The sequence below is a fragment of the Carassius carassius genome, chromosome 42 (assembly GCF_963082965.1).
Source record: "Carassius carassius chromosome 42, fCarCar2.1, whole genome shotgun sequence".
In the NCBI taxonomy this organism is placed as follows: domain Eukaryota; kingdom Metazoa; phylum Chordata; class Actinopteri; order Cypriniformes; family Cyprinidae; genus Carassius; species Carassius carassius.
Window position 1 is genome coordinate 63,818 of NC_081796.1, and position 288,358 is coordinate 352,175.

At 40.6% G+C, this 288,358-nt stretch overlaps 3 protein-coding genes across 3 annotated transcripts; 2 read left to right on the top strand and 1 right to left on the bottom strand.

Annotated features, from left to right (window-relative positions):
* Positions 1-28,945: 28,945 nt before the first annotated feature.
* Positions 28,946-185,312, bottom strand: LOC132123956 (cadherin-7-like). Its single transcript, XM_059534647.1, has 12 exons — positions 185,140-185,312; positions 166,248-166,693; positions 154,021-154,315; positions 119,272-119,391; positions 112,176-112,343; positions 104,172-104,359; positions 91,814-92,067; positions 74,664-74,800; positions 72,095-72,216; positions 46,150-46,267; positions 44,073-44,324; positions 28,946-29,525 (listed from the first exon to the last, which is right to left on the bottom strand). Exons 2-12 carry the CDS (start codon positions 166,479-166,481, stop codon positions 28,969-28,971), a joined length of 2,445 nt encoding a protein of 814 aa, XP_059390630.1. The 5' UTR covers positions 166,482-166,693; positions 185,140-185,312; the 3' UTR covers positions 28,946-28,968.
* Positions 185,313-247,477: 62,165 nt separating this feature from the next.
* On the top strand, positions 247,478-262,944 carry LOC132123773 (protein disulfide-isomerase TMX3-like). Its single transcript, XM_059534401.1, has 16 exons — positions 247,478-247,638; positions 247,726-247,783; positions 248,564-248,603; positions 249,831-249,954; positions 250,750-250,795; positions 252,268-252,348; positions 254,970-255,069; positions 257,479-257,556; positions 257,635-257,701; positions 258,061-258,159; positions 258,318-258,375; positions 258,457-258,510; positions 258,930-258,986; positions 259,075-259,204; positions 259,615-259,683; positions 262,446-262,944. The coding sequence occupies exons 1-16, from the start codon at positions 247,566-247,568 to the stop codon at positions 262,713-262,715; spliced, it is 1,404 nt and encodes a 467-aa protein (XP_059390384.1). The 5' UTR covers positions 247,478-247,565; the 3' UTR covers positions 262,716-262,944.
* A 6,311-nt stretch (positions 262,945-269,255) lies between these two features.
* On the top strand, positions 269,256-276,575 carry LOC132124130 (dermatan-sulfate epimerase-like protein). Its single transcript, XM_059534968.1, has 2 exons — positions 269,256-269,787; positions 272,436-276,575. The coding sequence occupies exon 2, from the start codon at positions 272,606-272,608 to the stop codon at positions 276,245-276,247; it is 3,642 nt and encodes a 1,213-aa protein (XP_059390951.1). The 5' UTR covers positions 269,256-269,787; positions 272,436-272,605; the 3' UTR covers positions 276,248-276,575.
* Positions 276,576-288,358: the final 11,783 nt, after the last annotated feature.

Consider the following 288,358-nt stretch of genomic DNA (forward strand, 5'->3'; position numbering starts at 1 on the left):
CTTTTGGATTACCCTTCAAATAAACATCATACCTGCAATTGGTTCCCTCTCCTGTGTTTGCTGTAACACCGAACGTGACAGAAGGACTCCGTCTTTCTAGGAACCAGCGGTATGTCGTTTTTCCGTTCCCCAGCCAAGATGGCAGAGCGGCGAGCCAAGTATCTTAGGTTGACCGCCCTCCGCCAAGAGGGAAATGAAGTGGGTGCCCTGGCTCAGGTGTTCTGGTCCCTGGCCGAGGGCATGGGCTACAACGATGTGGCCCTCAAAGACTATTTCAATGGCGGGCTGGATGATCCAGTGTCTCAGGAGGAGATGGCGCAGTTAGAGACACTGGAATTCTGGGAATTCGTGCGCTACCTGCAGCAACGGCTTCGTTGGGATGCCCCAGCCACTCCTGTCTCTTCCGGCGGGGTGGTCGTCAGCCCAGCACCACTGCCCAGGATGGCAACCAGCCAAGCGCCACAACCCAAGATGGCCGCCAGTCCAGCACCACTGCCCAGGATGGCACCAGCCAAGCGCCACAGCACAAGATGGCCGTTAACCCAGCACCAATGCCCAAATTGGCCACCGGTTCAGCGCCACAGCCCAGGATGGCCGTCAGCCTAGCGCCACAGCACAAGATGGCCGTCAGTCCAGCTCCACAGCACAAGATGGCCGCTAACCCAGCGCCAATGCCCAAATTGGCCACCGGTCCAGCGCTACAGTACAAGATGGCCGCCAGTCCAGCGCCACAACCCAAGATGGCCGCCAGCCCAGCACCACAGTACAAGATGGCCGCCTGTCCAGAGTCATGGCTCAAGATGGCTGCTTGCCCAGCGCCGCTGCACAGGATGAGAGTCACAGCTGACCCTCTGGAGTCGAGGTTCCAGTTGACCCTCCAGAGTCGAGTCAGGTGCCAGTGAACTCTCCAGAGTCGAGTCAGGTGCCAGTGAACTCTCCAGAGTCGAGTCAGGTGCCAGTGAACTCTCCAGAGTCGAGTCAGGTTCCAGTTGACCCTCCAGAGTCGAGTCAGGTTCCAGTTGACCCTCCAGAGTCGAGTCAGGTTCCAGTTGACCCTCCAGAGTCGAGTCAGGTTCCAGTTGACCCTCCAGAGTCGAGTCAGGTTCCCGTTGACCCTTCAGAGTCGAGTCAGGTTCCCGTTGACCCTCCAGAGTCGAGTCAGGTTCCCGTTGACCCTCCAGAGTCGAGTCAGGTTCCCGTTGACCCTCCAGAGTCGAGTCAGGTTCCCGTTGACCCTCCAGAGTCGAGTCAGGTTCCAGTGAACCCTCCAGAGTCGAGTCAGGTTCCAGTGAACCCTCCAGAGTCAGGGCTAGTCACCGCTGATCCTCCAGAGTCAGGGCTAGTCACCATGGACTTTCCAGAGACTAGGCTGGTCACCGTTGACCTTTCAGAGTCAAGTCAAGTCACCGGTGATCTTCAAGGACTGAGTCAAGTCACCGGTGATCTTCAAGGACTGAGTCAAGTCACCAGTGATCTTCATGAACAAAGGCAAGTCACCGGTGATCTTCATGAACAAAGGCAAGTCACCTCTGAACTTCATGAACAAGGGCAAGTCACCTCTGATCTTCATGAACAAAGGCAAGTCACCATTGATCTTCATGAGCAAAGGCAAGTCACCATTGATCTTCATGAGCAAAGGCAAGTCACCATTGATCTTCATGAGCAAAGGCAAGTCACCATTGATCTTCATGAGCAAAGGCAAGTCACCATTGATCTTCATGAGCAAAGGCAAGTCACCATTGATCTTCATGAGCAAAGGCAAGTCACCATTGATCTTCATGAGCAAAGGCAAGTCACCATTGATCTTCATGAGCAAATGCAAGTCACCATTGATCTTCATGAGCAAATGCAAGTCACCATTGATCTTCATGAGCAAATACAAGTCACCAATGATCTTCATGAGCAGTGTCAGGCCAGCACCAATCTTCTGGAGTCCAGTAAGGACACCAGGGGAATACCAGAGTTTGGTCGTCCCGTTTGATCCAGCCGCACGGAGGTCTGCTCCACCTTGGGGGGCTCTGGTCCTGACCGCATGGCTGTGGTGGTCTTCTGCTCCGCCCTGGGGGCCTTCCACCCCGACGATACGGTTGTGGGGGTCTTCCGCTCCGCCCTGGGGGGCTTCCGCCCTGACCACACGGGGGGGGGGGCCTTCTGCTCCGCCCTGGGGGGCTTCATTCCTGACCTCACGGTTGTGGTGGTCTTCTGCTCCGCCCTGGGGGGCTTCCGCCCTGACCACACGGTTGTGGTGGTCTTCTGCTCCGCCCTGGGGGGCTTCCGCCCTGACCACACGGTTGTGGTGGTCTTCCGCTCCACCCTGGGGGGCTTCCGCCCTGACCACACGGGGGGGGGTGGCCTTCTGCTCCGCCCTGGGGGGCTTCATTCCTGACCACACGGTTGTGGTGGTCTTCTGCTCCGCCCTGGGGGGCTTCCGCCCTGACCACACGGTTGTAATGGTCTTCTGCTCCGCCCTGGGGGGCTTCCGCCCTGACCCCACGGTTGTGGTGGTCTTCTGCTCCGCCCTGGGGGGCTTCCGCCCTGACCACACGGCTGTGGTGGTCTTCTGCTCCACCCTGGAGGTGCCACATGATGTCCTTCATGGACTTCTGTTTTGTTTTTCTTTGTTTCTGTTATGTTTCTGTCTGTTCCCTTCAGTGAGTCTGGCCCTCCGTCCCTCCCCCTGAGCCTCCACCTGTCCGCCTCCCTCCTGGTCTGTGTCGTGTCTTGTCGTGGAGCGTCTGGGAGCCGCTCCGTAGAGGGGGGGTATTGTCACAGTGTCTGGGTTGTGTTCTCTGGGTTTCCACTAGGTGTCCTCCTTTCTCACGGTGCCTTTCTCCTTATCACTTCCTGTTCCCTTATTTGGTCACCTTCCTCCTGTTTAGTAATTGATTGTTCCCCACCTGTCTCCTGTTCCCTCATTATCCTTCTGTGTATTTATACCCGGTCTGTCTGAGTCTGTGTTACGGAGTCCTGGTTTAATGTTTAGAGTTATTCATGTCCGTTGCTTCTTGCCTTGCCTTGCCTCGCCTCGCCTTACCTTGTCTTCGTGTCTTGTTTATTTTATGTTTGGATATTCTGGTTTTGACCCTGCCTGGACTGTTTACCCCTTTTGGATTACCCTTCAAATAAACATCATACCTGCAATTGGTTCCCTCTCCTGTGTTTGCTGTAACACCGAACGTGACACTCTTTAAATAAAATGACAAAAAAGGGAAAAGTGTCTAAATAAACAGGTATTTGGTATGCTCATCTTTGCTGGAGGAGGGAGGAAGGAAGTTTCAAGTGAGGTTCAGCCTAGGATAGGGGCATCATCCGAGCAACGGCATGTACTCTCCTCTTCAGACCTGCCACATAGATTACTATAGGTTTTGGCTTAATATATTGTAGTATAATTTCTGTAAAATAAATAAATAAAAATAATGCCCATTTAAAACCCATTAATTTCATTGCAGTAATAGCATTATTATGTATTAAGCAATTCTTATTGAAGTATAATAAATTCTATGCTGAATCAACTTTTTGTAATGTGTATTCAATGCTTTTCACATTTAACACAATAATGACTTTAAACGATCTCTTGTGAGGTAATTTCTCATCCAAACTTATGTGTGATTTATTATTTAATTAATTGGCAAATAATGTAATTAGATTACAAATTTAAATTTCTTGACATTCCTAATAATGCACTATAATCTTTGGGGACAATGGTGGAGCTGAAGGGGAAGGTGGAGCCCTGTGGAGCTGAAGGGGTGGAGGGCTGAGGCACAAGTGGCTTGGGTTCCAAGTTTGTGCTAGGCTCAGTCAGTTGGTCTGTGACGGGTGCTGTTATTGACTGGCTGAGCTCTAGGGTTTTGTGGAGCTTCCCTTGTGAGAAAACACTCTCCGGGCAGGTGAGAATGTAGTACTTCCATGTGAGGTTCCCCATCTCTGGGAGTTCCACATCCTGATTATAACAGGCTTCAATCCAATAGTCTTTAAAATTTCATTATTCAAGTGTGAAAAACTTGCCAAATCGATAAACTAAGTAGAATATTACCATAGGGGATGGTTCTTTTTACCAAGATCTAAAAAAATAAAATAAAATAAAATAAAAAACCTTCCGTTAGATCCATCAAGGTCAGTTCTTCTGTAATGTGTTGCTTCTAGGCTGCACAAATGACAAAGATGCAAGGAGAATTCCAAGAATATAAAGTCTGTATTAAACTAAACAAAACACACAGGAGATCAAACAAAGTAAACAAAGGTACTAACAAAAAAATATATATATTTTTTTTTTCTAATGTAGAAAATGCATCTTGATTAAACAATCTTTCGATATTTTAAATGAAACAAGAATACAAAAATACGAAGAAAATTTGTTGCAGTGCAGGTACATACATTCATAGTGTATATTTTCATCATATTTTTTTTTTACAGAATTTTGTAGATGAGGAGGCTGCATATTAATTCATAGGGAGTTACATTCATTTATTTTTTATTTTTATTCCCCTTATCCACATGCATAGTTATTTGAGCAGTACCATTTTTAAATGGTAGTTTTCTATATAATATTGGGGATGAGGAGCACATTAATAAGGTCGCTGTATGCAGAGCGGTAAGGAAAGTATGCCTCCATCTTTCTTAGAATTTTTGTGTTGTTTCCTTAGCATAAACCTATCAAAGAGGAGTTTCACAGGACTGCAGGCCAGTGGTGTTGAAATTGGTTTAAGTTAGGCTAATCTGAAAAATGACATTCATTTGATACCATTATATGCATACATCATTACAATTCACAATTACATGAGTTTTAAAACAAAACATGATAGAAAATGCTTCCAAGAAGTGACTGTAAATGAAGAAATAAAAGTCAGATCGGATTACAGGTTCAGTTAGGTGGAGTTGGGGTTGGAGGAGGGAGTTAATTGCAAGAAGCAATGCGTTGGAAGAGACGCTGAAGGATGGGAATTTAAATAGACCGCTTGTGATGGGTGTCAAGACTGTATTGGTACATGTCAGGAACAGCTGACTGTTGGCTGATGCAAGCTTTGACTGACGTGGCCTTCCTGAACTAACGCAATGCTGAATATATATGCCAAACGTTAATTTCATTACTCTAATTAAGAAATGTAACAGTTTGGATTAGAGAATATTTTATTATGTGAAATTAGCTTTATGTGGAAAAAAAGCTGCTGCACATTGAAATAGACACTTAATGATATTTATTTAATATATCAAATGTTTGTAAAGTCATGTAGCCTACACCCATGTACCTTTTCTGCCTTTAAAGTTTTACCTGATTGAATTAAGGTTTTATATTTAGTTTTTAGCTGCTGGCCCACACATAATTTTCATGGTATGCCACAGGCAAAATAAATAAACCAAAAAAAAAAAAAAAATATATATATATATATATTTTTTTTTTTTTTTTTTTTTTTTTTTTGGGTTTATTTATTTTGCCTGTGGCATACCATGAAAATTATTTGACAGGCAATTAGGAAACAGGGAAAATCAAACCAAAACACAACAAAAACAAACATAAGTTTACTAGTTACTAAGTTACTAAGTTTGCATTTCACTAGTTCAAACCTACATCTAATTAGATTGAGCAAATAGTATGCATATTTGCCATGCTGTCTGAGGGGAGGACTCTGAGCACAGAATTTAGCCCGAACCGAAAGACCTTCCCCATATCCCAAGCTGGGATAAGAACAGTTAGGAGTGAGGAGTTGGAGTGAAGGAGGGATACCTTTGTGGGACAAAGGTAAGTTGGCTGTATATATATTTATTATTATGCTAATGTAATTAATTATCCTTACATGCTCCTCTCGATCTTTGTTAATAGACTATCATTAATTGAATCATTTGGTCCGTGTAACATTAGCAACATTACTTGCTAATGTTACACAGTACCTTCAAGGCAATATTACCATTGTATGTACACTGTTACGCCCCCACCCCATCCACTTTTCTTTTAGTATAGGTATGAAGGAACAAATAACAGAAAATAAAAGTGGAGTGGTCTGTGGAAAGAAGTGAGGTTCAGTACCAAACTCCAGTGCCTTCACAATAACCAAAACAATAAATGAAAAGAAACAGTTATGTGGGAGAATTCCAGGGTTTTGACAGGGGCAAGGCCAAATTCAGGGCCGAAGTTCTTTGCCTAGTAAGGAGAAAAAGTTAAAAACCTATTTAAACTATAAAAAGAAAACAAACAAAATTACATTAAATATACACTAACCTGCTAACTGGCAATGATTCACATGAGACATATGTTTTTACCTGGTCAATATATTATACTGATTTTATTTATATATTTGAATTTTAATAGGTTTACATGATGCCATTTTATTCCTCTTGTCTATTTTAAAGTGTGTATGTTCTTGTGAGTTTCTGGTTCCTGTCTGCCATGCTGCTGAGTGGTTTGCGATTGTAGGTCTGTGTTCTTACTATCACTCTCTTTTGTTTAAACTGCTGAAATATAACTTAATTCTCATCATATTTCTAATATTATCTATCAAGCTAATTTGACATTGTTTGCTTTTTAATCTAAACCGCTAGTGCAGCATCTCAAAATTTCGTCAGCCTGTTAGCTTGTCATTTGCGTCTACCATTTCATTCAACTCTACTGAACCAATTAACGTCCACAGATACAATTTATACAAGTTACACAAAAACTTTTACCATAGACAAAACAGCCTTGTTAATTAAAACATTTCAATTCAAATGTTCACACACAAAAAAAACTTCCCAATTAATAACACTCCCATAAATCAAAAGCACAGAAGTAAAAAAAAATAAAATAAATTAACCCTAAACAATTTACCATAAGGTTTCAATAATTCCCCCCCCCAAAAAAAATTCACAACAAATGATAAAATTTTCAGGTTTTCATGTTTTCACGTCCCTGTTTGTTACAAACACACCAGCTTCCACCTCCACACAATCTCAGTGCACACCCTCACCTGAATATTAGATCACCTCCACCTGCTCCTCATCACCCACTCATCAGCGCTGCACTACAAAAGCCACACGCACGCACTCAGTCATTGTCCGGTCACGGTCGCGACAAGATCATTCCTGTATGCTTACTATAAGGATTAACTCCTCTTCTACTCTCTACAGAAGATTCTCTCCTACGAATCCAGTTCCCCGAAGTGTGCGTGTGTGTGGTTCCCCGTCCCTTCAAGAAGTCACAGCCTAACCTGCACGGATCCAAACTCCTTCTCAATCCTCACTTCCTGCTCCTCTGCTTGTGTCTTATAAAATAAACATCTTCATCTGTTACCTCCTCAGCTTCCCGAGTGATCCATAACAGATGACCGGACCAAGACCGACAAGCACAAGCATGAGCCTCACAGACCCATTCCAAGATCTGGTAGATGCACTCTGTCGAACACTCATGGCAGTCTCAGCATCTCCTCCCCCAGCGAGCACTTCCGCCGACCCTGTCATCACTTCCTCACCTGCCGTGCACGCCAGTCCCATGGTCAGGCTGGCGCCCTACTCTGGTTTGGCGGAGGAATGCAGGGGATTTCTCCTTCAGTGTTCACTGGTCCTGGAGATGCAACCGCACATGTATCCAATGGACCGCTCTAAGGTAGCCTTTATCATTTCCCAATTGCAAGGCAAAGCACTACTGTGGGCAGATTCACTCTGGACTCAAAATAACCCAGTTTTCCAGTCTTATTCTAGCTTCATCAACCATTTCCGTGAAGTTTTAGGCAGACCTGCTAGGGACTCTTCAATGTCAATGTCAATGTCAATGTCACCTTTATTTATATAGCGCTTTAAACAAAATACATTGCGTCAAAGCAACTGAACAACATTCATTAGGAAAACAGTGTCAATAATGCAAAAGTGATAGTTAAAGGCAGTTCATCATTGGATTCAGTTATGTCATCTCTGTTCAGTTAAATAGTGTCTGTGCATTTATTTGCAATCAAGTCAACGATATCGCTGTAGATGAAGTGTCCCCAACTAAGCAAGCCAGAGGCGACAGCGGCAAGGAACCGAAACTTCATCGGTGACAGAATGGAGAAAAAAACCTTGGGAGAAACCAGGCTCAGTTGGGGGGCCAGTTCTCCTCTGACCAGACGAATCCAGTATTTCAATTCCTGGCTGCAGCAAAGTCAGATTGTGCAGAAGAATCATCTGTTTCCTGTGGTCTTGTCCTGGTGCTCCTCTGAGACAAGGTCTTTACAGGGGATCTGTATCTGGGGCTCTAGTTGTCCTGGTCTCCGCTGTCTTTCAGGGATGTAGAGGTCCTTTCTAGGTGCTGATCCACCATCTGGTCTGGATACGTACTGGATCCGGGTGACTGCATTGACCCTCTGATCTGGACACAGACTGGATCTGGTGGCCACGGTGACCTCGGAACAAGAGAGAAACAGACAAATATTAGCGTAGATGCCATTCTTCTAATGATGTAGCAAGTACATAGGTTGTTATGGGAAGTGTTTCCGGTTCCGGTTTACCTAATTAATGCAGCCTAAAAATCCTTTAACGGATTTGGATAATAAAAGCATATTAGTATGTTATGTGTATGCCAGGTCAATCTTCGATTGGTGAGAAGCTGTATAATTTAAAACAAGGGAAAATGTCTGTCAATGAATATGCCTTGCAGTTTAGGACTCTGGCGGCCTCCAGTGGATGGAACGAACAGGCCTTGCTGACGACCTATCGTCAGCAAGGACACCCTGGAACATCTCCATGGTGCCACTGTGTTCACCAAGTTGGACCTCCGCAGCGCATATAACCTTATCCGGATACGTGAGAGGGATGAGTGGAAGACCGCCTTCATCACCCCTACTGGCCACTATGAGTACTGTGTTATGCCATATGGACTTGTTAACTCCCCCTCCATATTCCAGGACTTCATTCATGAGGTTCTCCGGGATTTCCTCCACAAGTCCGTCCTAGTGTACATTGATGACATATTGATCTACTCCCGGAGCTTGGCAGAACATCAGTGCCACGTTGCGGAGGTCCTGCAACGCCTGAGGGACTACCAGCTCTATCTCAAAGCCGAGAAATGTTCCTTCCATCAGCCCTCAGTGCAGTTCCTTGGATACATCATCGACCGCAGTGGCATCCGGATGGACGAGGGGAAGGTGAGCGCAGTCAGGGACTGGCCAATTCCTACCACAATCAAGGAGCTGCAACAATTCCTGGGCTTTGCAAATTTCTATAGACGATTCATACACAATTTCAGTTCTATCACTAGCCCTCTTACCAACCTTCTCCGCCAAAAGCCCAAATCTCTCTCCTGGACTCAAACAGCCACAGAAGCCTTCCAAGCCCTCAAACAAGCCTTTACGACCGCCCCACACCTAGCACACCCAGACCCCAATCAACCTTTCATGGTGGAAGTGGACGCCTCAACCACCGGAGTGGGAGCGGTCCTTTCCCAGCAGCAGGGGAATCCCAGTCGCCTCCATCCATGTACCTTCTTCTCCCGGAAACTCAACCCGGCGGAGGTAAACTACGACATCGGGAATCGGGAATTGCCAGCCATTAAATTTGCCCTGGAGGAATGGAGGCATTGGCTAGAGAGAGCCAAACACCCATTTCAAGTACTAACTGACCACAAGAACCTTGAATATCTTCGAGCAGCTAAGAGACTCAACCCCAGACAGGCCCGCTGGGCGTTATTCTTCACCAGCTTCCAGTTTACCATATCTTACCGCCCAGGGTTAAAGAACGTTAAGGCCGATGCTCTGTCTAGATGTTATGCTCCCGGAGAGAAAACAGAAGATCCTGAACCCATCCTCCCGGACGAGATCATCGTCGTGCCAATCACTTGGTCAGCCGAGACTCTTCCTCCAGCCGAACCTCCTAATAATACCCCGCCGGGTTGCCCACCGGATCACCTTTACATTCCCAGGACACGGCGCACCCCACTCATCTACTCTACACATACATCAATGGTCAATGATACCCTCTTGTTGCTACAGGAACGCTTCTGGTGGCCCAACATGGCCTCGGATGTCAGAAGGTACGTGGGTGGATGTACCAGCTGCGCCATGTCCAAGAGCCCTCGCCACCTACCATCAGGCAAACTCCTTCCTCTGCCCGTCCCTAACCGCCCGTGGTCAGACCTAGGGGTGGATTTTATAACGGACCTTCCACCCTCTGACAATAATACCTGTATATTGGTTATAGTGGATAGGTTTTCTAAATCCTGTTGTCTTTGTCACCTTTATTTATATAGCGCTTTAAACAAAATACATTGCGTCAAAGCAACTGAACAACATTCATTAGGAAAACAGTGTCAATAATGCAAAAATGATAGTTAAAGGCAGTTCATCATTGGATTCAGTTATGTCATCTCTGTTCAGTTAAATAGTGTCTGTGCATTTATTTGCAATCAAGTCAACGATATCGCTGTAGATGAAGTGTCCCCAACTAAGCAAGCCAGAGGCGACAGCGGCAAGGAACCGAAACTCCATCGGTGACAGAATGGAGTTAAAAACCTTGGGAGAAACCAGGCTCAGTTGGGGGGCCAGTTCTCCTCTGACCAGACGAAACCAGTAGTTCAATTCCAGGCTGCAGCAAAGTCAGATTGTGCAGAAGAATCATCTGTTTCCTGTGGTCTTGTCCTGGTGCTCCTCTGAGACAAGGTCTTTACAGGGGATCTGTATCTGGGGCTCTAGTTGTCCTGGTCTCCGCTGTCTTTCAGGGATGTAGAGGTCCTTTCTAGGTGCTGATCCACCATCTGGTCTGGATACGTACTGGATCCGGGTGACTGCAGTGACCCTCTGATCTGGACACAGACTGGATCTGGTGGCCACGGTGACCTCGGAACAAGAGAGAAACAGACAAATATTAGCGTAGATGCCATTCTTCTAATGATGTAGCAAGTACATAGGTTGTTATGGGAAGTGTTTCCGGTTCCGGTTTACCTAATTAATGCAGCCTAAAAATCCTTTAACGGATTTGGATAATAAAAGCATATTAGTATGTTATGTGTATGCCAGGTTAAAGAGATGGGTCTTAAATCTAGATTTAAACTGCAAGAGTGTGTCTGCCTCCCGAACAATGTTAGGTAGGTTATTCCAGAGTTTGGGCGCCAAATAGGAAAAGGATCTGCCGCCTGCAGTTGATTTTGATATTCTAGGTATTATCAAATTGCCTGAGTTTTGAGAACGTAGCGGACGTAGAGGATTATAATGTAAAAGGAGCTCATTCAAATACTGAGGTGCTAAACCATTCAGGGCTTTATAAGTAATAAGCAATATTTTAAAATCTATGCGATGCTTGATAGGGAGCCAGTGCAGTGTTGACAGGACCGGGCTAATATGGTCATACTTCCTGGTTCTAGTAAGAACTCTTGCTGCTGCATTTTGGACTAGCTGTAGTTTGTTTACTAAGCGTGCAGAACAACCACCCAATAAAGCATTACAATAATCTAACCTTGAGGTCATAAATGCATGGATTAACATTTCTGCATTTGACATTGAGAGCATAGGCCGTAATTTAGATATATTTTTGAGATGGAAAAATGCAGTTTTACAAATGCTAGAAACGTGGCTTTCTAAGGAAAGATTGCGATCAAATAGCACACCTAGGTTCCTAACTGATGACGAAGAATTGACAGAGCAACCATCAAGTCTTAGACAGTGTTCTAGGTTATTACAAGCAGAGTTTTTAGGTCCTATTATTAACACCTCTGTTTTTTCAGAATTTAGCAGTAAGAAATTACTCGTCATCCAGTTTTTTATATCGACTATGCAATCCATTAGTTTTTCAAATTGGTGTGTTTCACCGGGCTGCGAAGAAATATAGAGCTGAGTATCATCAGCATAACAGTGAAAGCTAACACCATGTTTCCTGATGATATCTCCCAAGGGTAACATATAAAGCGTGAAGAGTAGCGGCCCTAGTACTGAGCCTTGAGGTACTCCATACTGCACTTGTGATCGATAGGATACATCTTCATTCACTGCTACGAACTGATGGCGGTCACATAAGTACGATTTAAACCATGCTAATGCACTTCCACTGATGCCAACAAAGTATTCAAGTCTATGCAAAAGAATGTTGTGGTCAATTGTGTCAAACGCAGCACTAAGATCCAATAAAACTAATAGAGAGATACACCCACGATCAGATGATAAGAGCAGATCATTTGTAACTCTAAGAAGAGCAGTCTCAGTACTATGATACGGTCTAAATCCTGACTGGAAATCCTCACATATACCATTTTTCTCTAAGAAGGAATATAATTGTGTGGATACCACCTTTTCTAGTATCTTGGACAGAAAAGGGAGATTCGAGATTGGTCTATAATTAACTAGTTCTTTGGGGTCAAGTTGTGGTTTTTTGATGAGAGGCTTAATAACAGCCAGTTTGAAGGTTTTGGGGACATGTCCTAATGACAATGAGGAATTAATAATAGTCAGAAGAGGATCTATGACTTCTGGAAGCACCTCTTTCAGGAGCTTAGATGGTATAGGGTCTAACATACATGTTGTTGGTTTAGATGATTTAACAAGTTTATATAATTCTTCCTCTCCTATGGTAGAGAATGAGTGGAACTGTTCCTCAGGGGGTCTATAGTGCACTGTCTGATGTGATACTGTAGCTGACGGCTGAATGGTTGCAATTTTATCTCTAATAGTATCGATATTAGAAGTAAAGTAGTTCATAAAGTCATTACTGCTGTGGTGTTGGGAAATGTCAACACTTGTTGAGGCTTTATTTTTCGTTAATTTAGCCACTGTATTGAATAAATACCTGGGGTTATGGTTGTTTTCTTCTAAAAGAGAAGAAAAGTAATCGGATCTAGTAGTTTTTAATGCTTTTCTGTAGGATATGTTACTTTCCCGCCAAGCAATACGAAATACCTCTAGTTTTGTTTTCCTCCAGCTGCGCTCCATTTTTCGGGCTGCTCTCTTTAGGGTGTGAGTATGCTCATTATACCATGGTGTCAAACTGTTTTCCTTAACCTTCCTTAAGCGTAAAGGAGCAACTTTATTTAAAGTGCTAGAAAAGAGAGAGTCCATAGTTTCTGTTACATCATCAAGTTGTTCTGAGGTTTTGGATATGCTAAGGAATTTGGATACATCAGGAAGATAACTTAAAAAGCAGTCTTTTGTGTTAGAAGTGATGGTTCTTCCATACTTGTAACAAGAAGTAGAATTTACAATTTTGGCTATATGAATTTTGCAAAGAACTAAATAATGATCTGAGATATCATCACTTGGCTGAATAATTTCAACACCATCAACATCAATTCCATGTGACAGTATTAAATCTAGAGTATGATTTCGACAATGAGTAGGTCCTGAAACGTGTTGTCTAACACCAATAGAGTTCAGAATGTCTATAAATGCTGATCCCAATGCATCGTTTTCATTATCAACATGGATATTAAAATCACCAACTATTAAAACTTTATCTGCAGCCAGAACTAACTCGGATGTAAAATCACCAAACTCTTTAATAAAGTCTGTATGGTGCCCTGGTGGCCTGTATACAGTAGCCAGTACAAACATAACAGGGGATTTATCATTAACATTTGTTTCTTTGGATAATGTTACATGAAGTACCATTACTTCAAACGAGTTATACTTGTAGCCTGCCCTCTGAGAAATCCTGAAAACATTGTTATAAATTGAAGCAACACCTCCACCTTTGCCTTTTAGACGTGGCTCATGTTTATAACAGTAATCTTGGGGGGTGGACTCATTTAAAATAATGTAATCATCAGGTTTTAGCCAGGTTTCTGTCAAACAGAGTACATCTATATTATGATCAGTGATCATATTATTTACAAAAAGTGTTTTCGTAGAAAGGGATCTGATATTCAATAAGCCAAGCTTTATCATTTGTTTATCCATATTGCTTCTGTTTTTTATTTGTTGAACCTCAATTAAATTGTTAATCTTAACTTGGTTTGGACGTTTTTTGTATTTTCTAGTTCAGGGAACAGACACAGTCTCTATAGTGTGATATCTAGGTGAAAGAGTCTCTATGTGCTGAGAATTAACTGACCTCTGTGACGGGAGGCAGCTAGCAGACGGTCGGTTTAGCCAGTCTGTCTGCTTCCTGACCTGGGCCCCAGTTAGTCAAGTATAAACACTAAGACTATTTGCCATATTTCTAGAGAGAAGAGTGGCGCCACCCCAGGAGGGATGAAGACCATCTCTTTTAAACAGGTCAGGTCTGCCCCAAAAGCTCGTCCAATTGTCTATGAAACCTATGTTATTCTGTGGGCACCACTTAGACATCCAGCCATTGAGTGATGACAATCTGCTATGCATCTCATCACCACGGTAAGCAGGGAGGGGACCAGAGCATATTACAGTGTCTGACATCGTGCTTGCAAGTTCACACACCTCTTTAATGTTATTTTTAGTGATCTCCGACTGGCGAAGTCGAACATCATTAGCGCCGGCATGAATAACAATCTTACTGTATTTACGTTTAGCATTAGCCAGCACTTTTAAATTTGCCAAGATGTCAGGCGCTCTGGCTCCCGGTAAACATTTGACTATGGTGGCTGGTGTCTCTATATTCACGTTCCGTACAATAGAATCACCAATAACTAGAGCACTTTCATCAGGTTTCTCAGTGGGTGCATCACTGAGTGGGGAGAACCTGTTTAATGTTTTGATCGGAACAGAAGAGCGGTGTTTTGACCCACGACTACGCTGCCTCACCATCACCCAGTTGCCCTGCTGCTGGGGCTCTGTTTCCGGAACCGAACAATGTACAGGAATCCCTGAGCTAGACGCATCCAAAGCCGTATCTAGAGCCCTAACATTTTTACTGTCCTCAATTAAAGTTTGGATGCGTGTCTCTAATTCTGAAATCTTCTCTGTCAGCCTAACTATTTCCCTACATTTATCACATGTGAATCCCTCATCAGCGACAGAGATAGATAAACTGTACATGTGGCAAGAGGTGCAAGAAACAATGATAGGAGAAGCCATTACTCACCGTGCTTGATGAAAATTCTTACTGCGGTTGTTTGATGAACTTGTGAAAAACTGGAGCGAGGGAGAGGAGAAAAGAAAACAGCGATAGGTTCGAATGAAAACGCATGAAATGAAAACGCTTTCATTCAAACACTTTTCGAATGAAAGTCTTCTTCCTCTAAGGGGCCTACCTATAGCCATGGAAACAGCTGAATTGATGTTCAACCATGTCTTCAGGTACTTCGGCATCCCAGAAGATATTGTGTCAGATCAAGGCCCCCAGTTCATCTCCCGGGTGTGGAGAGCATTCCATTCCCTCCTAGGTGTGGCCATCAGCCTGTCCTCTGGCTATCACCCCCAGTCAAACGGGCAGACGGAGAGGAAGGTCCAGGAGATCGGACGCTTCCTCCGTACCTTCTGCCACGGCCACCAGAACTCCTGGAACCAATTCCTGGGGTGGGCCGAGTACGCACAAAACTCCCTCCGTCAACCCACTACCGGACTCACCCCCTTCCAGAGCGAGAGGGTCTGGGACGCAGCTCATCACCAACTTCAGCGGGCACTTCGCAGAAGCAGGACAGCCGACCTTCGCCTGTCCGAGGCTCCCCACTACCAGCCCGGTCAGAAGGTCTGGCTGTCCACCCGGGACATCCGCCTGCGTCTACCCTGCCGCAAGCTCAGTCCCAGATTCATTGGCCCATTCACCATCACCCAGCAGATAAATCCGGTCACTTATAAACTCCAGCTTCCTCCTGAGTACCGGATTCACCCCACATTCCATGTGTCACTCCTTAAACCTCACCATCCTTCTGTTTCTCCCTCCACAGAACCTGGCGAGACGGAAGCCCCCCTCCTCTCCTCCTAGATGACGGTGCAGCTTATACAGTCAAGGACATCCTGGACTCCCGGCGGCGTGGTGGGCAGCTGGAATATCTAGTGGACTGGGAAGGATACGCTCCAGAGGAACGTTCCTGGATCCCGCCTTACTGGATACCTTCCATTCCATTCATCCCAATCGACCAGCTCCCAGGGGAAGAGGACGCCCACCACGTCGTCGAGCGGGCCCTGGGGAGGGGGGTACTGTTACAAACACGCCTGGTTCCACCTCCACACAATCTCAGCGCACACCCTCACCTGAATATTAGATCGCCTCCACCTGCTCCTCATCACCCACTCATCAGCACTGCACTATAAAAGCCACACACACGCACTCAGTCATTGTCCCATCACATTCGCGACATGATCATTCCTGTATGCTTACTATAAGGACTAACTCCTCTTCTACTCTCTCCAGAAGATTCTCTCCTACGAATCCAATTCCCCGAAGTGTGCATGTGTGTGGTTCCCCATCCCTTCAAGAAGTCACATCCTTACCTGCACGGATCCAAACTCCTTCTCACTCCTCACTCCCCACTCCTCACTTCCTGCTCCTCTGCTTGTGTCTTATAAAATAAACATCTTCATCTGTTACCTCCTCAGCTTCCTGAGTGATCCGTAACACTGTTCGCACCCTAGCTTAAATTTTTTAAGAAAATGTTCGGGCGCAAAACAGGATAGCAAAAATTAAGAAACCACCTGTTACAATAATATTAATAATAATAAACAGTCCAAGGAACATTTCATAAGATAAATTTATTCCATAAGTCCATGAAAGAAAAAAAAAGGAAAGAAAAAATCATAATGACAAAAGATCATATAAAAAAAAAAAAGTTCACAGCTTTTCACTTCACACATGAACTTGGCGATTGCCGTGTAGAAAACCGCGTCATTCTATTTTTTCCACAGTGGCAGATTCATGTCCACGTTCATTCATATAATCACCATAAAGAGAGAGAAAAATAACATGAAATAAAACTGGTTCAGATTTAAGAAACAATAACAATAATCAAACAACAGTCTTAAAGAGCAAAAATAACATTTGCATAATCATGAAAATAAAATAAAAACATACAGAATGCGCGGACGGGAATTTAAGGTTAGTGGGTATGTGTGAAGTAATGTATGAAATGGGGTGGCGTACAAGTAGGCTACTGACCAGGTTTGGAAATGTGAAGGAAGCTGAGGTTGTACGTCATCGTCAGACACTAGGACAGGAGGATAAACGGGCAGCTTTTCGTTGGACATTTCACCCATATAGATGGTCTGGAAGCATCAAGCTTAAGTTTAGTCAAACTCCATGCTGCTCAAACATCTTTTTCAGGGAACAATACTCAAAGCGGCTGTTCTTTTTCTGTTCACTGGAATCCATTAACTCTGAAACATGCAACTGTAAACCTTCCATGCAAACTTTGATGACGCGCCTCTCTCAGGTACGTCACATCTCCTTTATATCCTCAATCCTTCCGCTGTTAATTGAAAACTCCGCCTAAATCATTTCAAGTGAAAACGAAAGTAAACTAAAAGGTACGGTGGCCGAAGTTTTCCACTGCCACAAAATATATAAATAAATAAAAAGAGACTTACTCATGTTTATGATCTCTGCTGAATAAAGCGCTTAATTATTTTTTTCCTGAGTAAATCCAAATCTCAAATCCTGAGGTAATCCTCATCACATCTTCTTGGGGTGAATTATTTCTTATTCCTCTCAGATCGAAGCAAACAGTAAAATGAAAAAAAAAAACTTGAAGAACAGTCTCTCTGCTTTGTTTTCTGTATGGGCGTTTACAAGCCGCAAGCTTCAAGTGAAACTTTATAATCTCAATAGTGCGTTCAGCGCGTGAACATGGTCGCGGCGCATTAGATATAATGAAGGGAGACGTGAAAGACTGGATAATTGCATTGTTTTCATACGGATTACGTTATCACAGAATATATGTTTTTGGTAGTTTTAGTTTAAAAGTAGACATGTTTCTAAATGAAGATCACCACAGTCCAAGGCTGCAGACAACACACTTTGTACGTTATCTTTATTTTATAAATGCTCAAAGTTTTGTTGTTATTATGTCTGTATACAAATAAAAGTAGACCCTTTACAGATTCAATTTATATATTGCTCTTTTCTGTATGATCAAAACTGAAAGTGTAATTTAAAATGCCTCATCACGTGTATATGCGGGGATCAACAGAGGGCTTACTGAGGACATTAAGAATGCAAGGGCCTTAGATATGGCTTCTGATGTGACTAGTTTAGCAAGTCCCGCATATTGTTTGATTCTGGTTGCAGAGCCCTTGCAGCAGGGGGATTTGGGTGACTGTGAGGCGGTATAGTCACGGGTCAAAAAACTGCTCTTCCATTCTGATTAAAACATTAAACAGGTTCTCTCCTCTCAGTGATGCACCCACTGAGAAACCTGTTATTGGCGATTCGGTTGTAGGGAACGTGGAAATTGAGACACCAGCCACCACAGTCCAATGTTCACTGGGAGCCAGAGCACCTGACATCTTGGTAAATTTAAATGATAAACGTTAATTCGGTAAGATTGTTATTCCTGTCGTCCATTATGATGTCTGTATTACCCAGTCAAAGATCACTAAAAATAACATTAAAGAGGTGTGTGAACTTGCAAGTATGATGTCAGACACTGTAATATGCTTTCCCTCCCTGCTTACTGTGGTGACAAGATACTGTACATAGCAGACTGTCGAAGCTCAATGGCTGGATGTCTTAAGTGGTGCCTGCAGAATAACATAGGTTTCATAGACAATTGGACACATTTTTGAATGAACCGATTCAGTGATGTCAAATGAAAAACATGGGGAAAAAACTGGTCACAAACTGGTGATCACTGACTGGACGAACTATATTTATGTACTTACTTTCCAGTAGTGATGGTTAAATGAAGCTTTGCAAAGCACAGAGGCTTTCCCCTCAACTGGATCATAAAATGGTTCATTACGAATGGTTCATCTTGTAGTCAAAGGATGAAAAACTTGCCTTTGTATCCTAGATGTCATTTGTGTACTGTTTCATATAATAAATAAATTTGTACTACAAAAACCATTAAAAAAATTGAATTGTAATTAAAATATGATTAAATGAATCTGTGAATAAATATATAAAAGAGTAATCATGGCAAGCTTATTATGAAATGGTCAGTTGTAGTGTATTACTAGGGTATTAATACAAACTATGTAACGTTTCAAATTGTGGTCGCGTACTGCAGAGCTTCTGCTAGGCGAGCAAAAAAAATCATTTAAATCTAAACAAATTTTAGATAATGGCCGATTGTTTCTCTAGAACTGTGTAGAGCCATTTAAAGCTGCATTGAAACTGCAATTTGGACCTTCAACTCATTGATCTCTGTTGAAGTCCACTATATGGAGAGAAATCCTGGAATGATTTCTTCAAAAACCTTAATTTATTTTTGAATGAATAAAGAAAGACATGAACATCTTGGATGACATGGCGATGAGTAAATTATTAGAAAATTTTAATTCTGGGCTGATCTACTTCTTAACGCTTGATTAATTCTTAATCTAATTCGTTAATGCTTTTATTCAAGGGAAAGAGCACATCATATGAATAGAAATGTCAGAACTGTGGAGGAATGAACCTGGACTCACTGTCCCATCATAACTCTCTCTGCAGATAATGTCCCACAGCTTTCACTACAGTTTTCCGCTCAACTACAAAGCCTCACTAAGACGAGACAAGAAATACTCCTAATCATTCATATTCTCTCCTAGAATAAGACATTTGTATTTTCCTTGGATTTCATTAGCTGGACGAACAGTCTTATATTCACCAAGAAACAAAGATTTGACATTCCCACTCAGACGTGATCTTGCTTAAAGAAAATTCCCAAAGTTTACTTTTTTCAACTATTATTCAAAAGAATACCACATATTCAAGAGGCTTTTAAAAACAGTTGTCCTTTTTATTGTTCACTATATAGGTTTAAAAAAACATCCTTCAAACATTTTTCTTTTCTTATATCTTCAAAATCTAAAATTAAAAGAGTTGACAAGTTTGCTGTTCCAGCAGTTAAACAGGGAAATCAGTTTTCTTGGATATCAGAATTCTCCGGGATCCTGCGTCACATCTGCTTTGACTGTGGTATTTATCACCAGTGAAAAACACATACATATACAAACTTTTCAACAAATTTTCAACAAAATGATAAAACCCTCAGCATTACACATACCCATGCAAGCTTTCACTTTCACTATTATACAGATGAGTTTCAGTGTAGGTACATGAAGTCATGTACATCTTTTTAAAAAGTGACTGCTGAACTGTTTAATATCATAAAGGATAAATTAACCTTTTTTATTATTATGACATACAGTAGCATATTGTAACTATCATGACATTTTAGTTGGTTTTCTTTCCTCATGTTTCCCTTGACCTAGCTTTTTCTTGTGTCTGAATAGTTCATTCTGTTCAACTGTGTCTAGTTTATAGTCTTATTTTGCATGTGTATTTAAGATTCAGTCTGTTCAGTTAGTGTTGGTCCAATCTCTTTTATGTTTTCACATTTGCTAAGCCTTCCTCTTGCGGATATACCTTCTGTGTGGAATTTTAAAGATAATTTTAGTTTCATCATCTCTGTGAATGTTTTGAGTGCATCGGAAAATGACAGAAGATCTGACCAAACAGGAAGTTAACTGGCATGTTTCCCCTTGTTTGTTTTCTTGTTTTTGAAAGTCTTTTATTTTTTGTTTATGGATAGCCCTGAATTCCTGCTCCCCCTGCTGAAGCGGGGGAACTTGCCCTCGAGGACCATTATTTCTAGACTTTGCCAAGAGTACCAGCTACCCGGACAACACACCCTGCTTTTTCTACATAGCGAGACTCAACACTGCCTGCAGAGAGCGAGGGAATTTTGCTGTCTTTGTGGAGTAGGTGCTGGTGAGAAACAGATCCCATTTCACCATCTGCCACGCTGATGAGGAATTAATCAGCCCCACTCTAGACCCAGAGCCCACCTTAACCGTCACCCTGCTGCATGGAGCAACAGCCAGAGCCCACCACAGATGGATAGCCAAAGCCAGCTGTGACAAACGACAGAGCTGAGGATCACCCCGGAGCCAGAGCCTCATGGAATGTCTGACTAGGTGCGTGAGCTGGCAACAATACCCACCACGGAGGAAAGCCCTACTCTGCCACTGAGGGTGGCACAATGGGCAATGGGCCTATTGAAAGTGAAAGTCATGACATTTGCCAAGTATGGTAACCCATACTCGGAATTGGTGCTCTGCATTTAACCCATCCAAGTGCACACACACAGCAGTGAGAAGTGAACACACCGTGAACACACACCCGGAGCAATGGGCAGCTATATCTAGTGTCCGGGGAGCAGCTGGGGGTTCAGTGCCTTGCTTAAGGGCACTTCAGCCATGGGTATTGAGGGTGGAAGAGAGCGCTGTTCATTAACCCCCCACCTACATTTCCTGACAGCACTGAGACTCGAACCTACGACCTTCAGGTTACAAGTCCAACTCTCTAACCATTAGGCCACACCTGCCCCATCTATATATTATATATATATTCTGGAATACCAACTCTCCTGTCATCTGAGCTCTCTGTCTGTCCTGCCATGGAGGCCATTTATCAACTGATCATCGGCTCTAAACGGTCTGTCCCATCACGACCATGGAGGTCATGATTGAACTGTTTGTCTGCCCTGATCTGTGTGAACTGTCTATCTGCCCTGAACAGTCTGCCTGTCCTGTCTCAAATATGGAGGTTGTTTCCCTATTAAGTCAAGTCACCTTAATTTATATAGTGCTTTTAACAATACAGATTGTTTCAAAGCACTTTACAATATTAAACAGGAAAATAGTGTGTCAATAATGCAAAATGACAATAGTAAACACTAAATTTTCAGCTAAAGGCAAGTTCATCGTTGAATGTCATCATCCAGCTCAGTTCAGTTTAAATAGTAGCGGTGCAATCAAGTGGACGATATCGCTGGATATTAAGTGTCCCCAACTAAGCAAGCCAGAGGCAACAGCGGCAAGAAACCAAAACTCCATCTGTGAAAGATGGAGTAACCTATCCTACAGAAAAGCGTTAAAAACTATTCGATCTGATTGCTTTCCACCTCTTTTAGAAGAAAACAAACATAACCCCAGGTATTTATTCAATCCAATGGCCAAAATAATGAAAAATAAAGCACCAAAAAGTGTTGACAAGCCTCTCATCAAAAAAACCACAACTTGACCCCAAAAACTAGCTAATTACAGACCAATCTCAAATCTCCCTTTTCTGTACAAAATACTAGAAAAGGTAGTATCCTTACAATTATATTCCTTCTTGGAGAAAAATGGTATTTGTGAGGATTTCCAGTCATGATTCAGATTGTATCATAGTACTGACACTGCTCTAATTAGAGTTACAAATGACCTGGTCTTATCATCTGATTGTGGTTGTATCTCTCTATTATTTATATTGAATCTTAGCGCTGCGTTCAACACTATCGACCACAACATTCTTTTTAATAGACTAGGACACTTTGTTGGCATTAATGGAAGTGCATTAGAATGGTTCAAATCTTGTTTATATGATCTCAATGTCACATGCAGAAATGTTAATCCATGCTTTTATGACCTCAAGGTTAGATTATTGTAATGCTTTATTGGGTGAGTGTTCTGCACGCAGCAAGAGTTCTTACTAGAACTGGGAAGTATGACCATATTAGCCTGGTTCTGTCAACACTGCACTGGCTACCTATTAAACATTGTATAGATTTTAAAATCTTGCTTATTACTTATAAAGCCCTGATTGGTTTAGCACCTCAGTATTTGAACGAGCTCTTGTTACATTATAGTCCTCCACGTCCGCTGCATTCTCAAAACTCTGGCAATTTGATAATACACAAAATATCAAAATCAACTTTGGGCAGCAGATCCTTTTCTTATTTAGCGCCAGATTTCTGGAATAACCTACCTAATATTGTTCGGGAGGCAGACACACTGTCAGATTACAAAAAGACCCATCTCTTTAACCTAGCTTACACATAACACACTAACACATTTCTAATATTCAGATCCATTAAAGAATGTTTAGACTGCATTAATGAGGTCAGTCGGAACTGGAAACACTTCCCATAACACCCAGTGTACTTGCTACGTTGTTAGAAGAATGGCATCTACACTAATATTATTCTGCTTCTCTCTTATTCCGAGGTCACTGTAGTCACCAAAACCATTCTGTATCCAGATCAGATGGTCACTGCAGTCAACCGGATCCAGTATGTATCTAGCCCAGATGGTGAATCAGCACCTAGAGAGGACCTCTACAGTCAGTGGAGACCAGGCTCTATTTGAGCCTCACTAACTGCCTCTGGCATTGAGTGTAGCTAGGTCTCCTTTCGCTTAGGGAGTCATTATACTTAGACCTCCACTCTTAGAGTTCCATAATCTGGTGCGTGAGTTAGTCTATGACGATTGGAGCTTGAGTCTGCCTGTAAAGCCTAGCATTTCGCTAACTCTAACCCTAACCCTGCCAAGTAAACTGAAATGCCTCTAGTTTTTTTTTTTTCTCCAGCTGCACTCCATTTTCCAGTCTGCTTTCTTTAGGGTGTGAGTGTGCTCAATATACCACGGTGTCAGACTGTTTTCCTTAATCTTCTTTAAGCATAAAGGGGGAACCATATCTAAAATGCTAGAAAAGAGAGAGAGCATAGATTATGTTACATCATAAAGTTTTTCTGAGCTATTGAATGTGCTGAGAAATGTAGATAAATTTGGGATGATTAATTACAAAGCAGTATTTTGTGGTAGAAGTGATGGTTCTACCATTTTAGTTATATGAAGTTTGCACAAGACTAGATAATGATCTGAGATATCGCTTCGCTACATAATTTCAACACCATCAACATCAATTCCATGTGACAGTATTAAATCTAGAGTATGATTTTGACAATGAGTACATGTTGTCTAACCCCAATAGAGTTCAAAATGTCTATGAATGCTGATCCCAATGCATCTTTTACATTATCCACATGGATATTTAAATCACCAACAATTAAAATTTTATCTGCAGCCAGCACAAAATCTGCAAATTCTTTAATAAATTCTGTATTGTGCCCTGGTGGCCTGTACAGTAGCTATAACGAACATCACAGGAGGGTTATCATTGATAATTGTTTCTAATGTTATATGAAGCACTATTACTTCAAACAAGGTATACCTGAATCCCACCCTGTGAGAAATACTGAAAATATTGTTATAAATTCTAGCAACACCTTCCCCTTTACCATTTGGACATGGCTCATGTTTATAAAAGTAATCTAGAGGGGTAGGATCATTTAAAATAATTAAATCATCTTGTTTTAGCCAGGTTTCTGTCACACAGAGCCTTATGCTACATCTAGGTTATGACCAGTGAACACATTATTTACAAAAAGTGCTTTCATAGAAAGGGACCTGATATTCAATAAGCCAAGTGTTATTAATTATTTATCCATAGTACATCTGTTTTTTCTTTGTTTAACATCAATTAAATTGGTACTCAAATTATTATTTTCTAGTTCGGGAAATATACACAGTCTCTGTAGAGTACCAATTAAATTGGTACTCAAATTATTATTTTGTAGTTCGGGGAATATACACAGTCTCCGTAGTGTAATACCATAGCTGACCCACCATCGCCTAAGGACTTCCTTCCTTCTGATGCACCTTGCTATCCATCCCACCGGCTCCTTTGGGCTCCTCCCTCCCTCCAGCTCCAGGTCCTCTGTCACTCCGGAACCACAGCCTTCCGAATTCCCGCCTATGCCTCAGTCACCTGAGCCAACTGCTCCATGGCCCTCTGGATCCTTCTCATCGACCTGGATCTACAGCTCTCCGTCTCCGACCAAGGGCTCCTCTCCCACCTGCTCCGTCACTGTTAGTCGGCCCCCTGAAGTCATCAACCATTCCTTCATTATGGCCCCTCCCTTCATTGGCTCCACCGTGGGCCATCATGTTGACTGCAGTCTGGGTCCCACCTGGATCCTCCTGATCCAAGTCCCTCCTGTCTCCATACTGGTTCCTCCCTCCGTCTGATCCACTTTGGCTTCTCCCTCCATCTGATCCACCCTGGCTCCCCCTGCCTCCATCCTGGCTTCTCCCTTGATCTGATCCGCTATGGTTCCCCCTGATTCTGCCGGGGCTTCCCCCACTGTCATCGCCACCCTGGTCATCTACCTGACTTCCTGCCTACCCTTCGCCATCCCAACTGCATCCCTTTTACCTTCTCCTAAGTCCCCTCCATCCCTCCTTTTTTTATGGCTTGAAGTCGTGCCTGACTGGAGTGGGGAGTACTGTCACTTTAATGGAGTTTTAGTTTGTTTTCTTTCCTCATGTTTCCCTTGACCTAGTTTACCCTTATGTCTGATTAATTCATTCTGTTAACCTGTGTCTAGTTTATTATTTAATTTGCCCGTGTATTTAAGTTCCTGTTTGTTCAGTTAGTGTTGGTCAGATCTTGTCTATGTTTTGATGTGCGCTAAGCCTTCCTCTTGTGGATTTACCTTCTGTGTGGAATATTAAAGATAATTTAACCTTCGTCTTTGTGAGTGTATTGAGTGCACCAAAGCATGACACATATATTCCTAAAACATGTTTAAACATTATAAGTAATAATAATAAAAATGTCTACACACAAGGTCCATTGCTGTAATCAGTTTTTGAACTAGACTGAAACTGCGCGTCACAATAAAGTGAATGTTAAAATCTATAAATAAACACTGACAAGCAGATTTTTACAAAAAAAAAAACCTTCAATAGATATTTCTCAAAGTCTCAAAAACAAATTTAAGTAAACAAACTAGATCTAGAAATATTTGACCTTTGAACATGCAGAATTATAAGAAATAGGTGTGCTGAAAACTACAGCTAGTCTTGTTCACTTTATTATAAATATATCCTAAATGTATCAATTGGCTTAAGTACAGTGCACCAGGTTTCCTCAACGGCATCCCTGGAGGTCCACACACTGCAGAGTTTAGCTTAAACCTCTCATCAAACTCAACTATAAATAATTTTCTTTAAGTCCTTAACCATAATTAACTTGCTTGTTAATTCATGAGGTATTGAATTCTGTTTACTGGTCCAAGCCTCCACTCAGTTTCAGATGTGAATATAATCTTAATAGCCATTTATGATCACTTGTAATCAGTGTTGGGGAGTAACTAGTTACATGTAACGGCGTTACGTAATTTAATTACAAAATTATTGTAACTGTAATTAGTTACAGTTACTAAGAAAAAATGAGTAATTAAATTACAGTTACTTATGAAATTGTTTACGATTACAAAGGGGATTACATTTGAATATTTACACACATCCACATACAGATTTAACTGATTTCTTTCCCAAATTGCACTGACTATTCTGAGACATACGCCCTAATAATTTCCGGGATGCGGAAATACAGTCTGGTTCGTAGAATCCAGTCATAAAAACGGAATGCCTAACGCGGACGGAATATGCCACATTTTGGATGACTAAATCAAAAGTAGGTCAGTACACTTGAATCAAAACATGACATCGACTAGTGTCTGTGAATATAAAGCCCCAAAAATGCAATATATGACTTGCACATTCTGCGTGTCTGTGGAAATCAGGCGCGGACTGGACACCGGGAGAACCGGGACAATTCCCGGTGGCCTGGCAGCCGATTTTGCCCCACTATTTAATATCATTATTGTATAATTGCCTGTCGAATGTACTAAAGCGATCATTTGCGAATCCGCCATTTGATAATTAAATCTCTAATAAGTCATGAATTGTTAGTCGTGACTCGCGCGCTCTCCGCGCCTCCGCCAAACGGTTTGGATCAGACTCAGAGTAATCAATGCGAGAGAGAGAGTGGACTGTGGAAGCGCACCGCTGGAGCAGAGAAGCAGAACTACTGTTCAGGGTTTCAGGTCAGTTTCATCTGTAAAGATGCTTTTTTGTCGTTGTTTTTTTATTTATTTAGTCAAGCAGCAGCACGTTGCTCATCAGTCATCACTCAAAATACTATATAAAGGACATCATTATTATCTGTTGTAATGTTACAGTAGTAATTTAGCTGAAAAAAAAATCAGATTTTTTTTAATAGGTTTAGGGGGAGCTACGACAGACAACAACACAACCCTTACGAAAATTAACATTTTAATATTTAACTATAAATCCAAAGAAAATGGTTACTATTGTTTAAACTGTGATAACAAAAAATGTAAAATTATTTTACAAATGTATTTATTTAAAAATAAATACAAATCCATTTGCAAAAAAAAAAAAAAACAAGGTTATTTTACTTTTATATAGGCTAATAAAAGAATGGTAATTTTTTGTAAGGGAAAAACATGACTCGTGTACAGTATTAGGATTTTTCTATGAAGATATTGTAGTATTGTAGAGTATTGTATTGTAAAGTGCAGTTTTGTTCAATCTTGAGTATTAAAGTCACGAGAGAGATGGATAACAGGGCAAAATAAAGAGACTGAAGAGAAAAATGGAAGTGAAGATGCAGTTCAGGACAGAACTTATAATTATTTTGCATGTCCCCAAATTAAAGATTTAAACCTTTTTTATGTCAGGTCCATACAAAAAATAGTTTTGTCCATGAATTTGTTTGTATGAGTTTGAATTTTCCAGTCTGAATTTTTTTCCCAGTCCGCCCCTCCTGTAAATTAATGGCAAAGACATGGTTTCATTTACTACATATAGGGCTACTGAAGCTCGCAGTGTTTTCAACCTCTGCCATCTCAATATAGGAGTACACGAGCACATAAACATAATTTCTAGAACTGCTCTGTGTCACTTCATGTGCATTTTACTTATTTTGAGAAAACTATCATCATATACAGAGACAGCAGTTTCAAAAAAACACCAATGTTTCAGGAGTTTATTACACAGAATACGACACATGCTTATTAGATAACTGTATTTAAGTTGATGTATATACTTTTATTTATTATTCTTTAATTTTCACAAATTTAGAAAAGTAATCAAAAAGTAATCAAAAGTAATTAGTTACATTACTTTAATAAAGTAATGGAAAAAGTTACACTACTATTACATTTTAAACAGGGTAACTTGTAATCTGTAACCTATTACATTTCCAAAGTAACCTTCCCAACACTGCTTGTAATGGTGTGTTACAGTGGCCACGTTTGCAGCGTCCTGGATAGGCATATGGCCAAATCTGAATACCGTATTTGAAAAGATACGGATAATGGCTTCAAAACAACAAAAAATGCATTCTAAAATATTCAGCAGAGATAACTCCTCATTTTTTCTGGATATAAGGTGAGCCAGGGAAAGCATGATATTTACATAAACCTCTGAAATCACTATGCAATAATGAGTGTATCAAGTGAATGAGTGCAAGTTCTATGAATGAAATAATGAATGCAAATCAAATAACTGTGTTGCTGTCTCTGTGTGTGTCTCAGAAATTAAAGCTTTGTTCAGAGTGATATCAACTAATATGAATACGCATTTTTACTATTTACTCTCTATTTAAATTTTTTAAAATCTTGAACAATATAATACACAATGTGACTCTGTCTCATTCTCTCCCAAAGCCAGCAAGGAGATGTGAGACTGTAGATGATTGTCATGATATACAAACAATGTATACAAATTCTGAAAATAAATAAATAAGTTTTCCTTGCATTTAAAACTTAAATAAACATTGGACTTATAATAAACAGGTTATACCAGACATATTTAAGAGAAAATAAAATAAAAATATGCAGGGAACATAATTATATTTAAAACTAGCTCATGTGATTTGACATTTTTTGGTTTAAGCCCAGATCACTTACATTTTTTTTCTTTTTTTGCAATACAAATGCATTTACAAATCATTTTGAGAATGACACATTTCTGAAAAGATGGATCACTGTCTGTCCAACTGATATTTTGGTATGCATATAAAGGTTAGTATTATTCTTTTCAGTAGCACTATATTAACACTGTTTGTTGTTTGGTTTTTGATCTGATCTGACCTAAATAGACTTGTTCAGTTGATTTTGATTAAGGTTGGAGCTAAATTCTGCAGGGCAGTTGCAAGATCTGAGGAAAAATCTCTTTTCACCATGATTTTGTTTCATTGGGGATACTATGATAATCTGATGAAGCTAACCAACAAAATTCAGACCTTACACCTTGCCTTAACATATTTAGAACAACAACAATTGTTGTGTTCTCAAATGTTTATAGGCCAAAGTTCTCCGTGATAGGAAAGGCTAGGAGAAATATTGCTTCCTTCAAAATTGCCATACAGGTCTGCCAGTTTTTTGAAGTGTGGCCCCCAGTTGCTGAGGTAGTCATAACTCTGCTCTGATTCTGAACTTGGCAATTCCAGGGTGCTTAGAGACTCTGCTATGGAGCCGTTTCCCTCAAATGCGTAAGTCTGCAGTGAATCATACGGAGGTGCTGAGGGATCCACATCAGTCACTTTTAGCCTGTCCCAGATAAACTCTTGAAAGAAAATGTTGTCAGGAAGTGTTTTATAAGATGTCCTGGAGATAGCAGAAGCTGAGTATGGGTAGACTGAGGCTGTTTCTTGACTGATATCCTGGATCTTTGAATCACGTATGATATTGAGATTACGCAGGGTGACCATATCAAAAGCTTCTGTATCTTCTTCACCTCCTCCTTCATCATCATAACGAACAATATTTTCCCTCACATCACGCTCATCCTCGAGGAAAAGAGGTGCTTTTCGTCTGCGTAGCATTGCCATGATCAACAGCATCAGAACTAGAAAAGAAACAGACATGCTGCATGTTGGACATGAAGGTTCAATGGTTGTACCAATACAAGGGAACCACAACTATGCGATAAAACATTTAGAATTTTTTTCCACATCCAGTTAATAGACTAAAGATACCCAGTAAAAAAAAAAAAAAAAAATATATATATATATATATATATATATATATATATATATATAACAATAATAATAAATAACAAATTCGAGTTAATCGATAAAATCGATTTATCACCCAGCCCTATTTGCTTTCATATAATTTAATTTAAAAAAAAATGCAGCTCCATTTAAATCCAGGTGTGTAAAATATGTGCAAGATTTGCACTGCATGTGTGATGGTAGATGTGCAGCATTTATTCTTATTTGTTTTATCTTAATTACAAATCTTGTTTGGTTTTATTTTGGATAATTGCATGTAAAAAAATAATTTATGTTGTAATGCATAGTCAAAATGTGAATTAATATTCATATTCAAGTGTGCAAAAATGATTAATGCGCATTAATGACAGGGCGCATTAATATTCAACATACAACAATCTGTGAATGTTGCATTTCTCTCGTCGGAGAGAGCCAGCACTGTGAATTTCATCTTGCAGCCGACAAGAAAAAATTTGTTTATTAATAATTAAAATGTCTCATTTTTCATGTGATTTGTGGCAAACGTAATGCATGTGCTTGAGCGCGGAATATATTAAGACTTGATTATGTAAATTTAATATAAACCTCTTATTAGTTGAATATAACAAATGAACTAGACTAGAACTAGAAAAATCTTACGTGGGGGCAGACCATTTTTTAGTCTATAACCAAAACAACAGTCCTATATAAACCAGTTTAGCAAGTGAAAGCCTCATAAGACACTATCCATATGAAAGAGCAAGAGATTCACACTTTTATCTCAACCTCACAAGTCATACATAACTACCCCCAAAAAACCCAACCCCCTCCAGCTGAACAGAATTCGGTCTGTGTTTTGGCTCTGAGGAATGATGTGTTACTGGGCTGAAACATGCCTGCACTCAGCAGCACTACTCTTTGTATTCATTATTTTCTCGCAGCCCATATTATTATTTTCACAAGACCATAATGATAATAACAAATTATCAATTAATAATTAATCACTTTACGAAAAACATTGTTATTTGTGATCGTGGATGTTTGATGAAGGCTTTAAGACCAAGCGTATTCCTCTGCTCCCGCCTAACAGTGCACGGGACTCCTCTCACTGACACAGCTTCACTGTCTGCGGTTTGACTTTACTAAATCAGATCGAGGCGAATACAACTTATTGATCATGAGCCCAATATTTAGCAAGGCAGGAAAACATTCATTCTAACGGAAGGAAGACGTATTTCATTGAGCAAATGCTGTTAAATAGAGAGAAACAGAGAGAGAGACAGAGAGAGAGAGAGAGAAACTAGTCTAGGGCTATTCTTAAACTTGGAGCTCATTACATTGAAGTACAAATGCAAACACCAGAAACGTTATGCATTTTATGAATAATGAAATGTTATGAAAAGTATGCATTTTATTTATTCACATACTGTATGGTTGAAATTATATTTTAGATCACAACTTTAAGTTCTATTTTTAAAAAAAAATGCTTTATTGGCTAACGTTTCATAAACCTTCAGTTGTTATAATCTAAAATCCAATGCCATTTGTAATTTCACAGTATTTTCACCACCTAAATCACTAACCTTTAAAGTAACAATTTTATAATGGTCAAATTTACTCCAATGGTATTTTTTTAATGACATTTTATTATTTATTTAGAATCAGAATCAGAATCAGAATTAGCTTTATTGCCAGGTATGTTTACACATACGAGGAATTTGTTTTCGTGACAGAAGCTCCGCAGTACAACAGAATGACAGCGACAGAACATAAAACACATAATAAAAGAATATAAAAATACAAAAAAATACAAATAAGTAAGTAGATAAGGAATGAAGGAAAAAAAATATAAAAAATATTTATTTATTTATTTTGGAATAATTGTAGCCTACATAAATAGGTGAAGCAAAACAAATATTTGGATCGTCCCTTATTTTTTCCCTTATTTTCTTAAAGAATAAACACTTATTTTCTACAAGAATAAACATGATAACATATTACCAATTCATATAGAAATAATTTAAGCAGTTAAAACCTATTTTTAAACTTGAATTTAAATACTATTAAACTTTAAATTCTCAAGGTGTTTATAAATTAAAAAGGATAAAATGTCACAGTGCATGTTAAATAGCCTAAATGAACTTGTTAATAATATAATTAGAACTAACAATATAATTAGATTTTTTTACATGAACAATTCCTCTATAAAATGGGACAGCAACCTTTATATCAAACATTTTTAAATCGTCCACAACTGAGCATCGCGTACATTATAATAATGTTATAATGTACCAACAGGATATATTTAGTTCCCTTCACTTTTCAACAAATCATTTAGATTTAACAAATATATCAGAACAAAACAATAATTAAAAATATATAATTCTAATGGATAAAAATAATTGCAGTATATAATAATATAGGCTTAGCTATAAACAAACAAAAAAAAATAATAATTTAAAGCTAAGCATAAGGTAAGGTTGGGCTCTTTCACTCCGGAGAAATCCAAACATTTCCATATTCGTGATGTTGCCCATTTGAAGCTTAACTATTATTCATGAGGTAAAATAGGCTTTGTAGTTCATGGGTGTTTCAGTATCGATGGAAAAAAATCATAATTAACAATATGTGGAGTAAGTTGACCGCTGCTAACGCTGAATGTCTGGTAAACGATTGCTGTTTCCAGTGAATATGTGCGCAAGGCACCAGCGCGATCAAACAACTGAAACAGAAAATACTCAATTTTTGGTCACACATAAGGCATAATTCAAAAATGCAAAGTGTTAGTAGTTAGAAAAAATCAAGAATAATAACAGAGTTAATAATAATTATGGCTAAATGCTGCACCATTCTCATTTCGCTCTGCATATGGAACCTGAAGATTTTTTTTAAAAAACAATAATAAACCGAAATGAAAATGAAATGAAAACATTGAGCTTTTTATCCGTATACATACATATATATATATATATATATATATACAGTACAGACCAAAAGTTTGGACACACCTTCTCATTCAATGAGTTTTCTTTATTTTCATGACTATGAAAATTGTAGATTCACACTGAAGGCATCAAAACTATGAATTAACACATGTGGAATTATATATGGAATTATATACATAACAAAAAAGTGTGAAACAACTGAAATATGTCATATTCTAGGTCAGGGGTTGGCAACCTACGGCACGCGTGCCAACAGTGGCATGCAGAGGGATAATCGCTGGCACGCAAGCAATAAGGAAAACTGTATAATGACGTACAGTTTGATGTAATAACTTTTCATAGTCACACAGCCTGTTAGGAGCTACAAATACTATTAAAGTGTGAGAATTAACTTGCATGGATGCACGTGCAAACACTGCACATACTAGGTGCTTCAGATCAAAGCCTCGGTCTAACAGCACTCGTCAATGTCAAAATGACTGAGATGGCCAATCAGATCAAAGTAGGCGGGGTTTACTGTTCACAGAAGCAGAGCGCGAAGCGTCAGTTTAACGTTAAAGAGAGTGAGGTAAGATGAAGCTGCAAATCAATTAACATTAGTCAACTTTTAATAATACATTTTACCATAGAAATGTTAAATGACCTAAAGCTATATCCAGTGATGAAAAATTTTCTGAAATATGGCCATTTTGAGAGAAAGAAAGTGGGGGGGGGGGGTAAATTGTCTCTCTCTGCAGACAATGAAGCGATTTTGCCCCTTTGTTGTTGAGAAATATAATGTAGCGATTCAGTATCGATTAATAAAAGTAGCGTGACAACACTCAGAATGCTACTTTTTGCACAGCACGATCTCAGATCTCTGTGTGCGAGTGGTGTGTGTTGTGTTTGTGTGTGTCTGTGTGTGCACGTTCATCAATTAAAGCAGTGCATTAACGTTGATTAAACGTTAAAAAAACGTTTTTTTTATCGTATAATAAAAAATTGTGTATGTACCGTTTAAATACAGAATTATATCGGTATGTGTGTGGGGGGGGGGGGGGGGGCTTGGGGCTGTGTTGGCACAGTGGTTAACCATAAAAATAAAAAATGGCACGTCATGCCGAAAAGGTTGCTGATCCCTGTTCTAGGTTCTTCAAAGTAGCCACCTTTTGCTTTGATTACTGCTTTGCACACTCAAAGTCTTGAAGGAGTTCCCCGAGAGATGCTTAGCACTTGTTGGCCCTTTTGCCTTCTGTCTGTGGTCCAGCTTACCCCTAAACCATCTCGATTGGGTTCAGGTCCGGTGACTGTGTAGGCCAGGTCATCTGGCGCAGCACCCCATATATATATATATATATATACACACACACACACACACACACACACACATACATAGGCCTTATATTCATTTACTGTTTAATAACAATAGCATGCATATGATCCTTTGTGTAAAGGTCTTCTTTAAATTTTTGATGAGTAGACTGTAGCCTAAGACTATCTGATGTTTTGAAATGAACTCATTGTAAATGTTTTCATGTTTTTTAAAGATGTTACAATGTTATATCATAATGTTATTGTTGTTTTACTTCCTCCTTTTATCTCATTTTACAATTACATTCATTTCGCAATCCGTCCCTTTGCGCCACCTGGCGGTAGTTTCGCGAATGATTTTAACACGTGACTGAATTAAAGTTACCGCCGCAGCACCGCTTGTATATTTAGTTCACCCCAAAATGGGCCAGTAGCAGCCTTTTTGCATATTGTCACTAAACTTCTGCTGCTGCTGACTTCACAGAGTAAGAATCATTATGAAATTAAAATTAGCCACAGAAGAGATGCAGATTTTGCATTAATTCACATTTGTTAAAATAAACTTCAGCAATTAACATTTTTTTCAGAACCTCTAGTACACTTACATGCTATTTTGTTTAGTTGTCTTTTCGTAGGAGAATAGTGACTATCAATCCCACCCCCATGCTCATATATGTAAATAATAAATTATTATTATTATTAGTCTTTTTTTAACCTTTCTGCAGCTGTTAGCGGGATGAGATTAATATTTATTTTATTATTTTATTTTTATTCATTTGCTTTAATTGGGACTACATTATGTATAAATAAATTATACACTATTAAATAGGGTCTAACATTACTTATAATCTATTACTCATGTCTAATAATGTCTAAAAATATAATAATTAGGTCTATTTAGCTCTAACAGACTATCCAAATTTTTATAAGTCAATAGTGTTATGCCTTTAGAAGCACAAATGTGTCTGTCCCTTTAAAGGTATGGTTGACCCAAAAATGAAAATTCTGTCATAATCTACCCAGGTTGTTCTAAACCTGGAAGTTCTTTCTTAAGTTGAACACAAAAGAAGATACTTTGGAAAATGTGGGTAACAGCTGTGTGTCCTCAGTAACTTCCATCGTAGAGAAAAAAATGCTATCAGAGTCATTGGGGACCAGAAACTGTCTGGTTTCCCACGTTCTTCAAATTATTTTGTTTTTTTGTTCAGCAGAAGAAAGAAATTATCACAGGTTTGGAACATCTTGTCGGAGTGTGAACGATGACAAAATTTTAATTTGTGGGTGAACTATCCCTTTAAGTCAGACAGTCCACCTTGAGCAAATGCTTTTCCGCAAACTGCACGTTCATAATTAGCTACTGGACAGACACATTGATAACTTTCCCGTTCTGGAGAGCCTTGTGTTCAAAGATTGGACGTGAGCTCTAGCTGTTTAAAACCACGTTGGTTTAGCGCATGCTGTGCTCACGTGAAAGGCTTTAATAGTGCGTTCTGGAGACTCCATCTTCACCATGGAAACTTTTTTTTTTTTTTCATTGAAATGTACAGATTCAAATTAATAATCAATAACTAACTATTATTTTACCACTCTGCGCACGTTACCTGACATGCTCTCACGCATGCAGAAGCAGCATCTCTGACTGGGTCGGGGAGAGAGCGAGAGAGGGCACAGGCGCAATCATCAAACATATTTTTAAGGAAGCTGGTGTCATGACATTTTATCCTACCCATCAGATTTTCCTACCCGGGTTTACTGCGCATGCATGTTTAACTGCACATCAATATCGCAACCTTTTTCACATGCTAAACAACATTCAGTGTATCTGCATTACTGTAAGGGTAGGTTTAGGGTTGGGGTAGGTGTAGACTTGAATAAAAACACAAAAAAATATATATTTATTGTTGGTTTCCTGTATCTGTATCCCTTCTAGCAACAACCCTGAATATAAACCATAATTACTGTACATATATGCATTACTGTAATGGTAGGTTTAGGGTTGTGGTAGGTGTAGACGTTAATAAACCATGACTTTACAGTAGCATTTTTTTTGTTTTGGAATTGTACTACCCACTGTTTTAGTGAGAGGTATCAAAATCTGACAGAGTAGGACAAATCCACAGAACACTGGCACCACGGTGCTGACCACATCACTGTCCTTACTGGGTGTTTTTAGAGAATAATCTTTTTATTTTATTTTATTTTATTTTATTTACATGTGATTAGATTAGCTATTCATGTGGTGGACTGTCATGATTTTGCCTAATGCAGAACACTAATGAATGATGCGCATCAGATTTAGAAGTGGGTATACGGCGTATACCTACGTATACCATCCACTACACCACTGGCTGGATGTCTAAAAGGCTTCCACAGGATAACATAGATTTCATTGCTTTTTATGCACTGAAGTGCACCACTTGTGTCTGTTGTAGACATCAAAACAATAAAAAACAAAACCTTCAGAAATGCTGGAGAACAAGGAAATCACTATCCATAAATTAACTACAGACACAGGAAACCAACATAGCTATCACAAGAATGGATATGAACAAAATAAATTATATAAATAATGACAAACTAGGAACTAAACGAGAGAAGGTTGAACACAATGGTTTGTTATGGAAACCAAGGTGACAAACATGGGCATAATCAGTAATCAGGACAACAAAATCAGTGCAGAACTGATCACCAGTGATCACCACAAGATGCATGCCAGTTAGAAATGTGCCCAAGGGCAGTCCGCCTTGCTCTGATGCCACGCTGAATGGAAAAAATCTCTCGCGACAGAGCGTTAGCTGTGCAGTCGAGCACAGTTGCTCTCCCCCAGATGTGCTGATCAAAACCACAACTAAGACTCGCTAATCACAGCTTAATGCTAATTGGTTCAAATAACCAAGATGTTGCACTCTCCTCTACAATGTTTTATTTTTTTATCTGATATTATGTGTTTAAGCGTCTAAATTATGCATGAATATTTCCAAACACTATGACTATCACTAGTGCGATTTCTGTGTGAGATATGTGATTGTCATATTTCTGAAAAATTCTAAAAAAGTACATATTTGCATTAAAGTCTTTCGAATGGAATAAAAGTAATTTGAGTGTATTTTCAACATATTTGTTTTCATATAAAACTGAATTATATCATGTTTATCAGCAACACAGCGCATGAGTGTGAATAATGCAATATCCGCCTTTGATGTCGTTGGTATCTGTTCTCCTTCAAGAGCTCAGAACTGTCTGTCTTGACTGCGCTTATTTCACTTCCCTCACTGCAGCCACCTACTCTCGACTAAATTTCAGGCAAGGCTAGCCGCATCGCAAAAAGCATAGGAACTTAACTGAGAGAAGACTAGGACATTAGAAATGTGAATAGAAATAATAAACCAATGTCCAACACAAAGAACTTGAACATTACAGCCATATGCAATGATGCATTACATATGCACAGAAAAAAATGACTCTGGACTAACTGAAGAGTACACTAAATGAAAGTGTGAACTATAAATGTTATAAATATGCAGGAGCAGCACCCAGTTATTTACTAGTCTTATGCAGCAAAAGCTTTGACCTGCAACATGAAGTGTGGTCTACAGTTTGTTCTGACCAAGAACCACCCACTTATCCGGAAGAGACTTTTTGATTGACACACAAAAAATTTGAACAGCGCTATGGCTTTTTTTTTTTTTTTTTTTTATATATATATTTTTTTTTTCAGTGGAAACAAAATTCCTTCTAATTGTATTTTAGAGACAATGAGAAATTATTAAAAGCCTCTTGTGGAGATTCCTCCTCAAGCCCCATCGCCATCTCATTCGTTCTGCACATCCCTTCTTATACATTAAAACAATATGTGAATTAAATGAAAATAATTCAATCAATTTCAGTGACAATAATGCTATATCCTAACCAGGATGTCACATATGAGATCAATTATGAAGACTGTGGTCTAACCATAATTCCATGCAGCATTTCATCTTCATCAGTCATGATTTATTACCTTGTTCAAGTTAAAATTGTGCAAAACTCTCCCTTGCCATTGATCTCGCATTGATCTTGTCTTCATTTGCATCCATGACCATTTACTAAGGAATTGCTTTAATTAAATTGTGCAAATGATCCATCATGTTCAATCAATAAAAAATGGGTAAATGTTCAGGCCTCACGTCTCTCCTTCTGACATGTGCACCTAATTAAAATGAAATGAGGCTCAGGACCGTCTTCCCACATCTTATTAGTGAAACTAGTACTGAAACTAAGAAAACGTCTCAGGTTACGAATGTAACCATGGTTTCCTGAGAGGGAATGAGACACTGCGTCCTCTGAGGGGTCACTATGGGGAACACCTCGTCGTGACCCGTGTCTGAAGCATACTTCGAAAAATACCAACGTGTTGGCCGGCGACAGCCTCTGACGTCACTTCCATCGCGACTATAAATAAGCACCTGTAGGACCCGTCACTTATCTTCTTCGTGAAGCTTGCGTCCGAAGCATGGCAGGGAGCTAGAGGACGCATTGTCTCGTTCCCTCTCAGGGAACCATGGTTACATTCGTAACCTGAGACGTTCCCTGTCAAGGGAACTTCGAACTGCATCCTCTGAGGGGACGCTATGGGGAACAGTATACCCACGCCGCCATGCTGAGGGGAGTGCAGACCAGAATCATGGCAAACACTAAGTACCAACTCTACCATTTCATCGGGAGTCACCCCTGGGATGGTTCGACGGCTGGCTATGACATTATCCCTTATGGCCAAAGGCCTAAGCTACATACCCAACTTACCTGTAGGGCCCTGGCTGAGCTGAAGGCTTGGAATCACAAAAGATTCCTTTATAGGGATACGGCTAAGAACCTAGCACTTTCTTCTACCAAGTCTTGCCTGTAACACAGGGGCTACTGCTAGCTTTCGCAAAAACTTGCCGAAAGAGCTGTCCCATCAGTACTCTAGTAGCGGCGCCCTGTTCTAGATAGGTATCAGAGGATACCTGGGTGGAGTGGTGCCCAAGATGAACGGGGCTTTAAGCGACTCAAGAAAGGGCACGTAGCAGCTGCGCGAAGCCCTTACCATATAGGATTTTAGAAAGAACGCAGAGTACTAGCGTGCGAACTTACCACAGTGTGGATTTCAGAAAGTGTGCAAAGACTTCACGTGCACACTTACCATAACATGGATTTACAAATACTGTTCTAAGGAGGGGCTCTCGTGGCACTCTGATAGAGCAGCTCGTAGATGGAATGGCCCGGTAGCAGAACAATTGGAGGAAGGAATGTACAGACGAAGCCTCGGCCACATCTGTACCATGGCGTCCAGCCCCAATGGAGCTGGCTGAGACAGAGGAAGCCAGAGGGGATAGTGCGATGCTCTCTCGAGCTGCAAAACCGATCCACCCAAATCTGGCCAACCTCTCCTAACTCTGCTTCAACACCTTGGTCGAAGGCGCCATTCCCCGAGCCTCAGTCCCTGCCTCAGCAGCATGTCTGCTCTCACAGTGCGTCTCAAAACAGTATGTAGTACTGGAGCGCTCTGATGAAAGAAAACCGAGCATTCAGTCTCCTATGAGAGGAGGACTCCGAGCTCCGAGCAGCATGCTCATAGGCGACCCTTCTTCTTTAGAAAAAAGGTGGGCGCTGCTAAACTACCACAAGAATTGCCCACACCGCCCGCCATGTTGAGGGAAGCGATGCTCGAGGTGTATAACAAATACACACTGGTTGAATGAAGCCCAAGGAACCCAGGGCTAATCATCTTAAAAAAGGTAACGAAGTGGAGCGCAAAACCCCTACCGTACAGGATTTCAGAAAGTGCGCAGAGTCTTGCGTGCACACTTACCACTTACATGGATTTCAGACAGTGCACACTAACCACCATGTGGTTTTGATAAAGTACACAGGCTTAGCGTGTGTACTGAAAGGTTACCTGAAAACCACAGTATGTGGGAGCTCACCTTCAGAGAGGCCTGTGAAGCCTACTACCTGATAACCACAATATGTGGGAGTTCACCTACAGAGAGGCCTAGAGAGGCCTACTACCTGTTACCAGATAACCACCTTAAGTAGAAACTGAAAGTTATTGGAACTCAACTCCAGGGAGGCCTGGTGAGGCCTACTACCTGACAACCACAAACCATGGGAGCTCGCTTTTTAGTGGAAACGCACAGTATGTGGTAGCTAAACCTCCAGGGATGCCTGGTGAGGCCTACTACCTGACAACCACAGTATGTGGGAGCTCGCCTTCAGAGAGGCCCCACAGTACGTCCACACAGCCCCTCATGTTGAGGGAAGTGATGCTTGAGGTGTATAACAAATACACACTGGTTGAATGAAGCCCATGGTTCCCAGGGCTAATCATCTTAAGAAAGGGAATGAAGCGGAGCATGTAACCCCTACCATACAGGATTTCTGAAAGTGCGCAAAATCTTGCGTTCACACTTACCACTTACGTGGATTTCAGAAAGTGCACAGAGTCTTGCGTGCACACTTACCACTGTGGATTTCAGACAGTGCTCAAAGTGTTCACGTGCACACTGACCACCATGTGGTTTTGAGAAAGTACACAGGCTTAACGTGTGTACAGAAAGGTTCCTAAGCATCGCAGAGGCACTGGATCGCACGGGAGAGGCGAGCTCCAACCCTCAAGTGAGGGGAGCTTCACCTGAGGCAGTACATACAGAAGAATTCCGTAACTACCACCTACCGCGGATGGGCCAAGCGGCCAGGCGGCCCCTCAGGGTGACCTGGCCGGACATCCATGAAATTCCCTGCAGTGCTGTGCCAGTTCTGACGATCAGCCAGGCTCCTCGGGAGGGGGTGTGGGATGGACAACCGCAGAGCGCTTGCCTCCCAAACGCAGGTCCCACTCCGCGGTGGGTGTCGCGCCCTGGTGGGGTGGAACCCATGTAGCGGGGCCGCCTGCCGAAAGCCTGTGATCTTGGCCACCTAATACCAGAGCACTGTAAAGGAAACTCACAGAGTTTGTTAGTAGACATATAACCACCAGCAACATAACACCCATAAGCAGATAAAGAAAGAGTTACGTACTCACCCACCCTCCTGTACTGGAGTCCCGCTTACGGGGCGCCCCCTTCTGGTCCGGACCATCAGTAAGGTGGTTACTATGAACATAGAACCAACCAAAACATCATAGGTTCAGGATAGGAGACTGTTATGTGAGATACTTTCCACCTAACCTAGATCAGGTGGAGAGCTGGTGGCTACAGGGGAATTAGGCAGGGGAGGATAAAAACAGAAGTTAAAACAGAGGTTAAAAACATCCAGAGCTACTAGGTATCGCTCCGATCTGGACGAGGACGCTGCCTCGTCTGAATCACATCCCTCAGACCCTGCTTACCTCTCCGTGACCCGCGATTCCTCTTGCCCCTGCCCTTAGGCGGGGGAGGAGCGCGAGCCGCGACACTAGTCTTCTGCGCCCGTCTCCGATCCTCAGATCGAGATGGGCCAGGACCCCTTTGTTGTTCGGGCTCGGACCTGGACCTTTGAGGAATGAAGGATTTAAAGGCAGCTGAGCGTGCCCTTGCCTCCCTGAACTTTTCGACCACCATCTCGACGGAGGTACCGAAAAGCTCAGAAGGCGAGACCGGAGCATCGAGAAGAAACCCCCTTTCTTCCCTCCCAATGTCTGCCAGGTTCACCCACAGACATCTCTCCGTTACCACCATGGCCGCCATAGACCTACCCATGGCGGAGGCGGCCTGCTTGGTAGCCCGGAGAGAGAGGTCTGTGGTGCGGCGCAGCTCGGCTACCTGGTCAGCTGAAAGGCCCTCGCCTGTATCCAGGTCCTTCAGCAGGTCAGCCTGGTAAGCCTGAAGCACTGCCATCGTGTACAACGAAGCCACAGCCTGACCTGCTGCCGTGTATGATTTGCCATTTAAGCGGGATGTATCCTGGAGGGGCTTAGATGGCAAAGAGGGAGATTTAAGAGAGGACGTTTCCCCCACAGAGAGATAGCTAGCCAGCGTCTCTTCTACAGGGGGCATCCTCTCATAGCCGTTTTCGTGCATGCCTTCGATATCAGCATAACTCGTATGCTGAAACCGATGGATACGAGAGGAAAACGGCCTCTTCCATTCCTTTTTGACTTCTGCATGTAAGTCAGGCAAGAATGGAAGGCTCATCTGGGCTGGAGGGCTATGGTCAGACAAATTACGCTCATCGAGGCGATCTCGCGGCGTTACTTTTCTGGCACACTTCCATGGCAAGTCTAATTTTGCCGTGGCGTGATCCATAACCTCTAACAGCTCCCCATACGCAGGGCAGGAGAATTGGATTCCTGGGTAAAACCCAGCAGAGCACTAACTTCAGTGTCAGAATGGGTTAATGACAACGCATCTTCCTCCTGAATTTTACTCTCGTTTGCCGCCAGAGAGTGTGAAAGGAAAAGTCCCTCTCTACACTCCTCAGCGACATCCACCTGTGATCCCCATGAGCTCATTCTCCTCCGTGCCTCGGCAACGGCGGGTCCTGAGCCGCGGGATCCAGATGGCTGTCCCTCTTTCCTCGAAAGAGAGACAAACGAGAGCGGAGCTTTTCACAAAAAAACGCTCGCAGTGCACGCAGATTGCCCCTTCGAGGACATCGCGCGCGTGCTCTTCGCCCAAACAAGAGACGCAAAGAGTGTGTGTGTCATCAGGTGTCAAATAACGCTGACACGGATGCACACACTGTTTAAACGCCTTGCTAGTGGATGCCATGATAACAATAATAGATCGCTCTTACCGTTTTGGTCGTTTCTCAGATGCACGCTTAAAAACAAAACAGTCAATGAAGACGAAGGAGATAAGTGATGGGTCCTACGGGCGCGTAATTAAAGCCGCGCTGGTAGTGACGTCAGAGGCTGTCGCCGGCCAACACGTTGGTGTTTTTCAAAGTATGCTTCAGACACGGGTCATGACGAGGTGTTCCCCATAGTGTCTCAGAGGACGCAGTTCGAAGTTCCCTTGACAGGGAACTAACTCTAACAATCAATACTTTTGTCAGGCTAAAAATTAAATAGAAATGCCCATGGAACATGGCTATTGAAACACTGAGTCAATCCAGGATGAGGAATACAGAGTTAAATGGATTGTATCTGCAACAAATTATTTTGGTGCTGACTAACATTTTTACCAGGCAAACTGGAATAAAATCTGGTCTTTGGTGTTTGTTTTTAACTGTGCACAGTATATGAAATGTAATAAAAACTAAATAATCAAGTCACCAATCAGTTTGACTCAATGAGCCCGTCATCCCCACAACACTAATTCTCACTCTGGTACAATGGGACATAATGACGGAGACTACCAAAGCTCAATCCGATGATCCCACGCCACCTGACTGCCCACAGAATCTAACGTATGTCCCTGTGAGTCTTTGGCAACGAGTCATACAGAGAATACACAAGTCCCCTAGCTCTGGCCATCCTGGTATCACTGCCACAGTTCATCTAGTGTTAAACTGGTTCTGGTGGCCATCCCTGCATAAGGACATTACCACTTTCATCCACTGCTGTGTTACCTGCAACAAAACCAAACCTCCTCATCGATGCCCAGCTAGTTTACTTGAGCCATTTCCCATAACTCAACGTCCCTGGTCCCATATTGCCATAGACTTTGTAACTGATCTTCCCCACTCCAGAATTCACACCACCATACTTACAGTCATTGACTGCTTCTCCAAGGCATGCCGCCTCATTCTCCTCACAAAACTTCCCACTGCCTTTGAAACCGCAGGGGTATTACTGGAGCAGGTATTCAGGTTTTAGGGACTGCCAGATGTTATAGCCTCATATGATAATACTATACTGTACATTTTTCATGACTTTTATTCTAAAATAAAAAGTAAAAAAATTGTAATAAGCAAAGATTTAGTAATATGTGTTTGCAAACTTTGGACTTTTAGCATTTATTAAGTCGTCTAAAATGATAAGATTGATTTCTGTCCAGCCTAGCTCCAAGACACATGTGAGAACTTGTTTGTATACAGAAGGAAAGCAGTGCAATCATACTGCAAGAGGAAACAACAGTGCTGAGATTTGTGTAACTGCACACAAACATCAGATGAAGGTGTGAATGAATTGTGAACATTAAATCAACAGCAGTAATTAGATGCACAATTTTTTGGAGAACTGTTTTCACTTTTCTTGTCAAAATCAGTTTTACAGTGTTTGATGTCGTGCCATCGTAGTCTTACCCAGAAGAAAGATGATGCAGCCCATTACAGCAAGCAGAGTTTCAGTGCTGAGACCCTCAGGAAGAGAGAAAGCAATGGTGCCACATGCCTGAGGAATGCCGTCCACATCACAGTCACACACTCTCACGGAAAGAGTGTTAGTGCTGCTCAAGGCGGGACTGCCACTGTCCACAATCAACACTGGTAACAGGTACAGCGACTGGTCTTGCCGGCGGAAATCAGCGTGCTTCGTCAACACTGATGCAGTGTTATCTGAGGGGAGAGGGAGGGCCAAGCATCATTTGACATATTAAATAAATATAATTCAGTGTCTATTTCAGTGGGCAGCAGCTTTTTCCACATAGGCTTAGTTTAATAGTCTATTCACACAATTAAATGTTCTCTAATCCAAATAGTTGCATTTCTTAATAAGAGAAATGAAATTAACATTTCACTTCTACTCAGCCAACAACTAGAATGCTCACAAAAATAATAAAGAACAGATGAAGAGGAGATGGTCACAATACCAAGTATTGGAAGAATATTAAAATCCTACAAAAAAAAAGGAAAGAATAACTGTTCCTTTTGTATTTGTAAAATATAAAGATGACCAAATAAATTTAACAGCTGTGGTACGGCATATATCTTGAAGTACCCTTCCATCTGGCATCCTTCCTTTCCATACAATAATCAGCTTGATGGGCATTTTGATGGGTTTGTGCTAAAAAAAACTACACAAATATTATAAGAAAGAGCGTGAGAGTGAGACCTACTTTCCTCACCTCTCTGCATACAGCGGCTTTACTAATGTGCTCTGCATCCCCGATGTTATATTAAAAACTAAAATTTACAAATTTTACCACTTAAATATTCATGTGGACATGGTAAAATAAATAAATAAAACTAAATAATCCTCTCCCAAAGTAAATGTAACTCCCTATGAATTAGCAAGGCCTTCTCATCTACAGTATTCTGTATAAAAGCACATGCTGTTTTTTCACTTTCAGAGTTTCTGCATGATGAAAATGTGTGCAATTAATGAATGTACCTGAACTGCAAAAATTGCTTTTCTTACTTCGTATTTTTGTCATGTTTCCAGTCAATATACAGTACAGACCAAAAGTTTGGACACACCTTCTCATTCAAAGAGTTTTCTTTATTTTCATGACTATGAAAATTGTAGATTCACACTGAAGGCATCAAAACTATGAATTAACACATGTGGAATTATATATGGAATTATATACATAACAAAAAAGTGTGAAACAACTGAAAATATGTCATATTCTAGGTTCTTCAAAGTATCCACCTTTTGCTTTGATTACTGCTTTGCACACTCTTGGCATTCTCTTGATGAGCTTCAAGAGGTAGTCACCTGAAATGGTCTTCCAACAGTCTTGAAGGAGTTCCCCGAGAGATGTTTAGCACTTGTTGGCCCTTTTGCCTTCTGTCTGCGGTCCAGCTCACCCCTAAACCACCTCGATTGGGTTCAGGTCTGGTAAAAGTGGAGGCCAGGTCATCAGGCGCAGCACCCCATCACTCTCCTTCTTGGTCAAATAGCCCTTGATGCCTTCAGTGTGACTCTACAATTTTCATAGTCATGAAAATAAAGAAAACTCTTTGAATGAGAAGGTGTGCCCAAACTTTTGGTCTGTACTGTATCTAAAGATATTTAAATCAAGATGCATTTTCTACATAAGGAAAATGACATAAGGTATTTGGCCGTTTGAGTGTATTTTCTTATTTTGCAAATTATGTGCCATTTGTATTAATATTATCTTGTCTTGTTTTATTTAAAATGCACTTCAGTTATATTCAAAAATACACTAAGAAATGCATTTTTTGCAGCATGAATGAATGAATGAATGAATGAATGAATGAATGAATGAATGAATGCTTTAAAAAGGGGGAGCAGACTCTGGTTTTAATGAAGAATACCTGCTCCTGAACATGTTAGGTTCACAGTGTAAGCTACACTGAATCTGAGTACAAGTTACCTCTCTTTCAGAAATGAGTTTCCCATCATTGCAGGTTTAACATACTCAATGTTTTGACTTAACCTTCTTTCTGAAAAGGGCCTCTGGTTTGCAGAGATTACCTTTATTATCTCTGAGGGTGAAGTTGTTATTATTGGAAGCAGAGATAGCGAGAGAGAAATAGAAACGATGGCCGCTGAGAGGCTCGTCTTTATCCACAGCACTGATCGTTTGAATGACCTGTCACCAGCCACAAAAAAACAAAAATAGCTTGTCAAAACATACAGCTGTGTCACACTGTACTCTCTACAAACTCACAGAGACAAAGATAATAATAATAAATAATATATATATATTTTATATATGTGTGTTTTATGTTGAATGTGCCTGTATCTGCATGATTACCATCTATTTGAGTGCAAATCAGCTCACTATTACTGTGTAATCATGGCTATCAATGTGAACGCCATATATATAAATAGTGTGTGATTTATAGACGTTATGGCGCATTTATATGGTTACCAACTCTATAAATGGCCATCAGCACATCAAGTATTTTCATTGTAATTCATTGCAAATGCTGTATTTGTAGCAATCTCAGTATGTTCTGTAATTGGCATACAATCTTTTTTCATTTTTCTTATTTTTCTTGCTCAAATTATTCTTATTGTATCTTTCTAATGCTCAAATAAATCACTTATATGATGTCTAAGTTTCTGTGTATTGTTTTATAATTGAAAAAAAATATGCAGTGGTATGTTTAATGTCATGTCATGTCATGTCACCTTTATTTATATAGCGCTTTAAACAAAATACATTGCGTCAAAGCAACTGAACAACATTCATTAGGAAAACAGTGTCAATAATGCAAAAATGATAGTTAAAGGCAGTTCATCATTGGATTCAGTTATGTCATCTCTGTTCAGTTTAAATAGTGTCTGTGCATTTATTTGCAATCAAGTCAACGATATCGCTGTAGATGAAGTGTCCCCAACTAAGCAAGCCAGAGGCGACAGCGGCAAGGAACCGAAACTCCATCGGTGACAGAATGGAGAAAAAAACCTTGGGAGAAACCAGGCTCAGTTGGGGGGCCAGTTCTCCTCTGACCAGACGAAACCAGTAGTTCAATTCCAGGCTGCAGCAAAGTCAGATTGTGCAGAAGAATCATCTGTTTCCTGTGGTCTTGTCCTGGTGCTCCTCTGAGACAAGGTCTTTACAGGGGATCTGTATCTGGGGCTCTAGTTGTCCTGGTCTCCGCTGTCTTTCAGGGATGTAGAGGTCCTTTCTAGGTGCTGATCCACCATCTGGTCTGGATACGTACTGGATCCGGGTGACTGCAGTGACCCTCTGATCTGGACACAGACTGGATCTGGTGGCCACGGTGACCTCGGAACAAGAGAGAAACAGACAAATATTAGCGTAGATGCCATTCTTCTAATGATGTAGCAAGTACATAGGTTGTTATGGGAAGTGTTTCCGGTTCCGGTTTACCTAATTAATGCAGCCTAAAAATCCTTTAACGGATTTGGATAATAAAAGCATATTAGTATGTTATGTGTATGCCAGGTTAAAGAGATGGGTCTTTAATCTAGATTTAAACTGCAAGAGTGTGTCTGCCTCCCGAACAATGTTAGGTAGGTTATTCCAGAGTTTGGGTGCCAAATAGGAAAAGGATCTGCCGCCTGCAGTTGATTTTGATGTAATGACTAAAATAGTTTGTAGAATCCATATTTCTTTATATTTTTGGGGGGGGACTAGACATAGTCTTAGAAAAATGGTTGCAGGAATCACATTTTTCATGGTATCTCCTTCAGATTTGAAATAGAATCTCATGAGACATGACTTTCAACCAGGGGCGATTCTAGGGTCAGAGCTTTAGGGGTGCTGAGCACCCAAGGAGCCCCAATGCCTCCATCCCACCCTCTTTTCACACGAAAACAAAAAATATGTCTATTGAAAAATAACTTTATAATTTTAACATTGATTCAACTAACTCTAAAATCCAGATTTTTTTTTTCTTTTTTTTTGAGACCTTTTCAAAACAACAGCTTAATTATGAGAGTTCACACAGACAGCCCCCTGTAACAAACACAAAACCTTCTTCACTCAGCTGGTTTTCCTGACCGTTAACTCCATGTGCCTCCTTTTGTATCAACAGTCATCAGATTGGTTACATTAGATTCAACTTTATTGTCATTGAACAAAGTAACAGGTACTTGGACAACAAAATGTAATTCATCTTCTGTAAATTATTTACAAATGGCCATCTCTAACATATCTGGATGCACGCCTGTCTGAACTTTCATAAACCAATATGTCATCAATAAATAATAATAAAACAAGCTTCATATCAAGAGTCATTTTAGATGTCTTTATTATTATTATTATTGGGCTTAGAAACTTTTTTAAATGACAAATTCCTTTCACAAGAGAAGCTTGTGAGTTTGAAATAAATAAATAAAAAATAAAAGCAGGGGACCATTGCCTAGATAAGTAATTTGATACAACAGCAGCGGGTTAGCATTATCTGTTACTTTAACTTAACACTTTTCAGCAGAAGAAAAAAAATGTCATTATGGACTGTCCCTAGTCTCTCACCTGAATCTGTCTTTTTTCTTTTAAAGAATTGTCATATGTCCATTGCTCACTGCCACACACACACACAGAGAGCGAGAGAGAGAGTAATGCTAGGAGTTCAGGAGTTAAGCCTGGTTCAGGTTAAATCCTGAGTGTGATGAATGAATAAATACAGCAAAAGAAAAACATGAAACTTTCTTTTATTGTCTAGTTTGATAGTCAGCCACAACTGAAAAATAACAGATATAAATCTAGAAATTAATAAAAATTCTTTTAAAAAGCCACAGTGAGTGTTTTCAATCCGTGTATCATTCGTTCTTTCGTTTTTCTAATTGAAACCAAAAATGGAAAAATAAAAAAACGACTTGTTTTTTTTTTATCTGTTTCCAAAACCAAAATGAAAAAACAGATAAAGCTTCGTTTTCCGATTTTCACATTTATGCTAATATCAAGAATTAAAAAAACGCATATCAAGCGTGTGTGTTTAACGTTGGTGTTTTCGTCTGATGCTAGTTAGTGACGGTCATTCTTGAACGATTCGATCATTTTAAACGAATCTTTAATGTGACTCGGGAAGAACGAGTCGTCTCTGGGAGTGATTCGTTCAGTCGCGCATGCGCAAAGTTCACCTGTTTCAGTCAATGCAGTGGGTGCCGGTGTTAGAGAATTGATTAGTTCATCTCTTGAGTCTTTCGGGTTTTCGAGTCGCTCCTCACGTGACAGACCCATAAGCTTTGACCATAGACTGGAGTTACCCTGGCAACAAATCTCTGTGTATATTATTATTATTATTTGTCTTTATGATTTTAAGTGTATTGCCTTAATGTTTTAATGTTTGTATTGTTTAATAATTATAATAATAATAATAATAATAATAAAGACTGTATAAAAGGCTTTATCCTATCATTCGTTCTTTTGTCACGTGACGTGACAGCATTGGATAGATGAATTTACATGCTTCCTTACAAACAGGTGCCTAATCATTATTATTATCATCATCATTATTATAATTATTATTTACTCTTACAGTTACTGCATTTCTGAGCTTTTTACTTCTTACAGTTTATAAATGTACAAATTTCTGTCATAATGGTTGTTTCCTATACACTGAATGTTGTAACAAAGGTAATAAAGAGTACTTATTAATAAACACATATGATTACGGTGGGTTTAATTTCCTTGATTTCTCTTCTTTGAACAACACTTTCAAAATTAATTGGATTAGACAGTGTTTGTGTAATCCAAACTCAATATGGATTTTTATCCCCAATGACTACTTTTCCAAATTAGGTGGTCTCCCTTTCCTATTGATCTGTATTTATATAATATTGCTAGAATCCCTTACAATTTAACCAAATTTCATAATCAGGCATTACTTGCATGGTCATTCATTTTTAAGCACCTCTCAACCGTACTTCATTTGGAAATTTGTTTTGGTTGTTTCCTAGTTCTTTAACTTGGAAGGTCTTATTTTAAGTCACAAAAAATTCTTATGTAAATGTAATTTTCCAGTAACTCCCAAAGAATTCTCCATCATCATGGACACTATTCCTAAAGGAGTTGTTACGCTTTCAAGGGACTCATTAGATCATCCAGCACTTTATCTTTATCTTTACACCCATTTGAAATCCCAGTAGGAAAACTATGCTTTTTGTTACATGAAAGTGAAAAAGTGATGTGACATTCAGCCAATATGGTGACCAATACTCAGAATTTGTGCTCTGCATTTAACCCATCCAAAGTGCACACACACAGCAGTGAACACACACACACTGTGAACACACACCCGGAGCAGTGTTCATCATTTATGCTGCGCCACCCGGCGAGCAGTTGGGGTTCAGTGCCTTGCTCAAGGGCACCTCAGTTGTGGTATAGCCAGACCCAGACTCAAACCCACAACCCTAGGGTTAGGAGTCAAACTCTCTAACAACTAGGCCACGACTTTGTCCAGTATCCTTCATCACGTAACTATAAGATTAGATCGCTTTTTCAAAAGGAGCGTGTAACGACTCCATATGTGGTGTCTTATTGGAGGAATGTGGTTGATCATATTGATGAGAAAAAAGTATGGACTCTGTCTTTGGAATATATAATAACTAACAAGGTTAGAGAAATCTCATTAAAATTGTTACACAGATTTTACCCAGCTAAAGTGTTTTTGAAAAGGTTTAAATCAGACATAGATACAAGCTGTTGTTTTTGTGGAGACCCTAATGAAACTGATATACATATCGTTTGGGATTGTCCTCACACACAGCTATTTTGGAATGAATTCTCTAATGTTATCTATCGCAGTGTGCTACAGGGTTTCTCTCTGCTTTTTAAGGATGTACTGTTTGGCTTCTTTAATATTCAAAAAGACAAAATTAATGTATATTTCATTATTAACAAATTATGACTTCTTGCAAAATGTCATATTCACCGCAGTAAATTCACTCATCAAAATCCATTATATATATATATATATATTTATTTTTTAAAGAGGTTCAACAGTATATCCAAACTATTTAATCTTCCAAATATCTTAAGGCTGTCAAAAATGTTTAATCTTTTCAATGCTATTATATTTTATATATTTTGTTAAAGTTTTCGATTAATATTATTTATTTTTATGTTTACATACGTCTGTAAATGGTGCTTTGCATATTATGCCACTTCTTTGTATGCAATATTGACATTACCTATCTGTACTTTTATCTTTGGTACATTGGCATTAATCAAATAAAAAAAGAACTAATCAATTCTCTTTCCGGCTCCCACTGCATTGACTGAAAAAGGTGAACTAGAACCATATGCGACTGAACGAATCACTCCCAGAGACGACTCGTTCTTCCCGAGTCACATTAAAGATTCGTTTAAAATGACCGAATCGTTCAAGAACGACCGTCACTAACTAGCATCAGACGAAAACGCCAAAGTGAAACACACACGCTTGTTATCCGTTTTTTTTTATTTTTGATATTAGCACAAATTCGAAAATCGGAAAAAACGAATCTTTATCCGTTTTTTCATTTTCGTTTTGGAAACAGATTTTTAAAAAACAAGTCGTTTTTTTATTTTTCCATTTTTGGTTTCAATTAGAAAAACGAAAGAACGAATGATACACGGATTGTTTTCAGTGATACGTCGTTTGTTTTCACTCAAAACGCCAGGGCTTCATGTTTCCATGACGACTGACGAGAAAAGACGCACGTGACGTCATGTTTACATGACTCCCGAGTATTAAATTAACAATAAACTTTAACAACAGAGACACTGGTAAGCACTACACAGGTACGCAGTTTATTTGTCGCGCTTCTGTTTTTGTTTCACGCTCTAGCAGTTAATAAACAGAACTGCATGCGTCTTGCGGAAGAACATTGTAACCGCCGTTACTTCTCTCCGTTTATGACTATGGACGAGTCACCCAGGTCCTGTGCTACTCCACAGCGGCGGCGACCCGCCGGACTAAAATAGTCCGAAAATAAACACTTATTATAGATGTACCACCATGGTGATTCAGGATACTGACTCCAGTATTCACCGATATGGTTTCGGAACTTAGGTGCATCACAACCGATCACAACACTACATCACGGGTTCTCACTCTGCGTGTGTTTCGCGCAGGTACAGAAGAGAAGAGGATGACCCCATTTGCTATGCGGGGATGTTTTCATTTTCCTCCTTAACACATACATTTTAAACCACAAACTATGGAGTATGTTTTGGACATTATTTAACCGTGTAAAAGACGAACAAAAATTTTAGAATAACAACATACTCTACATTAACATTACTCCAAGTTTTAGGGGTGCTGAGCTCCTTTTTAGGGGTGCTTCAGCACCCCTAAAAAGGGGCTAGCCTCGCCCATGCTTTCAACCCATTATTTCAATGCACTTCAGTGTCTATAACTTTTAATATTTTTTTGAGTATTATCAACTCTGGTCGAAAAAAGTACAGCCCAAAGGGTCTTTTTTTCCAACAAGACACCAACATTATGTATGTAACACACTGAAGTAAGGAACTGTTAAAATTTTAAGTTAGGTAGGGCACTTTCAGCTGTGAGTCCCATAATGGGGGGTGCTGGCTAACAGGCTAGCTAGCTAATAAAAGGCCTAAAGCACTATTTAGCATGGTAAACAAACTATCAGCCAACATGAATCTAATGATTTGTGTTGTACTGGCACCATTTCAGGGAAAGTCGGATGCTTTATGTGGGACCTTTGGTGAGGAACCGATTATTTCTAATTGTGAGCAAACTTAGTCTACTTTTACTTGACAATCCACCTCTAATTACCAATTTAATACAGCAAATTAGTTGCTCTTCAAGCCAGCTAGACCCTGCACTTACTTTCCTCCTGAAACACTGTATCTCTGTCATTTCTGTCCCTATCTCACACCTCATCAACATGTCAACATCTTGTTTATACTTTTCAGTCTGGTTTTCATTTACAGCAGAGCAGTGAAACTGCTCTTGTAAAGGTTGTCAATGATCTTTACTGTTTGGTGGCTCTGGCAGTTTTACATTTTTTCTTTTTCTTGACCTCAGCTCAGCTTTCGTTTCTGTTTGTTCTAAGGTATTACTCTCTCGCCTCACAGAGTTTGGCATCTCAGGCTCTGCACTATCCCATTTCTCTTAATATCGCTCAGATAGTCAATACTACATCTCACTGCTCAATTCCAAATCTCCCACTGTCTTGCTTAAACAGGGTGTTCCCCAGGGTTCAGTTCTCAGGTCGTTATTATTCATCATCTACATTCAGCCTCTTGGCAAAATAATTTTTTGCCATGGTTTCAACTACAGCTGTTACGCTGATTATATCCAAATATGAACTGCTTGTGAGACAGATTCTATTCATTTGTTGGCCTCTTTATCTTCATGTGTCAGATAGATAAAAGCCTGGCTACACTCTAATCTTCTTAGCTTGAACTTCAGTGACAACAGAAATCTTAATAACTGGTCCACCATCTCTAATAAAAAAAAATAAAACTAATGTCTTTAGCTTTGACCTTGACGCTACTTCTATTTTTTCATCGTCTACTGTAAGAAACTTAGGTATCGCTCTAGTTCCTTTACTGACTTTGGATGCCTACATTTGCATAATCAGACATTTTTTTTTGAAGAATTGTGGAATTTTGACCTTTCCTCAGTAGAAAAAATGTGAAATCATTAGTGCATGTGTTTATTACCTCTTGCCTTGACTATTGTAATGCTCTTCTGGTTTACCATCTCTTTCTGTCATGGAATCCAAACTTTAAAATATATTTTTTATAGTATAGTAGTGTACCTGTTGCGTTCATGGACTTTCTGTTTCCTTATTTTGGTCATGTCCTGTTTCTTGTTTAGTTAATTGATTAATCCCCACCTGTTCTCCATTCCCCAGATTACTTCCCTCGTGCTTAAATACTCTGTCTTTTTAGTTCCTCCTTGTCCGTGATTAATGTATTGTAACGTATTTTAATGCATCATATTGGATGTGCCCTTATTCTCCCGTGAACATTAAAAGAACCCCTTTTGTATATCGTCTTCCTCATGCGCCTTCATTACACAACAGTAGCCATAACAGAATCACGGACTAAAACAGTTTATTTAGCAGAGTTTTTCTGTCTTTTTGTTTTGTTTTCCTCCCTCTCCCAGAATGGCAATCCCAGCAGTCTAACTCCTGTGCCTGGAGCAACTGGACCGTTGGCTGGAGGACCATACCAGGGACTTTCTTGATCTGGCATGCCTTACCCACTTCCCCGACCGCTCGCTCGCTCAGTAACTTTTATTACACCAGCCTGAGCGAGCGGTGTAAGGCACACCTGCTAGAGAACGGTCCCAGAGAAGATTTTGCCACTTTCGTGGAGTGGGTGCTGGAGAAAAATGGATCGTCGTTCACCATCTGAAGAGGATATCTCTAGCCCCACTCCCGAACCAGAGACCAGCCAGCTGCCATTCCCGCTGCACGGAGCGAAAGCCAGAGCCCACCGCAGCCGCAGAGCCCAAGCCTGTCATTGTCCGGGAGCATGAACTCGAGAGCGCGACTGACCAGGTGTGTGAGCCGGCAACACAGTGCATTGTGGGATTACTGGTGGAGATTGAGGGTGTGGATGAAAGCCCTGCCCACACTCCTGCGACTGAGGGTGAGCTGCATCTGGTTTCTGTGAATTATATGGAGGAATTAATGGACCTTGTAGACTGGTTTGTGGAGGTAAATACTGAATTTCCCGTTTTACCGTTGGTTCCATCCAGCTCTGAAACTCCTGTTTCTCCGCTGGTTCCACCCAGCACTGAATCCCCTGTGTCTCCGCTGGGTCCATCCAGCTCTGAATCTCCTGTTTCTCTGCTGGTTCCGCCCAGCCCTGAATCTTCTTTTTCCCCGCTGGTTCCGTCCAGCCCTGATCCTCCTGTGTTCCCTCCCAGCCTCCCTCTACGGCCTCCTCCTAAACCAGTCAGTTCCTCTGCTCCATTTCCGCTGGTTCTGCCCAGCCCTGAATCTCTTGTTTCTCTGTTGGTTCCGCCCAGCCCTGAATCTCCTTTTTCTCCGCTGGTTCCGCCCAGCCCTGACTCTCCTGTTTTTCTGCTGGTTCCGCCAAGCCCTGAATCTCCTGTTTCTCTTCTGGTTCCGCCAAGCCCTGAATCTCCTGTATTCCCTCCCAGCCTCCCTCTGCCACCTCCTCCTAGAGCAGTCTGTTCCTCTGCTCCACTTCCGCTGGTTCAATCCAGCCCCGTATCTCCTGTTTCTCTGCTGGCTATGTTTCCTCCCAGCCTCCCTCTCTCATCTCCTCCTAGACCACCCAGTTCCTCGACCTCATCTCCGCTGGTGCCAGTCAGTCCCGCAGCTCACCCTCCGTCAGCGCCATCTGGGAGCCATGGTTCGCCATGGGACTTCCAGTCTCCAGCTCCGCCTTGGCGTGAGGTTTCCCTGTCTCCGCCTCCAGCCTCTGAGCCCTGGACTCCACCTCGGTCCTTCAACCCAGCGTCTCCGCCTTGGCACCCTGCTCCCTCGTCTTCATCGTGGCCCGTCATCCCACCTGCTCCACCAGGCCCCCTCGTCCCTCCGACTCCACCTTGGTCAGTTGTCGACCATCCGCCACATCGGGACTCCACTCCTATGGCTTTGCCTCGTCATTCCATCCCTCCGGCTCTGTCAGGCTCCTCCTTCCCTCTGGCTCCACCTCCATCCTCAGTCGCTCTGAATCCGCAGCGGGTTTCCGGAGCCTCGCCTCCGCCTCGGTCGGTGGTGCCTTCAGCGCTGCCTTGGACCTCTGGACCCTCTGCGTCACCCTGGCTCTGTGGCTGCTCTGCTCCATCTTGGGCTCCTTCTTATCTTCTCAAGTTTCCTCTTTATGTTGTGACTTTGAGCCGGGTTGTAACATAAATTGGGGCCTCGTCTGTGATCAAATTCTGGTTTGGAGTTGGGGTTTTGTTACTTGTCGTTCAAGTTTTTTTGAGAGTGGAGTGTGGAAAGGGTTCATAGTGATTGGATTATTGGAGGACTCCATTGAGGTAGAGTGGTCGAGCTGGGTTGCTAGTCAATCCTTCTAACGGAGCACTCTTTGTTTTGTTAGTTTGTTATTTTTGAAGGTATCCCGGGTGGAGATTTAATCTCTGTTGGGGTTACACTATTCAGGGCCTGGTTTTTACCATGTGACATGAAGTTCAGGGTTTAAAGTGGCCCCGAGCCTGGTAACTCTTTGAAGACTAGAGGTTAGTTTTTTTGTGTATAGTGTTTCCGGAGTTGTTCTCTAATATATTCATGCCAATTGGTGTGGTATTTACAACCAATGACTAATTTTGGGAATTTGTAAAACATTTTTGTTTGAGAGAGCATTTTTTTTTTCATTCCCACTTTCTTCAAATTGGTAAGTTTACACCAGTAATTAAAGTTGGTAGGCATGTGAATATATTAGGTAACGCAATCTTGTGGTAACTATGTTGTTGAATGTTGGCAGCAGTTCAGGTATGATTGTGTGACTTATGAATTAGTCTCTTTTTGTAAAAGTACTATATGGTGAACATGTTACCTATAAAGAGGGTTTTTGTAAACCTTTTGAATTAGCTCTCCATGGAGGAGATTATGACGTGGTAACTGGTGTAGATTAAATTACCTTTGAGTAGCTTTGTGGAAATGGAGTTGTGTGTAAATTAGATCCTTTTTTGTGTATTATATTTGAAGGATATTGTGGAGATAAGTGTGAACTCCTAAAGTGGCTACTGGTTTGAATGATTAAGAGTTTTGGCCATGGCATCCAATGTGGAAGAATTTCTGAATGAACTTTCGGAGGAAGCACTTGATAAGTTCACTAAAGAGCAGCTTTGCTGATTGCTGATTATAATGTAGAGCTCGCTAGCAGTGATAAAAAAAAACTTAAGGGCCCGGTTTCATAGACGGGGCTTAGCCTAAACCAGGATTAGGCCATAGTTCAATTAGGACATTTAAGTAATTTTTATAAACATTTGTTCGAAAAAAGTATTACTGGTGTGCATCTTAAGACAAAATAAAAGCACTGACATGTTTTAAGATCAGTCGGTGCAAGTTTATTTTCGATAAAACAGCTCAGATTTACATTTTAGTCTAGGACTAGGCTTAAGCCTTGTCTGTGAAACCGGGGAAAGAGTCTATCATAAAGAGTTTAAAGGGCACTTTAGAGGAAAAGGGAGTTTTAGTTGCAACTGAAAAATTACAGGATCCAGGTATTGTTGACAGTGAAGTAAAGCTAAAAAAGATGGTGTTACGAGAAAAACAGTTAGACCTGGAGGCAGTGAAGTGTCGTCTAGAACATGATAGGATAGCTTTGAAAGAAAAGGAGTTGGAAAGAGAACTAGAGCTGAGGAAACTTGAGGGACAGGAAAGAGAGTGTGAGCGTGCTTTTGTCCTTAAAAAAATGGAGCTTGATTTGGCAGGCAGGACACCTGAGGGACAGCCGCCCGTTTCACCTTTTGTGGTACCCTCTGAATCTTCTCAAAGGGTAGAGCAAGGTTTTGCTATTGGTAAACATATTAAAATGGTTCCTCCTTTCTCTGAAAAAGAGGTAGAGAAGTATTTCTCCCACTTTGAGAGAGTCAATCATTGAAGTGGCCAAAAGACGTTTGGACGTTGCTTTTACAGTGTGTGCTTAAAGGTCAGGCTCAAGAGGTTTATTCGTCACTTAGTTTAGAACAGAGTGCTGTGTATGATACAGTTAAAGGGTTAGTTCACCCAAATAGCAAAATTATGTCATTAATAACTTACCCTCATGTTGTTCCAAACCCGTGAGACCTCTGTTTATCGTTGGAACACAGTTTAAGATATTTTAGATTTAGTCCGAGAGCTCTCAGTCCATCCATTGAAGCTGTGTGAACGGTATACTGTCCATGTCCAGAAAGGCAAGAAATACATCATCAAAGTAGTCTATGTGACATCAGAGGGTCAGTTAGAATTTGTTGAAGCATCGAAAATACATTTTGGTCCAAAAATAGCAAAAACTACGACTTTATTCAGCATTGTCTTCTTTTCCGGGTCTGTGAGAGAAAGTTCAAAACAAAGCAGTTTGTGATTTCCGGTTCGCGAGCGAATCATTCGATGTAACCGGATCTTCTTGAACCAGTTCACCAAATCGAACTGAATTGTTTTAAACGGTTCACGTCTCCAATATGCATCAATCCACAAATGACTTAAGCTGTGAACATTTTTAATGTGGCTGACACTCCCTCTAAGTTCAAACAAACCAATATCCGGGAGTAATTCATGTACTCAAACAGTACACAGTTACTGCTGTGAAGAGAGAACTGAAGATGAACACCGAGCCGAGCCAGATAACGAACAACAGACTGACTCGTTCTCGAGTCAAGAACCATTTCTGTCAGATGCGTCCGTTTCGAGAACCGAGGAGCTGATGATACTGTGCATGTGTGATTCAGCGTGAAGCAGACTGACACACAGAGCGTCTGAACTGAACTGATTCTTTTGGTGATTGATTCTGAACTGATTCTGTGCTAGTGTTATGAGCGCGGGTAAACCGAAGGCTTGAATCAAGGGCAACCATTTTCCTGTACAAAAAAGTGATGAATGTTTTGAGTTTCAATCTTTGAAGTCGAGAAACTTGGGAGATTGTGATTATGTAACAGATTTTGCTTCTTTTTCTTACAACAGGAGTACTAGTACAGGAACTCAGGTGCTGGCAAGAGGAGTTGAAATGGGTTGTGCTGTTGTTCCCATACATAGCATTGAGATAAAATCACCATTAGTGTCTGGCCGGGTAGTGGTAGGTGTGCAGCCCTATTTGTCAATTGAAGGGGTTTCTTTCATTTTAGGCAATGATTTGGCTGGTGTCAGATTCACACCTAATCCTCAAGTTATTGAGGTGCCTGTGTCAAGCGGGAGCTCTGATCTGTCTCATTCTTTTCCTGATGTTTTCCCAGTATGTGCTGTGACCCGTGCCAGGTCTAAACAGACTTGTAAATCCACAGATGTAAGAGGTGCAGATTTTAATTTTGATCTGACTGATACCTTTTTGAGGGAGTCTGATGGGAAGGAGGTAGATAAAGATGTGACTGTTGAGTTTCCAATAGTGATGGGTAAGGAAGAACTAGAAACATCCAAGGAGATTCCTCCTAAAGAGTCTTCAATTACCAAAGATCAACTCATTTTAGAGCAGAGTAAAGATTCTTTGACTTCTCTGTTTGAGGAAGTAAATACTGAACAAGCGGTAAATGAGCTGTCGTCTGGTTATTTTCATAAGGATGAGGTCCCAATGCAAAAATGGCACCCACAATCATTATCTAGAGGCCATTCCTTTAAGGAAGATAACAGCTCCTGTGGTAGTGCTGGCCTTGCTGAGGTTTTTTTTTTTTTTTTTTGGGGCTTCCTAAGACCGTTCAGTCCGATCAAGGATCCAATTTTATGTCTGAGATTTTTAAGCATGTGCTGGATCTGTTAGGAATTTTGCATTGCCATTCTAGTGCTTACCACCCAGAGTCCCAAGGTTTCACCAAACCTTGAAAGAAATTTTAAAAACATACTGTCTTGAGTTTCAGCAGGGCTGGGATGAAAGAGTACATCTCATGCTTTTTGCAGCCAGAGAAGCTGTTCAGAATTCACTGGGGTTTAGTCCTGCTCAATTGGTCTTCAGACATAATGTCCATGGTCCACTGAAATTGTTGAAGGACAAGTGGCTGGCTAAAGCTACAGATTCTACCAACTTGCTGGACTATGTTAGCCACTTCCAATATATGCTTAGTAAAGCCTGTGAAATTGCTCGTTCTAATCTCACTTCATCACAGAAAAAGATGAAGGCCTGGTATGAAAAGCGGGCTAAAAAGCATTCTTTTTCAGTAGATCAAGTTTTGGCTTTGCTTCCTGTCCATGGTTCTTCATTGCAGGCACGTTTTTCAGGGCCTTACATAGTTGAACGCAAGGTTGGTAATCTTGACTATGTCATTTCTACTCAAGGCAGACGAAAGAAAAGTAATCTCTGTCATATTAATATGCTGAAAGAGTATTTTTGCTAGAGAGGGGAATTCCAATTTAACCAAGAAGGTGGTGTTACCTTGTGCTTCAGTCACTTCAGAAGAACTCAGTGAAGTGGTGGTTCCTGCACCTCGATTGAATAATTCTGAAATTCTTTTTTAATCTTGAGGCTCACCTTTCTTATTTGCCTCAAGTTGAAAGGTCTGTTCTTGAAGAGCTGATTAGTTCCTATGTTCCATTGTTTCCAGATGTGCCTAACCAAACTAAGCTTGTTGTGCATGATATTGATGTTTCAGGAGCTGCTCCCATGAAGCAACATCCCTACTGGGTTGGACCTGAAAGCGTGCACTGCTGAGTAAGGAAGTTGCATAAATGGTTGAACATGGAATTGCTGTACCAAGCCAAAGTGCCTCGAGTTCTCCTTGTATTTTGGTGCCGAAGTCTAATAGGTCTATGAGGTTCTGTACAGATTTTCGTAAGGTTAATGCTCTAACCAAAGTAGATTCTTAGCCTTTGCCTCGATTGGATGACTGCATTGACCGTGTGGGGTCTGCCAGGTATGTAACCAAGTCAGACCTTCTAAAAGGTTACTGGCAGGTTCTCCTTTCTGACAGTGCCAAAGACATTTCAGCGTTTGTGACTCCAGATTAATCAGTTTTGTTTAATAATTTGAGATTTATTTAACATTTTGTGGGTGGAGGTGTTACAGCCCTGCCCCTTTTTTATCTATTTTTTTTTGTCATGAGATTGCAAGGACAGAAGCTCCTCATTGATGGGCAGGACTTCAGTGCTGATCATGGGCTGCGCCTGTGGCACTCCTATTTAAGAGGCTCATGGAATTGAGCTCTCTCTCATTTTTGTTTCTTTGACTTTGTTTGAAGAATGGGTTGATGTTTTGATGTTCCCATTTGTTTCCACAACTCCACAAAACCCATTTCCAACCATTATTTGGTTTGTTGTTTCTTTATTGTTCTTTAACATTTTGACCCTAGACATTATTTGATTAACTTGAAATAAATTTATATTTTCTTTTTTAAAACTTATCTTCTCAAGTGTCCTCTTTATGTTGTGACTTTGAGCTGGGTCGTAACAGTAGTATATGTATTTTACTTGAGTTTTTATATTTCAGCCAATGTTTACTTTTACTCCACTATATTTCCTAATTAAAATGTATACTTTTACTCCAATACATTTCCTGTAAGTATATTCGTTACTTACTACAAAATAGTCAAAAGAACACAGACTGCAGGAAAGCAGGTTTGATGACTCCGTGATCTGGCGTTTGCAAGTTAGACTCTTAAAAACACCTTTGCTCATGTGCAAACAAGTGCGCGTCGCACACTACTGCGGATGATTTAACTTTTCCACTCAAGTCGAGCCAGGGGTGTGCGATATACAGCATCATCTGCAATGATATGGTAAGTATTGTTGTAATGATGTGCAATCTGATGTTATCAAGTAGTCTATATCACCGAATCATACACAGAGTGCACGCACATTGATTTATTAGTCTATTAAAACTCAATATTCCAGACATTCTAAACTGTAGACGGCAAAAATGCTTATGTTTGCTTTTTATATTTATATAATTTAATATAGGCCTAGTTAACTTAATCTATATCACAAAAAGAGTATAGTTTTTCTGCAGATGCATAATCACATTTAATAATCATTTTATACAAGTTCAGTAAACAATAAGTGACTTACATTTTAGACATAATATTGGTTGATTTTGCTCAATTTTGCTAACGAAAATAGTTCCAAACAAAGATCACAGCACTTTTTTGCATATCTGAGCAATGGACCGTGTTAACTTATTGAGTGAATCAGCTTTTTGAAAGAATTGGTTGAGTAAATGATTCAGTGTTTCACTCATTAACACAGTCAAATGTTTTGTTTCTGAACGAATCAGCCGTTTGAATGAATCGGTTGAATCTTAATGACTCACTCATTAACATTCATTTGCTGTCACCTACTGGTAGTTTTAATTTCACAATTCGAATTTTTTTTCTCCATGTTTTAAATTATTTCAAATATCAGTATTCAACGTTTTATGTTAAAAACAAATCATTAAGCGTATTTATGCAACTGAATCTGCAATTTAAGTGCATCCATGTCCACTCTGAGATACATACTGTCATGATCCGGTCACTGCACATCCGTTTATTCACCACACAGACTTTCACACGACACAGTACACCCTGGATTTAATTTCCCATAAACCCCTACCTAGGAACTCATTATTGAACCACACCTGTTTCCTTTCAGTGACACTATAAAGGTTGCACTCATCCACACTCACATTGCGAAATCTTGTTTAGTTCTGTCTGGCATTTCCGAGTGTTTTCCTGGTGTTTGTTCCTTCCGTTTTTGACTTTGTATTATTATAGACTTAGTATTATTATTTAGTGCTAAAATGGAATGACTTCTGTGAGGTAAAAGTAGGTAGAGGTCATCTGACAGTCTGTTTACACAGACTGAACCATCCATGTAAACCATCCATTTTTCAAACAGCTTGACCTATGTGGGGTTGAACTGATTCCTAGAAGACTGGTCAGTTTGAAGTTTTTAGGTTTTGTGGCATAATTTATCATTCAAACTTGAAGTGGTTATTTGGCAGGATATTTTAGGCTGATCTTAGAAGAATAATCTTTTTAGCAGATCTAAATCTTTATGTCTGAGACAATAATCAATATTGTGTAAATAATTAAGGACATTGTTCTCTCACAAAGAGGATGCATGATTCATCCAATTTCGCACTGATCTAGATAATGCTGTACAAATTATAGGACATGAGTCATTGCAGGACTACACTTTTTGATGTCAGGAAATACTCAGTCTGCCAAAAAAAAATAAATACATAGATAAATGGGACTGCCGTGCTCTCAGTTGTTGAAGCACTAAGACTGGCAAGAGCGGATTCCAAATCTTCAATTCTTATCTTTCTGGATCTGTCAGCTGCTTTTGACACTGTTAACCAACATACCCTCCTGTCAACTCTATTGACAAAGGGCATCTCAGGAACCACACTCCAATGGTTTGAGTCTTACCTAATAGATAGGTCCTTCAAAATATCTTGGAGAGGGGAGGTGTCCAAATCACAACATCTAACTACTCGGGTGCCTCAGGGCTCTGTTCTTGGACCACATCTCTTTTATGTCTACATGGCATCATTAGGTTCTGTCATAAAGAAACATGGCTTTTCTTATCACTGCTATGCTGATAACACCCAAATCTACCTCTCATTCCATCCTGACGATAGGCGCATGCATCTCAGCATTTCTAACAGACATTTCTTGCTGGATGAACGACCATCACCTTTAACTCAACCTTGCCAAGACAGAACTGCTTGTGGTTCCAACAAACCCATCTCATCACAATTTTACCATCAAGTTAGACACATCACCCATAACTCCTTCAATAGCATCAGAAATCTTGGAGTTTCAGCTGACTTTCTCGGGGAACATTGCTAAATCTACCCAGTCCTACCAGGAAGATCAGGCCCTTTCTTTTGAAACATGCTTCACAACTCCTTGTTCAATCTCTTGTTCTTTCCAGGCTGGACTATTGCAATGCTCTCTTGGCAGGTCTTCCATCCAGTTCTATCAAACCTTTACAATTCATCCAGAATGCGGCAGCAAGGTTAATTTTTAATGAACCAAAAAGAAAGCATGTCACACCTCTGTTTATCAGTATGCACTGGCTACCAATAGCTGCTCCCATAAAATTCAAGGCATTAATGTTTGCCTACAAAACCATCATTGGCTCTGCACCCCTTTACCTAAATTCATTACTTCAGACTTATGTGCCCTCTAGGAGCTTGCGTTCTGCAAGTGAATGTCGCTTGATTGTGGCATCCCAAAGAAGCACAAAATTACTTTCATAGACTTATTAAATTAAATGTTCCCTCCTGGTGGAATGACCTGCCCAACTCAATCCGAGCAGCTGAGTCCTTAGCCATCTTCAAGAATCAGCTAAAAACACTTTCTTACTAAAAACATCTCTTCCCTTTTTATTTGACCCTCTAAATCTAGAACTCTATATTCTAATTATATTCTTTTAGACTTGCACTCTATTCCTTTTCTGCTTCTTTTCTTAAAAAAAACTAACACTAGTTTCTAATCGTTGTGTATGCTATGGGTTAGGGTTGAATGTAATTGTAAAATGGTGTTTTGTTAATAAAGAGGAAGTAAAACAACAATAACATTATAATATAACATTGTAACATCCTTAAAAACCATTAGAACATTTACAGTGGGTTAATTTCAAAACATGGGATAGTCTTAGGCTACAGTCTATGCATTAAAAATTTAAAGAAAGACCTTTACACAAAGGCTCTTATGTTTGTTATTGTTATTAACCACTTGAGCTGTTATTTTGATTTTTTGAGAATTAGGCATATGCAATATTGGACCCACCGGTGGGTCCCCAGAGTTGATGTGGTTAAACAGTCATTACATAATAGCCTTATATATATATAGTGGGGAAGATAAGTATTTAGTCAGCCACCAATTTTGTAAGTTCTCCCATTTAAAAAGATGAGAGAGGCCTGTAATTTTCATCATAGGTACACTTCAACTATGAGAGAAAAAATGTAAAAAAAAATCCAGAAAATAACATTGTAGGATTTTTAATGAATTTATTCGCTATCTTTTGTTCGTTATCTGGCTCGGCTCGGTGTTCATCTTCAGTTCTCTCTTCACAGCAGTTCAGTCAGTGTACTGTTTGAGTAAATGAATTACTCTGGGATATTGGTTTGTTTGAACTCAGAGGGAGTGTCAGCCACATTAAAAAAGTTAACAGCTTAAGTCATTTGTGGATTAATGCTTATTGGAGACGCGAACCATTTCAAACGATTCAGTTCGATTTGGTTAACTGGTTCAAGAAGATCCGGTTACATCGAATGTTTCGTTCGCAAACCGGAAACCAAACTGTGTTCCGAAGATGAACTGGTCTTACGGGTTTGTAACGACATGAGGGTGAGTCATTAATGACATAATTTTCATTATGATGAACTAACCCTTTAACAATATCTAATATCATATGGTTCAATGTGGTGCAAAGTGATGACTTATAAACTAAAACAAGAGCAATTGTGCATACATGAGAAGAATGCATGCATATATTCACAATTTTACTTTAACTTTATGATTGTGATGCATTGTGAAACCTGGATTTGACTAGAATATTTGGGAAATAACAAATTGTTCCAAAATATTGTTACTAAAAGAAACAATCTGAAACAGTCACATACAGTGGGTACAGAAGATATTCAGACCACCTTAAATTTTTTACTCTTGTCATATTGCAGCCATTTGCAAAAATCATTCAGTTCAAAAATCTAAAAGTTCAATTTTTTCCTCATTATTGTACACACATCACCCCATATTGGCAGAAAAACACAGAATTGTTGACATTTCTGCACATTTATTAAAAAAGAAAAACTGAAATATCACATGGTCCTAAATATTCGGACCCTTTGCTGTGACACTCATATATTTAACTCAGGTGCTGTCCATTTCTTCTGATCATCCTTAAGATGGTTCTACACCTTCATTTGAGTCCAGCTGTGTTTGATTATACTGATTGAACTTGATTAGGAAAGCCACACACCTGTCTATATAAGACTTACAGCTCACAGTGCATGAGAGAGCAAATGAGAGTCATGAGGTCAAAAGAACTCTCTGAAGAGCTCAGAGACTGAATTGTGGCAAGGCACAGATCTGGCCAAGGTTACAAAAACATTTCTGCTGCACTTAAGGTTCCAAAGAGCACAGTGGCCTCCATAATCCTTAAATGGAAGATGTTTGGGACGAAAAGAACCCTTCCTACATCTGGCCTATCTGAGCTATCGGGGGAAAAGAGCCTTGGTGAGAGAGGTAATGAAGAACCCAAAGATCACTGTGGCTGAGCTCCAGAGATACAGTCGGGAGATGGGAAAAAATTGTAGAAAGTCAACTATCACTGCAGCCCTCCACCAGCCTGGGCTTTATGGCAGAGTAGCCCAATGGAAGCCTCTCCTCAGTGCAAGACACATGAAATCCCCCATGGAGTTTGCTAAAAAAAAACACCTGAAGGATTGTCTGGTCTGATGAGACCAAGATAGAACTTTTTGGCCTTAATTCTAAGTGGTATGTGTGGAGAAAACCAGGCACTGCTCATCACCTGTCCAATACAGTCCCAACATTAAAGCATGGACGAAGGAGTGGCTTCACAACAATGAAGATGGCTGTCCACCAACGTTTACCATCCAACCTGACAGAACTGGAGTGTGACGCTAACAATGGAGGACAGGAGGCAGATGCAAGTAAAGGTAGTTTATTGACAGGAGTTGTGATGGATGAATGCTGGTGAGTGACGCAGGAACCACGATGGCAGCACAGACAGGTGGGTAGGTGATTTGAGTGCGTTGGTAGCGATGACGGTGGTGGTAGATTGGTGATCCGTTGTGATAATCCGTGAGTGACTGTGATAATCCAAAGGAGACCGAAACAGGAAACAGGGCAAGGACAGGAACACAGGAGCACGAACAGACATCAACACATGGACCTCAAACAACGATCTGACAAACAGGAGACGAAAGACAGGGCGTTAAATAGGCGGTTGGAATGAGATGCACCTGCCGCTGATCAGGCGATCAGTGGCAACACCCACATGAACCAATCAACATGACTACAGCTGGAGACGGTGCATTCACGAACCGTGACAGTACCCCTCCTCCTAAGGACGCCTCCTGGCGTCCCCAGAATCTCTTACCTGTCGATTGTAATCATCGATAAGGGAGTGATCCAGGATGTCCCTAGTAGGTACCCAACTTCTCTCCTCCGGACCGTAACCCTCCCAGTCCACCAAGAACTGAAATCCGCGTCCCCTCCTTCTGGTGGTCTCCCCATCTACGAGACGCGGCGGGGGAGGGACCGGGGTAGGCGGATTAATGGGAGAATGAAATACGGGCTTGATTTTGGACACATGAAAGGCGGGATGAATTCTCCTGTACGTAGGAGGGAGTTTAAGGCGGACTGCCACCGGACTAATGATTTTGGTGACAGTAAACGGGCCAATAAATTTGGGAGCCAATTTATTAGATACGGACCGGAGAGGAATATTCTTGGTTGAAAGCCACACCTTTTGACCCACGACGTATACAGGAGGCCTAGACCGGTGGCGATCGGCCTTGGCCTTTAGTGCGCGCCCCCACTTGGAGTAGAGTCTCACGGGCTCTGGTCCAAGTGCGGTGGCACCTCTGGACGAAGGCGTGAGCGGAGGGGACTGCAACTTCGGATTCCATACTGGGAAAAATAGGTGGCTGGTAACCTACACTACACTCAAAAGGAGATAGGCCCGTAGCTGATACTGGTAAGTTATTGTGGGCGTACTCCACCATAGACAATTGTTGGCTCCAGGAGGAAGGATTCTTGGAGACCAAACATCGCAACACCCTTTCCAAATCTTGGTTGGCTCTCTCGGTTTGACCATTGCTCTGGGGGTGAAACCCTGAGGACAGACTTACAGTCGCTCCCAGTAGTCTACAGAATTCTTGCCAAAATTTAGCCACAAATTGGGGTCCCCTGTCAGAAACCACGTCTATCGGGAGGCCATGTAAACGAAAGACGTGGTCTACGACGGTCAACGCTGTCCCCTTGGCTGAGGGTAATTTGGGCAAGGGAATAAAGTGGGCCGCCTTCGAGAACCGGTCCACCACGGTTAAAACTACCGTGTTGCCCTGGGAGGTCGGGAGGGCGGTAATAAAATCTAGAGCGATGTGGGACCAGGGTCTCGAAGGAACCGGCAGCGGTTGGAGTAACCCATCAGGGGGCCGATTGGAAGTCTTACCAGTGGCACAAACCGAGCAAGCCAAAACAAAACTGTGAATGTCGCGAGCCATAAGTGGCCACCAGAATCGTTGCTTGACTAAAAATCTAGTACGGTTAACCCCTGGATGGCAAGCTACATTCGAGCAATGTCCCCACTGGATAACGTTGGACGTTAATCCCTCCGGCAGAAATAAATGGTTCGGTGGGCACCTGGGCGGAGGCGTTACCCCTTTAAGGCCGTTCTGACCTTCGATTCGATCTCCCATGTGAGAGTGGAGACCACTAATGTCTCAGGAAAAATACACTCGGGAGTGGACGGTGCGTTCGGAATGGTCAAAAATACGCGACAAAGAATCGGGTTTGATATTTTTGGAACCCGGGCGGTACGAGATAGTAAAGTCAAAATGTCCGAAAAAAAGTGCCCACCGAGCCTGCCTGGAGTTCAACCTCTTGGCGGTGCTAATGTACTCTAAATTCTTGTGGTCAGTCCATACTATAAAAGGAACCCCCGATCCCTCTAACCAGTGTCGCCATTCCTCCAATGCCATCTTAACTGCCAACAATTCTCGGTTACCAATATCGTAATTTCGTTCTGCCGGAGATAAACGATATGAAAAATACGCGCAAGGGTGGACCTTGTCGTCTAAGGGAGAACGTTGAGATAACACCGCTCCTACCCCCACCTCTGATGCGTCGACCTCCACCACGAACGGACGTGTAGGGTCAGGGGTAATCAGAATAGGGGCTGAAATGAAACGGCTCTTCAGTTTGGAGACCAAACATCGCAACACCCTTTCCAAATCTTGGTTGGCTCTCTCGGTTTGACCTTGGCGGAGGTCGGTTTGAGTCTTGGCGGAGGTCAAGGCGGTCAGAGGTGCGGCTAGTTGGCTGAAGTTGCGAATAAAACGCCGGTAGAAGTTAGCCAACCCCAGAAACCTCTGTAGGGCCTTACGGGAATCTGGGCTTGGCCATTCTACCACAGCCTTAACCTTCTCGGGATCCATGTGTATTCCCTCAGTCGACACGATATACCCCAAAAATGGAATTGACTGTGCATGAAATTCGCATTTCTCCGCCTTGACAAAAAGCCCATTCTCTAGCAACCTCTGAAGCACTCGTTGGACGTGCTGCACATGTTCCTGGAGAGAAGAAGAAAAAATCAATATGTCGTCCAGGTAGACATAAATGAAGTGATCGATCATATCTCGCAGCACGTCATTGACGAGTGCCTGGAAGACCGCTGGGGAGTTGGAGAGCCCAAAGGGCATAACCAAGTATTCAAAGTGCCCTCTGGGGGTGTTAAAAGCGGTCTTCCATTCATCCCCCTTCCTGATCCGAACCAAATGATACGGATTGCGTAAGTCCAGTTTTGTGAAAATTGACGCTCCCTGCAACCTCTCGAAGGCCGAAGACATCAACGGCAAAGGATAAGTATTCTTTACCGTGATGTTGTTCAGTCCCCGGTAATCAATACAAGGTCGCAGAGATCCGTTGAATTTAGAAGCTAGAGAATCAGAGATATATTTCTCCATAGCCTCCCTCTCTGGAATAGAAAGTGAATAGAGTTTGCCCTTAGGCGGAGACTTACCTGATAGTAAATCTATGGCACAGTCGTAAGGACGATGCGCAGGAAGAGAAGCAGCCTGAGACTTACTGAACACTTCCTTCAGATGGAGGTACTCAGCGGGCACGTTAGACAAATCCACCGCCTCCTCCTGCAACACAGACACAGACACAGACGGACAGGCAGACACTAGACAAGACTCATGACACCTTTTACACCAAGACAAAACGGAGTTAGAGAGCCAGTCAATGCTAGGGTTGTGGAGGAGGAGCCAAGGGTGTCCGAGGACAATGGGTGCCAGGAGAGAGTCAAGGATGTGAAAAGAGATGGTCTCGGAGTGATTGCCAGAGGTGATGAGTGTAATGTCTTCAGTGATGTATGATATGGTGGGAAGTTGCTGACCAGTGAGGGCGTGAACCGTGATGTGGTGCGGAAGAGGTCTGAGGGGAATGTGGAGCTTGTGGGCTAATGTGCTGTCCATGAAGTTACCTTCTGCCCCGGAATCCAGTAGTGCCTGACAGTGATGTGTCTGTGCTGACCACCGCAGCCATACCGGGAGGAGCATAGAAGATGAGGGTGATGATGATGATGATGATGAGGTCTTCTCGGCGGAGATCCCACCCGATAGTAGCCTCATACGTACTACCGGGCCTGGCCTTTCACCGGACAGGCGTGGGCTTGATGTCCGACTCCCCCGCAGTAAAGGCAAAGGCCCAGGGACCTCCGCCTCTCCTTCTCCTCCCGGGAAAGCCGAGCTCGCCCTACCTGCATGGGCTCGTGATCGTAGACGGGGCTGGCCACGTCCCCGCCGCTGAACCGCACGTCTGCCGGTCCCCTGGATGGGGTGTTGAGTAGCCCCCTCCTCTCCATCCGTGCCAGACGTGCATCGACCCGAAGGGCCAGCTCAATAAGTCCATTGAACGACGGGGAAGGTCCAGGGCGTAGATCTCCCTCTGGACGCGGTCAGCCAGCCCATGCAGGAACATGTCCCACTGCGCCTCCTCGTTCCAATGGCACTCCGCCGCCAGGGTCCGGAACTCGATGGAATAGTCCGAGACGGATCTCTCGTGCTGGCGTAACTCCGCCAGCCTCCTGGCCGCCTCCCGTCCTGCGGTGGCCCGATCAAAGAACCGTCTCATCTCGGCGGAGAGCGCCTGGAACGAGGCACAGCATGGGTCCTGGTTCTCCCACACCGCTGTTCTCCACAATGCCGCCCTCCCAGAGAGCAGGGTCAGAACGAAGGCCACATTGGCCCTCTCACTGGCGAAAGTTCTAGGCTGGAGGGCAAAATTCATATCACAACGGTTAAGGAAAGCTATACAATAGTCGGGCTCACACGAGTACGCTTCCGGAATCGGGAGGCGTGGTTCCGGCTGGGAGGGGGCCTCCGATGGTGCTGGTGGAACAGGCGGTGTGAGTGGCGCAGTGGGAGCTCGTAATAGCTGGAACTGTTGGGTGAGCTCGGACACCTGCGTCACTAAAGCCTGAACCGCGCGACCAGTGTCGTTAAGAGTCCGAACCTGGGAGTCCATCCTCCGAACACTGGCGCTGAGGAAAACTTAGAGGGAGGAAGGTTGATTACTCGCTGCCTCCATGTTGGTCAGATCGTTCTGTGACGCTAACAATGGAGGACAGGAGGCAGATGCAAGTAAAGGTAGTTTAATGACAGGAGTTGTGATGGATGAATGCTGGTGAGTGACGCAGGAACCACGATGGCAGCACAGACAGGTGGGTAGGTGATTTGAGTGCGTTGGTAGCGATGACGGTGGTGGTAGATCGGTGATCCGTGGTGATAATCCATGAGTGACTGTGATAATCCAAAGGAGACCGAAACAGGAAACAGGGCAAGGACAGGAACACAGGAGCACGAACAGACATCAACACATGGACCTCAAACAACGATCTGACAAACAGGAGACGAAAGACAGGGCGTTAAATAGGCGGTTGGAATGAGATGCACCTGCCGCTGATCAGGCGATCAGTGGCAACACCCACATGAACCAATCAACATGACATAACATGACTACAGCTGAAGACGGTGCATTCACGAACCGTGACATGGAGAGGATCTGCAAGGAGGATTGGCAGAGGATCCCCAAATCCAGGTGTGAAAAACTTGAAAAACTTGTTGCTTCTCTCCCAAAAAGATGGCTGTATAAGATCAAAAGGCTGCTTCCACTAAATACTGAGCAAAGGGTCTGAATACTTAGGACCATGTGATTTTTCAGTTATTTTTTTTTTTTAAGAAATGTGCAAAACTGTCAACAATTCTGTGTTTTTCTGTCAATATGGGGTGCTGTGTGTATATTAATGAGGAAAAAAATTAACAATTGATTTTAGCAAATGGCTGCAATATAAAAAAAGAGTGAAAGATTTAAGGGGGTCTGAATACTTTCCGTACCCACTGTATATACAAAATAATGTCATTAAAGATAATAATAATAATAATAATAATGCACTGGGAAACGTGAAAGTCAGCAGCATGATTTTTTTATTTTATAATGTGCACTAGTTTTTCAACCTTGCACACTCCATGTCTACAAAGCACGCATGTATAATGTGTCCTTAGTAACACTAGGTATTACTGTAATCAATGCAATCAATTATTAAAATTTCATTCAACATTTATTTTTATTCTCGCAACAATGCACCGTTGTATTTTGACACCCCTAATAAACACACAATTGGCTACACATACCTGTCCAGGTGCTGCATTTTCACATAAGTGGGTCTCATATTCAATAGCAAACACTGGAGCATTGTCGTTAATATCCATGACTCGGATTAGAGCGATTCCTCTGCCAACTTGAGATGGGTCCCCTGACGCACAAAAAAAGACAGTTGGCATGAGACATTCAATTCAATTCAATTCAAGTTTATTTATATAGCGCTTTTTACAATATAAATCATTACAAATATTCATTAGTAGCTTATAAGTGGTGACTGTCAGTTTGTGCGCGTATGACAGGATTTTTCAGAAAATTTATAAAAGACAGTCAGCCAGACGATGAACATTATTGACAGCAATTATTATATGATGCAGTCACACTTTTAGCAATATTTGTTAGTTCTGTTTGTTGATTCAGGGTTAGCATCATCTGGCGTCCTCTGAGGGGTCAGCATCATCTCTTCTCAGGTGTTCTGGACATAAGATTAACAGAGATTCAGCACCTAGAACGTGACTATTTATTTGTGGCTTAGGGTGAGTCAATATTTAAAGGTAATGTGACTTGTAGACAAGTATGGTGTTCCATACTTGGAACTTCTGCTCTGAATTTAACCCATACAAGTGCATGCACACAGCAGTAAGCAGTTATCCCTCTCACACAAACACAGTTGGCAGCCACTTCTGCCAACCAGGGAACAGTTGGGGGTTCTTGCTCAAGGGTTTTACCACCGTAGTGGTAAGAAGTGTGGAAGAGAGCGCTGGTCATCCTTGATCTTTTGAGATTAAACATCTCTATGTATATAATAATAATAATAATAATAATAATAAACACCTGGAATTTTCAGAAATCAAATCCTCTGCCCTTTGACCCAAACATGAACAAAACCATAAAAAAATGTGATTTAGTTTACACCTAGATGTTAATAAAGGCACTGACTATCAAACATGTACTATCATGTTGTTGAGGAGTCTTATTCAGGTGTAAATCCATATGACTCCTGTCAAAGTTAGGGTTAGCTCTTTATTCAATATTGATTAGTTTGACTTCATTTGAGAGTGAATAAAATATTAAATGGTTGCTCTGTTCATCATGCAAAGTAATTATGCTGCCTCAGGAGACTCAAGGTCAAAGTATACTTCTGTTTTTACGTGTACCTGAGGTTCTGTGTACAGTGAGATTGATGCCACCTTTTGGTCATCAGAACTATATACTGTACTTATCTGCTTAGAAAATCGCCACGTTTAATTTTGTGTCACCATACTTGTGTAACTACTCATGTAACAGTCTTTAAATAGAGAAAACATGGAAGTGTTTGGTGGCTCCTAAATTCATTCCTGTTTGGACCCTAAGGAATGAATGGTACCATGATAAACACTAGCATAGTGACACCACGCACTACAGCGACTTAGAATATGCACTGAGATGGGAGAGGTTTGTATCAACTAGTCTAAGATGAGGGAAGAACATAGTGGAAATATAACTAACTTGGTTTTGCACTAATCAGTTGTTCAATGAGATGGCAACACTGGCCCGGGTACCGGTTTCACAGATGAAAATTAAACTAAAGATAAAAAGCCACTGGAATGCAAGCCTGCAACCTTTAGTCAAAGAGGTGTAACAGCTATTGTTAATGTTTGAATGTATGCCAATTGAGGAGAGGCTTCACTATGCTAAATACAGTTTTTTGAGGAAACAGCTAATCATTTATTGAATCGACAGCCTCTCAACTAATCTTTAACATGATTTACACTAAAAAACAGTTTTTAGATGTAACTATTTTTAAGTTTACACCGAGAAAAAAAAAAAGGTGGGATTCAGTTTAGAGCGTTTCTGATTAATTCCTATGGTACCTGTAAATGGTCAATGAGTGTCAAAAACTAATGTCCGTGGTTATCAAAACACTCGTGATCCAAGTTGACTGTTACACTGTCTTCAATAGTAAGTAAAACAGACCTTTTCATCTCCCAATAGTAAAGACAAAATCTCTAAAGTAACAAGAATATAAATGGGAGACTTAAACAACTGGCTGCAAATTTAATTTAAAAGAGTACAAAGACATTTTTATCATTCATAACGTCTGGAGAAAAGTAGAGCAGATACTGGACAAAGATGAATCTTTCCAGAGTACATGTGTTGACAGCCTGCGTTCATGTACATCTCAAACAGAGTATACTCTGAAAGGCTGCACGTTCGACTGTGCGCATATGCTAGTGTTCACATACAAAAACAAAGTATACTTTGGGCTTTGAATATATCAATCTAATTGCATAAAATTCTATTACACTGACTTGTATTGTCATGTTCTTTTTGGAGCTTTAAAGTATTAGTTTCAATATTGTGTGTGTGTGTGTGTGTGTGTGTGTATATAATAAACTCTCTCTCTCTCTCTCTCTCTCTCCTCTCACTTTCTCTCTCTCTCATGTGGAGTACATGACAGAAGAGAACAAAAGAGCATCACCCCTTCAAAACAATTTTAAGCATTTCATTCAATAATTATTACAGCCCCCCCCCCCCCATTTAGCTTTTTGCATTTAATAATCTCATAAGAATGATTTTTCACATTTCAGAAAGCCTGTGCATGGCTTGTATTATACTCACAGTTCTCGGTGGCCAATATGGTGATATTGTGGACTGAATTGAATTCTCTGTCGAGGGCTTTGGCTGTGCTGATGACACCAGTCAGTGCATCCACATTGAAGAAGCGTTCCATATCTGTGTTTCGGTCTATGGAGTACCTGGACACACCAGTGAGGAGTCCTTCAGTAATAACAGGGAAAATTAACCTGACTTTATTAATTTATTTTCTTATCATTAATGACTCTAGCCTTAAAAATAATAATAATTTCAGTTGATTAGCTGTAACACGAAGTAAAAAAAGTCTAAAGTTTCACTGTAAAAAGGTTCACAAATGACTGAGCCAAAGTGGATCAGTATGCACCTCAGTTTTCAAGTAACTGTTTGGTACAGCAGAGAAATACCAAACGCCGATACCACACAGCATGTGATAAGTGCCATATTCAGACAAAGAAACATCGGTAACAAACAGTGAATAGTGTTTGATTATGAATGGGTCATTTTGAGTAGAAAATAAACTCCATGTCTCACAAAACAGTATGTTATTAAAACAAACAACAAATAACAACTAAACTTAACATCTAACAACAAAAACAACCATAAAACAGTGTACATTTTTAATTATTCATGACCCATTGCATGATGGGAAATATGGGATTATAACTTTGATATTTACTTAAAGAAACGGTTCCAAGTAAAATATACTTATGAGTTTTAACTTTAATTTCTACCTAGGCAGTTCCATTTGAATTTACTTATGTATTTAAGTAAAATAAATAAAAATGAAACCTCAAGTAGCTTATTGAATTATTATGACTTAAGAATGTGATATTTTGAATTAAAAAGACAAAATAGTATTTGTTTGTAAAATTTACTTAACTGATGCTATCTTTATTTACAAGTTCCAAACATAACTTTTTACAATGTGCAATGAATCTAATGTTAAACATTCAGTATTAACGTAACTGACGTGCGCAAGCAGATAAGGCACGCTGAGCAGATTGAGCGTGCAGCGGCGGAGATGCACGAGCTTGTCGAGTGAATATACAGTTCATCACTGGAAAGTTTGTTCAGTCGGATATGTCAAAAATAAGTAAGTAAAACTTACTTAATGATAGGGAGGAAGAGAGCGAGAGAGAGAGCACGTGCGCACTTCTGTTGTGTGATCTTTGATGTTCACTCACTTAGCACAAGCAAAAAAAAAAGAAAGAGAGAGACAATTTATAGGGACATTCATATTTTTTACCTTAGGCATAGATGACTTTCTGGCAAAAGTAAATCGAGCAGCCTGTGTGTACTATGCTAGGCAGTACGTTAACACTGTCCTTCTAGTTCTGCAACAGTTACATACACATGCATGCGTTGTGCATGTTTTGCTTGCTTGAGTGTTTCTGCATTATATAAGTGGCTTTGGAAAATAAATCGCAGCACATTTCGGATAAAAAAAAAAAAAAGACTTCTATTTGTGAAAAAAATTACAAGAGTGGTTCCCTGCATTATTACAGCAACGTGCGTCATTACAATATTAAGTCGCTGCTATGCGCTAAATGTTGAAGGTGTCTGAATAAATTTTGGTTTGACTGTATCTATTTAATAAATTAAGTTAACCAACGAAAATTATACATACTCTTTTGGTTTCTGTACCCAATATTTAAAAAAAAAAATATCGGTAACAGTACTCAGTATCAGCAAGTTACCAAAAATAAAAGTATCAGTATCGGGCTAGTAATGGAAAGAATGGTATCAGTGCATCCCTATTTACAGGATATAAGTGAAGTGACTGTCAAGTTCATAGAATTCTATGTTTGTAAACTAAAATGTGCAGTGGGAGTATTTTGAGAATGAATGGGGGGAAATAATGTGAACCTCTATAACTGTAACATAAGCCCCTGGAAGATCAGCTGTGAAGTGATGTGACTCTGAACGATCCGTTGTGACATGATGAGACTCAGGAAGTTCAGCTGAGATGTGACGAGACTCTGGAAGTCCAGCTGAGACGTAACAAGACTCTGGAAGATCAACTGTGCCCTGACTAGATCGACTGTGACTTGACTGGCTCGTGAATATCAGTGGTGACTTGAATTGACTCAGGAAGATCAGCAATGACTTGATTCAACTCAGGATTGGCAGCTGTGACATGACGGGACTCTTAAAAGTCAGCTTAGAAGTGATGAGACTCTGGAATGTCAGCTGAGAAGTCACGAGACTCTGGAATGTCAGAGAAGATGTGACGACTCAGGAAGACCAACTGTGACTTGACTTGACTTGACTCATGAAGATGAACAGTGACTTGACTCATGAACATCAGCTGTGGTGGACATTTTGCAATCATGCTCCGCTGTTACTGCCATTTTGTGCTTGTACTCTAGTGCAGATGCCATTACATGAGTGAGTGCGGTGTCGCGTTCTTCCTGCACAACACCCACAGTGAATGAAGAACCAACACACCACAAAGCATAGTCCAAAAACTGACAGAGTGATGAACGTGGACCCTCGCGTCTAACCCTTAGATTGTAGAGGTTGATTAAGGCCATCGCAAAAAAACTCTATCAAGTACAGTCCGGTAGGTCTGAAAAGTGTGCTATGGCTAAAAATTTGTGAACATAGTTCTCCAGAGATTGCGAGCCTCGTCTAAGGTATAACAAAATTCTTGCCGTGTCCATACCTGGCCAATGTTTCTCAGAAAAGTCGCTGGATCCTCATGTGGCCAAGTATTCTATGGCGGGGCTGACAAAATGTGAGACATGCGGATCCATGTGCAAGCTTTTATTGGACAGAGACGTGGTCATAACAGGCCTGGGTCAAACAATGTCTACAATGAACGAACAATATCCAGAGGGCTAAGCAAGAGTGAAAAGATGTGACATACAGCCAAGTATGGTGACCCATACTCAGAATTCACACACCCAGAGCAGTGGGCAGCCATTTATGCTGTAGCGCTTGGGGAGCAGTTAGGGGTTCGGTGCCTTGCTCAAGGGAACATATTCCGTAGTATTGACGGCCCGATACTCAAATGCACAACCCTAGGGTTAGGAGTCAAACTCTCTAACCACTAGGCCACGACTTCTCCAAAGAGGGAAATCCAGAATCCAGAGCAAAGGGTCAAAAAATGAGTAACAGGGCAAAGCAAGAAAAAGACAAAACTATGAAACCATGGTTCCCTGAGTAGGGAACGAGACACGGCGTCCTCTAGGGGACACTATGGGGAACACCTCGTCATGACCCTTGTCTGAAGCATACATTGAAAAAACACCAACGAGTTGGCCGGCGACAACCTCTGACGTCACTACCGGCGCGACTATAAACAGGCATCGGGAGAACATGTCCTTCTCTTCTTCATCTTCACTGACTGTTCTGTTTGAAGCATGCATCTGAAATAACTGGTAAGAGTGATTTTATCTCGACTACTAGCAAGCGTTTAGGTAATCTCTAGGTGCTGATCCACCATCTGGTCTGGGTATGGACAAAACCCTACGAAAACATGGTCTCTGTCATAACCAAGTGACAAAGCATAATGAGGGACCCAGGAATGGACTCGAGCAGAGGGCTCGTGAGGAATAGGTAAGTGAGGCCACAACACAACACTGTCCCGCAGGTAGCAATTCTACCTGCAGTTGTCGATGTTGGACAGTGTTATTCCTGCTTCCTAATATGCTTTTAATATCCAAATCCGATAAAGGATTTTTAGGCTGCATTAATTAGGTAAACCGGAACCGGGAACACTTCCCATAACACCCAATGTACTTGCTACATCATTAGAAGAATGGCATCTATGCTAATATTAGTCCGTTTCTCTCTTATTCCGAGGTCACCATAGCCACCAGATCCAGTCTGTATCCAGATCAGAGGGTCACTGCAGTCACCCGGATCCAGGACGTATCCAGACCAGATGGTGGATCGGCACCTATAAAGGACCGCTACATCCCTGAAAGACAGCGGAGACCAGGACAACTAGAGCCCCAGATACATATCCCCTGTAAAGACCATGTCTCAGATGACCACCAGGACAAGACCACAGGAAACAGATGATCCTTCTGCACAATCTGACTTTCCGGCAGCCTGGAATTGAACTGCTGGTTTCGTCTGGTCAGAGGAGAACTGGCCCCCCAACTGAGCCTGGTTTCTCCCTAGGTTTTTTTCTCCATTCTGTCAATGATGGAGTTTCGGTTCCTTACCGCTGTCACCTCTGGCTTGCGTAGTTTGTTGTCACTTCATCTACAGCGATATCGTTGACTTGATTGCAAATAAATGCACAGACACTATTTAAACTGAACAGAGATGACATCACTTAATTCAGTGATGAACTGCCTTTAACTGTCATTTTGCATTATTGCATTTTCTTTCTCCTCTCTCTCGCTACTCTCTCTCTCTCTCTCCAGTTTCACAAGTTCATCAAACAACTGTGGAATCTTTCTTTAAGCACGGTGAGTAATGGCTTCTCCTGCTATTTTTATTTGCACCTCTTGCCACATGTACAGTTTATCTATCTCTGTCGGTGATGAGGGATTCACATGTGATAAATGCAGGGAAATAGTTAGACTGACAGAGAAGACTTCAGAATTAGAGACACGCATCCAAACTAATTGAGGACAGTAAGAATGTGTGGGCTCTAGATACAACTTTGGATGTTTCTAGCTCAGGGAGTCCTGTACATTGCTCAGTTCCAGCAACAGAGCCCCCGCAGTAAGGCAACTGGGTTACAGTGAGGTTCTCCCCACTCAGTGATGCACCCACTGAGAAACCTGATGAAAGTGCCCTAGTTATTGGTGATTCTATTGTACAGAATGTGAATGTTTGGGGCAGACCTGACTTGTTGAAAAGAGATGGTCTTCATCCCTCCTGGGGTGGTGACGCTCTTCTCTCCAGAAATATGGCACATAGTCTTAGAGTTTGTACTTTACTAGCTGGGGCCCAGGTCAGGAAGCAGACAGACTGGCTAAACCAACCATCTGCTACCCACCTCATGTCACAGAAGTCAGTTAATTATCAGCCATAGAGACTCTTTCACCTAGATATCACACTATAGAGACTATAGAGCAATGCGACACAAGGCGCAGCTCAAGTGTGTTTGCTTGTTTCCACCCGGCGCCGTTTGCATTTTCCCATCTAGCACCATGTCGTTTAATTAGCAAATGCATTTGGGCTCATTTTTGCACCTATGGGTGTGCTGGTCTAAAAAAGAGGTGTGTTCAGACGCATTGCTGGCTCACTGCTATTTTAAGGAACTGAAAATAGACTGCACCATAGACCAACTCAAACCTGGTCTAAAGTCTGAAAAAAAATTTATTTGTTATTTAGAGAGCGTGTTAGTATAGGCGGGTCCACAATGCGCGTACACGCTACTTATTAAACGCAGGGATGCACAGCAGCACACAAATATGCTGCCAAATATGAAAAAAATTAAGGATTGCAATGCATAGAATTTTTTGTAGGCTGTTTAGTAATCGCATGTATCAGAATTAGACCATATATTTGCTTGCACATGAGCAGCTCCGTTTCTTCTCGAAAACGAGTTCTGTCTTTGCGCTTTCCAAATTCTGCCGTGTAGTGCATTTGGACACGCCCTGAGTGCACCTGCACCGTGCGCTTTACACTTTGCATTTAGATCGTTAAAATGTTCCCCAAATTAGAAAATACAAAAAAGTCCAAACCAATTTAAGAGTAACAATTTAATGAGGTTCAACAAATAGAAAACATATGCAATAAAGATAAACAAATGATAAAACTTGGCTTATTATAATATCAGGTTCCTTTCTATGAAAGCACTTTTTGTAAATAATATGATCACTGATCATAATCTAAATGTGCTCTGTTTGACAGAATCCTGGCTAAAACCAGATGATTACATTATTTTTAATGAGTCTACCCCCCAAGATTACTGTTATAATCATGAGCCACATCCAGAAGGTAAAGGGGGAGGTGTTGCTTCAATTTATAACAATGTTCTCAGGATTTCTCAAAGGGCAGGCTTCAAGTATAACTCGTTTGAAGTACTGGTGCTTCATATAACATTATCCAGAGAAACAAAAGTTAATGAAAAATCCCCTGTGCTGTTTGTACTGGCTACTGTACACAGGCCACCAGGGCACCATACAGGGACTTTATAAAAGAGTTTGCTCAATTTACTTCTGAGCTAAAAGTTAAAGAGTGCAGATAAAGTTTTGATAATTGATTTTAATATCCGTATCGAAAATCAAAAAGATGCACTGGGATCAACATTTATAGACATTCTGAACTCTATTGGGGTTAGACAACATGTCTCAGGACCTACTCATTGTTGAAATCATACTCTAGATTTAATACTGTCACATGGAATTGATGTTGATGGTGTTGAAATTATGCAGCCAAGTAATGATATCTCAGATCATTATATAGTTTTGTGCAAACTTCATATAGCTAAAACTGTAAATTATACTTCTTGTTACAAGTAATGTAGAACCATAACTTCTACCACGAAATACTTCTTTGTAAGTAATCTTACTGATGTATCCGAATTCCTTAGCATATAACCTCAAAACCAAAATTTCAGAACAACTTGCTGATGTAACAGAAACTATGGACTCTCTCTTTTCTAGCATTTTAAATTTTGTTTAAAATCCTTTCCGCTTAAGGAAGGTTAAGGAAAACAGTCTGACACCATGGTATAATGAGCACACTTGCACCCTAAAGACAGCAGCCCAGAGCGCTAAAATTTATTAGTCTATTAAAACTAAACATTCAAGGCATTCTAAATTATAGATGACAAAAACACTTCTGTATGCTTTTTATATTTATGTAATTTAATATACAGGTGCATCTCAATAAATTAGAATGTTGTGGAAAAGTTAATGTGACGAGTGGGGCGGGGCCGAGGGATGTGGGAACACGAGTGAGGCCGGTGGAGTGATTGGGAAATCCGCTACACCTGCGACCCACCACCGGTCTTGAGTCCCACAGAGGAGATGGAAGGATATAAAACTGGAGCGACGACAGTGAAGGACGAGAGAGGACCAGGCCTGGGCTTTTAGTTGTGTTTTGCTTTTATTTTGTGCGCATCAGTCGTCCGTGAGGGGCTGGTGCGCTGTTTTGTGTTTATTTTGTATTATTAAAATGTTGTTTGATTGTCCGCCGGTTCCCGCCTCCTTCTTCCGGATGAATACGAAGGTTTAATTCATTACAGTTAATTTCAGTAAATCAACTAAAAATGTATTAAATAATTTCAATGCACACAGACCGAAGTAGTTTAAGTCTTTGGCTCTTTCATTTGTGATGATTTTGGCTCACATTTAACAAAAACCCACAAATTCATCTAAAAAAATTATAATACTTCATAACAACACCAATAAAAAAAATAAAATAAAAACATTTTTAATTAACTGTTGGCCTTCAGGAAAGTATGTTAATTTGCTGTACATTTACTTAATACTTGGTAGGGGCTCCTTTTGCTTTAATAACTGCCTCAGTTCTGTGTGGCATGGAGGTGATCAGTTCGTGGCACTGCTGGTATGGAAGCCCAGGTTTCTTTGACAGTGGCCTTCAGCTCATCTACATTTTTTGGTTTCTTTTTTCTCATTTTCCTCTTGACAATACCCCATAGATTCTCTGCAGGTTCTGGTGAATTTGCTGGCCAGTCAAGCACAACAATACCATGGTCATTTAATCAACTTTTGGTGCTTTTGGCAGTATGGGCAGGTGCCAAATCTTGCTGGAAAATAAAATCGGCATCTTCAAAAAGCTGGATAGCAGAAGGAAGCATGAAGCCGAACAAAATTACTTGGTGAACTGGTGCAGTGACTATGGTTTTCAAAAAACACAATTGACCAACACCTGCAGTGTCATGAACGCACACACAAACAGAGAGATCAAATTGGAGTGATAGGAGAATCCAAATAATCGTAATCCAGTCAGGCATAAAGGTCAACATCCAGAAAGGCAGTCCAAAACAAGAAACATGACAAACACTAGAGAACACAAAAAAGCAGGGTGACACAAACCAAGGACTCCATGAAAATGATAGAAACAGACAGGTTATATATGGACAGGTGAAAACGATGAAAGTGAGAACAGTTCAGTGCAATTAACAGCGATGAATCTAGACAAAGGCTTGTGGGAAATGTAGTACCTGCAGTGGGGTGACTATAAGGGGAAGTGAGACCACTAGTGGACACCCAGGGATACACAGACCAGACACTGTGACATTACACCCCCCCCCCCCCCTCTAAGAAGCAGCTACCAGATGCTCCTCAGAACACAAAAATAAACCAAAGAAAAAAGAGACTAGGAGGGAGGTGGACTGGTGGAGGATCAGGGGGAGGGACGGAGGGCCAGGTCCATAGAGGGGAACAGGAACAGGAAGTGAAAAAAAAACAAACAAAAAAAACAAAGAGACCAAGGCGGATCAGAAAGTTCAGGGGCCCAGGGCTGTGCCGACAGAGTAGGAATCCAGGGTGGAGCAGGTGGAACTGGAGCCCACTGGGGCGGCACAGGCGGAACTGAAGGCCACCAGGGTGGAGCAGAGGACCATAACAGCCATGCGGCAGAGACAGAAGCCCAACAGGGCAGCACAGAGGACCACCACAGCCATGCAGATGAGACAGAAGCCCACCAGGGCAGCGAAGAGGACCACCACAGCCGTGTGGATGAGACAGAAGCCCACCTCGGCGGCGCAGAGGACCACCACCAGCGTGGCGCTGGGCTGGCAGCCATCTTAGCCAGTGGTGCTGGGCTGGCAGCCACCTTGTGCAGTGGCACTGGGCTGGCGGACATCCTTTTTGGAGACACCAGCATAGAGTTGGCCATCGTGTCTGGTGAGACGGGTGTGTTCGGTGTATCCCATTGACCACGATGTTGTAGGTAACTGGTGAACTCCCAAAAGTTCAGGATCTCCAGCCCCTTCATCTCCCACCGAGGCACAGGGTCATCAAGGCAGGCGTTAAACAGGATTCGAAATCCCACACACCGCTGGATCTGGGCATGATGGAGTCCTTCTGTCACGAATGCACACACAAACAGGGAGATCCAATTGCAGTGTTTTATTAGGAGAATCCAAATAATTGTAATCCAGTCAGGCAGAAAAGGTCAACATCCAGAAAGGCAGTCCAAAACAAGAAACATGACAAACACTAGAGAACACAAAAAAGCAGGGTGATATAAACCAAGGACTCCATGAAAATGATAGAAACAGACAGGGTATATATAGACAGGTGAAAACAATGAAAGTGGGAACAGCTGAGTGCAATTAACGGGTGTGCAATTAACAGTGATGAATCCAGACAAAGGTTTGTGGGAAATGTAGTACCTGCAGTGGGGTGACTATAAGGGTGAAGTGAGACCACCAGTGGACAACCAGGGATACACAGACCAGGCACTGTGACAAACAGATTACATTGCACCCCAAATAATCCCACACTGTGGAAACTTAACACTGGACTTGAAGCAACTTGGGCTATGAGCTTCTCCACCCTTCCTCCAGGCTCTAGGACCTTGGTTTCCAAATGAAATACAAAACTTGCTCTCATCTGAAAAGAGGACTTTGGACCACTATGCAACAGTCCAGTCCTTCTTCTCCTTAGACCAGGTAAGGCGCCTCTGATGTTTTCTGTGGTCCAGGAGTGGCTTAACAAGAGGAATACTACAACTGTAGCCAAATTCCTTGACACGTCTTTATGCCTTGATCCCAGCCTCAGTCCATTCCTTGGGAAGTTCACTCAAATTCTTGAATCAATTTTGCTTGACAATCCTTTTAAGGCTGCCGTTCTCTAGTTTGGTTGTACATTTTTTCCTTCCACTCAACTTTCTGTTAAAGGGATAGTTCATCCAAATAGTAAAATTATGTCATTAATAACTCACCCTCATGTTGTTCCAAACCTGTAAGACCTCCGTTTATCTTTGGAACATAGTTTAAGATATTTTAGATTTAGTCCGAGAGTTCTCAGTCCCTCCATTGAAGTTGTGTGAACGGTATACTGTCCATGTCCAGAAAGGTAAGAAAAACATCATCAAAGTATTCCAGGTGACATCAGAGGGTAAATTAGAATTTTTTGAAGCATCGGAAATACATTTTGGTCCAAAAACAGCAAAAACTACGACTTTATTCAGCATTGTCTTCTCTTCCGTGTCTGTTGTGAGAGAGAGTTCAAAACAAAGCAGTTTGTGATATCCAGTTCGCGAACGAATCATTGGATGTAACCGGATCTTTTTGAACCAGTTCACCAAATCGAACTGAATCATTTTAAACGGTTTGCGTCTCCAATACGCATTAATCCACAAATGACTTAAGCTGTTAACTTTTTTAATGTGGCTGAAACTCCCTCTGAGTTCAAATAAACCAATATCCCTGAGTAATTCATGTACTCAAACAGTACACTGACTGAACTGCTGTGAAGAGAGAACTGAAAATGAACACCAAGCCGAGCCAGATAACAAACAATAGACTGACTCGTTCACGAGTCAAGAACCATTTAAAACGATTCAGTTCGCTTTGGTGAACAGCCAAAATCATTACAATTAAAAGAACCAAAGACTTAAGCTACTTTAGTCTGTGTGCATTGAATTTATTTAATAGACAAGTTTCATATTTTGAGTTGAATTACTGAAATAAATGAACTTTTCCACAACATTCTAATTCATTGAGATGCACCTGTATATCACACAAAGAGTACCGTTATTATTTAGATATTAGCATGAACACATTTAATAATAATTTTATACAAGTTCAGTAAAACAATGTCACTTACATTTTAGGCATAATATTGCTTGTTTTTGCTCAATTTTGCCAACGAAAATAGATCCAAACAAAGATCACAGCACTGTTTTGCATTTCTGAGCAATGGAAGGTGTTTACTTGTTGTATGAATCAGCTTTTTAAACGAATTGGTTGAATAAATTATTCAGTTATTCACTCATTAACATGGTCAAATGCTTTGATTCTGAATGAATAATTTGTTTCAATTAATCTTTTAAAGCTCAATGACTCACTCATCAACAGTCACTTGCTGCCACCTACTCACACATGACTCCAGTAACAGTAAAAGGTCAGCTCTTCATTGGTTCATGACATGCCTCAGGTGTTAACAGTATTAATTCAGATATTAGTACATGATTTGTTCATGTAATCTTATTATTAAGTGCTACTGCAATGGTTTATCTACACATAGAATTTTAAAGAAGAATTTGATCAAAGATATTTGAAAGAGCAGGTCATTTGGGTATTTGAAAAATATTTCTTTTGCAGTTTATAATGTAGCTATCCTTAAATTAAAACAATCTACAAAGTTTTTAATCCAAAAAAGTGCATGATAAATAAAGATATTATCCCGTCATTGCTAGGAAAGTTTATTGGTTTAAATTGTGTGTGTCTTACCCTGGTTAATACGTGCTGACAGTGGCGCTTGGTTTTGCGTTTGCCTATCGCGGGACTGCCTGGTTTCGATCTGCTAAATAGTGAGGCGTGGCCAAAGCCAGTGAAAGTACTTAATTAGCTGTTTAGAAAGCACTTGTCAGAAGAAACAGTCGAGCTACAGAGAAGGACAGCAGCTTGTGAGTGTTTTGCCTTGTTTTCTCATCAGACTAGTGTGGGATCGTCATTGCTAGGAAAGTTTTTTGGTTTAAATTGTGTGTGTCTTACCCTGGTTAATACGTGCTGACAGTGGCGCTTGGTTTTGCGTTTGCCTATTGCGGGACTGCCTGGTTTCGATCTGCTAAATAGTGAGGCGTGGCCAGCTGACTTCAATCACAGGTAATCAGGCTAATACAAAAGCGCTAAGTTTCACCGCGGCAGCCCTCGTGTGAGCCCTCCTCGTGTGAAGACGGACGAGTGTAAAGACGATCGACTCTACCTGCACGACTCCACCGAGCAAGGACACCGACAGGGCACTTGAGTATTGCTTTTTTCCTCTTTCTTTACTTTTTGTATACCTTGTTCTCAAATATCTTACACCTGTAGTCACTATGTGCTTTCAGATCTCTACTATCACTACTAACACTCGGAGAGCACGCTACGGACGTCGCAGGAAGGCCTGTCTGACAAACCTACGGCCTGTCCCTCTGACCTCTACTACTACGCTCTCTATTCCAGTTGGTCTCTGGAACTGCCAGTCTGCAGTTAACAAAGCAGACTTCATTTCTTCTCTTGCTACTCATTCCGGTCTCAACCTCATGGCACTGACAGAGACTTGGATCAAACCTGAAGATACTGCCACCCCTGCAGCCCTCTCCACTAATTTCACTTGTTCCCACACTCCTCGTACCACTGGGAGGGGTGGAGGAACAGGTCTCCTTATATCAAAAGAATGGAAATTTGATCTTCAGCCATCACCTACAGGTACTGGTTCATTTGAATCACATGCCATTACTGTAACCCACCCTGTTAAAATCCAGTTTGTGGTCATTTATCGTCCCCCAGGTCAATTGGGAAACTTCTTGGAGGAGTTGGATGTGCTGCTATCAAACTTTCCTGAAGATGGTACTCCTCTGGTACTGCTTGGTGACTTCAACATCCACCTAGATAAACCCCAGGCTGCTGACTTCAAAACTCTGCTCGCCTCATTTGATCTCAAGCTAGTGTCTACTACAGTGACTCACAAATCAGGCAACCAACTGGACCTCATCTACACGCGCTGTTGCTCTGTGGACAACTCTTCAGTTGCTCCACTGCACACCTCAGACCACTTCCTCATTACTGCTAACCTAGCACTTACTCCTGAAGTGCCTCACACTCCAACGCAGGTCACCTTTCGACGGAACCTACGCTCACTCTCTCCATCTCGCCTATCTTCTGTGGTTTCATCCTCACTTCCTGCACTCTCTCAGTTCTCTGCTCTGGACACGAACAGCGCTACGGACACTCTTTGCTCCACTTTAACATCTTGCTTGGACAACTTTTGCCCACTGTTGTCTAGACCAGCACGCACTGCCCCATCTGCCCCCTGGCTGTCTGAGGTTCTCCGTGAACATCGCTCTAAACTCAGGGCTGCAGAGAGGAAATGGCAGAAATCAAGAAACTCTACAGACCTCAGTGTGTATCAGTCTCTCCTCTCTTCCTTCTCTGCAAATGTCTTCACGGCTAAAACATCCTACTACCACAACAAAATTAACAGCTGTTGTGACGCTCGGACACTCTTCAAGACTTTCTCTTCTCTTCTTAATCCGCCGCCACCACCTCCTCCATCGACTCTTACAGCGGACGACTTTGCAGTTTTCTTCACAAATAAGACGAGATCCATCAGCGGCCAATTCTCCACACCGCAGACTGAGGACAACTTCACAATGACCGATGCACACTCTTTCTCCTCCTTCTCCCCACTCTCAGAGATGGACGTCTCCGAACTTCTCCTGTCCAATCATCCTACTACTTGTCCACTTGATCCGATCCCCACTCACCTCCTTCAAGCGATCTCTTCTTCAGTCATACCTTTGCTTACTCACGTTATCAACTCCTCTCTTCACTCTGGAACATTTCCCTCAGCATTCAAGCAGGCTCGGGTAAGCCCACTGCTCAAGAAACCATCACTAAATCCAGTGCTTCTTGAAAACTACAGACCGGTATCCCTTCTTCCATTCATTGCAAAGACACTTGAGCGAGCTGTGTTCAACCAGTTTTCTATATTCCTTGTACAGAACAACCTCCTGGACAGCAACCAATCTGGCTTCAAAAGTGGCCACTCAACTGAGACTGCTCTGCTCTCGGTTACTGAAGCCCTGCGACTAGCAAGAGCAGCTTCAAAATCCTCGGTACTCATCTTACTGGACCTTTCTGCTGCTTTTGACACTGTTAATCACCAGATTCTCCTGTCCACCCTCAGAAAGATGGGCATCTCTGGAACAGCACTCCTGTGGGTTAAGTCCTACCTCTCTGACAGATCCTTCAGTGTGTCTTGGAGGGGTGATGTTTCAAAGTCACACCACCTTGCTACTGGGGTTCCTCAAGGCTCAGTACTTGGACCACTTCTCTTCTCCATCTACATGACATCATTAGGATCTGTCATTCAGAAGCATGGCTTTTCTTATCACTGCTACGCTGATGACACCCAACTCTACCTCTCATTCCAACCAGATGACCCGACGGTAGCTGCTCGCATTTCAGCCTGTCTGAGTGACATCTCTAGCTGGATGAATGACCATCACCTTCAGCTTAACCTTACGAAGACAGAACTCCTGGTGATTCCAGCTAACCCATTGCTTCATCACAACTTCTCTATACAGCTGGGCTCATCAACCATTACTCCTTCGAGGACAGCTAGAAACCTAGGAGTTGTGATGGATCATCAGTTAAGCTTCACAGACCACATTGCTACAACTACCCGGTCCTGCAGGTTTGCCTTATACAACATTAGGAAGATTAGACCCTTCCTGTCAGAGCAAGCAACCCAACTTCTTGTCCAAGCTCTTGTTCTCTCTAGACTGGACTATTGTAATGCTCTCCTGGCGGGCCTTCCTGCATGTACTGTCAAGCCTCTGCAATTGATCCAGAATGCAGCAGCGAGGGTTGTCTTCAATGAGCCAAAGAAAGCTCACGTTACTCCGCTCCTCATCAGGTTACACTGGCTACCAGTAGCTGCTCGCATCAAATTCAAGGTACTGATGCTAGCCTACAAGACGACCACTGGCACGGCACCAACTTACCTAAACTCATTGGTTAAATCTTATGTGCCCTCCAGAAGTTTGCGCTCTGCAAGTGATCGACGCCTTGTGGTACCATCCCAAAGAAGTTCAAAATCACTCTCAAGGACCTTTTCCTGGACTGTCCCCAGCTGGTGGAATGACCTCCCAATCTCAATTGTACAGCTGAGTCTTTACTCATTTTCAAGAAACAGCTAAAGACTCATCTTTTTCGCCTGCACTTAACCAACTAAAACTAGCACTTTTCCTTTTCTTGTCTTTTAATTAAAAAAAATAAATAAATAAAAAATAAATAAATAAAAATAAAAAAAACCTACCTATGCGTTCTATACTAGACTAACTGAGACTTGTCATGGCACTTGTATACTGTTGTTGTTCTCTTGTTGACCTGACTGCTTCTGTTGTTCTCATTTGTAAGTCGCTTTGGATAAAAGCGTCTGCTAAATGATTAAATGTAATGTAAATGTAAATACGTCACTGGGTAACACATTTGCATAATCCCCGCCTGCCCATGAAATACAAACAGAGTCTGACCTGCCCACAAACGCTTCCACTATTGGTGTGTTTATATCATGTTGAGATAACGCTGTGTTCAAGGATACCACAGAAATACAATTTCAAACCTTTTGTTTTGTGCATGTCATAGAGTGCTTCTCTAATCTTGGCTTTTATCTTCTTTGGCTTCTAATCTTCTTAATTTGGACTAACAAGCCCTCAGAACCACAAACTGTAAGTAGTACGATTGATACGTTATGTGTATATTTTCAATTGAGTGCTTTGTTTGCTTAAGTGTTTTTGTATTATGTCATTATAATAAGAATGGATTGGCACTATATTATTGTTTTATGTAAAGATGTTTTGTCAGTGGTAGCACTGGCTAACTGGCTCATGGACTCCTCGCTGTGCAAATCACAACAGGCTTGGCCAGCTGACCAATCATAGGAGACTAGTATTATGGAAGGGAGGGGTTTCCTCCGAACTTGCAAGGAACTAATCATTTTGGAATCATTGGCAAATGACTGTAAAATTAAATGTATTTTCTGAGAAAATACAATGTTTTCTGACCTTAGATGCACTTAAACCTGTTGTAGGGACATGATCCTTGGCCTGCACTCATTAAGGCTTCATTCAGTTCACCAGTGTTTTGTTACCTTGTTTGCTCTGTCTTATTTAAGTGATGTCTTCTCATGCATTCTTTGGTAAGTCTTGCTAGCATGGACCCTGTGTTTTGCTTCTATGCCTAGTTGTTTGAATCTTCTATGGATTTGATTATCTTTATATATGCAAGTTTAGACCTTTGCCTGCCTTTGATTACTCTTTGGATTACCTTTATAAAAGACTGTCCAGCATTTGTTGTGCATTTGTCATGCAACAAATGCAAAATACCAAGCATTTGTCATGGTCAAGTCCCAATGCTTTGACCAAAAACAATTATTCTAGAGCAGGGATCAACAACCTTTTCGGCATGACGTGCCATTTTTTATTTTTATGGTTAACCACTGTGCCAACACAGCCCCCCCCCCCCCCCCCCCCCACACACACACACACACCGATATAATTCTGTATTTAAACGGTACATACACAATTTTTTATTATACGATAAAAAAAAAACGTTTTTTTAACGTTTAATCAACGTTAATGCACTGCTTTAATTGATGAACGTGCACACACAGACACACACACACACACACAACACACACCACTCGCACACAGAGATCTGAGATCGTGCTGTGCAAAAAGTAGCATTCAGAGTGTTGTCACGCTACTTTTATTAATCGATACTGAATCGCTACATTATATTTCTCAACAACAAAGGGGCAAAATCGCTTCATTGTCTGCAGAGAGAGACAATTTACCCCCCCCCCCCACTTTCTTTCTCTCAAAATGGCCATATTTCAGAACATTTTTCATCACTGGATATAGCTTTAGGTCATTTAACATTTCTATGGTAAAACGTATTATTAAAAGTTGACTAATGTTAATTGATTTGCAGCTTCATCTTACCTCACTCTCTTTAACGTTAAACTGACGCTTCGCGCTCTGCTTCTGTGAACAGTAAACCCCGCCTACTTTGATCTGATTGGCCATCTCAGTCATTTTGACATTGACGAGTGCTGTTAGACCGAGGCTTTGATCTGAAGCACCTAGTATGTGCAGTGTTTGCACGTGCATCCATGCAAGTTAATTCTCACACTTTAATAGTATTTGTAGCTCCTAACAGGCTGTGTGACTATGAGAAGTTATTACATCAAACTGTACGTCATTATACAGTTTTCCTTATCCCTCTGCGTGCCACTGTTGGCACGCGTGCCGTAGGTTGCCAACCCCTGTTCTAGAGCATCCTCACTTCAGTCCTCTAAACTGTTAAACCAGAGTTTGGGGTCTACGCAGACCTCAATGTTGTTTTTATGTGGATTAAGAACAGAATGAAGTCAGTTGATTGTGTTTTAGCATCCAATCAGAATTTGAACTGTAATGTATTTGATTAAGAGGAGAGTAAGATAAAAAGCTATATGAGTCACAAACACACAGTCTAATAGGATATTACATTAAACACAAATCAGTTAAGCATATACCTGATTGCACTGCTGGATGAGTCTGGATCAGAGGCTGAAACCGTACCAACGACTGTGCCGACCCTCGCTGCCTCAGAAACCATCATCTTTCTGATCAGGGGGGAAAAGACTGGCGGCTCATTCACATCCTCTACAATAACATTTACAGCTGCTGTATCACTGAAGGGGCCAAAGGTCAGAAACTGAGGGTCAATATTCCGATTAGTAGCTTCAATCTTCAGAGAAAAACTGCTTTTGGTTTCATAGTCCAAAGGCTGCAGGAGAGAGAGAGAGAGAGAGAGAGATTATATTTGAGGCAGAATGGAAGAACACAGGCTAAAAGAAGAAAAATAACTAACAGCAGTCTTAATCCGTGCATCTATTCACAAAAAAAACAAAAAACTAATCCCAATCCCAATCAAATCCAAAACCCAATCAACATAGGCTACACAATTTAAATGAATTAAATGGGTGTTAAAAAAGATGATAACCGCACATATAAATAAATATATATATATTATTTAATATAAAAATATATTTGTCAAACTAAAATATCACAGTATGTAGAATTCTTAAGCTGTTAAAGGATATATAATCCTTTGGTCCAATAGCACAAAACAGTCCAGAAGAGGTCTGGTGCGTCCACCTGTGAATATACAATCCAATCTGATATAATCTCAAAACTGAAACCAATGGAAGTAAAAATGTCACCAGGAGTTTGTGTGTCAATCCAGGCGTAATTTTCCATGCACATATCGGAATTTATAAAAAATAAACTTACCATAAATATATACACACATTATGGACATTGTAGACCATGCATACGCACTCTTTTTCCTGGCTTGAGAAATGTAATGAAGTAAGCAACGGTTTTAAAATCGGTTTTCATTTCGATATACACTTTGTAATGAGTAGAAATATGGTGTGGCCCCTTTAAGAGCTGCGCGCTCCCGGTTGAACTGTTGATCTGCATTGTATGGATGATTTGAGCACTGCATGTATGCGAGTTCTTTCTTTTTTTCTGTTGGTAATTTAAAATTATTTTCTTTATTAAGTATTGGTTACTTTACTCTATTAAGTAAAGTTCCATGGGGAATAAAGCGCCAGTTGTGAAATGTCAATCACCTAATACTAACTGAGCTGTCCTTATTTATGCACAAATCTATACATAAATCAATATTCTGTTCCAGATTGTTTCACATTATTTATTGCTAAGTCTTGCTAAATTTATTTTTATTTTTTGTTTTCATGTCAGTGTTTGTATACATGTATGTTTGTATGTATCAGGAAGCACCTTAAAAAAAACACAACAAATTCCTTGTGTGTTTGCGCACACCTGGTGAATAAAGCCAATTCTAATTCTGATTCTGATTCTCTAAGTGAGAGCCACACAAAAAAGAAACATTATTATGACAAGAAGTGACACATGGTTTCATATGCTGTGGGGGACTTAGTCAGGGTTAAGACTCATCCAAGATCTGATGCAGATACAAACATTACAGCCAAACTGGCCCCAGTGTATGATGACCCATTTTGCGTCTCTAAGAAACTGTCAAGTGTTAACTATAAACTTTCGAATGTAGACACTAGAGAAGATGCTGGCGTGTATCATGTAGTAAATCTGCAGCCTTTTCATTCATGGGATACAGTCATGTCTACAGCAAGTTCCTATGGTGATGTTGAAATGTCGCTACCTTTGGTTGTGTACTTTGATTCCCAAACATACAGAGAGGAATCTGTTAATGCTGACCAAAGGGTTAATACAGACTATTCAATTGAACCTTTGAATCAACACTCTGATGCAAGTTCTCCAGAACATTGCACTGAACACTCACTTGACCTTGTTCCTGACAGTATTGATGTTTCTGGCTCTAATGACTTGACATTGTTACGGCCGAACCCCGCAAATCAGGCTCAGGGACGTTATGCACTGAGACAGAGAAATTTCCCCAGAATTACTTATGATTGGACAGTGAATACGTTGACCAACCCCTACTATACATGAAGGTTTGACTTGCAGTGATGACAGATTGAATTTCAGTATTACTTAAATGTGTTAATTGTTAATGTTCATGCATATTCATGGTTCTGATCTAGGAAAAATTTAGTGTTTTACTTCTGTGTTCTGGTCATACTCTTCTCCTTTGTTACTAACTGATGTATGCTGTGCTAACTGTTAATCTGCACTGTATGATCTGCACTGTTGATCTGCACTGTATGATCTGCACGACCTGAATGAGTTTTATTGTAGATTTGAAACCCCCAACACCCATTCTGACCATCTCCCTACACATCCGTTAACACCTCCTGCAATCCCCCTCTCCATACCTCCTGCTCTTCAAATCTGTGAAGATGATGTGTGCCAGGTCTTCAAGAAGAGCAAAAGAAGAAAAGCAACAGGCCCAGATGGTGTTACACCAGCCTGTCTGAAAATCTGTGCTGACCAGCTGGCCCCCATCTTTTCACAGATCTTCAACAGATCCCTGGAGTTGTGTGAAGTGCCTTCCTGCTTCAAACGCTCCACCATAATCCCAATTCCAAAGAAACCCAAGACAACAGGACTTGACGACTACAGACCTGTGGCTCTAACGTCTGTCGTCATGAAGTCAACACCATCATCCCAACAGCCCTTCAGACCAAACTGACCCAGCTCTCTGTTCCTAGCTCTATCTGTCAGTGGATCACCAGCTTTCTGACAGATAGGCAACAGTAAGTAAGACTGGGGAAATTCATGTCAAACACCTGCTCCACCAACACTGGTGCCCCTCAGGGATGTGTTCTTTCCCCTCTGCTCTTGTCCCTGTACACCAACGACTGCACCTCTAAAGACCCCTCTGTCAAGCTCCTGAAGTTTGCAGACGACACTACAGTCATCGGCCTCTTCCAGGACGGTGATGAGTCTGCTTACAGACAAGAGGTTGAGCAGCTGGCTGTCTGGTGCAGTCTTAACAACCTGGAGCTGAACACGGTCAAAACAGTGGAGATGACCGTGGACTTTAGGAAAAAACCCCCTGCACTTTCCCCACTCACCATCATGAACAGCACTGTGACTGCAGTGGAGTCATTCAGATTCCTGGGAACCACCATCTCTCAGGACCTGAAGTGGGACAATCACATTGACTCCATTGTGAAAAAGGCCCAACAAAGGTTGTAATTCATTCGCCAGCTGAGGAAGTTAAACCTGCCACAGGAGCTACTGAAACAGTTCTACTCAGCCATCATTGAGTCTGTACTGTGTACTTCAATAACTGTCTGGTTTGGTTCAGCAACAAAATCAGACATCAGAAGACTACAGAGAACTGTTCGGACTGCTGAAAGGATTATTGGTGCTCCCCTGCCCACCCTTCAAGAACTCTATCCATCTGGCCCTCGCCTCAGAGCCGCAAATACCAGAACGGTAAGGCACAAGAACAGTTTCTTCCCTCAGGCAATCTACCTCATGACAAGTTAAATGTTCCCCACTTATGCTTATGCTTATGCAATAAAAATGTGCAATATCCTTATATTTATTTGTTACCCCTTCATCCTAGTACATCCCTGCATCTTACTCAATCCTATTCCATTATCATTTATAGCACAATTGTTTATACACTTATTTATTTGCCCATTTTTTTATTTTTATTTTTTGTCTGTGTGTTGTTGTCTCTGTGTACTGGAAGCTCCTGTGACTAAAACAAATTCCTTGTATGCGCAAGCATACTTGGCAATAAAGCTCTTTCTGATTCTGATTCTGATGAATGATTTGAGCACCGCATGTATGCGAGTTGTTTCTATTTCTCTGTTGTTCCTTTAAAGTTATTTTCTTTATTAAGTAATGGTTTGGATGGCACAGCGTTCATGACAGACAGTTACCGGAGTTCCATGAGGAATAAAGCGCCAGATGTCAATCGCCTTCGTGAAGTCAGTCTGATATCAGCAAGCGAACTGAGCTATCCCTATTTGTTCTGTACACACAGCGTTGCAACCTTTACATTAAATATTCCACTCTCATTAATGGAGATAAGCATTGAAAATGCATAGTCATTATCCAGAAGTTAAACATTAAAAATTATAAGAATGTAGACATTTTTAGTGGAATGCACTTTTCCTGTGGCATGTTGTTGACATGTAATGACAGCGAGGAGTTCTATAGGTGCACGCTCATTCATCTTTAAACTAAACTGCAGGTTTCATGCTATGTGAAAATATTTTAGTGAGAACAGTGATCAATGATCCGCACTTCGATATTATGGCAGACACTGCTGGATTCAGTGGTCGAATGGTCAATTGTCCGGTTTGAATAGGTCCAATGATAATTGCTTACTGTACAACCGCAGCTGCTTGGTGTTGATTTTGCGGTGTTGAGGTATTGATGTCGCGTGAATTCATCTCCACAACATTATGAAAAAATACCACTAGATTTGAAGGATACAACTTGAAGAAAATGATCATTTGAATGTTTTCTTTATAAAAATAGCCTACTTTGTCAGTGACACGCCGAATTCTATTTAAACTGCAATAAATATAGGCTAAAACTAGCTAAAAGAGGTTCATCTTATCAGCAAAACTGCATTAATTAAATTTGATTTGAATTGTTAAAAACAATTTAAATAGTATTTGGCCAATGGAAAAGAATGAGACCAACTCTATTATAAAATATTTTAACTATTTTAAACGGTTTTTATGTTTTTTTTTTTCTTTTTTTTTTTTTCTTTATGCTAAAAACATAACAAGCATACTGAATGATTTTTCAGGCAGCTGACAGGTACCGGCAGGCCAAGCGGACTACAGCCCGGGTGGTTGTGGAGGCAAAAACTCGGGCCTGGGAGGAGTTCGGTGAGGCCATGGAGAAGGACTATCGGTCAGCCTCGAAGAGATTCTGGCAAACCGTCCGGCGCCTCAGGAGAGGGAAGCAGTGCCCTACCAACGCTGTTTACAGTAAAGGTGGGGAGCTGTTGACCTCAACTGGGGATGTCGTTGGACGGTGGAAGGAATACTTCGAGGATCTCCTCAATCCCGCTGTCACGTCTTCCATTGAGGAAGCAGAGGGTGAGGGCTCAGATGTGGACTCGTCCATCACCCAAGCTGAAGTCACCGAGGTAGTCAAGAAACTCCTCGGTGGCAAGGCACCAGGGGTGGATGAGATCCGCCCTGAGTACCTCAAGTCTCTGGATGTTGTGGGGCTGTCTTGGCTGACACGCCTCTGCAGCATCGCGTGGCAGTCGGGGACGGTGCCTCTGGGATGGCAGACTGGGGTGGTGGTCCCTCTTTTTAAGAAGGGGGACCGGAGGGTGTGTTCCAACTACAGGGGGATCACACTTCTCAGCCTCCCTGGGAAAGTCTATGCCAGGGTACTGGAGAGGAGAATCCGGCCGATAGTAGAACCTCGGATTCAGGAGGAACAGTGTGGTTTTCGTCCAGGCCGTGGAACACTGGACCAGCTCTATACCCTCTACAGGGTGCTGTAGGGTTCATGGGAGTTTGCCCAACCAGTCCACATGGAGGGCTATCCGGTTCCTGTACGACTGGAGCAGGAGCTTGGTTCGTATTGCCAGCAGTAAGTCAGACTTGTTCCCGGTGCGTGTTGGACTCCGGCAGGGCTGCCCTTTGTCGCCGGTTCTGTTCATGATTTTTATGGACAGAATTTCTAGGCGCAGCCAGGGGCCGGAGGGGGTCAGGTTTGGTGACAACACGATTTCGTCTCTGCTCTTTGCGGATGATGTTGTCGTGTTGGCCTCATCAAGCCAGGACCAGTGCATTCAGCATGCACTGGGACGGTTTGCAGCCGAGTGTGAAGCGGCTGGGATGAGAATCAGCACCTCCAAATCCGAGGCCATGGTCCTCAGTCGGAAAAGGGTGGCTTGCCCACTTCAGGTTGGTGGAGAGTTCCTGCCTCAAGTGGAGGAGTTTAAGTATCTTGGGGTCTTGTTCACGAGTGAGGGAAGGATGGAACGGGAGATTGACAGACGGATCGGTGCAGCTTCTGCAGTAATGCGGTCGATGTACCGGTCTGTCGTGGTGAAGAAAGAGCTGAGCCGCAAGGCGAAGCTCTCGATTTACCGGTCAATCTACGTTCCTACTCTCACCTATGGTCATGAGCTTTGGGTCATGACCGAAAGGACAAGATCCCGGATACAGGCAGCCGAAATGAGCTTTCTCCGCAGGGTGGCTGGGCAATCCCTTAGAGATAGGGTGAGAAGCTCAGTCACCCGGGAGGAGCTCAGAGTAGAGCCGCTGCTCCTCCACATCGAGAGGGGTCAGCTGAGGTGGCTCGGGCATCTGTTCCGGATGACTCCTGGACGCCTTCCCGGGAAGGTGTTCCGGGCGCGTCCCACTGGGAGGAGACCCCGGGGAAGACCTAGGACACGCTGGAGAGACTATGTCTCCCGGCTGGCCTGGGAACGCCTCGGTGTCCCCCCAGAAGAGCTGGAGGAAGTGTCTAGGGAGAGGGAAGTCTGGGGTTCTCTGCTTAGACTGCTGCCCCCGCGACCTGGCCCCGGATAAGTGGAAGAAGATGGATGGATGGATGGATGGATGAATGATTTTTGGCAATAAAAATTGTGTATGGCACAAATGGCATTTATAGTCCGTAGCTCCCATTTCCTTAATGTCTTGTATCTTTAACGGTGTTAAATATGGTGTCACATGGATGGGAATATGCATAGAAATCATATGCAGATGAGTAGGGATATGCCAGTATCAAATTGTCCTGTTGCGATTAATTGCTAATGCTTTAATCAAGGTATACAGTATTATTTAGTTTTAAAAAAGTGTTTATAATACAGTATAACAGGCTAAATAACTTTTTTCTTATAACAAAAATAACTGAACATTTAAATACAATAAAGTAATACAGAATAATATAAAGTTAAAAGTTTACACAGATTAAAGTGCAAAATAACTATAAAGACCAATCTGTATCACTTTACAATGAGACCTCATTAGTTAACCATTAACATTTGCTACAGAAGTTATTAATCTTTGTTAAAAAAAAATACAAGTCTAAGTTCATGTTTGCTCATTAAATAACAGCTGCAACTTTCGATAACAACGTGTTATATATTGGAATACCTAAGATCAGAATCAGAAAGAACTTTATTGACAAGTTTGCTTGCGCATACAATGAATTTGTTTTAGTGAAATAAGGTTCCAGTACACAGAGACAACAACACACAGACAAAAAATTAAATAAAATTAAAAAAATAAGTGTATAAACAATTGTGCTATAAATGATAATGGAATAGGATTGAGTAAGATGCAGGGATGTACTAGGATGGAGGGGTAACAAATAAATATAAGGATATTGCAAGTTTTTATTGCATAAGTCCTTCAGATAAGCCAGAACCAGTTTTTCAAATGACTTCATGATGACAGACGTTAGAGCCACAGGTCTGTAGTCGTCAAGTCCTGTTGTCTTGGGTTTCTTTGGAATTGGGATTATGGTGGAGCGTTTGAAGCAGGAAGGCACTTCACACAACTCCAGAGATCTGTTGAAGATCTGTGAAAAGATGGGGGCCAGCTGGTCAGCACAGATTTTCAGACAGGCTGGTGTAACGCCATTTGGCCCTGGTGCTTTTCTTCTTTTTGTCTTCTTGAAGACCAGACGCACATTATCTTCACAGATTTGAAGAGCAGGAGGGGTGGAGAAGGGGATTGCAGGAGGTGTTAATGGTTGTGTAGGGAGATGGTCAGAATGGGTGTTGGGGGTTTCAAATCTACAATAAAACACATTCAGGTCGTTAGCTAGTCTTTGATTAGCCTCAGTGCAGGGGGGTGATGTCTTGTAGTTAGTGATAGCTCTCAGTCCTCTCCACACTGAAGTTGAATTGTTGGAAGTAAACTGGTCTTCCAACTTTTTAGCGTAGGTCTTTTTAGCCGCTCTAATCTCTTTGTTCACTGTGCTCCTGGCCTGATTGTACAAGACTCTGTCCCCATTTCTGTAGGCATCGTCTTTGGCCTGACGAAGATGTCTGAGTTTTGCTGTTAACCATGGCTTATCATTTTTGAATGTTAAATAAGTCCTGGTGGGAATGTATATATCCTCACAAAAACTAATAAAGAATGTCATAGTCTCTGTGAGTTCGTCCAGATCATTAGTAGCAGCTTCAAAAACACTCCAATCAGTGAGGTCAAAACAAGATTGTAAATTCTGCTCTGTTTCACTAGTCCATCTCTTCACAGTCCTTACTACAGGTTTAGCAGATTTAAATTTCAGCTTGTAGGTCGGTATAAAGATGAACCAGACAGCGATCAGACAGCCCCAAAGCTGCTTGTGGAACAGAGTTATATGCATCCTTTATTGTGGTGTAATAGTGTAATCACTCTGGTGAGACATGTAACATGCTGTCTGTATTTTGGCAGTTGACGGGAGAGATTGGCTTTATTAAAGTCCCCAAGAATGATTAAAACAGAGTCCGGGTGTTGTTGTTCTGTCTATGTGATCTGATCAGCGAGTTTCTGTAAAGCAGAGCTCATGTGCGCTTGCGGAGGAATGTAAACACTCACCAGAATGAACGAGTGAAACTCCCGCTGCAAATAAAACGGCTTGTAGATCTGAACAGCACATCTTCTTTAACACAGTTACATCTGTACACCACCGTTCATTGATGTAAAAGCATGTCCCGCTCAACCTGTCCTCCAACCAATACGCCCGTATAGGTCGTTTGTCCAAATCCCTGAAATACGACCCATCGGAGCGTATACTACAATTGCGGCCCTATCGTTTTCATATTAATGTTTTGTACTCTTTTATTTGCACTCTGATTTGCGTTTCGTGTAGCTCAGTTGGTAGATCATTGCGCTATACATTGAAAGGTAATCATGCTATCATGGGTTCGATCCCAGGGAATGGATGTGCACGAAAATGTATATGCTCAATAAATCATAATTTAGCATGATTTCTGCGAGGGTTAGGTTTAGGGGTGGTGTTAGGTGTGGTCCTTCGAACGAATAAGCCACCTAGTAAAATATGTAGGAAATACTGTGAGATCGGTGTAAAAAGCCCACACATTGCATTTAAATAAACGTGCGTTTTGATTGGTAATGACGTTATACGTCATTTCATGACGACAGACGCAACGCGATACTGTCATTATTTTTACGCCCGCTAGATGTCGCTTTTTTGTTGGAGGACAGGCTCGTCCCGCTGCCACGTGATTTGCCTGTTGAAAGTGCATCGCGATTCACTCTAAACAGCTGAAAGTCCAGCAGAAGGAGCGCGCTGTCCGGTATGGCATCATTCAGCCAGTTTTTCCATGAAACACAAAGCAGCAGAGTGTGAGAAATCCTTATTTATCCGAGAGAGCAGGATTTGTCCGTTTTGTTGGGTAGAGAGCTGAGATTTGCCAGATGGATGCTAGGCAACGGCATTTGAAATCCGCGCTTCCTGAGTCTGACAAGCGCTGCCGCTCGATTTCCCCATCTGTGCGTCCTGTAGTGTTTGGTCAGGGCCGCTGTTCCTCCGACAATAACGTTCAGTAAAACATCTGAATAATTAAAATCTGGTAAAAGCTCTTGTGGTTGGTTCTACAGAATGTTAAGCAGTTCATCCCTGGTGAAACTGAACGTGTTTGTTAAACAACAAACAGGAAAAAAAAAAAAAAAAAAAAAAAACTGTACAAACACTGGAGAGCCAAGCACTGAAGCAGACGTGTGCGGCGCCACTGAGAGAACATCAGATTAATAAATGTTAAGACGAATTTATCATTTGCAGTTAATGCTAACTAATGAATTAACTAATGAAGTCCTAATGTAAAGTGTGAATGAACAATAAAGAATCAAAACGCTTACAAACAAAATCTAGGGTATGTTGTAGTCCAGATAAAAAATAAAAAAAAAGTTTGAAAATAAATAGCCTATTTAGTCTAAATATTTAATTATTTGGCGCTGTGATAAACACCGTAGCGAATCCACAAAATCTGAATGGCTATTTAAAATTATTTAAATATGTTTTTAAAAGTAGCAACAGCTTTATATATGGGGTTTCCAGTGTAAGGGCTGCATTTTCTGCAGTTTAACGCCATCTGCTGTCTGAGAGTGAATGTGCTTTCATTCAGCGCGTCTCTCACGTGTTTCCCATGTGCTTCTTATGTGTACTTGTTTACATCAGAGCGCACACACAACTTTCAAGCAGCATACAGCGGTGTTGTGCATTTTGACCAATTGATGGGAAATTATTCTTAAAATGCTTTCCAAATTCTGAATAATTCATTATAAATTATCATTTATGTTATTTAGAAGTGCCCAAGATAACAATATCGTGCATACTCATTACCGTGATGAGATGAGGTTATGCATAGTAAAATTAGGTTTTGTAAGCTCCTTATATGGTGATTTCACTTCCTGCTTCCTGTCATGTGATCTCTTGAATGACAGATGAGTTGCATCTGAATATGAATAAAAAACAGTGTGTGTACAGTACTTGGATGTTGGAGTAATGGCCATGGGTGTAGTGCAGCCGAGCCTCAGATGACCCGAATCTACCTGTCCTGTTCCCCTATTTCTCCTCCCTATTATTTTCTGTCTCATCTACACTGTTTTATCTAATAAAGGCGTTAAAGGCCAAAAACAACAGCACAGGAAATAGCATTGAATGGTAGTGAAGTGATGCAACTGACACAACAGATCATGTAACAATTATAACATAAGTGCAGTGCATCCAGATTACATTCATATTCTTAATATACTGTACTTTAAGGCATGATGTAAGTACTTGTTCAAAATAAGTACCTAATCAGAGAGTATGCAATTTCAGATGCAGCCGTAGACTCATGTCTTATTATCAGATCAAACATACACATACTTGAAAGATGTTATGATGAACCAGGAAACATCTAAAACCTGTTAGAACTCAAATACACATAAAAAAGAGAGTTTAAATACATATCCAATATGTGGCAGGACTTCTCCTTTTTGGGCCTGATACTGGGGTCTTTTTTGTCGAGCTCAGGGGCTGATTGAGATGCAACTGTAAGCTGTGTCCCATTTCAAAGGCTGCATCCTCCGAAGGCTGTGAAGTTCGGGCAGAGCATTGTTAATGGGATGGTCTAGCCTTCGGAGAGCTGTTCTTGTTCTGTTGACAAGGGGCATTAACATTTGTACTGGACTGTTTTAACAGTTATGTACACATTTTCATCAGACGCACTCACCTGGCCTGAAGTTAACTTCTGGTCTGTGTTTGTTTATCGATCTGGCTAGTGGCTAGTAATATGGTGCCAACTCCAAATGCAGTTAAAGTTAAGGTTTTTCACTTTTGTCACTGATTTATTTGTGACAACCCACCACAATATCAAAACGGACCATCGCAAATACATTATTCAAATACTTAGAAAACAATAATCACATTTAAGAGTGTAATCCAACAATTTATCTCAAATAAATCCTGCAATCACTGGCAGGCAATGAATTCTAGGGCATGTGAGGCCGCAAAGCATCTGTTGTATTTTTAATTTCACAAGAAACAAAGGGCTCATTTGATGGAGCCTTTGAATTGGGACAACTTTAGTCACGCCACAGTGATGTAATCGGCCTTCAAATGTGCCTGTCGAAGGATGCAGCCTTTTTAATTGGGACACACCCCTAGTCTTCCTGAACACCTTGATTGGTTTTAGGTGTGTTTGATCAGGATTGGAGCTAAACTCTAAACAGAAGGATAGTTATTGGTAGTTAGTTGTAGTACCACAATATCAGATGACTAAATTTACTATATTAACTCTTTCCAGCCAGCTTTTTGAAAAAAAATAAAAATTGCCAGACACCACCAGCCTTTTTGATGATTTTCCAAAAATCTCATGCATCCAGAATATTTTGTTTTATGAATATCTGAACATGCAATACATCAAAATAAAGAACAGAGCCTCTACTAATAAACTTGTTTATTACTTAGTTATTACTATATATAACTGTTTTATTTTAGCTTCAAACTTTTTTTTAAATCAACACTTGAATGTAGGTAAGTTTATAAAAAATAAAAATAAAAACTTTTGAGCAAAAAGCATAGAAAAATCACGTTTTTATACTACATCTGGATCATATTCAATAGGATGATCAAAGCAAATATGGAGTAAATCTCTTCCATAAACACCCCCAAAGCTTCACAGTCCTTTGCCACTTCCTGGATCGACATTTCACTTGGTAACATTAGGCAGTTTTCATTTATATGCTGTGTATCGTTGATAATCACATTGCTTTTCTTATGAATCTTCCTCATGAGTTTTTGAGCGGAACATTCTAGACTCATTCAAGATATGTGTAATAGTGGCTCCGAACGTATAACAGCAGGAACACGAAAGCCTGGAAAATTTTGTGTTTGGCAAGGAAAGAGTTAACAATGAATAACAAACTAATTCACTATATACTCTAAATGGCTTCTTGTTCATTATGAAGTGCGCTATGGTCTCACCCTCTGTAGAAAGATGACTCCCTCTTGTGTGTCTTCATCTGTGGTGATATTGAACACACCGGGTGCATCTCCATCTATTATATGGTAGTCCATCTCTGCATTGGAGTCGATATCAGCATCCACAGCTTTCAGTTTGGCCACCACTGATGGTACAGGCAGAGATTCCAGCACTGAGTACTGATATGATTCTAGAGACACAGAGACACTTCATTTTAGATTGACATTAACACACTAAAATCTAACTCGCCAAACTAAACCTGTCAATATCCATGTTATAAATCAAAGGAAATAATTACAAAAAGTTACTTTGCTTAATGAAAATGTAGCAAATGACCTCATTTTCTTACATTTTAGGACCATTCAATTTTTGGATTTGACATTTTCCCAAGACAATTGAGAACTTTTTTTTTTCAGTAATAAGAATTGAGGAACAAAGTCATAATGTCTTCTTTTCTATTTACTTATTTATTTTTATTATTATTCATACTACAATTTCGAATTTCTGTTTGATTTTAGGGTGAAATGTTGGTCTGTTTTTGTGGGACTGACCCAAAACAAAAAGTAGGCTGAAACACAACTTATATATAACAAATTATATATAAATATGGTATGGAAAAAGTAAAATAAAAATGCTTATAAAATAAAATGTGCCAGACAGTAGTACTTAATATTACTGTCCGGCACATTTTACTACCTACTTAATACTGTAGACTTAATAAATATTAAGATGAGCAGGAATGTACAAGGGAGGAATGTGCAAACAGGTTGTACAGGGTATTTACGTAGCAGCAATAGAGGTAAAAAAGTAAATAAATAAAAATTACGGACATTGCTGTGTGTAAGTGACAATATCCGTATATTAAGTATCTTACTGATAATTAAGGGAAGTCATGTAGATGTAAAGAGGCTAGGTTTGAGTTTAGGAGTCTGATGGCCTCTCTCTGTTTTTTCCATCAGGCTATGGAAGCGCTTACCACACTGATAAAAATTATTTTATGATGAATTAAATAATACATAAAAAAATGTAATTTCTACATTAAATAATTAAGTTCAGGCAAGAATTTAAATAATAAAGTAAATTCTATATAACTAATCAATTTAAGCTTTTAGAAATTAAAGTTTGAAATTATAAGCGTATTTTACTTGGAATTGTTTGTTATGTTTAAAAGGATTCTTTAAATAAAGAAAGATCATTCCTGTTTGCTTACTATAAGGACTAACTCCTCTTCTACTCTCTCCAGCGATTCTTTCCGAAGACCCAGTTCCCCAAGTGTGCGTGTGTGTGGCTCACCGTCCCTCCAAGAAGTCTTTACCCTACCTTCACGGATCCATCCTCATTGTCACTCATCCCTACCTGCTCCTCTGCTTGTGTCTGTGTACAATAAACATCTTCATTCTGTTACTCCTCAGTTTCCCGAGTGATCTGTAACAGATGACCAGATCAGCACCGCCAGGCACAAGCATGAGCCTCACGGACCCCTTTCAAGATCTGGTTGATGCACTCCGACGAACACTCATGGCAACACCAGCACCTCCTACACCAGCGAGCACTTCCGCCGACCCTGTCATCACTTCCTCACCTGCCGTTCACGCCAGTCCCATGGCCAGGCCGGCGCCCTACTCTGGTTGGGCGGAGGAATGCAGCGGAGTCCTCCTTCAATGTTCGCTGGTCCTGGAGATGCAACCGCACTTGTACCCCACTGACCGTTCAAAGGTAGCCTTTATTATTTCCCAGCTGCAAGGTAAAGCACTATTGTGGGCAGATTCTCTCTGGACTCAAAATAACCCAGTTATCCAGTCTTATTCTAGCTTCATCGACCATTTCCGTGAAGTTTTCGGCAGACCAGCTTGGGACTCTTGGGACTTTGGTGAGAAGCTGTATAATCTAAAACAAGGAAAAATGTCTGTCAATGAATATGCCCTTCAGTTTAGGACTCTGGCGGCCTCCAGTGGATGGAACGAACAGGCTTTACTGACGACCTACCGTCAAGGATTGGAACCCCGAGTGCGCTTGCATCTCGCTGCATACGAGGATACCATCGGACTCGAGCAATTCATCCAGCTATCCATCCGCTTCGCCACTCATATGCAGTCGTGCTTAGAAGAGCACCAGGGCCAGTCGCTTTCCTCCACACAACTCTGCCGACCAGAAAACGTCAGCCCCCCAGAACCAGCCAGCGAGCCTATGATCCTCGACTCCTACCGCCTCACTATGGCGGAGCGTCAGAGACGACTGGCCCAGAATCTGTGCCTCTACTGTGCAGCCCCGGGGCATGCTTTAGCAGTGTGCCCCGTCCGTCCTCCTCGTCCTATGGTGAGTGCCATTCTCCCTTCAAGATACCAAATGAAACCACTCACCACTATTGTGACACTTACTGCTGCTGACATGTCTCTTCCAGTTTCCGCCCTCCTCGATTCTGGGTCAGCCGGCAACTTCATCTGCGGCGCCCTCTGCCGTCAGCTCAAACTCCCTACCACGGCCACGCCGTCAGCCTACCAGGTCCACACAATCACCGGCAGGCCGCTAAGCAGGAAGTGCGTGCGCCATAGGGTGGGCCCCATATCCCTCCAAACTGGACTACTCCATCACAAGGAGATCTATCTGCTGGTTCTGGAGGAATCCACCGCTGACGTTATTCTAGGGCACCCGTGGCTGGAGCAGCACAACCCTGTGATTTCCTGGAAGATGGGCGAGATCCTGAAGTGGGGCAAAGCCTGTTTCCAATCATGCATCTCTGGTTGTCCAGTTCAGTCACACCATCCCCTGAACCTCTCCCAGTCTACTCCACGTCTATTGAGAGCCCAGTTGAAAATCAGTCCATCACCATTCCTCAATGCTACGCCCCCTTCAACGACATCTTCTGCCCTAAATGGGCCTCCAAGCTGCCTCCACACCGGCCGTGGGACTGTGCCATCGATCTGCTGCCGGGTGAACCAGTGCCAAAGGGAAGGATATATCCCCTATCCATTCCCGAGGAGAAGGCCATGGAGGAATACATCAAGGAGGCGCTGGCCCAAGGGTATTGTAACGATATCAACCTTCATATTCATCCGGAAGAAGGAGGCGGGAACCGGCGGACAATCAAAAACATTTTAATAACAAAATAAACACAAAACAGCGCACCAGCCCCTCACGGACGACTGGTGCGCATAAAATAAAAACCAAAACACAACTAAAAGCCCAGGCCTGGTCCTCTCTCGTCCTTCACTGTCGTCGCTCCAGTTTTATATCCTTCCATCTCCTCCATGGGCCTCGAGACCGGTGGGACGAACAGGTGTAGTTCATCTCCAATCACTCCCCCGGCCTCGCTCCCATGTCCCTCGGCCCCGCCCCACTCGTCACATACCCCCTACTCCCGAGACTGCGCTCTACTCCCCCCCCCCCTCCCTCCGGGGGGGCCGCTCCCGGGGACCTGCGGGAACCTGGGGGTAGGACAGGCGAGGCGAGAGAAAAGGAGATGGAAGGAGGAGCGACAGAGACGAGAGAGGGGAGAGAGGAAAAAAAAAAAAAAAAAAAATTCCGGTTCCCAGACGCACCGCTGCTCGGCCCTCCACCAGCTGGGTGATCTCCTCCGCGGTGCCTGGCGGTGGCACTGGACGGCCCTCGGCGGACGGCACGACACTCCTCCGCCGCCCGGTGGACGGCGACGGCTCCTCCGGTTTTGGGCAGCCGGCAGGAGTCCCCCGTTCCCTGCTCCTCCCCGTTCCGGCGGAGGCAGCAGGCTCCGGCCACCTGGCGAACGGCGCCGACTCCTCCGCTCCCTCACGGACGGCAGCTGTCTCTCCACATCGTGGGCGGCCGGTAGCGAGCTCGCCCGTCCCCGGCAACTCGCTCCAGTCCACCGCCTCGAGCGTCCATGGCGGCACACTCCTCGCCAGCTCGATGGCACCGCGGATTCACCACAGCGGCGAGGGATCTTCAGCAGCGCGTCCCTCCTTCTCCCGGGCTTCGGCACCACTGTAACGATATCACCTTCATATTCATCCGGAAGAAGGAGGCGGGAACCGGCGGACAATCAAAAACATTTTAATAACAAAATAAACACAAAAACAGCGCACCAGCCCCTCACGGACGACTGGTGCGCATAAAATAAAAACCAAAACACAACTAAAAGCCCAGGCCTGGTCCTCTCTCGTCCTTCACTGTCGTCGCTCCAGTTTTATATCCTTCCATCTCCTCCATGGGCCTCGAGACCGGTGGGACGAACAGGTGTAGTTCATCTCCAATCACTCCCCCGGCCTCGCTCCCATGTCCCTCGGCCCCGCCCCACTCGTCACAGGTATATTCGTTCATCTACCTCCCCTGCTGCTTCGAGTTTTTTCTTCGTAGAGAAAAAGGATGGAGGCTTGAGGCCATGTATTGATTACTGAGCACTCAATAACATCACTGTAAAATTCCGGTACCCACTTCCCCTCGTCCCAGCTGCCCTGGAACATCTCCGTGGTGCCACTGTGTTCACCAAGTTGGACCTCCGCAGCGCATACAACCTCATCCGGATATGTGAGGGGGATGACATAATAAATGCGCAAAAATTAAAGAGCTCTGGAATGTTTAGTTGTGCCTCTGTGAAGTTCTGAAGGCATTGCCCCTGGCAACCGATAGCGTGTCCTACCATCATGGCCGACCGTCTCAGACCCCTCCCATATCAACCCAAATCGGCACGTGACTCCTCACTCTCAATTCCCTCCTGGTGGAATGACTTGCCCAACTCAATTCGAGCAGCTGAGTACTTAGCCATTTTCAAGAATCGGCTTAACACATCTCTTCCGTCTTTATTTGACCCTCTAACTTTAGCACTCACTATTCTAATTATATTCTTAAAAAAAAAAACACTACCTTTCTATTATTTTTCTATTCTATCTGTTTCTTTTTATTAATTATATTATTTAAAAGCCCTTGCTACCCTTGTACTGTGTTAAGCTAACTGAGACTTGCTATAGCACTTATATATCATTACTCTCTTGTTGTTTTTGATTGCTTCCAATGTCCTCATTTGTAAGTCACAATGTAATGTAATGTATAATGTACTCTGACACACCCGATTCAATTCATCAGCTCATTATAGAGACTTTAAGAGATGAAATGGGCCAGAAAAAGAAAAGAGCTCTTAAAGGGGTCATATGATGCGATTTCAAGTTTTCCTTTATCTTCGGAGTGTTACAAGCCGTTCATGAATAGATAAGATTCCTAAAGTTGTCATGTTATGTCATGTCTACGTCATTGTGTGTGAAGATATGAGTAACACTGCCCAACTGTTCACGCATCAAAAGAATGCGTAATTTTTATTCTCACTATAGTACTGTTGTCAGAATCAGAATCAGAAAGAGCTTTATTGCCAAGTATGCTTGCGCATACAAGGAATTTGTTTCAGTGACATAAGCTTCTAGTGCACAGAAACAACAACACAGAGACAGAAAAAATGCAAATAAATAATTTATATAAAGAGTTGTGCTATAGATGATAATGGAATATAATTGAGTAAGATGCAGGGATGTACTAGGATGGAGGGGTAGAAAATAAATATAAGGATATTGCACATTTTATTCCGTAAGTGGGGAACATTTAACTGTTCATGAGGTAGATGGCCTGGGGTAAGAAACTGTTCTTGTGCCTGACTATTCTGGTATTTGCTGCTCTGAGACGCCGGCCAGATGGCAAAAGTTCAAAGATGAGGTAACTTGGATGTGAGGGATCCAGAGTGATTTTGTGAGCCCTTTTCCTCACTCTGGATATATACAGATCTCGAAAGGAAGGCAGAGGAGCATCAATAATCCTTTCAGCAGTCCGAACCGTTCTCTGTAGTCTTCTGATGTCTGACTTTCTAGCTGAACCAAACCAGATACTGAAGTACACAGGACAGACTCAATGACGAATGAGTAGAACTGTTTCAGTAGCTCCTGTGGCAGGTTAAACTTCCTCAGTTGGTGAAGGAGGTACAAACTTTGTTGGACCTTTTTAACAATGGAGTCAATGTGATTGTCCCACTTCGGGTCCAGAGAGATGGTGGTTCCCAAGAATTTGAATGACTCCACTGCAGTCACAGTGCTGTTCATAATGGTGAGTGGGGGAGTGAAGGGGGGTTTCTCCTGAAGTCCAAGATCATCTCCACTGTTTTGAGCGTGTTCAGCTTCAAGATGTTAGGACTGCACCAGACAGCCAGCTGCTCAACCTCTTGTCTGTAAGCAGTCTCGTCACCATCCTGGATGAGACCGATGACTGTAGTGTCGTCCACAAACTTCATGAGCTTGCCAGAGGGGTCTTTACAGGTGCAGTCATTGTTGCCACTGCCGCTTAGTTGAGATGCTGTGTGTTTTACTGTGAAAGCAAAACTACTTTGTTTGGCCTTCCACAAGAGGACACAACAAGAAATCAGTGGTTAAGTTGTATTTACAACACTTTACCAGAGCAGTAAGACCCAAATATTTGACACCTGTTTTCTCAACTCCCCTCAACTTGCGCGTGTCAATGTTTACGAATAGATTAAATGAAACGGGACAAATTTAATCTTGACAAACTATAGATCATTATAAAGACCTAAGCCTCAAGCATTGACAACAGATCACTGTTTTTCAATAGAAATCTTATAAAGAATGTATTTCCTAAATTTGTGTAAGCAGTACACTTCAAAACATGAAGAATGAAAACACAGTACATACCAGATTCGTCGTAATAACGAGTCATAAACACATCCACAGCTGTAAATCCCGGTTTAGTTAGAAAGATAAGGGTCCACTGAACAAAATCTCATGGAGCACATTTAGTCCAACGAAGCAATAACATTGTAATATGGTTCATAATTCCTTTCTTTACATTTCAGTTCTTCAGCGACAGAACTGTTTGTGTCCGTTATGGAATAACTCATGCTCAGAAAATGTTTCTTGGTAGTAAAAAAACAGCATGGTTTTGTAGCGTACAGGGTCTCAAACAGAATGAGACGATCCACCAAAAAAAAAATTAAAGAAAGGCAGAAGATTATTCATTTGAATTCTGGCGCTCTCTCATGACGGCTCGTGAGGCGCGCTCTGACGCCACTGTCTTCTGATGAAAGCGGAACTTAGCGATAATCTTTTTTTTATTTGTTTTATTTTTCCCAAAAAATTTCTATATGTGTGAGTGTGTTTTATGTTGAATGTGCCTGTATCTGCTTGATTACCATCTGTTTGAGTGCAAATCAGCTCACTATTACTGTGTAATCATGGCTATCGATGTGAACGCCATCTATATGAATAGAGTGCGATTTATTGACTTTATGGCGAATTTGTAATTAATTGTAAATGCTGCATTTTTAGCAATCTCAGGATGTTCTGTAATTGGCATACAAAGTTTAAAAAAATATGTTTTTATTGTATCTTTCTAGTGCTCAAATAAATCACTTATATGATGGCTAAGTTTCTGTCTAGTGTTTTATAATTGAAAAACTATGCAGTGGTATGTTTAATTACTAAAACAGTTTGTAGAACCCTTCAATACAGTTGGTAAATATTTTTTTGTATTGGGGGGGGGGGGTAACACACTGAAGTAAGAAACTGTTACAATGTTAAGTTAGGTAGGGCACTTTCAGCTGTGAGTCCCATAATGGGGGGTGCTGGCTAACAGGTTAAAGAATTTGCCACTGACGATTCAAACGCAAGTTTTGAGCAGTGTATAGTATCGTTTGCTTTTAGTTTCTCCAATCACAAATGCAGGCATGGTTTTATGTTTACGTGGCACAATAAGTCACTTATTCGTCCATTATAACAGGAGAGCTTATCCAACTTCACATAACTTACTCTCAGGACGAACACAAAATACTTTCTCCAAAGCTCTACAGAACTTTAAAAAAGCCTTCTGCACTGAAACACCACATGCAAAAATGTAGCAAATATGTTCCTCTTTTGTTTTTTTAAGAAATTTACACCAATTCACTCAGCACAATCAGCACATGTACTTCAGTAGCACTTACTGAGAGCTGATGAGAGGTCAACATGTTAGGCAAATGCATGAAAGACACTTTGTGCTCTTACTGCGAGAGAAGCATGGAGGGTTATCGTTGACATCAGTGAGCGTGACTGTCACAGAGGTGGTACCTGACAGGCCACCCATCTGACCCACCATGTCCTTGGCCTGAATGATCAGCACATACTGGTTACGCGTCTCTCTGTCCATGTTGGGCAGGGCTGTCCGTATGATGCCTGAGGGAAACACAGAGCCTTTAATCTGCAGGTCAATACTGATGTGCAAAGTAATGCGATATAAAAATATATTTAAATCTAAAAACACCGAAAAATCACCCACAACAGGAATTTATTTTTGTTTATTGTTTTCAAATAATTGTGCTTCTACATAATCCAATAATGGGTTCATATTTGGTTGAGTTGATATGGGTTGATCGAACAATTATGCAAATAATTTTAGTAAATTTAAAAGTACTCTTAAAAACTACTCGAAATAGCTGGTTTATGTTTGTTGTTAAGTATTACAGTTTTTTATGTTTTTTTCTTTTTTTAAGCATTACATTTTACAACTGCTAGAACACATTTGTCAATACTTGGGTCACTTTATCACAACTCTTCACTCAGTGAAGCACAACAGCAGTCTCTAAATTGCTAAACTGGACCATTTATCATAGCTAAACAGAATTCATTATTCTTATGTAATGAAATTTTACAAAAGCAAACACTAAATAAAGCTACTTGATATTGTTATTTAGGTCATTTTTGTGCAGCAAGCTATACATTCTAATAGTTATAAATTCTAATAATCATATGAATTAATGTATTAAGTTCCCTTTCCGTTGGTCACTCTCAACTTCACATCAGTGACTGACTAATTTTGATATCGCTTCGATAGAGCAATCTACTTCAATTGTAAACTAAACAAGCCAATGCACATTGGCATGCAATTATTGCATCCAACCGCTGCTGATCACAGCGTGAGTATAAAAAGGCAGCAGGTGCAATGCATAGCAGCTTTTTGCTTTGGAGCCAAGCATTAGCATCGTTCTGCTCAACTGTGACTGCTGTGAACTACGAGTTCAGCATGCTCTTGGAAGCTTCGTGTGTTGGCAAGGCATCGCTTCAGCGGTAATCGTTCCCGAGCCGAGTGGGTTGAGCACTTTAGGCTGCACTACCCCCTGTCGTGTTGCAAGTGGCCAGTTCCTCTGTGCATGTCAGCACTAAAAGAGCATTTCCTAAAGAGAACATTTCTCTAAAAGTGCTTCACGGGGGTGGGTGCAGGTGATGGTCACAATTGCTGCCTCACGTGTCTGGGCATCAAGCATACTGAGGTGGCCTTCGTGGATGAGTAATGTTCCCACTGCAGGAAGATGACCATCTCGGAGCTGCGAACCAGGCTCCGCTACCTTCAGGGGAGCAGACTGCCGTTGCTGCTGCCATGAACTGGGGCTCGTTCTAGTGGCCGACAGACAATAACTACTTCCAGTAGTAGTGTGGGTGGTTTGAGGATTACTGTGGTGACAAACCCCACAGGGAACCAACCATTTGGGGACCATCACTCCTCTTACACCTCAGATCCAGTGAAGTGACCCATGGAATGCGCTGGGTCCTCTTCAAAGAGCGTACCAGTGGTATCCATTGGGCCTCCTCCTACCAGATGTCAGAGGGAGAGCTGTCCGATGAAGATTCAGCCACGCTGAATCGGATCCGGAGATGACCGCTATGCTTTCCCAGGCCACAGAGAGTGGAAATTTCATGTGCCACATCTGCAACAGCCTCCAGCAAGTGGCAACGTAGAGCTGGGTGTAGCCAGCCCGTCTCACTGGCTTCTGTGGACCATCAGCCTCGGCTATGCAATTCAGTTCACCAGCGGTCCCCCCAGGTTCTGTGCTATCTGCTTCACTACTGCCCTTCTGGCTGTCCCTGTCTCCATGTGTCTTCACGAAAGTCACGGAGGCAGAAAGTCAATTCAGGCGAACAGACAGTGCCCTGTAGTGCTAAAATCACTACAGCAGGGCCCATTCGACCCTTTACTTCAGTTTCTTCCATTGAAAACTATGCTCCTGCTTGCACTGGTCTCCATGAAGAGGGTAAGGGACCTGCATGCATTTTCATTCGACAATTCATGCCTAGAGTTTGGGCCGGCTGACTCCCAGGTATCCTGAGGCTCCAGCTTGGCTACGTGCCCAAGGTTCCCACTACACCCTTCAAAGACCAAGTGGTGAACCTGCAAGCACTGCCCCTGGAGACGGCAGACCCAGCCCTGCATTTGCACTGTCCTGTCCAAGCATTGAGATGCTACGTAGACTGGACTCAAAGCTTCAGGACCTCAGACCAGCTCTTTGTCTTTTACCATCTCTAAGCTGAGGATGTCCCACTGGATTGTGGATGCAATAACCCTGGCTTATCAGGCATAGAGTGTGCTCTGCCCATTCAGGTTGCAAGCTCACTCAACTAGAAGTGTTGCATCCTCCTGTGCGCTGGCTTTTGGTGCCTCACTGTAAGATATTTGTAGAGTTCCGTGCTGGGCGACCCCTAACACGTTCACTAGGTTCTATAGCCTTCGTGTAGAGCCAGTATCCTCCAGTGTTCTCACCTCAAACAGGTAGTGGCACTGAGATTCCCTGGTTAGTGTTGGCTTGCTAAAACTGCTCCAGAGTGTCCATACTATAGACCCTATTGAGATCATCCATTCCATCCATCCATCCATTCCATCAATTAGTTGATCACCGATGTGACATTGAGAGTGACCGACTGAAAGGGAATGTCTCGGTTTTGTATGGTAACCCTCGTTCCCTGAAGGAGGGAACGGAGACATCATGTCCTGTCGCCACGGTTGCTGTACCACCACTGAGCCCCCGGGTCACCGGCTCATCTCCTCAGTGAAAACCTGGTATGCATTGCTCCTGCTACCTTATACTCACGCTGTGATCAGCAGCAGCTGGATGCAATAATTGCATGCAAATGTGCATTGGCTAGAAGTAGATTGGTCTATCAAAGCGATATTCCAATTACTATTACTATATTACTATCAGTAACCAATCGGTTACTGATGTGACGTCTCTGTTCCCTCTTTCAGGGAACGAGAGTTACCATACGTAACTGAGATGTTTGACAGCACTAGTACAATTTATATAGAATACAAAGTATCATATTCATACTCAGTTAAAAAAATTGAATCAATGCATACACAAGTGTCAACTCTCAGAGTGATTTCAGGCTGTCATTAGTTTTCCTTTCCCAGACTGTTGAAGCTGTGTTTGACACAAATGGCTTGCTCTAGTGACACACATGCTCCTCATTCTAAAGGTGCTACACCAGTTATGTCTGTATCCACTAAAGTCTTGTCAACAGTTTCCTCTTCATGGGAGTGAATTATCACAATTGCAGACACTTTGTTTGATAAAATTACACCTAAATAACACTTTCTCTGGCCTTAAATTACACAGTTTTAGAACTTGTTCTTAGTTTTAGAACAAGTTCTTAGAACTTGTTCCACTGTACTGTCAGTCCCACAATCCCCTGTGTAAGCTTGTCTCTCAGCTTGTTCATCTCTGCTCACTCCAAGCTAGTGAACACTGAGGGTAAATCAGAGTTAGAGTCTCTAAAACAATCATCACGAATAAAAAAACAAAAACACATTGACAGGAATGTTGCAACATAATCCATCAGATTCATGATTACAATTAACTTCTGAATATTCTATCATTTTTTAGCGATAAAATAAACAACTTTTTTTCTCTTATTTGTACTGGAAAATGTATTTCACTAAGCATATTTAGTACTTGTCTGGTGGTGGGGCATGATGTTGATTTTGTAAGAGGTCTGAAATTTGTAACCCTGTCAGCATGTTCAGCTACATTCATATCACCTGCAAATGTGCAATTTAATCATGAAATAAATCACAATGTGTTTTCAGTGTGCTTTTAAAGTGGTCAAGAGTGATCTGATTGAGAACCAATCACCAAAAACACGTTAATGACATATGTAAAGTGGGATTTCTTAAATTAAATTCTTGAACATAAACAGAAAAGGTAGCTGGCAGCACACTGAGTCCAATGAAGACTTTTTTTAAATTACTTATTGCAAAAAAATGTGCAAAGTGCATGTGACATTTCTAGACTTCTTCAGTCTTCAATGGATTCCTTGTGCAGCCAGCTAACTCTTATGTTTATCTTCAAGTATTTCCTCGGCTCTACACACCTGAAAGAAAATGAACTTTTTTTAGAGCACAACATTTTTTATTATTATTATTATTATTTATTTAAATTGAATTCACAATCCTAATAAGAAAAAAAATACAAATAAAAAAATAATATTGACTACTCATATGCAGCATTTGTCATTTACAATCATGGTTCTGGAATATTATAAAACTCCTCAGATGTGGAACCTCAGCTGAATCTAAAAAGAAAAGTCCATGAAAGATGAATAATGCATCAGATAAGAAAGCAAATTACATGTTCATGTGTTGGTTAACACCACAGACATGCTCATAGAATAATGAGACAGAAAAGAGTATGTAACAAGCAGACCTACAGCCTCCTGTCTTAGTTTCACACATAGAGTGCTTTCCAGGTGGCAGCTGGAGCACAGTAGGATGCTGGGTAATGAGATTGCTGCAGGTACAGTATTAACAACACATTCATAAACACACACACACACACACACACACACACACAAACTAAAGCACCCTCAAAGCAAGTCAACATTCAGAAGAAATATTTTAATATGTCCTGTGTTTAATATTTCTGCTATAGGGGCTATAGTGATTTAGTGTTCGCTCGGCAAGCATCACTTGTTCATATTTAGGGTTTAAAAGAGATGCTGAATATATTCAACTGACTGCAGTGCCCATTAAGCTAGAGTTCTATTTATTGATTTTAGCTCTGCTTTTAATGCAATGAAGATACACATTTCCTTGCAGACACTAATTGGTTTAATAGTTAATGATAGCCTCATAATGTATCAGAGTTTCTTTCCAGTCTTCCACAAAGACTATGGCCCCAGTTTACTAAAGGCATGCCTACATAAAAACATGGCCATTGATACTCCCGTGCACATAAAACAATGTTTCGTAATCAATTTAGTTTAATAGTGCAAGGGCATTTTTTGCCCCAAGTCCCCGTTAATTTCCACTGATCTCATACACGTTATCTCTGCAGTCCAACTGATGGAAATACAGGATTACATGTCTGTTAAACTTGAGTTATGGACCTGTAAAAAAGAGCAGTGATGTAACACAATAAGGGAAGAAATCCATCCATGAAATTGTGGATGAAATAAAGAAAAAAGAGAAAAATGATAAGAAAAAAAACACTCTAGCATGCAGACCACCACAGCAAGCACATTGCAGCACCCTCGCAATATAATTTTTCTTTATTCGCTCTTTCTTAACAGATGGAGCACTGTGTATATAGTGTGAATCTACAATTTTCATAGTCATGAAAATAAAGAAAACTCTTTGAATGAGAAGGTGTGTCCATACTTTTGGTCTGTAATGTATATATATATATATATATATATATATATATATATATATATATATATATATATATATAAAACAGAATCAATGAGCTGGAAAAAGGATCACCCCCTTTCTAAAAATGATTTGTAAACTAAATCAGGTGTAGCTTCTCAATGGCACAGAAAGCCATTTGACTTTCAACTGTGATCAGCTGTGCTTATTTTGATCAGCTCAGCATAAAAAAAGCTTTCCTATAGTATTCCAGTCCTTGCTAGAGCAACTGAAGCAAACAATCAACTATGGGTGGTAAGACATTGTTAAAAGATCTCTGGGATGAAGTTGTGGACAGACACATGTGGGAGATGGAGACTTTTCAAAGGCTTTATCAATGCCTTAGAACCACAGTGAAGTCTATTATTAAGAAGTGGGAGGTACAACACAGACCCTCCTTGGATCAGGACATCGCTCCAAACTGATGAAAGAGCTGGAGAAAATTTATCAGAGAGGCGACCAAGAGCTACAGCAACTCTCAAGGAGCTGCAGGTGTTTATGACAAAGAGTGATCACAGTGTGCATGTTACAACAATATTACAATTGTTTGGGAGGGTAAAAGAAGAAAAAAAGTCACTCCTCAAGAAAGGCCACATGCAGTCAGACTGAGCTTTGCCAAAACACACTTTGAATTTTTGGAGGCAGTTGAGTTATTATTTGGCCTCAACACCAAATGATATGTCTGGTGGAGACCCAATCCAGTCAGCATCTGGATAATAGCATTCCTCCAGTAAAGAATGGAGCTGGTGATGTCCTGTTATGGAGTGTTTCTCTGCAGCAGGGACTGGAGCACTGGTCAGGATAGAGGGAGAAATGGACAGGGCAAAATACTGACAAATTCTTGAGGAACATCTGCTGCCCTCTGCCAGAAAGCTGTCAATGGGAAGAAGGTTTAGCTTCCAACATGAGAATGACCCAAAGCAAACAGCAAAACCAAGCACACAGTGTTTGAAGGAGAAAAGGGTGAATTTCCTTGCAAATCCTTGTCAGAGCCCAGACTGAAACCCCACTGAAAATCTGTGGAAGGACTTGAAGACTGCAGTCCACAAACGTTCACCATCAGATTGCACTGAACTTTAGCAGTTAGGCAAAGAAGAGCATGCAAAAATGGCAAAGCCTAGATGTTCAAAGTTAGTAGAGACACATTCCAACAGACAAAAGGCTGTAAATAAAGCAAAAGGCGATTCAACAAAATAATGACACAGGGGAGTGATCCTTTTTCCAACTCTGTGATTGTTTTATTAAATTTTTTTCTAACATGTTGGTGTTTTATCTTTCACTTGGATGTTTTAAGTTGCACTGAGTATATACAGCTGGATAAAAAAGTAAAAAATAAAGTGTCCCTTTTCATTTCAGGCTGCAAAGCAAACAATTATAAAAATAAAAAAGGGATTATTTTAAAGGGGGCTGATTCTTTTCCATGCCCACTGTAATATAGCACACATCGCACAAGTCATATGGGTTACTTGTAAGATCCATTTTTCTGAGCATATGTCCCCATTCACTTTCACTGAATGAAATCGAAAACACAGTCCGTAAGTCCAAAATTGAAAAAAAAAAAAAGTTTAAACGTTAACTACCCAAATACAAAATACATTTTCAATTAGGTGAATAAATTTAAATGAATACATTTAAATATAAGGTTACCTGTCTTGGGTTCCACAGAGAAGTAAGGCTGTCCATGTATGATGCTGTAGACAACTCTGGCGCTATTGCCATAGGTGGGGTCATCTGCATCTGTCGCTGTCACCTGAACCACCATGGTGCCTGTGCATCCAGAAAATAAGCAAAACAAAAAGCTAGTGAATTTTAACTCCAATAGGACCCATTCATTTCAGGTCTTGGATTCTCTACTAACAAGCTGAATCAAGTGTGTTTAATTAAGAAGAGTTTACAAATGTTTAGTGTAGATGTTCGCTCATTATCTGACTTTCACAATTATGTAATTAGCAATTGTCAAAAGCATAACCATAGCCATAATATCTGGAGTTGGAGTTGCATTTTGAGTTTAATTAGGTGATGTTGTTTTTAAATTCATCTGACTGTGGCACCAAATAAAAATGTGAAAACACTTTGGACAACTTAGTTGTATTTATATAGTGGTATATAAAGAAAGAAAGAAAGAATGTGCACATTTAAATAGAAAAAAAGTCCTTTAGACTGGGCTTGAAATTACATTTCCCAACCAGAACACAACACACTAAATTGTGCTCAGCAGGTGAGCCATGCTGGCTACTGCCGCTTGCTATTGCTAACTCTCTCTACCCCATGGCTTTACTTAAGGAACCATAAAACACTCTAACATCCCTAGTGTTAAGGAAGAAAACTGCCAATAAAATTAGGGGTGCTTCTTCGATCGGCCGATCGTTAATGCGCATCTCGTCAGTAAAGCTGGTTCTCTAATCAGCGGTAAATTCCATCAGGTGAGTGATTTTACATAAAGCAGCTGTTACCACACAGAGCCGTTATTAACTGAGAAGATGCGCAAATAAATGCTGAAAATGGATTTGCGCAGCTTCTTTCTGTGTAGTAACAGCTGCTCTATGTAAAATCACGCACCTGATGGAATTTACCGCTGATTAGAGAACCGGCTTTACTGACAAAATGCGCATTAACGATCGGCCGATCGTGATCGGAGCACCTCTAAGGCGATTTTCATCCGATTTTGAGCCGAATTCTAACTTGTGCGACTCTTTTTCGGGTCGGGCCGATTTTCAGCATTTTCGTGCGTCGTTTGTCGTGCAGTGTTCGTGCAGTGTACAAGGGGAAACGAGAGGCGATTAACCTCTCCCGACCGGCAATCGGTTGGTCGGATGGATTTCTGACATGTCAGAAATTTTGGTTGCCTCTCATGAGGTATCGCACTATTGAAGCAGGGCTACGAACCGATTTTCCGTGTTTCCCTCACTGCGCGTGCGCGAAACCATAAACAAAACCATGGTGACACGGCGTGTAGTGTGGACTGAAGTGATGGAGGGAAAACTTATAATAAAAATAAAAGAGGGAAGAAATCGCCTGCTTACCTCCAGTTCACGTTGCAAAATGGATAAACCATATTGGCCACGTCTTCCGAGCCACCTGCACATCTAGATACGCCTTTTTTTTCTTCCTTTTTTTGGACGTTTCAGCACACAGAATTGCGCATATCACCAAAGCAGTGCGTATATCCCGGGAAAGCATGTTTATTCAGAAACAGCCACAAAGATCGGGGTTCTGAGGGATCCTACATGTTCATTAGGTTGATTCCCCACGTATAGTATGAGCAGTCAAATCGCAACTCAACGATCGGACCATACAGTGAGCGCATAAAAATCATGAGCTTTGGCTTTACATCGCATGCGATCTACTCGTACAGTATGAGTTGTTACCTTGCCGAAATCGCACAGAAATCGCACAGTGTATGCCCGCCTTAAATAAAATTCTTATTAATAGGCTCATGACTGGCTACACTGGGCCATCATTAGATTAATGTGGGCAGTCCCATAGTATGGGCTTCTCACAGAGAGACTGCGGTGATCTCACTCTCTAATCTCACTCTCTAGGCCACTAATGTGGGCTGCTACTACACAGTTGTTTGATCAATGGTGGTGATTGTGGCCGTGGAGAGACATCTGTGGCTGAACCTTGTTGAAATTGTGGAAAAATAAAGGAAAACAGCTTTCTCCTCAATGTTTTGGTTTCTCCATCTGGGCTTCTTAGTACTTTTGAGATAGTGGTCGGGAAGTTTTAGGGAGGCAAATGCGACAGCAATGAAGTTGAAGCTGCCTCCCCCACTGGGGTACCCTAAGTGGAAAGCTCCCTGTCTACTTTATTATGAGCCCATTGCGGACAATGAAATGGAGTACTGCCTGACAAAAGATTATTATTGTGGACAAATAGGGCGTTTCCCATCTCATATATACTGTGAAACACATGCATTAAGTTTGTTCCAGTAGCCAACCGGTGGAGCGAGAGGAATTATGGAAGAAAATAAATTAATACGTGGGAGAACATTCATTTTAATCACTGATATACAAGCTTAAAGAGAAGCAGGAAGACAAGACCATTTTTCAAAATCTGTAGATACTTTGGCTAGAATATACTTTGGTTAGGGAAGTCGTGGCCTAATGGTTAGAGAGTCGGACTCCCAATCGAAAGGTTGTGAGTTCGAGTCCTGGGCCGGCAGGAATTGTGGGTGGGGGGAGTGCATGTACAGTTCTCTCTCCACCTTCAATACCACGACTTAGGTTCCCTTGAGCAAGGCATCGAACCCCCAACTGCGCCGCAGCATAAATGGCTGCCCACTGCTCCGGGTGTGTGCTCACAGTGTGTGTGTGTGTGTGTTCACTGCTCTGTGTGTGTGCATTTCAGATGGGTTAAATGCAGAGCACAAATTCTGAGTATGGGTCACCATACTTGGCTGAATGTCACTTACTCACTTACATTATAGTTTTTTGAGAGAATTTCCTGCATGGAAGGAAAAACATGTCTCCAAGTACTTAAAGTTTTGAACAAATGGAATAGATACAGAAATGGGATCAATTTTAGAATTGAGGGGAAGTAGACATGACTAACTCCAATTAATTTTAAACCCAGAGAGAGATCCAAAATTATCAAATAAATTCAACACACGAGGAATAGAATTTGACAGATTTTCCAAAAACAATAAGATATCATCCGCAAAGAGAAATATAAAGATGAGTTTTCCATATAATGATTGGAAAATTAAGGGCAAGATCTAAGGGTTCCAAGGATAGGATAAAAACAGAGGAGAAAGTGGGCAACCCTGATGAATACATCAATGTATGAAGAATGGGTTAGAGCAAACAGAACCTGTGAGAACAGAGGCGGCTGGATTGGAGTACAGAACTTCTAGCATATTTATGAAACTCGATCCTAGACCCAGATGCTGTAGAACTGTGTGGCATCCCCTCTTCTTTTTATAACAGTCTGCAAACGTCTGGGGAATGAGGAGACAAGTTGCTCAAGTTTAGGAATAGGAATGTTGTCCCATTCTTGTCTAATACAGGCTTCTAGTTGCTCGACTGTCTTAGGTCTTCTTTGTCACATCTTCCTTTTTATGTTGCACCAAATTTTTTCTATGGGTGAAAGATCTGGACTGCAGGCTGGGCATTTCAGTACCATGATCCTTCTTCTACGCAGCCATGATGTTGTAATTGATGCAGTATGTGGTCTGACATTGTCATGTTGGAAAATGCAAGGTCTTCCCTGAAAGAGATGAGGTCTGGATGGGAGCATTTGTTGTTCTAGAACATGGACATAGCATTCAGCATTGATGGTGCCTTTCCAGATGTGTAAGCTGCCCATTCCACACACACTCATGCAACCCCATACCATCAGAGATGCAGGCTTCTGAACTGAGCGCTGATAACAACTTGGCTTGTCCTTGTCCTCTTTAGTCCAGATGACATGGTGTCCCAGTTTTCCAAAAATAACTTCAAATTTTGATTTGTCTGACCACAGAACAGTTTTCCACTTTGCCACAGTCCATTTTAAATGAGCCTCGGCCCAGAGAAAATGCCTGCGCTTCTGTATCATGTTTGGATATGGCTTCTTTTTTGACCTATAGAATTTTAGCTGGCAACAACGAATGGCTGTCAGGATCCTGCCCTGACAGTCTTGTTTGTACTGTCTTTGTTCAATGTGTCTTTGTTTATTTTGTGCCTGAGCACATGGTTGTGTCTCTTGTGTCTGCCACGTGCTCATCTTGTCCCACCTCCTTGTTTCCCCGGGTCACGCCCCCTTGTTTAGTCCTCATTAGTCAGAGTGTTGTCACCTGTTCCTCATGTCGCTGTATGCTTCTTATTGTGCTCTCTTTCCTCTTGTTGCTGCTGGTTGGTTTTGTCTGTATGTTTGCCTAACGTGTGTTTTGCAGTTTCGAGGTTTTCTAGTTAAATCTAGTTTTTGCTTTTTGGACTTTCCTGTTGAGTCCAGCTACTTGTTTCTAGTGATGGCAAAATCGAGGCCTCGTGAACCAATGAAACAGTTGAACCAAATGTGCCATATTGTTTCGAGGCTTCGAATCAATCCGACACCCGTCTCAACGGTGACACCTAGTGGTCACTTGCAGGTGTTGATCTGAAACAACCTTGACGAGCCATTAAAAAAAGTGTTGTTTTTTTTATTATTATAATGTTCTAATATGTGAAGCTTGTAACCTATAGGCTCCTCACTGTGCATAATGTTATTTTGGTCATGAAAAATGAATATTAATAAAAGAAATCAAGCCACAATGTCTCACTTTTTTAGAGATTTTTATTCAAAAATATTAATTTATCTGCTGTGGAAGGACTTAGCCTACTTCTTTTTTTACAGATAATTTCTCCAGCCTTTGAAAAAATCCTCTCACAAGGGACACTTGTTGCTGGCATACAAAGATATTTTTTTGCAAGGACATACAAATGAGGAAAGATTACTGCTCTCTCTTTCCAGTAAGTTAGTGGATCATGAGTTCTGGGCAAATACGCATCGTTGATGTATTTTTTCACTTCCACTGTGGCATCAGCTGTAGCATTGTGTATCATCTTGGTTTGATGGATGCGAGTATCAAAAAGTTCCCATAAACTGTCCTGTGTTTCTACTGGTGTTGATGTTGATGGTGATGGTGATGATGATGATGATGGGTGTGATGTTGACATTTCTGGGTCTGAATAAAAATGAAAACAGCAATTAGTAACAAATCCTAAACTGACGGCATATATGAAGGATATATTATATTACATGATTCAGATTACATAACATAACACAGACTGAAACTGCTCACCAGGATTTGTGTTTGAACGCATCAGTGAAGCACACTCCAGTGTGATATGCTTTTCAGCTTCCTGGGCTTTGGCAGCATTTACAAATGCCACATTTTTGAACCTTGGGTCCAGCAGTGTAGCCAGTACCAAGGCTCTAAAACTCTCATAACCTCCACATCTGGAGTGCAGACCTTCTTGCAGATGTGAGCCTATGAGCCAAAACAGGAGAAACACATATTTATAATAATGACAATAATATGACAGTTATGGCCAATCACATGGGTAGTATGGTCATTGTGGCCTACCTAATTGAACAGTTGATTCCTACGTTGCATTTCCTTTTTTCTGTGCAAGCTTGTGCTGCAACATCCTGTACAGTGGTATAAGCTTTGAAGCAGACACTCTCTTTTCCTCTGACATCTCTGTTGTTGTGAGTTTGAATGGTTGCAGTATTGACAATGATTGTTCAATAATGTCATAATCAATACTTGTCAGGGGAGCAGTATCATTGTTTAAGTTGGAAAGTGCAGCAGCCACTGGTTCACGTTGGTAATACAAGCGCTGTAGCATGTCAAATGTGCTGTTCCATCTCGTGTCAACCTCCTGTATCAGTTTCAGAGTTGGTCTTCCCATCAAGCTCTGCATCTCCACAAGCTTGTCCTTTGCTTTGCAGCTGGATCTGATCAACCCCACTATCTTTCTGGCCTTCTGGCGTATTTCATTGATGACTGGGGTTTGATCTAGTGCCTTTTTCACAATCAAATTTAAAGTATGAGCAAAACATGGGACATGGCGAAGGTGGAGTAGCTGGGCACTTAGGATCATGTTAGATGCATTGTCAGTCACCATGCACTGAACTTTGGAGGTTATTCCCCACTCAGCCATTAGCAAGGCTTTAGCCTCCATGAGATGCTGGGCTGTGTGGGTTTGGTAAAACCTCCTTACACCCAGTACAACAGTTGCCATTTTTGCCTCTGGTGTTATGTAATGGCAAGTCACACCAAGATATCCATCCATATTAATGGACGACCACATGTCAGCTGTAAGGCTAACAAATTCGGCCTTTTGTAGGTCCTCCATTGTCTTCTCCTTGGCTTTGTTGTACTTTTCGCTGACCATTATTTTAAGCACCTTCCGGGATGGGAGGACATAGCTTGGATCAAGCTTGTTCACAAATGCCCTGAATCCCTCATCGTCCACGATGGTGAAGGGCTGCAGATCCTTCACCACCATGTTTATAAGAGCCTCATCCAATTCCCTCTGTCTGACTTTTAAAAGAGAAGACAAAACATACTTTCAGACAAATACATTGGAAAAATACAGCTTCAATTAGTGCACATCTATTAAAAGTATAGCCTACTGGTTCATTATTTGGAAACCTTCCAGTGTTTATAATCAGTGCTTTATATAACTTATAAACTTTATAAACAGTGTCCCAAAAGGTTGTAATTATATTTCAATTATAATTATATCCCAAACAATGCATACCTTGCTTAGATGGCCCAGCAGTGTCAGTAGCAGGCCTAGGTACAGGGGGAATGCCATCCTCTGCACCCTGCAAAATGGCAGGATGAGTGCTCCTCAAATGGCGCATCATGGATGATGTATTGTTGCAGTAGGCTAGCTGCCGATCACAATACACACATCTCACTTTATTTGGGGTTTCTAAATGGAAATGCTCCCACACCACAGATGTACGGCATCTCTTCTGGGGAGCTTCCATTTTATCTATCTATCCAAATCTATCTATCTATATATGAATCGATCTATGTATATAGATATGTATCTATAATCTATGTATCTATATATGTATCTATCTATAATATATGTATTTATATATGTATCTGTAATCTATCTATATATGTATCTATCTATTAATCTAGCTGTCTATATATATTTATATCTATGTATCTATTAATGTGTCACTATATGTATACTCTGTCTGTCTCTAGCCTCTCAGTCAATGTGTTGTGTAAATTTAAATGTAAGTCTAAATTGCCTATAACTAATCAAATCGCACTATGTCACTATATCACCAAAAATCCGCTTTCTCAAAGTCAAACTCCTCTCACAAAAACCCACGAGGTCAAAATGCGTTTATTTCACTTTTATACAGATGTGCGATTGTGTGGTCTGTTCCCGACCGTTCCAATCAAACGCTGATTCGGCGGACCACACCTGATGAAACAATTAGTGAAACACTTCGAGGCTTCGTTTGGTCATAGTCACGTGACATGGGTGTTTCGAATCACGCTTCGGATCAGTGTTTCGACACATCTGCGCTTCGGGATCTCGCAAAGCTTCGGAACGACTGTTTCGCTTCAGCCATCCTTACTTGTTTCTTCAAGAGTTATTTTTTCCCTAGGTCTTCTCTTTTAGTTCCTTTGTAGTTTAAGTTTATTTTCACCTATTATCCAAGAGTTATCCTTCTAGTCTTTTGCTAGATTCAAGTCTCTAGTCAAGATTAGTTTTTCCCTTAGCATTTACCTGTATGGGCCTAACCTTTTCATTTATTTGTTTTTCCCTAGTTTTTTTTCTTGGGCTTTTATTTAGCTTTTTTCCCCTGTTTTTTGGGAAGGAGTTTATTGCTCCCAGTATTGTGTTGTCTAGTGTGCTAGTTGTTTTGTCCTCTCTTGTGGTGTCTTTGTCTGTTGTGTTCTCCCCCTCCAGCCCTGCCTGGCCGTCTGTGGTTCCCTGACCGCTGGTTCCTTTACCCTTGCAGCTGTATTGGTTCTGGGCAAGTGATCTTCAAGCTGCAGTTCATGTTCCTGTGATTCAAACAACTCCGCTTCTCCATAATCAATCAAATAAGTTCATGTTAATTTCTTCACCGGCGTTTTTGATTATTTCAGATATTGTTTTGAGCAACACTTGTGTCAATCACATTACATAGGTGCTCTCAAACATAAAGCCTTTGACATTGTTGGCGCCTGTACTGTGTTTGAGCTCCGTCACTATATTCTTTTTATCAATTATTTTTCTTAAATCAATTTTATACACCATTGTTTCCGTTTATATAACGTGTGAATATATCCTCTATTGTATTCTACAACAAAATCAGAGCACCTCGTTATCTCCTGGGTCCGCTATTAGCGTATAGCCCATTAGCATCAGCAAGCGTGGTTGTTGCTAAACGCACTTACATTGCTAATACTCTATTCACACACATTATCATTGCTGTACTCCCTGTTACTTGCTTTAATGGCGGATGAATGTCTACCTTTGATTGCAGGTGAGGACGCGTTCGAGCTGCATTCGGTGCATCCACAGCGGAGGACGCGTGCCAGGCCCAGGGCGATGACTTCTCCCCCTCCGGTCTTCGAGATCTCCACCCGGAACTGCTTCGGTCCCCTCCGTGAGGCGGGACGCGACGCTGTGATCATCGGAGACTCCATCGTCCGACACGTCTGTGCTACGTTAGCCGAAGATAAAGTGCACAGTCATTGTTTCCCTGGTGCTCGTGTTCTCGATGTTTCTGCGCAGATACTCATGGTCCTGAAGGGCGACAAGAGCCCCAGAGCGGTCGTGCTTCACGCCGGGGTTAACGACACCACGCTGTGGCAGACGGAGACGCTGAAGAGGAACTTCAGGAGCCTGATCGAGATGGTTTGCAGCACCACGCCCGCGGAGACTATCATCGTGTCAGGACCACTGCCCACTTATCGACGAGGACACACAAGGTTCAGTAGACTTTTTGTTTTAAATGAATGATTGTTGTCATGGTGTAAAGAACAGAAACTATGTTAATAACTGGAATCTTTTCTGGGAGCGTCCTAGGCTGTTTCACGTTGATGGCTTGCACCCCAGCAGAGTCGACGCGGAGCTGCTCTCTGACAACATCTCCAGGACACTTCGCTCCATGTGACTAGGAAGACAATTCTCAAATAACTATGACTATTGTTCCACCCACTTAAATGATAAAAGTACTTGCGCTGTACAATCTATTAAGACTGTGTCTGTTCCCCGAATAGTGAGGTCGCAATATACATTTAATGTAGGATCTAGAAAAAATCTTATCGTGATTAAACCAGAAACATGTAAAGTAAATGAACAAAAACAATTTTTAAGTTTGGGCTCATAAATATTATATCACTCACACCCAAAGCAGTTATTGTAAATGAAATGATCACAGATAATAGTTTTGATGTACTCTGCTTGACTGAAACCTGGCTAAAACAAAAATTATTATTTTGGTCTAAATGAGTCCACTCCACCAAACTACTGTTATAAGCATGAGCCCCATCAGACTGGTTGTGGAGGAGGTGTTGCAACAATATATAGTGATTCTCAATGTGACCCAGAAAACCGGATACAGGTTTAACTCGTTTGAAATACTTCTACTAATGTATCTCTTGCTCTGGCGACTGTGTATAGACCACCAGAGCCATATACAGAATTCCTAAAATAATTTGCAGATTTCCTCTCCGACCTTCTGGTTACAGTTGATAAGGCATTAATCATGGGAGATTTTAATGTTCACGTTGATAATACAAATGATGCATTAGGACTTGCGTTTACTGATCGTTTTAATCATACACTAGATTTAATTATATCACATGGAATCAATCTTACTGCTATAGATATCGTACCTCAAAGTGATGTTACAGACCATTTCCTTGTATAGTGCATGCTGCGTATCACTGATATTAACTAGGTCTCAGCGTTACCGTCTGGGCAGAACTATTGTTCCAGCCACCAAAGAAAGATTTGCAAATAACCTGCCTGATTTATCTCAACTGCTAGGTGTACCAGAACTGCACTCCTGTGGGTTAAGTCCTACCTCTCTGACAGATCCTTCAGTGTGTCTTGGAGGGGTGATGTTTCAAAGTCACACCACCTTGCTACTGGGGTTCCTCAAGGCTCAGTACTTGGACCACTTCTCTTCTCCATCTACATGACATCATTAGGATCTGTCATTCAGAAGCATGGCTTTTATCACTGCTACGCTGATGACACCCAACTCTACTTCTCATTCCAGCCAGATGAAGTCGTGGCCTAATGGTTAGAGAGTCGGACTCCCAATCGAAAGGTTGTGGGTTCGAGTCCCGGGCCGGCAGGAATTGTGGGTGGTGGGAGTGCATGTACAGTTCTCTCTCCACCTTCAATACCACGACTGAGGTGCCCTTGAGCAAGGCATCGAACCCCCAACTGCTCCCCGGGCGCCGCAGCATAAATGGCTGCCCACTGCTCCGGGTGTGTGCTCACAGTGTGTGTGTGTGTGTTCACTGCTCTGTGTGTGTGCATTTCGGATGGGTTAAATGCAGAGCACAAATTCAGAGTATGGGTCACCATACTTGGCTGAATGTCACTTCACTATGACCCAACGGTAGCTGCTCTCATTTCAGCCTGTCTGAGTGACATTTCTAGCTGGATGAATGACCATCACCTTCAGCTTAACCTTACGAAGACCGAACTCCTGGTGATTCCAGCTAACCCATTGCTTCATCACAACTTCTCTATACAGCTGGGCTCATCAACCATTACTCCTTCGAGGACAGCCAGAAACCTAGGAGTTGTGATTGATCATCAGTTAAGCTTCACAGACCACATTGCTACAACGACCCGGTCCTGCAGGTTTGCCTTATACAACATTAGGAAGATTAGACCCGTCCTGTCAGAGCAAGCAACCCAACTTCTTGTCCAAGCTCTTGTTCTCTCCAGACTGGACTATTGTAATGCTCTCCTGGCGGGCCTTCCTGCATGTACTGTCAAGCATCTGCAGTTGATCCAGAATGCAGCAGCGAGGGTTGTCTTCAATGAGCCGAAAAAAGCTCCCGTTACTCCTCTCCTCATCAGGTTACACTGGCTACCAGTAGCCGCTCGCATCAAATTCAAGGTACTGATGCTTGCCTACAAGACGACCACTGGCACGGCACCAACTTACCTAAACTCACTGGTTAAATCTTATGTGCCCTCCAGAAGTTTGCGCTCTGCAAGTGAAGGACTCCTTGTGGTGCCATCCCAAAGAAGTTCAAAATCACTCTCACGGACCTTTTCCTGGACTGTGCCCAGCTGGTGGAATGACCTCCCAATCTCAATTCGTACAGCTGAGTCTTTACTCATTTTCAAGAAACATCTAAAGACTCCTCTTTTTCGCCTGCACTTAACCAACTAACACTAGCACTTTTCCTTTTCTTGTCTTTTCATTTATATAAAAAAAAAAACCTGGCTATGTGTTCTATACTAGACTAATTGAGACTTGTCATGGCACATGTACACTGTAGTTGTTCTCTTGTTGACCTGACTGCTTCTATTGTTCTCATTTGTAAGTCGCTTTGGATAAAAAGTGTCTGCTAAATGATTAAATGTAAATGTTAAATGTGTACCCAAAAATACACATGAACTAGATTAAATGACTGACAACATAGGCACTATTTTCTCTAATACATTAGAAGCTGTTGCCTCCTTCAAATTGAAAAAGGTTAGAGAAAAACGTACTGTGCCATGGTATAACCGTAATACTCACTCTCTCAAGAAAGTAACTCGTAGTCTTGAACGCAAATGGAGAAAAACTAACTTGGCAGTTTTTAGAATTGCATGGAAAACAGTATGTCAAGCTATAGACAGGCTCTAAAAACTGCTAGGGCAGAGCATATACACAAACCCATAGAAAATAACCAAAACAATCCAAGGTTTTTATTTAGCACCGTGGCTAAATTGAAAAATTACCAGACGCCACCTGATTCAAATATTCCACCAACGTCTAATAGTAATGACTTTATGAATTTCCTCATTGATAAAATAGATAACATTAGAAATAAAATGGCGAATGTAGATTCTACAGCGTCTAACACTTCAGTTTCATCCATCGCACCCAAAGATAAACTGCAGTGCTTTACAAATATAGGACAGTAAGAGCTAAATAAACTTATCACTGTATCTAAACCAACAACATGTTTATTAGATCCTGAATTTATTCGATGCTCAATATTATCTCGTTGTTATCTTTAGGTCACGTCCCAAAACCATTTAAGCTAGCAGTTATTAAGCCTCTGTAGCAAAGAAGTGTACAGTTCTCTATAGACTCCACCGAGCAAGGACACGGACAAGGCACCCGAGTATTGCTTTTGTCCCCTTTCTTTATTTTTTGTATAGCTTGTTCTGAACTACTTATTTCAGTCACTAGTAGTCACTATGTGCTTTCAGATCTCTACTATCACTACTAACACTTGGAGAGCATGCAATGTACAGTATATAGAAGGAAGGCCTATCCGACAAATCTACGGCCTGTCCCTCTGACCTCTACTACTACGCTCTCTATTCCAGTTGGTCTCTGGAACTGCCAGTCTGCTGTAAACAAAGCAGACTTCATCTCTTCTATTGCTACTCATTCCGGTCTCAACCTTATGGCACTTACTGAGACTTGGATCAAAACCTGAATACACTGCCACTTCCACAGCCCTCTCCACTAATTTCACTTGTTCCCACACTCCTCATCTGTCTGGGAGGGGTGGAGGTACTGGTCTCCTTATATCAAAAGAATGGAAACTTGATCTTCAACCATCACCTACAGGTAACGGTTCATTTGAATCACATGCCATTACTGTAACCCACCCTTCTTAAAATCCACTTTGTGGTCATTTATTGTCCCCCAGGTCAATTGGAAAACTTCTTGGAGGAGTTGGATGTGCTGCTATCAAACTCTCCTGAATATGGTACTCCTCTAGTACTGCTTGGTGACTTCAACATCCACCTAGATAAACCCCAGGCTGATTACTTCAACACTCTGCTTGCCTCATTTGATCTCAAGCAAGTGTCTACTACAGCCACAGACTCACAAATCAGGCAACCAACTGGACCTCATCTACACATGCTGTTGCTCCGTGGACAACTCTGCAGTTGCTGCACTATATACCTCTTCAATAAACAAGCTACAGGTAGTCCAAAATGCAGCAGCTAGAGTCCTAACGAGGTCATGAAAATATGATCATATTATCCCAATTTTATTGTCTCTGCACTGGCCACTTAAGTTCCGTATCGGTTACAAATTATCATTACTTACCTATAAGGCCCTAAATGGTTTAGCTCCTGCATACCCTTATATCATGTTACAATCCATCACACTCCCTAAGGTCACAAATGCTGGACTTTTGGTAGTTCCAAGGATAGCAAAGTATACTAAAGGAGGTAGAGATTTTTTACATTTTGCTCCCAAACTCTGGAATAGCCTTCCTAATAATGTTTGGGGTTCAGACACACTCTTTCTGTTTTAATCTAGATTAAAAACGCATCTCTTTTGCCAAGCATTCGAATACTGCATCTCTTAAATTGTGACTGCAGTTGCATCGGATCAAATTCACATTCTTATTCTTTAGCTTGGGTTAAACTGAACACCTGAGAAGCGATTATGCTAATCCCCTCAGAGGACCCCAGATGATGTTAACCCTGAATCCGCAAACAGAACTAACAAATACTGCTACAAGTGTGACTGCATCATATAATAATTGCTGTTAATAATGTTCATCATCTGGCTGAGTACGTCTTTTATAAATTTTTCTGAAAAATCCTGTCATATGTGCACAAATTGACAGTCACCACTTATAAGCTACTACTAAATATTGTAGAAACGTAATTTGCTGTAAATTTGCTTTGTAATGATTTGTATCGTAAAAAGCGCTATACAAATAAACTTGAATTTAATTGAATATTTTATTTGTTTGCGGATTATATCTTATTGTTTTTGGAGAAGCCGTCACATTCTATTCCTTGTGTGTTTCATTTATTTGACCATTTTGGATCTCTCTCTGGGTTTAAAATTAATTGGAGTAAGTCATTTCCCTTTATGTATCTATTCCATTAGTTTAAAAGTTTAAGTACTTGGGGACAGATGTTTTCTATTCCCTGCAGAAAAAAAAACTATAAAAGTATTCTAGCTAAAATATCCACAGATTTGGAAAATTGATCTCGACTTCCTACATCTCTTCAGGCTTATATATTGGTGATTAAAATGAATGTTCTGCCACGTATTAATACTACTTCCATGATTCCTCTCACTCCACCAGTTGGCTACTGGAACAAACTTGATGCATGTGTTTCATGGTATATATGGTATGGGGAAACGCCCTTGTATTAAACTGACTACCTTGCAATGAAGTAGATACATGGAGGACTTTCTTTCCCTAACTTAAGACTGTGTGATCAATCCTTTTCCCTCCACCCTATATCAGTTTGGTTTCATCCTGATGCTTCTGTGTCTTAAAAAGCAATTGAGGAATCAATTGTTTAACCATATAAATTGAAGCAAGTGCCTTGCTCAAAGGCACCTCATTCGTGGTATTGCCAGCCCAAGACTTGAACCCACAACATTAGAGTTAGGAGTCAAACTCTCTAACCACTAGGCCACGACTTCCCCGTTTGTGCATCCGATCAGCCATAAGGGCAAATGCGCAAACTAATCCTTCCCTCTGAAGTATCTCCTTCCTCTGCTTCAGTTATCTACCTCTTTCTTCTTGAGCATTCATACAAACCTTTATCTATTACAACTGTTTGGGCCAAGGATCTTGATGAGGAGGTGCATGTTTTATTTTTGGATCAGATATGGTGAATGTTTAAATTGTCTTCTAAAAGCCTTAACCACCATTGGAGGGAAGTAAACCCTATACAGCAATTTCCAATTTGCTGTATAGGGTTTACTTCACTCCAATGAAAATGTTTTATATGAATTTGTCATCTTCTCCTAAGTGCAATCTCTGTTCACAAGGATCTTTAGGCCCCCTCTCTCACCTTTTTGGACCTTCTTATTTGTTGGATATTGAGATGTTTGACTGAAAGCCACTTTTTCATGAATTACTTTTGGGACCTTACCTTGTCCATGAAACAAAGATGTTTACTGTTAGCTGCTCTCACAGCAGCAAAAAAAAGTTGCTAGTCAACCATTGGAATCCTCCTTACACAATGGACAGACAAACTTGGATTCTGTATTTGTTGGACATTTATCTTGATGGACCTTTCTTGTATACATGGATCTAATGTAAAAACTGTACATTTATGGATTTCAGCTTTTAATGTTGTGCCATCTTTACTCAAGTCTTTGTAAAAATATGTTATTGTTATTTATGTATTAATATTACTTTTAAAATTTTCAATAAACAGTTGTTAACAAAAATAACCATCACTAGGGCGTCTTTCTTCATGGACCAATCTGGTGCCTCCCTGCTGGTTTTAAAATCCTTCCAGCGTGCTCTGGAAGGGAGAGACATTGTGTGTGCTTTGGGTTTGTTGTTTTTGTCTGAGTTGTGTTTGAGCTATGTGCTCTTGGTGATTGTTTTCTCTTTGTGTAAACTAACATTGCTACTACCATGTCACTATTTAAACAAGTTTATGGTTTACGGCATACATTCTAGCTGTAGTGTGTCAGTGTTAAATACACTAGTGTAGCAGGATGTTGAGAGGAGAAAACTACCTCTTCATATACAAGACTACGCCACCCTGTTAAACAGGGAACTATTAGTATTAATGAATTTAACCACTTACAAAGAGGCACGCAGGAGCGTGGTTTTCGAAAGGAGGGCCAGAGACGTGGATACAAAAAATACAAAAGCTTTATTTCAGGAATTAAACAGCAGTCTAAAAAAACCCAGCAGTCTAAAAAAACCTTAACACTTAAAGATTGTGGGTCCAGATTAACATACCACATTCACAACAAAGAAGCAAAAGAGAGGCCGAGGCTTAACAATGGCAGGTACACTATTTTAATGAGCACAAGGCTCCTATATCACTCTTACCACCCGGTGCACAGGTCTCAACACACGCACACAACACACGCACACCAATAAGGCCAAGCATGAACACACAGCACTCCGTGACAGAACCTCCACCACCGCACGTGAGGGCCTACTAGCGGTCTGCCCTTAAGGCTCGGCTCCTGTAACGAAGGACAAAATTACCAAAAATGGGCTCAACATAAAACAAGGACACTTAATTACAAAACAAATGATAAACATGTAAATTAATAAACCAGAAAATCATAAAACAAACTGTGATGTTCATGATTTGGCACCAGAGCTGGATGTCTGTTCACCTCACTGTCTTTCTAACAGCACCCTTAAAAAGGCAAAACAAAAATAAAGCAAAAACACTGCAACACAACTAAACAAGCCAAATACAAAACTACAGAATGCAGTTAAACAAACCAACCAAACACACAAAAATAGGAAAAATGAATACCAAAAGCAAAAAAAAAAAAAAAAACACGCATTCAAATTATAGGACTAGTGAAGAAAAAAAAAACAGCGGTCACAGGAACTAAATGCTGGAGAGCAGGTGTCACACAAAACACATTAGTTGAGCGCGCACGTGTTGGCGGCACCAAACAGCGTTGCTCCGCAAGCCTCGCTGAACGGCCGGTTTCGGGAACAGTCTATTCTTCCTAAAATAAAATTTAAAAAACCATATACTTACGATCTAAGCAATGAGCACTGCACAATAGTAGTAGTCCCACATACCTTCATTTCATACTAGTCACACATCCAAATCACGCACACACCGAAGGATACCACCACGTCACAAAGCACGGGACTGCGAGAAGGGCATGTAAGGGAATAGCAGCCACCAACAGCCAACCGCAGCGAACTATCCTCAACTCGTCAAAGATGAAAAGAACCAGAAGGGGCGGTCCCCGGCAATGATGCACAACACAGATGGTAAATCACAAGCAAATGGTTACTAACATCCCCTTTTATATGATCCCGCACAATTCATAATTGGAACCTCGATGACCCAAGACCATTAGGTTAATTAGGGACGCAACCATACGTCCCACCACAATCTACCCCCCACGCTCAGATCGTAGCCCCGACGATCCCAAAACCAGATCACAACTACTTAATCCCATGGCCTTAAAATGCCTGTTATACCTTGTATTTGCTGAAGAGAAACTCCGCCCATCTCTCCCACCGAACGGGGAAGGTGATGTCGATTTGGGTGCAGCCCCGAAGTTATGCGTCTCGTTCTGCGCAAAACAACCTCATTAGCCCTAGGCAAGCCTTCAGGCCAGGGTCCTGGAGTACTAGCTGTACCTCCTTCTAGACACAGTTGTCCTGGCCCAATCACATCTCAGTCCCATCTCAGGTGCCAGCCCCCTCGGCTCTGGCTCAACAGCGAATTGGTCCCGTTCCTTGACCACAGCCAGCAGATCCACCTCATCCTCATCCAATGAGGACGGGTCCACAACTGGGTCATGCAAAGGACTACCACAGTCCACAACCACAGTGTCCTTACAGACGCGACTCTTTACCAGTGAACGGTGCACATTCCTGGTCTTGGTGAGGTCATCTACAGGTGCAATTGTGTACACTACCCCACCCTCCTTAGGTGCCCTCATCACTTGATAAACCACTGGGCTCCACAGGTCCTGGATTTTATGACGGCCCCTTACCCCATACTCCCGGAGGTACACCAGCTGACCCTCCACCAGCGGTTCATCTCGGACATACTGATCGTGATAGGCCTTGCGCCTGTCAGCCATCACCTGCAACCGTTCACGTGCCCCTGCAAAGGCTACCTGTAGCCTGGTTTGATGCTCCAAGACCCAGTCATGCACACTACCCTCTCTTGGCTGTGGGTCTCTCCCCAACAAGAAATCCACGGGCAGTCGCGGCTCCTGACCGAACATCAGAAAGTGTGGTGATTCCCCAGTGGCCTGATGAGGAGTACTATTGTAGCTGAACACTACCTGGGGAAGACAAGTTACCCAATCTCGTTTCCTAGACACTGGCAGTGTGCGCAACAGATTGTGTAAGGTGCAATTAAAATGTTCACAGTGGCCATTGCCAGCCGGGTGATATGGGGTCGTACGAGACTTCTCCACACCATAGAGCTCACATAATTGACGGATTAACAAGGACTCAAAGTTCCAACCCTGGTCAGAATGGAGACGGCCCGGAACCCCGAACCTATAAAACCATTCTGTCACCAGAGCTTGGGCCACTGTCTTGGCTCGCTGATCCGTTGTTGGAAAAGACAGGGTATATTTACTAAAAACGTCTGTCATTACCAAGACGCTTTCAATGCAAGAATGTGTGGGCTCCAAAACAGTGAAGTCCACAGCGAGGATGTCATTTGGCCTAGATGACAATAACCGCCCCATAAATCCCATAAATCCGCTGTTGGACAGTGTTTTCTCTACTTCCTGTTGGCCTTCTGTAGCAAATCGTGGCTCCGTGTAGCTGTTTTTATTTTATTTTTTCTCTAGAATCTTTATCTTACTATCACTCTCTGTTTTTTAAAGTGGTAAAATATAACTTAATTCACACCATATTTCTGATATTATCGATCAATCTTATCAGATTAACTTTGATCGTTCACTTTTATTTTATATCCGTGAGTGCAGTACACCTGCAAAGCGTTAGCACTCGTTAGCTTGTCATTAGCGTTTTCATTCAAACCTATCACTGTTTTTCTTTTCTCCTCTCCTCTCTCTCTCTCCAGTTTTTCACAAGTTCATCAAACAACCGCAGTAAGAATATTTCATCAAGCACGGTGAGTAATGGCTTCTCCTGTTATTGTTACTTGCACCTCTTGCCACATGTACAGTTTATCCATCTCTGTCGCTGATGAGGGATTCACATGTGATAAATGCAGGGAAATAGTTAGGCTGACAGAGAAGATTTCTGAATTAGCGACACGCATCCAAACTTTAATTGAGGACAGTAAGAATGTTAGGGCTCTAGATACGGCTTTGGATGCGTCTAGCTCAGGGATTCCTGAACATTGTTCGGTTCCGGAAACAGAGCCCCTGCAGCAGGGCAACTGGGTGACGGTGAGGCAGCGTAGTCGTGGGTCAAAACACCGCTCTTCTGTTCCGATCAAAACATTAAACAGGTTCTCCCCATTCAGTGATGCACCCACTGAGAAACCTGATGAAAGTGCTCTAGTTATTGGTGATTCTATTGTACGGAACGTGAATATAGAGACACCAGCCACCATAGTCAAATGTTTATCGGGAGCTAGAGCGCCTGACATCTTGGCAAACTTAAAAGTGCTGGCTAATGCTAAATGTAAATACAGTAAGATTGTTATTTATGCCGGCGCTAATGATGTTCGACTTCGCCAGTCGGAGATCACTAAAAATAACATTAAAGAGGTGTGTGAACTTGCAAGCACGATGTCAGACACTGTAATATGCTCTGGTCCCCTCCCAGCTTACCGTGGTGACGAGATGCATAGCAGATTGTCATCACTCAATGGCTGGATGTCTAAGTGGTGCCCACAGAATAACATAGGTTTCATAGACAATTGGACGAGCTTTTGGGGCAGACCTGACCTGTTTAAAAGAGATGGTCTTCATCCCTCCTGGGGTGGCGCCACTCTTCTCTCTAGAAATATGGCAAATAGTCTTAGTGTTTATACTTGACTAACTGGGGCCCAGGTCAGGAAGCAGACAGACTGGCTAAACCGACCGTCTGCTAGCTGCCTCCTGTCACAGAGGTCAGTTAATTCTCAGCACATAGAGACTTTTTCACCTAGATATCACACTATAGAGACTGTGTCTGTTCCCCGAATTAGAAAATACAAAAAACGTCCAAACCAAGTTAAGATTAACAATTTAATTGAGGTTTAACAAATAAAAAACAGAAGCAATATGGATAAACAAATGATAAAGCTTGGCTTATTGAATATCAGATCCCTTTCTACGAAAACACTTTTTATAAATAATATGATCACTGATCATAATATAGATGTACTCTGTTTGACAGAAACCTGGCTAAAACCTGATGATTACATTCTTTTAAATGAGTCCACCCCCCAAGATCACTGTTATAAACATGAGCCGCGTCTAAAAGGCAAAGGTGGAGGTGTTGCTTCAATTTATAACAACGTTTTCAGGATTTCTCAAAGGGCAGGCTTCAAGTATAACTCGTTTGAAGTAATGGTGCTTCATATAACATTATCCAGAGAAACAAATGTTAATGATAAATCCCCTGTTATGTTTGTACTGGCTACTGTATACAGGCCACCAGGGCACCATACAGACTTTTTTAAAGAGTTTGGTGATTTTACATCCGAGTTAGTTCTGTTGGTGATTTTAATATCCATGTTGATAATGAAAAAGATGCATTGGGATCAGCATTTATAGACATTCTGAACTCTATTGGTGTTAGACAACACGTTTCAGGACCTACTCATTGTCGAAATCATACTCTAGATTTAATACTGTCACATGGAATTGATGTTAATGGTGTTGAAATTATTCAGCCAAGTGATGATATCTCAGATCATTATTTAGTTCTTTGCAAACTTCATATAGCCAAAATTGTAAATTCTACTTCTTGTTACAAGTATGGAAGAACCATCACTTCTAACACAAAAGACTGCTTTTTAAGTTATCTTCCTGATGTAACCAAATTCCTTAGCATATCCAAAACCTCAGAACAACTTGATGATGTAACAGAAACTATGGACTCTCTCTTTTCTAGCACTTTAAATAAAGTTGCTCCTTTACGCTTAAGGAAGGTTAAGGAAAACAGTTTGACACCATGGTATAATGAGCATACTCGCACCCTAAAGAGAGCAGCCCGAAAAATGGAGCGCAGCTGGAGGAAAACAAAACTAGAGGTATTTTGTATTGCTTGGCGGGAAAGTAACATATCCTACAGAAAAGCATTAAAAACTGCTAGATCCGAAGAAAACAAACATAACCCCAGGTATTTATTCAATACAGTGGCTAAATTAACGAAAAATAAAGCCTCAACAAGTGTTGACATTTCCCAACACCACCGCAGTAATGACTTTATGAACTACTTTACTTCTAAAATCGATACTATTAGAGATAAAATTGCAACCATTCAGCCGTCAGCTACAGTATCACATCAGACAGTGCACTATGCACTATAGACCCCCTGAGGAACAGTTCCACTCATTCTCTACCATAGGAGAGGAAGAATTGTATAAACTTGTTAAATCATCTAAACCAACAACATGTATGTTAGACCCTATACCATCTAAGCTCCTAAAAGAGGTGCTTCCAGAAGTCATAGATCCTCTGACTATTATTAATTCCTCATTGTCATTAGGATATGTCCCCAAAACCTTCAAACTGGCTGTTATTAAGCCTCTCATCAAAAAACCACAACTTGACCCCAAAGAACTAGTTAATTATAGACCAATCTCGAATCTCCCTTTTCTGTCCAAGATACTAGAAAAGGTGGTATCCTCAAAATTATATTCCTTCTTAGAGAAAAATGGTATACGTGAGGATTTCCAGTCAGGATTTAGACCGTATCATAGTACTGAGACTGCTCTCCTTAGAGTTACAAATGATCTGCTCTTATCATCTGATCTTGGGTGTATCTCTGTATTAGTTTTATTGGATCTTAGTGCTGCGTTTGACACGGTTGACCACGGCATTCTTTTGCATAGACTTGAACACTTTGTTGGCATTAGTGGAAGTGCATTGGCATGGTTTAGATCGTTCTTGTATGGCCACCATCAGTTCGTGGCAGTGAGTGAAGATGTATCCTGTCGATCACGGGTGCAGTGTGGAGTGCCTCAAGGCTCGGTGCTGGGGCCGCTGCTCTTCACGCTTTGTGTGTTGCCCTTGGGAGATGTCGTCAGGAGGCATGGTGTTAGCTTTCACTGTTGTGCTGATGATACTCAGCTCTATATTTCTTCACAGCCCGGTGAAACACACCAATTTGAAAAACTAATGGATTGCATAGTCGATATAAAAAACTGGATGACGAGTCATTTCTTACTGCTAAATTCTGAAAAAACAGGTGTTAATTATACGACATAAAAACTCTGCTTATAATAACCTAGAACACTGTCTAAGACTTGATGGTTGCTCTGCAAATTCTTCGTCATCAGTTAGGAACCTAGGTGTGCTATTTGATCGCAATCTTTTCTTAGAAAGCCACGATTCTAGCATTTTTAAAACTGCATTTTTCCATCTCAAAAATATATCTAAATTACGGCCTATGCTCTCAATGTCAAATGCAGAAATGTTAATCCATGCATTTATGACCTCAAGGTTAGATTATTGTAATGCTTTATTGGGTGGTTGTTCTGCACGCTTAGTAAACAAACTGCAGCTAGTCCAAAATAGAGCGGCGGGGGTTCTTACTAGAACCAGGAAGTGTGACCATATTGGCCCGGTCCTGTCGGCACTGCACTGGCTCCCTATCAAACATCGTATAGATTTTAAAATATTGCTTATTACTTATAAAGCCCTGAATGGTTTAGCACATCAGTATTTGAATGAGCTCTTTTTACATTATAATCCTCTACGTCCGCTACGTTCTCAAAACTCAGGCAATTTGATAATACCTAGAATATCAAAATCAACTGCGGGCGGCAGATCCTTTTCCTATTTGGCGCCTAATCTCTGGAATAACCTACCTAACATTGTTCGGGAGGCAGACACGCTCTTGCAGTTTAAATCTAGATTAAAGACCCATCTCTTTAACCTGGCATACACATAACATACTAATATGCTTTTAATGTCCAAATCCGTTAAAGGATTTTTAGGCTGCATTAATTAGGTAAACCGGAACTGGAAACACTTCCCATAACACCCTATGTACTTGCTACATCATTAGAAGAATGGCATCTACTCTAATATTTGTCTGTTTCTCTCTTGTTCCGAGGTCACCGTGGCCACCAGATCCAGTCTGTGTCCAGATCGGAGGGTCAGTGCAGTCACCCGGATCCAGTGCGTGTCCAGACCAGATGGTGGATCAGCACCTAGAGAGGACCTCTACATCCCTGAAAGACAGCGGAGACCAGGACAACTAAAGCCCCAGATACAGATCCCCTGTAAAGACCTTGTCTCAGAGGAGCACCAGGACAGGACCACAGGAGACAGATAATTCTTCTGCACGGTCTGACTTTGCTGCAGCCTTGAATTGAACTACTGGTTTCGTCTGGTCAGAGGAGAACTGGCCCCCCAACTGAGCCTGGTTTCTCCCAAGGTTTTTTTCTCCATTCTGTCACCGATGGAGTTTCGGTTCCTTGCCGCTGTCGCCTCTGGCTTGCTTAGTTGGGGACACTTCATCTACAGCGATATCGTTGACTTGATTGCAAATAAATGCACAGACACTATTTAACTGAACAGAGATGACATAACTGAATCCAATGATGAACTGCCTTTAACTATCATTTTTGCATTATTGACACTGTTTTCCTAATGAATGTTGTTCAGTTGCTTTGACGCAATGTATTTTGTTTAAAGCGCTATATAAATAAAGGTGACTTTGACTTTGCAATAGAAGTGGAGAACACCACAATATCATCCAGATATAAAGACAATGACTGGCACTGCTGGTCCCCAAATATCCTCTCCATAAGTCGCTGGAAGGTAGAGGGGGCATTGCACAACCCGAATGGCATTCGGTTCCATTCGAACAATCCAAATGGTGTGCAAAAAGTGGTCTTAGGCTTATCCCCCTCTGTGACAGGGACCTGGTTGTACCCATTAGCATGATCCATAGTAGAGAACCAACAGGCACCAGTCAACGCATCCAGCGACTCCTCAATACGGGGCAAGGGAAATGCATCTCGTCTAGTCTTGGCGTTTAACTGGTGGTAGTCCACACACAAGCGTAGACTACCGTCCTTCTTTTTAACCAACACAATTGGGGAAGCATACGGACTACAACTCTCCCTGATTACCTGAGACTCCAATAGCTGATTAATGTGGGCCATTATAACCTCGTACTCAGAGGGAGGCACACGGCGATGTCGCTGCCGAACCGGAACATCGTCTAACACTGGAATATCGTGAGAGATGAGACTGGTATAACCCAAATCACCATCATGTCCAGAAAACACCGTCTGATACTTGTTAAGCAAGGTCCTCACCTTGCCCTGCTCTGACTCTGGCAATGCGGTCAAGTTTAACGCTGCAATCTGCTCTGAAACAGTGGAACTAGCTACTTGAGTGCCTTGAGAATAGGCACTAACTGTAATGGGTCAAACTTCAGTAATACCTGTTGGTAAACTAATAACATGCACTCTCACAAGGGTACCCAGTACTCGACCAGTGTTATTTTTGGCAGGCATTTTTGATTTAGTCTTAGTCTTAGTTTTGAGACGAAAATGATTAATAGTTTTAGTTACATTTTAGTCATTCGATTCTTTCATAGTTTTAGTCTAGTTTTAGTCGCCGAAAAGTCATTGCATTTTTGTCAACTTTTAGTCATTAATTTTAGTCAATAGTTTTAGCCAAACTATTTTATATGTAGTTTTCAAATTAAAATAATCATTAATTCTTCTCTCTTTAAACCAAGTCAATTAAGCTTACGAGAAATTTGAATCAAGGACTGAATTTGGAAAATATTTGGGTGAACTATCCCTTTAAAGAAGCACAATTTGTTAATTTGTTGGTTAACATTAATGACAGATAGGTATTTCATTTGGAATGCGGTCCCTTTAAGACGGAAGGCATGCATGAAATACTGACACATTAAATTTTCACCCACCTGTTCACCTTCACTTAATCCATAGCTGTATTTACGTGAGATACTAAACACACGATAAACATTTGGACTACTGTGTGTGTATTTGAGCGCTGAGAACTGATCGCACGCTGTAGATGAGAACTGAGGAAGTGGAGCACGTGCGCGAGAGAGATCACTTCTGTCAGCGTGATTCCGCCTATCCCGCCTTCACTAACTTTAAGTTAATCGACAACTAATTGTGACTCCCGGGAAAAACAAGACATCTAGTTACCTTACCCCTACTACCTTGGGTGCTGAGGCCATTGTTTCAAATCGCGTTTTATAAGTTTAACCATCCACTACAGCTGCCATACTGAGAATAGATATGCGAACGGCCATTATCCGGTCACAATCCAATGACAGGGACACACATTTTGAAAGACAAATGCATTTTGAATGTCAGGTAGTCCTCAAATAACATTATAGTCCAGTCTCGTCTAGTTAACGAAAACGCGGCATAAATTTCGTCATAATTTCGTCATCGGATATTATTTTTAGCTCGTCAATGTCTCATCTTAGTCACATAAAAAATGTTCGTTAACGAATATTTTTCGTCGTCGACTTCGTTAACGAAATTAACACTGTACTCGATGGGGAAAAAGTAGGACATCAGAAGTGCCCATGTTGACCACCAGCACATAAACTGAGGCTCCAATCACTCGCACCAAGGCAGGGGAGGCTAACAACCCCTCAGGTAACCCCACCTCAGAGGGCTCAAACAGCACTGTAGTACCTGCCAGCTGTTCTGCACAAGTTGCCGCAACAAACTTAATGGTACCGCCTGTGACGCGACATGCCTGAGGACCACGCACCCTTACTCTAGTCATACCCTCAACAGCAGATTGCTCACTACCTTGATGGCAGTGTCGCAAGGCTTGGAAAACTGAAAGTGGCGCATTAGAAACCGGAGGAGAATTTAAAAAAGCAGGGCCATGATGTCCAAAAAGCTCCTGGTAGCATCGCCTGAGTACATTCATCCCCAACACACCAGGGACCCGAGAGCACAAGCCACCAGGAGGATCTCAGACCACCAGCACCCCACATTGTGTCACTATCCTACCACAGAGTTTGACGTCCAACTCCATATAATCAATATATGGGATGGAGAGCCCATTGGCAGCCCTCAGCTGCAACCATGAGCATAACCTCAATTGCTCTTGACCCCACGGCTCAAAATGCTGAACAAAACAACTTTCCGTAATGGTTGATACCATTGAACCCGTATCAATTAAGCAGGGGACAGACACACGACCAATTAAAACATCCAGATGTGGACAGGGGGACATTAAATTTGGAATAGAAATGAATTTATTACCGTCGGAGCCAATCTTTTCCCCAACCAAGCTGTGACTCTTCAGCCCAGCAGGAATTAGTTTTCCGATACATTGTTAAATTGCGGCTTTCTACCTTCACCAACTGCCTGATCAGCACGAAGACTCAAAGGCGACCGGGTCATGAGACGTTCCCCCTCACATTCCCGTGCAAAGTGGCCTGGTTTTTGACACCGCCTACAGATGACGGGCCCACTACGGAAAGACTGAGTGCGATAATGGGGGCTCTGCAACCGGGCAAGATTCTGGTTGAGCTGATTTAACTGCTCGTGTTGTAACTTTAACATTTCTCTCAGCTCCCTCATTTCAGAACTTTTAGGCGAGCTACCACCTCCCTGTACTTCGTACTGAAACCCATGTGCCAAAGGGACGGAAAGACTTCGACCCCTTGCCCCACCTGGCATTCCCTCCCGCTCCCATCGGATTGCTTCGCTCCGCACCTCTAAGAGTGTGGAATAGGGCTGGCGGCGAACTAATTGTTTCAGTTCACGACGAAGGGAAACGTCACAAACATATTCTACAAATTGATCCCTCAATAAAGTCTCTGCATTTGACATAGCAGTAGGGGACTTCTGCTTAACTTTTTCTAAGAGACCCATCAGGGGCAGGGAAAATTCCAACAAAGTTTCCCCATCCCGCTGCCTCCTAGAGAAAAAGGCTTCCTGCAGGGCAACATAAGACTGGGAGCAACCATACAGCTCTTGCAAAATAAAAAACATTTTCTCTGGGTCTCCGTGCTCAGCAACAGGGCGGTGCTGAATCTCCTCACGTGCCTCTCCTCCCAAATGATCAAATAAAAAAAAATGCCTGATCAGCCACTGACAGATGACGAGTTCTTATACAGGCTTTCGCCTCCTCTATCCAATCGTTTATGCCAACACCTGGCCTACCATCAAATATTGGACATTTTCGATCCCTTGGGATAAACACAAGTCGCACAGTTGATGTGGCACTACCACTCACTGATTGATCAGTAGAGGGTACTGAAAATTCTCTAGAGGGGCCAGCTATACTCCTGACGCAATTTCTCATTTTCCGCCCTTAACTGAGCAACAAGATCCCTCAATTCCCGCATTTCCTCCTCCATTTTTTACAGCTGATGGAATACTCCAATTCCACTGAATTGACACCGCTGCTTTGTCTCCAACACTAGACTTGAAAAAAAAAAAAAAGGTCAACACCCCAAAATAAAAAACACTAGTCCACCCACACACACACACAAAAAAAAATCTATTTACCCAAATAACAATAAGCATCCACGTCTCAGCCCAACGAAGAAAGTAAACCCTGCCGACTACGCCAGAATGTAGCAGGACGTTGAGAGGAGAAAACTACCTCTTCATATACAAGACTATGCCACCATGTTAAACAGGGAACTATTAGTACTAATGAATTTAACCACTTACAAAGGGGCACGCAGGAGCGTGGTTTTCGAAAAGAGGGCCAGAGACGTGGATACAAAAAAATACAAAAACTTTATTATTTCAGTAATTAAACAGCAGTCTAAAAAAAACAGACACTTAAAGATTGTGGGACCAGATTAACATACCACATTCACAACAAAGAAGCAAAAGAGAGGCCGAGGCTTAACAATGGCAGACACACTATTTTAATGAGCACATGGCTCCTATATCACTCTTACCACCCAGTGCACAGGTCTCAACACACGCACACCAATAAGGCCAAGCATGAACACACAGCATTCCATGACAGAACCTCCACCACCGCACGTGAGGGACTACTAGCGGTCTGCCCTTAAGCCCGGCTCCTGTAACGAAGGACAAAATTACCAAAAATGGGCTCAACATAAAACAAGGACACTTAATTACAAAACAAATGATAAACATGTAAATTAAAAAAACAGAAAATCATAAAACAAACTGTGATGTTCACCTCACTGTCCTTCTAACAGCACCCTTAAAAGGCAAAATAAAAATAAAGCAAAAACACTGCAACACAACAAAACAAGCCAAATACAAAACCACAGAATGCAGTTAAACAAACCAACCAAATACACAAAAATAGGGAAAATGAATACCAAAAGCAAAAAAAAAACACGCATACAAAATATAGGACTAGTGTAGAAAAACAAAAAAAAAACAACAGGAAAAAAATGCTGGAGAGCAGGTGTCACACAAAACACATTAGTTGAGCGCACGTGTTGGTGAGAAAGTTTGTCACAAGGGAAATCCGGATACACAAAGCAGCGGCACCGAACAGCGTTGCTCCGCAAGCCTCGCCGAACAGCCAGTATCGGGGAACAGTCTATTCTTCCTAAAATAAAATTTAAAAAAACATATACTTACGGTCTAAGCAATGAGCACTGCACAATAGTAGTAGTCCCACATACCTTCATTTCATACTAGTCGCACATCCAAATCACGCACACACCGAAGGATACCACCAAGTCAAAAAGCACGGGACTGCGAGAAGGGCATGTAAGGGAATGGCACCCACCAACAGCCCACCGCAGCGAACTATCCTCAACGAGTCAAAGATGAAAAGAACCAGAAGGGGTGGTCCCCGGGCAATGATGCACAACACAGACAGTAAATCACACACAAATGGTTACTAACATCCCCTTTTATATGATCCCGCACGATTCATAATTGGAACCTCGATGACCCAAGAGCATTAGGTTAATTAGGGACGCAACCATACGTCCCACCACACTAAGTCAGCTGTTTTCAATCCCAGTCCTCGCTCCCCCAAGCTCTCCACATTTTAGGGAAATCTGATGAAGTTACCTCACTTCGGAACATTCATTCACGGATTTGTGCTGCGCAATGTCTGCACACATGGACAACTGTGAAATTAAATACCTCGGTGAATAAATTAAAAACAATTTAAATTCATGTCTCGCAAACTTCAATGCAGTTCGAATGGAACATATATGTTCACTTCGAACTGGATTCATGGTTCAATATCCTGTGATCCACTTCACAAGGCACTTATGTTCGAATAGAACAAACGTCTGAAGCCATAAGAGAAATATACTAAATGTTCAGAGCAAGGGGGTGCGAGGACTGGAATTGAGAACCAATACACTAGGTGATGAGTGTGTGCCAGCCTCTGTATTTCTTTGGTTTTCTTATTTAGTGTAGCTTAATTAGGGAGTTGAATATGCAGAAGATTTCGGTTCCTTTTCTATATTTTCTTTTGGTGTTAGTTAGCTTAGTGCGGGGTCCTCCTTCTTCAGCTAGGTTGGGGAGTTTGGTTTAATTTCTTTTTTTTGGCACCGCTCTAGTTCCTTTTCCCCTAATTCAAATTGTATCTTTTTCTTTATTCTTTTTTCTTTTTTTTGTGCATTGTAAATAGCTCACATATGCTGCTCTGTGGCTCTGGTTTCAGGTTAATAAAATGAATTAATGCTATTCTAAAGGTTTCCTTGGTTCATTCTGCTTATCCTTTTACCCAGTAGTAGAAAACAAATTTAAGTGTTGCGCTCTATTCCCTAGATTCTTTAAAGGATTGTAACACAGGGTTATGTTTGTAACAGAGACGTTCACTTGCTTAGATTGTATGTTACAAAATTAATTAACCATGAGAAGAAAAACACAACATGTAAAGCTTTAACCATGTAGAAATGCGAAAGGATGTGTCTAGACAGAAACTTGTGGATAATGGTGTTTTAGGCTATTCTGTTTCCATTTTGCACAACAAACAAAAACCACTTGAAGCAGAATATGCTAAAACTGGAAGTGTTTGGTGAACATGAGCTCATGCAGTCTGCTTCAATAGGCCGTTTTTGAGAGCCAAGCTGTCACAAAATTAGAGTAACATTCAGTCTGTTTGGCTGTTTTCACCCTCATGGGTCAAAGTAAATGACATTCACATGGGGGAAACCATATGAAAATGGGTTAGAGAATAGATGAAGTACCATTCCATATTGATTTGGGCTTAATGTAACATATTACACTGTCTGAACTGGGAGCTTAAATTCATAAATCTGCTGCAAAGAAGACTATTGATGCTTTTAAACTGATTACTACATAAAGCAAATCATAAAACAAACTTTTAAAATACTGTATAATTATATATATAATATATATATATATATATATATATATATATATATATATATATATATATATATATATGTATATATATATATATATATATATGTATATATATATGTATATATATATATATATATATAATGTGTGTGTGTGTGTGTGTGTGTGTGTGTGTGTGTGTACAGTGTGTAACAATCTTGTATTTAACCATCAGCAATGACATGTTTGCAACAATATGAAGTGTTATTTGATTCTATCTAGTGTGCCATACATTCACCTCGAATGGCTTTGTGTTGGTATAGTCAAAGCCTCTGCAGCTGTATGTCTAATAACTTTCTCTCTTTGTCATCTCTCATTTGTCCATCTTCATTCCAGTGAATGATCACATTCATAGGTTTCTATTCATTTTCTGTGTAAGAGAAATGCCTCTCTGGGGTTTGTAATCAATTCTGTGCTCCAGGCAGCTGAGTGTCATCTGACAGTAATGAAAATAAATAATACCTTTTAATACTAATTTCAGGAGATGACACTTTTTCATATTCCTCATCCAGACAAGAGCAAAACATTAGCCGCCATGGTAACTAAATCTTGTTTGCTTAGGATCACTAGTTTGGTCTCTGTTAGCTGTATACTAGAAGCGATACAAAGGTATTGGTGTGTGTGATATATTGTTTCTTGTGAATATGCTTCTTCAAATTTGGCCTCTGTGCTGCCTGTGCAGAGTAAAAACAGTCTACAGAAATTATACGTTTTAATGCAAATAAAGAATTAATTACTGATAAGGACTAAATCAATAATGTGATGAGTAACAGTAAAAAAAAAAAAAAGCATTCCCCAAAATGGGGGGAAAAATGCATACAGAATGTCATAGATACATGTGGGAGTTAGGTTAACACTAGGGGTAAAAAAAAAAAACAAGAAAAAAAAAAGAAGTGAAGACATTCTTGCCTTTCCATAATGCAGAGCATATTCAGTGTTTCACTCATTTTCTGGGGTGATTGCATTGGCCTATTGTTACACTGATGCCCTGATCTCTAGATATGCATGGCTTACTTCTCTGAAACAACAGACATGAAAATATGTACAGATTACAAAATCAACACTAGAAGTGTCAGATAGCTTGAGCTGAACCGCATTGCAAAGTTCTTTCATAAATCTTTAATCATGATGCCATCACTTAATATCTAGATGGATCTTTGATTCCTTCCAAACTCTGAACTTAGATGAGCTTGTCCAGGTGACTGAAATGTAGCATCATCTGCAGGCAGGGAGGCACTAAAATATATGCTATGCCACACCACCCAGCAGTGTTCAGGGCGCAGGTTTCACTCTCCCTCTAGCTGCTGTCACAGCACAGCACTCTGCTCAATATTCCTCTTAAGTAGACCATTTATCAGTGTGATAGGGATATGAATGTATTAAACACATCTACAAAAGAGCTGCCAGCATATCTATCTCTGTTTCTATGTCCGTTTATAAAACCTCAACACAAACACTGTTGAGAGTTGTTCATCAGGTTTTTCGGAGATAGTGATTTTATGAAGCCTCCATCCCCTCAGATCAAATGTCACACAGAGGTTCTGTCATCCCATTATGCTTCAGTGCAGGATGATAGTGCATGTGCCCTCAGTATATGTCTGTCATGTGACTGATCCAGACAGACTGAGCTGCTGTTCGCTGTCGTAGCTAGCTTCTGACACCTTCTCCGGCACACTGTCACTCCAATGTACACAGGAAGTTTAATCCATGAATCCCATTCTGACAGGGTCCTCAGGGCAGGATTGTAAAGCTTCAGATTCCTCTAGGTGATTTGAGACATCAGCTATCTGAACCTTTGGCTATGTGGGAGCCTTTGCCTCCATGTTTCTTTTTAGTGACATTGTTCCCTGTTGCCATGTTCTTGTGTTCATGAGAGCTCAAGGTCATTTTCACTGGCAGTCTGCTGTTTGACAGAATGATAACAAATATTACCCTGACATTCAGTGGCTTCCAATGCATCTTGGGAGTGAACGCATATAATTCTGTGCTTTAATATACAGAGTAAACAGTCAAAAGCTTCAATCCTCTTTTTAATTCATACAATCCTGTAATGATCTCATTTTGTGAGTTTGTGGTTGTTTTCCACTCATCAGCATGTCTGAATGGTTGCCAAATTGGGAAGATTAAGTAAACCACTATATATATATGAAACTCCAGGGAATTGTACGCTCTTGAAATCTGGCAACTGTAGCCATGACCTTGTGCATGCTTGTTACCAATGAAAGATGATAGAAATGCGAAATTCTTAAATGATAGTATCCATAGGCAGAGGTGTCAAGTAACGAAGTACAAATACTTCGTTACATTACTTAAGTATAAATTTTGGGTATCTATACTTTACTTGAGTAATTATTTTTCAGGCGACTTTTTACTTCCACTCCTTACACTTTCACGCAAGTATCTGTACTTTCTACTCCTTACATTTTAAAAATAGGTTCGTTACTGCTATTTCATTCCGGCTTGTTTTCATTTGTCATCATAAAAAAAAAAAAAAAAAAAACTCTCCAGATAAAACGCACCATCCGGATGGAGTGAATTTGATTGTGGTTGGATGAGAAGTATAAAGATATACCATTCCGACACCCTATTGGTTTGTACGCGATCCATCGCACCTGCACATGACACAAATCACATCACACCCCAGCCAGGACATAGAGAGTTTTGGGTTCGTTTATCAAAAAATATATTTCTTAAAAAGGAAGGGTTGGGTATGGAACCGGTATCCGATCGGCTCAGAGTCAGTCCCCTTAAATTTCATATGAAACCGGCGTCAGACCGATCTCCTCCCGTCTTTCAGCGCACTCTTCAATCCGCAGACCGCGAGCGGAGCAGCGCAGGCACACTCAAACACAAACAGAGGACACAAGGTATGTGTTTATCGATAGATTGTTAGAATATCTGTATCTGTGCAGTTCTTTGTCATAAATACAGTTTACAAAAGGTCATGAGGGAGCCGGTTTCCCATCTACTGTAAAGTTTTCGCTCATCACACCACGTTTCCTCCAGCGAAAATCTAGCCCTTAACCACATCAACTCTGGGGACCCACCGGTGGGTCCAATATTGCATATGCCTAATTTTAAAAAAATCAAAATAACAGCTGAAGTGGTTAACACAAGCACATATGAATGAACACATACTTTAATTACACTTATTTAAATATACTTAATTTAATCATACGTACTTTATACATATACTACTGTGCAAAAGTCTTAGGCACGTTAGTATTTTCACTTAAAAGAATGGTGTTCGGCCAGTAATTTATATATTTTGCTGTAGTGTGTCAGTATAAAATATCGTTTTACATTTCCAAACATTCATTTTGCCGTCGTCAGACTGCTTGTGCATTCAAAATCGCACTAGATTATTATTAAAATTAATGGCAAACTAATTCCTACTGACACACTACAGCAAAAGATATAAATAACTGGCTTAAAACCCTTTTTGGGGTGAAAATACTAGTGTGCCTAAGACTTATGCACTGTACTGTACTTTACAAATGACATTGTTGCTACTTTATAAAGAATGAGCATACAGTAATTCACAGAACTGATTAAAGACAGTAACAGACAGCACTCATCTTAACTAAATATCATTGAGATTGACAGAGATACAGTAGAAACATTATGTGTAGTTTTGTATTAAATAATGACCCAGATCGTGAAATACATTAATTAGCCTTAGATTAAGGGAAGCACAACTTGGGAAAGAGAGCATGTAAGGTGAAAGCTATGGATTTATTTTAAATATTTGTAATGTTCTTTAATGTTATCCATAGTTTTTTTTGTGGTTCTTTTTTTTTTAAGTATCAGTTCAGGCACCGTTTAGGCACCGGTACCATTATAAAAGTATCGAAAAGGCACTGGACCCTACTTAAAAGTTATTATTTCTCACTGGCTCATTTACCAAATGGGTGCTTTCTCTTCATCCTCCACAAATTAAGCTACTGTAGGTAGTTCGGTAGGTTCGGTTTTAATAAATTATCGTTTGCGATTGATGACGCGAATGACAATGTTGTGATAAGTAGGCTATACCAACTTTGTAACTCGTTCCCTCCCGAACACTGGACATAGCAGATGTATGTAGCGAAAACAGGAAGCTATCAATCAAGAAGGTATCAGGATTATGAGTTATTTTTCATTTTTAGTTTTTGATTAATCACTTGGATTAATCATTCATTTTGACAGCACTATAATGTTTATTGTATATAGACAACCATACAAGGGTAATTGTTACTAAGCCTGCCCTGGGTACACCTATTTTCTTGTTTATTGCCCTCGCAGATTCCTGCAGCTAAGCTTGGATGTACATTTACATTCCATTAAAGGTTATTGATGACATGCCTCTAAAGTTTGTCTTTTTGCACCAGTACAATACTTATAGGCAACTAGTCATCATATCTCTTGTCCTTTAATGTATTTGCATTGTACAACATTGTACAACATGAACATTTTAATATAACATTATAGTCATTATGGCCTATGGCCTTTAGAAAAATGTTTTTTTGAGGAGGTGGGGTAGTGCACAATAGGCCACTGTGGCGCGGCCTAAGCTTTTGTTCTTAATGGCATTTTTTTTCCTTACATTACTTTTACTTTTATACTTTAAGTAGTTTTTTAAACCAGTACTTTTACACTTTTACTTGAGTAAAAAGCTTGAGTTAATACTTCAACTTCTACAAAAGTCTTTTTAATATGACTTTAAGAACAACATTAAGAACAAACTTTTGAAAGGTAATCCTTAACAATTTTTCAGATGTATTTTAGAAGTGGCTTTCGGAGAAAGTAACCGCAAGCTTTTGAAAATGAGCAAAGATGAATTAGACGAACATACCAAGAGGAGACATTTCAGGCACCTCTGCAGTGTATGGCCCGTCCAGAAACTTGGGCTCATTGTCATTGACGTCCTGGACCTTCACAATAAATTCAGACTCGTCCTCCACCGGAGCACTGGTTTTGCTGTCGACCGCTTGAGCACGTAGAGTATAATAACCCTGTTCCTCTCGGTCCAGGCGTTTGGTGGCATGGATGTCCCCGGTTTTCTCATCGATAGTGAAGATAGAAGATGCCCCATCTCCAGTCAACACGTACTTGACATTTCCATCACTCTTATCCACATCTGAATGCAGCTGTGAAAGATATACAGCACATAAAGAATTGCAAACAACCAAAACTCACACTTCAGCTGTTGTATGCTCTGAAATTGTACAGTACAGCAAATTAAAGTAAAGTACTATAGAACACATTTCAGCATTTAAAACATACTTATTAGTCCAAAACAGCTTACAAACTATGCTGCAAAAGGATTATCTTTCTACATGTTTGTCTTTATGACATAATACAGATAAATGCATCAGGACTGCATGAACAGTGTTCCACAGTGATATATAGGTGCATCTCAATAAATTAGAATGACGTGGAAAAGTTCATTAAATTCAGTAATTCAACTCAAATTGTGAAACTCATGTATTAAATAAATGCAATGCACACAGACTAAAGTCTTTGGTTCTTTTTGAGGACAGTAAAAATGTTAGGGCTCTAGATACGGCTTTGGATGCGTCTAGCTCAGGGATTCCTGTACATTGTTCGGTTCCGGAAACAGAGCCCCAGCAGCAGGGCAACTGGGTGACGGTGAGGCAGCGTAGTCGTGGGTCAAAACACCACTCTTCTGTTCCGATCAAAACATTAAACAGGTTCTCCCCACTCAGTGATGCACCCACTGAGAAACCTGATGAAAGTGCTCTAGTTATTGGTGATTCTATTGTACGGAACGTGAATATAGAGACACCAGCCACCATAGTCAAATGTTTACCGGGAGCCAGAGCGCCTGACATCTTGGCAAATTTAAAAGTGCTGGCTAATGCTAAACGTAAATACAGTAAGATTGTTATTCATGCCGGCGCTAATGATGTTCGACTTCGCCAGTCGGAGATCACTAAAAATAACATTAAAGAGGTGTGTGAACTTGCAAGCACGATGTCAGACACTGTAATATGCTCTGGTCCCCTCCCTGCTTACCGTGGTGATGAGATGCATAGCAGATTGTCATCACTCAATGGCTGGATGTCTAAGTGGTGCCCACAGAATAACATAGGTTTCATAGACAATTGGACGAGCTTTTGGGGCAGACCTGACCTGTTTAAAAGAGATGGTCTTCATCCCTCCTGGGGTGGCGCCACTCTTCCCCTAGAAATATGGCAAATAGTCTTAGTGTTTATACTTGACTAACTGGGGCCCAGGTCAGGAAGCAGACAGACTGGCTAAACCGACCGTCTGCTAGCTGCCTCCCGTCACAGAGGTCAGTTAATTCTCAGCTCATAGAGACTTTTTCACCTAGATATCACACTATAGAGACTGTGTCTGTTCCCCGAACTAGAAAAAACAAAAAACGTCCAAACCAAGTTAAGATTAACAATTTAATTGAGGTTCAACAAATAAAAAACAGAAGCAATATGGATAAACAAATGATAAAGCTTGGCTTATTGAATATCAGATCCCTTTCTACGAAAACACTTTTTGTAAATAATATGATCACTGATCATAATATAGATGTACTCTGTTTGACAGAAACCTGGCTAAAACCTGATGATTACATTATTTTAAATGAGTCCACCCCCCAAGATTACTGTTATAAACATGAGCCACGTCTAAAAGGCAAAGGTGGAGGTGTTGCTTCAATTTATAACAACGTTTTCAGGATTTCTCAGAGGGCAGGCTACAAGTATAACTCGTTTAAAGTAATGGTACTTCATATAACATTATCCAAAGAAACAAATGTTAATGATAAATCCCCTGTTATGTTTGTTCTGGCTACTGTATACAGGCCACCAGGGCACCATACAGACTTTATTAAAGAGTTTGGTGATTTTACATCTGAGTTAGTTCTGGCTGCAGATAAAGTTTTAATAGTTGGTGATTTTAATATCCATGTTGATAATGAAAACGATGCATTGGGATCAGCATTTATAGACATTCTGAACTCTATTGGTGTTAGACAACACGTTTCAGGACCTACTCATTGAATTGATGTTGATGGTGTTGAAATTATTCAGCCAAGTGATGATATCTCAGATCATTATTTAGTTCTTTGCAAAATTCATATAGCCAAAATTGTAAATTCTACTTCTTGTTACAAGTATGGAAGAACCATCACTTCTAACACAAAAGACTGCTTTTTAAGTTATTTTCCTGATGTATCCAAATTCCTTAGCATATCCAAAACCTCAGAACAACTTGATGATGTAACAGAAACTATGGACTCTCTCTTTTCTAGCACTTTAAATAAAGTTGCTCCTTTACGCTTAAGGAAGGTTAAGGAAAACAGTTTGACACCATGGTATAATGAGCATACTCGCACCCCAAAGAGAGCAGCCCGAAAAATGGAGCGCAGCTGGAGGAAAACAAAACTAGAGGTATTTCGTATTGCTTGGCGGGAAAGTAACATATCCTACAGAAAAGCATTAAAAACTGCTAGATCCGATTACTTTTCTTCTCTTTTAGAAGAAAACAAACATAACCCCAGGTATTTATTCAATACAGTGGCTAAATTAACGAAAAATAAAGCCTCAACAAGTGTTGACATTTCCCAACACCACAGCAGTAATGAGTTTATGAACTACTTTACTTCTAAAATCGATACTATTAGAGATAAAATTGCAACCATTCAGCCGTCAGCTACAGTATCACATCAGACAGTGCACTATAGACCCCCTGAGGAACAGTTCCACTCATTCTCTACCATAGGAGAGGAAGAATTGTATAAACTTGTTAAATCATCTAAACCAACAACATGTATGTTAGACCCTATACCATCTAAGCTCCTGAAAGAGGTGCTTCCAGAAGTCATAGATCCTCTTCTGACTATTATTAATTCCTCATTGTCATTAGGACATGTCCCCAAAACCTTCAAACTGGCTGTTATTAAGCCTCTCATCAAAAAACCACAACTTGACCCCAAAGAACTAGTTAATTATAGACCAATCTCGAATCTCCCTTTTCTGTCCAAGATACTAGAAAAGGTGGTATCCACACAATTATATTCTTTCTTAGAGAAAAATGGTATATGTGAGGATTTCCAGTCAGGATTTAGACCGTATCATAGTACTGAGACTGCTCTTCTTAGAGTTACAAATGATCTGCTCTTATCATCTGATCGTGGGTGTATCTCTCTATTAGTTTTATTGGATCTTAGTGCTGCGTTTGACACAATTGACCACAACATTCTTTTGCATAGACTTGAATACTTTGTTGGCATCAGTGGAAGTGCATTAGCATGGTTTAAATCGTACTTATATGACCGCCATCAGTTCGTAGCAGTGAATGAAGATGTATCCTATCGATCACAAGTGCAGTATGGAGTACCTCAAGGCTCAGTACTAGGGCCGCTACTCTTCACGCTTTATATGTTACCCTTGGGAGATATCATCAGGAAACATGGTGTTAGCTTTCACTGTTATGCTGATGATACTCAGCTCTATATTTCTTCGCAGCCCGGTGAAACACACCAATTTGAAAAACTAATGGATTGCATAGTCGATATAAAAAACTGGATGACGAGTAATTTCTTACTGCTAAATTCTGAAAAAACAGAGGTGTTAATTATAGGACCTAAAAACTCTGCTTGTAATAATCTAGAACACTGTCTAAGACTTGATGGTTGCTCTGTCAATTCTTCGTCATCAGTTAGGAACCTAGGTGTGCTACTTGATCGCAATCTTTCCTTAGAAAGCCACGTTTCTAGCATTTGTAAAACTGCATTTTTCCATCTCAAAAATATATCTAAATTACGGCCTATGCTCTCAATGTCAAATGCAGAAATGTTAATCCATGCATTTATGACCTCAAGGTTAGATTATTGTAATGCTTTATTGGGTGGTTGTTCTGCACGCTTAGTAAACAAACTACAGCTAGTCCAAAATGCAGCAGCAAGAGTTCTTACTAGAACCAGGAAGTATAGTATATAAGTATAGTAATAGGTATGACCATATTAGCCCGGTCCTGTCAACGCTGCACTGGCTCCCTATCAAGCATTGCATAGATTTTAAAATATTGCTTATTACTTATAAAGCCCTGAATGGTTTAGCACCTCAGTATTTGAATGAGCTCCTTTTACATTATAATCCTCTACGTCCGCTACGTTCTCAAAACTCAGGCAATTTGATAATACCTAGAATATCAAAATCAACTGCAGGCGGCAGATCCTTTTCCTATTTGGCGCCCAAACTCTGGAATAACCTACCTAACATTGTTCGGGAGGCAGACACACTCTTGCAGTTTAAATCTAGATTAAAGACCCATCTCTTTAACCTGGCATACACATAACATACTAATATGCTTTTATTATCCAAATCCGTTAAAGGATTTTTAGGCTGCATTAATTTGGTAAACCGGAACCGGAAACACTTACCATAACAACCTATGTACTTGCTACATCATTAGAAGAATGGCATCTATGCTAATATTTGTCTGTTTCTCTCTTGTTCCGAGGTCACCGTGGCTACCAGATCCAGTCTGTGTCCAGATCAGAGGTTCACTGCAGTCACCCGGATCCAGTACGTATCCAGACCAGATGCTGGATCAGCACCTAGAAAGGACCTCTACATCCCTGAAACACAGCGGAGACCAGGACAACTAGAGCCCCAGATACAGATCCCCTGTAAAGACCTTGTCTCATAGGAGCACCAGGACAAGACCACAGGAAACAGATGATTCTTCTGCACAATCTGACTTTGCTGCAGCCTGGAATTTAACTACTGGTTTCGTCTGGTCAGAGGAGAACTGGCCCCCCAACTGAGCCTGGTTTCTCCCAAGGTTTTTTTCTCCATTCTGTCACCGATGGAGTTTCGGTTCCTTGCCGCTGTCGCCTCTGGCTTGCTTAGTTGGGGACACTTCATCTACAGCGATATCGTTGACTTGATTGCAAATAAATGCACAGACACTATTTAACTGAACAGAGATGACATAACTGAATCCAATGATGAACTGCCTTTAACTATCATTTTTGCATTATTGACACTGTTTTCCTAAAGAATGTTGTTCAGTTGCTTTGACGCAATGTATTTTGTTTAAAGCGCTATATAAATAAAGGTGACATTGACATTGACATTGACATTTAATTGTGATGATTTTTGGCTCAGATTTAACAAAAGCCCACCAATTCTCAACAAGTTAGAATATGGTGACATGCCAAAAATCTAAATAACACAAAACACCTGCAAATGTTTTCTGAGCCTTCAAAATGGTCTCTCAGTTTGGTTCACTGGGCTACACAATGATGGGGAAGACTGCTGATTTGACAGTTGCCCAGAAGAAAATCATTGACACCCTTCCCAAGGAGGGTAAGCCACAAACATTACCGTATTTTCCGCACTATAAGGCGCACTAAAAAGCCTTTAATTTTCTAAAAAAAGGACAGTGCGCCTTATAATCCGGAGTGCCTTATATATGGCAAAATGTTGACATTCCCTTTAGCACAGCTCCATCTAGTGGATGCATAACGCAAGCCCAGTCAAACGTTTGACTGCAGTATCTTCTATTCTACGCGCCTTATAATCCGGTGCGCCCTATATATGAAAACAGTTCTAAAATAGGTCATTCATTGAAGGTGCGCCTTATATTCGGGTGTGCCTTATAGTGCAGAAAATACGGTATTTGCCAAAGAAGCTGCCTGTTCACAGAGTGCTGTATCCAAGCATGTTAACAGAGAGTTGAGTGGAAGGAAAAAGTTTGGAAGAAAAACATGCACAACCAACCGAGAGAACATTCCTTGTGAACATCTCTTTCTTATGAGGATTGTCAAGCAAAATCAATTCAAGAATTTGGGTGAACTTCACAAGGAATGGACTGAGGCTGGGGTCAAGGCATACAGACGTGTCAAGGAATTTGGCTTCAGTTATCATATTCCTCTTGTTAAGCCACTCCTGAACCACAGACAACGTCAGAGGTGTCTTACCTGGGCTAACGAGAAGAAGAACTGGACTGTTGCCCAGTGGTCCAAAGTCCTCTTTTCAGATGAGAGCAAGTTTGTATTTCATTTGGAAACCAAGGTCCTAGAGTTTGGAGGAAGGGTGGAGAAGCTCATAGCCCAAGTTGGTTGAAGTCCAGTGTAAAGTTTCCACAGTCTGTGATTATTTGAGGTGCAATGTCATCTGCTAGTGTTGGTCCATTGTGTTTTTTTAAAAACCAAAGTCACTGCCCCCATTTACCAAGAAATTTTGTAGCACTTTATGCTTCCTACTGCTGACCAGCTTTCTGAAGATGCTGGTTTCATTTTCCAGCAGGATTTGGCACCTGCCCATACTGAAAATGCAGATGAACTGAAGGCCGCTGTCAGAGAAACCTGGGCTTCCAGATCAACTCAGCAGTGCCACAAACTGACCACCTCCATGCCACGCCACATTAAAGCAGTAATTAAAGGTAACAAAAGTAGCCCCTACCAAGTATTGAGTACATGTACAGTAAATTAATATACTTTCCAGAAGGCCAACAATTCACTAAAAATGTTTAGTTGAATTACTGAAATAGATTAACTTTTCCACAACATTCTAATTTATTGAGATGCACCTGTATATCTCAACTAGACCTGATTAAACTTCTATATTATCTAAGCTAACAGAGTGTATTTAAAATATAAAGACAGATGTACTGTTACCTCATCTACAGTCAAAAACCTGGGTGTTATATTAGACAGCAACTTGTCTTTTAAAAACCATATTTCCCATGTTGCAAAAACAGCATTCTTCCATCTTAGAAACATTGCCAAGCTACGAAACGTGTTAACTGTGTCTGATGCAGAAAAGATAATAAACAATAAACAACATGTATGCATATGTAACATTTACAAGTGATGAATAGTTTACACTACATTAGAGGATGCAGAAAGTGTTATAAATGATTTGTATACATAAACAAATAATGTGTAACATGTAAAAAAGAACTACAAATGATATGTAACACATTTACAAGCGATGAATAGTTTACACATTTCATGTGTTGTTGTTTTTTTTTTTTCGCAAGAGAACTTGCGAAGACTTGATTTACTACGTATCTTTAACGGTTTGGTCTGCTTTGCATATAAGAATAGGCCTATGTCATGCAATAATGGTTTTGTAATATATTCTATTCAATAACTTTGTTAACTGTTTTTATTTATAACATCTGCTGCTTTGCGTCTGTAAAAATGAATCGAGACATCAGCCTTAAACTTTGTTATGTGTCAGAACATTAATGGCACATTTGAACAGCATTAGTAAACAGTAAATATAAATCAATGACAAATCACATGCATGTTTTTTTTCAGACCAGAGACATCTAGTAATAATTAATTTTATTATGATATGAAACATCACATTTTTCTTTCAATAATGTCTTTTAAAATTTAGCAAAAATTTTGTGATACTAAACATTTTATTATTTCCCTTTCGAAAGGGAACTCCACACTGCATCCTCTAGAGGGCAATATGGCAACGCTGTCAGCGTGACCGTGTCTGAAGCATGAAATAAATAACGACAATGAACTTGACATTGGCAGGCGGAAACCTATGATGTAAGCAAATGAGTGACTCCGGATATAAAAGGGCACTTGTAGAACACACCCTTTTTTTGTCTGAGGAGACCTTGTGTAAGAAGCACATATGTGTTTGACTCACGAGAGGGAAGGATGCGCTTACTGTTGCATCCACGGAACTACTAGAGCAGAGGTCTGTACTCAAGCTTTTTTGCCAGCGTCTGCATGATCGTGTTCTCCTCTCGGGTGGAGTTGAACAAGTTTAATGTGATACATTCGTGGCGATTTCTGTTCTTGCCTGATTCTTGAGGGAATTAAGTGTTTGAACAGGGTGTGTACGGCTCTCGGATGTGAGATGTGAGATGTGATTGCATTGAGAATGCCTGATTCTCTTTGAGAATTTAGCTCCTTTCACCCGCGTTTCGGGTCTCATGGCTGCCGAGGCAGTTAATCAGGCCGATCACGGGGATTGTAGGTGGGGCATGGAAGGAATCTGTAGAGGAATGCTTTTTCTTCCAGAATTCCTTTTTGTCCAATTTTTACAGAATAGGAACTGTGTATAATGTGGTTATATACATTATTGGTGAAGGAGGCTCCTAACTTGGTTAAAAAAAATTAAAAAATATATATATATTTTTTGAGTTGTTAGGCTCTTGTTTGATCCTCCTCATCCTCTCAACTGTTCTTGAACCTGGTAGCTCCTCTCCCTTGAGGGTTACTGTGCTGAGATCACAGTTCCTAGTGTTCTCTCAACAGAGCTCTGTGGCTGCTAGGTTGTTAGGCCCTTGTGTACCTCCTTGAGGAGTCGCTCTTCAGGCGAGTTTGAGGACTCCCCTCATCTGAGGGCCTTTGTGTTATACTAATATTTATCCATTATTTGCCGCCAATTCTATCTCCCCAGGGAGTTTTCATCGATCATCGTTACTGCTGTTTACATCCCACCACACGCAGACACCGGTTTGGCTTTGCCTGAGCTTCACGATGCGCTAAATGGCAACACACCAAACATCCTGACGCTGCTAGTATCATCGCTGGGGACTTTAACAAAGCCAACCTCAGGGAGGTTATGCCTAATTTTTATCAAGATGTATCCTGTCCAACCAGAGGACCAAATACACTGGATCATTGGTACACTCAGTTTAAGAATGCCTACAAAGCTCGCTCACTACCGGTTTTCAGCAAATCGGACCATGCCGCCATTTTCCTCACACCGGAATATAAACAAAGGCTTGTTCAAGATCCCCCGGTGCAGAGGGTGGTGACGCGATGGTCCGCCCAATCAGAAGCCATGCTACTGTCGGGTCTCGGGGCTAATTACCTGTCTTTTTGGTGTGGGTGTGTGTGTGTGTTGGGATGGTTTGACCGCTCACCACGTCTGCCTGTTTGTGTTTTCCCCGCCTCCCTTATTCCCCGTTGTTAACCGTAATTGCTCGCCACCTGTTCTCTATGTCCTTCTAATTTTTTCCCCTTTATTATTCCCTGTGTTTCTCTGTCTATTGTCTGACTGTTGTTATTCGTTCCAATAGCTCCGATCATCTAGCAGCTCTTTGTACTCACCCTGTCGTGTCTTGTCCTCAGGCTCCAGTGTCTTTGGCTTATATCTCTGCTCTAGTTCTTACAAGCCCAGAGCTCCTAGTAGCTTCAGCTGTTCGTCCTGTCACTGCGAGTGAAGCCTGTGAAACGTGACTCATCTGCTGTTCATCCTGTCACTGCGAGTGAAACCTGTGAAACGTGACTCATCTGCTGTTCATCCTGTCACTGCGAGTGAAACCTGTGAAACGTGACTCATCTGCTGTTCATCCTGTCACTGCGAGTGAAACCTGTGAAACGTGACTCATCTGCTGTTCATCCTGTCACTGCGAGTGAAACCTGTGGAACGTGACTCTTTCTTCTCTGTCTCCGCTTTGTGAATAAAGCCTTGAGTTTACCCGCACCTGAATCCAGCCTGCTTTCTCCTGACAGCTACAGGTGGCTCTTGATGATGTAGACTGGGACATGTTTTGGGCAAGTTCATCTGACATCAGCGAGTTCACGGATGTAGCATTAAGCTTTGTAAACAAGCTAGCCGAACAAGCTACGGATACAATAACTATAAGGACCTTCTCAAATCAGAAACTGTGGGTGGGCAGAACAATCCATGCAGCAGTAAACAAATGCACTGCTGCTTACAACGCCGGTCTTCTGTCAGGAAACATGAGCGAGAACAAAGCATTGTGCTATGCTCTCTGACGCGCAGTAAGAGCCGCCAAACACAGATAAAGTTAAATGACTCCCGACGCATGTGGCAAGGACTACGGACCATCTGTGACTTTGGAAATAAATCCTCTGCAGAGGTGAGAGCAGATCTGTCGCTGGCTGACGAGCTAAACACTTTCTACGGCCGATTTGAAAGCAATCTAAGCAGCGAGAGTCTGCTGATCAGCGCGTCAGGAAGCAGCAGTCAGAGCAGCGATCATCATGTGATCACCGTGTCGGAGGACAAGGTTCGGAGGGCACTAAAGTGAGTGAATGTAAGGAAAGCAGCCGGACCTGATGGGATTTCTGGCCGTGTTCTGAGGACCTGTGCTGATCAGCTCGCTGGTTTGTTTACATCCATTTTTAATGAGTCTCTTGCTACATCGGTGGTTCCCACCTCATTCAAAAAATATGTCATAATTCCTGTGCCTAAGAACAATAAGCCCTCTTTTTTGAATGACTATCATCCAGTTGCCCTCACATCAATAGTCATGAATAGTCATGCGGCGCCCGGGGAGCAATTGGGGGTTCGATGCCTTGCTCAAGGGCACCTAAGTCATGGTATTGAAGGTGGAGAGAGCACTGTACATGCAGTCCCCCCACCTACAATTCCTGCCGGCCCAAGACTCGAACTCACAACCTCCCAAGTAGACCAGTACACCTCCAACTCCATCACCCTGAATGTAAGAGCCCCACAGGACTGTGTCTTGAGTCCCCTGCTCTACTCTCTCTACACACGACTGCGTGTCTTCCCACAGCTCCACATATATAATCAAATTTGCTGATGATACTGTGGTTCTGGACCTCATTCACAACAATAATGAGACCGCATACTTGGATGAGGTAGAGAAATTAACATCATGGTACCAGGACAACTGTCTCTCTCTGAATGTGAGCAAAACTAAAGAACTGATTGTGGACATCAGGAAGAGACAGCAGCAGACCTATAATCTTATGTACAGCGGGACCCCTGTGGAGAGGGTGAGCTGCTTCAAGTACCTTGGTGTAAACATCTCAGAGGACCTGACTTGGACTACACACATTCAAACACAGGTTAATAAATGAATTCCCCAGCAATTTACTAATAAAATAATTGAATAGAATCATCAGTATTGTTCTTGTGTCAGAGACTCCACCCATATTTAAATTAGATACCTGGGAAACAGAGAGTGTGGATTTATGAGTGTGGGCAGTTCACGCAAGTGTGCAGGTCATACAATCTGTTAAATAAATGCAACCTGTTGAACAATTATGTGGTTTCCTTCAATGGTGTCGCAATCGTATGTTATACACATAACCAAGTTCGCCCTGTTTTGGAAGTAATAATGTCCAAGTTCAAGCCACCAGAGGACTTTGATTTTGCGCAGCCTGCTACTTGGCCTGCATAGATCCAGCTGTTCTCCCCATTCTACATCGTGATAAAGCTGTGTGCGCTTGTATGGGTTAAATGCAGAGCACAATTTTAGAGTATGGGAACTCACACGTCATTTCACATTAAAAATGTGCAGTGTTGTGACTTCAGTAACAGGGTTGGTCACCATTACCATAGAGAATCTCGTCGAACTTCCTCATAACAGGTTGTTCCCCGTTGATGATGATTCTTCATTTTAAAACAATGGGAACCCATTTTATATTTAGGAAAAAACTTTAGCATTTGATTGTTATCTGTTAAAAAATTGAAAGAACTGTTTTCCACCTTCTTTTCCAAGAAAGTGTTTTCTGAGCCACTGGTTGACGTGAGGATAACGATTGGTTCTGACCGAACCGCTGTCAATGAACAATGACACTCAGTATCAATGAAAGGGCAGAGGAGCAGAATTAACAGACTTTCCTCAAGAGATGCCATTTTTACAGCTAAAGGTCAAAAAGCTCCAGAAATAAATCCCTGCAGCACAAATAAAAGGGCAACAAGTTTGTACTATTTTAAGATTTATGCCAGTTCCCTGTGGAGGCTTCTCTCTACTAGCACTGCATTACTCTGATGGACTCTTAAAGCTTTACATTCTAACATGCTGATTTTTTTTTTCAAAAATGTGTTTAATTGTGGATCACTGAAGGGTCTTTGCACTATTTGATGTTTCTTCAGCACTCATTTCCATGGGTATTACAGTGTAATGTGTACACTTAGTAGTGGCACATTAAACTGCAAATGGTGCATAAGTTCATGACCAGAAAGATTCAAACACTTACCTGTATGTGATGGATAGGACTTGACTGCATTTATTCATGATTCTAAACACTAAACTTTGGGGATGATCATGAAAAAAAAATTCACAAAAACAGCAACACTTTTATGTAAGAAATGAGAGTAGGAATCTTACCTTGCCAACATACAGAGGATCAGTCCCTGTGTATTCCTCAAGCACAAAGAACTGATTCCAAACCCAGTTTCGTTTCTGTCTTTGCAGGGTATCCCATGAATATTTGGGGTCACTGTGGGGTCGGTCAGGGGTCCTGTCAGCAGATTTCAGTCCCCAGCAGCTCATGTTCTCTCGCAGGAAATGAGCAGTGAGAAACCAGACAGTGCTGCATATGAGAAAACTCATCTGGGCCATGTAACGAATTACCACGGCGGATTTGAGAAACAAAACAAAACCCCAAATGTTCTGAAATATCACAGAAATGCAGAGAAAGAAATGTCAAACCCTTGTAGTTTGTGGTTTTTCCAAAGTTTCTGATGCTCAGAAATCCTTGAGCTGTGATTATAATGAGGCCATTCAGAAAGACGATTTCCTCATGGTTCTTCTTCATGAGGAGTTACAGACACCTGTCAGAGAAAGACAGAGATAAAACAACGTTGAGAGAATCTGCCATCAACTTTTTTAAAGAAAATTTGTGTTTGGAAAAGGAAATCACCACTGCAAAGCTTTGATGTTGTGAGTGAACAGCAGGGTGTTGCTAAAAATGTTTTTATGTTCCTATAGGACTCTTAGGTGTGATACTAGTAATAGCTCACGTCTGAAGCACAGGTTGAGATCAGGAGTTTCAAACACACACCTTTGCCATGCTGTTTGTGAACATTCACAGGAACTATAGATTCTGGAAAATGTCAGTAATGACGAAATTGTGACTAGAAATTTGTCGGTATTCAGTAATGTGATATATCACGAATATCAACATGCATTATATTGTTATCGTGAATAATTAATTATTACAAATTAGTCAGTTTTTTAATGCATTTTAATAATACATTTCCCATCAAATGGTCACATTGCACATGACCACTGCTCACTCTCATGTAAAGAAGCTCGAATGAGATATGCACTGAATAAAAGCACACATTCACTCTCTGACAGCAGGTGGCGCTGAACAGCAGAAATGCAGCCAGAAACAAAGCAGCTGTGCAGGACTACTTCCTAAAACTGATTCAAATGATTTAAACAAATTTATATAATCACAAATCAGATTTGTGTATATGCTATGGTGCTATGGTATCACAGCGAAAAATACTTAAATATTTAGAATATAGGCTATTTATTTTCCAACCTCTTCACATTTAATCTGGGCTATAACATGCCCTAGATATTGTTTGAAAATGTTTTGATTCTTTATTGTTCAGTCTAGGGATGTAAACGATTAATCGATTTTTGGTTAATTGTCGATAGGAGATGCAATCAATTAAGGCTGGCAATGGTCGGTTAACCGATTTAATGTTGGGCTGCATTTGGCTCGTGTTAAAAACAGGTGTGAGCGGCTGTGAGTGACAGTGACGGTATATTAATGCATCATCATTAATTCACATGTACTAATTAAGCTTTCAATGTGATTTAAACTTTAAAAGTACATTAAAATAGAAACAACACAAAAGTTGTTCAACATGAAAAACAATAGAAATGTAGTAACTAAGTCATTTCATCAGATTACTGCGCTTTGCAGGGCTGCAGGACACACAACAGACTATTCATTCCTACAATTTGTTAATTCGTTCCTACGATTAATTTGTGGCAATTGTCCATGTTTCATTAATTTTGTTCCCTAAATAACCCATGATTTAACTGAAATAAGGAAATAAATAGAACAAATTCTTAATGCATGGAATCTCATATGAAGAGGACCGTCTTTTCCGTCTATGTGCGAATGTGTAAGTAGTTTACATTATAAATAATAGTTTAACATTCAAATACATTGCGAATATGGAAACATCTGGATTTGTACCGAATGAGACATTAGCAGTAATCTCCAATCGAATCAAACCCATGCTTGCTTGTCCTCGTCTGCACGCACACACTGTCATGATCTAATGCACTAGATGCTGGATTTTTAAAAACAAATAGGCCTACAAGAATGCAAAAATTCAAAATCTGATATTTTCTAGAACACAATCCAGCAGGATTAGATTAATGTGAGCAACAGTGTTTTGCTGCAGCAGCGCCGATGGATGCGATTCGCTTAATGCATAGCGCAGTCACACGCGTGCCACAGTTACATTTGGGGATCATTTTATTTTAAATGCTATAATGTCAGTTGAAAACATTGCAATTGTGTTTTAAAATACAACAAAGAGCACCACAAAACCATTTAAGGAGGCTTGTTTAGCAGTCTTCGTGCCAGAAAACAGTCAACAAAGTAAATGATCTCAAACGTATGGCGCACTCTCTTGATTTTATCGAATGATCATAATCACATCATTTTATAATCCTGCTACTGGCATTTTATTCAGACTAAAACCCCATTAATTCAAGTGAGAAAGTATTTTGTGTGTGTGTGTGGTTTTTGCACATCCTGTCATGCCACTGACTGCTGCCTGCAATAGATGCATTTTGCAGCATTATGGTTAACTATTAATGGATTATTTGATCGTTAATTTAAACGACAATCGATCATGGAATTAATCGATATTTTACATCCCTAGTTCAGTCACATGTCACAAAAGTATTAGCAATTAATCGCTGCATGGAAATTGCTGCTGTCACATGCCTACTTGTGACCAGGGGGGGATGTTTTGAAACATTTTAATTCATAAAAATAAATCATGAGAACATGAACTAGATGATGTCATGCGCTAATTAGCATATTTATGACGTAAGTGCATTGTATTGTATTGCCTCCCTATGCTCACATAATACAATTTAATTTAGCCATTTAATTTAATTCTCAATAAAACTGTTTTTATTACTATATTTTAATGTTTCTGTTGTCAGACAATGGAATGAATATTATAATGACGCGTTCATTTTTTTACTGAAATTGCTGCTCCTCTCTGCGCTCGCTAAACACTTAATAAATTTATTAAAAATAATTAAGCAGAGGCAGGGATATATTGACCAGAAAGGGGGAAATCCCACGCATCCCCCCGGCAAATAGCACCCTGCTTGTGACTTGTCTGACAGTTATCTAACAATGCTTTTGGGAAACACACTCCATGGCAGTCATTTTTGTTAGTTATCTTGGCATATACTAATGCAAGCTATTAGTTAACTCAGGAGAAAAAAAACTTAGCTAATTTGATCTTTATAATTTTAGTGGTTTTACTTAATTCATGTTTTAGGTTTAGTGTGAGTAGCCCAGCTGTGTGTACACAAGTAGCTTTGTGGTACTCTTTCTGCTTATGTATTACTACATTAATTATGTAAAGGAAAAACCTATGAAATTAATTTCTAAGTATGATTTATATGAAAATATCAAAGTCAGGTATCAATGTAATCTGAAAATTAAACTTTCACAAACAGAATAAAGTTTCATCCACTCCATGTCTCAGTAAGTCAAGGAATCCTTCAAACAAAAACAAGCAGAACGGACTGAAGGTCATTTTCAGTTTTCCACATCAAAGTCTGTCTCAAAAATCCCTGCAAGGAAAGGCTGGAAGGCATTTGCCCTGGTCTGTTCCTGCCATGTCCCAGCTCTTCTCTGTGGGTGGGTGCCAGTTATAGAGATAATTGCTTCAAGACACTGATTTTCTGCTCGTTCCACTCACAGTGTCTCTCGTTCCCTCCGCCTCAGGCTAAACGAACAGCACTCGTCTATTGGCTCCTATGAAACGCTGCTGTCTCATTAAGTCTTGTGCTTTTCATCCTCCTTAACAGAGTGATTAATGCAGTGTGATAATTAACACACATAGTCTAAAGACCCTTTCACACTGCGATTCCGGCAAATACACGGGTAAAGTGTTCTGGCAATTGTTCCCCTGATAGCACTGCACGTACATTTCTGAGACGTCTATTTGACATCTGCATTTACATCTGCAAGACGTATTTTTTAGAGTGTTTGCTCATCTGCAACACGTCTATAGGATGTTTCCTTTTAGATGTCTATTAGATGTCTATAAGATGTTTATGATTTGGAATGTATGCAAAACTGACATCTGAAAGACGTCTGTCAGACGTTTGTAGACAGCAGATGCTTTCCAGATACTCCCAAGTAGTACAGACATCTTGCAGACGTACGAGTGCTATCTGGGGATCCCTGCTCGCTAGATTTTGCACTTTCATACTGCCAGTGATTACCCGGGATATGTGCGTGCTTTCACACACAACCCGTAAAGGTCCCGTAATGACACGTGACATTAGGACGTGACGTGTAATGTATGAGTCGAAAACGTTAGGCACGTAACGTTATACTTTCACTGAAGCTAGCGAACGACCTCGGCGTCAGCGCGGAAAGTGAGGAACTAACTGATCTCTGCTTCATTACAGTTTGCACATATTTTTTGTCGCGAACGTTGATCTTCCTTCAAAAGAGCCGGTAAAAGAGTCGCGCAATAACGTGCGTCATCACTACGACAAGGCATTAGATCTGGCTTTTGTTCACACAGCGCTCGTCCCGGGATTGAACCGGCAATGTTACTTTCCTGTCTAACTTGGTACTTTTGACCAGAATAAGCTACAAAAGGGCTTTTCCCACTTGAAATAGTTAACCCTGGGTCATTTCAAACCCCAGGTAAACAGAATCTGGGCTGTCTTTCTTCATGTTTCACACTGGGTTAAAAGTTAATCACGGGTTTTCATAAACTGCTGTTTCACACTGCATATTCCTAAATGCAGGTTTAAAGTCATTATTTGTGTATTTGCTGTGTCATTCTCACTAAGTGGAGGAACGCGTTGACATATGGCTCTAGCATTGCACATCCACATATAATATATATTGCCGACTGTACAATCAAGCTCTGCAAAATGGATGTTTCAGACAGTTGAAAAGACTGTTCTCCAGAGCAGGGTTTCAAATCCCCCAGTAAAAATGGTGCTGAGCCTGCTTCTAAATTACAGTACATGTTTGAAACATTCAATGACAATACCCTGTGGTTAAGCGCAGTGTGAAAAGCCCTAAAGTGGACTTTATTATGACAGTCAGAAGTCTGGCATTGTGAGAACCGATAACCTGTGCATGTGCTAATTTGTCTGTCATTCTGCATCACTGCATAATAAAGCAATGTTAGAGGAGCTTGTTGTGAATGAATGTCTTCAGCTTCATGTGTTTGTGGCTCAGAATGTCTAAATAAACTCTATACCTTTGAATCTTACACAGTTTTTAATGTGAACAAATCTTTGATAGACTCAGGATACATCACATCAGGAGATGTATATAGGTCTGAGACTGCATTTAGTGGCTTATCCAAAGATGAAGTGACCATCAAAACTTCAACTTTCTTTTCAACATTTTGACGATCCTAGATATTTCTCAAAATGTATGTATTTACTCTATAATGTCTTGTTACTCTTTTTATTATTATCATTATTATTTTTTGTCACAAAGTTTAATCCAAATTAATGTTAAATCAGATTCAAAATGTTTAATAAACAATGGAAATAAACAATGTAAAAAAGGTTACAATAAAGCAGTTAAATGTTTTTTAGGAATAAATATTTAGTCTATGAATGTGGAGGTAAAAGTGCCACCACTCCGATTTGATTTTAAATATGTTTTCTATAGGCCCCTGGTTTACATAATATATTTAAAAGTAAGCTCAATAAAATTTATGGTAATCTAAAAATGTGCTTTATGTAGTAACATCTAAATTAATTATTTTTATTTAACAAAACAAAAATGTCATTTAACATTATTAACTAATAAGGTTACACCTGCCCCCCCACCCAAATAAAAATAAATAAATACAAATTTATGGATGAAAACAAGAAGAAATAGCTCTTTAACATAACAATTGCATGTTTCCTCATATTACAGTGTGAGGTAAACGCTTAACGTAAAACTTTTCGCTTTGCGTTCATATACTCTTCTGCAGAGTAAAATATCCACTTTGATAATGGAGCAGTTGTCTTAGAATTAAGACGAGTTTATGACGTGTGCAATGTGAGAGAAAATTCATTTTCCCTAGTTGTTGTTTAAGAACATTAAGCCCCATTAAGATTTTTTTTGTGCTTTTCCTCTCCACTGCATTACACTAATATCCTTTGCAGTGTCTCGAACATGACACGGCATTCTAAAAACTGAAGTAAAAAGAATAAAGGTGAATTTTTTAAAAGAAGAGACCTTGCGCGTGTGTGTGTGTGTGTTTTTATTTTTCCAAATTCCACTGTTACGTCTTGCCAAACACACAACGGGGGCTGCAGAGGTGTCCTGTGTGCTTGAAAAACATAAACACAAGCATTCACTATACACATACACTCAGGAATTTTTGGAGTGCATTGAAAGCAATGTAGAACAGATCTGAAAAAAACAGTGTCAAAAAGGAAAGAGAAAGACACAGATTTATTTGTATATTTATCATATGATGTGAAAAGGTGAGGTATGAAAGACAGACAGTTTGATGGACAGTGTGAGGGTCAGCATCATCACAGTGAGATGGACAATATGATGGACAGTGTGGTGGGTCAGCATCATCACAGTGAGACTGACAGTGTGAAAGACAGTGTGATGGACAGTGTGACGGCAGTGAGAGGACAGTGTGATGGACAGTGTGATGATCAGCATTATCACAGTGAGAAGGACATTGATATGGACAGTGTGATGGACAGTGAGAGGACAGTTTAATGGTCAGTGTGATGGACAGTGTGATGGTCAGCATCATCACAGTGAGATGGACAGTGTGACAACAGTGAGAGGACAGTGTGATGGACAGTGTGAAAGACAGTGTGATGGACAGTGTTACGGCAGTGATAGGACAGTGTGATGGGCAGCTGTTGGACAGTGTGAAGGACAATTTCATGGTCCACTTCATGTGTAACTATGACATACTAATATGCTTTTATTATCCAAATCCGTTAAAGGATTTTTAGGCTGCATTAATTAGGTAAACCGGAACCGGAAACACTTCCCATAACAACCTATGTACTTGCTACATCATTAGAAGAATGGCATCTACGCTAATATTTGTCTGTTTCTCTCTTGTTCCGAGGTCACCGTGGCCACCAGATCCAGTCTGTGTCCAGATCAGAGGGTCACTGCAGTCACCCGGATCCAGTACGTATCCAGACCAGATGGTGGATCAGCACCTAGAAAGGACCTCTACATCCCTGAAAGACAGCGGAGACCAGGACAACTAGAGCCCCAGATACAGATCCCCTGTAAAGACCTTGTCTCAGAGGAGCACCAGGACAAGACCACAGGAAACAGATGATTCTTCTGCACAATCTGACTTTGCTGCAGCCTTGAATTGAACTACTGGTTTCGTCTGGTCAGAGGAGAACTGGCCCCCCAACTGAGCCTGGTTTCTCCCAAGGTTTTTTTTCTCCATTCTGTCACCGATGGAGTTTCGGTTCCTTGCCGCTGTCGCCTCTGGCTTGCTTAGTTGGGGACACTTCATCTACAGCGATATCGTTGACTTGATTGCAAATAAATGCACAGACACTATTTAACTGAACAGAGATGACATAACTGAATCCAATGATGAACTGCCTTTAACTCTCATTTTTGCATTATTGACACTGTTTTCCTAATGAATGTTGTTCAGTTGCTTTGACGCAATGTATTTTGTTTAAAGCGCTATATAAATAAAGGTGACATTGACATTGACATTGACATGTAACAGAAACTATGGACGCTCTCTTTTCTAGCATTTTAAATACAGTTGCTCCTTTCCGCTTAAGGAATGTTAAGGAAAACAGTCTGACACTGTGGTATAATGAGCACACTCACACACTAAAGAGAGCAGCCCGGAAAATGGAGCGCCCCTGGAGGAAAACAAAACTAGAGGTATTTCGTATTGCTTGGCGGGAAAGTAACCTATCCTACAGAAAAGCATTAAAAACTGCTAGATCTGATTATTTTTCATCTCAGAAGAAAACAACCATAACCCCAGGTATTTATTCAATACAGTGGCTAAATTAATGAAAAATAAAGCATCAACAAGTGTTGACATATCCCAACATCACAGCAGTAATTATTTTATGAACTACTTCCTACTACTACTACCTCTAAAATCATTACTATTAGAGATACAACTGTAACCATGCAGCCGTCAGCTACAGTATCACATCAGACAGTGCACTATAGACCCCCTGAGGAACAGTTCCACTCATTCTCTACTATAGGAGAGGAAGAATTGTATAAACTTATTAAATCATCTAAACCAACAAAAAATATATGTTAGATACTATTCCATCTAAGCTCCTAAAAGAGGTGCTTCCAAAAGTCATAGATCCTCTTCTGACTATTATCAATTCCTCATTGTAATTAGGATATGTTAACCAAAGCCTTCAAACTGGCCGTTATTAAGCCTCTCATCAAAAAACCACAACTTGTCCCCAAAGAACTAGTTAATTATAGACTGATCTTGAATCTCCCTTTTCTGTTCAAGATACTAGAAAAGGTAGTATCCTCACAATTATATTCCTTCTTAGAGAAAAAATTTATCTGTGAGGATTTCAAGTCAGGATTTAGACCGTATCATAGTACTGAGACTGCTCTCCTTAGAGTTACAAATGACCTGCTCTTATCATCTGATCGTGGTTGTATCTCTCTATTAGTGCTATTGGATCTTAGTGCTGTGTTCGACATTATTGACCACAACATTCTTTTGAATAGACTAGAACACTTTGTTGCCATTAATGGAAGTGCATTAGCATGGTTTAAATCGTACTTATATGACCGCCATCAATTCGTAACAATGAATGTAGAGGTATCATATCGGTCACAAGTGCAGTATGGAGTACCTCAAGGCTCAGTACTAGGGCCATTACTGTTCACGATTTACATTTTACCCTTGGGAGATATCATCAGGAAACATTGTGTTAGCTTTCACTGTTATGCTGATGTATAAACATACCAATTTGAAAAACTAATGTAATGCATAGTCGATATAAAAAACTGGATAATGAGTAATTTCTTACTGCTAAATTTTGGAAAAAAAAACAGAGGCGTTAATTATAGGACCTAATGGCTGCTCTGTCAATTCTTCGTCATCAATTAGGAACCTAGGTATGCTACTTTGATAGCAATCTTTCTTTAGAAAGCCGCGTTTCTAGCATTTGTATAACTACATTTTCACATCTCAAAAATATATCTAAATCATGGCCTATGCTCTAAATGTCAAATGCATAAATGTTAATCCATGCATTTATGACCTCAAGGTTAGATTATTGTAATGCTTTATTGGGTGGTTGTTCTGCACTCTTAATAAACAAAATGCAGCAGCTAGAGTTCTTACTAGAACCAGGAAGTATGACCATATTAGCCCGGTCCTGTCAACACTACACTGGCTCCCTGTCAAACATTGTATAGATTTTAAAATATTGATTATTACTTATAAAGCCCTGAATGGTTTTGCACCTCAGTATTTGAACGAGCTCTTGTTACATTATAATCCTCCACATCCACTGTGTTCTCAAAACTCAGGCAATTTGATAATCCCTAGCAGTCGTGGACAGTAACGGAAAATTGTCAAAATTGTCAGTTGTTTGGGAACTAAATCCGCTGTAAAGAGTGATCTATTTAAGCCCACTGAAAGGTTCGAGTGCAGACGATGCAGACACATCAATCAGCGTCTCTGTGTTTTAGGTATAAAAAAAAAAAAAAAAAAACAACAACAACATTAAACTAACACAGATAAAATAACTCATGCATGTTCAAATTCCCCGCTGCCGTAATATTAACAGTTTTATTAAAATGCTACCATGTCCTATGTGACGTCTGTTTTTATATTGTTTATCAACAGTAATGTTATATTGTTTTGATTAACTAGACGAGTAGACAGACATGAATGTTTATTCATAACCATACTGAAAATAAGTAAATATTGTTAGCTGATGCTAACTGTCTAGCTAACAAGCTTGCTGGTGCTAACTTGAGGTAATTTTTATAAATAATGTCCAAATATTTTTTATCAACCACCTATATATATATATATATAGATTACATCTGGGGAGAAAAGAAAGGATGTGATGTTCAGAACATGGTAACTACAGTAATTATCGAAGTGGGAGAAGATGCACCCCGTTTGGCCAGGGGCGTTTTTACACCACAGACAAGGTTTGAGAAGGAAAAAATCATTATGAAAATATAATTTTATTTTCCTTAAAAAGTTCTTCCTAACTTCAGGCCTTATTATCATGTCTGTAATGTTCTGTAAAACAACAAACTTTAAAATACTTTTTTCTTACTGGTGACAATCAGATGGCCAATTCTGCTTTCTCTCAGGTAGATCACAGTGTAAGCTTCACAGTGAACATTACTCTCGTCAACGTAGTCCACATCAACAACAAAAATATATCTTGACTCTATATAGTGGTTATTTTGGAAAAAAATCAAGTTCAAGTCTGCTTTATTGTCAATTCTTCCAAATGTACAGTACATACATACAGAGAATCGAAATTGCGTTACTCTCAGACTCCGGTGCACACAGATAACATTAACAGTAGAGCCTAAAAATTTAGATCAAATATAAAATGTAGATACAACTATACAATAAGAGAATGTAAAAAAAGACATATAATAAAATTAAAAATAAAGTTAAATAAAGCAGCGCAAGGCAAAAGGCAGATAGAGTGCAAATCAATGAAGTAAACAACAGTGCAGATAAATGTTTTTTAGTGCAAAAACAAAAGCTATCTAAGTCTGATTAAAGTGACAAAGGGCTCAAGAGCAGTTATTTTATTTAACTGATGAGGTAGTGGAATGATGTCAGTTCCATGGAGAATGAGGTAAGGAACCAGGCTTCCTGACAGCCTGGTGGATGAAGCTGTCCTTCAGTCTGCTGGTCCTGGCCTAGAGACTCCACAGTCTCCTCCATGATGGCAGCAGACTGAAGAAGCTGTGTGATGGGTGTGTGGGATCACCTGCGATGCAGAGGGCTTTTCGAGTGTGACGTGTTCCGTAAATGTGCTGGAGGGAGGGGAGAGCGACACCAATTTTCTTCTCAGCTGCTCTCACTGTGTGTTGCAGAGCCTTTCGGCAGGACGCGTTGTAGGCGCCATACCACACAGTGATGCAGCTCGACAAGATGCTCTCGAGGGTGCCTCTGTAGAAGGTGTACATGATAGGGGCCGGGGCTCTGGCTCTCCTCAGTTTGCGGATGAAGTAGAGACGCTGTTGTGATTTCTTGGCCAGTGCTGCTGTGTTTTCAGTCCAGGAGAGGTCCTCTGTGATGTGCACACCCAGGAACTTGGTGCTGCTCACTCTCTCCACAGTCGCACTGTTGATGGTCATGGAACGTGCTGAGTGTGCGCTCTCCTGAAGTCAACAACAATCTCCTTCGTCTTCTCCACGTTCAGAGAGAGATTGTTGTCATTGCACCACTTGGCCAGGCGGCTCACCTCGCTCCTGTAGTTTGTCTCATCTTTGTTGCTAATGAGACCCACCACAGTCGTGTCATCTGCAAACTTAATAAAGAGGTTGGAGTTGTGTGATGGTGTGCAGTCATGGGTCAGCAGAGTGAAGAGGAAGGGGCTCAGCACACATCCTTGGGGGCCCCAGTGTTCAGTGTGATGGTGCTGGATGTGTTGCGGCCGACCCGTACTGCCTGAGGTCTTCCAGTCAGAAAGTTCAACAGCCAGTTGCACAGCCAAGTGTTGAGCCCCAGCTGGATCAGTTTGTAAATGAGCTGTTGAGGGATGATTGTGTTGAATGCTGAACTGGAGTCAATGAACAGCATTCTGACATATGAGTCCTTTTTGTCCAGATGTGTGAGTGCTGAGTGGACGGCAGTGGCGATGGCATCATCGGTCGACCGATTGGACCGATATGCAAACTGGAAGGGGTCCAGGGAGGGGGGGAGGGCAGACTTGATGTGGTGCATGACTAGCCGTTCAAAGCACTTCATGAGGATGGGAGTAAGTGCAACAGGACGGTAGTCATTGAAGCAGGATGGAGATGGCTTCTTTGGAACTGGAATGATGGTGGTAGTTTTGAAGTATGTGGGAACAACAGCCTGACTCAGTGAGATGTTGAAAATGTCTGTGAAGACCGATGGAGTTTTGGTTCCTTGCCGCTGTTGCTTTGATTCATTGACTTGATTGCAAATTATTGCACAGATACTATTTAAACTAAGATGATGACATCACTTAATTCAGTGATGAACTGCCTTTAACTGTCATTTTGCATTATTGACACGCTGTTTTCCTAATTAATGTTGTTCAGTTGCTTTGACACAATCTTTTTTGTTTAAAGTGCTATTCACTAGGACCATGCCACAAACAAGCTATGGAACTGTTAGTTGGACAGAGAGTTGGGGAAGAGTAGAAAGAGGATGAAGGGGTCTAGGGAATGGGATGAAGGCGTCGAGGGAATGGGATGATGGTCAGATTGATCGGGGTATCTAGAATTGATGGCTCAGAGAGACTCAGGGTGGGGGTGCCATCTCTAGCATATATTTAGACCAGACAATGAGGACTCCCTGATACAACCTGATAGAAAGATAATGTGGCATAAGGTTAGCTGAATGGATGAGAAAGGGAGGGAAGGGTGGGTTCGAGAGAATGAGACTAGCAGTACGGTATGAGGTGGCCCAATATATATATATATATATATGGAGGTTTTTAGAAATCAGGTGATTGTTTGGAGCGTGTCCCTGCTCCCGAACCTTTGTTAATACCAATTAAACCCATTATAAATAAAGGTGACTTGACTTGACTTGATTGACAATGTGATCGCAGTGAGATGGTCAGTGTGATAGACAATAAGATAGACAGTGTGATGGACAGTGTGATGATCAGTGAGATGGACAGTGTAATTGCCATTGTGATGGACAATGAGATCACAGTAAGATGGACTGTGTGAAAAATAGTAAGATGGAAAGTGTGATGGATAGTAAAATGGACAGTGTAATGGTCAGTCTGATGGACAGTGAGATGGAGAGTGTGATGGACAGTGAGATGACATTGAGATGGACAGTGTGATGATCATTGGTCAAAATCATCACAGTGAGAATGACAGTGAGATGGACATTGTTATAGACAATATGAAGGACAATGTGATCAAATTGAGATGGACAACGAGATGGACAGTTTGTTGGACAGTAAGATGACAGTGTGATGGACAGTGAGATGGACAGTGTGATGATCAGTAAGATGGACAGTGTGATGGATAGTGAGATGACTGTGATGATCAGTGTGATGGACAGTGTGATGATCAGTGAGATGGACAGTGTGATTGACATTGTGATGGGCAATGTGATCACAGTGAGATGGACTGTGTGATAAATAGTAAGATGGACAGTGTGATGGGCAGTGAGATGGACAATGTGATGTCAGTCTGATGGACAGTGAGATTGACAGTGAGATGGACAGTGTGATGGAAAGTGAGATGGACAGTGTGATGGACAGTGTGATGGACAGCGTGATGTCAGCATCATCACAATGAGGATGGCAGTAAGATGGACAGTGTGATGGACAATGTGATGGACAATGTAATAAGTGAGATGGATAGTGTGAGATGGATAGTGTGATGAATAGTAAGAGGGACAGTGTGATGGGCAGTGAGATGGACAGTGTGATACCAGTCTGATGGACAGTGAGATGGACAGTGTGATGTATAGTGAGATGGTCAGTATAATGGAGAGTGTGATGGTCAGCATTATCACAGTGAGAATGAAAGTGAGATGGACAGTGTGATGATCAGTGAGATGGACATTGTGATTGACATTGTGATGGACAATGTGATCACATTGAGATGGACAGTGCGATGAACAGTAAGATGGACAGTGTGATGGGCAGTGAGATGGACAATGTGATTTAAGTCTGATTGACAGTGAGATTGACAGTGAGATGGTCAGTGTGATGGACAGTGTGATGGTCAGCATCATCACAGTGAGGAGTACAGAAAGATGGACAGTGTGATTGCCATTGTGATGGACAATGAGATCACAGTGAGATGTTCAGTAAGATGGAATGTGTGATGGATAGTAAAATGGACGGTGTGATGGTGACTCTGATGGACAGTGAGATGGACAGTGTGATGGACAGTGAGAATGACAGTTAGATCGACAGTGTGATGGACAATGTGATCAAAGTGAGATGGACAGTGTGATTGACATTGTGATGGGCAATGTAATCACAGTGAGATGTTCATTGTGAAGTACAGTGTGATTGACAATGTGATCAAAGTGAGATGGACAGTGAGATGGACAGTGTAAATGACATTGTGATGGGCAGTGTGATCACAGTGAGATGGACAGTGTGATAAATAGTAAGATGGACAATGTGATGGGCAGTGAGATGGACAATGTGATGTCAGTCTGATGGACAGTGAGATTGACAGTGAGATGGTCAGTGTGATGGACAGTGTGATGTCAGCATCATCACAGTGAGGATGACAGTAAGATGGACAGTGTGATGGACAATGTAAAGGACAATGTGATCAAAGTGAGATGGACAGTGAGATGGTCATTGTGACGTACAGTGTGATTGACAATGTGATCGCAGTGAGATGGTCAGTGTGATGGACAATAAGATAGTGTGATGGACAGTGTAATGATCAGTGAGATGGACAGTGTGATTGCCATTGTGTTGGACAATGAGATCGCAGTGAGATGGAAAGTGTGATGGATAGTAAAATGGACGATGTGATGGTGAGTCTGATGGACAGTGAGATGACATTGAGATGGACAGAGTGGTGATCAGTGTGATGGTCAACATAATCACAGTAAGAATGACAGTGAGATGGACATTGTGATGGAAAATAGGAAGGACAATGTGATCAAAGTGAGATGGACAGTCTGATGGACAGTTTGATGGACAGTAAGATGACTGTGATGGACAATGAGATGGATAGTGTGGTGATCGGTGAGATGGACAGTGTGATTGACATTGTAATGGACAATGTGATCACAGCAAGATGTACAGTATGATGCCAGTCTGATGGACAGTGAGATTGACAGTGTGATGGACAGTGAAGTGACATTGAGATGGACAGTGTGATGATCAGTGTGATGGTCAACATCATCACAGTAAGAATGAAAGTGTGGTGGACTGTGTGATGGACAATGTGATCAAAGTGAGATGGACAGTGTGATTGACATTGTGATGGGCAATGTGATCACAGTGTGATAAATAGTAAGATGGACAATGTGATGGGCAGTGAGATGGACAATGTGATGTCAGTCTGATGGACAGTGAGATTGACAGCGAGATGGACAGTGTGATGGACAATGTAAAGGACAATGTGATCAAAGTGAGATGGACAGTGAGATGGTCATTGTGAAGTACAGTGTGATTGACAATGTGATCGCAGTGAGATGGTCAGTGTGATGGACAATAAGATAGACAGTGTGATGGACAGTGTGATGATCAGTGAGATGGACAGTGTGATTGCCATTGTGATGGACAATGAGATCACAGTGAGATGTTCAGTGAGATGGAAAGTGTGATGGATAGTAAAATGGACGATGTGATGGTGAGTCTGATGGACAGTGAGATAAGATTGAGTTGGACAGTGTGGTGATCAGTGTGATGGTCAACATCATCACAGTGAGAATGACAGTGAGATGGACATTGTGATGGAAAATATCAAGGACAATGTGATCAAAGTGAGATGGACAGTGAGATGGACAGTTTGATGGACAGTAAGATGACTGTGATGGACAATGAGATGGATAGTGTGGCGGTCGGTGAGATGGACAGTGTGATTGACATTGTAATGGACAATATGATCACAGCGAGTTGGACAATGTGATGCCAGTCTGATGGACAGTGAGATTGACATTGAGATGGACAGTGTGACAGACAGTGTATGTGATGGACAGTGTGCTGGTCAGCATTATCACTGTGAGAAAGAGAGTGAGATGGATAGTGTGATGATCAGTGAGATGAACAGTGTTATTGACATTGATGGACAATGTGATCACAGTGAGATGGACAGTGTGATGAATAGTAAGATGGACTTTGTGGTGGGCAGTGAGACAGACAATGTGATGTAAGTCTGATGGACTGTATGATGGACAGTGAGATGGTCAGTTTTGATGAACAGTGTGATGGTCAGCATTATCACAGTGAGAATGATAGGGAGATGGACAGTATGATGGACAATGTGATGGACAATGTGAAGGACAATGTGATAAAAGTGAGATGGGAAGTGAGATGGTCATTGTGAAGGACAGTGTGATTGACAGTGTGATGGACAATGTGAAGGAGAGTGTGATGGACAGTATGGTGGACAGTGTGATGAACAGTGTGATAGTCAGTCTGATGGGCAGTGTGATGGACAGTCTGATGGTCAGCATCATCACAGTAAGAAGTACAGTGAGATAGACAGTGTGATGGACAGTGAGATGATCAGTGTGATGGTCAACATCATCACAGTGAGAATGACAGTGAGATGGACAGTGTGTTGGACAATATGAAGGACAATGTTATCACAGTGAGATGGTCAGTGAGATGGTCATTGTGAAGGACAGTTTGATGGGCAGTGAGATGGACAGTGTGATGTCAGTCTAATGGACAGTGTGATGGGCAGTGAGATGGACAGTGTGATGTCAGTCTAATGGACAGTGAAATGTCAGTGTGATGGATAGTGTGATGGTCAGCATTAGCATAGTGAGAATGGCAGTGTGATGGACAATGTTAAAGACAATGTAATCAAAGTGAGATGGAAAGTGAGATGATCATTGTGAGGACAGTGTGATTGACAGTGTGATGGATAATGTGAAGGACAGTGTGATGGACAGGATGGTGGACAGTGTGATAGGCTGTCTGGTGGGCAGTGTGATTGACAATGTGATGGTCAGTATCATCACAGTGAGAAGGACAGTGAGATGGACAGTGTGATAAAAAGTGAAAGGACAGTGAGATGGACAGTGTGACGGTCAGTGTGATGGTCAGCATCATCACAGTGAGAATGACAGTGAGATGGACAGTGTAAAGTATAATGATCAGTGCATCCTGGGACTCAAACTCTCCCCCCAAAAAAGCATAGCAGCAGCAGCAGCTGCAAATATCCAGCAGGACTGCTCAGAAGTGTTATGTGCCATCAGTCTTATCATCCTCTTTGATTTGAAGCAGAATGTAATACTATCATGTGTCCTCTAATGTCATTTTCTAATAAAATATTTGTCATTTCTTCAGTTTCAGCTTGCTTGTTTCTACAGTATTGCTTCTTTTCCATTAATAGGAACCACCGCTCAAATATCACATGTATAACGAGAAAAAAAGGAAGATTCATCACCTGTGCCTTTGCTATTAAAGCAACTGAAGTTCATGAACCAATCTCAGAAACTCTGATTGAGAAACAACAAATACATCTGAAGTTACCACAAAGAACAATATTTCTACAGTACCGGTAAAAATAATTAAACAATTTATTATATCTCTTAATCATGATATTAATAACATTCATTGTACTTAAGATAAAGTTGTTTTTAGAATTTAATCACTCTTTCTCTTGTTTTGCTTTTGTATTTCCCTATTAAAAATGTAATTGTTTAATTTACTGTTCAAAAGTAACACTGTTATTTTGATGTTATTATATTCATCAAAGAATCCTGAAAAAAAAGTATCATGTATCAAATGTAAACTAAATACACTCTTCCATTTGGTGAACCTCTATGCTGTTTCAGTAAAGTTAAATAGCAAATACACTGCTATTATTATCATTCCAGCATTTCTTTTCTTTTCTTTTTTACATTTAGTTGAAAGATTTAAGTAGATTGTATTAATGACTTGAGAGAAATTATTTTTCATTAGTACATATGTATCTGGTACAATGATCCTTGTCCTAGAATTTTTGAATCAACACATGAAGAAGAATAAACTAATAATCACCCAAACTGTTTACCATATAACAATCAGCATCCAGAAATGCTCACTGTCATGCAGAGACATGACAGCTATGCTATGACAGAAACCCACAAATGGATTGTGTGTGCATTCAAAATATAATATTCAATATTAAATATACAGAAAAACAGCATTTTATCTCATTTTACGATTCAATTAAGTTCTTTCTGAATAAAACATTGTTTTTTTTTTTTTTTAGATGGCACTTTTGGCAGAAAAGATTTAAAACAAACGATATAAGGATGCATTTTCTATTGAGCAACATTTACATTCTAATAATATTTTATTAAGTAAAAAATTACTAAAAGAAAGGATATGAGAATGGTTATTTCTGCCAAAGCCAATAACTAATTTGTAGTAACAAATATTAATTATTATTATTAATAATATTATTGTTATCACTATTTGAAAGGTGCATTCAAAATCCATTTAGTGCAAAAATCTGCCTTGAAAGTCTGGATAGGCTTTATGTGTCTGGTTCATTTATAACTTCTAAAAAGGGATAAAATGGCGAGGCGAAAAAAATAATTTGAAAATTATATAGTTTCTCATTTATATCCCTTTATAGTTTAATTTGTGTCCATTAATATAAAGATATAGCAATGTACTATACTACAAGTACACATAAATGATACAACAAGTTTGCATTTGAATCGTTATGATATACGTATTTTACTGTTCATATTAAATGTTCAAGACCCTCCTGATCATTTAAGACATATGCTAAACTATGTTATGTATGTCTCTTAAGATACAGTGAGATTAATTCACATTCATAGCACTCACACCCCACGCACCCCTTACTCATCAATCAATGAGAAAATCAGCAAATATACATTAAATAAAGCATATTTTAGTCTGTCATACTGTTTGAACTATAAACACATCTCAAACATCTGAAGGGACAAAAAGTCAGTGGTTTCAAGTCTTGTATGAGGTTTAGATGGATGTGAAAAATCCTGATCGCTCCACTCTATCAACATTTGTGTTGAATTCAGTTTTGAAGACATAATTTAAAGCCATGTGTTTTCTGTTTGTTTCTTTCTGCATGTGAATGTCCATCAGCAGAAGCGCGGACCCATTATAATTATTCATCACAAACATGCAGAGCACTCACCGAATGTGGAGAAACAGCCGCAGGTGTCATCAGAGGTGCTTGGGTTCATCTGATCCGTGTTGAAGCTCAGATCAAGTCAAGATGTGACAGAGAGCCGAGTGAAATCCTCTCATGTATTTGATGCTGCGCCACGCATGGAGACTGAGACTGTGCAAGAGGATGCTGCGCCTGTGTGTGTGCGTGTGTGTGTTGCTAATGCCAGCAGTGTGGTAAGAGAATCTTTTTTACAACTTTCTTTTTTTTCTACAACTTTCTCTATTTTGCCAAACAAACACAAAAGTTTCCCACCGTTTGTATCTGATGAGGCTCACTGAAGTGGTTCATAGGTCCTCAGTACATTAATTTCTTACTAGGCTGTAAACATCCTGCTTTGAAACACACTGCAACTTACAGAAGGTCATTTTTTATGCTGGAATCTCCTGATAGTGTGGTACACATAATCTCTGGTGAAACTTGAGGGCAGATCATACAGTATATACTGTTCTGTAAGATGTATTCACTATAACTTGGATTTTGTGTTGCTCAGTTGGTAGAGTATTGCATTATATGATGATATGTAATCATGCTATCATGGGTTCAATCCCAGAGAATGCACGTGCTGATAAAATTGATATGCTCTTTAAATAATAATTTTGCATGATTTCTGTGAGGGGTAGGTTTAGGGGTATATAAATTCAATTCAATTCAATTCAAGTTTATTTGTATAGCGCTTTTTACAATACAAATCGTTACAAAGCAACTTTACAGAAAATTAAAAATAATAATAATAATACAAGACGTAGTCAGCTAGATGATGAACTATCAATATTATTAATTAATAGTAATTATATGATGCAGTCACACATGTAGCAATAATTGTTAGTTCTGTTTGTTGATTCAAGGTTAGGATCATCTGGGGTCCTCTGAGGGTCAGCATCATCTCTTCTCAGGTGTTCTGGATCCAGACTGGAGCTTGTGTAAATCCTAGTTACCACGGGATGTAAATCCCGTGGCAAAACATAGAAACAAGATAGAGACATCATTAGCATAGCTGCTGATCCAACAAAGTAAAATTAGTTTAACCCAAGCTAAAGAATAAAAATGCAGATGCAACTACACTCACAATTTAAGAGATACATTATTCGAATGCTTGGCGAAAGAGATGCGTTTTTAATCTAGATTTAAACAGAGAGAGTGTGTCTGAACCCCGAACATTATCAGGAAGGCTATTCCAGAGTTTGGGAGCCAAATGTGAAAAAGCTCTACCTCCTTTAGTGGACTTTGCTATCCTAGGAACTACCAAAAGTCCAGCGTTTTGTGACCTTAGGGTGCGTGATGGGTTGTAGCGTGGTAGAAGGCTAGTTAGGTACGCAGGAGCTAAACCATTTAGGGCCTTATAGGTAAGTAATGATAATTTGTAACAGATACGGAACTTAATAGGTAGCCAGTGCAGAGACTGTAAAATTGGGGTAATATGATCATATTTTCTTGACCTGGTAAGGACTCTAGCTGCTGCATTTTGGACTACCTGTAGCTTGTTTATTGACGAAGCAGGACAACCACCTAGAAGTGCATTACAATAGTCCAGTCTAGAGGTCATGAATGCATGAACTAGCTTTTCTGCATCAGAAACAGATAACATGTTTCGTAGCTTGGCAATGTTTCTAAGATGGAAGAATGCAGTTTTTGTAACATTGGAAATATGATTTTCAAAAGACAAATTGCTGTCTAATATAACACCCAGATTTCTGACTGTAGAGGAAGTAACAGTACATCCGTCTAGTTGCAGATTGTAATCTACAAGATTCTGTGTGGTGTTTTTTGGTCCAATAATTAATATCTCTGTCTTATCTGAATTTAATTGGAGAAAATTATTTGTCATCCAATCTTTTACATTTTTAACACACTCTGTTAGCTTAGATAATTGGGAAGTTTCATCTGGTCTCGTTGAAATATATAGCTGAGTATCATCAGCATAACAGTGGAAGCTTATTCCGTATTTTCTAATAATATTACCAAGGGGCAACATGTATATTGAAAATAGAAGGGGACCTAGGACGGATCCTTGTGGCACTCCATATTTTACTGATGATAAATGAGATGACACCCCATTTAAGTAAACAAAATGGTAGCGATCGGACAGGTAGGATCTAAACCATCTTAGAGCCTGCCCTTGAATACCTGTATAGTTTTGTAATCGATCTATGAGTATGTCATGATCTATGGTGTCGAACGCAGCACTAAGATCAAGTAAGACTAGAAATGAGATGCAGCCTTGATCTGACACAAGAAGCAGGTCATTTGTAATTTTAACAAGTGCAGTTTCTGTGCTATGGTGGGGCCTAAAACCTGACTGAAATTCTTCATACAGATCATTTTTATGCAGGAAGGTGCTCAATTGAGCAGACACAACTTTTTCTAAAATTTTAGACATAAATGGAAGATTTGAAATAGGCCTATAATTTGCCAGTACACTAGGATCTAGTTTTGGTTTCTTAATAAGAGGCTTGATAACCGCCAGCTTGAATGGTTTTGGGACGTGACCTAAAGATAACGACGAGTTAATGATATTGAGAAGCGGTTCTTCGGCTACAGGTAACAGCTCTTTTAGTAATTTAGTGGGTACAGGATCTAATAAACATGTTGTTGGTTTAGATACAGTGATAAGTTTATTTAGCTCTTCCTGTCCTATATTTGTAAAGCACTGCAGTTTATCTTTGGGTGCGATGGATGAAACTGAAGTGTTAGACGCTGTAGAATCTACATTCGCTATTGTATTTCTAATGTTATCTATTTTATCAGTGAAGAAATTCATAAAGTCATTACTATTTAACGTTGGTGGAATATTTGAATCAGGTGGCGTCTGGTAATTTGTTAATTTAGCCACTGTGCTAAATAAAAACCTTGGATTGTTTTGGTTATTTTCAATGAGTTTGTGGATATGCTCTGCCCTAGCAGTTTTTAGAGCCTGTCTATAGCTGGACATACTGTTTTTCCATGCAATTTTAAAAACTGCCAAGTTAGTTTTTCTCCATTTGCGTTCAAGACTACGAGTTACTTTCTTGAGAGAGTGAGTATTACTGTTATACCATGGCACAGTACGTTTTTCTCTAACCTTTTTCAATTTGATGGGGGCAACAGCTTCTAATGTATTAGAGAAAATAGTGCCCATGTTGTCAGTAATTTCGTCTAATTCATGTGTATTTTTGGGTACAAATAGCAGTTGAGATAGATCAGGCAGGTTATTTGCGAATCTGTCTTTGGTGGCTGGAACAATAGTTCTGCCCAGACGGTAACGCTGAGACATATAGTTAATATCAGTTATACGCAGCATGCACGATACAAGGAAATGGTCTGTAATATCATCACATTGGGGTACAATATCTATAGCAGTAAGATCGATTCCATGCGATATAATTAGATCTAGTGTATGATTAAAACGATGAGTGGGCCCGGTGACATTTTGCTTGACTCCAAAGGAGTTTATTAGGTCAGTAAACGCAAGTCCTAATGTATCATTTGCATTTTCAACGTGAATATTAAAATCTCCCATGATTAGCGCCTTATCAACTGTAACCAGAAGGTCTGAGAGGAAATCTGCAAATTCTTTTAGGAATTCTGTATACGGCCCTGGTGGTCTATACACAGTAGCCAGAGCAAGAGATACATTAGATTTCTTTTGCATGTCTGACAGTGTAACATTTAGCAAAAGTATTTCAAAAGAGTTAAACCTGTATCCTGTTTTCTGGGTAACATTGAGAATATCACTATATATTGTTGCAACACCTCCTCCACGACCAGTCTGACGGGGCTCATGCTTATAACAGTAGTTTGGTGGAGTAGACTCATTTAGACCAAAATAATCATTTGGTTTTAGCCAGGTTTCAGTCAAGCAGAGTACATCAAAACTATTTTCTGTGATCATTTCATTTACAATAACTGCTTTGGGTGTGAGTGATCTAATATTTATGAGCCCAAACTTTAAAAATTGTTTTTGTTCATTTACTTTACATTTTTCTGGTTTAATTACGATAAGATTTTTTCTAGATCCTACATTATATTTTGACCTCACTATTCGGGGAACAGACACAGTCTTAGTAGTTTTTACAGCACAAGTACTTTTATCATTTAAGCGGGTGGAACAAAACTCATCATAATAGTTATTAGAGAATTGTCTTACTAGTCACATGGAGCGAAGTGTCCTGGAGATGTTGTCAGAGAGCAGCTCCGCTCCGAGAAATCACCTAGTAAAATATGTACAAATTACTGTGAGGTCAGTGTAAAAAGTCCACACTCTGCATTTAAATAAACGTGCATTTTGATTGGTAATGATGTTATATGTCATTTCATGATGACAGACCATAGACAGTAAAAGAAATGGACATAGCGACCCCATTGGAACTCAATTGAGACAAGTGAAGCCCATTTTTAGCGATTTTTAGCACTTCCGTTTCTGAGGCGCAGACTCAAACTAAGCTTGATGACGTCAGCAACCTGTCTGACAGATGTACATCTTCTAGTAGCTGTGCGTGAAAACTGCCATCGTTGATCTTGCAGAGACGGCGAGCTTGAGCGGGGAGTTCTGTGGCGTGAGTGAGCAGGAGTAAGTATTCTGATTAATTATTTTGTATAGTATTTTAAAATGTAACGCCAGTACGCTATATTAAGTTAATGCATACTATTAAGAAGTTATGTAAAATTATGTTCAAGAACTGATATGAATTCATACCCAATAGTTATTTAACCGACCAGGGATCGAATATTTTAAATATAATTTAATTTTTGATGCACATGATGTTGTATAACGTTAATGGGCGCTGAATATAACCACAAAATGGCGTTAACTGTTATCTACACATCTACATCGCAAGAGAAATGGACGAATCAGTCATATAAAACAGTTATTCAGTAAATCGCTTGGACAAAAGCGTCTGCTTTGGCCTGTTAAATAACATATAGATAATAAATGGACAATAACGAATGTCACCAATAACATCTATAACTAATGGTTGCCATTTTCATTTTTCTTTCCTCATAGGTAAAAATACTAACTTTTCTTCTGCTAACACCAGAAAAAGAAGAAAGAAAAAAAACTAAAACCATGGCTAACTACGCTACCAACAAAGGTAAGCCATATTAATATAGTATCATTTAGAATATATAGTATAAAATATGGAAAGCAACACTGTAAGAGAGAATAAAATAATAAATTAACCTTGTGTAAAACCTATATTCATGGCTGGACTGGCCATTGGGCATACCGGGCATTTGCCCGGTGGGCCGACGTGCTTTTTGGGCCGATATATCTCATACTCATACTTTTTTTTTTTTTTTTTACGGCCCATAAAATTTGTACATCGGCGGCCCATTCGTTTTGTTTTGTTTTGCTTAATTGGCGGCGCTGGGTTTGTGCCGGTGTAATGCATTGGTCAAAGTCAGTGTTAGTTTTTTTTTCTGACAGACCAGCCCATGAAACACGTAGATCAGCGGCCCATTGGCTCTTTTCTTGATTGACACTGGGCTGGCCCAATCACAACTTTAAACGAGTGAACGAGCGGCAGCAGTGTCAGTGTGTATCTGTAAAAAAGATGGAGAAGAAACGCAAGGAATGTGCAGATAAATAGCGTGAAAAAATAGAACCAGGCCCTTAAAGCAGACACTGTAAACTGTGTCAAAATATATGTTTTCTGACCTTCATCAGCTCCTGTGGCAGATGATGATAGTGAGGACGGAGGATCAGGAGAGAGATGAGAAAGTGTAGAGCCTGCGGTAAGCATAACTACTTTCAAAACACTGAGGCCATGTCATGAGTGTAGATTATTTCCACATCTGCATAGTTGACGATTACCGCAATTCACTAGAAATTTAATAAGAGGCGTTTGTAAACCATGTTTTCCGCCAAAATAAAAGCTTGATGCAGTTTGCGTCAAAATAAAAGATCATGTGCTTATCTCTTTCAAGGATAGAAATTGGTACAACTAATTAAGAAAGTTTCCTTTATTTTTTTGTGCATTTGTTTTACAAAATATGGCTATTACTGTCATTGGATTAATATTATAACTATTATTATGTATAGGTGTAATGTAAATAGACACTGTAACTAAAAGAGGTTTGAATTTTTCTTTGTGTATTTGCACACTGAATATGGGTTGGAGCTTTTAATTTTGAACTCTCAAAGTGCACCAGATTAATGAATTTAACATTAAAATGCACAAAATTTTCTCACGGTGGGGCATGCCCCCGAACCCCCCTAGAAGGACCCAGAGCTGCTTATAGCTTGTTATAGGATTCACCGCTGTGGAGTATAGTTCAAATGTATTAATAAATATACAATTTTGACTTATTTCATCTGTTAACTCTCACTCGTTCCTATACTCACTCATTACATGGCATTAGTGGTTTTAATGAATAGGAGTTGGTATGCATATAATTAAGGGCGTGCAAAGATGGGTGGTGTTTATGATCATATAGTGGGCCGGTCTGGGCAAAAATGCCCGGGCCGATTTTTTGTCCCAGTCCAGCCCTGCCTATATTGTTATTATTATTTCAATGAACAGATAAGAGCAATTAATTTGTGTTTTATTGTATATTTGCATACACTTTTTTTTGTTTTGTTCGGATATAAATAAATCAATGGCCAGAGACAAGTTACTTGTGTGTTAAAATCTGTTTATTCATACTGACAAAACAGTGTTTTGATTGTGATTGCTGTATGCTATTAACAGGTCCATTGATTTGGATCATCGGGAGTAGCTACATTCGTCGTGGGGAAGAGATGGCCAGAGAGACCATCGGGGCCAATCTTGGCCTAGCGGCCAAGGTTTACTGGTTTGGCTGGGGTGGACTTCGATGGCACGGACTCCTTCCTTTCTTCTACCGGTCCCTCAGAGGAAGAGCAGCCCCGGATGTCCTGCTGATTCACTGCGGAGGGAACGACTTGGGATGCAGGAAGAGCATCGATCTCGTCGCAGCAATGAAGCAGGATCTGCAACATCTCTATCTGCGTTTCCCTCAGATGACCATTGTGCCTTCTGACATCACCCAGAGACGTCGGTGGAGATCGGGCCTTCCGGGGAAAATTGACAAGTCCCGTAAATGGGTGAACAGTGTCATGGCTACCTTTGTCTTGGGAATGCAGGGTGGTATTGTGCATCACCCTCAAATTGTATTTAACAAGCCTCAACTGTTTCTAAGGGACGAAGTTCATTTATCACCTTGGGGTAATGATATTTTTTTTAATAATTTAGCTGAAGGCTTGAGAGTCTTAATCCAGTAGGGGTGATGCTGGATTAAATCTCTCAGCATGTTTTTAACTTGAAACAGTTGAAGATTGTTAAATTGTTTTGGGGTTGTGTATGTGCCTTTTGTCTTTAGTTTAATACATGTTCACATTGGTAGACATAACACTATTCAATAGTCACTGCTCTTTCTCCCCCCACCCTTCTTTCTCCCCTCCGTGCCATTCGTGTATCACCCTAGCCATCCACCCCATGGCCTCTCACTTTTCTTCCCCATGACGAATGTAGCTAGAGAGGGATTGCTTTTGTGTTTCAATAAATAAATATTTATTAATGAAATGATTGAATATTTATTATCAAAACACACAGTAGACACTTCAAGTAGACATACTTTGACAGAAATGTCATGTGGTTTTATTACTTATGGTTTAGAACTTCGTAATGATACATATTCAGTCAGTAGCCTTCACTGTGAATATTGATAAGGGAGATATCAAGACACCTTTAGATTACATTAGATTTATCTTTTATTGTCAATGTGTAGAGTACAAGTACAGAGACAATTCAATGCAGTTAGTGTCTAACCAGAAGTGCAAAAAAAAGTGTGGTATAGACGTAGTGTATTATAAACAGTAAATGACATGAAAGTAGTATACAGTTAACCTAGTGGTACGGTTTACAGTAAGGATGTTCATTTCAAATGTATTTGTATAGCGCTTTTCATAATACATATTGTTTCAAAGCAGCTTTACAGAAAATGCATTTCAGAAATGTATTAATTTAGTGCATAACATATCGCCGGCATCGAGTCGTCTCTTCACAGGTGTTGGGGCATCTGAAGTTTCCATGAGAGGCTGGATACAAACTGGAGCTGACATAGTCTATAACAAAAATGCAGATGGGAAATGATTAGCATAGCTGCTTTTCATAATATTAATGCATTTGGTCTATTTTAACTGTAGTATAAAAGGTATGAGATGCATTATGTGAACGCTTGGCTAAAGAGATGCATCTTTAATCTAGTTTTAAACTGGGACAGCAAGTCTGAGCCTCGAACAATATCAGGAAGGCCATTCCAGAGTTTAGGAGCTAAATGTGAAAACACCCTCCCTCCTTTAGTGGACTTAGATATCCTAGGAATGACCAAAAGCCTCAAATTTAGTGATCTTAAAGAGCGTGATGGATTGTAGGGCGATAGAAGATCCGTTAAATACACAGGAGCTAAACCATTTAGGGCTTTATAAGTCAGTAGTAATACTTTGTAATTGTTACAGAACTTAATAGGTAACCAGTGTATTGATGATAAAATCGGTGTTATATGATCATATTTCCTTGACCTAGTGAGAACTCTAGCAGCTGCATTTTGGACTAACTGTAGCTTATTTAGTTAGCTTATTTTTAAAACACACACATTATATATATATATATATATATATATATATATATATATATAAATAACAGATAACAAAGAACATGTACGATCATCCAAAATTATTAAAAGTGATTCAAATAGCACATGCACACATACATGCATAAACGCACACATTAAAAAAATGTGTCTACATCAAACCGAATAGTAACCCATCTAAAACAGACATATATCTCAGGAACCATACTGTCAGTATACAATATCCCCTCGAGTCATTTTCGTATCGATTCAATATAGGCTGTTCATTTATAGTCTCTTAAAATTGCTTATTGTTCTACATGATTTCATCTCTTCACGTAAAACATTTGCCCATAGGCTAATATTCAAATAATTGTGAGCTAGGTGTTAAATCATGCAGTTTTGGCTAATAAATCATGGTCAAAAATGGTCTTTATTTCACGTTATGTAGGCTATGACATTTTGTAGATGGCTTCCGACCAGGATGAAAGGGATCACATTCATCTTCAAGCGTAGATCTGTAAATAAATAAAGGAACGTTAAACGCGATTGACATTGAGATTTTTCTTACACTGCCTGTATAATTTCCTGATAATTTCTCCATTCCCCGTAAATATACCGGCCGTTACCCATACTTCATTATTTAATGAAGTAGATAAATTATTAAAGTTCGTGGATAAAAGCTACTTGATATGTATTCACTTGCCACATACCGAATTATTTCCAATTCCCCAAAAACGTTGTTGAAATATTTTGTCCCGTTGCTTTTATGGACTCTATATCTATGGGCTTCTCTCTTGACGTCTCCCCGATTGCCTGCGAGCTTCTCCTCCTGTCTGTACGGTAATTTCTCTACTGTGCGACAGAGAGTCGAGTGGTTATGACGCAATCGTTAGCCTATTTTTTACAAAAACTGTTTCTACGGGGCCATAATGTAACATAGAAGGTAATGGAGCCCTTTATACATTGTCTTGTATCTTTACAAATAAATAATGGACAAATGTAGTCTTTAAACGCCTCAGATGTAAAGTTATTCGCTGTCAAAGTGACGCCAAAATGAATGGGAGTCAATGGGATGTTAACGCAAGTGAAGTTCTGCTTCAAGATGGCGTAGCAGATGGTTGTTTGAAGGGGTTTGTGTTTGTTGTTGGCAGCTGTACTGCGTTTGAGCTCCGTCACTATGTTCTTTTCGTTGACTATTTTTTACTTAAAAATCTATTTTATACATCATCGTTTCCGTTTATATAACGTGTGAATATATCCTCTATTTTATTCTACAACAAAAACAATCAGAGCACCTCGCTATCACTAGTTTTATTTTGATCTCCCGGGTCCGCTATTAGCTTTTAGTCCATTAGCATCAGCAAGCGTGGTTGCTGCTAACTGCGCTTACATTGCTAATACACTATTCACACACATTACCACTGCTGTACTCACTGTTACTTGCTTTAATGGTGGATGAATGTCTCCACTCTGTGCAGCTCGAGGCCGTGGGGAAGCAGATTCGCGACCTGGAGGTGAGGCAGGCCCAGCTGAGAGAGCGGAGAGCCGCGCTGGAATCATCCCGGGCTGACGCTCACAAGTCCGGGGTAAGTATACAGCGTGCTGTTAAACAGTCCCACCACGTCTACTCCGTGTGTTTCTCTGCACAGGCCCGGTGCACCCAGGACGCGATCTTCCCAGATGTCCTTCACTGCGACGCCGGGACACCACGGACCCTGGGTGCATCCACAGCGGAGGACGCGAGCCGGGTCCCGGGCAACGACTTCTCCCCCTCCTGCCTTCGAGATCTCCATCCGGAACCGCTTCGCTCCCCTCCGCGAGACAGGACGCGACGCTGTGATCATCGGAGACTCCATCGTCCGACACGTAAGTGCTACGTTAGCCGAAGGTAAAGTGCACACTCATTTTTTGCCTGGTGCTCGTGTTCTCGATGTTTCTGCACAGATACCCGCGATCCTGAAGGCCGACGAGAGCCCCAGAGCGGTCGTGCTTCACGCCGGGGTTAACGACATCACGCTGTGGCAGACGGAGACGCTGAAGAGGAACTTCAGGAGCCTGATCGAGATGGTTCGCAGCACGACGCCCGTGGCGACGATCGTCGTGTCAGGACCACTGCCCACGTATCGACGAGGACACGAAAGGTTCAGTAGACTTTTTGCTTTAAATGAATGGTTGTTGTCATGGTGTAAAGAACAGAGACTGCTATTTGTTAATAACTGGAATCTTTTCTGGGAGCGTCCTAGGCTGTTTCACGCTGATGGATTACACCCCAGCAGAATCGGAGCGGAGCTGCTCTCTGACAACATCTCCAGGACACTTGGCTCCTTGTGACTAGTAAGACAATTCTCAGATAACTATTATGATGAGTTTTGTTCCACCCGCTTAAATGATAAAAGTACTTGCGCTGTAAAAACTATTAAGACTGTGTCTGTTCCCCGAATAGTGAGGTCAAAATATAATGTAGGATCTAGAAAAAAAATCTTATCGTAATTAAACCAGAAAAATGTAAAGTAAATGAACAAAAACAATTTTTAAAGTTTGGGCTCATAAATATTAGATCACTCACACCCAAAGCAGTTATTGTAAATTAAATTATCACATATAATAGTTTTGATGTACTCTGCTTGACTGAAACCTGGCTAAGACCAAATGATTATTTTGGTCTAAATGAGTCTACTCCACCAAACTACTGTTATAAGCATGAGCCCCGTCAGACTGGTCGTGGAGGAGGTGTTGCAACAATATATAGTGATATTCTCAATGTTACCCAGAAAACAGGATACAGGTTTAACTCTTTTGAAATACTTCTGCTAAATGTTACACTGTCAGACATGCAAAAGAAATCTAATGTATCTCTTGCTCTGGCTACGGTGTATAGACCACCAGGGCCGTATACAGAATTCCTAAAAGAATTTGCAGATTTCCTCTCAGACCTTCTAGTTACAGTTGATAAGGCGCTAATCATGGGAGATTTTAATATTCACGTTGATAATGCAAATGATACATTAGGACTTGCGTTTACTGACCTAATAAACTCCTTTGGAGTCAAGCAAAATGTCACCGGGCCCACTCATCGTTTTAATCATACACTAGATTTAATTATATACCGATACCGTCTGGGCAGAACTATTGTTCCAGCCACCAAAGAAAGATTCGCAAATAACCTGCCTGATCTATCTCAACTGCTATTTGTACCCAAAAATACACATGAATTAGACGAAATTACTGACAACACGGGCACTATTTTCTCTAATACATTAGAAGCTGTTGCCCCCATCAAATTGAAAAAGGTTAGAGAAAAAGGTACTGTACCATGGTATAACAGTAATACTCACTCTCTCAAGAAAGTAACTCGTAGTCTTGAACGCAAATGGAGAAAAACTAACTTGGAAGTTTTTAAAATTGCATGGAAAAACAGTATGTCCAGCTATAGACAGGCTCTAAAACTGCTAGGGCAGAGCATATACACAAACTGATAGAAAATAACCAAAACAATCCAAGGTTTTTATTTAGCACAGTGGTTAAGTTAACAAATTACCAGACGCCACCCGATTCAAATATTCCACCAACGTTAAATAGTAATGACTTTATGAATTTCTTCACTGATAAAATAGATAACATTAGAAATACAATAGCGAATGTAGATTCTACAGCGTCTAACACTTCAGTTTCATCCATCGCACCCAAAGATAAACTGCAGTGCTTTACAAATATAGGACAGGAAGAGCTAAATAAACTTATCACTGTATCTAAACCAACAACATGTTTATTAGATCCTGTACCCACTAAATTACTAAAAGAGCCGTTACCTGTAGCCGAAGAACCGCTTCTCAATATTATTAACTCGTCGTTATCTTTAGGTCACGCCCCAAAACCATTCAAGCTGGCGGTTATCAAGCCTCTTATTAAGAAACCAAAACTAGATCCTAGTGTACTGGCAAATTATAGGCCTATTTCAAATCTTCAGTATATGTCTAAAATTTTAGAAAAAGTTGTGTCTGCTCAATTGAGCACCTTCCTGCATAAAGATGATCTGTATGAAGAATTTCAGGTTTTATTTTCAGGTCAGGTTTTAGGTCCCACCATAGCACAGAAACTGCACTTGTTAAAATTACAAATGACCTGCTCCTTGCGTCAGATCAAGGCTGCATCTCATTTCTAGTCTTACTTGATCTTAGTGCTGCGTTCGACACCATAGATCATGACATACTCATAGATCGATTACAAAACTATACAGGTATTCAAGGGCAGGCTCTAAGATGGTTTAGATCCTACCTGTCCGATCGCTACCATTTTGTTTACTTAAATGCGGAGTCATCTCATTTATCATCAGTAAAATATGGAGTGCCACAAGGATCCGTCCTAGGTCCCCTTCTATTTTCAATATACATGTTGCCCCTTGGTAATATTATTAGAAAATACGGAATTAGCTTCCACTGTTATGCTGATGATGCTCAGCTATATATCTCAACGAGACCAGATGAAACTTCCCAATTATCTAAGCTAACAGAGTGTGTTAAAAATGTAAAAGATTGGATGACAAATAATTTTCTTCAATTAAATTCGGATAAGACAGAGATATTAATTATTGAACCAAAAAACAGTACACAGAATCTTGTAGATTACAATCTGCAACTAGACGGATGCACTGCTACTTCCTGTACAGTCAGAAATCTGGGTGTTATATTAGACAGCAATTTGTCTTTTGAAAATCATATTTCCAATATTACAAAAACTGCATTCTTCCATCTTAGAAACATTGCCAAGCTACGAAACATGTTACCTGTTTCTGATGCAGAAAAGCTAGTTCATGCATTCATGACCTCTAGACTGGACTATTGTAATGCACTTCTAGGTGGTTGTCCTGCTTCGTCAATAAACAAGCTACAGATAGTCCAAAATGCAGCAGCTAGAGTCCTTACCAGGTCAAGAAAATATGATCATATTACCCCAATTTTACAGTCTCTGCACTGGCTACCTATTAAGTTCCGTATCAGTTACAAATTATCATTACTCACCTATAAGGCCCTAAATGGTTTAGCTCCTGCGTACCTAACTAGCCTTCTACCACGCTACAACCCATCACGCTCCCTAAGGTCACAAAACGCTGAACTTTTGGTAAAAGTTAATTAAAAAAATTTGTTAATTACATACCGATCTTAAATCTCTCTTTTCTGTCAAAGATATTAGAAAGGTAGTCTCCTCTCAGCTATATCTATGTTCCTTCTTAGAGAGAAATGGTATCTGTGAGGATTTTCAGTCCTTATTTAGACCGTATGTGTCCAGTGTTCAACTAAGCTACCTGCTATAGCTCAATAAACTCCTCACTGGAAGGGTTTCAGGACAAGAATGGCGGATACATCTCCAGCCACTTTTTGAGCATTTCTTGAGTACACATACACAACTAGTTATATGTGATGTTTACCTTGTCAGTTAACTAATCAGTTTGATCGCTAGGTTGTAAACCTTCAATGAAAACACAAAAACAAACATCAGAATGAAATAATTAAATTACACAATCATGAGATATACATTTTTGATCTGAACTCAATAACTACGCATATACAGAAATAATCTGGTGACTAGGAATGATAATAAAACATATCTACAACCTTGTAAGATTATAACATATATTAAATATAACATAAATGTGCCTGCATTTAGAATGTGGTAAATGTACAATTATTTATTCAAATACCCAAGAAAATAAACTATCACTTGTAATATACATACGCAAACAGTAGTGACACCTGCTGGAAAGTTCTACAGTATCATAGTACTGAGACTGCTCTCATCAGAGTTACAAATGGACTGCTCTTATCGTCTGATTGTGGTTGTATATCTCTATTAGTATTCTTAGCACTGCGTTTAACACTATTGACCAACACATTCTTTTGAATAGACAAGAAAAATATGTTGGCATTAGTCAAATTGCATTGCCATGGTTCAAATTGTACTTTTCATCATCAATTCATACCAGTGAATGAAGTATCATATTGCTCACAACTGCAGTATGGAGTACCACAAGGCTCAGTACTAGGACTGTTGCTTTTCACACTTTACACGTTACCCTTGGGAGATATCATCGGGAAACACGGTGTTAGCTTTCACTGATGATTCTCAGCTCTACATTTTTTTGCTGCCCAACAAAACATACCAATTTGCTAACAGAATGCATAGCTGATATAAAATAAAATAAAAATTTAAACTGGATGACTACTATATTCCTACTGTTAAATTCTGAGAAAAAATAACTGTATGTAAAGGTAATGGTACATGTAATGGTCTAGAATGCTTTCTAACACTTAATGGCTGCTCTGTTCATTTTTTGTCATCAGTTAGGAACTTAGGTGTGCTATTTGATAGCAATATTTACTTTGAAACCATGTTTCTAGCATTTATAAAACTGTATTTTTCCATCTGAAAAATATATCTAAGTTATGACCAATGCTCTCAATGTCAAATGCAGAAACATTAAATTCATGCATTCATGATCTCAAGGTTAGATTATTGTAATTCTTTATTGGGTGGTTGCATGCTTAGTAAACAAACTACAGCTAGTCCAAAATGCAGCAGTTAGAGTTCTTACTAGAACCAGGAAGTATGACCATATTAGCCCGGTTCTGTCAACACTGCACTAGCTCCCTATCAAGCATCGCATAGATTTTAAAATCTTGCTTATTACTTATAAAGCTCTGAATGGTTTAGCTTCTCAGTACTTGTGCAAGCTCTTATTACATTATAGTCCTTCATGTCCGCTGCAATCTCAACTCTCTAGCCATTCTGGCCACAGAAAACCTTGTCACCCATCGAAACAAGACCATGGGAACCAGACATCTGACAGCTTACAGCGTGGAATTAAACCATGTCGTACCCGGTCTCATGGCAGAAACATACCTGGGTGCACATTTTAGCGAGATGCGAAATACATACCAATAAGTACATATCACTGCAGTTTCCAAAAGAAATGAAGACTTTATTCCTTTTCACACAAATTTACATAGTTTCAATTAATAAAGTGTAATTTTCGCAGAATTACTTGAAGAATATCATGTTGTGACTTCAAAACAATATTTATATGCTGTGAGATTTAAAAACTGATGCTTTTGAACATTAACATTGCACATATCCAGCTTCATATCTATGGGTTTTCAGAGGTGGTAGGTTTGTTCGGTAGCTCACAGAGTTCGGAGATGTACTCCAGAGGTGAGCAGCTCCAGTTTGAATCCTATTCAACCATGGTTCAACAAAGCATTTCAAATCTGCATATAATAATAATAAATAATAATAATAATTCATTACATTTATATAGCGCTTTTCTAGGCACTCAAAGCGCTTTACATTGTCAGGGGGTATCTCCTCATCCACCACCAGTGTGCAGCATCCACCTGGATGATGCGACGGCAGCCATAGTGCGCCAGAACACCCACCACACACCAGCTTACTGGTGGAGAGGAGACAGAGTGATGAAGTCAATCAGCAGATATGGGGATTGTTAGGAGGCCATGATGGTCCGAGGCCAATGGGCAAATTTTAGCCAGGATGCCGAGGTCACACCTCTACTCTTTTCGAAAGACATCCTGGGATTTTTAATGACCACAGAGAGTCAGGACCTCGGTTTAACGTCTCATCCGAAGGACGGTGCTTGTTGACAGTATAGTGTCCCCATCACTACACTGGGGCACTAGGACCCACACAGACCACAGGGTGAGCACCCCCTGCTGGCCTCAATAGCACCTCTTCCAGCAGCAACCTAGTTTTCTCAGGAGGTCTCCCATCCAGGTACTGACCAGCTCAAACCCTGCTTAGCTTCAGTGGGAAACCAGTCTTGGGCTCCAGGGTGATATGGCTGCCAGCAAGTTAGTTGAAATGACATAAAAAAAAATCATTTTTATATAAGTTTTGCATTTGTTAACACTGTTGGGTAGGTTTAGGATTGTGTTTGGTGTAGGGCATAACTTTTAGCGACGGTCCCCGGATATTTGAATTCTGAACTGTCGCAATACGTACAAGAAGAAACATAATAAAAACACAGCAATACGTAACTAGATTAACATAATGAAAACATGTCACTCAGTGGACATTTCTCTTTGAAATTGTTGTGAAACATGGAGGTTTTCTTGCAGAAATGTACCCAGAGGTACGTATTTGACTGCGTTGACTATGTCAGGCTGGTTTCATCTGGTCAGAGGAGAACTGGCCCCCCGACTGATCCTGGATTCTCCCAAGGTTTTTTCTCCATTTCTGTCACCGATGGAGTTTTGGTTCCTTGCCACTGTCACCTTGCTTTATTTGGTGATTTCTGCTACATTGTTGACTTGATTGCAAAGACACTATTAGAAGAGAGTTGAACTGGATGATGACATCACTGTATCAATGATGAACTGACTTTAACTGATAAACTAACTGTTTGTTTTTTTTCAGCACACATTTTTCCTGTATAAGACTGTAAAGTTGCTTTGACACAATCTGCATTGTATAAACTGCTATATAAATAAAGATAACTTAACTTGACTAAATACTTGATTTATTACTAGTGGGTTACCATGATGCTCCCTTTACAATTAATTAATTAAATTCGAGTTTATTTGTATAGCGCTTTTTACAATACAAATCATTACAAAGCAGCTTTACAGAAAATTATGTTTCTACAATATTTAGTAGTAGCTTATAAGTGGTGACTGTCAGTTTGTGTGCATATGACAGGATTTTCAGAAAAATTAATACCAGACGTAGTCAGCCAGACGATGAACATTATTAACAGCAGTTATTATATGATGCAGTCACACTTGTAGCAATATTTGTTAGTTCTGTTGTTGATTCAAGGTTAGGATCATCTGGGGTCCTCTGAGGGTCAGCATCATCTCTTCTCAGGTGTTCTGGATCCAGACTGGAGCTTGTTACCACGGGATGTAAATCCCGTGGCAAAACATAGAAACAAAATAGAGACATCATTAGCATAGCTGCTGTTCCAACAAAGTAAAATTAATTAGTTTAACACAAGCTAAAGATTAAGAATGCACATTTGATCAGATACAACTGCAGTCTAAAAGATACATTATTTGTAACTAGCAATTTAACAGTAACTAGCAATTTAAAAGATACATTATTTGAATGCTTGGCGAAAGAGATGCGTTTTTAATGTAGATTTAAACAGAGAGAGTGTGTCTGAACCCCGAACATTATCAGGAAGGCTATTCCAGAGTTTGGGAGCCAAATGTGAGAAAGCTCTACCTCCTTTAGTGGACTTTGCTATCCTAGGAACTACCAAAAGTCCAGTGTTTTGTGACCTTAGGGAGCGTGATGGGTTGTAGCGTGGTAGAAGGCTAGTGAGGTACGCAGGAGCTAAACCATTTAGGGCCTTATAGGTAAGTAATGATAATTTGTAACTGATACGGAACTTAATAGGTAGCCAGTGCAGAGACTGTAAAATTGAGGTAATATGATCATATTTTCTTGACCTGGTAAGGACTCTAGCAGCTGCATTTTGGACGACCTGTAGCTTGTTTATTGACGAAGCAGGACAACCACCTAGAAGTGCATTACAATAGTCCAGTCTAGAGGTCATAAATGCATGAACTAGCTTTTCTGCATCAGAAACAGGTAACATGTTTCGTAGCTTGGCAATGTTTCTAAGATGGAAGAATGCAGTTTTTGTAACATGGGAAATATGATTTTCAAAAGACAAGTTGCTGTCTAATATAACACCCAGATTTTTAACTGTTAAAACTAGCAATGAGATGCAGCCTTGATCTGACGCAAGAAGCAGGTCATTTGTAATTTTAACAATTGCAGTTTCTGTGCTATGGTGGGGCCTGAAACCTGATTGAAATTCTTCATACAGATCATTTTTTTGCAGGAAGGTGCTCAATTGAGCAGACATAACTTTTTCTAAAATGTTAGATATAAATGGAAGATTTCAAATAGGCCCATAATTTGCCAGTTCACTAATATCTAGTTTTGGTTTCTTAATAAGAGGCTTAACAACCGCGAGCTTAAATGGTTTTGGGACGTGACCTAAAGTTAACGACGAGTTAATAATATTGAGAAGCTACAATTACACCTTATGCATTATTCATATTATTTTTGAAGCTGTATATAGTAGTTGCAAATAGTAAACTACTACATTTGACTAAGCACTATTACTTACTAATTCATTCATCAGATTTTTTTTTGTTAGTAAATAGTAGTTACTGGAGTGCTTGCATTACTCATGTGTTCCTCTGTAGTTATTCATTAATGACACAACAGTATTCTAAAGTGTTACCATATTATCTTATTAATTTTACAGTAACTTTCCCCATTTTAGTCATGATAATAATATCTATAATGAGAATATGTAACATTTTCCCAAGAATGAATTAATACCAACCTTTGGGAAATTGATTAACATTCACACACATACCAAACAGAACATACTTCATATAAACGATTAAAGAGTTATTCATAATGGGATAAACAATCAGTTATTAAATTATAGAAGTCAAACATGTGGGTAAATATAATTATGCAATGCCATGATATTTGTTTATTAGTCTTAGCATTTGGAATGATCTGATGTGTTTAAGCTTGAGTTTGATTGTATCTGAAACAAAATGTAGCAATATATTTGTGTTAGAGATAATTATCGACTGATAATTGCTTTGGGATGATTAAGAAGGCAATAATAGATTATACTCATGGTGGTAGAAAAACAAAGTTCTTTATGAACAGCAGAATTGCTTGTCATAAAGATTTTAATTACAATAACTGAATAAGAATAGTTAATACTAGAATCAAATGTATAGCTACAGTAGATATGCTAGTTTTTTTAGATAGAGAAAATGTAAAGGTACTTGCTACAGCCCGAGACCAATGTCATTTTAAGTACTGTATGTATGTTGTCTATGGATGAATTACTGTTCATGGACAGAATTTTTTTTTTTTTTTTATGTAATTAGTGTGGAGATGCATGCCAAATGAGACATTGTCACAAGTATGATGCTTTAAAAATGAAGGACCAAAATGGAAATAAATTATTGCTACTTTATTGTGTTATCCTTGACAAAGAAATGCAATTGGCAAAACATTTTCTTACATTATCACAAACTTAAACATCTCTGTGCTGTTGTTAATGTTCTGTTTCTGTTATTATTTTTGTAATGCACATCTAGATAGTTGTTGTGAATAAAACTCTAAACAGTTTAGCTCCTGTGTACAATGCTATGAACAATTAATTATTAATTATTCTAATTATTCTAATTATTACACTAATTATTCTCCTTCCAATCTTATGCCCATCTTGAGGAAACTACAGATTACTGCAGCCCTAGTTTGGATCCAGTCTTTGCAAAGATTTCAGATAACAAAAACACATGCAAAGACTGTAGAACAAAGCGAGATGAACAATGTTTTGAGTTGACAAAACCCGATAAAGCCAACCTGGTTAATATCAGGTTCACTGGGCTCACAAAGCTCGAAATACTGTAAACCTTCTCTCCCAACTCAGAGTTTGAACCAGAGGTTTGTGATTAAGTCTGAAGCACGTGACATGTGCAGCAAACAGCCAATCCCAGGGAACGATTTAAATTCTAATCGCGATTAATCACATTATTGTCTGTGATTATTCGCAATTAATATCATTGTTATGCACAAAACTAATAATGCATTCAAAAGTAGTGTATTGTGCACTTTTTTACATTTAAAAGTACATTTTAGTCTAGCTCCATGTACAATCTGACACCAATTTTAATAGATCACTGAATTTAGACCATGTTTCTAATTAAAAAGTTTGAGACCAAAAGTTTGGACACACCTTCTCATTCAAAGAGTTTTCTTTATTTTCATGACTATGAAAATTGTAGAGTCACACTGAAGGCATCAAGGGCTATTTGAGCAAGAAGGAGAGTTATGGGGTGCTGCGCCAGATGACCTGGCCTCCACAGTCACCGGACCTGAACCCAATCGAGATGGTTTAGGGGTGAGCTGGACCGCAGACAGAAGGCAAAAGGGCCAACAAGTGCTAAGCATCTCTCGGGGAACTCCTTCAAGACTGTTGGAAGACCATTTCAGGTGACTACCTCTTGAAGCTCATCAAGAGAATGCCAAGAGTGTGCAAAGCAGTAATCAAAGCAAAAGGTGGATACTTTGAAGAACCTAGAATATGACATATTTTCAGTTGTTTCACACTTTTTTGTTATGTATATAATTCCATATATAATTCCACATGTGTTAATTCATAGTTTTGATGCCTTCAATGTGAATCTACAATTTTCATAGTCATGAAAATAAAGAAAACTCTTTGAATGAGAAGGTGTGTCCAAACTTTTGGTCTGTACTGTATTAATACTGCAACATTCATTTTCTGTCAAGCTGGACAGAAAATATGTATTGTGAAAAGCGCTATAAAAGTTAAAAGTTAAATTAGATTGAACTGAATTGAACATGCATTAGTATGTGTCTCATGGGAAAATGTGCTGCTGTGCTTCAGTGCTCAGGCTGAAAAAGCCACGCAAGTTTAATGACTGTCACAAACAACCAGAAACATACTGTGTGTCATCCATGCTGATGATCTGGAAAAGGCTGCATGTGTTTTTACGCCATGCTGGAAATGAGATGTTAGCATAAAGCAACAATTAAAGAGAAAAAGTCAAAAGTGTTTAACATATAGTAAGTGTTCTGACACTCAATTGTGAAAATTAGATATTGATCACCATTCATAATTACCACTGATTACAATCAATAATTTATTTCCTTTTATTCTTCCAAGAAGGATAATGTTGTTCTATTGTCCTAGAGCATTGGTTCCCAACCTGGGGTCCCCAGAGTTTTCAGAATCAGAATCAGAATCAGAATGAGCTTTATTGCCAGGTATGTTCACACATACGAGGAATTTGTTTTCGTGACAGAGCTCCGCAGTGCAACATAACAGCGACAGAACATAAAACACAATAAGGAATAAAAATACAAAAAAATACAAATAGGTGGGTAAGGATTGACAATATACAAATTGACCATGTATGGCAGGTATATTTAAATGAGCATTTATGTATGTACATGTATATTATGTGGAAAAATTTTAACTGTACGCTAAGTATGTGTGTTTGGATAAATAAGTGTATGTGTATATAAATATAAATATAAGTAGTATAGTGTGTTCCATGTATGTACATGTATATTATGTGCAAAAGATTTACGTGTACGCTAAGTATGTGTGTTGGATAAAAAGTGTAGTGTATATAAATATAAATAGTGTAGTGTGTCCCACAGTTATTATCAGCTGTTCATAAGATGGATTGCCTGAGGGAAGAAACTGTTCCTGTGTCTGGTCGTTCTGGTGCTCAGTGCTCTGTAGCGTCGACCAGATGGCAACAGTTCAAAGAGGGAGTATGCTGGATGTGAGGGGTCCAGAGTGATTTTAACAGCCCTTTTGCTCACTCTGGATAAGTACAGTTCTTGAATAGATGGGAGAGTTGAACCGATGATTCGCTCAGCAGTCCGGACTACCCTCTGTAGTCTTCTGAGGTCCGATTTAGAAGCTGAGCTGAACCAGACAGTTACTGAAGTGCAGAGGATGGATTCGATGATGGTGGAGTAGAACTGTTTCAGCAGATCCTGTGGCAGGTTAAACTTCCTCAGCTGGCGAAGGAAGTACAACCTCTGCTGGGCCTTTTTCACAATGGAGTCAATATGAATGTCCCACTTCAGGTCCTGAGAGATAGTGGTGCCCAGGAACCTGAATGACTCCACTGCAGTCACAGTGCTGTTCATGATGGTGAGTGGGGGGAGTGCAGGGGGGTTTCTCCTGAAGTCCACAGTCATCTCCACTGTTTTGAGCGTGTTAAGCTCCAGGTTGTTGAGAGTGCACCAGACAGCCAGCTCTTTAACCTCCTGTCTGTAAGCAGACTCTTCACAGTCCTGAATGAGGCCGATGAGTGTGGTGTCATCTGCAAACTTCAGGAGCTTGACAGAGGGGTCCTTAGATGTGCAATCATTAGTGTACAGGGAGAAGAGCAGTGGGGAGAGAACGCAGCCCTGGGGAGCTCCGGTGCTGATTGTACGGGTGCTGGATGTGTATTTTCCCAGCCTCACTAGCTGCTGCCTGTCTGTCAGGAAGCTGTTGATCCACTGACAGACGGAGGTGGGCACGGAGAGCTGAGTTAGTTTGGGCAGGAGGAGGTTTGGGATGATCGTGTTGAAGGCAGAGCTGAAGTCCACAAACAGGATCCTCACATAGGTCCCCGGTCTGTCTAGGTGTTGCAGAACATAATGCAGTCCAATGTTTACTGCATCGTCCACAGACCTGTTTGCTCTGTAGGCAAACTGAAGAGGATCTAGCAAGGGTCCAGTGATGTCCTTCAGGTGGGCCAGCACCAGTTTTTCAAATGACTTCATGACTACAGATGTTAGAGCCACAGGCCTGTAGTCATTTAGTCCTGTAATTTTGGATTTCTTTGGGATGGGGATGATGGTGGAGCGTTTGAAGCATGAAGGGACTTCGCACAGCTCCAGCGATCTGTTGAAGATCTTTGTGAAGATGGGGGCCAGCTGGTCAGCACAGGATTTCAGACAGGCTGGTGTAACACAATCTGGGCCTGGTGCTTTTTTCCTTTTCTGCTTCCTGAAGACCTGGCGCACCGCATCCTCGCTGATCTGTATTGCAGGTGTGGGGGAGAGGGGGGATGCAGGAGGTGTGAGCGGTGAGAGCGCTTGATTGGAGAGGTGTTCAGGGTGGGTTGCAGGAGTTGTGAGTGGTGTGAACAGTTGCTTGGAGAGGCATTCAGGGTTGGTTGCAGGAGTTGTGAATGGTGTGAACGTTTGTTTGGTGAGGCATTCAGGGTTGGTTGCAGGAGCTGTGAATGGTGAGAGCGGTTGCTTGGAGAGGCATTCAGGGTTGGTTGCAGGGGTTGTGAATGGTGAGAGCGGTTGATTGGAGAGGTGATCAGGATGGGTTGCAGGAGCTGTGAATGGTGTGAACGTTTGTTTGGTGAGGCATTCAGGGTTGGTTGCAGGAGGTGTGAATGGTGAGAGCGGTTGATTGGAGAGGCATTCAGGGTTGGTTGCAGGAGTTGTTATTGGTGTGAATGGTTGTGTGGAGAGGTGTTCAGGGCAGGTGATGGGTGTTCTTTCAAACCTGCAGTAAAACTCGTTCAGATCGTCTGCCAGTCGTTGATTTTCCACAGTGCTGGGGGGTGGTGTCTTGTAATTGGTGATCTTCTTTAGGCTTTTCCACACTGATGCGGAGTCGTTCGAGGTGAACTGAGTCCTTATTTTTTCAGAATAATTCCTCTTTGCCACTTTGATCTCCTTTTCCAGTGTGTATTTAGCCTGTTTATACAAGACATTGTCCCCCTTCACGTAAGCATCTTCTTTGGCCTGACGGAGCTGTCTGAGTTTTGCAGTGAACCATGGTTTGTCATTGTTGTAATTTAGTTGAGTCTTGGTAGGAATACACATATCCTCACAGAAACTGATATATGATGTTACAGTCTCTGTGAGTTCGTCCAGATCGGTGGAAGCAGCTTCAAAAACACTCCAATCAGTGAGGTCAAAACAAGATTGTAAATCCTGCTCTGCTTCATCAGTCCATCTTTTTACAGTCCTTAATGCAGGTTTAGCTGATTTTAGTTTCTGCCTGTAGGTCGGTATAAGATGAACCAGAAGGTGATCAGAACGTCCCAAAGCTGCTCGTGGAACAGAGTGAAATGCATCCTTTATTGTTGTGTAACAGTGATCCAATATATTACTGTCTCTTGTGGGACAAGTAACATGCTGTCTGTATTTTGGCAGTTCACGGGAGAGATTGGCTTTATTAAAGTCCCCAAGAATGATTAAAACAGAGTCCGGGTGTTGTTGTTCTATCTCTGTGATGTGCTCAGCGAGTTTCTGTAAAGCTGAGCTCACATGTGCTTGAGGAGGGATGTAAACACTAACCAGAATGAACGAGTGAAACTCCCGCGGCGAATAGAACGGCTTGCAGTTAATGAAGAGCGTTTCGAGATTTGAGCAGCACGTCTTCTTTAACACAGTTACATCTGTACACCACCGTTCATTGATGTAAAAGCATGTCCCGCCGCCGCGCGATTTCCCCGTTGATTCTGCGTCGCGATCCGCTCTAAACAGCTGAAAGTCCGGCAGATGGAGCGCGCTGTCCGGTATGGTGTCATTCAGCCAAGTTTCCGTGAAACACAGAGCAGCAGAGTGAGAGAAATCTTTATTTGTCCGAGAGAGCAGAAGCAGTTCGTCCGTTTTGTTGGGAAGAGAGCGGAGATTTGCCAGATGGATGCTAGGCAACGGCGTTCGAAATCCGCGTTTTCTGAGTCTCACGAGCGCTTCCGCTCGCTTTCCCCGCCTGCGCGTCCTCTTGAAGCGTGTGATCAGGGCAGCCGCTCCGCCGACAAGAATGTCCAGCAAAACATCAGAATAGTCGAAAACCGGTGAAATATCGGGAGATGTGTGTTGCCGAATATCCAGCAATTCGTCCCTGGTGAAACTGATTGCAGGAATAGTTCACAGGGGGGGGGGGCGGGAGCGGATATGCTTTGAGGTGAATAAAGATGCATAAAATGTTCTACTAATAATATTATATAAAAATATTTTTTCAAAGTTTTTAAAAAATCATATGCTAATAATTTTAATAACAATTTCGTTATTTCAAATGTAGGCGGGTTGCGCGTGGCAAGCGCGCTCATAATGTAAGAGATGCCGGCGCGACCACAACAGTGCCCAACATCAATTGGCAAACATAATCCTTGTGTGGTTGACGGACCGTTTATCAGTTTGGACCAGTGCAGCGCGAGCCGATCGTGATCATGCGACGCTGTTACTACACAGCGCTAATAAGAGATCCAGTAAAGAAAGCATTTGAATTTGCCACTAAAGTAATAACATCGCTGCGAGATCTCGAGAGAAACATTCACATTTCTCCGTTATTAACGGGATTGGATTTACTGTAGTTACACTAACTGCACTAACTGCAACCATGAAAGTTTGGCAGGAATAGTAGGCTATAATGCCTTCAAGTAACATTACGTCGGTTTTATTTTGACATTATGAATACAATTGCTGCCCTCAAATGTTAATCTGAAATAAAATAAACCTTGGTTTATAACCACTACAATATTTAATTTTTTCCAAGAAGCTGTTTTGTTTTATATGCTCATAAGAAGAATCAATTACAGCTCCAGAATTACTCAAAGTAAAAAATATCACACTTTATTATGTTAGTTTTAATATAAAAAAAAGAAATCAGGGAAATTTCTCTGGCATTTCTTTCTTTTTGCTGTATAAAAAATGTACTGAACCGTACCGTGACACAAGTGTATCGTATCGAACCGAACCGTGAATTTTGTGAACCGTTACACCCTGTTACAATATTAGTGCTGGAAAAAAATTAATCGCATCCAAAATAAAAGTTTGTGTTTGCATAATATATGTGTGTGAACTGTTTTAATTATTTTGTATATAAATACACGCATATGCATGTATTAATTTTTTTTTGCATGTATATACTGTATATACATTTATACATTATTTATATTATATATAAATATAAATAATTTATATATAAATAAATAAAAATATTAAATATATACATGCATATGTGTGTATTTATATATACAAAATAATTATACACAGTACACACATATATATTATGCAAACACAAACTTTTATTTTGGATGCAATTAATTTTTTTCCAGCACTAATATATATATATATATATATATATATATATATATATGGGGGGGGGGGGGTCACGGATTGTTAAATATGTACATGGGGGGGCCCCAAGGAAAAAGGTTGGGAACCACTGTCCTAGAGAACTGTTGCACCTACTTGATAAATCAAACTCTAACATTATAAGTGTCAGACCCTGTTCCATGTTTTGTGTGTGTTCCTGTCCCCACTGTGTTCTTTCCAGGTGTTCTCTGTTTGCATTAATTTGATCACAGGTGTGTCTCGTCTTCTCATTGTCTTGTCCTGTGTATAAATAGTGTTCCAGTTTTGTGTTTGCTGTTGGCTGTGAAATGTTTTCAAAGTTCCTGTGTTTACTGGTTGTGATTATATTAAAATTCCATGCTGAAAAAAGCTCCAGTGTCTCTTTGATTCTTGACCCCGGTGTAGTGTGACAGAACGGCCAATCAAAAACTGAAATTGTAAGTGGTGCAGCTTTTCCGGTGTTTCTTTTGTTTTCCTTTTTGTGTCATAAACCTGGAGGAACGTGCACTCCTCCTCGCCATGGCTTATGGGATCCTTGACCTGTTCGACATCGTGAGGGCACTTATGCAGCTTGCCCTTGCCAGCTCTCTCTCTGTTCTGGATCTGGATAAATTCCCATTGCTCCACTGAGCTCCCAGACACCACCAACCTCGGCTGGAAAGAGGCAGTCATCCAGTGTCTGGAGAGCCTCCAACTCCAATCTGGGACCCAACTGCCAGCCATTCCTGAGTCAAGTAAGCTGGCAGTTCCCAAGTCAAGTAAGTGACTTCAAGTGCAGGCTCCTCCAGAGAACCTTCAGGTGCCCGCTCATCCAGAGCTCACTGCAGTGTTAGCCCAGACCGTGTCTTTTCCCCCTAATCCAGAAGAGGAAACTAGGGGTGAGAAGGGTGTCGGCCCAGCCTCCAGAGTATAGCCCGTGGAGGGCTCCTGATCACCCAATTAAGTCCAGGGTGGGCTCATGATCATCAATGGTTATAAGGCTGTTTCCAGGTCTGCATTCATTTGATCCTAGGTGTCATCTTCCCATTGTCTTGTCCGGTGTATAAATGGTGTTCCAGTTTTAAGCTGAGAAGTGACTTCAAAGTTGTTTACCTTTCGGGATTTATATTAAATTTCTTCAGCGGCTCCTCGATCCCCACGTAGGGTGACCGTAAGCTACACTAGCTGGGGAAGACACCGAGTACTTGAAATTAAGTAGCAATCCTTGGAGTTATTCACACATTAACATCACAAGTATTGGAACCATAATTAAAAAGGTGCAGGATCTAATTAAATATATAGGACAATGTGATTTAAAGGTACAACATGATACAAGTTTTGGGTTGTGGTGACCCTACAGTATGTACAAGGTATATATTATGAGAAAACTATTGTAGTCTTGGAAATGTGTGTGCTTTAATTGCCACCATTTTAGTTATGAGAAGAGTGCACTCATAACATCAGTTACACAATCAGACCAGTACGTAACCTACCACTGTTTTGTACAGATGCACTGTATTAAAAAAAAAAGATGGGTTATTTTTTTCAGCCCAAATATTGAGTTGATTTGACCAGATTTTGGTTGATAATCACTCAGAATCAGTAACTAAAAGGATGTAAAAGAAAGCACTCATGACAGCATGTTTAGAAAACAGCAGAAAACTCCTTCACACGGAGAGGAGAGAGAACTTTAAGTGTGCCTGCATTGAGGAGTGTGCTCTTTTAAAACTGGAGGGTGTTCTCTCACACCAGAACAACTCCAGTGGTAAGCAGTGATCGGGTGTGATTAAAACACTTCAGTCCTGTTGATTCACTATATTACACCGTTTATTTCCTAACTTTCAGCTACAATAAAAAGTGTAAATACATCTAAATCCCAGTTCAGAAACAGCTTCTAACTGATTTTAATTATTCTAAATGAATTAATTGTAAATGAAAGAATTGAACTTTAAATATTATGCCTACAATCAAAGACACTGCTGTAAAGCAGCTCTATCGACAGTAGAGTCTTTATTCAGATCAAGTCAGTTCAGTGTTGGTTTGGTTCAGAATGGGTTGCAAAATGGATCGTATTTTAACCCTGATTTCTGCTTCTCTCTATTTAAGCTTAACCATCTGTGATATTTACCCACTGGTTATTTATCCTGAAAATGTTTCATTTTAATTTGTCATCTGCATTATGCTGCATTGGTAACGAGCTTCCACAGTCTAAAGGGTAAATATTGGCTGTTTATGGAAACGTTCATTTCTGTCACTCTCTGAACTAATCACTGCACATAATGTGAAGAATATGAACGCTTCAGGAGTCAGCTGTCCACGACAGGCCTAAACCAACACAAAAACACCACACTCAGCAAAATATTGTCTAATTATTAACAAAATCCCAGAAAAATATTGATATGTGATTTCTGTCAACATGGCACATCTTAATATTCCTTAAAACCGATCAGTTGTGTGTCTGCATATTCCTCTCAAGAACTCCAGCATTAGAAACTAGCAGCTGAATTTCCTTTTCAACAACGTGACCGACTGAACAGTTTAAGCGGCACTTTTCAGCACAGATTTTTTTTTAAGAATCTTGTCACAATGTCTTTAATTGAATGATGGGCCTGTAAGAAGTGTTGCATATATGTGGTATGAAACATATTTTTTGTGTCCTCAGGAGTGTAAGAGAACCTAGTGGGGCATGATGTTTCCTGACGCATTTGACAGATGACTGCTAACACAACATTAAACTGAGATCGGAAAGATCACCATTGTTGGATTTCAAAGAATCAAAAGCACTCGTTTCTTCCCCCACGAGGTTGAGCGGTGCTCATAATTCAGCAGTTTGGCTCAGAACATGACTGTTAACAATCCATCTATCTGCCATCAGGAGCTCCTCAACAAACACCCTTCAATCTAAACGTACACTTGGGTTACAAAAGAACATCGAAGCCAAGCGTGATGAACGATAATGTCGAAAGTCACAGCCTGCAGTTCATGAAATCTGCAGGAGAAACCAAATGATAAATTAACAAGCGTCACATTCTGTCTGACTTAACAGATTATAAATGACAAACAGCACTGAAGACCCCACGTGACTGAAAGCACACGCTTGGCCAGAGTAACTTTGACAAGCAAGACCCTGAAGGACCTGTGCTTTCACGTTGAACGAGTCAGTGAGGCTGATCCGGTCCCTCGTGGTTTGTGACAGTTTTCGTATAAGAAAGGCCCTGGGAAAAGATTTCTGGAGACGTGTCGTTCCTTCAACAAGAATCAGAGTCCTTCCATTCACTGCGTCTCTTTATCGTTTTGGCTTGGCTACCTGAAAAACCTGTGTGAGTTCAGCAAAACAGATGGCTACAACAATGGGGGGAAAGGTCAGGAAAAGAAGGAGGAATGTACACAGAGAGACAAACTAGAAGAAGAATTTCAAGTTACATTTAAAATATTTTAACTAAATTTTCAAAACAGTGAAGTAAAAATACAGTGCATTTGAGTCAAATATTTGATTGATCAGAAGCCATTTCTATTGTCTTAATGATATTTATTTAGCAGATTTTATGTTTACTAGTCATTTGTGCTGGTGATGGCTAACAGAAGTCAAAGTATGGCATCAGAAAGGGGTATATTTGTCGCTAGGGGTATATTTGTAGCTTTAGCCAAAAAAACATTGTATGGGTCAAAATTATAAATTTTTCTTTTATTCCAAAAATCATTAGGATATTAAGTAAAGAACATGTTCCATGAATATATTTTGTAAATTTCCTACTGTAAATATATTAAAACGTAATTTTAATTAATTTAATTTTTGATTAGTAATATTAGTAATATGAATTACACACATCCAAAGGTGGTTTTCTCAGTATTTCGATTTTTTTGCCCCCTCAGATTCCAGATTTTCAAATAGATGTATCTTGGCCAAATATTGTCCTCCTAACAAGCTATATATCAGTGGAAACCTTTCAGCTTGTGTATATATATCAATTTAGAAAAACTGACACTTAAGACTGGTTTTGTGATCCAGGGTCACAATTTCTATAAAATTGTAGAAATTAATGTAGGCTATCAATATCCTGCCATCACAATGTGACACATTTGAGGCTGGCTGGTTTAATTAGACCATCAGCAGCACAGAAAAAGCAGCTAATGGGGCAGGAGACAGACGCCAGCCTGTCAGAGACATACACCTATTGCCTGAACACATACTTTATCATGTTTGCATACATCTGATGGGAAACTGATGCAAGTCATCAATGTACTGTACAAATCTGTTATTTCACACAGTCATTGGTGAACATTGTTGATAAGAAGAATGTACATAACCACTGACAATGACAACAACATTCACTGATATTTAGTTCCTCTCTAAACAAAAAAGAGATTATTCCTGGGGCCTGTTTCACAAAGGAGGTTAAGTGAAAACTTTAGTATGTTAACCCTGAAATGAGGTAAACTCTAGGTTTTCTGTTTCAGAATTGGAGGTTTGTCAAACCTGAGAAAGCAGGGTAAGTCAAGCCCGTTTCTGAAAGAGAGCTAACTTATACTCAGAGTCAGTTACCATAGTAACTTACTCTCTGAACCTCACCTGTTCAGGAGCAGGTTTTCTTCAATAAACCCAGAGTTTCTTTCGGTCTCCTCCCTCTTTTTAAACACTTCATTAATGCACACTGGAAAAATGCTGTTCTTACTAAGTGTTTTTTTCTTCTTCTTTTTTTCCCCAAGTACAAATATAAAAAATAAAAAAAAAATAAAGTTTGATTTTCTATAAAAGAAAATGATATAAGATACTTAGTCTTGTTTTCTGGGGGGATCTAAATTAAGTTCATTTTACTTAAGTAAAATTATATGCCAGTGTGGTAATAAAAATAAATCTTAATGCAAATGGAAACAAGATTATTCTGAGTGTCTATTACTAAGTGCAAATCTACTGTAGCTCCGCCCTCCATCCACACATAAGGTTAAATACGACACATGTGAATAACAGCTTCAGTGGTGTAGGCAGTAATGTTTTGGGCACTGAAAACTTGTGACACGATTGCTTGGTTTAGATTCCGGCTTCTGCTGAGCTCGTTCTTCTCACTTTTCCCATCACGTCACATTAGAATTTATTTTCAATAAAAATGAACAAAATGTTCTAAAAGTGGAAGTAAAGTGCCCAACGAGTAATAATTTGATACAACTATTTATAATTGTAATAAATATAATAATTTACAATCTGTTATTATTGAGTCCTGTAAATGTATAACAATACTGAGGTGCAAATGTATCTGCCAGTATAAAGTATAAAAAGGTTGCTATAGAATCCAAGATGGCAGCTATCTAAGGTCTGCTCAGTGTCTCTCTCTGGACTGATTCCATTTAAATGGATTTCATAGTATTTTACTCCTTTTAAGTTGTAGTTTTTAAGTTGTACAAGTCATTTATATGGAAATTTCATCTTGAACTTTTAAGAAGATTGTGGACTACTATGAGTTTAAAAATGACACTATACCTCTGCTCTGAGCTAACTTTGTTAACCTGAGCCTGATCCAACTGATCCTATTAGCCCAGGCTAAACAGAGCTAGACAAACGGGCTTGAGCCTGCTATATTCTCCTGGAGCTTGGGCTAACCAGCATTTAGCCTGCTACATCTTCTTGGAGCTTGGGCTAACCAACATTTAGCCTGCTACATGTTCTTGGAGCTTGGGCTAACCAACATTGAGCCTGCTACATCTTCTTGGAGCTTGGGCTAACCAGCCTGAGCTTGCTACATCTTCTTGGAGCTTGGGCTAACCAACATTTAGCCTGCTACATCTTCTTGGAGCTTGGGCTAACCAACATTTAGCCTGCTACATCTTCTTGGAGCTTGGGCTAACCAACATTGAGCCTGCTACATCTTCTTGGAGCTTGGGCTAACCAACATTTAGCCTGCTACATCTTCTTGGAGCTTGGGCTAACCAACATTTAGCCTGCTACATCTTCTTGGAGCTTGGGCTAACCAACATTTAGCCTGCTACATCTTCTTGGAGCTTGGGCTAACCAACATTTAGCCAGCTACATCTTCTTGGAGCTTGGGCTAACCAACATTGAGCCTGCTACATCTTCTTGGAGCTTGGGCTAACCAACATTGAGCCTGCTACATCTTCTTGGAGCTTGGGCTAGCCAGCATTGAGCCTGCTACATCTTCTTGGAGCTTGGGCTAGCCAACATTGAGCCTGCTACATCTTCTTGGAGCTTGGGCTAACCAACATTGAGCCTGCTACATCTTCTTGGAGCTTGGGCTAACCAGCATTGAGCCTGCTACATCTTCTTGGAGCTTGGGCTAACCAACATTGAGCCTGCTACATCTTCTTGGAGCTTGGGCTAACCAACATTGAGCCTGCTACATCTTCTTGGAGCTTGGGCTAACCAACATTGAGCCTGCTACATCTTCTTGGAGCTTGGGCTAACCAGCCTGAGTCTCACCCATCATCCTGGAGGCTAGGCTAACGGGCCTGGCCTGCTACATTCTCCTGGAGCTTGGGTTAACAAGCCTAAGCCTGCAACATCATTGTGGAAGCTGGGCCATACTCTACGAGATAAACTGGTACTGTTATTAGTCAACTTTACTATTAGTAAATTAATGACGATGGCATTTTTCTTATTTTTCTTATCCCTGTTGGTCACTTGGAACTTGAAACCGGGCACTGATCCTAGGGTGAGTTGTTTTAATAATATGGTGGGCACACAGGATACCTACTATAGTGGCACAAAAACCAGTATTGACATGCACCAGGAACCATTACACTTTTGTTGGAACCTGGACTTCTTGATGGATCTGTATTGGGATTTGTCTAAACTGCAAAAATTGTTTGCTTTGTATAATTTGTCTTTCTCAATTATTGACAGGCATTGCCTGGTTTCAGCATATGATAGGCCGGCTTCAAAATACACTGTGAAATGCAGATTGATTATTCCACTACTCCTACTTTTATCTGGAAATGTGCAGCCCAACCCTGGCCCCTGTTTGCAATGTGTCTTGACCCCTGCTGAATTTAAATCAATGCCTGGACTTAAATTTGTTCATCTTAATGTTGCAGTTTACCACCCAAAATGGACATGGTTAGAATTTGGATTGAATCTACAGATGCAGACATAGCGATAATTTCGATAAATAATAATGTTTTTCGCAGTGACAGGCTGAAGAAAGGTGGTGGCGTAGCTATCTATGTTAAGTCAAGATTTGGTGCATCAGTTGTTCTGTCTGAGTCTCTCTGTAAGCAAATGGAGTTTTTGGCCTTAAATGTTGAAATATTTAAGTCCCTTTCAATAACTGTTGTGGGGTGTTATAGACCTCCATCGGCCTCCAGGGAGGTAGGGAACTTTTACTGGGGACTTGAATTGGGACTGGCTAAATGTTGTTTCTGATTAATTTAAATCTTTCTGTGATTCTGTCAGTCTTAGCCAGTTGGTAAATGTACCTACAAGGCCTAATCTCAAAAAACCAGATAAATCTACTTTAATCGATTTGATTCTAACAAATGTCCCTCATAAATTTTTATCCATGGGTGTCTTTTGTAATGATCTGAGTGATCATTGTTTTATTGCTACTTCGAGAGGCAGTAAAATACCCAAATGTAAATCGCAAATTATTAGATAGAGGAATTTGAAACATTTTAATGAACAAGCCTATCATCACGATCTATCTTTTATTAACTGGGGACAGCTAGGCCTGTTGCCTGACGTTGAGCTTGCCTGGACACTTTTTAAGGAGAATTTTGAGAAAATTGTAAATAAACATGCTCGTTGGACAAAGCACAGAGTGAAGGGACGGGAAAACCCTTGGTTTTCTCCAGAGTTGTCAGACATTATCCATCAGCGAAATGTGGCATGGGCTAAAGCTAGAAATGGTGATTCTGCCACTGAAATAAATGTACCTCTCTTATCAAAAAGGCTAAATCAGAATATTATTTATCAGTCACTAGTGAAAACCTCAATAATCCACAGAAATTTTGGAAAGTCATCAAGTCTCTTTCTGTGAATAAAAGTAATGGAAGCCCTCCCAAAATTTGTCTTAAAAAACTCTCTCCCAGTCTACGACAGAGTTGATGTCTTAAATTGCTTTAATGAGCATTTTGTATCAGTTGGTTCTCTGTCCCAGTCGACAGGAGTAGTCGCTGTCACTCCATGCACATACTCCTCAGTGTTTTCTGGAGAGCCTTTTAATTTTGTTTCTTTTACTGTGCAGCAGGTGCATGGAGCTCTTAAAGCGTTAGATCACAGAAAACCTCCTGGACCAGATTTAATAGAGCCTTACTTTTTGAAAAAGGCGGCTGATTTTGTTGCAGAGCCCCTTACAATTCTTTTTAATCTGTCAATTCAAAACAATGAAATACCATCAGTTTGAAAGTCAGCTTTTGTTACTCCCTTGTTTAAAGGAGGTGATCCAGCAGTTTTAACTAACTATCGGCCTATATCTAATTTGTGTGTTTTGTCAAAAAAATTTAGAATCCCTTGTTTCAGACCAAATAAAACAGTTTTTATACTCAAATGAACTCCTGTCTAAACTGCAGTCAGGCTTCAGGAAAAAGCACAGTACCATCACTGCTGTTATAAAAGTAATTAATGACATACTTGTCGCTCTTGATAGAAAGCAATTCTGTGCATCACTTTTTCTTGATGTGTCGAAAGCTTTCGACACAGTGGACCATGCTGTTTTAAAGCAAAGGCTTCTTTGTCTGGGATTGTCTGATTGTGTAGTTTCCTGGTTCATGAATTATCTGAGTGACAGGACTCCGTGCATTAAATGTGATGGTCTATGTTCTGCATTAGTGAAGGTCCACAAGGGGGTGCCACAAGGGTCAATATTAGGTCCTCTCTTGTTTATTATGTATATAAATGAACTAGGCCACAATGTGTCAGATGCTAATATGCATTTCTATGCTGATGACATGATTATTTATTGTTTTGGATCGTCCCCAGCTAAAGCTGTTGAGTCTTTGCAGAGAGCTTTTGATGTGGTTCAACGTATGCTTATGCAGCTTAAACTGGTTCTCAATGCTGATAAGACCAAACTGATGCTGTTTAGTAATACTAAGAAGGTTTCTCAAGCTCCTCCTCCTGTGTTCACTTTGACTGGAAGTGTCATAGAGGTGGTTCATTCTTATAAGTACCTTGGTATCTGGCTTGATGATGCTCTCACTTTTAAGTCTCATATAGACAACCTTGTGAAGAAACTCAAACTTAAACTGTCCTTTTTCTTTCAAAATAAATTTTGTTTTTCTTTTAAAGCAAAAAAGCAGCTAGTCACTGCAACATTTTTATCTGTCTTAGATTATGGAGACCTGGTGTATAGGACCGCTTCAGCACAATGTCTGTATAAGATTGACACAGTTTATCATGTGTCTCTGAGATTTATTACGGATTGTAAAAACTTGACCTATCATTGTGAATTATATTCCAGAGTGGGATGGCCATCATTGTCCAACAGGAGATCAGGGCACTGGCATACTTTTATCTATAAGGCCATGCTTGGTCTTTTGCCATCCTGCATCTGTAGTTTAATCACATGGAGAAGTGTTGGTTCTCATTCATTGTGATCAAATGATCACTTGCTGCTCTTTGTTCCATGTGCCCATACAGAACTGGGAAAAAGGGCTTTTGTCTACTCTGCTCCTTCTGCATGGAACTTTTTGCAAAAAGACTTGAAATTATCTGAACTTATTTCCTTAAATGCTTTTAAATCCAGATTGAGAGAACCTGAAATGACCTGCTTAAATTGTAAATGTTTTTAATTATTTGTATTGTATAACTTTTATAAATGTAATTGACTGTTTTTGCTGCCTCTTAGCCAGGACTCCCTTGAAAAAGAGGTTTTTAACCTCAATGGGACTTTCCTGGTTAAATAAAGTTTAAATAAAAAAAATAAAAAATAACTAGCATCTAATTATTATTCACACTTAGCCTGTTGCAAAGAACTGCTACTTTTACATGGTAAATAGAATATATCATGATTTTCACTGTACATTTTTTCTGTAAATAGCATCTAAAGCTACTTGCACTTAGCTGTAAATAGGATCTATCGCTAAGTATGTTAATTTCACTTAGTGTAAATAGCCACTGCCGTATTTTTTGTAAAATAAGACAAATGCACTTAAAATATTATTATTAATATTATTATTTTATATATATATATATATATATATATATAAATATATATATTGCCCATGAGATACCATAAAATGATTAGCTATTAGTTCATTAATCTAACGTTCTGCCAGTTTTCACCTGTGATATTTATAACACTGCGAAGAATTATATTTGTATCGAGTCTGAAGTATGCAGATGGATTTTTGGCGGGAGTTTAGAATTGATTAAACCAACTCATTTCAGCTGCTCTGTAACCGAAAACTCAGAGTTTCCCATCTCAGGGTAAGTCAACTCAGAGTTCAAGTTTAAACTCAGAGTTGGTTGAACCTCCTTAGTGAAACGGGCCCCTGGTAATCAAACGGTTTTTGTCTTCCACTGTATGAACAAAAAACACTGTGTCAGTGTTGTGGACTTGAGTTTCTTTCTTTTAATCCGGTCTTAGTTCATGTTTTCCTTTTTTTGGTCATGCTTCCTGTTCCTGTCCTCAGTTCCATTAGTTCCAGGTGTTCCCTGTTTCGTTAATTTGGTTCCAGTCGTGTCCCATCAGGGTCTTTGTCATTATTTATTTCTGATGTGTGTATTTTTCTTGTCGGTTGAATTAAAATCAAATGTCTATGTTCTCCTGGATCTTGTCTTTCCTTCTCTCCAAGTGATGTGTGACACACTGGGACTTTTTCAAATATATTGATTTATGTTCCACAGAAGTAAGAATGTCATATGGGTTTGGAAGGTCATGAGAATGTCAAGTAAATATTGACCAATTCTTTATATTTAGGTGAATTACTCCTTTAAAATTCTTAGATTTAGTAAGTCTATTTACAATTAGCACATGCATTTATTCAAAATAACTTTTAAATGCAAACAGTCAGAAACACCAGAACCACATAGGCTGACTGTAAGAACAGTATTGAGTCCATTAATATAGACGGTTTTATGCATATACATGGTTTAAAATAATATTAGTATTCAAGTGTTCATTGAACAACTGTGCCATCAGACATCAATCTCCACTATAATTATTAAGCATAAGAAGATATAATACTTGTGATATTTCACAGGTAAACATAAGGGTTTCTTCTAACTGCCTTCCCTCAAAGATTAACCCTTGTTAAACCAGTTCTAGTCCTGGTCTTCCTCTGAATCCTGTGCACCTGTTAACAGAACCACATATCCAGACAGACTAATAGACACGTCACCTCTAACTGCAAACTGACATGGTTAGCTTTAAAAGCAATTAAAATCCTAAATTATAACATTCCAGGTCACCTCAGTACCATTGATTATTTTGAGTTCATTTACATCAATACATCTGGCAGATGTTTTATCCAAAGTGATATTGCGTTCTTGCGTTCCCTGAGAATGAAACCCATAACCCTGGTGTTGCTAGCGCCATGATCTATTGTTTGAGCTGTAGGAAAGCTGCCACTAAACGTCCCAAACCGTTTTAGTTGTTCATCACGTCATGCAGCGTCAAAATGAAACAGGAAAAGGAACAAAACAATCCATCATCTAATCTGAAAAAGGGTAAAATCAGGCATCCTTTCTGGCAGATTTTTTTTGTACATTTTTTTATTGGCAATCATTAATTAAGTAAAGGGAAAGGACATGCTCTCCGCCACCGTCTGTCTCATTCGAGACTTTTAATTGGCTCGACTTGATGGGTCCTGATAAGCGCAAACAATGCATTCAGATGATTGGCAACTCATTTGTTGCCATGTAATTAGCGAGACAGCAGCATCTTCAGAGGCACGAATGTGTCTCCTTTAGGCTGCGCCTCCTCATCTTTAATCACTTCTGCTTTTTTTATTACACAGAAACACAATTTGTAGCAGCAGTTCAGCGTAGGCTCATGATAAACATAATAACAGCACCTGGATGACTGATGGAGTGGGAAGATAAGCTACCACTAACCATACGCGATCACACAGATGATTTCAGCTATATATAGACTTTTTATTATAAGCAGATAAAAGTATGAATTGCTTTATTTTATGGATAATAGAGAACAAATTTAATCTGAGTCAATTCTACATATAATGGTATTCTTGTTTCACTGTTATTAAAAGTAAAAAAAAAAAAACACTCAAAGCTGCCAATGTAGTTTGGTATGTTTTTGTTTGTGTATTAAAAAAAAAATTGCAAAGCAGCATCTTAGCCTGTCATGCTTTAATGCAATTTTTAAGATATTAAAAATGTATTTTTCATTCAGTGAATTATACATATGTTTTGTCAACTGTACTCTGCAAATCCTTGCATTTTTTAATTTATTGTGGCTTGATGTCTCTCTCAAGACTGATTCTGTCTTTGTCATTGTGAAGATGTATTTCTGAGCATTTTTTCAACAATAAGCCTCCATAAAGCACATCACAGCCAATGGCTTTTCCAGTCGTTTTTGTTCTCATTATTTTTGTAAACAGGATTTAAAAAAAATCCTCAATGAATTCATAGGTTGTGTGGTAAATCACAACATTAGAGTTAGAATTTTAATAATGCAGTGTTGTTAGGGTTTTTGGTGGATTATTGGGCTGTTCTGTAGGGTTGTTAGGTTTAGGGTTATCATTAGGATGTTCTGGATTATTAATCTACATCAGGGGTTCCCAACCACAATCCATTGATTAAATGTGTAGAATGAAATGCATAACTAATACATAACACATCTGACTTTAGATATAATATATCACATATTAGAGAGGTGTGTGTGAATTAAAATGTGAAAACCTAATAAATGGCAATGGCAATTTGGCATTTTTATTTGTATAGCAAGTAAATAGCAATGGGCAAGTCATTGCAGAGTCTGGGGGCAATGACAGAGAAATCACGGTCACTACTAGTCTTGTACTTCAACCTAGAAATAACCAACTGTTTTCTGTTATAAGTCAGAAAGGTAAGATAGAGCAATACACCATTTAAAGATGTATACACAATAAGTAATATTTTAATTAATCTGTGGTAATTTAAAGATTATCAAGCATGAAATAAAAAAATCTGTAAACATTATAGGTAGAGAGCCCCTGGAGCAAACCTTCCCATGTGTCAGTGAAAGATCAGTGTTACGCTTATGTTATGGCCGTTAGCGGGTGACTAGCCTCGTCAGGAGTGAGCGTCTCTTTGATGTTGTTGTTGTGCGCCGCTGCTCCTCCTCATCATCTGAATATCACAGACTGACGACCGGCCACTCAATGAGCCTTTGTTTCTGTGATTAAAGCAGGTGTCGCCGAGGTTTGTGTTTGTTCATGACAGCCTGCATTTAAATAGCTGTCAGTCGTCTGTCAGAAGAAGGGAAGTGTTCGTTTCCGAGCCCCTGAACATGCATCTGTTTTACATCAGCTTAACCCAGCTTTGCAGACGAGTTGCTGAAGTTTGTTTGCTGCTCCAAGGCTCAGTCTCTGGTTACTGCTTTTACTTTTATGATGAAGTTCTCTTGTAAGACTGACAGAGACTCGTCAAACAAGCAGTTGATGACCAATTCGGTCAGAAAAGTTTCTGATATAGAAACTTTTTATTCTCTGTTGAGCTGGTTCTAGTTAAGATGGTGACCTGGAGGATTGAGCTCTGCATCTTAATTAGATGATTCACAATATAAAGATTAATACGGTACATTGTGATTGTTGCACTGCTTTGAACTTATGCTGTTTAATATATAAATAATTTTATTGTGATACAGTGAATATACTGTATAACAAATGAGAATCATCTATGAAAGTAATGATGATTAAACTCTGTAATAAAAAAGTCACAAAAAAAGTCTTAATGGTCTTATAGGATGCAATGATCTCTATTTTCTTGATGCGAGATACATTTGGGTGACTGTCTTGAACTTTGTGTGGTTTTTAATGGTTTTCAAATGTCCCTTTACAAGGACTTAATCTCAGAGCTGGCTGGTTTAGTTCAAAGATTAAAACTCATTATTGCTCACAGTATTGAACTATTTTTTATTGCACTCATTTGTTATATCAGACATCGGTCTTCGAAGGCTGCTGGTGGCTGCTGCTGGTTTAAAGGCAATTCTCAAACCTGTCCTGGACGAACCCAAGCCTCGATGACCGATGAGACTGAACCATCTCCAGGACAATGAGCAACACATTTCCATCCTAAACTCAAGGGAAAAATTAATAAGGCAAAATTGCCCTCAGTGTTTAATCAGCTATGATTGTGCTGTTCCGCAGTTGGTGGCATTTCTTCTTAAGTAGAGCATTATTTTTAAATCCCAAAGGATGTGAAAGGTTTGTTACCCTTGGCATTTAGCAGGAAGGTGAGCTTTTGTTTTAGTGGAAAACTGTCCTCCTCTGAAGACACGACTAATCAAACCAGCTTAACATCAGTGCAACATCAAAGATAACGGTGAATAATTCATTTCCGGATTTCTGCAGAAAGCTCACAATCATTTCTCTTGTCTGATTAGCATTTGAATTGTTCAGAATAAAATCTGATGTGAAATGCTTTTCTTCTAAGTAATTTTTTCTCAATGTTTTCAGGTGTTCTTCACTGATTCAGAGTCTGTCAGCACAGTCCAGTGCAGCAGACTGTCTGTACGCTCCATACACATGAACTCATTTGAGCCCCATACAGCAGCTTTCAGAGCTCAGGAGTCACACTTTAGATCAACAACGGCAGGATCGGTCCATTTTTGACTTCATGTATCATATGCAGATAGGGTTAGGGTTAAAAGCATGGCAGTCTGTGTCAGTGTACGCTACATTATTATGCTGCAGGTTGAACCAGGAGACTGCTCTGTCAGGCACAGAGTGCATCAGCTCTGGCTCCACAGAGACTCCGGGGCATATATAACTACTGCGATGCCATGTCGACCCACTTCGATGGAAGCTGCACCCTCAGATTTGGCACAAAAGGGTGGAGGAAGGTTAGAGTTTATCGAGAGGAGAGTCTCAGGACAGCCATTCATGACTTTAGAGAGGTTGGGTGATGCAACAAGACAATGACCCAAAACACATCTAAATCAACTAAAGAACAGAGGGCTGCACTATCAAGACGACCAATATATATATATATATATATATATATATATATATATATATTTATTTAATAATTGTAATTTTTTTTTGCTCCAGGAGGGTCAAATAGTTCACTTATTTTTCCAGCTACACTGTGAATAATAATATATTCAACAAAAATGTGAAAAGTGCAATTGACTGGGTGTTATTTGTTATTCAGATATATGTCTATAATTGAGAGTTATGGATAATCTATGCTGACATCCAGATATTTTCAATATTTCACAAGTTTCAAGGGTTCACAAACTTATTTTTGCCACTGTAATATCAAAATCTGTTGGGTGTCCAAAAATGAAAAAAATTAATACATAAATAAAATAAAGTCAAAATTTGTCCACTGAATGGATATAGGACTATAGATATGGAAAGTTGAAAAATCTTTCACGCACTTCTATAATAAAATTAATTCTCCTTTTCAAGTTTCTAATAGGGGTCATAAAGAAAAATGAATATGAGTCATTTTATCATCCCTTTTCCATAAACATACTGCCATAAACACTCTTTTATTTCACCTTATGATGGTGAAGAGGATTTTGTTCTCAGAGAATGGCATTGTCTGATTCTTAAATTCAGAGAAAAAAAACAGTGCTATCAACAAAAATCAATTATTCAAGAGTCTATTGTGAGAGGAAGAGAATAAACGAGTAGCCTCCTGTTTACTGACATGACGCTCTAACATTGAGGAACACATATCAAATCCTTATAATGAGGAGATGCTGCTCTTTACTGGGTAAAGTCATGATGGTTTACAATCATTATCTGTTTTACCTCTTGTAAAATTTAGAACAAAGAATAAAAATTAATTACCAAAAAGAAAAAGAAAGGAGTAATAAAAGAGGAAAGAAAGAAAACAATGAACTGTTCTTACATTGATAATGTATTATGTAAGGTACATGCATGCACAACTGTATGTGAACTGTACATAAACCTGATCTTGATGTATATTACTTTATTATATTTAATTATTTTTTCTTAATTTTATTTAAATGTTTTTTCTATTCTCTTGTGTGTCGCACGTCCTGATTTTGCTGAGTTAGACGTGTTCCAGGGTCAACATATTTTGTTGACCCTGGAACAACATTTTACTCCAAAAATATATTCTTGACCATATCCCTACACCTAAACCTAACCTTAACCATGAGTAATCCCTAAAATCAGAGGGAATGATAGATTAATGACACTGATGTACAAGCATCAAACAGTGATTTTAAGCATAAACTTCACAAAATATATAAACTGGTTCTTCAAATCTGATTGGTTAATCACAATGTTGTTCCAGGGTCAACAAAGATGTTGTCCCAGGAACATGTCTCACTTGGTAAAATCAGGTTCTGCGTTATATATGTGTGTATGTACCTAGAAGTCCTGGAAACAAATTCCTGGTGTGTTTGCACACATTTGGCAAATTAAGCTCATTCTGATTCTGATATATTAATAAAGCTCATTCTGATTCTGATATATTAATAAAGCTCATTCTGATTCTGATATTAATTAAGCTCATTCTGATTCTGATATATTAATAAAGCTCATTCTGATTCTGATATTAATAAAGCTCATTCTGATTCTGATATATTAATAAAGCTCATTCTGATTCTGATATATTAATAAAGCTCATTCTGATTCTGATATATTAATAAAGCTCATTCTGATTCTGATATATTAATAAAGCTCATTCTGATTCTGATATTAATTAAGCTCATTCTGATTCTGATATATTAATAAAGCTCATTCTGATTCTGATATATTAATAAAGCTCATTCTGATTCTGATATATTAATAAAGCTCATTCTGATTCTGATATATTAATAAAGCTCATTCTGATTCTGATATATTAATAAAGCTCATTCTGATTCTGATATATTAATAAAGCTCATTCTGATTCTGATATATTAATAAAGCTCATTCTGATTCTGATATATTAATAAAGCTCATTCTGATTCTGATATATTAATAAAGCTCATTCTGATTCTGATATATTAATAAAGCTCATTCTGATTCTGATATATTAATAAAGCTCATTCTGATTCTGATATATTAATAAAGCTCATTCTGATTCTGATATATTAATAAAGCTCATTCTGATTCTGATATATTAATAAAGCTCATTCTGATTCTGATATATTAATAAAGCTCATTCTGATTCTGATATATTAATAAAGCTCATTCTGATTCTGATATATTAATAAAGCTCATTCTGATTCTGATATATTAATAAAGCTCATTCTGATTCTGATATATTAATAAAGCTCATTCTGATTCTGATATATTAATAAAGCTCATTCTGATTCTGATATATTAATAAAGCTTATTCTGATTCTGATATATTAATAAAGCTCATTCTGATTCTGATATATTAATAAAGCTCATTCTGATTCTGATATATTAATAAAGCTCATTCTGATTCTGATATATTAATAAAGCTCATTCTGATTCTGATATTAATAAAGCTCATTCTGATTCTGATATATTAATAAAGCTCATTCTGATTCTGATATATTAATAAAGCTCATTCTGATTCTGATATATTAATAAAGCTCATTCTGATTCTGATATATTAATAAAGCTCATTCTGATTCTGATATTAATTAAGCTCATTCTGATTCTGATATTAATTAAGCTCATTCTGATTCTGATATATTAATAAAGCTTATTCTGATTCTGATATATTAATAAAGCTCATTCTGATTCTGATATATTAATAAAGCTCATTCTGATTCTGATATATTAATAAAGCTCATTCTGATTCTGATATATTAATAAAGCTCATTCTGATTCTGATATTAATTAAGCTCATTCTGATTCTGATATTAATTAAGCTCATTCTGATTCTGATATATTAATAAAGCTCATTCTGATTCTGATATTAATTAAGCTCATTCTGATTCTGATATATTAATAAAGCTCATTCTGATTCTGATATTAATTAAGCTCATTCTGATTCTGATATTAATTAAGCTCATTCTGATTCTGATATATTAATAAAGCTCATTCTGATTCTGATATTAATAAAGCTCATTCTGATTCTGATATATTAATAAAGCTTATTCTGATTCTGATATATTAATAAAGCTCATTCTGATTCTGATATATTAATAAAGCTCATTCTGATTCTGATATTAATAAAGCTCATTCTGATTCTGATATATTAATAAAGCTCATTCTGATACTGATATTAATAAAGCTCATTCTGATTCTGATATATTAATAAAGCTCATTCTGATTCTGATATATTAATAAAGCTCATTCTGATTCTGATATATTAATAAAGCTCATTCTGATTCTGATATATTAATAAAGCTCATTCTGATTCTGATATATTAATAAAGCTCATTCTGATTCTGATATATTAATAAAGCTCATTCTGATTCTGATATATTAATAAAGCTCATTCTGATTCTGATATTAATTAAGCTCATTCTGATTCTGATATTAATTAAGCTCATTCTGATTCTGATATATTAATAAAGCTCATTCTGATTCTGATATTAATTAAGCTCATTCTGATTCTGATATATTAATAAAGCTCATTCTGATTCTGATATTAATTAAGCTCATTCTGATTCTGATATTAATTAAGCTCATTCTGATTCTGATATATTAATAAAGCTTATTCTGATTCTGATATATTAATAAAGCTCATTCTGATTCTGATATATTAATAAAGCTCATTCTGATTCTGATATATTAATAAAGCTCATTCTGATTCTGATATATTAATAAAGCTCATTCTGATTCTGATATTAATAAAGCTCATTCTGATTCTGATATTAATAAAGCTCATTCTGATTCTGATATATTAATAAAGCTCATTCTGATTCTGATATTAATAAAGCTCATTCTGATTCTGATATATTAATAAAGCTCATTCTGATTCTGATATATTAATAAAGCTCATTCTGATTCTGATATATTAATAAAGCTCATTCTGACTCTGATATATTAATAAAGCTCATTCTGATTCTGATATATTAATAAAGCTCATTCTGATTCTGATATATTAATAAAGCTCATTCTGATTCTGATATATTAATAAAGCTCATTCTGATTCTGATATATTAATAAAGCTCATTCTGATTCTGATATATTAATAAAGCTCATTCTGATTCTGATATATTAATAAAGCTCATTCTGATTCTGATATATTAATAAAGCTCATTCTGATTCTGATATATTAATAAAGCTCATTCTGATTCTGATATATTAATAAAGCTCATTCTGATTCTGATATATTAATAAAGCTCATTCTGATTCTGATATATTAATAAAGCTCATTCTGATTCTGATATATTAATAAAGCTCATTCTGATTCTGATATATTAATAAAGCTCATTCTGATTCTGATATTAATTAAGCTCATTCTGATTCTGATATTAATTAAGCTCATTCTGATTCTGATATATTAATAAAGCTCATTCTGATTCTGATATATTAATAAAGCTCATTCTGATTCTGATATATTAATAAAGCTCATTCTGATTCTGATATTAATTAAGCTCATTCTGATTCTGATATATTAATAAAGCTCATTCTGATTCTGATATATTAATAAAGCTCATTCTGATTCTGATATATTAATAAAGCTCATTCTGATTCTGATATATTAATAAAGCTCATTCTGATTCTGATATATTAATAAAGCTCATTCTGATTCTGATATATTAATAAAGCTCATTCTGATTCTGATATATTAATAAAGCTCATTCTGATTCTGATATTAATTAAGCTCATTCTGATTCTGATATTAATTAAGCTCATTCTGATTCTGATATATTAATAAAGCTCATTCTGATTCTGATATTAATTAAGCTCATTCTGATTCTGATATATTAATTAAGCTCATTCTGATTCTGATATATTAATAAAGCTCATTCTGATTCTGATATTAATTAAGCTCATTCTGATTCTGATATATTAATAAAGCTCATTCTGATTCTGATATTAATTAAGCTCATTCTGATTCTGATATTAATTAAGCTCATTCTGATTCTGATATATTAATAAAGCTCATTCTGATTCTGATATTAATAAAGCTCATTCTGATTCTGATATATTAATAAAGCTCATTCTGATTCTGATATATTAATAAAGCTCATTCTGATTCTGATATATTAATTAAGCTCATTCTGATTCTGATATATTAATAAAGCTCATTCTGATTCTGATATATTAATAAAGCTCATTCTGATTCTGATATATTAATAAAGCTCATTCTGATTCTGATATTAATAAAGCTCATTCTGATTCTGATATATTAATAAAGCTCATTCTGATTCTGATATATTAATAAAGCTCATTCTGATTCTGATATTAATAAAGCTCATTCTGATTCTGATATATTAATAAAGCTCATTCTGATTCTGATATTAATAAAGCTCATTCTGATTCTGATATATTAATAAAGCTCATTCTGATTCTGATATATTAATAAAGCTCATTCTGATTCTGATATTAATTAAGCTCATTCTGATTCTGATATTAATTAAGCTCATTCTGATTCTGATATTAATTAAGCTCATTCTGATTCTGATATTAATTAAGCTCATTCTGATTCTGATATTAATTAAGCTCATTCTGATTCTGATATTAATTAAGCTCATTCTGATTCTGATATATTAATAAAGCTCATTCTGATTCTGATATTAATAAAGCTCATTCTGATTCTGATATATTAATAAAGCTCATTCTGATTCTGATATATTAATAAAGCTCATTCTGATTCTGATATATTAATTAAGCTCATTCTGATTCTGATATATTAATAAAGCTCATTCTGATTCTGATATATTAATAAAGCTCATTCTGATTCTGATATATTAATAAAGCTCATTCTGATTCTGATATATTAATAAAGCTCATTCTGATTCTGATATATTAATAAAGCTCATTCTGATTCTGATATTAATAAAGCTCATTCTGATTCTGATATATTAATAAAGCTCATTCTGATTCTGATATATTAATAAAGCTCATTCTGATTCTGATATATTAATAAAGCTCATTCTGATTCTGATATTAATAAAGCTCATTCTGATTCTGATATATTAATAAAGCTCATTCTGATTCTGATATTAATAAAGCTCATTCTGATTCTGATATATTAATAAAGCTCATTCTGATTCTGATATATTAATAAAGCTCATTCTGATTCTGATATTAATAAAGCTCATTCTGATTCTGATATATTAATAAAGCTCATTCTGATTCTGATATTAATAAAGCTCATTCTGATTCTGATATATTAATAAAGCTCATTCTGATTCTGATATTAATAAAGCTCATTCTGATTCTGATATTAATAAAGCTCATTCTGATTCTGATATATTAATAAAGCTCATTCTGATTCTGATATATTAATAAAGCTCATTCTGATTCTGATATATTAATAAAGCTCATTCTGATTCTGATATATTAATAAAGCTCATTCTGATTCTGATATTAATAAAGCTCATTCTGATTCTGATATATTAATAAAGCTCATTCTGATTCTGATATTAATAAAGCTCATTCTGATTCTGATATATTAATAAAGCTCATTCTGATTCTGATATATTAATAAAGCTCATTCTGATTCTGATATATTAATAAAGCTCATTCTGATTCTGATATATTAATAAAGCTCATTCTGATTCTGATATATTAATAAAGCTCATTCTGATTCTGATATTAATAAAGCTCATTCTGATTCTGATATATTAATAAAGCTCATTCTGATTCTGATATATTAATTAAGCTCATTCTGATTCTGATATATTAATAAAGCTCATTCTGATTCTGATATATTAATAAAGCTCATTCTGATTCTGATATATTAATAAAGCTCATTCTGATTCTGATATATTAATAAAGCTCATTCTGATTCTGATATATTAATAAAGCTCATTCTGATTCTGATATATTAATAAAGCTCATTCTGATTCTGATATATTAATAAAGCTCATTCTGATTCTGATATATTAATAAAGCTCATTCTGATTCTGATATATTAATAAAGCTCATTCTGATTCTGATATTAATAAAGCTCATTCTGATTCTGATATATTAATTAAGCTCATTCTGATTCTGATATTAATTAAGCTCATTCTGATTCTGATATATTAATTAAGCTCATTCTGATTCTGATATTAATTAAGCTCATTCTGATTCTGATATTAATTAAGCTCATTCTGATTCTGATATATTAATAAAGCTCATTCTGATTCTGATATTAATTAAGCTCATTCTGATTCTGATATATTAATTAAGCTCATTCTGATTCTGATATTAATTAAGCTCATTCTGATATATTAATAAAGCTCATTCTGATTCTGATATATTAATAAAGCTCATTCTGATTCTGATATATTAATAAAGCTCATTCTGATTCTGATATTAATTAAGCTCATTCTGATTCTGATATATTAATAAAGCTCATTCTGATTCTGATATATTAATAAAGCTCATTCTGATTCTGATATATTAATAAAGCTCATTCTGATTCTGATATATTAATAAAGCTCATTCTGATTCTGATATATTAATAAAGCTCATTCTGATTCTGATATATTAATAAAGCTTATTCTGATTATGATATATTAATAAAGCTCATTCTGATTCTGATATATTAATAAAGCTTATTCTGATTATGATATATTAATAAAGCTCATTCTGATTCTGATATATTAATAAAGCTCATTCTGATATATTAATAAAGCTCATTCTGATTCTGATATATTAATAAAGCTCATTCTGATTCTGATATATTAATTAAGCTCATTCTGATTCTGATATATTAATAAAGCTCATTCTGATTCTGATATATTAATAAAGCTCATTCTGATTCTGATATATTAATAAAGCTCATTCTGATTCTGATATATTAATAAAGCTCATTCTGATTCTGATATATTAATAAAGCTCATTCTGATTCTGATATTAATAAAGCTCATTCTGATTCTGATATATTAATAAAGCTCATTCTGATTCTGATATTAATAAAGCTCATTCTGATTCTGATATTAATTAAGCTCATTCTGATTCTGATATATTAATAAAGCTCATTCTGATTCTGATATATTAATAAAGCTCATTCTGATTCTGATATTAATAAAGCTCATTCTGATTCTGATATATTAATAAAGCTCATTCTGATTCTGATATTAATAAAGCTCATTCTGATTCTGATATTAATTAAGCTCATTCTGATTCTGATATATTAATAAAGCTCATTCTGATTCTGATATTAATTAAGCTCATTCTGATTCTGATATATTAATTAAGCTCATTCTGATTCTGATATATTAATAAAGCTCATTCTGATTCTGATATATTAATAAAGCTCATTCTGATTCTGATATATTAATAAAGCTCATTCTGATTCTGATATTAATTAAGCTCATTCTGATTCTGATATATTAATAAAGCTCATTCTGATTCTGATATATTAATAAAGCTCATTCTGATTCTGATATTAATTAAGCTCATTCTGATTCTGATATATTAATAAAGCTCATTCTGATTCTGATATATTAATAAAGCTCATTCTGATTCTGATATATTAATAAAGCTCATTCTGATTCTGATATATTAATAAAGCTCATTCTGATTCTGATATATTAATTAAGCTCATTCTGATTCTGATATTAATTAAGCTCATTCTGATTCTGATATATTAATAAAGCTCATTCTGATTCTGATATATTAATAAAGCTCATTCTGATTCTGATATATTAATAAAGCTTATTCTGATTCTGATATATTAATAAAGCTCATTCTGATTCTGATATATTAATAAAGCTCATTCTGATTCTGATATTAATAAAGCTCATTCTGATTCTGATATATTAATAAAGCTCATTCTGATTCTGATATATTAATAAAGCTCATTCTGATTCTGATATTAATAAAGCTCATTCTGATTCTGATATATTAATTAAGCTCATTCTGATTCTGATATATTAATAAAGCTCATTCTGATTCTGATATTAATTAAGCTCATTCTGATTCTGATATATTAATAAAGCTCATTCTGATTCTGATATATTAATAAAGCTCATTCTGATTCTGATATATTAATAAAGCTCATTCTGATTCTGATATATTAATAAAGCTCATTCTGATTCTGATATATTAATAAAGCTCATTCTGATGCTGATATATTAATAAAGCTCATTCTGATTCTGATATATTAATAAAGCTCATTCTGATTCTGATATTAATTAAGCTCATTCTGATTCTGATATTAATTAAGCTCATTCTGATTCTGATATATTAATAAAGCTCATTCTGATTCTGATATATTAATAAAGCTCATTCTGATTCTGATATATTAATAAAGCTCATTCTGATTCTGATATATTAATAAAGCTCATTCTGATTCTGATATATTAATAAAGCTCATTCTGATTCTGATATATTAATAAAGCTCATTCTGATTCTGATATATTAATAAAGCTCATTCTGATGCTGATATATTAATAAAGCTCATTCTGATTCTGATATATTAATAAAGCTCATTCTGATTCTGATATTAATTAAGCTCATTCTGATTCTGATATTAATTAAGCTCATTCTGATTCTGATATATTAATTAAGCTCATTCTGATTCTGATATATTAATAAAGCTCATTCTGATTCTGATATTAATTAAGCTCATTCTGATTCTGATATATTAATAAAGCTCATTCTGATTCTGATATATTAATAAAGCTCATTCTGATTCTGATATATTAATAAAGCTCATTCTGATTCTGATATATTAATAAAGCTCATTCTGATTCTGATATATTAATAAAGCTCATTCTGATTCTGATATATTAATAAAGCTCATTCTGATTCTGATATTAATTAAGCTCATTCTGATTCTGATATTAATTAAGCTCATTCTGATTCTGATATATTAATAAAGCTCATTCTGATATATTAATAAAGCTCATTCTGATTCTGATATATTAATAAAGCTCATTCTGATTCTGATATATTAATAAAGCTCATTCTGATTCTGATATATTAATAAAGCTCATTCTGATTCTGATATATTAATAAAGCTCATTCTGATTCTGATATATTAATAAAGCTCATTCTGATTCTGATATATTAATAAAGCTCATTCTGATTCTGATATTAATAAAGCTCATTCTGATTCTGATATATTAATAAAGCTCATTCTGATTCTGATATATTAATAAAGCTCATTCTGATTCTGATATTAATAAAGCTCATTCTGATTCTGATATATTAATAAAGCTCATTCTGATTCTGATATATTAATAAAGCTCATTCTGATTCTGATATTAATAAAGCTCATTCTGATTCTGATATTAATAAAGCTCATTCTGATTCTGATATATTAATAAAGCTCATTCTGATTCTGATATTAATAAAGCTCATTCTGATTCTGATATATTAATAAAGCTCATTCTGATATGAATGCCTGCAGTGAATGATGCTTGTCTGTCTCCAGTGCGGATCCAATAACACTGCTGCCCTCTAGTGCATGTCACTATTATCACACACACACCGGTTCACACTCCATGGATATCACCCAGTTAGATATTTTACATAAAATAACTGTTATACAGCTTACATTTATTTGTGAAATTAGACAAATAAGCATGAGATGGACAAATAAGAAACATGGAATGGACTTACATTTAATTTGGATATTGGAGTTAAACATTTAAGTCATTGCTGCCAAACAAACCCTTACAAAACTTTTTTTTTTGGAATATTGATTACTGTTAGAATAACCACAGTTTTACTACAAATATCATGGTTAAACTATGGTTAGTGAAGCAAAACCATGGTTAATTTATGGTTACCATGGTTTAACAAGAACAAGGTTTTTTTTGTTTTTGTGGTAAAACCATAGTTAATTTTCAGCCTTTAAAGCTTGAGGTTTTCTGTATGAAAACGGGTAAGTTTCACCCCACAAAAACCTTATTTTTATTTTTGCCCTGTTTTCAGACATATCACATTCAAGACCACACAAAGGCAATCGTCCACAGATGATGTAGACTTGACCTGATCCTCCAAAAATCAGCAACATCTGAAGCACGCTGACAGCAGTGAAGCAGGGGTTAAAGTATATGGGGCAAGAGAGCAAAACATAAGTGTTGAGGTTGTACTTTTGTTAAACCAAATAAATTGATGAATAAAGTCTAATGGTCATGTGATGGTGATGAGAAATAACAGATGTTCAGGCTTTACTGCAGAGTAACACACACCTGGTAGATGCTCCACACATCAAGGTGTGACTGAGGTGTGAGTAACTGTACTAATAGGCTCGTTAGACTTGAAGCAGTGCTGCACAGAAGGATCACTGTATGACAGCTACAGCGAGAGCGATAAGAGAGCAGACAGATCCAATGCATTCAAATCGCTCTCGCTGTACTTTGTCATACAGTTGTCATTCTGTGCAGCACTGCTTCTAGTCGAACCACATGGACTTTGTGTTTTCACCGTTCCTACCCCAGGGGCCCGTTTCACTAAGAGTTTAAACTTGAACTCTGAGTTGACTTACCCTGAGATGGGAAACTGAGTTTTCAGTTAAAGAACAGCTGAAATGAGTTGGTTTAATCAACTCTAAATTGACTCACTCTGAGTTAAGCGTGTGCACAACTATAAAAAGCCATTATCAATGGAGCGCTGATATTACGATTCACCATGGCAACAGCTCCCGCCAAAAATCCATCTGCATACTTCAGACTCGATACAAATGTAATTCTTCTCAGTGTTATAATATCACAGGTGAAAACTGGCAGAACATTAGATTAATAAACTAATAGTTAATCATTTTATGGTATCTCATGGGCAAAAAATAAATATAAAATAATAATATTAATAATAATATTTTAAGTGCATTTTTCTTATTTTAAGAAAAATACGGCAGTGGCTATTTACACTAAGTGGAATTAACATACTTTCTTAGCGATAGATCCTATTTACAGCTAAGTGCAAGTAGCTTTAGATGCTTTTTACAGAAAAAATGTACAGTGAAAATCATGATATATTCTATTTACCATGTAAAAATAGCAGTTCTTTGCAACAGGTTAAGTGTAAATAATAATTAGATGCTAGTTATACTTTATACTGGCAGATACATTTGCACCTCAGTATTGTTACATTAACAGTATTCAATAATAACAGATTGTAAATGATTATATTTACACATGGGTTACATGTTACACATGGCATCTCTTGATGCTAACAGTGCTACTGATGCTTTCTGCTCCACTCTTACATCTTGTTTAGACACTGTTTGCCCCTTGTCTTCCAGGCCAGCCCGTAACACCCTTCTGCCCCTTGGTTATCTGATGTTCTATGTGAACACCGTTCTAAGCTTAGAGCTGATGAAAGGGTGTGGCGCAAATCCCAAAATACTACTGACCTTGATGTGTATCAGTCACTCCTATCTTCTTTCTCTGCTAATGTCTCCCCTGCTTAAATGACATAACAAAACGTGAAAAAGTGAAAGTGACGTGACATTCAGCCAAGTATGGTGACCCATACTCAGAATTCGTGCTCTGCATTTAACCCATCCTAAGTGCACACACACAGAGCAGTGAACACACACACACACACTGTGAGCACACACCCGGAGCAGTGGGCAGCCATTTATGCTGCGGCGCCCGGGGAGCAGTTGGGGGTTTGATGCCTTGCTCAAGGGCACCTAAGTCATGGTGTTGAAGGTGGAGAGAGAACTGTACATTCACTCCCCCCACCCACAATTCCTGCCGTCCCGGGACTCAAACTCACAACCTTTCGATTGGGAGTCCAACTCTCTAACCATTAGGCCACGACTTCCCCCAAAACATAACAAACAGTAAGAATTCATCTAACTCTCGAATGCTTTTTAAAACATTTTCCTCACTTCTTTGTCCTCCTCCTCCACCTCCTGCTTCATCTCTAATAGCTGACGACTTTGCCACGTTTTTCATTAATAAAATTAAAAACATCAGTGCACAATTTTCCACACCACAATCAGTCAAGCTCATATCACCAGCAAACTTACACTCATTTACATCCTTCTCTTCACTTTCTGAGGCAGAAGTCTCAAAACTCATCCTTTCTAATCATCCTACAACTTGCCTGCTTGATCCTATTCCATCTCATCTCCTTCAAGCCATTTCTCCTGCAGTTGTACCTGCACTCACTCACATCATTAACACATGCCTCCACACTGGTGTTTTTCCCTCATCAATTAGACAGGCACGTATAACTCCACTACTTAAAAACCATCCCTCAACCCATCTCTTTTAGAGAACTACAGACCAGTTTCCCTTCTTCCTTTCAAAGCAAAAACACTTGAACGAGCTGTGTTAAACCAAGTCTCTCCATTTCTGACCCAGAACAACCTCCTTGACATTAACCAATCTGGCTTCAGAAGTGGACATTCAACTGAGACTTCCTTGCTCTCAGTTGTTGATGCCCTAAGGGGCCGTTCACATATCGCACCTAAAAACACGTGGAATATGCTAGGTGCGCCGCTTTCTCCTTCTTTCCAAAGCGCTCGGGCAGTTGTGCTCCTGAGGCGTCTGCCGTTGCTAAGCAACCATGACCTGCTCTCTCCATGAAGACACAGAAATTTCAGCAAAGGATAAATTGATTTGCAGCACTAAAAATTGCTTGCAGTAGCTCCACTACTTAATTTATTTCAAAATGGCAATCCCTATACAGCTTTGATCAGCTGTTCCTTCATCTTGGCTGAGCTTTCAACGTTGTTACGGGAAAGGATGAAGCTGATTGATTAGTTCTTGTTACATGACCCGTGGTGTAGTGGTGGGCGATACTGCAAAATTTGGTATCGATCCGATACCAAATACATATAGGGTCAGTATCGTCGATACCGATACCAATACGATACTTTTTACTTAAAAAAAAAAAAATTTTGTGTAGGAGAGAGCAGTAGGTCTATGTGATTATTTCTGAGGTGGATGAATTATCAATTATTTAGGCAATATTTTTTATTAATGTATTGAAGTCCACAAAATTATTAGTTATTAGGCACTGTAGAATAAATTCTTTACAGCCTTTTTATAAAAAAAATTAAAAAAAATAAAGAATAAAAAAAAATCTCCCTTTTTTCTTGTTTTAAAAGCAAATGAAATAAAGTGCACACAATTATTACTGAAGAACAAACAAAGAACAAATATACCTGTGCAATTACATTCCCTGAGCCCCCCTTCTGAATGTGCTATCAGCTTCGCTCACTCTTTTCGCTGCTCTTTGGCGCGTTGTGTCAGTGAGTCACGTGACGACACAACAACGAATCACAGCAGAACAGCAGGAGGGGGGGGGGGTAGCAAAGTGGGCCAGGATGTGAAAGCAGCGTTTGCTCAGGATTGTAGAGGTAGAAGACACAAGGAAAGTATAATGAACGTAGATGAGAGATATTTAAATTAAAATATCGATTCAATTACAATTGTATCGATCCGATACCAATACCAGTGTTGGCATCGATACTATCGATATTTAGATCGATCCGCCCACCCCTACCGCGGTGCGCTTGCGGCATTCTGAAAAGTTGAGATGTTTTTAACTCGATGCTGTGTGGACACGCCTGGAAAAAAAGAGCGCATCGCACCGCGTGTGCGTTGCGACCGCGTTGCTTCCATTATGAGCGTGCATGCCGCACGCCTACATTGGGAATAACAAACTTAAGAATGCAAAAGACGCAATATGTGAATGGTCCCTAAGACTGGCACGAGCAGAATCCAAATCTTCAGTAATTATCCTGCTTGATCTGTCGGCTGCTTCTGACACGGTTAACCACCAGATCCTCCTATCAACCCTACTGGCAAAGGGCATCTCAAGAAGCACACTTCAGTGGTTTGAATCTTACTTCTCAGATAGGTCCTTCAAAGTATCTTGGAGAGGTGAGGTGTCTAAGTCACAACATCTAACTACTGGGGTGCCTCAGGGCTCAGTTCTTGGACCACTTCTCTTCTATGTCTACATGGCATCATTAGGTTCTGTCATTCAGAAACATGGCTTTTCATACCACTGCTATGCTGATGACACTCAACTCTACCTCTCATTCCCTTCTGAAGATCCTAAGGTAGCTACTCGCATCTCAGCTTGTCTAACAGACATTTCTTGCTGGATGATGGACCATCACCTTCAACTCAACCTTGCTTGAACCACAAGCAGTTCTGTGCTACTCCTCTGTAGCACAAAGCAACATCAGTGCAGAAGAGACAGCTAGTGGTAGAAGAAGTCAGGAGACAGGAGGAGGGTGAGCGACATGCCAAAGCTGTCTCAATGGCCAAGCAGTGGAAATGGACCAACTGGGAGGGCCTGGAGAAGAAAAAGCTCAGCTCACATGACATCTGGCAGATGGATGGAGCACAGCTGATTTTTGTCATCAGAGCCACATACGACCTGCTACCATCCCCTCAAAATCTGAAACAGTGGTATGGAGAAGATCCCACCTGTTCCCTGTGTCAAGTACCTGCATCCCTAAGGCACATTCTATCAGGGTGCACTACAAGTCTCACTTCATTTCAATACTGAAACAGAAATGAACCACCACAAACGTTGGCAGGACAGGTCAACTTCACAAATTTTGTACCAGCTGGCCAACATCAAGAGCATTATATGACACCTAAAGATGCAAGCTCCCTATAATCAGCGCGGAGATTGGAATTGGACCTTGATAAGAAGCTTGTGTTTCCCCCAGAAATAGTGGCTACAACACTCCAGCCAGACATGGTCCTGTGGTCTCCAACAACAAAGGTGGTATATGTTGTCGAATTAACAGTACCATGGGAAGAGGGGGTTGAAGAGGCTTATGAGAGGAAAAAGAACAAATATTCTGACCTGGCAGCTGAAGCATCCCAAAACGGCTGGAAGACTAACATCTTTCCAGTAGAGGTGAGATGCAGGGGATTTGTTGCAACATCTACCACCATCTTGCTGAAAAAGATTGGGGTGAAGGGTCACTCTCTCCAACAGGCCATCAAGTCCATATCAAAATGCTGCTGAAAAAAACAGTAACTGGCTCTGGATCAAGGGCAAGGACCCCATCTGGATAGTAAGGTAGAGACAGATGGTATGCGGTCAGGCTTAGGCCTGCAGAGCCCATCAGGGATATAGAGGGTATGGCATGGAGGGGGGTGTACCTGGGACACTGGGTACACCGTTGAGCCTTCTGGAGACGTTGTGGGCTTAAATCAACGAAACTTTGATGAAGCAGGGTTCCCACCTGATGACCCCAATGACATACCTTACCCTCCTTTGTTTAATCACTCCACACTGGTTGCTACTATCAAGAATTTCCTACTAAAGGGATTGAAACATCTTGTTCTATTAGCTTTACTGTCTTGGCAAACCCATCGTTTAATCACAATTTCACCATCAAGTTAGGCACATCAACCATAACTCCTTCAAAAACAGCCAGAAGTCTTGGAGTTATGATTGATGATCAGCTGACTTTCTCAGACCACATTGTTAAACCTGTCCGATCCTGCAGATTTGCTTTATTCAACATCAAGAAGATCAGGCCCTTTCTTTCGGAACATGCTGCACAACTCCTTGTTCAAGCTCTTGTTCTGTCCAGGCTGGACTATTGCAATGCCCTCTTGGCAGGTCTTCCAGCCAGTTCTATCAAACCTTTACAATTAATCCTGAATGCGGCAACAAGATTAATTTTTAATGAGCCAAAAATAATTCACGTCACACCTCTGTTTATCAATTTGCACTGGATTCCAATAGCTGCTCGCATAAAATTCAAGGCATTGATGTTTGCCTACAAAACTACCACTGGCTCTGCACCCATTTACCTAAATGTATTAGTTCAGACTTATGTGCCTCTAGAAGCTTGCGTTCTGCAAGTGAACGTTGCTGGATTGTTCATCCCAAAGAAGCACAAAGTCACTTTTACGGACTTTTAAGTTAAATGTTTCCTCCTGGTGGAATGACCTCCCCAACTCAATCCGAGCAGCTGAGTCCTTAGCCATCTTCAAGAATCGGCTTAAAACACATCTCTTCCATCTTTATTTGACCCTCTAACTTTAGCACTCACTATTCTAATTCTATTCTTTAAAAAAAAAATCTAACTACCTTTCTAATCTTTTTATATTCTATTTTCTTTTCATTTCTTTATATATATATATATGTATCCATCTATATATATATATATATATATATATATATATATATATATATATATGGATTGCTTCCATTTTCCTCATTTGTAAGTCACTTTGGATAAAAGCGTCTGCCAAATAATGAAATGTAATGTATATGCGTTCCATCAGTCACCCCTATCATTTGAGGAATAGGGATGTAACGATTACCAGTCAAAACAGGGTGGAAAACCTGGGAGGCCGTAAAAGAGTGCTGAGGGAATTATTCAAATGAATATATGGATTGATCAATTATATGAATGTACCTTTGAAAGTTTTGACTGTCTTCAGAAATGATTTGATGGCATTTTGTTTTCATCTTTGCTCCAAGTAATAGCTTACCTAAAACAGCTGTTCTCAATTCCAGTCCTCGTGCCCCTGCTCTGCACATTTAATATGTTTCTTTTATGGATTCAGACATTTGTTCTATTCAAACGCAAGTGCCCTGTGAAGTGGACATCACAGGATATTACGAAGCGAACGTACTGTAGGCTATATGTTCCATTCAAAGTGCATTGACGTGTGCTTGACAGAGTATGTGAGCGGAGCGACGTGTTATTGTCTGGAGCTATGAGCAGATTCGGATCGTTGTGTTTTTCACTCGCTCTGAGAACGAGCCGCTACCGCTCCGTCACGAGCACAAATTATGCCAACTCATGCATTAAACATAATTAGAGACGAGTGTGCGAGGTTAAAGCATGCTGTAAGTTGTACAGTTTGTTAATCTCCACTTGAAACTTATTTGCTGCTACATCGCTGCACATGGACGGAGCACACAAGCTTGCAAATAATGTAGCCTACAGATCGCACGCATACATTCAGGAAAGAAGAATAACTGAAAAGTTACAGCATATTCTCTCTGTTTCTGAAGTGACTACCCTCATCTTTGCCATAGTAGAGAAAGACGTTTTTGAGAGCAGTCAGTTAATCATTTAATGTGGACTTTGTGGCTAATTGTAGTGTTCCAATAAACCATGATAAAACTATTCTTCTAGTATTATGCATCTATTTTTCGTTTTAGTTTCGAAATATAATTTCTGAACAAAACTGATTTTTCAAGCATAGTGAAATAAGTTCATGCACTTCTAACTAGCTGATGATCTGAATCAGGTGTGATCCCACATGGACCGGAAAAGCTTTAATGGCCTCAAAATCTCCAACTGCGGCTGTAATGTCTCCACAAGCATATAAGCACAGGAAATGCATGTCAAAGTTGCTGCGTTCCGTTGTAAATAATCCTGAAGCGAGTTCGTGGCAGGATTTATTCCAACAGGATGAACATCGGGCCCCGCCGCTATCGAGAACGCAGCAGCTGTGTGAGGCGTCATAAGCGGGCCATCTTTGCCAGACCCTTAGGCCGTCCCTCAAACTCTGAAAGCTGAATTGAGTGTGTGAGGGGGCACTCGAAGTGGTAATTCGATGCAATGCAGCTCAAGGTGCCTTTTGCGGCGAGACAGTCAATGTTAGAGCATGCAGTGAGAGGATTGGATACAAATTAGTGGTCCAATAGCGCTCTCTAATGGAGGGCACAGTCCCTGATGAACAGCAGAAGTATCAGGAACTGCTGTTAGGGGCCTGAGAACGAGAGGTCATTGCCGTCGAACTCAGGTCTAGCCTTTTTCATTGTCGCTGGTGAGCCGGTGGATAAGCTCTAGGACACCATGCCTTACGAGGGGGTGCCATAGGTGAAGGCTCTTCCTGTGAAGTGACACATTGGTGGTGTGAGGATGCTGAACGTGATCGCGCCGCTGGCAGCTGGCGTCGCTACGTTTCTCTGTGCCTGTGAGGAATCAGCTGGCAGAAAGCAGCTGATTGCTGCCTTAAATGTCTCCACCACTGAGGTGCCCGCCTCTCCAAACAGCCCATCCTTGGAAATCGGGGGAATCCATAAGAAAAGATTTATCTTTTTCTTTGATATAGTTGAGGCCAAAGGTGGCCCTCAGCCATTAACATCCCCACCATAGAACGGCCTCCTGCTCGGGCAGTGTGTTTGGTAGCATGTAGCACCAAATCTGTTGCCTACTGCAGCTCTTTCACAGCCTCTGGTGTGATACCTTCTCCCTCGTCAAGCTCTTTTAAGAGCTCCAGTTGGTAAGCTTGAAGCATCGCCATCGAATACCGCTTGACCTGCAGCCAGGTAAGACTTACCGAAGAGGTTGAACGTGACTTGACACGCCTTTGAAGGAAGAAGGGGGTGAGACTTCCAGGCAGTGGCCGAATTTAGCGCAAGATGTTCGGCAAGAGTCTCTTCCTGCCCACAACCGAAGGAAACAGCATTTCTTGCACTCAATTCGGGGAGAGTAAGCGAAGTGGGGAAAACTCCAGCGCAGCTCCGTCCTCGTAATCCATGTCGCATATGTCGCCCCAAGCTATCGCCTTGTACAGTGTCTCGGCAACCGCAGAAGTGACACATCGGGGGTTGGATGCAGGGGCGATCTTAGAAAAGACTTCTACCCTCGAGCGCAAAAATTTTAGCCATGGGCTATCACAGTGAGGACAAGTAGAAATGCCACTAAGTGCTGCCTGAGCATGATGCAAGCCCAAGCACACTACACACCTTTCATCTTCCCCGTGATAAACCTGTTACAGGGCTCCTTGCACTTTCAATGACTCATTGCATCCGCGAAGAGGAGTTGAACACCTTGCTCATTGTGGATGTTGCTGTTCCTGAAGCACAAAGTCACTTTTATGCATGCGTAGGGCTGTGCCAAGCACTATTTGGCCAATAAAATTTATGTGATGGTACTTGAGGCAAACCTCAAACCGTTGTGCACCGTTTTAGTTTCCAGTTTGAACGACATGTTTCCTGGAAATGGTGTGCAACGGTGTTTGAGATGAGTTTTCTCTTGTTTGGTGGCTTTGTCAAACATATCCTGGAACAAGCTCTCCTTGACACTGATTAATGTGACATAAAAATACTATACATATTTATATATTTTACTATTGTATTTTGGTGTGGATTATATAATGGTAAATATTACTATATCAAAACATAACAACAGTGATCAGCAATAATGATACTCACAATAAAAATAATAAGGTCATATAGATCATAACACAGTCTCGGAGGTAAGAAGTGGATTATCCTTTATCTGAAATATTTGTGTTTTCGTCCTGAAATGCGAGGCAAATGTTGGATCACAATAATTAGGAAGCACAGTTTCTACAGATCCTTTCACCCGATTGGGATGTTCTCTATTCTGGACACAAGGGCAGTGACTGTAACATCGAGTGTATTTTGCAGTATTAAACACGTATTTATACTGATTTCATCAGGCTCTGATAATTCTTCAAATAGAACACAAAGAATGGCCTTATCAGCTGCCATAGCTGCAACTCTTGCGTCATCAGAACAGAGTGTGCAACACACAAGTGTGTCCCTTTAAAAAACGTCTTTCAATATTTTATCAAGATTGAAAACAGCCCTGGTTAACAGTATACGGAAGTCTTCTTCTTCTTCTCAGTTGAACAGCGATTGGCATCCAGATTGTTGGTGCATTAACTACCAATACAGAAATCTGTTGCGCATAACCCCTATTATAACGAAGTAGTTTGTCCCAAAACTTTTTTTTAATGCCAAGAACAATACAGCGAGAAATTTTAATCAAAAGGAGAAAAAAAAAGAAACCGAGTCCAATGCAATGACAAAATTATTCAAATTTATGCACCAATATCTTTACACCTGTGTAAATAATTACTTTTATTTTATTTATTTTTTTGTTGTTGTTTTTTGAGGTAACTGAGAAAATTATGTTCTGGAGTCAGACCATTGTGTTCTATAAATGTGACATTTATAAACGAATTATTACCGTCAGTGTCAGCATTCTGTCATCTTCGCTCAGTCCTTCTCTGTGTAGTGCACTGCGTGTCATCCACTATCGAGGGAACAAGAGCGTGACGCAGCTTCAGCGCTCTGACCGAAGACTGTCACTGCGCATGCGCTGCTGCCGCCGCTCACATTTCCGGTTGATGCTCTTCTCATTCGGAGCCATGGCGCTGCTGACAGCGGGTACAGACTCTATATCTTTTATATTTCTTTATATCAGTCATCATAAATCAGATCGGCGTCTGAAGGAGTGATTGTGTGTGTTTGCAGTTTTCTCTTGTCTTCTCTTCAGCCCCGCGGTTGCTTTGGTGCAGGAGCTCGATGACACGTGAGATATTCCTTCCTTTAATATAATATTCTCTATAATATTCTCTCGAAGACTTTTCATTATGTGAACAGGATCGTGAGAGATGTCTGTCAACAGTCTTGAGTTTATTACAGTATGAATGAAGATCTGCTCTGATGTATTGAGTTCATATCTTCAGAAATGACAGCTGTATGTTCAGCATTTACTGATGTTTATATATCTCTGTTAGAAAGCAGACTTCATGATCACAGTACTGCTGTGGCTTTATTAAACCTCATGACATTACTTCACAAGCGGCTTCTTTTCTGTAGGAGTTATTTTTGCTAAATGAGTTTAAAAGCTGTTCTGTTTGAGTCAAAGGCTGATATGATGCAGTGATGAATGTGATGTGCATCTTTATTTGATGAAAAATCAGTCTAATAAAAATATAAATTGATCAGTTTATATATATATATATATATATATATATATATATATATATATATATATATCCAGTGTAAGTCTATTTCAGTATTTCAGTTTAAATATCATGAATGTGTCACTGCAAGCAGTGAAACAGAAGAAACCCAGCGAACAGAATGAATGTGAGGAGCAGTGTGTGTGAGAGAGAACGAACCAGAAGTGTTTCTTTGAACGAACAGAGCAGTGCTCAGCTGAAGAAGAGCCGGATGCGTTCTGTTATAAAGAGTCAAACACACAGGAGCATTGTATAGAGGACACAGTGCTTCTGAACTTTGGTTACTCGCTCTGTTATTTCCTTCAGTAGATGCAAATCTTGTTTGTCCTCTGTGTTCTGTGCAGGTTTAAAGACAGCAGGATGGAGGATGTTTGGCTGGTGGAAGTGAGTCACACACACATGATCTCTTGTGAAACCGTGTGTGTGTGTGTGTGTGTGTGTGTGATGGGTCTCTGTGTGAGTGTGCGTGCGTGTGTGTGTGATGGGTCTGTGTGTGTGTGTGTGTGTGTGTGTGTGATGGGTCTGTGTGTGTGTGTGTGTGTGTGTGTGTGATGGGCCTCTGTGTGTGTGTGATGGGTTTCTGTGTTGCGTGTGTGTGTGTGTGTGTGTGTGTGTGTGTGTGTGTGTGTGTGTGTGTGATGGGTCTCTGTGTGTGTGTGATGGGTTTCTGTGTTGCGTGTGTGTGTGTGTGTGTGTGTGTGTGTGATGGGTTTCTGTGTTGCGTGTGTGTGTGTGTGTGTGTGTGTGTGTGTGTGTGTGTGATGGGCCTCTGTGTGTGTGTGATGGGTTTCTGTGTTGCGTGTGTGTGTGTGTGTGTGTGTGTGATGGGTTTCTGTGTTGTGTGTGTGTGTGTGTGATGGGTCTCTGTGTGAGTGTGCGTGTGTGATGGGTCTGTGTGTGTGTGTGTGTGTGTGTGATGGGCCTCTGTGTGTGTGATGGGTTTCTGTGTTGCGTGTGTGTGTGTGTGTGTGTGTGTGTGATGGGTCTCTGTGTGTGTGTTGTGTGTGTGATGGCTCTGTGTGTGTCTGATGGGTTTCTGTGGTGTGTGTGTGTGTGTGTGTGTGTGTGATGGGTCTCTGTGTGTGTGTGATGGGTTTCTGTGTTGTGTGTGTGTGTGTGTGTGTGTGATGGGCCTGTGTGTGTGTGTGTGTGTTGTGTGTGTGATGGGTCTGTGTGTGATGGGTCTTTGTGTGTGTGTGATGGGTTTCTGTGTTGTGTGTGTGTGTGTGTGTGTGTGTGTGATGGGTTTCTGTGTGTGTGTGTGTGTGTGTGTGTGTGTGTGTGTGATGGGCCTCTGTGTGTTGTGTGTGTGATGGGTCTGTGTGTGATGGGTTTTTGTGTGTGTGTGATGGGTTTCTGTGATGTGTGTGTGTGTGTGATAGGTCTCTGTGTGTGTGTGTGTGTGTGTGATGGGTTTCTGTGTTGTTTGTGTGTGTGTGTGATGGGTCTCTCTCTGTGTGTGTGTTGTGTGTGTGTGATGGGTTTCTGTGTTGTGTGTGTGTGTGTGTGTGTGTGTGATGGGTTTCTGTGTGTGTGTGATGGGCCTCTGTGTGTTGTTTGTGTGATGGGTTTCTGTGTGTGTGTGTGTGATGGGTCTCTGCTGTGCTGTAGTTCTACGCTCCGTGGTGTGGATACTGTAAGAAGCTGGAGCCGGTCTGGCAGGAGGTGGGGGTGGAGCTGACCCGCTCGGGGTCACCGGTCCGAGTCGGAAAGATGGACGCCACGGCATACTCAGGTGAAGTGGTCAAATCTCCATTATACAAGCTCTCCATGCAGTTACCTAGCTGTCTTTATGAGGCAATCAAACATACTAAATAATTATATTAAAGATAAATTAAGTATGTTGTAATTAATAGAAGATTGCAAATGAAACTAAAGATAAAAGTGCTTGATAAGCAGACGCTTTGCAATGTGAGTGAATTGTTGTAATCACACACAGATGATTGATGGGATTGTTTGTGGCTCTGTTTGACATGCAGTTTACGTGTTTTTACTTGATGTCTAAGAGCAAAACTACATCAGAGTTGAGCTGCAAGCTGTGATCTATTCACATTTGAGTGTGTTAGAAAAGACACGCGTCATTCCTTTACTGCTGCTGATTCCATAGCACAAAACACTTTAATGACAATGATAACAGCAATAGCAATACAATAACAAACGATTTTAATTAAATCAAGAGAAGCTGCTGGAGTTTAGTTGAGTGTCTCTGACTCTCTCTTTTCTCTGAGCTCGGTGTCATTATAACAGAAGTGTTTGTTCGAGACCGAGACTCACAGTGATCTTTGATCATCTCAGTGTCTTTGCTTGTTTTCTGTATGTAATTTACTCACTGTCTAAATAACCATGGAAAAGAAAGCATTATAATTAGTAATCAGTGTTTTTATTGAACCGCGTTCACTATAAGTAGATGGTAATATTGTGTATGTGACAGGCTGATGATGGGGTTACAGTAACACACATGATTCAGATCCGTACAGTATGTCCTGATCACGACTGATCCTCTCATCTGGTGTTCATGTGTGTGACGCAGGTGTGGCGTCAGAGTTCGGCGTGCGAGGATATCCCACCATTAAACTGTAAGTCTGTCTCCAGCGCTTCTACAGATTCACTGTGTCTTCTGCAAATCAACTTTTCATGGGTTTCCTAAACTATTAGTGACTAACTGATCTTAAAGAAGCTTGTAGAGTAATTCGGGTTAGTGTAAAATCTACAGCACGTCTGACGCGAAGCTCAAATGGATTTGCACTGGTTGTCTATTTAAAATCCTTAAATGTAGAAGACTTTGCAAGAAAACTAAAAGACTGAAAGAGATCATTTATTTCTAAAAATCTTCAACTGCATTTAGTCCACTTTTACCCTGTTAAAGATCACTGAACTTTTGAAACGCTTTTTATAATGAAGTAAAATAAGAGCGTGCTGCTGTCTGACTGCGGTGTGTTTTCACTGATGTCTGTACGCCTCAGTGTGTGATTCAGTGCCGTTATATGGGCGATTGTAAGCAGGTCTCTCTGCTTCTGTGGTCTGAGAATGAAAGAAGCTCATAAGAAGGTAGATAATGAAATCTTGTAATGGGAGAAATATAACGAGCTCTGTATGCGTGTGTTTCAGTGTTGATTGAGTCTCACTGCTGTCAGTCAGTCAGTTATTATCATGAGCATGATTCCTGAAGAGCGGCGTGTGACTCTGTGAGAGTCAGGAGACGCCCCGAGGTGTTGATGAGATTACCCATGAGGCTAATGCTTCACCTAATGAAGGACAGAGTCGAGGAACTGTGCAAACCCATATGTTTTTAATGACTGTATGTGTATATATTAGGTAGATTAGTTTGTTTGTCACGCCGGGTTGAGCTGACTCCTCGTCGGTGAAGCAGTGCTGGATCAGTCCTGGACCCTCGCTCTCTCTGGAGGACGCTCACAGAGTCTTGTGTACTTCTGTTACCGGAGTAAACGCTCACAACAGAGCCTGCTGGAGATGTCTTAGGAATTATTACATCATTTACATGACCGTAGAGGGTTAATCACCTATAGCATTTATACAGTTACATATACTGTATACATACAGAGTTTAGTCAGAACAATGTCAACACTTCTGGCCTCTCAGTACAACATCTCACATTTATCTGCTGGATTGTGATTGACCAAGCACCAATCAAAGCTATAATATAACTAATTAAATAAATGATTGTATGTATATGCACTTCCATAACGTTTGAATAGTCTTAGTCCAATGTTGTCTAACAAAAGAGTCATTTATCTGAATTCATTAATATAAAAAGAAAAATCTCGTCAATGATGAGCAGATTATACTGTAATTAATGAATTCTTCCATAAGAGTTTGAGTGTCATGTCTTTCTGAAGAAGCAAGCACACTTCAGGATCAGGGTCAGGTGTTTCTGTGTCTGTCACACACAGGTGTAAAGATCGGACGTGATGCTTCATCACACCACTGAGATGTGTGTCAGGCTCTCTGACTCGCGTCATCTACGCGTCTGGATTATTTCAGTTCTGTAGTTTTATTGTTGATTAATAGAGGTGTGTTTCTCTCTCAGGCTGAAGGGGGAGCTGGCATATAATTACAAGGGACCCAGAACCAAAGATGACATAATCGAGTTTGCCAACAGAGTGGCTGGGTGAGAATTCAGTTCAGAGACATTTTGAAACACTTGTTAAGGCTTTAATAGCTAATGGATGTCATCTTATCTGTGATTATAAGACATGTTTTTGCAGCAGGGTCTGTCCTCCATAACTGCTCTCGATCATATTAAACTAAACGATTGTAGTGAATACTTCTACCTTCTTAAAGTTAACATTTGATTAAAACTCTTGCAGCGGTGGAAAGTTACTAATTACTATTACTATAATACAGTACTTGAGTACATTTAAAAAAAGTTAATTATTAAGTATAATTAAATTGTGGTACTTTTACTTTGAATAAAAGTTGAATAAAAGTGAAGTATTCAACTTCGCTGCATTTATTTTTCACCAAAAGTACAAAGTACAAGAAAGACAGAGGTGCACTTCAGCCAATAACAGACCGGTCTGACTCTGACTCATAACCAATCAAAACGTCCAGTTCAGCTGGAGGCGGGGCTTTGCTTTGACTGTCAATCACCAGCTTTGGCGTATGGTTAAATTGTAATTTCGACAGGTCCTGGAGTGGGTCACACCATTGATATTAGCAGAGCAGTTTGAGTAAATAGATAACTGATAGTAGGACACAGTTATTACAATGTAAGTGTCTTAAACGCAGGCACACAGTTCAGTTGAATGGTAAAGCTAACTTCATATGAAGCAACGGTGGACTCCAGGCACATTTTCCAGAATTCAATTTAATTTCAATTCTGAAATTGGATATTTATGGTCAGGAATATATATATAAATGTAGAGTTCTCTTATCAGTCTGTGCACATTTTAATATGACTTTAAACCATTCAAGCACATGAAGACTGGCGCTCACAGAAATCCAGCTGTCACGCTGAATACTGTGAGATGAACGGAGTATCCTTGTTGTCTTGTCCATGTCTTTTTGCATTTGAAAGGACAAATACACACAAAAATATGTGAGAATTTCCTCGTAAACAGTCGGTTATTTCTTAAGTGAATGTAAACAGTTGTGAAAGGAAATGCATGTGTAACTGTGTGCGGATCCCTAAATAAGCAGCTGGTCAGGAGCATCAGGTCCCTGCATCCTAAATCACAAGCTCTCCTCCCTGAACAGTGTCTGAGAGGAGCGAGTGTGTTCTGTGCCACGGGTTGAGATGACGAACACACAGACACGCAGGGTATGATGTGATAGTTTGTCCCAAAACTTCCCATGTTTTAGAAGTGTTAGCAGGTGAACTGAGACACAGCGAGTGTGTGGGAGAACTCTGCTGGGTTAGGTTAGGACTGAATAAACATGATGAATCCTACGTCACTTTCTAATGATCGTGTGTGTCTCTGTCTCTCTGTGTGTGTCGCGCTCTCTTTCTCTCTCTCTGTTGTGTGTGTGTGTGTGTGTGTCTCTCTCTCTCTCTCTCTCTCTCTCTGTGTGTGTCGCGCTCTCTTTCTCTCTCTCTCTCTCTCTCTCTCTCTCTCTCTCTCTCTCTCTCTGTGTGTGTCGCGCTCTCTTTCTCTCTCTCTGTTGTGTGTGTGTGTGTGTGTGTGTCTCTCTCTCTCTCTCTCTCTCTCTCTCTCTCTCTCTCTCTCTCTCTCTCTCTCTCTCTCTCTCTGTGTGTATCGCGCTCTCTTTCTCTCTCTCTGTTGTGTGTGTGTGTGTGTGTGTGTCTCTCTCTCTCTCTCTCTCTCTCTCTCTGTGTGTGTCGCGCTCTCTTTCTCTCTCTCTCTCTCTCTCTCTCTCTCTCTCTCTCTCTCTCTCTCTCTCTCTCTCTGTGTGTGTCGCGCTCTCTTTCTCTCTCTCTGTTGTGTGTGTGTGTGTGTGTGTCTCTCTCTCTCTCTCTCTCTCTCTCTCTCTCTCTCTCTGTGTGTCGCGCTCTCTTTCTCTCTGTTGTGTGTGTGTGTGTGTGTCTGTGTCTCTCTCTCTCTCTCTCTCTCTCTCTCTCTCTCTCTGTGTGTCGCGCTCTCTTTCTCTCTCTCTCTCTCTCTGTTGTGTGTGTGTGTGTGTGTGTGTGTCTCTCTCTCTCTCTCTCTCTCTCTCTCTGTGTGTCGCGCTCTCTTTCTCTCTGTTGTGTGTGTGTGTGTGTCTGTGTCTCTCTCTCTCTCTCTCTGTGTCTCTCTCTCTCTTTCTCTCTCTCTCTCTCTCTCTCTCTCTCTCTGTGTGTCGCGCTCTCTTTCTCTCTGTTGTGTGTGTGTGTGTGTGTGTGTGTGTCTGTGTCTCTCTCTCTCTCTCTCTCTCTCTCTCTCTCTCTCTCTCTCTGTGTGTCGCGCTCTCTTTCTCTCTGTTGTGTGTGTGTGTGTGTCTGTGTCTCTCTCTCTCTCTCTTTCTCTCTCTCTCTCTCTCTCTCTCTCTCTCTCTCTCTCTCTGTGTGTCGCGCTCTCTTTCTCTCTGTTGTGTGTGTGTGTGTGTCTGTGTCTCTCTCTCTCTCTCTCTCTCTCTCTCTCTCTCTCTCTCTCTCTGTGTGTCGCGCTCTCTTTCTCTCTGTTGTGTGTGTGTGTGTGTGTGTCTGTGTCTCTCTCTCTCTCTCTCTCTCTCTCTCTCTCTCTCTCTCTTTCTCTCTGTGTGTGTGTGTGTGTGTCTGTGTCTCTCTCTCTCTCTCTCTCTCTCTCTCTCTCTCTCTCTCTCTCTCTCTCTCTCTGTGTGTGTGTGTTTCAGGCCAGCCGTGCGGTCGCTGCCCAGCAGACAGATGTTCGAGCACGTCTTGAAGAGGCACAGTGTGTTGTTTCTGTATGTCGGAGGCGAGTCTCCTCTGAAAGTGAGCAGCTCAATCCGTCTTCATGTCTACACTTAAAGGAACACTCCACCGTTTTTTGAAATAGGGCTTATTCACATTATTTCCTACATTTAGATAGGTGGGCAAATGCATTTTTGTGTCAGTGCATGCATTGTTTAAGTTTGACTGGGTCGGCGTTAGCTTAGCTTAGCACAATGAATGGAATCCTTTGTTGCCAGCTAGCATGGCCTGAGTAAATGTGATAAAAAAAAAAAAAAAAAAAAAACACCTAATTACTTCTTGTGGCCTGCGTATTCACAACGAGTATAAATAGCGATCCAGATTAACACTAGGCGATTTCCTAGGCAGATATTGACTTGGGACTATATTATGGGGAAGCACAGGCAAAGCACTGCTACTTCGGCGCAGAGATATCACGCAACACATGAAATCCCACGACTTCCGTCAACATACCGGCGTGCAACGCGTCAAAAAAAACAGAAGAAGAAGAACATACCGGCGTGACCTGCACCGAGTGTCTTCGCTTTTGGATGATTTATTTTGAGAAGTTACAGCAAACATGGTTATTACCTGCATAGCAAAAGGTTGTGAGAACAAGCAAAGGACATACACGAATGTAATGTTTCACAGAATTCCACCTAATGTGGAACTGAGAAATAAATGGCTAGCAGCTCTGGAGATCTGTAGTTCAACGCCTCTCAACAAAATAAAGCAGTATCGTGTTTGCGAAGAACATTTTGCACCAGAGGACTACTTTGAAAACACAGGAAGAACAAAGTGCACATGTAAGTTGTCTTTTATTTCTTTTCCTATATAACCTATATTGCCTGTGAAAACATAAACTCTATGTGAATACAGGTATAATATGGGTCGATCTATACATGCGTCATGATTAAAATAATCACTTACTCTGTGGACAGCTGTCCATTTGGTCCATTCGGCGTGGGGCGTTTTTTCCAGTTCACTTTGTCACACCGGAAAAAAAAATCGAGTACTGCAGAATGGATCAGCGCCGTGAAATCCTCTGTAGATGTGACACAACTTCGGGCACACTCATCTTGATCTGACGTGTTGAGCCTGGTCATCAATAGCAAAAACATGTCCCACTCTCTACAGCATAGACCCTCACACTCTATTTCCGTCGGCATAGATTGGCATATTCCCCCACATTCACACCACCAGTTCATGTTTGCTCTCATCACGAGCGATCGCAACCTCCTCCTCCTGTCGTTCTATTTCCAAAGCACGCAGCTCGTCTTCTGTAAACTCTGGTCCAAATAGGTATGGTTCTGGTTCTTGACTGTCTGAGAAGTCACCCTCTTCGTCTCTCTCAAAATCAGCCATGTTCATCGCCATTCGTGTACTGTAAAGAAAATAGCCAGGCAGCTACTATTCACGCCGGTATGTTCTTCTTCTTCTGTTTTTTTTGACGCGTTGCATGCCGGTATGTTGACGGAAGTCGTGGGATTTCATGTGTTGCGTGATATCTCTGCGCCGAAGTAGCAGTGCTTCGCCTGTGCTTCCCCATAATATAGTCCCAAGTCAATATCTGCCTAGGAAATCGCCTAGTGTTAATCTGGATCGCTATTTATACTCGTTGTGAATACGCAGGCCACAAGAAGTAATTAGGTGGGTTTTTTTAATTTTTTTGATCACTTTTACTCAGGCCATGCTAGCTGGCAACAAAGGATTCCATTCATTGTGCTAAGCTAAGCTAACGCCGACCCAGTCAAACTAAAACAATGCATGCACTGACACAAAAATGCATTTGCCCACCTATCTAAATGTAGGAAATAATGTGAATAAGCCCTATTTCAAAAAACGGTGGAGTGTTCCTTTAACTAAAGTTAACAGAGTGAACTGTGTTGTGTTGTGTGAAAAGCTAAACGAACGTAACTCACAGATCATGAAGAAACAAAGCAAGCTCATCATCTGATTCCCTTCTGCTCCTTGAGTCCTCTGCACCGCTGGAAGCTGCTCTGATATTTACACGATCTCTCTCCATCTCTAGTCGATTCGCTCATATCTGTGCTGTGCTCTTCTCCCGATCATCACTAGACACGCCCCTCACTGCTGATTGGCGGCGAGTGTGTTTTGGGATTCAGTGCTTCACTGTGGTCAAAAGCGTTTTTCAGAAATCTCTTCGTGCACCTTTAAAGACTCAGCCATGTGTGTCTGCTTTAATTTTCCTTTAACTATGTTCCTTCTTTCTGTCTTCGTTGTGGAGCACACATATTTATAGTTTCTCAATGCTTCTGTCGCATTGTTATAAAATAAAACCCAAACCAAATACACACCCTTCTGTGACTTGATAATCACACCAAGCCATGTCACAATGATTCATTATTAGCTTTTCATCGCTCCTCAAACCCTGCAGTTCCTCGCGAAGCCCCAGTGAAATACAGAAATGTTTCTGTTGTGTGTTTTCAGGAGAAGTACACCGAGGTGGCGTCGGAGCTCATTGTTTACACATATTTCTTCTCTGCGTCTGAAGACGTCTTACCAGAGGTGAGCTGAATGTCATTCACCCAGTCGGCTGTGTTTTAGACAATCACATGAAGTCTGACTGATGTTGTTCTGCTGCAGTCTGTGACTTTGCATGAATTGCCTTCAGTGGTCGTCTTCAAAGATGGAAGCTATTTCACATACGATGGTAAGTGAAGAAAACTGTAAATCAGATTCTAGTATGTCATAATGAACCCTAAACACTTTTCAGAAAACATCAAATGTGTTGGAGGTTGTGTTCACTGTAGTGAAAAGTAAAATTTATATAAGTATTTTTTCATTTATTTTTATGATGATGATTGTCTGGCTTCTGAAAACAGCAGTGTGAATGTAATGTTGAGAGAGACACTGTTATAACTAAAAGAGGTTCGAATCCACTTTAAAGTCCAGCTACATATTTTTACTCTGGTCAGTAAAAGCTGTACCCAAACATAGACCTCCTCCCCTCATTTTCCGTCCCTGTGCCGTCTCAGATGTGTTGGTAAGGTGTTTGGTGCTGTGTTTCAGAGTATGAAGACGGCAGCTTGTCGTCCTGGGTGAACCGAGAGCGATTCCAGAGTTACCTGCCCATCGATGGCTTCACGCTCTATGAGCTGGGAGACACAGGTGAGACGCTCTACACACTACAGCATCTGGAGCATCGCTTTTAAACTACAGCATCTGCTGGATGGAACGCTACCTTACTTGTGAACATACTTCAGAGCCTGTCTCTGTAAAAGCATGTGTCTTGGTCGAGGAACGGTTTTCCTTTCTTTGTCTTCCAGGTAAGTTGGTGGCGATTGCAGTTACTGATGAGAAAGATCCGACGGAGCAGAGCAGCAGGTACAGAGATGTGCTTCCTGTGCTCGTGTGATGCTGTGATGTGTGTTTTCTCTTGTGTTTAACTGATCCGTGTTGGTTCAGGTTGAAGGGTCTGATCCAGAGAGTAGCTGCTGAACACCGGGATCAGTTCAACAGGTGATTCCCAGCATCCGCTCACATCCAGGCTTAGATTCCAGTGTTTTGACAGTACACCGTTTACCGAGGGGTTTTGACTCCAAGACGCAGTTTGCTGTGAAATCTCATTATATTGGCAAAGATAGATTTCAGTTGTGTCACAGAATCGTTAGTGTCGTGACCCATCGCCAATACAGTGTTCTTGTTTAGTTTCTTTTCAGTCTGGATGGACAAATAACCAGAAGCTTGTCATGTTTTCAGGCTCAAACAGTCAGTCACTAGTTCAGAGTCTGTAAGCTGCTCTGTTTTGGCTTGTGTTTATAGGCTAGTGTAGAGTAGACATGAGAGAGCGAGCTACATCGAGCGCTGCTGCTCCTGTAATGATCAGAAGAGCTTCACAGACATGTGTCTCTCATGCTGCGCTCCTCTCTGTCCTCCAGAGATTTCCAGTTCGGCCACATGGATGGGAACGACTACATCAACAGCCTCATAATGGGGTGAGTACGTCTGGACAGAGGTCAGGGGAAGATGGTGATGTAATGGGTGACATGGGTTTGAGACTGATGTGTGCTCTTCCTCCTGCAGCGAGGTGTCTGTGCCCAGCATCATCATCCTCAACACCTCAAACGAGCAGTACTTCCTGCCAGCAGAGCCTGTGGAGGACCTTCAGCAGCTGCTCCAGTTCTTCAGCAGCGTCCTGGACGGCAGCGCCCCGGTACCCTCACACACACACACACACACACACACACACTTACACACACGCGCACACACACACAGGCACGCATGCACGCACTCACTCACTCACACCCACACACACACTTACACACACACACTCACACCCACACACACACTTACACACACTCACTTACACCCACACACACTTACACACACACACACATGCACACACACACACACACACACACACACGCACACACACACACACACTTACACACACACACTCACTTACACACACCCACACACACACTTACACACACACACTTACACACACACACTCACACCCACACACACACACACGCACACATACACCGATAGAGAAGACACACACACACACACACACACACACACACACATCTTGATCGGCTCTGTCCCTGTGTCTCCTGACAGGCGTATGGAGGAGACGGCTTTCTCCAGAGGATCAGGCGTGTGGCGTATGATGCCAGATCCACTGTAATGGTGAGCTGAGCTCAGAAAAACTAACCCAAGTCAATCATTATTGGATAGTTAACAGCAGTCGGTCTTTACACTCACACACTTTACACTTTACACTTGTTCATTCAGTGTTATTTCATTATTTCCCACCAAACCTTGACAGCATGGCACTTCAGAGGTGTGAAGAATATGAGCTGCTGTGCTTCATGTAGAGATAACAGCCATAGCAATGCATTATACTCCTGTGTGCTCCTGAATTTGGAAAACCACTTTCACAGCGAACGGGGACTGATAAACATAGATCCACAGCAAAAGATTGATGTGTCAGTTCACACACCCTAAACACATAACCAACACCTGTTTATTCCAGTTCCATTAACCCTTAAACACCCGGTTCAGTGTGCCAGGGCGTTAACCCTTAAACACCGGTTCAGTTTGCCAGGACGTCAACCCTTAAACACCCGGCTCAGTGTGCCAGGACGTTAACCCTTAAACACCGGCTCAGTGTGCCAGGGCGTTAACCCTTAAACACCCGGCTCAGTGTGCCAGGACGTTAACCCTTAAACACCGGCTCAGTGTGCCAGGACGTTAACCCTTAAACACCGGCTCAGTGTGCCAGGGCGTTAACCCTTAAACACCCGGCTCAGTGTGCCAGGACGTTAACCCTTAAACACCGGCTCAGTGTGCCAGGACGTTAACCCTTAAACACCGGCTCAGTGTGCCAGGACATTAACCCTTAAACACCGGCTCAGTGTGCCAGGACGTTAACCCTTGAACACCGGCTCAGTGTGCCAGGACGTTAATCCTTAAACACCCGGCTCAGTGTGCCAGGACGTTAACCCTTAAACACCCGGCTCAGTTTGCCAGGACGTCAACCCTTAAACACCCGGCTCAGTTTGCCAGGACGTCAACCCTTAAACACCCGGCTCAGTGTGCCAGGATGTTAACCCTTAAACACCCGGCTCAGTTTGCCAGGACGTCAACCCTTAAACACCCGGCTCAGTGTGCCAGGATGTTAACCCTTAAACACCTGGCTCAGTGTGCCAGGACGTTAACCCTTAAACACCGGCTCAGTGTGCCAGGATGTTAACCCTTAAACACCGGTTCAGTGTGCCAGGACGTTAACCCTTAAACACCCAGCTCAGTGTGCCAGGATGTTAACCCTTAAACACCCGGCTCAGTGTCCCAGGACGTTAACCCTTAAACACCCGGCTCAGTTTGCCAGGACGTTAACCCTTAAACAACCGGTTCAGTTTGCCAGGAAGTTAACCCTTAAACACCCAGCTCAGTGTGCCAGGATGTTAACCCTTAAACACCCGGCTCAGTGTCCCAGGACGTTAACCCTTAAACACCCGGCTCAGTTTGCCAGGACGTTAACCCTTAAACAACCGGTTCAGTTTGCCAGGAAGTTAACCCTTAAACAACCGGTTCAGTTTGCCGGGACGTTAACCCTTAAACAACCGGTTCAGTGTGCCGGGACGTTAACCCTTAAACAACCGGTTCAGTGTGCCGGGACGTTAACCCTTAAACGCCCGGCTCAGTGTGCCAGGACGTCAACCCTTAAACACCCGGCTCAGTGTGCCAGGACGTTAACCCTTAAACACCCGGCTCAGTTTGCCAGGACGTCAACCCTTAAACACCCGGCTCAGTGTGCCAGGATGTTAACCCTTAAACACCCGGCTCAGTGTGCCAGGACGTTAACCCTTAAACACCGGCTCAGTGTGCCAGGATGTTAACCCTTAAACACCGGTTCAGTGTGCCAGGACGTTAACCCTTAAACACCCGGCTCAGTGTGCCAGGATGTTAACCCTTAAACACCCGGCTCAGTGTCCCAGGACGTTAACCCTTAAACACCCGGCTCAGTTTGCCAGGACGTTAACCCTTAAACAACCGGTTCAGTTTGCCAGGACGTTAACCCTTAAACAACCGGTTCAGTGTGCCAGGACGTTAACCCTTAAACAACCGGTTCAGTTTGCCAGGACGTTAACCCTTAAACAACCGGTTCAGTGTGCCAGGACGTTAACCCTTAAACAACCGGTTCAGTGTACCAGGACGTTAACCCTTAAACGCCCGGCTCAGTGTGCCAGGACGTTAACCCTTAAACACCCGGCTCAGTGTCCCAGGACGTTAACCCTTAAACACCCGGCTCAGTGTGCCAGGACGTTAACCCTTAAACAACCGGCTCAGTGTGCCAGGACGTTAACCCTTAAACAACCGGCTCAGTTTGCCAGGACGTTAACCCTTAAACACCGGCTCAGTTTGCCAGGACGTTAACCCTTAAAAAACCGGTTCAGTTTGCCAGGACGTTAACCCTTAAACAACCGGTTCAGTTTGCCAGGACGTTAACCCTTAAACAACCGGTTCAGTGTACCAGGACGTTAACCCTTAAACGCCTGGCTCAGTGTGCCAGGACGTTAACCCTTAAACACCCGGCTCAGTGTGCCAGGATGTTAACCCTTAAACACCCGGCTCAGTGTGCCAGGACGTTAACCCTTAAACACCCGGCTCAGTGTGCCAGGACGTTAACCCTTAAACACCCGTTTCAGTGTCCCAGGACGTTAACCCTTAAACACCCGGCTCAGTGTGCCAGGACATTAACCCTTAAACACCCGGCTCAGTGTCCCAGGACGTTAACCCTTCAGTCATCTTTATGTGAGACCTCCTTAGTATTGTTCAATCTGTTAATTATCAACAGTAAGACAAGGAACAATGTGTGTAAGCATGTCTGTTTTGATTGAGTGGTGTGTGATTAGAGTGTGTCATCTCTCTCTCTGTCTGGTGTGCAGTCGGTGTTCCGCAGCTCTCCGCTGCTCGGCTGCTTCCTGTTCGGTCTGCCGCTAGGCGTCATCAGTCTCATGTGCTATGGCATCTGCACGGCCGAGACTGAGGACGACACAGAGCTGATGAAGAGAGACGGCTTCACAGACGAAGAGGAAGAGGAGGGTGAGGAAGAAGAGCAGCAGCAGCTGACGGCTAGAACAGAAGACATGGGAGAGGAGGATGAAGACGAAGAGAAGATCAAACAAAAGAGTCCAAGTGAAAAAAAAGTTGATTAATGAGAAACGAACGTCTGCGAAGAGGAAACCATGGCCTAGAATCTCCTCACTGGCTTTCATTGTTTTCTAATTCTTTATTTTCAGAGTCGCTCTAAATATCCACCAAAAGTCTTGTTTCTGAAATCTTCAAAATCAGTCATGCAGCTCTGCGTGTGACTGTATCGAGTTACATAAGCACATAGACTGTTTTCAAGTGAATTAATAATTAATAATCATTGCCCTTATGAGCCATTCTGGATGCTCACTTTAAATCCTGTGTCGACTGCAGTTAACTCTTAGTTGAAACATGCTGAACGAGCGATCTCTCAATGGACACACGTCCCTACTACTTTATGTTTTTTGGATGAGAAAGTGCAGTTATTGTCGCATCGGAGACTTGATCTCCAGAGGATTGTCTTACATGAGATTTATTACATTATCAAAACATAATGAGCGCACACAGATGCTTTTACCTTGCTTGCTTCTCGGACGTGATCCGACCGAATGAAGAAGTCTAGTGAAGTTAATCTAGGATGGATTTGGTGAAAGGCTTGGGCTTTATCAAATGCACTGAACACACACACACACACAGATATACACACACACACACACACAGCAGCTTTAGGTTCGGTTGAGTTTTTTTGTTTTTAACTAGATAGTCCTGATCCTTCTGTAGGGTGCTACATTTAACATTTACAGCAGGTAAAGTCAGTGTATGTGTTTTATAGATAGAAAGGCTTCATGTGTCAGCTGTCCTCAGCATCTGTTACCAAAATTTCCTCAGAAACTGTTACTGGATTCATGAAAAAGGAAAGTGAAGACACAGGACTTTTATTTGGATTCTCAAAACTACAGCGAATCAGTGTAAAGGATGTAAGTCTGTGCGAGGAGACGTCTTCTTGAGCTTCAGCTCAGCAGATCTCAGACTCAAGCGTTTCCAGTTTGAGCCGAAGCTGTGGTTGTGTGAGAAGAACAGGATTGAAGAGCTCATGCTGCTGTGTTCACACTGGATGGGAATGGAGTAACGTTCCTAACCTGGTCTTCACGCTCCCTTCCTGATGCCTGATGTTACTGTAGGGATTCTCTTATCTTAACATAACTTGTCTTACTCTTTCTGCTGTGTCCATTAAATGTTTCTGTCTCTCGCTCTGCTTTCTTCCCTCACATCACTATCATGGTAAAGTAGACTAGATTTCCTTCAGTTTTGTATGTGATTACATTCGTCTCAAAGGTAATTGTAAGGATTTATAACAGACAGCGGTCTTCTTTTTTCTCATCCCAGATGTTTGTAGATATTGTTTAGGTGTTAGTAAGGTTAGACTGTTTGTCACATCCATATATTAATGAAGGGCCTGTCATGAACAGAAGCGTTCTGCCAAAAACAATGATTACAATCAATAAAGAAGTCCATGTTTGACACATTTTTGTGAAGCTGTTATTCATTAAGGGCCTCATCATGTGTAATTATGACCAGTCAGTAGAGTAACTAACGAGTGAGTTCAGCTTGCTCTGGAGGTCACGGGGTCACGGGTGAGTTCGTATCTGGGGAGGCATTTCTCTGTTAATTGGCCATTATTGAGTCTTCACACACTGTTCATTCGTCCTGTACTGATCACAGAACGGTTTGCTCTGGGGAGATGAAGTTCTGTTCAGTGAACAGAAGAATGTCCCTCAGTGTTATGATGGGAAGAGCTGGGTAATGTTTGTGCAGTCCGTGTGATGTGTGTGGTTTCTGAAATCTGTATAAAGCAGGATTTGGGCTGTTTCAGTCTGGTAGAAACCACAGAGAGATGTGTTTGCTGGACAGGGCTACACTGATTTAACTGAAGCCGTGTTTCATTTGACATCAGAAAAATAATGTTCCTTCTTTTTTTGGAATGGTTTCTTCTAGACAACATTATATTTCCTCTGGTATACGTAGAGATGAAACGGTTTGCTCATATCCACTAAAACAGATCTCAGCTGTGTTTAAATCGCAGGCGGCTCATTATACACACTATCAAACATCATTTATGGCTCTATACTTTTACTGTGCAGCAACAGTTCATATTAATGTAACTGTCGGTGAAACATCTAAATCGAAGCTGATAATAAAACAATTAACAGCACTGTTAAAGGCACAGTTCACCCAGTGGTCGTATATGTATTAAACAACATGAGAGCGAGTAAATGATTGCAGTATTCATCTTTGGGTGAGCTAAGAGCAAGAACTGAGCAATTAAGTGTTTGCTCTGGGAGTATCTTTAAACAATATCAGACTTTGAGGTTGATTAATAATGAAACTCATTAGACAGAATGATAACTGTGTAGAAGTCAGCAACATCTTTTCACTCTCAACCATTTATCTCGATGCAGACTGCTGGAAATAACTTAAGTGTTCAGTGGAAGAAAGTACGGTGGCCCAGTAGTGCACAACACAACGACATTAAAAAAGCAAACATAAGCTCACAACACAAAGACATTCTCACAACACAACGGAAGTGCTCCCGACCACTAGGGGGCAGTGTTGAAAGTTAAACACTGATTTTTCATCGAGACATGTGTAACTTAATACGTGTAATCGATTTTTAAATGAAAAACGTATTTTTATTAAATGTTTTGATATCCTGATAATCTTAATGTATCGATTCATGAATCGAGCAAAAAATAAATCGATAATATTTTCAATTTGGACCGTTTAGCTCGGCTCTTGTACACAATGTTTTATCTCAGGGGGCTTATTTAAATCCGGTGCTGTGCCGGTGTTATTGGGCACAACAAGGGCATTAAACGTTTCAAGTTACATCAACAACTTTAGGGTGAGCATGTTTTATCGTCTTCTAGCAAATCTAGCTAATAAGGCTGGATAACGCTGCTGCACTGACTTGATCAGCTCAAAAATAGCAGGGCTAAGTTAGAGTTTAGCTTTAAACTCCGTCCACCTCATCTTTTTATAACTCGTAAGAGATAGTAATCCACGTTGATTTGCATCGGTGGTTCTGATAGGTGTTTGCTGTGACAGGAACTTCTTCACTTGATATGAAGTATTTAAAATACTGTTGCCATTTTTAGATTGCCATGTATCGTAATAAATCTTAAAGGACCGTTCACACCAAACAATAAAGAAAACGATAAAGATATTTAGTTTTAAAAATCATTCTCACTATTTAAAAAAAAAGAGTCCACACCACAGCTATAATGATAAAGAAGAGAAACAATATCATATCGTTATCTTAATAGTTATCATTCATTGTGTGAACGGGGCTTTAGTCTGACAGTTATTGTTATATTTTCAAATCATATTATCTGTAACCTGAAGTTTGAATTAATTGTTTACATTTATATAACAGTTTTCCAGGGATCCCCAACACAAGCATGATAAAGCTATTCAGTAAAAAGCAAACACGATCAGAAATGGTTAAGAGAGATAGGGACATCCTTTGAAATATTAATGATCTCTTTACAGTCTATTGGCATGTTTGTAACATTATATAAAATATTAATTATTTGTCATAATTTATTTTAAATATAGAGTAATTTACAATGTAATAATTTAAAATGCAACTGAAAGTAATTCCAAATGTATCTGAAATCAATTAAATATGTAAACCAATGTTATTATCTTCACAGACTCCCATCCATACTGTTGCAGCACTGTAGCAGACAGCACACTATTCAGAAGAGAGAATCAGTGCAGTTCCTCCTGTACAGAGCTGCACTGAAGGGAGCAGAGCTGGCACAAACCTACAACAATGGGAAGTAAGAGAATTATCAAATTCTTTAATCTATGACATAATTAATAAACTTTGATTAATAACATTAACACGCCCCATTGGTATGCCTAGAGAGTCAAGCCAGGTCCTGTCAGTGGGATGAGGGTCCTGTTTTCAAGAGAGGAAAATCACTGAGTGGTTAAGGTAGGAGGAAAGTGTCTAATATTGATACATCATCTTTTCATATCTTGCTTTTATTCATAATCTATAACATGCTTATTTGATTAGCCCTAACAGAAAAAAGACAAAAACACAATCATAATGATTATGGCTCTATTCATTATGCATGCAACTTGTAATGATGGTGGAAATTTTTATTTTTCTTAATGGTCAATTTACACTATACCTTTGTTTTTCATCTCAGGAGAATGTTTACAGTGATGTCACCAGTGATCTGCCTGACCTAGCAGTCCTCCAAGTGCCAGAAGTGTTATAAATATAGTAGTGTTATAAAAATATATGTATACATATATATATATATATATATATATATATATATATATATATATATATATATATATATATATATATATATATATATATATATGTATGCATGTATGTATGTATGTATGTATGTATTTTACATAACTATTAAAACTGTATCAAAGTTTAAAATTTTTTATTGTGGATATTTACATGTTTACACTACACTGGTGAGCAAGAAAACATATTAAAGTTAAATATATTTGCACTTACATAATATTTAATTTACATTTTATATTGTAGTCTGTACAAATAAAACCAAATGAATCCATCCCAAGTGTTTTGTGTAAGGCCAGATCTCTCTGTGGAAGATCGACTGAAAGGTGGACCATGAAGAGGAGGAACTCATCGAAGGGCTGCAGAGACTGACACTGTCAAAATAAATGTTAAATAATTATGATACATACATGTAATGTGTGCCTCAAAAAGTGAAAATAAATATAACATTTTCTTTCTCTGTCACAAACAATACAATATCAATATTTACCATTGCATTGCTTGTTATTCCAACTTCTCTCCTCGCTGTAGCTGTCCTTGCTCTGGTCACACGAACCATGTGGAATGCAGGTTCAATAACTCTCCAAAAGGCCATTAAATGGATCTACTTCTCAAATCTAGATTGGATGAGACATGTTTTCAGAAAATACACACCAAACAATGTAAAAAGTTTGTTTGCCTACACTGAACCTGAAGGATACTTAAAAATGTATAATCTATTGACATACAAGTGGAAAAAAGGTAGGTCTGTAAAAAGATTTTAGCTGGGGTTTTAGCTTATTCTCCCTCGTGTCATTCTAAACTGTTCTGAATTTATTCTGTGGGGTCTATCTAGATAGCTGACTGACGGTAACATTATTTACAACATTTCTGTATGCCAATGAACAAAGCAAGCCACATGGGTTTACAGCGGCATAATGTTGAGTATATGATGACAGCTGTATTTTTCTATTTTTGGGTTAATCATCTATTAACACGTATTGCCTTGATCCACGGAAGAGGTTTTTAAACAAACAGGCAACCACAGCGACAAAAAATAAATAATGACAATTAAAAAATTCACAATAGGCCTACATTGTGCTCGTTAATATAGTAATAAAGGTTTAGATCTTAGCTAGTGTAGATTCGCATGCTGTTGTCATTCTTGAAGAGGCGCCTGCAGACTGAAGTATCAGAAGTGATGTTGAAATCCTTAAATCTTACATTACTAATCTGAATCCACTTATTTCGAGTTTCTACATCCAGGGAGAAGTGTGGAAAACCTTTGAGGAGCCTCACAAAACGGGTCACAGCAATAGCTGTGTAAACCACTCTCACAGATGTCTATGGAACTCTTCATTAAATAATTATATTGCTGTGGTATACTTAATTTGTCGTATTATAGCAAAATGTATAAATATTATTTAATATTCATCGTTTATGGATAAAAGTTTGCAGCTTGTAATGCGCTCACACTACGGCAGAATAAAGACAGGAACCTTTTAATTGCCCTGAGATTTCACAGGAAATACGTAGTCTATTGCCCGTTTCTGCAGACCAACTGCCCCCTAGTGGTCGGGAGCATTTCCGTTGTGTTGTGGCTTAATGAATTTGTGTTGTGAGAATTTCGTTGTGTTGTGGCTTAATGAATTTGTGTTTTGGCTTAATGTCGTTGTGCTGTGAGCTTATATTTGCTTTTTTAATGTCATTGTGTTGTGCACTACTGGGCCACCGTAAGAAAGTCTTGCAGGTTTGGAAAGACGAGGCAAGAGATGAGATTCAGAAAGTGTTCAGACAGACTTTACTATGCTAATGTGTTTTATAATAGCTGGCTGTAGATGAGCTTCACTGATCAGTCATTCTTCACATTTTGCAACACATTTATCACAAAGCTCTCGTGTATAATACTGGTTAGTGGTTTCCTGATTTCATGTCTCTGTCCCCACACTGACTTCTTCTGTATCACAGATCTGACTGAGGAGACAGTGTGGAGTGGAAACAGAGTTAAATGTGTGACAATGATGGCTAATGTCCCTTAAACAATGAGTCTGTTCTCCATTCATCCTTCAGCTCCTCAAATTCATCTCTGCTTGAGAATTCCTGCTAGCTAAAATCCTCAGGATTTTTTTTTTTTTTTTTATTGTTTGTTTCTTTAATTTAGGTGTTGTTTTGTTTTATATCAAACATAATTTTAAAGGACAGACCGATCATTCAGTTTGAAGTCTGTGTGTGTGTGTGAGAGAGAGCGAGTGTGTGTGCGCTTGCGTGCGTGCGTGTGTGCAGAGAGAGAGAGAGAGCGCGCGCCCTCCGCGGTCGCTATGGTAACGTCAGTGTCGTCGACGGAGCCGCAGACAGACGCAGCGCGTTGAGCATCAGACGCGTTTTACGCACTGAAATCACGCGTCAGCGGATGGATGCGGACAAACACACCTCTTAAATGTCATCTCTGAGGATCATTAGACGCACACTCGTTTAACCGTTTTTCAAGATGTCGTGGATTGTGCCTTTTCTTCATTTCTACTCGAACTTTCCATTGACTTGCGTTCTGTTTCTGCATCTGTCTGCAGCGCGCGGCGAATAAACGACCCGCGGGAACACATCTCTCCTGGAGATGATGATGATGTGTGTGTGTTTGTGTGTTGTGATCGGGAGGGTTCGAGATTGATGGAGGATCGACTGTGCTGTGGATGATGATGATGATGATAGAGCAGAGCAGACGCACGCGCGCGCGCTCACAGTCCACGCCACATCACCTGACACATCTATTCAGTGGATTACAGAGAACTGCGTCGAGTTTCTCACACAAATGAATGGATTAGTGACTGACAGCTCACTGCACATCATTCCTCCTCAGATGATTGTGTGGGTTTGACTGGACACATGTAAGTTCACTGCTGACAGACGGAGAGCTGATGTTATGACATGACTCGGTCAGATTATTTTCATCAAGGTCCATTTTACTCCCTCAGATGTAGAGTATATTCTGTGATCTTCTGAATGATCGGCTCACATAGAAACTGCTGTAAGATGGTTTCATGGTCCTGGTTCATCTTGTAGGAATGGGGACATGAAAAATACATTTCAGTGTAATGCAAAAAAATAACAACCCCAGCTACGTGTCAACAATGAAGTGAGCACAGTTAGAGCACCAGGAGTCTGACTGTAGTGTAGTGCTATAGCATGATAACATTGAGCCTAAACTAGTTTGGAGCAGTGATCTATGATAACTGGATTACTCATGACCTCTCAAACATGTGAAACCACCATATGGCTATTCATACACATTCTATTAAATATTTAGATTGCCTGACTTGAATGTGGAAACGTTATCTAACTAGCCAGCATTTATCTGAAGTCTCCCTGTACTTTCTTATACGACAAACATCCTAAGCATGTAAATTATTATCTTAAAGTTAGGAAAAAGTTGCATTCATGATCCTCAACACATGTATTAAAGTGCTCATTCTGGAATCTGAAGATGGATTTATGCTTTATTCCATAAATAATTAGCCATTTACAGTTATTACCTGTGGTTATGAAGGAGCTAAAACATTGGTTTATACCGTAACCTTTAAACTGATTTTGTGCTGTTCTGTGTCCTTTTTAACCATCACGGTTTCCAAGATCTCTAAGAGACTGAACGAGATGTTTGTTAATAAAAAGAGATAAAATAAAATACACACATCCCAAATTATTCATAGAAATAACGCTGACTGCATTTGGACTTGAATACATGAATACATTGAATCCAAGCATTTATATGAGCAAGATGATGCATAGTAAACTTGGAATTGTAATGCAACATAATAATCCCAAATATAAGTTCATGTTTGCTTATATATTGAAATCATTAAGCGTGTGTTGTTAACCAAACACAGACGCACCTTAGTGAATTCAAGATATTGCCCATCCTGCGTGAAATGCACATTAATGTGATAGATAACATGATATATCCTAAAAACTAATGGTGTGCAGCTGCAGATCAGGTGTTTTTGGGAAGGTTTTGGCTGTCAGTCAGTGATGCTCTCTGTCAATAGAGAAAAACTCAATCCCATGCGGTGATTCACTTTGTGATTCTGTGAGCAGTCCAGTCATATTCATTGATCAGTGGGCATAGTTTAAGAGAAACAGTGTATTAGCAGTACAAGCTAAGAAGAGTACACTTGAAATGGTTACAAAGTGGATGCAGGAAGTTGTTAATAATACATGTACAATTAATTGTAGCCAGCAGGTGTGAAGAATATTACCTGATCGCAGTCAGCACCTGTGTGACATTAGCCATCAAAATAGCCCATGTGGTAAGAAAGAGGTGGTTTTAACAGGAAATCAAATGTCTTTCTTCATTTTTAAATGGTGAATTATGGCGAATATTGAAATACCGCTGTATAAAAGCACAAACACAGCAACCTGTTTAAGCATTAGACAGCTAACAGTCAGCACACTCAGGCCATAAACATTACTCCAGCAGATGAAGCTTTAGAATGAAACTGCTTGCTAGGGGTTTGCTTTTGGTTGTCACTGTCTCATCATTCAATAATGGTTTATTTGCCAGGCCTGCATCATAGTTCATAAACAATCTGTACTGAAATGTGCTGAACAATCAAAATCCTGCACAGATGTGATCAGGTACTTTGTTAAAATAAGCCTCAGCCTTTCCTAATATCGATCCTTCGGAAGTAGAGATGTGTTTCTGTAGCCAGGAGCAGTACAAAGTTTGCTGAGCTTCAGCATCCACTCAGATAAATAACAGCTGAAACAGTTCACCACTGTAAATGACAAACCAGAACAAACAGAATATTCACATTCTTTATAGACCATTCATACAGATTCATAGAGAGTTCATGTGACTGTTGTAAAAGGCAGTTTATTGTTTGGTTAGGATTAGCAGCACTGCAGGACATGTTTGATATCAAAAACTAATTTAAAGTGCATTAAGCTGTGAAAGAGAACACTGTTTGACAGAGCCAGAGGAACACATACAGTACACGTTGTGCTTAACTCAGGTGTGTACCTAAACAACCAAATACACACAAACATGTGTTAGAATGTTTGTCTTTGTGAGCAATCACATAAACACAGTCAGCCTGAATGTAAATAGCAGGGAGATGATTAGATAGTTTCTGTACAGTGGATCCATGCATTAGGTCATCCGCACATAAATATGTGAATAAACTGATGCTGACTGTCATTAATCTTAATCTTAATCAAACTTTGTAATAAAAGAAAAAAAATCACACTTTAAAAAGAAGAAACTTGACGCACTTTTCATTTCATTTCTCTAGTATTTTGTACCTGAATACTGATAGATAAACTCACCTGAAATACTTAAAAGACTATCTGTGTATAAAGATGTCTTCTATTGAACAATTTATTTACCAATTATATTATTATAGTTAAATATACAAATGAATGATTTTGGCCACATCACCCATCCCTGTCACAACCCCTTTAATATCAAATTGATTTTTGATGTTGTTTAATTAAAGGAAATTCACTCATATTTTGTCTCTATTTTTCAACAGTGTATAAGACTGTGGAAGCCTAAGAAAACACTCCAAGTCCAAGTCAACAACAACTGAAATAAGCACCCAATATCATTTTTTATGTCATGAAAAACATTTGCATTGAACAAGAAAGTAAAGCGGGGAGAGGGAAACCAGACTAAATCGGGGAAGAAGAGTGCTTAAAAACAAAGGGAGGATGTGGTGGCCAGTGGTTTGGAGGTCCATAGGGTGGCCTACATTTGCAGCGTCTCTATTTCTAGCAGTGGGAGCTTCATACTCTGATGTCTTTAATGCCACAGGGAAAGATATTTTTAGTGACTTTGGACAATTCCAGATTACAGAGAATGGGCCACCAGAGCTACGGAAACTCCAAGCCGCTAATCTTCACCCTAATTTATACTTTAACCAAGACGATGTACCACTGTTGAGACAAAGGTCAACTACGACTCACAGCCACATCTTTAAAGTGATCCGTACAGCTGTGCTAACGATGCTCTCCGCAGGCCCGCTCTACATGCCACCCACAAAGCATGAGGAGTTCACCAGCAAGTGGAACGAGATTTATGGAAACAACCTCCCTCCTCTGGCTCTCTACTGCCTCCTGTATCCTGAGGACACCGCAGCAATGCAGTTCCTGATTAAGTTCATGGACCGGATGTCAGAGTATCCTGACTGGAAAGTAAGCAGCGCACCTAATGATGAAGTTCCGATGGCTCATTCGCTCACTGGATTTGCTACTGCTTTTGACTTCATCTACTCATTGCTGGATCAGAAGCGCCGAGAACTGTACTTAAAGAAGATTTCTGCTGAAACCCAAGCACTGTACGAGACGTCAAAGTACAGGGGCTGGGGGAAGCAGTTTCTTCAAAACCATCAAACCACTAATATAGTTGCTATTCTGACTGGAGCAATAGTTGTGGGTGCACACGATGACACTCAGTCGATGGTTTGGAAACAGGTATCTGTAAATTACATGGAGAAGACAATGTTTCTGTTAAGTCATGTTGTAGACGGCTCTCTGGACGAGGGAGTTGCATACGGGAGCTACACAACAAAGTCAATCACGCAGTATGTTTTCCTAGCAAAGCGCCACTTTAGCATAGACAACACACAGAACAACTGGCTGCATACTCATTATTGGTTTTATTATGCCACTTTGCTTCCGGGCTTTCAGAGAACGGTTGGAATAGGGGACTCAAACTATAACTGGTTCTATGGACCAGAGAGCCAGTTAGTGTTTTTAGATTCATTTGTGATAAGAAATGGGTCTGGTAATTGGCTGGCACAGCAAATTAGGAAGCACAGACCTAAAGACGGTCCCATGGGTCAGTCCTTTGCCCAGCGCTGGACGACGCTTCACACAGAGTTCATCTGGTATAATGCCGACTTCACACCACAGCCCCCTTATGATCACAATAAGGCTAAGATGCACATCTTCTCTAACTGGGGTGTGGTAACCTATGGGGCTGGTTTATCTGTTGCACAAGGCAACACCTTCGTCTCATTTAAATCTGGTAAACTGGGTGGGCGGGCAGTGTTTGACATTGTCCATGCTAAACCTTACTCATGGGTGGATGGCTGGAACAGCTTTAACCCTGGTCACGAGCACCCAGACCAAAACTCATTTACTTTTGCCCCTAATGGACAAGTGTTTGTTTCTGAGGCATTATATGGCCCCAAATACAGCTTCCTAAACAACGTGCTGGTGTTCAGCCCTTCCCCGACGAGCCAGTGTAATGTCCCTTGGGAAGGACAGCTCGGGGAATGTGCCAAGTGGCTGCGCTGGACAGACCCAGGGGTCGGAGACTCGGCGGGAGAGCTGATCGCTGCTTCTGCTCATGGAGACGCTATGTTTGTGAGCGGAGAAGCGGCTGCAGCATATTCCCCAGCCATGAGACTGAAGAGTGTGTACCGAGCCCTGCTTCTCCTCAACTCACAGACTCTTGTGGTAGTGGACCACGTTGAGAAAAGAGACGACTCACCAGTGAACGCCGTCAGTGCTTTCTTTCACAATCTTGATATTGACTTTAAATATGTGCCCCATAGTTTCACAGACAGGTACAATGGGGCATTGATGGATGTTTGGGATGCTCATTACAAAATGTTTTGGTTTGACAGTCAGGGACGCAGCCCTAATACACAAATACAGGAGGCTGAGCAGGAAGCTGAGTTTAAAAAGAGGTGGACACAGTTTATCAACATCACCTTCCCTCTCACAGATTCAGTAGGTAGGATGGTGTATGTGATGCACGGACCTTACGTTAAAGTTTCCAACTGTAGGTTCACTGAAAGCAGTAAGAATGGACTAAAACTTTCTCTTGTCATCAATAACACTGAGAAAATTGTGTCTGTAGTAACCAATCACAGAGACATCGTAGCCCGTTACAGCTATCTGGGCTTTGGGGGTTACGCTAAGGTGGAAGACAGACATCAGGTTATGCGTTTTGGCTTGGAGACACAGCTTGTCCCCAAACAGACTAAACTGCACAATCATCTCTTTGACTTTGGGGTTACGGTGAATGTCATTGCTGGGGTAATACTGTGTGTGGCCATTATTTTCTTGACCCTGCAGCGGAAGTTTTACATTTGCTTTAGCAGACTGATGCGTTATGCTTTGCTTTCGGTGTTAATGCTGTGGATAACTGAGCTCCTGTTCGTCTCAAACAGCTGTGATCAGCTCCTGTGTAAGGTGAAGTGGCGCGGAGCCACCACAGACCCAGAGCTTAGCAAACAAATGAGGCTTTATGACCAGCATCAGCTCCCTCTGCCCACGGTAGTGATCACCACACTTCCTGGCTCAGGATCAGACATCCTTAAGCATCTATTCTACAACAACACAGACTTTGTCTACCTGCGCATCCCTACAGAACACTTGGATATACCCGAAACAGAGTTTGAATTTGACTCTTTAGTAGATGCTTGTGAATGGACGCGTTCGGAAGCCCAGTGTGGGCGTTTTAAAATGATTCAGGGCTGGCTGCATTCACTTGTTCACAACACCCACTTATTCCTGCAGAACATCCCACTCCATGACACCAGCCGCCTGAAACCGGCCCAAAGACTGAGCCTCTCTCAGGACAAGAGGAGGAGGCTGAGGAGGAGAGAGTCCAAGGCTGAGATGAAAGGCCGGGTGCGAGTCGACAGGGATGTAGAGTATGTCCAAGAGCTGAGGAGACACACGCTGGACTATCCTAACGCCCGTGTAGTTCTCAATCTCTGCAGCGGCAGCTGGGCTCTCAAGCTGCCTTTTCTCCAAGAAGTTATCGGACCTTCCCTGAGAGCTATCTACGTCGTCAGGGACCCTCGTGCATGGATTTATCTGATGCTTTATAATAGCAAACCTAGCCTTTACTCACTCAAGAACATTCCCCAGCATCTAGCTCTTATTTTCAAGCAGGACATGGTTAGTGACAGGTGTCCGACCACGTTTGCGGAGGAGTTTAGGAAGCTGTGGCAGCTCATATCTCGTTCAGAGACCAATCCTGTGCTGTTATTGTCCCATCTGTGGCTGGCTCACACCGCTGCTGTCCTCAGAGTCACAGCTACCTTATCTGAAGAGTCCTATCTTCAAGTCAGGTTTGAGGATGTCGTAAACTATCCTCAAGAGACAGCTGAGAAGATTCACTATTTCCTTGGAATCCCTGTATCTCCTTCAGCCCTGAATCAGCTCATGTTCACCACCTCCACAAACTTGTATAACTTGATGTATGAAGGGGACATTTCACCAGCTAACATCAACAAATGGAGGAGAAACATGCCAAGAAGAGATATCAGACTCATAGAGTACACGTGTGGATTCCTGATGAGGCAACTCGGGTATCAAAGGTTCACTGATTAATTAGCTGCAGGCCAGCTGTTGTCATTGATCTCGTGTATCTGATCATTTGATATTTGTGTTGTATTTTTGCACAACATTGAGTTGAAAACAAAGTGGAAATGAAAAAAACTAGGCCAGGGGTGCCCAAACTGGGTCCTGGAGGTCCGGCGTCCTGCAAGGTTTATATCTATCCCCAATTAGACACACCTGAACCAGCTAATCAAGCTCTTACTAGACATACTAGAAACCTCCAGGCAGGTGTGTTGAGGCAGTTTGGAGCTAAACTCTGCGGGACATCAGCCCTCCAGGACAGAGTCTGGCACCCCTGAACTAGGCACAAGAATGGGAACATCAGTCTGTGATTCAGCACCATGTCCAGTCTAACATTTTGTACTACAATCCCTCCAGGACACTGATCAAAGATTTATGATCAAATAAATGCATCCTTGTTGAGCAGAAGAGACTTCTTGGAAAAAACATTGTACCAACCCACACTTTTATAGATCGATTCACATTAGTATTGTTTATATTAGACACTGTGTTTCCTGTTGTATGACACCAGTGAAGTAATCACAGTTATCTACATATGGTGTGTCTACATATGGCCTCCATACAATCACACGTGAGTCCAGCGGTTGAAGAACTTCACTGTTACATGAAAAATCAACTGTTCAAATCCACAACAGAATCAGATGTTTGATGATCAATGAGATTGCTGTCCTAAAAATGACATAACGAATTAAGATGAATACTCAAATTGTTTGGACCTGAAATGACTTTTTGGCTGAAATTATATTTTAAACTATCGCCTGAATGTCAGTTTACACAAGTAATTTGAAAGAGAGCAAGCACTTCATTTCACTTTGCATGAAACAAAGTGTTCACAGAATGTTTTAGTAAGATAATAATTCCCTTCAGCCATGCATTGGTATTTTTGCTATCGTTGTGTGTTCTGTGTCTACAGTCATGCTCTTTTTGCATCCAGGGGTGTGTTTCCCCAAAGCTAACGTTAGCCAGCTCTCAATCCATCCTTACCATCATAGTTCAGTGATTCAGTGTTTCCTGAAATCATAGTTCCAACAAACTCTCACAGACAGCATGGCAAATGTATGTGTTTGGAGTGGGTTAGGGTTAGGAGTGATAAGGAATCCCACAAAATAAAGCATAAGGAAGAAAAGACATAGCAAAGCAGTCTTCAGATGCAAAGTTCAGTATTACATTACAGCAATAATCTGAACTGATTAATTAGCAGAAGTTATCTCTCCACCACTTCCTCAACGTCATTAACAACTATTCCAACCAACGTGGTTCTAGGGACTGATGTGTGACAAAGCTTCTACATTTGGGGCAGTCATGACTAGCTGGTTAGTTTGTCTAGTACTGTGGTGGTTTAGCAGTGAGTTACGCCGCTGTTGGGAAGCGCACTCTTGATGGTCTAATGCTTCAGTCTGACAGATTTAAGTCTCAATGGCCTTCATCTCTGACTCTGAGCTATTCTTAAGGTTTGATTTCTCAACATTAAATAAAGATGCATAACTTGACAAATGACAATTGTTTCATACTACATGTGATATAAAACATGCCACTTTCTCATTTACACTAAGACACTCTTTTTATCAGACAATGGAAAGAGTCTGATAGTAGTGTTTTATATTTTAAAGCTTTCATCACATGGTCACGGATTTATTTGTGCTGTAATTTAGCTGCAATCATGTTCACTTCTGTCAAAAATGTCCTTCTTAGCAAGGTATTAACATGCATACTGTTTCTAAATGATGCGTTCTGAATCAGAATTGGTCTGAAAGGAGATGACTTGATGGAGATGTGTAGTTCTCAATCTGAAGCTGAGATGGGGTGCTCAGAAGTGTGTAAGTCTTCTCTTGAACACATAAAGTTAGTAACACCTCATCCCAACACATTTGATTGTCGCAATGTCAAAATTAGACACACAAAACCCAATGAGATTTGACATCAGTGATTTCAGACCTGTGTGATTAAATGATTAATTCATCAAACAGAGTTATAGCACGACATCTGAAGATTGCTACTAGTTTGTGGAATTGGAAATGTAAGTACGCAAGAATCACACTTTACATACAAATAACATTATGTAAGAAAAGCACATTTTCATGCTAATAAAATGCACTGGAACAGCTCAGAGTTCATCTCTCATTCAGGGTATGACATTTAACAATTAATAGATGACAATTAACCCATAAAGGTCAATCAGTTTATCCAACAATGAAAGACATGAGTTGGAGGTCCAGCAATAACCATGCATTTCATTTCACATAAGAAAATATGCCTGCAGGATCTGTTTCTGTTCCCTCGTGTATTTTTCTCGTGTCATGTGATCACGTCTCCTAGGACTGGCTTGTTTGTGCAGATCCCTGGTGATCACCGGAGCATTGAGCACACACTTCTGTGTGAGACAGCCTTGTCTTCTGCTCTCGTTCAGCAGCGTATCAGTCCGAGCTGTTAGATCACGCATGCACACCAGACACAATCAGATCCTGTCCGGAAACATCCGTTTTGTCTGGTTACAAAACAACTAGTCAGCAAAATTGCCTAATACCCAAAGACTTGACTGTTAGCCCAAACGGTATCAACAAGAGCTGACTGTGTGAAGCCAGAGAAGAGCAGAAGCAGGAGACGGAGTGATGACGGTAAAAGCCAGGAGCAGAGTATATTGAATAGTCTTAGTTGTGTATTTTTCAATGCTCAGACTTCATCTGACGAACACAAATCTAACCAGTAGTGCTTCACAACAACATCCCATAAACCCATCACCATTCCCTCTCATTTCTTATTCATGAAGACACAGCCCTCGAAACCACACAGTCATAAGACTAAACAATGGAAAAATAGTATTAAAACAGTAATATAAATAAACAAATCAATGAAATGAGTGTATAAATGATTATAATGATTATTAGAAATGATTAAATGGTATACTAAAACGACTGTGAATAAACAAATATAAAAGAAGAGTAAAACAGCACAAAGGTGTTGGTCTGGATCCTCAGGTCCTTCTGGACATTGTAACGTGGAGTTGGAGAGAAGCTAATCCACGAGACTATTAGCATAGCTCCAGCATGAAATAAAGTAGCAAGGCAGGAGACGAAGTGGAGGGATTTCCACACTGCACGTACGTACGTGACCTATAGCTTTCACCAGCGTCCACATTACTCGAGTCAAGGAAGTCGAGCGGGGGTTAAAGGTGATACTCAGTGACAAAAACAAAAAGGAGGCACCACCGTGTGGCGTCAACTGGTAATGCTCCGCTACACTCTGGCTGTTACATATTCCCCCCTGGTAATAACAAGGCTGTCCTCAGCCGTACACAAATGAAGAAGTAGCCAAGCTACGCTTAACACCTCATTATACATGAACTTGATGAAAAGTTAGCCGTTACACACAGAGAAGGACACAATGACTAGCCTACAGATATACATATCAATGAACAGAGTGTACAATTAAAACAGAGAAATACCTAGTAAACATATCAGGTGAATGAGTACAGTGCAATATCCCAATTTTATGGTTTTTAGCAAAATCAAAAAAAAAAAATTTTAATGGTGGCCTATAAAAGCCTGAACCACACAGCAAAAATGAGGAGATAAAGACTTCAGAAACACTGCAAGGAAATTTGAACTTTAGCAAAACCTATACCACCAAAGTAGGATACACAATGTAAACACAAGGTATGCAAAAAAAATAGTACCATAACTCTGAACTGTGAAAGGTGCATTGCATTTCAATCTTTAACACATGCGTTGCATAACAAACCCTTGCTTATTACAGGTCAAGTCTGTCAGTATGGTAAGCGTTTGTCCATCTGCTGGCTGACCAACCAGACGTGATTCTGGGGTGACGTCTCGGTCTGAGGTCATAACGGTCAGTGCTACCAGGGTTTGAGTCAGACACACTCATAGCTGAACGGTCCACAGAGTCAAAGTCCATGACTGGCGCTGGACCAGAGTCAGTGTTACCATACGAGTCAAAACACATGTCTGCAGCAGGGAGGTGAGCCTGGCTGTCAATCTGGGTGATGGGCTCATCGTCATCCTGAGCCCAAGTTTCAGTTTGCTCTTCAGCCGCAGTACGCCTGCCGGGGGAAACAGAGTCCCAAGTGTGGAAAGGTTGCAAGTTAACTACATGAAAGACCCCAGCATCCACACCGGTGTCCAGCTTAGTCAGTCTGTAGTTGACCTCTCCCAGTTTTTGACTAACACGGAGTGGGCCTGTGAACAGCGGTGCCAGTTTAGCAGTAAAGTTGGACTGTGAGTCAGATCTGGGATGTGTCTTAACCCTAACAAGGTCACCAACAGCATATGAGGCCTGACGGCGTCTCAAGTCATAATAGTGTTTTTGTCTTTTGTGACTGTGGTCAAGAGCCGCTCTTGCGTGGTCATGAGCTTCCTGTAGAGAGGCTCTGAGCGTCTCTGGGTACGGCACACCAGGATCATCCACACCGTCACTGGATGGGTTTGTTATGAGGTCAAGTGGGGTGTCCAGCTCCCGACCATAAAGCATCATGGAGGGGCTGAGGCTTGTGCTGTCATGCGGGGCTGTACGCAGAGCAAAGCAGATTTGTGACAGGTATTTATCCCATGTAGTGTGTTTGTCCCCAACATAGGCACGTATGGCAGTTTTGAGAGTCCTGTTAACGCGTTCAGTCGCATTTGTTTGAGGGTGGTAGGCAGTGGTGAGCCTGTGTACAGATCCCAGAGTGGAAACAACATGTTCAAACAACTCACTGACAAAGGGTGAACCTCTGTCGGAGATCAGGTAGGTTGGGGCACCATGTCTTGCAAACACCTCACTGACAAATTTTCCTGCTGCCACCTGCGCTGTTGCTTCCTTAACTGCACACACTTCAATCCACTTAGAGAAATAGTCAACAAAAACCAGCAAGTGGGAGTTACCAGATGCCGTCCGGGGCAATGGTCCAACGAAATCCACGCCTGTGTACTGCCAGGGCTTTTGGGGAGAGATGGGAACCATGAGACCAGCCGGTCTTTTCTGACTTGGTTTAGTGAGCTGACACACTGAGCAGGACATGACATATCGCTTGACATCTGCTGCTATCTTGGGCCAAAAAAATCTTAATCGCAGCCTTGCTAATGTCTTTGAAAAACCGAGATGACCTGCAGTAGGGTGGTCATGATAATAGGACAGCAAAGTGCCACGGATTGATGTAGGCGCGTAAAGCTTCAGTTCTTTCAGAGGATGCAAACCACATCTGGCTTTCGGGTCAGAGTAGAAAAGCAGACTATCATGAACAACAAACTGGGGGGCTGTTTATGTCTGAGCCAGTGTGCGGATTCACCTCTAGATTTCTGAGAAGCTGGCCAATGTCTGGGTCATCATTCTGTAGCTGTTTCAAATGCGAGCGATCTGCCAAGAGCACTGGGGGTAGAGCGCGGAGGTCCAAACTGCCGATAACAGCGTAGTCGGGCAACAGGTCTATGGGAGCGTCGTCAGTCAGGGGCAGGGGGTTGCGTGATAGCGCATCTGGCACAGTGTTGCGAGTGCAGGGCTTGTGCACTATTGAGAAATCAAAGTCTTGGAGTCGCAGTGACCAGCGAGCCAGCCGGCCCGAGGGGTTTGGGCGTGACATGAGCCACCTGAGGCTGTTGTGGTCGGTGAAAATGGTTACATGGAGGCCTTCCACGTAAGGTCTAAAATGTTCAAGAGCCCAAATCACAGCCAAACACTCTTTTTCTGGGGTGGAGTATGGCCTTTCTGCTTTGTGCAGAGAGCGACTTGCATAAGCCACAGCGACCTCTCGACCGTCTGAGTCTTTCTGCATCAGAGCAGCTCCAAGCCCAAGGTCACAAGCGTCAGTGTGAATGAAAAAAGATCTTGTGAAGTCGGGGAATCTCAGGACGGGTGCAGATGTGATGAACTTTTTCAAAGTTTCCATGGATTCTTGACATTTGTCATCCCAGCGGAAGACAGCATCTTTCCTCGTGAGTACATGGAGGGGCTCTGCATGGCGAGCGTAGTTCGGGACAAACCGCCGGTAGTATCCGGTCAGTCCGAGGAACTGTCTGACATTTTTCACGGTGGATGGGGCCTGGAACTTTGTCACAGCTTGTATTTTGTCCTCATCAGGTTTTATGCCAGAGGGTGTGATGCGGTAGCCGAGGAATGTGAGTTCACTCAGACAGAACTGACATTTCTTTAGCTTCAATGAGAGACCAGCGGTTTTGAGTCTTTCAAGTACCTCTTTCAGGTCCTTCAGGTGCTGCTCGAAGGTGGGGGAAGCAACGACAATATCATCAAGATACACCGCACATGTTTTGTAAATGAGACCAGCCAGTACAGTGTTCATTAGCCTCTGAAACGTAGCTGGGGCATTGCAGAGACCAAAAGGGAGTACACGAAATTGAAAGAGACCACAGTGTGAAATAAAGGCTGTCTTTGATCGTGACTCTTCTGCAACTGCCACCTGCCAGTATCCTCGTGCTAAGTCCAGTGTTGTGATGAACTGCCCCCTCGCCAGAAAGTCAAGTGAGTCGTCAATACGTGGTAAAGGGTATGAGTCTTTTTGTGTGACTTGGTTGACGCCTCTATAGTCCACACAGAATCTTGGGTCAGAGCCAGGCCTGTTAACAATAACGACAGGTGCGGCCCACGGGCCAGTGGAAGGCTCAATAATGTTGTCTTGTAACATCTGCTCAACCTGTTCTTCAATTATTCTTTTCTTTGTTGGAGAGGTGCGATAAGGAGGGAGGTTTATGGGCTTTGCGTCCCCAGTGTCAATTTGGTGTTCAGCCATTGAAGTGCGCCCCAGATGATCATCAAACATGTCGACGAACTGGGTGAGGATATTGAGCATCGCTGCTTTCTGTCCATCCTCAAGGCTCGCCTCAGCGACTTTGGACCCGAGACTGGTTTGCAAGGCGTCCAGTGACATGATGGCTCCCCCTGCAGCGAATGATTCATCGATACAGTCCTCATCTTCGTCCACCACAGGGCAAGGGATGTCCTCCATTAAGACGGTTCTGGATGGGACGTGGATGGTCAGGGAGGCTCGAATCATGAAATCCATGCCTAGGATGAAAGGGGATGACAGATTAGGGATTATGGCAAAACGTTGGTAGAAGCGTTTCCCCATGAAGCCAATAGATAGCCAAGTCACACCGTCAGGTGTACATGAATCATTATTGGCAAGTCTCACTGTTGGACCTATCCATTGATGCGTTGTCCTTGGATAAGAGTCATTAACACAGATGAGATCTGCGCGCACCGCAGATAGTGAAGCGCCTGTGTCTAAGGTTGCATCCACAGGCACAGCATTAAAGTTCACTTTAGTTCTCAGTGGTGTATTCCAGGGAGCCTTGGAGTCAGTGTCCTCAACGTGACATAGGACGTGTTGTTCTTGTGGGATTGAGGCAAGTGGATGAGGCTCAGTCAACGTCTGGAGGGAGGATTGCCTCTGCGAAATGTCCTCCCTCCTCTGAAGTTTCCCGACTGCCTGTATGGAGGTGGTGTGTCAAAAGACAAGCTGTCTGTCTCGACGCGCTGCACACCAACATCTGTAGACACAGGTGCTGGGGTTGAGGAATTCAGTAAGTGGTGACCCAGGAAGTGGTGACACCTGAGATGCAGTGTTGCAGGTTGGGCAGGTGCGAGACATGAACCCAGGGCGGGAGCATTTATAGCAATGGGGTCACTATTCTGGTTTCTCCTCATCTGTGGGGGAGGAGACTGGTGTCCACTTGGCCCCAGGACCGCATGGAGTTCATGTGCACGCAGTAACAAGTTCATCACTGAGGGGATAGGGGCTCCATACAGTGCAACTCTATATTTTTCCAAAGAGTGTTTACTTATCAGTTCAATCTGCTCTTGTTCAGGTGGTGGGCTCCTTAATTTATTAAACTCCCCCAGCATGTGAGCTACGAATGTTGGGAGGGGCTCATGCAGTGCTTGGACACGGTCGAGAATGCCTCTCAGGACACGTTCTTGGCGGTCAGATGGCAGAAAAACAGTTTTAAACAGCTGGCAGAATTTGGCCCATGTGGTGACATGTGAACTGAGAGCTTTAAACCATTTACCTGGCTCTTTTGCAAGGAAACGTGGCAGCTCGTATAGTATCTGCATGTCTGTCAAATTTAGTGAAGCTCTGTAGGTGTTGACAGCCTGCAACCAGTCTTCAGGGGGCACTTTACCATCACCAGCAAACACAAGGGGCTCTAGCTTTGCATGATGTAATGCAGCAGCGATCACTCTAGATGTGTTGCTCAGCTCGACTGACGGGGGCTGCAGAAAATAGCCTGAGTGATTACCTTGAGCACCAGAATCTGATGTGGGGCCCGATTTGGTAACAGCAGGTGTGAATGGGGTTGAAGTGGCCATGGGGGTTGGTTTCAGTTGCTGAGTACCAGGACTGGCAGAGTGGATTTCATCCCACCGTTTAAGTAAGCCTCGCTGTAGTTCCAGCGAGTCGTTCAGACACTCACGTAGCTTTTCAACCTCCGACTGCAGATCCTGAACTTGGTTTTCGAGGTCCGCAGTAGTGCGTTGGGGGACAGTGTACCCAGTCAAACATATAAGGTCCATGTCTGGGTCAAAGTCAGAATCACCAGCTTGTGTTTTTGGGCGAGTTGCCATTATCTGCACTTATAAAGTCAAATACCCACAATGAAATCAACTTTAACGCTGTCAAGGATCAAGAGTAATATAACTGCCCGACCTTAGGCTTAATAACAAAAGCTCTACTAGAATACACTTAGCACTGCATATGAACAACACGTGCACCAAACATATTAAATACCAAAAAGGTTGGCAATATGAGAAAATCACTGAAAATGTGATACTACAGTAGCACAATTGGCAACTCAAAACTTCAAATACATTTAACTCAATTTTTTTTTTTTTTTTTTTTTGATAGTCACGGTTCTCCGAAATACTCACAGAGTCCAACTCACAGAGTCCAACTCACAGAGTCCAACTCCCCGAGAGAAAATTATGTTCGCGAGTGTTTATCAGGCCGTCAGCAGACACATATCCAATGCACTCGGCAGGCAGGGAGGCAACGTGAAGTTCACACAGTTATCAGTTCTCACGGCTGTAATCACGGTAGCTTTAGCTCTAGCAGAAGGGGACACGTGCATCGAAGAGGATGGCGAAATACACACTCACGCGGACACCCACGGTGGAGAAAAGTTCAAAGCAGTCCGGTCCGGTCTAGTCCTTCTTCGCGTGCCCACGCGAGGTCCAGGTAATAATGTTCGGGCGCCAGTTGTAACGTGGAGTTGGAGGGAAGCTAATCCACGAGACTATTAGCATAGCTCCAGCATGAAATAAAGTAGCAAGGCAGGAGACGAAGTGGAGGGATTTCCACACTGCATATTTATTTCTCAGATACAGACCATACAAGCCAGGTCTCACGGCATATAAACTATTACATTCACCAGAAATAATAACCGGACAGAAATGTACGTGACCTATAGCTTTCACCAGCGTCCACATTACTCGAGTCAAGGAAGTCGAGCGGGGGTTAAAGGTGATACTCAGTGACAAAAACAAAAAGGAGGCACCACCGTGTGGCGTCAACTGGTAATGCTCCGCTACACTCTGGCTGTTACAACATCAGTCAGCTGTTACTGTCTCAGTGAGGACTCTTCCCATCATTCCCATCACACTTCTCTTTCTGTTTCAGGAAACACTTGTCATTTCTTTCCTCTGTTTTTGTGTCATTCCTCTATCGCTCTCTGACCGAACAATCTGGCCAATCACGGAGCCAGCAGGGAGAACACTTCAGCTCAGTTCAGCCAGTCGAGACAGACAGACTGATTTTATATTTCATATTTATTGGCATCATATTTTCCACAATACATATGGTGTCAAAGCAGCTTCACAGACAGAGTTTGTTTTTAATGTTACGGTGATGAAGCCAGAAGTTCCTGTCAATCAATTAATGTCCTAATGACAATAATATACAGCTTTAAGATCAGGTTAACAGTTAAAGTCATGTGTTTAAACAGAACCCTTGAATGTGTTATTACAGCTTGTGATTGCAATAATGTATATCATCTAGAGAAAATATAAACATGATATAAAGGGTTCTTTTTTTGAAGTTTCTGTTTGATTTTCTCAAAAAAGTTTTTTCTCACAATTGCGGTTGAACAACTTCCTTCCAACAGATGGCACTAATGTTCAATTTCCTGTCATGTCTGCTGTACCTAGACACAACATTAGATGCATCTGTGATGGCTGATCTTTAAAATACAAATGTTCTGTGCAGAACTCAGATGGGTTGGATATCAATGAAGCGTGCTGCATACAGAGCTAGAGCATCCACGCTTCGTGTTCACACCACACACACCATGAGCATCCTCTCCATTCTGGCTGAACAAATACTCAGTTCATGGATCTTTGTTGCCATTATTCAATTTTCCAGCAATTTGATATCTTGTAAAAATGTCACCTGTTGAGTTATCAGATCTGACCGGGTGGATGATTAATATCTATATGCATGGTGTTAAAGGAATAGTCCACCCACAAATTAAAGATTTGAATTATTATGTAGCTTTTGAAATGTTTCTCCAAATACTAAATAATTTTCAAGGTAACTTTGCTGTACTGTTATTGTTAGTTGTTCATTCATATAACCACACTTTTTCAATGTGTGATAGATGTGTGCCTTCAGATGCATCACGTGTATAATAATGCAGAATGTGTGTTTACAGATGAATTGTTATGGTATTTGCTGCTGCAGCACATATTGATGAATGAGGAATCAACAGAAGAATATGGTGTTGATGCTGTTAAAAACAGAACATAATCAGCAATGCCATACCTATATAACTAGTGTTTTTCCCGAGTCAGTCTTCAAATCAAAGTCAAGTCTCGAGTCAGATGTTATGTTTCTTACAGACAACACAAGTCACAAAAAACACCCTGCAGCTTGACTTGGTCTTATGTTCAAGTTGTGTTCTTTTGTGACTTGTGTGCGACTCAAGTTTCCATCTCTGCTGTTAGGTCACACAGTTTCACTGATGATCCTTTATAAACCCCAAACCCAGGATAGAGCGTCTGAGTGAATGTGGTCTGGACTGTGTGGATGAGGCTCATTGTGTCAGAGACGCTGTAGAAGGACAGAGTTCCTGCGCTGTGATCCACAAACACTCCTATTCTACTGATGATGGGCTTCACAGAGAGATCAGTCTCTATGTTATTGTGTATGAATGAGTAACTGTCAGGAGAGCAGATCAAACTCCAGGACTGATCATTAGATCCAAACCCACACTCATTACCCCGTCCCTTCCTGCCGATGCTCTTATATGACACTGATATACACACACATCCACTCCACTCAATCTCCCAGTAACAGCGTCCACACACACTCTCTCTACACAACACCTGATCCCACTGATCAAATCGGTCTGGATGATCAGGGACAGAGAGAGAGCAGAGGATCTGTAGACACTGTGACCTACAGCACATCGAGGATGAGGAACACTTTCTGCTCTTCTGCTCTAAATACACCAGTATAAGAGAAACCTTTCTGCCCAGGTTTGAAATCTTAATTCCATCATTCTCTGAACTGAGCGACACTGACAAAATGTTCTTCTTACTGGGAGAAGATGATAGTACAGCTGCACTAGCGGCTAAATATGTGTTAGCTATTCACAACGCCAGAGTCAGCTAATTCTCTAGAGAGACCGACTGGATTTATCTATTTATTTATATTTACTATGCTACATATGACATGATCTGTACATATATGTTTTGTTTGTTTGTTTTATTACTTATATATAATATGTTGATGCTTTGGCAACATTGTGTTTCACATCCATGCTAATAAAGCTCATTTGAATTTGAATTTGAATTTTGACAGAGAGAGAGAGAGAGAGACAGAGAGAGAGAGAGAGAGAGACAGAGAGAGTGAGAGAGAGAGAGAGAGAGAGAGAGAAGGCGAGAGAGAGAGAGAGCGAGAGAGAGAGAGAGAGAGACTCTAACGGGAAATATGTCAATGAGAGACTTCTGCTACCAAACATGAGAGCCAAGAAAATCTGGTGCCCAAACACAAGAAGTGCTTTTCAGATCCTGTCTGAGAGTAAACATGAAAACTACAAGCACATCGTAATCCACACAGGGACGAATGATTTAAGGGCC

Coding starts and splice junctions, on each gene's coding strand:
- LOC132124130 (XM_059534968.1), top strand. CDS start 272,606: ATGTGGTGGCCAGTGGTTTGGAGGTCCATAGGGTGGCCTACATTTGCA.
- LOC132123773 (XM_059534401.1), top strand. CDS start 247,566: ATGCGCTGCTGCCGCCGCTCACATTTCCGGTTGATGCTCTTCTCATTC. Junction 258,987..259,074: donor ATCAACAGCCTCATAATGGG/GTGAGTACGTCT, acceptor TTCCTCCTGCAG/CGAGGTGTCTGTGCCCAGCA. Junction 259,684..262,445: donor ATGCCAGATCCACTGTAATG/GTGAGCTGAGCT, acceptor TCTGGTGTGCAG/TCGGTGTTCCGCAGCTCTCC.
- LOC132123956 (XM_059534647.1), bottom strand. CDS start 166,481: ATGGCCCAGATGAGTTTTCTCATATGCAGCACTGTCTGGTTTCTCACT. Junction 104,360..112,175: donor CCCTCCATGCTTCTCTCGCA/GTAAGAGCACAA, acceptor CTGTGTCTCTAG/AATCATATCAGTACTCAGTG. Junction 44,325..46,149: donor CACCCTCAGAGATAATAAAG/GTAATCTCTGCA, acceptor CTCTCCCCTCAG/ATAACACTGCATCAGTGTTG.